This window comes from Falco punctatus (assembly GCF_963210335.1).
Source record: "Falco punctatus genome assembly, chromosome: 7".
Taxonomy (NCBI): domain Eukaryota; kingdom Metazoa; phylum Chordata; class Aves; order Falconiformes; family Falconidae; genus Falco; species Falco punctatus.
The window spans coordinates 44,021,414-44,309,771 of record NC_137587.1 but is presented as its reverse complement, the minus strand read 5'-3'; the positions used below and the strand labels follow the sequence as shown (position 1 = coordinate 44,309,771).

The following is a 288,358-nucleotide window of genomic DNA, read 5'->3' as shown; positions in this document are numbered from 1 at the left end:
GGCCTGCCCTACTCACCGCCTCGCCGCTGCTGTCGCCGCCGCCTGCCAGCTCAGGAGCCCCCTCTCCCGCCTCACCGACCGCTCCGCGCTTGAGGGAGGGGGCGGGGCCGGTCCCTACGGTTAACCCCGCCCCCCCGCCCGCCATCTTATTGTCAAGGCCCACAAAGGAGCTCGATTCCTACCCCCGCCCACGTCTTCCCGCTAAGGGCTGGGCCTTCCCCGGCAGCCACGCCTACGAGCGGGCGGCGGCTACTATTGGCTGCCGCCAAACCACGCGGGCGCCGCTCGCCACTGCGATTGGTGGCGCCGTTGCCATGGCGCGCGGCTTCTCCCGCCTCCAGGTACCGCCCACGGGAGGCTGTGGCGTTGCCATGGCGCCCCGGCCCTTCCCCTCGGCCGCGAGAGGCTGGCGGGAGGCGAGGCGGAGCCGCCCCGATTTCAAACGGCAGCCAAGGCCCTGCGGCGTGTCTGGGCTCCCGGCCACGGGCTCCGGCGGGAACAGGTTCCGACCTGGCCCCGCTGCAGCCCCCCGCTGTAGCCCGCGGGGCGCCCAGGGAGCCGCAAGGACGGGGGAGCGGCCGGCCACCCCCCGCGAGGCCGCGCCGCCTTCCCCGCTGGGCCCGGCCGCTCTCCGCCGTCAGGCGCCGCGTCCCGCCGGGCCGGGGACCCCTGCGCCCACCGCGGCCGTCCCGCCCGCCCGCCCGCCCTCGCAGCCGCTCCCTCCCGCCCGGCGCTGCCGCCCCGCGGGGGTGCCAGGCCTCATGACTCCATTAGCAAGGCCTGTGGCATTTCCTGTTTGGGCCGGGCCTCCAGCGCCGGCCGCGGCGGCAGGGGACGGGGAAGCCGCTCCCGGGGGGCGCGGAGCCGGGCTGAGGCTCCGCTGTCCCCAAAGCTCCAGCCGCCCTGGCGAGCGGGGAAATCCCGAAAGCTTTTAACGCCGCCGTGCCTTCTAGCTTGGTGCTGCCGCACATCTGCAAGTGCTTAAGCGACCGGGCGTTTCTCGGTCGCCTTCCCGGTCTGGCAGCTACGTGCCGGCTGGCTCCGCGGCAGGCAGCGGGCGGGGCGGGGGGCCGCGCTCGGCCTGGCGGCGGCTGCCGGCGGAGACCCTGGGGGGCACGGCAGCTGCTGCGGCCAGCGCGGGCGGGTGAGGGGCTGCCGGCCTGCGGGGGCGGGGAGAGAGAATGGAGAAAGGGGGGGGCTGGGGGTTGGTAGGAAGGGCTGTGGAACAGCGGAGTTGTGGCTCGGTGCGAGAAAGCAGGAGGACGTAATATTTACATAGCAAAGCAAGATCTGGTTTGGGGACAAGACTGGTTACAAAGTATAGTATTTCCCCTTGGGTTTTTTACAGGTTTTTGCACCACTCAGTGGCATCAATGGTGCAAAAAATATGAGTCAAAACTTTGGAAGAATGGTACCACAAAGAGATGTGTTCTTATGTTCTGTTCAGCTTGACGTTGGCTTCTAGTTTTGCTGCAAAGAATTCAAATAGGTAATCCCACAACAAATCCTGCAAGAACCTTTGAGCCTCTCTGGACTTCCTTTTTGAGGCAGTGTAGGTGCTCTTCCCTGGAGGATTGCTGCTAGAAGAGTTCGTTGGTATTGCTCTTTCTAGTGACAGCATCATCTATATAGTAAGGGACAGAAGTCCCCTTATCTTTTTCTTTTTTTTTCTCCTTTTAAAAACAATGAGAGGGTCTTGACATTTTTGTTTATGAGTTTTTTTTCCTGATACATCCTCCAGTGAAATGAGAGGATGTCTGATGTCTTAAAAACTACATCATCTACATTTCTGATTAAGCCACTGAAAGAGAAATTGTGAAAGGTTCTCAGCGCTCCATCATCTTTGAAAAGCTGAGAAACTATGTCTCATCGAGGTATGACAAGATTTGATTATTCTCAGGAGAAAGCAACTCTCACATCTCGCATATGTGAGAAAACTTTAAAAGTCAAAATGGAAAAATCTGGACAGACCTATGCAAAACAATACAGCCCAAAGTATTTACTAGAAAGTAAACAATCTGTGATGGGACTAAAATAGTGTTATAAAGAATTTAACTGAATCGTAATGATGATGTGATAAAGAGAACAGCTGCATTTTAGCTGCGTGCTAAAGTTTTTCATCCTCCTACTGGTTTCAGTAAATGACATTTTAGCGCCAGAGTTAAACAGAATAGGTGAAAGCCTGGTAATTTCCTTAACAGATTTTTATATATTGAGAAAGCTATCTCAGCCCATGAAACTTTCACAGCTAAGATAATCTGCAAGCGAAAGTGGGAATGATGCCAAATTTGGAGTTCTAGAGACAAAGCATAGAGCAGAACTGGAAAGAAATGTCTGCAAAGCAACCTGGTAGGGGTAACTGAAATTAAGACAATAAGTCTACTAAAAAAAGAAAAAAAGGGGGGGGGGAATTCCAGGTCAGAATTGGCAGGAGACTTTTGAATTGAAAGGTGATTCAGTATATGTACTCAAAGCTTCCTGACAATTGAGAGGCATGGCACCTAGTGAGAGACTGCAGGACAGCCTGCTTGCTGATGAAATGAATAATACAGGTGACAGGAAAGAAAATGATGCAAACCAGCTCAGCAGACCTCTCCTAGGAAGATGGGTCACCACTGCCATCCAGCAAAATCTTCAGAGCGAGTGGCAGTCCTGAGGGGATTTAAAAGCACTGGCAGCCTTTATGAAAGTGTGATTGCCAAAGAGGGTTGAGTGGGATAATCTTTTTGGCTGAAAACAGGAGGTACGGGGCTGGTTTAACAGAAGCAGGCATCCTTGACCTCTCTGAGTGGGTCCAAGGTGCAGATCCATCACATCCCACAGCGCACAGTGGGGCTTATTTGAGCCAGAGTTCCTGCCTCAGCAGGAGGGCTGAGACAAGGGGAGCTGCTACCCAGAGCCCCTTCTCTTGGCTGGCAGTGGTTAGCTTGTGCTCAGCGTGGATGAAGGACAGGCCCAGCTTTAGCCTGCGAGGTCGGCATGTGCACACTGCCTCCCCTGTGACTGAGCAGCAGCGGCTGTGGGAGCTGTGTTGGCAGCCAACTCCACTCTCCCCATCCCACAGCCTGCCTGCTCTCCCGGGAGCCCTGGCCTGCTTCTTCCTCTGGCGGTGGCTGGTACCGGGTGGTGTGACCTGTGTGCCATGCTCGTTGGAAAGCAGCCACTAACTCCCTCCCTCCCAGCCCCCTTCCTTCCCTTCTGGAGCAAGCCTGTGCTGGGCTGTGCTTGATGCCTCAGGAGCTTTGCTGCTTCTTTTTCAGAGCTGCTCAGCCCCTGCTGAGCTGGCCAGACTTTCACACATCAGTGGTGATGGGAAGGCTGGTTTAGAGTTGGACACTGTTTGTAAAACCACAGAAATTAATAGAAGCTCAATGGCAGGGAGCAGGGCTGAAACTGTGCTTTTAAAAGGAAAAAAACCCCAAACCTGACGGAATTTGTGATTTATTTGTGCAATTTCAAGCTGCACAAAGGATCTTAGTCCATGAGATTTCCACATTACAAATTATTACAATAATAGTGGGTTTTAATAGTTTTAAAGGGCTAATGCAGATAATCTTTATGTAGGTGAATAAGAGACAGAAATACATGCAGATTTAAGTTTGTCGCTTTCCACTGGATCCCTGCATGGATGTTATTTCTAGCCTGTGGAAAAGTCTCTCCAAGGGAGTGTTTCTTGGGCTGTGACAGCCACTGTCTCTTACTCGGTGTTTGTATGAGGCTTAGCACAGTGTTTCATAACCAGTGGCTTACAAGCCCTCAGATAGAGGGTAGGAAAATTAGTCAGGAGGTTGCTTAAGCTTTGAAACAAATGGTTGCGGTGAGATAGGACTGAGTCCTGTCCCAATACCAATCGTGTGCTGACAGTGAAGTGTTTTCCACTCTGCACCACTGCATGGCTGCAGTGTTTTCTGTCTCTGGTCTGAGGGCCCTGGGTTAACGTAGCTGGGCGCATGGTTCAGAGTACGGCTGTGCAGTCGGGAGGCAGGAAAACGTGTGCTTGCACTGCCAGTGCTTGGAGCCAACCAGACATGACTCAGCCTTGAACTGGAAGCCGCAAGCTGTCGTCAGCGCAGTGCTGTGCTCTGGCTAGCGAGTCTTACTGAGAGACAAGGTGTGTTAGCTCAAGCTCTGTGTTGTACCAGCACGACTGTGTGAGGTTTGGAAGAGTTTTGGCTGCGATCCTGCTGGTTCAGAATGGGGACAGATCTTGCCTGCCTCTGCCTGCTAAAGACAACGTGGACTTGCTCTGAGTCTGTATTGTTTCTCTCATAATTACTGTTTGATTAAAGTGTTTAAGATATGTTTGTCTTTTTAATTTGGCTCCAGAGTAGGGCAGGAGGCCCACTTGTACCATTTTTCTTTAAGCCCAAACTGCCAAATTCTGATTACCTTTGAGATAGGCAGCATTATGAAACAGTTTGGAGTGCTTCTGCAGACAAGCACATTCCTGCAGCAGAGCTAGCCTAAAAAATCCAAGAGCAGATGGGAGAAAGGCTAAGGAGAGTAATTAAATGTGGCTGTTCCCTAAGAAGTAAGCCTGTTGTAGCAGCTCAGCTGGGCCCCGTAAGGCAGGTACAGGATACAACTTTATTGCATGTATTCTGCAGTCACAGGGCACTGAATTTAAGATAAAGTGGTTTTGTGTTGTTACAATGCCTTAATGTGTGGACCACACCGAAGGTGGCTGAGAGTTCTGCTCAGCCTTCAGTGAGGGTGAGCTTCTCCTTCCCTGCTCTGAGCCTGGTGAGGCTGTTGCTCTACCTGTAGGAGGGGGCTGGACAAAGAACGGCAGGCATCTGGTGCCTGTAATTTGGTTTACCAAAGAATTCATAGTAAGTGAGTGAGCATTTGTGGGCTAACTGTAGTTGATGTTGGATGATAATGATGCTGGCATCAAATGCTAGTGGCTTACAAAACAAGAATGGTGTAGTCAGAGCAGTCTTCAACTACTCCATGCACCACCTAATACATGTCTGAATATGGCAACAGTTGGCTGGCTGGATTGGCTCAGCTGGGTGTTTGTGCTGGCAAAATACTGAAGAGCAGTAGTAGAGAAGTGACGGGAGGGAGGGTATGTGGCTGTCAGTACAACAGTGGCAAAGCAAATCTGTTCTTCGGCAGAAATCTGTCTGCCTCAGGCCTTAGGTTTTATGACTGCGGGTAACTGATCTATCTACTAGGAGGCCAGGGGTGTTAGGGATGACATGAGCTAAGAAATGAGTTCTTTTTAAGAACTTGTACAGGCTAAGAAACTGTGAGCTAAAACTGTGTTTATCCTAGTTAGCTAGTAACTTTATGGAACTGATAATAAATTGCTAAGAAGAGGTATTGATATGTTTTGACTGCAGGAAATACAGTGCGAACAGGACACAGGAAAGCTACTAGGCTTGTTCCAGCCCTCAAACTTTTAGCCTGCATGGCTAAAATGGTCGTGTTGGGGTTAAGTATGCTTCACAGGCAGCTGTAGAAGTTATTGACCAGTGGTTTCCTCTTAGGGTAGAAAGGACCTGAAAGAAAGAGTGCCCTCGTACTACATTATTTGTTTATGCTCCTCAGACACCAGGATGTGACAAAATAAAAATAAAGGAGTGTTTGCAGCAAAATTTACTGTTGCCAGCCAATTCAGAGGAAGTGTTCTCCATGGCAGGTGATATGCAAAACTACAAACACCAAAGGGGCTACAAAGCACGCTTGAGAAATTCCAGCCGTGAAGCCGCGAGTAATGCGTATGTGCACTGGCAGGCAGGGGCCAGCAGCAAGTATATGTGGCTTTGTGTTGATAGTGGATATCTGTGGTAGGAGCAAAGCCCAGATGATACCAAGTTAAGACTATCAAAGTAGTGCCTAGTGAGATACTAAAACTACGATGGAAACCTCTAGTGGCAAAACACTGTGCTCTCACTGTACTGAACAGCAGAAGTCTCTAGATCATGCAGAGGCAGTCAAAGATGGATTTTAAAGTGCTGAGTGTTGTTTGGGGTTTTAAGGTTTCTAAGCCCTCTTCTGGATCAACATGGTAGTTTTGTTTTATGTTTGTGAGGGACAAGATTGTTTTGTTGTTGCAAAAGTATTGCTTTATAAAGGTTTTCTAATAACTAGAGGAACACACCTACTTCCTTCATAACAGGGATTTTCTTTTAAACATACATTTTGGACACTTGAATGCCATGTTGTCTGGTGCTGCTTAAAATATGTGTTCCATATCTAAGCATAAATACCATAGGGTATGACAGTTGCTATAGCAACTAAGTATCTACTATTAAATAGCACCCACAAGCTCAAAAAACGTGTGCAGCCTGTCACTACACAAGGTATTCCTTTCTTTGCAGCAAGCTAAGCACCATATTTTCATCTCAGGAGTTAGTCTGTTTTTGATGAATGTGTTTGTGCTGTGCATGTGAAGATCCTTTTTCCCCCCCACCAGCTCTACTTTCCTTTGAAAACTGCAGACACTCTAAGAACAAAATAGCCTGAAGCAGTTGCAAGCTGAAGAAGTTAATGAATAATTCCTTTTTTATATATCCTTGAACATACATTAGAATGTGGCTTTCAGATCTTTTAGGCCAGATTTGAGGCTTACACCTTTGCGGTTCTGCATCTTTTGATATTACAGTGTTTTGCTTTTGAAACCAGCCTTTTGGAAGGCACTGTGCTGTTTCTAGAAGCTGTGTCCCTGAAAATTGCACCACCAGTGGGAAACTAATTTCTGCAGTAGTGGCAAACAGGAGAGTTATAATTCAAAAGCACGGTTAATGCTAACAAAACTTGAAAATATGTAGGTAATTTGTTTACTTTCAAGCTTGTCTTAAAGTTCTTAAGCATTTGGACCACAAAAACTAGGGGAGGAAAGTAGAAAAATAAGAACATTGAGTTTCTTATGCAGTAGCTTAATTCTGGTGGTTGAGATGTCAGTAACAAGCTGTTGATGGCATTAGTTGTTTTACATTTTCCAAAACAGAAATGTGATTTTCCTTAGACCCATCATAAGTAATGAGGAGAATAAAATTAATAATCAATAAGAGCATCAATAAAAGAAATATGCTGGTTATAGAAGTTAACGCTTTATCTGCAAGTTAAAATGACCCTCTGTGCTCCTTGGAAGCGCAGACGAAGGTGCTGATGGCTTGTTGGAGTGTTTAGATTGTTTCCAAATTTTGTTTTAGAGTCTGGTGAATTGATAGGTTAAACTGGAAAACATACTGTATCCACACATTACTGCTGATTTTGATTTGATGCTGACCTATCTGAATTACAGTCTATAAGAAAAAAAATATATCATAAATTATAGTAGTAACATAGCAATTATAGCTTAATGAGGGTATCCAGAAATGAACATAAGAAGTAGGTAAACTAAGGTGTGAAAAGGCATGTTAAAAATGTGATTTTTTTTTTTACCCTACTTTGTTCTAAGAGAATGATTGCTAATGAGACTCTGCCTTATCTGGTTAAAGGGTTAACCTGGTTAGAAGCATGAGGATGAACACAGATAACAGGCTGTCTGCTGGTCTTGTTCTCTGCTCCAGTCCTGTACCTTGATGGGAATGACAGCTTTGACTTTTGTAGCAATAAAGGAGCGTTAACTCACGTCTCCTGCTGTTCTGTCAGTAGCCAGTGGTTTCCCTGCAATGATTTCAACATGTCTAATGTTAACGGAATAATAAATCTTTAATTTTCCTTATATAAGCTGAGTAACAAACAGCACCAAATGCCAACAGAATGGGATAAAGTCACTGGAGCTGCAGTGAGCAGTGGTGCAGCATGATGTGGGGAGTGGTTTGTTGAGACAGGGAGGCAAAGTGGGGCTCCTGAAAGAGTTTTTAGATTTTGATGTGTGTTTAGATACTGCGAGGGCTGGCTGAGCTGAATGCCTTAGATGGTGTGTTTGCCTCCTGCCACTTACATTCTCTCCAGGGAATCGTGGACAGATCCTGGCAAGTTCCATAATCCTCCATATTTTAGTGTGTGATGCAAGGGAATTGTCTCTCTCTTTTTCTCCCCATGATTTTTCTTGCTTGTTTTCAGTTTTGTTTTGTTTTGGGTTTGTTTTTGTTTTCTTCTTGTTTTTCTGCCTGTTTGTAGCCACCATTTGAAAAAGGTTGCATGTTTCTGGTGTAGTTGGATAAACCTTATAAGCCGATCTCGTGTCTGCCCCAACAGCTACCTGTTTGGTAAGCACGAGCACCCCTACACACACCCTGTCATCTGTACGGGCTGTTTTACCTGGCAGCACGAATTCTTACAAATTGATGATTACTGTCTGCGAACTTAACAGGTGTAAGAGAGACAAATTTATTTTTTTTCCACTGTGAAGTCCACCCTAGCCAGCAGGAGAAATAGGCTAGAGTCTGGTGCCCTCTTGTGACTGCCTTAAACTCATGAAAAAACATCATCCTCTGATTTAAAAGCCATCAGGGCTTGAACAAAAGCTGGAAGTATAAAAAGGGGAATTAACCTCTCAGTGGCATTTCTGAAATGAAGCTTCTGCTCGTCATTCAGAATAGAGGCAGTAGACTCACAACTCATAGTTGACTGATGTGTTCAATATTTCAAATGTTTGCTGCTTTCATAAAAGCTTTTCTTCATGCTAGTCAATCAGGCATGATACTGAAGCATAGACAAGCCAGGATTATACATTATTGCTTTACATCATGGAAGAATATGTCCAAGCTACATTTCTACATAAATGAAAAAAAGGTATTTTTCCCCAAATTCTGAATGTTTGAAGTCATTGTGATCTGAAACTATGGGCCAGCAAAAAAACTTCAGATTCATATTTTAACTTTCCACAGCCTTCAGGGAAGAAGGCTGGTTTCACAGCTTTGGTTTAACTTTATGTTGATTTATTTGTAATGGTTTTCAGTATCTCCAGAGAAAGGAAGATTTTTTTCCAGGGATTTTTCCTTATGCAGTGTTATTTCTCATCTTGGAATTTGATTAAGAAATGGTTCTAGTATCTGAAACCGAATGCTAAGAAAACAAAAAGACAAATATTTAGTATAATTTCCAGCTTCTTCCCTCTCATGAGAGGGGAACATTTCTGGTCAGAAAAGGGAGTGACTCATCCTTGAATAAGGCAAGCAGGGTCCACTCAGCTTCTTATTAGGGAAAGCCCCTTGCTGAGTTACAAAATCACACACGCCTTTGAATTCTGCTTTTGTGGATACTGAAGTTGCCCGCTGACTTTTTGTTTCCCATCAAATCTTTTCTGTTATGACATTACAGTCTGTCTATATCTGCTTCACACCCCTCTGTATGAAGAAAGGTCCCCATTCACCCCCCTTTTTTTTTGTTTGTGATAGAAACTTATGATTTGTACTTGGTCTGGCTGGAATCTCCTGCCTTTTGTTGATGGACCATTCCCACAGTAACAATCAAGAAGGCATGCTCCTGAGTTCCCTTGTTATTTAACATACGTTTTTTCTTCCCTTCTGCATATTGCTGCCTCCAGCCCTGAGTTTAGTTTGAGGCTTGTGCATTTTTTATTTTTGGGACACAGCTATTACTGGAAGTGGTGCAGTTCAGTGCACCATTCCATTGAGAGCTGTGGACTGTCCATTTTTATAAACCTTATCTTAGGAAAGATTTAGACAAAAGAATTAGACAGGAACCATACCTACAGCTAAATGGAAAACACAAGGTTTATTTTAATACCTTATCAAATGCCCATTATCGAACATAATGTAAAGTCACCTATAAATGTAAAACATACAATAATAAAAATTACCCGTAGTGGGTAGTGTGAGCCTAGTCTTGACTATATTTAAGAAAGGTAACACCTCCCACCCCCACCCCCCATATTAATCAGATAGGTAAGCAATAGTGCTGTTGCCTCAAACATATCAGGCTCACACTGTCAGAGACCCATTCCAGAAAGCTGGTGCTAAGAAAGTGATTCCCAACCCACGAAGATAGTAGCAGGGAGGGAAGAGCTTGAGAGGCAGTCCACGTGGATAGATCTCAAAGCATTAAGGATTTTAGAGATTATTTTTGGTGGCCTACTGTGTAAGGAAGTTGCAACAACAAATGCTATTAGCATTGCTGATTGTTTTGAGTCTTGTGAGTCTTTTGAGTGCTTGGCTCTGCGTATTTCCAATCTGGAAGTCAACTCTGTGGATCGGTATTACTCCTACCTTTTGGAAGTAACAAAACACCTCCAAACACCAAAATATCCCAGTGAGGAAAAATCCAAGCGAGGTTAAAATGAAAGTCTGCCTATTTCTTTTTTTTCTGAGGCCCCAGCATAATTAGAAGCAAATAAAGTGCTTTGAATCTGACCCTAAAAGTGCTGACTCATTAGAATTTGTGCTTCTATTTGCCTCCATGCCATTCACTACTCCATTGGAGTACGTTCTGAACATGCATACGACACACCTGCTTACTCTTTCTAGTATCTCTTGCAAGGGCTTGTATTTTAAACGAAGAAGGCAGACAATGCTCAAGGGAAGTGTCCTGTTTTACAGATGGGGAACTGTGATACAGGCTGATGCATTTCTGAAGTAGCTTTCTGAACACTTGAGTATTTGCATACTTGTTCAGAACATCTGCAACTTTAGGCTTACATGGCTTTCCAGGACTTTGTATATCGTACAACACCCTTTTCCCACAGTAACTCTCTTCTCTTTGATTCTTTACCACCCTCAAGAAAATATTTCAAGACAGACCTTTGAACATACAGGGATGTTCTGTGATCGTGGGCTGCAGTGTATGAGTCCTGTCGCAGACTGAGGCTGCCAAACAGGATGGATCATTTCATGGCATGTTTCTATGATTCTATGGTGTACTGAGAAAGGCTTATTTTGAGGTTGCTTGCATAGATGATACACGTTCGTGTGGTGTTCTGTGAAATTCTTATCACATAGCTTATCATGTCTCCTCAGCAGATTTTCTATTTGTCTCCAAGGCTGGTTTTTGCTTTGTTATCTCTAAGCATTTTTTGAAGGATGGAGTAAGAGAGTAAAACCCTAGAAGTTATCAGTGATCTGAATTACAGTGATGAGACGTAATGAGTTGAGAATCCTACTCTTTCTTACCAATAGCTCATGATAACAGCAACTAACATCTATTACCAGGATATCAGTATTAGTCTAATTTTGGACGATAGATTTGGCTTTTTATGGTTCACATTCCTGTCACTTGAAGATTGCATCATGAGGCCATGCTGCATCCCTGGTGCAAGTAGAGTATGAGAAGCATCCTCTCCTGTGCAAGGGTTAATTGTGCAGGGGAAGGAGGGAGTGCAGTGGGATGCAAACCACCCCAAGAGGCACTGAAAGAGATGGAGAAGGCTGGTAGGTATCACATCCTCTAGACACTAGTTGCAGAAGACATGCTTGGGAGATCTAGCTTTGGGGATGCTGCTACCTGTATGCTTCCCTGCACACCAAAGAGGTTAAAAAAAGGATTGCATCTTGCTGATGCAACCCCCCACCCCACCCCTGCCCTTGTTTGCTACCATTAGTTTGAAAATAAGACAGGTATAAGACCTTTGAGGCAGCTCTGGTGTCGTTTCACTATATAGATGCTTCCTAAAAGACCTATCCTGCAACGTGACCTGTCGTATGACAATATGCTCGTGAAGAAAAGCTATTACATTGTGGACATTTTTGAAAGCCTGGTTCTGAGTTAGGTTTCATCACTCACTACAACAGAAATTCGACATTGGGTTGTACATGGTAGCAGGGACTAAATCAGACCAGCTGCAGGGTCACCAACTGCAGATGAAACTTTGTCATGCATAGAAAGTCAGCTCATTCATATCTGGTTTTGCCTGTTTTGTATAACTATTCTCTTGAAGCAAAATTTAATACTGAACATGAAAGCATTTCTTAAACAGGAGTAGAGTTTTATAAGCGAGTTACCTCAAATGATTACTTGAAAAGTGCAGTCTTTAGAAATAACTTAAAATTGATGAATAAAAAAACAAATCAGATATGTTGTCTGCAAAAACTAGTTTGGCCAGCTCTAGTTCATCGCCAGAAATTATTCACTTCATGCTTCACAATCATATTTAAAATAATCAGCAATCCACTTATCTCCTGGGTACATTATGAATGTCTGAGACACATGTAAAAATAAAATCATGTTTTATTTATTCAGTAGCCCACTCTTCTTTAAATCAAATTATGGAAGTTAGACCTGAGTAAATGCTGAATATAAAAGAGAGTGAAATTTTCGAATCTCACCCACTTACACTGGTGAGCAAATTACCTGCTCTGAGCCTTATGTCTGGAGACCTGGCCATCTAAAGAGCAAACTGGGAAGCATGGCCTAGGTTTGGTTCTTTCCTGGTCATCTTATAGCTTAAGCTCAGTTGAGGAGGTAGGGGGACAGATCCAAATTGCTGGGTTGAGAACAGCAGATCTTACGTAGCAGGTGAATCTTTTTTCACAGCATGAAGCAGTCCCTGTGGGCTTGCTGGTAGTGTCCCTGCAGCTGGAAAGGATGGAAAGGCCCACACAACCAACCCACCTTTCAGATCTGCTCTGACCTGAGTAATGTCCTTTGCTGTGTCTCTAGCAAGTGTCCCAGTGCTGAGACGCTTCCTTTGCCTGTATGGCACAGTCAAATACCGTGTTGCAAAAGAGATCGGGTGCTTCAGTTTGTCAGATGAGAAACAGCTTATCCGATGCGATATTTTAACAATGTGGAAATAGCATTTCTCAATGTCCTCCCTCAGGCGTAAAGCTGCTTTTCTGTTTATCCAAAGAAGTCAGGATGTGCAGTTTTCCCATGTGGATACATTGCTTGGTACCCAGCCCCTAATCCCTTCAGTAATCTGCCACAGACTATTTGAATTTGGAAAGCATGTCTGGAGACCATCTAGGTCATCTTCCAAGTTAGAGCAGGCTGCACAGGGCTTTGTCGCTTCTAAGGCTTTTGTTTCAGAGTCTTTCTGAACAGTGAAGCTCCAAGGATTTTCATTAAGAGAAGATGCATAATGATTTAGTAATTTAGAACAGCATGTAAATTAGGCAAGGCAAAAAATTTACATTGCATCAGACCCTGCTAATCCCTGTCTCCTGCAGCTCTGGCACTGGGCTCCAGTAGTGGTTGCTCTAAAAACACTCACTTTTATCAGAGGAAAAACATCAGGGAGATTTCTGAATTCATTGGGGTGAATATCCAATTTGCATCCATTTCAATCAGTTCAGAAGTCTGTACCTTTGTTTTCTTCTAAATTCACTGCTATTATTAATCAGAATTTACATTTAAACTATGAAAATCCTGAGGTTGGGACAGTTTACATACACGTCTTCAGAGATTAATCACCAGTGCTCTGGCTGACTGGGGCTGTTCTGTGCAACGCCTGCTGCTGAATTTTTAGCAATGGAAAGTTTGATTTTCAGCACAGTTACAGATATTCAGCACTTTGCAGATGCCTGTGGGTATTATGTTGAGCCCTTGGCGAATTATTTTTGAAACTAAAAGCTCATGTTGGCTGACAATCAAAGGAAGCAGAAACAGCTTCTTCAGCTCCTTCACCGCCACCCTCTTTAGCAGACCCTGCTGTAAGACCAAAAACTAAACCTGCTGCTACTGCTCTTGTGGCTCTGCCACCTGATACGCTTGATGATGACACAGATAATCCTTTTGACCCAGAGTTTACTGATCTGGAAAAAGAGGCTGATGTATACCCTCCAGACCCTCATGATAAATAGGCAGCTGTAAAAGGGGAAGCAAGGCAAGCAGGGGATAGAGATGTGCTGCGTGCCTTCCCTGTGGTGTATGGGCCAGATCAAGATCCTTGATGGGAAGCTCCCTTGTATGCTCTTATGAAAGATATCAGGAGAACAGTGACGGACCATGGAACTGGGGCTCCTTACAACTCATTTAATAGAGTCTCTCTGTGATACTCATGTGTTTACCCTTAATGATTTTAAAACGTTGTTTCGCTTGATAATGACGGACATGCAATGCACTGTAGGGGAGTCAAAAGCAAGGCAGCTTGCAGGTGTCCAAGCTACTGAGAACTCAGTGTTGGGGGCGCGTGCTCCATTGCGAGCAGTTAACGTAGATGTATTACTAGGGCAAGCCGATCATAGCACCAACGCTGCGCAAGCTAGGATTTGCCAGGCGGGTTTGCAGCAAGTAAAACAATTGGCACTCCATGCTTTGAAAACTGTTCCTGAAGCAGGTAAACAGAGGCAGCCTTTTATCAGAATTAAGCAAGAAGCAAACGAACCATTTATGAAATTTTTGGACAGACTTCATGAGGCTTTGGAAAAGCAGATTGATAATGAGAAAGCACTTGAATATATTTTTAAACAACTTGCTATTGAAAATTCCAACCCTGACTGTCAGAAAGTATTATAACTTTTAAAGAATCCTGGGATTGACGGTATGTTGAATGCTTGTATGAATATTGGGTCTAGACAGCATGATTTGTCTCTGATTGCAGAAGCATTTGCAGTGCTGTCAGTTAAGTCACAGCAGTGCTGTGGTCAGTATGGCCGTCTACGAAAGAACTGTCCGAAAGCAAAAGTAAATAATAAAGGGGGTCCACCTGGAATATGTCGATGATGTCATAAAGGACGTCATTATGCCAATCAATGTCAAACAAAATTTGACTAGGATGGCCAGTCTTTGGCCTTAGCAGGAACCCCCAAGCAGAGCGCCATGAGGGGTGGTGCTGTAATGACAAATTACCCCTCCGAATGCCCCACCCCCCCGAGCTGCAGCAGTCTGTGCGCCAGCACAAGTGGCAGCACTGGTAGATGGATGACATCTTAATCGCTGCAGAATCAAAACAGACAGCCCAAGAAGTGAAACTGCAAGTAGTCCAAGCAGTCTCGACAGCAGGACTCAAAACTGCAGAAGAAAAAATACAAGAAATACCACCTCGGTGATATTTAGGATGGAAAATATCAGAACAAAACATCCAATCTCAATGTATCGCCTTGCAAACAGAAATAAGGACTCTGAAAGACTTACAAAAACTGTTAGGAACCATAAATTGGGTTCATCCTCTCTCAGGGATATCTACTGAAGAACTCCATCCCCTCTTTAAACCATTGGAAAGACATCCAGACTTGATGTCTCCTCAAACACTTACCCTCTCTGCAAAAACTGTTCTTGATAAAGTGGTTGAAAAATTAGCAGGTCAAGTCACTCATAGGTGAAAAATGGACCACTCTATTAGCCTTTTCATTTTTTATTCAGCTTTTCAACCCTATGGTCTCTTAGCACAGTGGGTTCCACAAGACATATATCCTTTGATTATTCTGGGATGGATATCTTTACCACATAATTTTGGAAAAACAGTTACCACAGCTTTTGAAATGATAGCTATGGTAATTAAGAAAGGAAGAGAGCATTTATTAACTTTAGATGGTGTTGAACCTAATATCTATTTGCTTCTTGATTCAAAACAGCTCACTTTTTAAAGTCACCATTCTTTTGTTTTTCATTGTGCTCTAGTGGATTTTACAGGACAGGTAAATATTAATTTCCCAGGACACAAAATTATACAATCCCTGCACTCTCTTCCTCTTTTACCTACTTCACAATTAGCTATCACACCAATAGTTGATGCCCCTACAGTATTCACTGATGGGTCTGGCAAAACAGGCCAAGCAGTGATAATCTGGAGAGATGATGAAGGAAACTGGAAAAGCAACATACATATTGTCACAAGATTGCCTCAGGTAGTAGAACTCTCTGCAGTAGTCTGTTTTCAAATTATGGACTACCCCAATAAGTGTTATCACAAATTCTGCCTACGTGGCCAGCCTTGTTTCTAGGCTAGAATGCTCCTTGTTGAAGGAAGTCTCACATGAAGCTTTATTTGCTCTTCTCTGGGAGCTCAAGTGGCTCCTGGATTGATGGGCATATCCATATTTTATGCAACACATACGCTCACATACCTCCCTACCCGGTCCCATAAGTGAGGGGAACGCACAAGCAGACAGGCTGGTAGGTGCCAGGGAGCTCTTACCTGACAGTTTTGCACAGGCTCATTTATCTCGTGAATTTTATCATCAAAACGCAAAAGCACTGCAACACACGTTTCAACTGACTCAGGACCAAGCGAGGCAAATTACACAATTGTGTCCCAATTGTCAACAAGTTTTGCCTGCACTGTTGATCAGAACTAATCCTCGAGGTCTTCTGTCGCTTGAAATTTGGCAGACAGACGTTACTCATATACCAGAGTTTGGCAAGTACAAATATGTACATGTCTCTATCGACACTTTTTCATCTTGTATTTATGCATCAGTACACTCAGGTGAAAAAGCAAAAGATGTTTGCAGACACTTTACTATGGCCTTTGCCACCCTGGGAGTTCAAAAACTATAAAAACAGAGAATAGCCCTGGCTATAAAGCGCATAAGACACAGGCATTTTTTCAGCAATGGGGGGAATTCAGCATATTACAGCCATTCCACATTCTCCACAGGCCAAGCCGTTATTGAACGCACACATAGCACTCTTAAAACTACATTGCAAAAACAAAAAAGGGAGAGTCTAGGGTTAACCCCACAAGAGCGTATAGCCAAAGCTTGTTATGCTTTGAATTTTTAAAACCATTGGACAGAGAATGGACCTCCTATACAACGCCATTTTGGCTTATACAGTGCTTCAAAATCTAATGAGAAAGCACAACTTATAGTAAAAAAATTACAGAGAAATCAATGGGAAGGTCCTTTTCCATTAATACCTTGGGGTAGAGGGTATGCTTGTGTTTCCACAGGTTCTGGCCCAAGATGGGTACCAGCTCGATGGATCAAGCCATCATTATCTCAGTCATTGCCATCGTCTGTGCCATGATGTCAGCTGCATCAATATGGATCCTGCCTCAACCCAAAACCAACATCTAGGTAACCTTGGTCAATTGCACGGGACAGGACACATTATGTCTATCAACTGCTTCTCCAGAAAATTCTTTTACAACCTGTCTGGTTGGACGACCTGTTGATGATTGGCCCATCCCCTCAGATAAATGGATCATAATTCAGGGATTTGATGATGTGGTGAACAATTGGGATGGTTGGGTTCCATATTTAGCATATGGTGGGATTGAACCACAGGACCTGGATTCATTAGGATCTGTAAAAATGGATTGTGGTATATACTTCTACTACACAGGCAAAGATGATATAAAAACAATTCAATGGTTAAATGCTACCATACCTGCATATAGAAATGCTAGCTCTTGGTGTAATTATACTTCTCCTAATATATCAATGTCTAGCAAATGTCCACTTAAACTGCCCACAGGATTATTTCTAGTTTGTGGAGATCGTGCGTGGCCTGGCATTCCCTCCCATGTGAAAGGAGGACCATGTAGCATTGGAAGGTTAACTTTGTTAACACCCAATACATCCATGATTATAACTCATAAGTTATGCCGCCACAAATGTGCTACACCTGCCTTTAAAACTGATTGTAAAGATAATATGGAATTTTGGAGCCCTGGTGACATTATAGCAGCATCTATGTTTGCTTCAGGAGTAGGAACAGTGCAAGTGTTAACCACCTTGAATAAGCTTGGCTGTTGGCTTGCAAAACAAACTAATGCAATGCTGTTAGCCCTGAGTGGACTATTGCTAGATGTGGATTCAATAAGACGTGCTACGCTACAAAATAGAGCTGCAATAGTTAGCGCAAGGTCATGGTTGTCAGAATTTTGATGGACTTTGTTGTATGGATCTGTCTGATCATTTTGAATATATTCACAAAAGTCTTGGAAACTTGCAAGAAGGAGTACAGAAACTACAATGAAGAGATGGTTTTAACATTTTTGGAAATCTTTTTAGTAGATTATGTTTAACTGCATGGGTAAAAAGCTTATTACAAATAGGTGTAGGATGCTTACTCATTTTTATATGTATTCTGATCTGTATTCCGTGTATGTTAAAATGTGTGCAAACTCTAATAAACAGAGCATTGAAAGAAGCCTTTTTTATATATAAAGAAGGGGGAGATGTGGGTATTTCTTGAGCTAGCTTGACAGTGTCGGTAAGTGAAAACCGACCTTGGGAGAGAGACACAGTTACGCTTGTTGGAAGGAAGCCATGGGAGCAAGAAAAGAAACTTTAAGATACGGAGTAGCTGCAGAGCTTGTGGCCTTGTAGATAAAGGAGTTGCTAAGTTGCTGTGTCTGCAATAGAAAAAAGAGTTAAGAGTGGAAAATTACTGACCATAGTTACAGGCTGATAGGTCAGCATGCTGTAAAGGTATAAAAGGGTTTCTTGATTTTAATATAGTGTCTTTGATCCACTCTCGGAGTCCGTGCTTCAGTGCGCCACAAATACCTCAGAGAGTTTGATCTCTAGGATGCGTATGGAAATAGAAAACCACAATTTGTTAACTAGCATCACAACAGAATTTCACATTTTTCCAAGACACAATCTCCTATTCAGTTCAGTATTAATATGAACTACTTTGGAGGACACAAGCATTTCGTAGGTAGATGCCAGACAAGTCATTAAATAATGCAAAAATTAAATATGTCATAGATATAATAAATTGATGAAATGCCATTTTGATACTAGTACTGTGTTGACATTAACATTAGTTAATGTTACTTCAATTCAGAAATGTGAACATTAATAATAATTTAAAAATATTACAGAAATCCAACATTACAGATTAAGGAGCATGATGCTGTGAAGCGCTTTACACATTTGTATTCAAATAAACATCCAATTGATTCGTGGTCTTCGTCCATTTTACTTTGATCACATTAAAAAAAAATGAAGAAGCTGTTTGGCTAAATCTTACCAGATTTCTATCATTCTTATTTTTTAAATTCTGGTTTGAAGGCACAGGAAACTACTATCAATAGTTTATTCAGCAGCAGCAACAACGAAATCTGCCCCAGCATCATCTCCTGTGTGCACCACCAGCGTGTCGGAGGGAGTTCCCATCTATGGGGAGAAAGGGCTGTGTTCTCCGTGCCACCAGCCCTTCCTTGCCAGAAAGGCACCTCGCTCTTGTGCAGACTCCTACCAGTAAAAGTTGTATCAATACCACAAGGAAACTGTTAGTTTAGTCAGATCTGAAACACAAGTTCAACAAACATTTGGAGGCGGCATGAAAAGATCTCCTGACTCCACCTGGAAATGTGTAAGTTTTCTATATGCTTCAGTGCATTCTAGGTTTAACTGCAAAACAAAATTTACTAGCTGTAAAATGACAAGCATTAGAATTGTACATTTGAAGAATTTCAGGGCAGTGCAGGATCTTGAGTAATATGGTAGAAATACTGTTGTTCTGTTACCAGGTCACTCTTTTGCCTTCTAATTCTCCCCATAATGTGCAAGGTAGACAAAGCTGCATATTGAAGTATTTGGAACATTTTCAAGGTTCTTGTTGAAAGAGTCACTAATTTTTAATATTTTCCACTGGTTAACCACAAATGTTAACAACAGAGTACGTGTATGAGAATCTGAACACGTACCTCCTCAAGAACAAAAATTTTCAACCATAAGAATGTGCATTGTTCTCTTCAGCAGGGATTTTTTTGGTCCAGCTCAGAAGATAAAACTGATTATAAAGCTGATTCGGAATTCATATGAGGAAAAGAGCCAGTCCAAAAAATAAGCTTTTAAGATTTCAATTTGAATCAATATAAATAACTTAGTTTATTCCACATGTCCTTAGCAAAGCAATATATTCACCAATGATACTGGTGGGCAAACTTTATCATAGGAGACAAACAGAAATAAGAAGTATCGCTCCCGTAGCATCCTCAAGGAGTTGCTGGCCCATGCACCCACCCCCCCATGGGCGTCAGCATGTAAGTACTTGTGTGTTGCAGTCTGCAGCCCACAGCTGATGTTGGGAACTCCTTACTTGTGTCAGCAGCCGATTGCTACCTGCCATCTTCTTGGTCTTTGCCACTATTACAGGTCTTTTGAATGTCAGATGAAGATGGTCTTTCTTTATTTTCTTCTCTTAACCCTCCTTCTGGTGATTCTTTTGGCATTCTACATTTTATACTGTCACTCTTGTAATTAATGGATGAATTCAGCCTGGATGAGTTCAATCTCCATCTTCTCAGACTCCTATAAAAATCTTTTCTGACATTTTCACTAACCAGCACATAGATGATTGGATCGGCAATGCTGTTTGCAGTAGCTAAACACAGAAACACTGTAAAAATTGAATATACATCTTTTTCAAATGGACATGAGCAATTTTGATGAAACATAAAGTATATGGATCTTATTAAGAGTACCACATGGTAGGGAGCAAAACAGATCAGGAAAATGACAATAATGGCGATAGCCAGGTACTTCACTTTGGCTTTTTGGCGACAAGTCAAGCTGCTGCTCGTTTTTGTACTTTGGAAAATTTTGTAGTTTGTGAAAATGAGGATTGTGAAAGGTATGGCAAATCCAAATAGGAATCTAGCAAAGCTGAAAGAAGCCAATTTTATGTCAAGGGGCAAAGTCTCAAAGCAGGTTTTCTTATTACTGTATTGTGAGTAATCTTCCATGTAAAATACTGGAGTGTGGATTATTGCAACCACAGCGAAGAGAATACACACTATTATGGCTGCCTTCTTCTGTCCTCTTCTCCCCCTTGATTCCAGAGCATACACCAGTGCCACGTAACGATCCACAGAAATGCAGCACAAAAGCAGAATGCTGATGTATATGTTGCAGAAGAAGATGAATCCTGTTATTCTGCAAGCCTTTACACCCATATTCCACTGGTGCTCATCTTGCACGTAGATAATCCAGAGAGGCAAGGTACTTAAATACATCAGCTCACACAATGATAAACTGAAAATGTAGATGGCAATTACTTTATTCCTTTGGATTTGTACAAATGTAAGCAGGGAAGTTAAGCAATTTGCTGGAAGGCCTATGGCAAAAACGATGCTGTAAACTGCAACCAGAAGTGTCTTGCTGTCTTTGTAGGGAATTCCTTCGCAAGCAGAGTTATTATTCGCGTCTGTAAAATTTTCCATTATTCTTTTTCCAGCTGGTGTTCCCTGAGAATCAGAAGTCAAGGTGGAAAGTTAGCATTTATATCACTTAAAAATGTGTCAGTAAAGGTTATGGTACCATAGGTGCCAACAGCACGTGTCGGCGGAATAAAGGGGATACTTGTCTTGGGGAAGCAGCTAAGACAGGCAAATTTCCCAAGACCTGCTGGTCTCCTGTAGTGTCCCCTGGGAGTCACGTTGGATTTACTTCCAGTAAAAAGTGCCTTTCTTCATAAGGAATTTCTTGACTACAGCATGCCTATTCACTAAAACAGGGTATTGGGGACTGTGTCTAAAGCAGGCTGCCTCCTAAATAAGAATGAGATGCTGATCAATTACTAAAGTCACTTCCACAAGGAAATTGAAGGCATTAGTTTACAATTTATTTTTTTTGAAACTGAGTAACAAAAAATGTAAACTGTAGAGATTTCAGAGGCAGACTTCCAAAAGAAGCTATCATTTATCATCAGTCAGATGGAGGAACCATGTGAAGTGGCTGGTGGTAGTTGTGTCAGAGACTACCCAGCATACAGGAACCATAATCCAGCCACTAGCGTGTACTTCCACACTGTATTACAACATACTGGTTCAGATCTAGTTAATTCATACTTCTCTCTCCTCTTAATGAAGAACTGCAGCTGAAGAACATAAACTTGTAGTGTGATGTAACACCCACCATAGTAAGGCGGTGAAGCTGCCTACTGCATCTGTTTGATGCCTCTGTGAAACAACAGGAAATAAGGGCAGCAAGATGAAGTAAACAAGATCAAAGAGAACAATATACACATTTAAGAAATGGAGGCAAAGAAATCTAATGCTCTTTGAACAAGAGTGGTTATAAAAAACTCCACCTTTCCAAGATGACACACAAAAGCAGTTCTGGCATTTGGTTAACATTAAGTAGTGCCTGGAGAAGCCTTTCTTGCAAAGCCACGTGATGATTTCCATGCAGATGTCTTCTCCAAGTGAACAGAGGAATATGGAGGTGAGTGTGCCAGAATCGTGTTGTATGCCCTTAAAAGTTGTACTTCGCCATGTTTATGAGTTGAAGGTGTCCATTGTATAACATCCTTGATGAAAAGAGGTCTCATCTGGCCTAATCTTTTGGGAATTCTCTTATGGGGTGGATGCCTGCTCCAGGGAACAGCCAGCTAACTCCACAAGCAGATGTGTTGACAAGAGATCGAGTCTCTTCAGACAGAGGAGGGACATAAGCTTTCCTGGTTCACACTATGCAAAAGCAAGTTCTTTAACCCTGAGTTCATGCAGGGGAGAAGGTAGCTTTTAGCACCCTCGGAACATTTATTTGATATTTGTTTGGGCCCATCTCAAGCAGACCAAGGGGAAGCAGTCTGCGGCCAGCACAGTGGGATTGTCTCCTGCATCTCTGGGAGGGTTGGACAAGCTGGTGGGGCCATTCCTTCCCTTTCCTGTGGGCAAGAGCGGTCCCTGGGGTAGCACAAGCAACTCCACCCTGAATGCTTAACAGAGCACCTGCCATGCAAGATCCCTAAAGCCTGAAGGCCCATCAGGTCCCCTGGCTTAGTTTAGTTACATGATGATGAGAATGGTATGAGAAAAAGGATGCAGGTTGCCCTAGGCTGCAAGACCCCTACAGCACCACAGTGCTAGCCATAGCTGTAAACATCAAGAGAGGATCTCCTGGTTCACGTTTAGAGGTGTTCACTTCCATCAAATACCCCAATGCAATCGGAGCCTGCTCAATGACGGCTGCTCCTGAATGAAGATGTCCTGTCAAGTGAGCAGATAGGGCAGAAGCAAGTGGTACCTGCTGTCCCCAGCCCCAGGAGTGGAGTAAGCTGTTTCCTGGGGTGAGGACGGTTGGAAGGGGCCTCTTCTGACAGAGGAACTGAGAACGTGCTCTGTGACTGCCTTCCACTTCCCCCTGCGGCAAACGGTGCTCATGTACCGACACGTTGATGAGGGTTAGCAGGTAGTGGTTGATGTGCTGGTTCAATTGAAGTGTCTTTCTAGAGGACCACATCCTCCCATGTCTAAGAATTGGGCTGGAGTCTGCTGAGTATGTTGAAGCCCTCTAAAGGGGGATCTGAAGTTTCCTTTAGCTTCAAACGTCCCATCTTAAGAATGACTGGAGAAGAGGATCCTCACCGCTGTGTGGGGAAGACAGCATGGTACTCGGCAGGGCTGCCGCAGGGTTTCTGCATGAAAGGAAGTAAAATTACTTCCCTTCCTTCCTAGCAGTGAAAGTACTGATAGCTGGTGTCAACTTAGAAAAACAATGATTGTGATAAGGGCTGGTGTCGACTTGAGTTTTTTTGCTGCTTCTGGGTATCTTTCACCCTTGGTGAATGAAGTGGGGTCTGCTCTGGGCCACCTACTGAACTGCTGTGTAGAGAGGCTAAAAAGGGTGCTTGATTTCAGGGTCAGCAGTGGTTCTCTGCCCAGACCTCACCTGGGACATGGCATACAAGAGTTTGTCCTCCATTCAGACATGTCTGACTGGTGTGAGAGCTGCTGTACACCTCCACACCACAGAGTGGTCTTGGAGACTTCCCCCTCTAAGGTAAAGCACAGATGGTGACAGCCAGGGTGGGGATGCAGCGCAGTCGCACGCCATCTCGGTGATTCAGCGGCTGTCTACCCTGTGTGCCTTAACAAAAAAATCTTCAAGAGTGGTTGGAGGTGTGCTCTCCTCCCATCCTCCTGGGCTTTGCATACTTCTCTTGACCCTGTCTGGATGTTCTCCTTTCTGCAATGCCTCCACCGGCTGTTGCTGTTCACCACTTGTTGCACAAAGGCATGCTTCCCCTGGAGGTACCTGTCTCGCCTGCGAGCCGGCAGCGATGGTGCAGGGCAGGGGGGAAGCAGTAGCGGCATTATTCTGCAGACACATGGTTCCCAGCATTTCTTTCTCCCACCTCCTTCCTTCGCCTCCTCCCTTCCTGCTTTGCTCCAGATCTCCTTCCCATGCTCTGCGCCTGTGAGTGAGCCTCAGGAAGGAGATGCCTGTGACTTTTTTAGGCTGCTTGCATGGTGCATGGGGTTTTTTTCTACAGGGCTGAGGCTGGGCTGAAAAGATCTTCACTCTTAAATGACTGTCAGCTGCCAAGCGCAAAGCTTCAACAACAAAACGCAGCCATAGGCATGAATTTGCACTTGCAGAGAAAACACGTAGGCTGAATGACTCTCCTGAAGGTCTGGCCCGTCAGCTCAGGAGCTTGGATCCTTCCCAGCAGTAATGCTTTATGTCCCAGCCCTGTATCAGGAAGGAGAAGAGGAGGGAATCCATTTGCTTCCCCCCCTCACCTTCTCCTGCCTTTCTGCCCTGTCCAAGGAAGAGTCTTCTGGCCCTGGCCACTGCATCCAGCCCCAGTTCTGAGCATCACGTGCCTCTGCTGAGCTCTCCAGGCCTGCAGCGGGGTTTCCTCCTCCAACTGAAGATCAGAAAGCAGCACTCTGAAGACAATTTATGACATTGCCCTTCTGCAACTGAATGTACACTTTTATCTTCTCAGGCCTTTGGAGTTTGCTGTTTTGACACTTGGCTCAGCCCAGAAGATTCCCAGTTCTGCCTTCCTCTGTGGTGGCTGGGCTGTGATGGATGTATCCCCACATCTCTGAAATATAGCATTCATAACTGTACTGCTTTATTTAAAGAGGCAGCTGGTTACCTGTCAGCACTTTGTTATTGTCCCACACTGGTGCAGGACTGGAGCAGGCTAACCTGCATCTCAGATGTTCATTCAAATCAATAATAATAATAATTACACAGCTGACAGAAACATAGACCTTTTCAGGGTTCACTTTCTGCTAATATTTGTGATGAGCAATTTTAGTGCTAGAAGCATTGGTTGGAACAGCAGAACTTAAGAGACTGATCACATCGAGCAATTTTAAAGCATTTATAAAGGGTCAAACGAAGCCATGATGCCAAGTACAAGTGATATCTGAGAACACCTTTGAGAGAGACAAGCTGTTTCAATGAATTAGGTGTCTTAGCTGCTCTGTAGCTTTCAGTTGAGCAAAGCCTGTCCAAAGTAGCTATTCTCACCTTTGTATGACCTGTTCTGTTCTGCTAGGGCTCACCAACCATTGACAAGATAACCAGGTGTTAAACGAGGTCCTGGCTGTGTTTTGCATCAACTGCTCCAAGTATATTTAGCAGCTCTCTGAGGCTTCTTGCTCTGTGAGACTCACTGCGCACAGCAAACCGCAGTCAACACGTGCATATTTCTCACAATCAAGATGTGCAAAACATCTCATCTTCCAGGACAGAGCCACCACTCCTGGCTCAGGAAGCACTAAGCACTGGAAGATGGAGTAATCCACTAAGGAAGATCTACTGTGTGCCTGCTCTGTATCTACACTCTTCCCCAGACATCTGCTCTTGGCCTAGGTTGTAGCCACAGTATTGGGGTAGGTAGGCCTAGAATTTCGAATGTTGTTGTGTTATGTTCACATTGTTCGATGAACAGACAATTGCATCTCTTACTGCTAAAATGGAGCACCTACATGCTCTAATGTGTTGAGACCTTTTGGAGAGAAAACTGTGGAAGAGGGCAGGGCACCTGGAGATGCCCAAGTAAAAGGGGTTGTGGATGGAAGAAGCATGACAGACATGAAAGCCCATTTTGTTGGGGGGTGGTGAGAAAGCAGCAGAAGTGTCCTTCTGCAGAGCCACCAAGCAGGGCTGTGAAACCAGACTGAGATTAATGGCCCTTTCCTCACCTTCTCTTTGATCCAGCGCATTCCTCATGGCATCAACAAGGTGGCCTGGGTTTGCCAAGAGGAATGAAAAAGTGCTCTTTCTCAGGCTTTCCTAGAAAAGTGCAGATTTCAAACACCAAACTGGTGTTTGGTCCAGAAACAGATCTCCCATCATGTGGACAGGGGCCAAAGTACTGCTTTGTTGTGCAGGAGAGCCTGTGTGATGGTCATCTGTCATCCCCTACCCAGTACCAGAAAGCATTGAACTATCCTACAGAGGTGCCCTCCTCATTTCATGGGAGATGAAATCATGAACCTGAGGTGCTATGAGGATGTGGTTTCACATCACAGCCACGCCAGAGTAACAGCCTGTCATCCTTTTTCCTCTCTGCCTTGTCCGTGACTGGTGGGTCACCTGAACACTGTGAACACACACAGATTGGTAAACTAGCAGAAACTTGTCCCCTTTTCCTATCTGGGTGAGCTGTCCACCAGCCGACCTTTCTGAAGTGGCTCACCAGGCTCAAAGCATCAGTAGGGCTGGCACAAGGGGGTTAGGAGTAAGTAGCCCATGGCCAAGAGTGGAGTAGCCAGGGGCAGGTGGAGGGAGGGGTTGTACTGAGAACAGCTTGACCGTAGTGTGAGCTTCATCAGTCTCCAGAGGCACTGTGGATCTCTGCTGACTGTTTAGGGGTGTTTGCAACGGAGTTACCCAACCAGGCACCTTCTCTGTGGATGCTGCAAGCCCTGAGCTTTGGGCAGGCAGTGCACCTGGCCATCTGGGTCACGTGCAGGTGGACGGCTGCTCTAACCGCATCACTCTCTGCAGTTCTTTTGCCTTGAAAATGCCACTGCTAAGCCCTGAAAAGCATGTGGGCTTTAGTGAGCCTGTTAGCCTAGAGCTTCTCACTTTCGGGGGAATGTAAAGATTTTCACTGGAAACTGGTCCCTGAACGAAGCAGGAAAATGTTCTAGGAGATGCAGAAACTTGACTGGTGACTCCTGCTGCTCATTCAGGCCAGTTGCATGAATATCTGATCTTCCCTCAAGAGACTGAGGTGTTTTTGCAAACAACGAGGCGTAAAGAGGGAAGTGAAAACAAGGGGGAAAGCAAAAGGCTTTATTTTGCCTCTTTTTTTTTTCTTTCTTTCTTTCTTTTGCTATGAGCTACTCATGTAAAACTTTTTTAATTTGCAACAGAGAAGTTGGAGTGATACAAATAACACCTGTTAGGAAAGGTTAAAAAAGAAGATTGCAGATACAGGGGAGAGAGGGAGGAGTCAAACCCAGCATGGTATCTGAACAGAGCACTCCTTGAATGTGTCTGGATTAACTCACCTGAGATACAGAGGGACAGAAGAGAAAAAAGACACAGTGAAATCCATAACATTAGTACAATTAGATCAGCAGAGTGGACTATTTCATATATTTTTTCCTTTTAAAATAATTTTATGATCATCCTTCAAGGCCAAGGATTATTGTTAGAGATGAAAATTTGAGGGGTTTACGTGGATATTAAGAATATCTTTTAAAAAGCATTTTGCTTATAATAGTTAAGATAAAAACAAGCCATCCCTTACCACCTTCCTTCCTGTCCCCAATATTTTGAGAGGATAACAACCTGCATGCTTCAAAGCATAGATCAACTCTCAATGAAACAGGACCTGAGTTTCTTCTGACAGGTTTTGTATACTTTCCTCAGCAGCATGTGGTACTGCAAGTGTTTGACACAAGAGTACTAACATGATGTCAGTTTGACCACTCAGACCTAGTATTCTAAGACATCAATTCCCAGATACAGCAGATAGGTCACCTACAATACTCATTGCCAGCAAAATCACTCCTTTTCTGAACCTGGGCTTCTCTTTCTCATGCAGAACTTACATTATGTGCCTGTAAACTTTATGAACCGTTAATTTTTTCCGACCACTAGCTTTTGTGTCTGTTCACTTTAATAGAAAGTAAGACATTGCCATGGATTATTTGCTCTGCTTTTCTTGAAAGTAGGAAAAAACTGTTTGTGGTATCTTTGTGGGTAAAAGTAGATTATGTCCCATTACCCCAGCAAGTCAGTGAAGTTTATTTTTTTTCCATTGGTAATAAACAAATGAGTAGATGAAGTCACTCCTATAAGCAAGTCTCCTCGTACAAAGGAAAAGCAGCAATGGCTCCACTTAGTTACTCAGCAGACCAATCATTTTTACTGATATACACAAGATAGTGGAATTTGAAACTATGTGGTTTCAAATATATGAATATATAATTTTGAAACTATTTAGTTTCAAAACTCTGTAGAGAAAAAAAGGTGTTTTAAAGCTACAGGACTGTACTGGGAATCCAGTCTGAGCACAACTCCGTCTTAAAATATCTGCCTCCACCCTAGCTTGATCAGAAGGAAACCACTGATGGGATTTGAATGCAGAGACAAATAAACACTGTGCAAAGCAGCTTTAATGCCTTGTCAGGAAAAAAGGTCTCCGTTTGATTCCTGAAAGATGAAAGTGTTAAGTTTCTTGTGTTTGCTAGGTTTCTATTTGAGTTTTACCCTCTTTGGAAGGCTCCTTGGCTGCTGCAGCCATGGAGAAGACTCTTAAGAAACAAGACAGACCTCTAAGCAGACTTGGGTTGAACCAAGGCATGACATACGCTTTGTTTTGGTTACCGAGTGTAGCCATCTGAAGGTCAGGTAAGTTTTTGCTAGAAGCAACTGCTTCGGTGTCAGTGGTTACGCTGATTGCCAATTGCAAGGCACCTAAGAGAGAGCACTGCGGTGAAGCAAGTAATCCCTCTGTTGACTAGTGCCTGTTAAAACAAGCTATGAAGCAATTGTAGGCTGAAAATAGCTGCTGTAAGGAAGCAGCAAGACCTTGGGATTAGTTATACAGCCTTAATATTTAACTCTATACTGCAGATATAAACAGTCTTACTAAAAAAAAAAGGGAGATACCTGTTAGAAGAAAGAAGATACTAACCATCTGCCTTTCAGGAGGGGAACTCAGCAATCATTTCTGAGGTGTTTGATATACCTTATGATACACCACTTGTAGATGTGAACTCTCAGCACCTAGAGATTTTAGATACCTGTTTGTGGGTGTTTATGTAGATTCACACATCCACGTCCCCCTTCCCACGATCTACAACTAAATATACTATTTTGGTAAAATGAGAAGCTGTGGTATCATCGAGGTGAACTATCATAATTCAGGGTTGACAAAGAACCTGGCTTAAAATAGTGATCCTTCCATGAACTGGGTGTCCTAGTGCCATGTTACACTACCCAGTGAGGGACTGCATGGGCAAGAAGAATGCCAGGTGAGTAAGAAAGAAATGTGTAAATGGAAGCTCCTGCTACAAAGTTTAAAACCATCTTATTCAACACGTCTAAAAGTAGGTAACTTTTAGTTAGCAAGTGTCATACAGAGTAGATAGGGGAAGTTAACGTGTGAAAAATAGAATGCAAAATCCCCCTGTATCAGTGGACTTTTTTCCTCAGTCTCATGATTTGGAGGCCATGATTTATGATTTTGGGACTTTTGGACATAGCAAAGTTTCTCAGTGCTCCCTGAGAGCATCAGAGAGCGGCTGTTACAGGGCAGATTTACCTAGCAGCTTTTCTAGAAAGGTCCTGGAGCCAGAGGACTGGCTTTATGGCGAGGAGAGCCATCAGGAGCCCCAGAAATGCCATCATAAATTTGAGGCTAAACTATAAAGCCCATCAAGTCGAAAGGCTGAGGAAAACATAGGTTTTGGAGCAGCAGCAGTGAAAGGGACCAGCTGAGAGCAGCCCCAAGGCTGGCGACTTGTGCTGCTGATTGACACCCTCTTCTTCACACACTTTCACACACAAAACCAGCAGGCGCTTGTGCTCAATGCCTCCCTAAAGCTATCACAGCTTGACTGATGGCCTTGGCAGTGGGGCTATTTGAATAAGGTTTCTGTTACTCAGGTGGCTCACTTGGAAACCCAACCGGCCAGGCTTTCTTGCTGGCTGGTGTAGGAACTATGAAGTCTGGGAAGAATGTCTGACCCACCCCAGGGGTGCTCCTGGATGTCAAAGCACAGCCGAGTGCTAGCAGATTTGTAAGCTGAGGGCTTACACGTGGATGAGTATGTCTCTGGACTCCTGAACGAGCAGGCTGGGGTGGTGGGGAGCAGGCTGGATATCTGGCCATGCTGGCACACTGCTAGAGCTGAGTGTGTCTAATTGCCAGATTTAAGGAAAATCCAGCTTCAAGCAGCTTAATAAAGAAGGACCAAGATCTCTGTTCAAACCCACAAGGGTACCCCTTAAAAAGGGGTGCTCTGTCATCCTTTAGGCTTTAGGATCTCACCAGCAGCTACTTATGGACATGTTCCTCCTTCTTGGCCTCAGTCATCCAGGCCTCCAAATGGGATGCTCCTGCCAAACCTCTGGCACCTGCAGTTAGAAACAGACCAAGAGCCACAGAAGGCCTGTACTAGAGCCATCTTCACCCCAAAATATCACCACTCAAAATCACCTCTGTAGCAGCAACTGTTCACCTGGAGTTGCAGGAGATTGCAGACTGAGGCCATACATCTTCTCACCCTTCAGGGAATACCAGCAGGAGGCCATGTGTGACACCTGGGCACACGCACAGCCTGAGTAAAGACATTCAAGTCTGTGCATGTGCATGCGAGGGACACCCACAGCCACCCTGTGGCCAAGAAAGAAGCTTGTCCCTGCTAGGAGCGTCATGTCCAGAGGTGTGAACGCTCAGCTGCATCGCCTGTCAGGCAGGCAAGGCGATCAGCTATGGATGGCCATGGCGTAGCCATGCCTATGGCTTGTGGTAGCCCTCAGCTGGCACCCAGCACCTCCGTGCTCCTGGACTTGCAGAGGCTACGGGACCCTTAGGCTCTATTGCTGCTGCACGTGAAGAGAGCCATGTTGTAGCAGGTCCGGGTAGAGGTTTTCTAGTGACCATGCAGCTCTCCTACCTTGTGGTAAGCTTTTTTGCTCTTTGTGTGCTGGCTGTGGATTGTGGCTGGGCAATGGCTCTATTTGCTTCCCTCTATTGGTTTGATTTTATTAATGGCCAAGAGTTGTATCTGACTGCAGCTTGGCCCTGCGTGCTGTTGGCCTGTCACTGCTGTTCTCTGCTCAGGCTCTGTCCTCCATCTCTGATCTGGTCACATTCTGCCAGCCTGTCATCGCCTGGGTCTATCGTTCCCAATACATGGTCTCTGCATTGCCATGGCTTGTTCCTGCCTTTCACCATCCTGTTGCTGCTTTCCCTCCCTCTGGCCCAAGTCAGCCTGTGGTGTTCAAACCACTGTTTTCCCAGGAGACCCACAAATTACAACTCATACCTCTTCTGTCGCTCAAGTTCCCATGGGAGCCAGAGGATGCTGTCTCAGGGGACAAGTGCCCAGTGCCACCAGGCAATGACACTTGCAGAGAATGTTTATTCATAACCAAACACATCTGATCAGATTCCCAAAGTCACAAGCTTCCTCACTTCCTGCACTGACACCTCTGGGATCACAGGCTTTTCCTACATCCCTAAAATATGGTTGTCCCTTTCACCCCTCTGAAATCCCCTGGCCAGGGTGTAGCTTAGCTGTCCTGAAAAGAGGGAGCACAGACAGGATGGCCGCTCCCTCCCAGCAGTAGAATGCAAAGACAGCATCGAGCTTTGATCTTGTGACAGAAGATTAACTCTTTACCATGGGGGACCTACTGGTCTTGGCACTGCTTGTGTGTCCGTGTGGGAGCCACTGGGATGTGGGAACTGCACTGCTGTTGGCAGTATCATCAATGCTAAAGAGGTTGCTGGGGAAAAACAGCAAAAAGGTGCCCAAAATAATTTTGTGACCTGCCAAACTTGGGCTCACTGACATAGTGCTTGTCACTGAGAAGTCCAACTAGTTTCCCCTCAAAATCATTTTACTTTTGTGTAAAATGAATGTAGGGTGGGGAATACATGTGCAATCTGCAAAGCCTCATGAAAACCACAGTGCCTTCTGTACTTGAAACAACCCTATTTTTAACAGAGCAGTTAAAGATGGTATTTACAAGTGCTCTGACCTCAGGCACCAGTATTTCCTCCTTTTCCATTTACTGTTGAAATAAATTTCTTTGTTCCTTATTGTTGTATGATTCACTCTCAACTAATTGGAGAACTACCGTTTTCCTTTTTTGCCATGTGGGTCACCTCCTGCAGCTAGCTAGCTCCCATACCAGTGGCAGGGTTTTCCCCTTAAGACCTTAGTTATACCAGCAGAAACTGTGACACTCAAAGATTCCTCTTTGCACCTAACACGTCTCTGTCATCTCTGCAACCCCACTAATGTCTGCTAAATCTCCTGTAGTGTCTTGTCCAAATACTCAGGCTGCGATCTCTTCCAGCTGTTTGTACATCTACCACAACGAGCATCTTATTCTTCAGTAGGACTCAGATCTATCCTGAAAGATATTAATGTAAAAATCCCAGCTACCAGATATTCCCTGAAGTGTCCTTCTTTAGGGATATCAAAAGCATACATTGTTTCTGGTAGACCCTGTTCTGAATTTCCTAATTCTCTCAGACTTTTCTGCCCCAGTCAGGCCCTGCTCACTTGTGCAGTGATACAACCCACTTCACCTTCCACTTCAATTTCAATACGGAACCTTTGGTGTTTATGGACTTTAGGTCCACAGCAGGCTGTTCTTGGAGATATTTTTTGTCCATGCTCTGCTCCACCAACAGCAGCAGCCAGGTCTGAACCTTAGTTGTGTTTGGTAGTATCTGTCTGCATGAAATACCCTGCTTTAAAAATAGCCTTGATTCATGAAGGCAGGTAAGATCGAAGTAGCAACGGTGGTCTAAGAGACAGATTCTGTCAAGCCTGATGTGCTCTACAGAAAGCAGCTGTAAAGATGATCGTACTTCTGCCAGTATGGTGGGATCCTTGACTACCTCCTCCTCCACTGCTCTGTTATAGCTCCAGCATAGGAGGCCATGCTAAGTGAAAGTAGTATTCTCCCCTATATGCTGGCTACCAAAGGGTTCAGTTTAAAGCAGTGATTTTCACACAGCGAGATACACCCCACTCAGGAGGCAATAATGTGTGGCAGAGGGATGCGAGAAGGTGTTAGGATACCTAGATAGGTCTGCTAAACCCTACCAGACCTGTCCTGGTTCCGTGCATGAGACATGCACAGCAACTCTGGAGCCTGGAGCAGTGGGGAGATATCCAGATGCTTTTGGACAGGCAGCTGGGTCTGTGCAGGGAGGGAAAAGGGGTCAAAGGAGATAAAGCCAGCTCCAGGTGGAACTGCACTGAACTGCTTGTTGCTAATTACACCCCATGGCACACTGAGAACACAATAGGTTTGAGCTGAGTATCAAGAAAAGGCAAGCAAAAACTGAGCTTGTGCTGAGCTCAGGCCAGAGGTACAGTCACAGAGAGCAACCACAGAAACCTGTTCTTGTCATCTGGCACAGCAGTTACTGCAGCTGCCACTCCAGCCACGTTCCTGTTGTACTGGGTCTGTGACTGCTAATGTTAGCAGTGGCATGACCCTCTGTGACTGCAGCGATACCGCTTTCCACTTCCCCTCTCCCAGCCCTTTCTGGTTTGGGAACCACTGACTTACATGCACTTTTTGCAGCCTCTTGTATACAAAAATAAAGGAACCTGGCTGAGAGGGCAAAATCGTTCTGCACAAAGCTGTGCAGATTTCCATTTCAGCTCTGAAGCGGGACTGAGCTTTGTCAGGGCAGCCTGAGATAGTTGAAATGCTGCCTTCAGGCACTTCTATTTTGACAACAATGCTGTTTGTGTGGCCGTGATGGGGCTGTAAGATCAGTGTCTCCCGAGAGGGATGGGAAATGCTGAATCTGACAGAGCCGTCTGCAGTCTCAAGCAGCAATCTGTACAGAGAGGGTGCTGAATTCAAACTGTGAGTACTTGTTTCAATGTAGTGTCCTGTGTACAGAACTGAGGAAAAGTCCTCAGAAGAAAATCATCCCTGCCCATGGAGTGCTAAAGAGCAGAATACATGGGTTTTTTTGCCTTCTCCCCCCAGCCCCTCAAAAGGTGTTACTGGAAGTTAAAGAACTGCTGGTTTAGAGGCAGTAGCAGATCTAAATGGGATTACGGGAGGGGCGGGTTAAAGCTAAGCCCACATGCTTCTTGGTCTTTGGCAGAGTACCAAACTTCATGTTAACATTTAAAGAGAAGCCAGTAGCTATAATCTGTAGTGCTTTCTGTTGCAACATAAACACAACCGTACGGGGGAGGTAACAGAGAGAAAAAACCAAGCAAGAACACCCTATGAGATGCTGAATTCAGGAAAACAACTCAGTTCAATGAAATCAGCAGGTCAGCCCAGCTGTGGTAGGATTTTTTGTTTACTCTTTGCTAAATCTTACTTGGCGTAGGAAAGATCCTCTCCGATCTCAGAATCTGTCAAAGCAAAGGCAGAATCCTTTAAAGTCTCTAAGAAAGAAACCCAAAGAGATCTGTTCTGCCCACCTACCAGTGTGGTGCAATCGCTTTTGCTGGTCTGTGACTTTATCACAAGACTTGTGGTCTTGTTAAATCTCCAGCTATGAAAATAACGGCTAAGCTAAATGCAAAGGAGTATCTGCTTTCATGTAAAAGCGAGGTCGTTTGCTGGGAAGAGCATTAAGCATGGTCCCAGTATTTTTGAAGTCTCAAAGAAACAAGTCAACTCCCAAAATATCTGACCAAAAATAAAAATAATAATAATAAAAAAATCTTAACTCAGTCTTCACATTTCTGAGCACCAGAGATCAGCAGTACTGTGTGAATAAAAGATGTAAAAAAAGAAGAAATGTAGTGTATCCAATCCAATTAGTGACTACAGACCAGCAGGTAAACTACACAGTCAAATGCCTGTTGTTTTCTTTTCCAGCAGAGTAAGTATGAGAGGAAAGGCTGGATGTGGATTCTCCTTACAGTCTACGAAAGGAAGCCCAGCATTCGTGTTTCTAATACAATTCTATATTCATGCCTCGTGGTCTGCAGTGATAGTTAAATCTAACTTCACAGCAACCTGTATCCTGCCACAATCCTTCAACTGGAAACAAAATTATTTTGTAAGAGAGAAATAGGTTTTTAACAGGAAAGGGTATTCATAAGGAAGACAGGTAGCAAAGACTCCATCGACTGCAATGAACTCTAGTACAGACCCAACAACACTTTATGTCTGGTGTATCAGTCACAAGGAGATTTAGACTACAGTGAAACATCAACAGAGTCTGCATTTCTGAAATACAAATGCACAGCATGGAGAAGCAGTAATCCAAGCAGAACAAAGCAAAATACTGCTAAGTGGAAGTAATACCTTGCCTCAGGGACAGAAATCACTTACTTCTTTTTTCTCTGGCTTTTGCAGAGGAGATGGTGAAGCACTCGCACTCCTTCTGTGCTCACAGGCTGCTCTGTAAAAACTTCAGGAAGTTGCTAACGACAACAGTCATAAGTGGTGTGAGCTAAAAGAGTTTTGCTTATGAGACTTCATCAAGCTCCCAAAGTGTGTCACTTGTAGTTAGGCGTACACTTATATATAGAGGGGTGACTGGAATACCTCAACCTTGAAAATCTTAGTCATGTCATCACTTGAGAAAGTCATTGTGAAAAGACATCTATGGCAAGGACAACCTTTGGGGAAGATCCACCTCTGAAAATACACTGAAAGAGTGAGAAGAAGCAGAAGAAACTATTTACTAGCTACTGTAAGTAGGGGATAATCAGAAAGGTGAAAAACCCAAATGGTCAGTATAGGAAAATGTGGAATTAACAGGATGATAGAAGGAATAAAGAGCATTGTGCTGGTGGGTCTGTGTGTAAGTGCTGGCTGGGGACTGAGGGCTGTGATGTTTCTACTGAGCAGAGCACGCAGGATATCAGCATTTCTGCTGAGTTGTTGCAAAGCCTTCTGAAACAGCCTGTTCTCATCGCTGTCCCCTGTGTTGTTTTCAGATATGAAGTAGTGCCCACGCTCTTGCACGGTGGGCTTGAGATCAGCCCTGCATGGCTGCTGCCTTTCACAAGTGGCTCTGCAGCCACGGCTGCATTTCAGGAGGGGCCCTATGAGAAGGTCTGTGCTTTCTGCCTCCCCTGTGCCAAACCAGACCGCACGGCCTGGTCTGCAGGAGTTTTGGCTGTTGCTGTTTGACTTCAGCCTCCATGTAATCTATCCTTGCTGTGCCAGCGGGGTGGTAGGACATCCACAGGTATGCTTGGGCTCTTTGCTCAGCACGTGCAGCTGTGGCGGGATGAACCGCTGCAGCTGGCTGGTGGAGGGAGCAGAGAAAACGATGCAGTTAGGAAAGCAGCTAAGACAAAAGAAAGCCTTAACAAGGGAAGTGATTGCTTTCAAATTCTGTCACTTGCACAGGGTTGAGAAGACGGCGGTGCAGCTCCTGTAACCTCCAGACTCCATTTGTGACCCCAAGTTTCAGCTCTTGGACTCCTGTTCTGAGTGTGCACCTTAGGCATTGTGCTGCCATGCCCTGGAAGGAGAAGAGACCGATGAACCACCCCAGACCCTGCTGGCCTGGGCTGCCGGGTTCTGTCAGGAGCAGGATGCCTAATCCTTGTTTGTACAGCGGAGGTAATACCCACATAGTCGCTCAAATACGTATGAAATTGCTGGGTATTTAAATGAATGAGAAACAGTATTAGAGCCCAGTGGGGAAGGGGGTGGTGATATAAGAGAAAGACCATCCTGGTGCCAGTTGTGCTAGAAAGGGCTGAGAATGCTAAAGAAGATGAAATGGTGGTTTGAGCAGCTTTAAGAAGAGTTCATTTACAGGAGTTCCTTAATGGCAAAGAGCCCTGATACAAAGGAGCATATGAGCTTTACCAAGTGCTCTCACTCAGGCTTTAAAGGAAGGAGGAAGAAGATCCCAATGCTACGTTGCCAGGCTAGACCTTCCCTGTGAGAACTGTTCCATGTGTCATTGCAGATGCTGTGTATGACTTTGCAAAAGCCAGTTATGACCAGATTGATTAAGTTTTCAGGCAACTTCCTGATCAACTTCTACCCATTCCACCTCTGGTGAGGTGCTTACAGCACCCCATGAGGGTCTGTCAGTGCTTGCAGACTGCTTGGGGCTAAGGTAGAACGGGGAGGAACTGGGTGTCAACCTAAGGCAAGCAGATAACTAATTTTATTTTTGGTAGCTGTGTTGGAAGTTAAATGTTTCTTCTGGAAAATTAAAGAAATGCTTGGCATGTACTTTCATTCTGGGGTGAAAAAGTTACTTCGGTTCAGTTCTGCTGAACAGGGTTCCTGAGGAAGGGTCTTTTGGTGAAGAGCAATTCATTCTCAGTGGCCAGAAGGAACTGGGGAAGAAGAGGCTGAAGCCAGCTCAGTAGCCTCCATCGGTGAAGAAGAGCAGTTGAAATTTCTGTCTGAACCAGCTCATCCTGGCTGGACATAGTGCTGGACCCAGTCTGTGCACTGCTGCAAACCCATGATTTCATCTTTGTCCTCCTCTGCATAGATATCAAACCCAAAGGAAACCATGAATAAGGATGGGAATAATGTTTCTGAGATAGCTAGAACTGATTTATCTGTGTAGGTGACCATTCTTCATTCAGAGATGTGGGACAGAAAAGAGGAGAGTGCTCTCTGTCCTGAAGAACTGGAGTTTTTGTAGGCACCAGTGGGGTCTCCGTGGCATTTTTCATTTACCAGATCACAGTTCCCGTTTGGGTGCAGTCAACTGTGCAGCCAGCTCCCTGCCTGATTATGCTCTCTGTGATGCTTACACACACTGACACAGGGTTTAGGATATTCAGAGACACACAGGCATTTGCCGACCAGATTTTATGGTGAAACATTGAAAATTGTGTGGTCCTCTGTAGAGAAATGGAAGACAACACATGGCCTTGGACCTTCCAGACCGGCCTGAAAAACATTACTATTTAGAGTCACGGCTCCTTCATGCTTCTTTCAGTAATATGGCCCCAATCAGCATCACCCCGTCGCAGTCATTGCCCTAGCAAGCTCAAGACTGAAGCCAAGATTTCACATTGGAAGGTGCTTTAAAAGTCTTTCGACAAGATCTTCTGTGACTGGAAATGAAAACAGAGCTAGTGCTTCCATGGGTGGCAAAATCAAACCAAACATTTCAAGTAAGTTTAGTCTGTATTCAGTAGAGATAATACAAGCAGTACAGCAATATAAATTTTGGCCTGAGTTGTATTGTACTGATGTCATATCCAGGCAGAAAAAAAGATCAGATAAAGAACCATTTATAGCAGAAGGCAGAAACCCTCTGGCCTCTGTCTAAAGCCAGCTGAAGTAAATGGAAATGTTTCTTTGAGCCTCAATGAGTTTAGATTGGGCATTTTGAGCCTATTTCTTTCTACCTTCTAATTGCTGGCTATTTAGACATTTGCCTTTAAGATAGCATGTTTAAGGAAGTTAAGATGCATATGAGATGTCTTCTCTGCACTCTTCATAATTTTCCTACTGCAGTATAGTGACTGTCCAAAGGGTAAGGGATAAAAGAGTCCAGCTTTTTTTTAGCTCACTGCTGCATAACCCAGACCTTTTTTGGGGGTTTTCACAGCACTATGATAGAGAAAATGCATGTGCACCATGGACCAGTAAACAGAAATAACTGTGGAAGACTGATGGTGTCCAATGTCTTTGAAAGACTTTCAGACTGAGTTTTTCACTCCCCTTTCTTGTTTAGGAACTATCAAGAGAAAAGCTGTTTGGATATTTGGCATTTCTTTGTTCCACCACCCATGAAAATGGTCTGTGTTAGCATTATCTTCCCCTGCTCCAGTCCAACAAGAACCTATGAATGGAGGAAAGAAACCTCTGATCACCTGCCTCTCCTGCCTCGACATAGAAATGAGTCACATGCACGTAACAGCTCTACAAAAGATTACCCAAGAAGACAATATTTGTACACTTGTGCATCTTTTTTGTAAGCAACTGAGGCTTATTTTTCTTGAAAAAAAGTTGTTGGCTTTAGATTTCACAGTGTGGAAAACAAGGAAATGAAAATAGCTCCTTGAAGTATGGGTCTTGGTAGGAAAAAGCCAAGTGTCTGGCTCTTTTCTTGTTCCCAGACAGCAGACCTGTCTGGGGAATGCAGCATGTGCAGGATTGCAAAAAGGACTATTGATGATAAAAGCAAAGCAGAAAAGTGCTCAGGAGTCTCTCTAGGACAGCAGTGGCCAGAGGCTAAGAAGCACTGAGGACTGAAGTCTGCTCAGCTCCGTGCTCCTCTGGCCAAGCACTGTACAAGTCCCCCTGCACTGTTATGATATACAACCATGACTAATAGTCTCCATAGCTTATGGATCAAACTTGGTTTATCATCTGTGACAGTGGCTGTGATGCTGTTGATCTGGGACAGGGACAAAAATCAGCCTTGGTGGTGTTTTTTTTGCAGTTTATAGCAGGATCAACCACAGATTGGATTGCTGAAGCCAGATAGCGTGGGATGAGCTCTGCGCTTAAACCAAAGCTCAGTTTCCTCCCAGCAACTGCCTACCTGCGGAGTCTTCCCCTCACACGGGGTGTAGCTCTGCTCTGCCCTGGCAATCAGGCCGGCTGAGTGGCAGAAGCATTGTGCTGAGCCCAGCACAGAGCTCACCCGCCTTCCTGGCTTCCCATGGATGTCCGGTTCCTAGCAGGCAGCCTGCAGAGAATGCAGAGACCTTCCCGTGCTGCTGCTGGAAATGAAACACAGCAGTGTCAGTTGCTGAGATTTTTGATGCCCTGGCTTTTCTACACATGACGTATGCTGTGCTTTTGGAGGGAGGGGTGACACAGTCAGATTCCTACTGGGTTGTCAGGCTGCATAAATGCCCGCGTCTCGCATCTGTGCTTGAAAGTCCTCCTGCTTTTGATTTGCCTGTTTTTGTGAGCGGCTTGTAGAAATTCGATCATGCTCGGTTTTCATTGACGCAGTGATGTACTGTGTGCCTCAGGAATGGAAATCCATTATGTCAAAAATGTCACTGATCATGCCCTTGTCAAGGAAAGGTCTCTCACCCCGAAGAGAAAAGCCCTACCATGGTTGACAGCCCTGCCTCTATAGGTGTACAGATCCACTGGGGTTAGTTTGTACCCGGGCAAGAGCCCCCTGGCAGAGTGCAGCTGGTTGTCACACGGTGCATCTCAGAGACCTTTGGGTCTTCTGACTCCTCTGGGGCAACAACAGATTTGTCTTCTGTATGGTAAGAGTAAAGAGGTGCTGGTCCGTATGCTGGGGTCCTTGGGATGAGGTGGGGTACAGGGCTGTGTTTGTCTAACAGCCTCTTTGGGAGAGCGTGCTGCGGGAGCTGAGGTGAGTGGGTGTGCTGCAGCAGCAACAGATTTGGCTCCACGCTTCGAACTCCAGCTCTGAACATGCACGTCCCCAGACAACCAGCCCATCCACATTGTGCTTTGGTTCAGCTCAAACTGCTGGAATAAAAGGCAACCAAATCCAAAACCTATAGAATCAGATGGAAAACACTGACCACTGCCTGGCTGTGCCGAGTGCCACCCTGTGCTGCCGGCTCAGCTGTTGCAGCCTGGGTCACCGCCTTTCGAGCCATATGCCTGTTGTTGTTTGTTTTTTTTGTTGTTGTTTTTTTTTTTTTTTACAAACACCCCTCCTTATACTAGGAAACTATAACCCACAGGGTTAAAAAGGTTACAGTTGTTAGTGCATGGGAAGGAAAAGGGTGCGGTTCAAAGAAAACGTGTTTCTGACTTTTTTTACAAACTCGAAGTAACAGAAGTGGTGAGCCAACACCTGAAGTCAGCTTAATCTTAGCAAACTTCAGAGGGAAGAATCAATTGCACATCTATAGCATGGCCTGCACCCTTGAGCAACCACATTTATTCTATGGTGCAAAGACAGAAATTCAAGCTGGTTTTGCACCTTCTACAGATAGTGCTGTAATTTCAAGCCTCACTTTGTTTTAAACTTGGAAGGCTTCCAAGAAAGAGGCAAAAGCTGTTGAAATTGCAGTATTTTGGTATATATTCAGGGGATGATTTAGTGAGCAGGTATGACTTTTTAATGTGGCTACCCAGAGCTCCGTGCCACTGCATGGCTCTTTTGGTTTTGGTTGTATCTCATATTAATATAAAAACTATGTCAACCATGGAAACAAGTAAGATTTGTCCTCTCATTTGAAATCCCTGGTGAAGTGAATGGCTGAAGGACAGGGAATTGGCATAGACAGAGCAAGTGCCTTGGCCAAACATGGGCTTCGGATCCACCAAATCCCACTCAGACACCTCTGCCATATATTCAAATGTGGGTTTTTGCTCCTGTTGTTTCCCTTTTAGCCTCCAAGAGTTTGCTCTGCTAGGCTAGACCGAGCTGATGCAGCAGAGATTCAAAGGGCTTTGGTGTTTACACTGCATCAGCTCCTCCTCCCATCCTCAGGGAGCCTCACTGCCAGCTCTTCGGGCAAAGCCTTGGGCAGTGCCCTTTGGAGGGCTGCACACAGCCTTTGGACGGTGAGTGGCTTTAGGAAGCTTGTACCCTGTCAGGGGAAACTGCCACTGAAGGGGCAGGCGCCCGTGTGTTACCTCCGGCATGTCTGCGCGGGGACTTCGCTGCCGAGGGGCACCTTAGAGAAATACCGCAGACAGGAAAGCAGGAAACGTTTTGCAGAGCAGAGATAACATTGAAAAAAATACTCCATAAATGGTTTGATTTACTGATTCGCATGTACAGTAGCTGCCATGTAAGCATCACAGGAAAAGGAAATGGGATGGAGGAGGAGTGCGAGGAAAAAGGTAGCAGAACAACAAAACAGGTTGGCAGATTTCACTGGGGACAGGACGTCATGTCCTGGGTTTTCTTCTGAGCACGATGTGTTGTGATCTGCGATCACACATGGATGCTGAGGATGTCAGTCCTTTGATTCAAAGGGAAATTGAAAACAGATGGGCAACTTGCATCACCTTGGGATTCTCCACTGGGAATTGCCTCTTGTATACAGCTGGAATCCCCCGGGCATGCTAGCCCTTACCTAGAGCAAACAGGTCTCTGAGCCACTGATCTGAACTTCTACACCTCTGTGTGATGGAGGAGTTGTTGCAGAGCAGGCATGTGATGGTGGAGTTGTCACCTCTATGCTCCATTTCTCAGCTTTTCTCAAAATCCCCTTTTGCAAGATGACCTCAGAGGTCTGTGTGACTCCATGTGAGGTGAACCCCCTCTCCCATGCTATGAACTTCAGCAAGTAATGGGAGACACCTCCTGCCAGCAGCATGTGTCTCCATAAGAGCATCAGGGAGAGCCTCTCTGCACAACTGATTTTTTCGAGCTTTGCCAGACATTTTGTGATCTACCTGACTGCACCTCAGTGGGGGAACTCACAGGGCTGCACAGGCCCTATTTTACAATTACTTGTTGCTTCATTTATCTCCACTTGCTTTGTGTCACCGGCCTCCACTGGGGAAACTGAGTCTCACATGTGGGTGATGATCCCACTCTGCAGTGGCCAGGCCATGGAGCCACCTCCTGCAGAGTTAGATGGTTACCTCAGATGACTTTCTTAAGGCATCTTCTCAGAGTCTTCAGGGATGCTGGTAGGTGTGAAAGGCCCCTTCCAGTCTCTGCTGTTGTATTGTCACAAGCAACTTAATCTTCTGGAGAAAAGAAAGTGCCTGATGAAGGTAGGACATTCAGCCTTCAATTACAGCGAAAGATTTAGTGGGGCACATGTCTTGAGACGTTTGCTTCTCCGTTTCTCAAATAAATACCCTGATACACTCTGAAAAAGTAAGTATGGTCTTCCTTGAGATTTCTAGGTATGCGTACACACTGAAGGGAAAAATCCAAGGGTTTTCCACTCCTTTCCCACCAGTTTTTCATATCCTCTTACTCCGTCATAAAGATGAAAAAGACAACAGAAAAATCTACTGGAAATCACCCTTGAAAATGCTGACTTTTGAGCGCTGGCACATTTCTCTCCATATAAATAGATATCCCTATAAATTGGTCTTCCTATAGACACCTGGGTTTTTGGCTTGTGTTCAGCAGTTTCCATTCACTTAAACAACAGATTTACAGCCTCATTTTCCAAACACTATTTCCATGCCCTACTTGGTGCCAGGAATGTATTTTTTGAAGATGCATTTGTGAAGCAACAATACTAATTGGAAAGACTCTTCAAGATTAAAAGATGTCCCTTCCATTGTCTTTTCTCCTGACACTAGCAGCTTGAATCATTTTGTAAACAGAGCTACCCACAGAAAGATAAATGATGTAGCTTCACCTGGTGCTGGTGTCGTACAGGCATATTTGAACACATGAGACTGGACATATGAACTCTGTCTGCCCTGCAGTCTCTGGTGCATGGGAGTGATACTTGAGTTAGCTTTTCTAGAGTGGAAGCAGGCGGACCTTAACACCATAAAGCTCTGTGTACTCTGGGTTACCCAGATGTGGGGTGTTTTTGCATGAAACTTCAGTGCAGGCAAATCTGCAGGCTTCACCATTTTAAGAAATGCAAACATTTGGTAATTCTCCACCAGCTTTGCTAGAGTATGTGGCCAAATAATGGGAGGGAAACAGATACTACTCAGTTCTGGACTGATCTTGTGGGCTCTTCTCATTAATCGCATCTCTGAGTCTTCTTCTTTTTCTCTATTTAAAAAGACAGCTGTCACATCTACTTCCTTTGAAGATACTTTGTGATGAAGTGGCAAAAAGATGCTGTATGAGACCCAGGTATTACTACAAATTTTTAAAAAAATGTATAGATTGCTATATGTAATGAGCATGCATGAAATTCTCAGAATTCTACAGAACTAAATGCCAAGACTCCTGCTGACTTGACTGGGTGAGTGTCATGGTGTGCTGTGCCCACATCACTGCTCGGGTCTCAGGCAAGCAGAACCTCTGGCAGGAGAAAGGCAGGCTGCAGTCCAGCTGCATCCTGGAGCTGCAGTTTATCAAATACATACAGCAGATACATGGGTGAAAATAAAGCGTGTCTTGTTAGGCTTCCAAGTAAGTACCAGATACCCAAGAAAACAGTAATGCAAGCACAGCCATAAAATCCGACTTCCATTTCTCTGCAAAGGCCCTTGTCTCATCACCTGGGGTGACATCCCAGCACTTTTGGGAACAGGAGTAAAGTGCTTTGAGGACAAAAGAAGAAAGAAGTTGGTCCAGAAAGGATGTAGTGTCTTTGCTCTGCTTGATTTCAAGGTGTTTGAGATGCCTAGATACTGGTGAGGGCTCTGGGCAGTGGTAAATGAGTTAATTTCTTCTGTAGGCAGAAGAACATGAGTATCTTCAGGTAGCTGTAGAGAAAGCCCTGGATATCCTACGTATGTTTTTGGGCACCCTGGAGAAACTGACATTGTATTACTGAGCCAGGCAGTCCCTTTGCTCAGGACTTCTTTAAAGACCAGGAAGGCAGCAGCCACAGCAGAAGCGTTGGTCATCATCCTCCTGTTACCCATCTCAGGCAGTTCATGTTTCATACATTTTGCTTTGTACAAAACCAGCCACTTGTGTCTGTCTGCTCGCCAGCAGACCCCCTGAAACAGCCACCTAGGCCTGCAGCTGCGGTTGGGCCCACTTTGCAATACTTTTTATTTGTTCTGTTGCAGTGGACACCCTGCCGTATGGGGCAGACCCTGTTTCTCACAGGCACCATGCAAAAGCAATGTGAAGGGAAACCAGAGTTCTGTAAGCTGCAGTTTAACATAGCATCTAAATAACTGCTCGAGGGCACAGTTTCAGGAGGCAGGGCTAGCCAACATCATAGGCTGCTTCTGTCCAAAAGGGAAGGTCCAGCTCCCTTTGGAAAATAAACGATATGATAGTTTTCTGCCGTTTTAGGGAGGAGAATTGGCTCAACCAAGGCTCCAACAAACACCAGATATGGTACAAAGGTGGTTGGCAGCAAATTGTTGTGTTGGCTCAGCTGCCTGTGGGACTGCAGCTTGCATCAGTCTGAAGCATGCGCTTAAAATGCTTTATGAGTTGAGGTCTAATTACTGGGCTGGAGCAATGGAGTTAGATCTGGGCAGCTTTAGTGGATCTCGGAACAGTGTCAGGCTCCCAGTGGCTGTTCCTATTAGCACATGGCAGCACAATTTGAAAAATGCTTTGCTTCTGCATGCTGACTGGGCAGAATGACAGCCAGGGATGTGTCAGCTATTTTTTTTTTTTTTGCTTTGAAGTATGATTTTAAAAAAATATTTAATAAAATGGACACAGTGTATACCAGGACTATTCCCCTAGAAAGCTTCTTAGTATTCCAAAGGCTAAAAGACAGGAGGAGAGAATGGAGGCTGGCGTATTATTTATAGAAAGGACATCTTCTGGTGTTCTCTGTGATTGTTCTGTCATGCCCATATAATGGTTTGTTGTAACAAATTATGAGTCTGTGATAGTAATCTAAAATTTGTGCACCTATTCCTAGCAGCAATGTTTTCTGCTAGGACACCACCTTTTACCTCCCTATTAGAGGGGGTCTTACTAGAAGCATCAGTGGTAGGACAACAAAACCATAAATAATTATCTTACGAAGCCAAAATCCTTGTGAAAGATGCTAGCAGCTTGGTGGTATTTACTGTTCAAAGTCTAATCCATTATTTGGGTATGAAGAGAAGCAACATTTAGTAGTTAAAAACCTTGTCAAGCTCAATCACAAAATCAAAAGAAAAGCCACATTCAAATGCAACATACTTTATGAGATTAATTATTACTTCGTTGAATAAGAAATTCAAAATAGTCTGAAATGATAAATCAGTTTCTGTCTGCTCTTGGTCTTTTTTTGGTAATCACCAGATTACAAATATTCCCTACTTCCATGTCTGCTACTGAATTTCGGTTCACTTTATTTTAGCAAATTTGAGGGGAGTTGTTTATGGTATAACTGAGGGGAATTTCCAGATGCAAAGGAGGAGTTAGTACATACAAAGCCGGACTCTGAGCTTTTCTCCTAAGCTTTGGGTTTTTTCTGAGAAGGGGAAAACAAAACAACAACAGTTCCTTTTTACTGGTGCTTTTTCATCTGGCTGTGTAGGTGGTACGCTGAAGTAGTAGTTTGATGGAGATTAAAGGCAGTGTGACTGCTATGTAACTTCTGTCAGAAGGGGGAATCCCAGCTCTTTAAAGGGCATGCGCAAATAGACATGAGTAGCGGTATTACAGGGTTCAAAAGAAAAACCAGGCCAAACAATCTCCTCCCAGAACCTCCCCTAGATTTCCAGTATGCATAAAAGTGGGCCGTGTCCTTGGCTGGGGAGGTTTCTGCCAGCATTGCTGTATGGGCACTGCGTCTGGGCTCTGCACCTCACCCCCGTTGCACCCTGTTGCTTTGCACCCAGCCTGAAGAGGTCCTGTTGGGTTAAAGCATCTTCTGGAGGGATGCACAGCCTTGCTCTGGAGATGCAGAGAATGGAGAGCCCACCAGTCCCCCACTGCGTTTGGCTCCTTCCCATGGTATTTTGTCCAGTTATCAAAGAGCGCTGCTGAAAACTGTCTCCTTTCTTCCAGGCTCAGTGTGTCTGGACTCAGCAGAAGCCAGCGCATCGTTTATATACAAGGAATGCACCTGTTTAATACATAAGGAGCACACCTATTGCAACTTTCTCACCTAAAGTAAAGTGTCTTTAGTTCCTGGAATTTTTTTCCATGTAAATTCAAGGTACAAAAAGAGGCATAACTGCCGGAAACCATTCTTGGTAGAACAACAGACACTTAACAAGCCCTCCTTTCAGTTTATCCCACATCTAACCCACAGTCTGTTTCCTCTCCTTAGAAATCACACTCTTGATCATCTGCGGTCCCTAGATACCCGCGGCTGAGTCCTCCCATGTGGCCAGTGCTGAGCAGCAAAACACGTAATCCTGGTGTGGATTCAAAAGCATGCTGAAATCACGGTCCCTCTCCCCAAGAGTCTCAGTGTAGCAGATCTGCACTAAAGACGACCACCTCACATCAACAGGTCCTTCTAGGAAACGCTGCCACACCCAGGATTTACTTTTTTAATCCTGTTGTTATCTTTCGCTTTAGTACACAGCAATCCAGCAGCTGTAGTCCTTATTCCCCAGCTAGTGGCAGGTACCAGTCCATGTCTATCCATTCCTATGAGAATCTTGGTTGCTCTGGAGAAAAGATGTGAAAAGGAGTGTAGGGGTGGAAGAGGGTGAGGTCTATACCTCTCCCACCGAAAGCAGGCCAAATATTTGGAAAACACATGTATGTTTCAGAAGGAAAGTGATTGGGGAAGTGGCCTGGAGAGTGGGGAACTCTGCTCTCAGAAGTCCCAGCCTCTGGTGCCAGGGTTATTTTTGTCTTTTAGCAGACAGCTGTAGTGGATCAAATGGAGAAACAGTCCTGACAGCTGGGCCCAAAACACAACTGCTGCCCATGTACCCTGCCAAAGGTCATGCTCAAGGCCAGACCTGTGCTGGCAAGGCTAAAAGGTTTTGGTGATAGCTAGGAACTCAAGAAACAGGTGTTTTTTATGCAAGTATTTGTGTAATTAACTGCAGATGGTCACAAGAGACTGAGAAGTGATTTAATGTGATGAATTGGCTAAAGCCAATAAAAGACCAAGGAGCAGGGTGAGTCCTGAACCTCACACAAGATAGTGTTTACTCTTGTCTTTGCTGGTTGCTGTTGGTTAATATTTTTTGTTGTTGTTGTTTTTTGGGGGGGGGTGTTTGTGTGGGGTTTTATTTATTTATTTATTTTCTAGATTGCTTTGAAGAATGGACGTGTGGGAATGACACAAGACAGTAAGAGTGGCTTTACTGGGGGACCAAAGGCCTGTCTAGCTCAAGATCTGGTCTTCAGTGGTGGCTAAAAGCAGTCCTTGGGGAAAAGCAGTGTAATAAAGGCAGCACATGGTATCCTCTCCCCAAAGCCTCTCCATGACTCTGCAGGTCAGGGGCTATTTCAGCACTGGTCTTTCTACTGCTGTGCATGAATGTGCTAAGGTAAAATTACTCCCCTACATCTCTGCCTACATGTAACACCACATACACAGTCACAGTTGCTTTATTTTATTATGTTATAGTGCTGTACTGGGAGCCCATGTTGTGGTCATTCATTTGTATTTGAAATCTTTCACTTCTCCAGCTCTCAGATTAGTTATGGGATAACTTTTAGTGTTCTGCAGGACATGGTTTTGTTCCCTGGTACAGTATCCAATGCTTTAGAAAACTCTGAATCTATCATGTCTGAGCCAGACTCATAAAAGCTGGAACTCAGTTTGGCAAACAAATCTTGTTTCTCTTTGAAAGATGCTTATTAGCATTTGCTACACTCCCACCCTTAGCTCACAGTTGTTTGCATCTGTCGCTTCTGTTTTACTGTACTTACCCAGTTCATCCTTTTTAGCCTTCTGGAATATTGATACGCTATGAGCACTTCTCCAAATGAAAGCAGGAGAGAGACCATGTCATCTCTTTCAGGAGTGCTAATTAGCTAGAGTGCTCATTTTAAATATTTTTTCCTGGTAGACCTTGTTTATCATCCTCTTGATATTACTGAGCAAAAAAGTCCCTTGACAGCTCCATGCTGTACATGTACATGATCTGACTTCTTTCTGAATACAGACAAATATTTATTAAGTACTCTTTTTTTTATATATTACTGTTAATTTTGCTGCCTCTCTTTGGTGATGTTCCTGCACTATTGTTAAGCTACTTCTGTTCTTAGTAGATGTTAAAATACTTTCTCTGCTCTGTTCTGAGGTGTTTCCAGATGGTTCAAATTTGACTTACTCATTTTTCACACTTAATTACTTCTATTTTGTATTAGTTAGCAGCCATTTCCCCCTTTCACATCTGTAATAGATTGCGTTTCTACTTTACATTGATTCCTTTACTTTGTCACCGAACTAGGATGAGATTTTTATCTGTTTGCACTCTTGACTTGGAAATCCCAATTTTTTGACCATCTGATAAACAATTCATCAAAGGACTGAACTTTTGTTCAGATTTTTCTACCCACAGTTTTTCTGCCAATGTATCTGGATAGTAACTTTTGTCAAGTTAGAGAACTTACCTTTTTAATGTTGAGTGTTTGGGGCAGTCTTGTTTTTGGGGCAGCTCCAAATATTCAGGTCACAGTCATGACAGCTGGTCTTTAGAGAGCAACAAACTTTCTACTCGGCAATTAGTTCATCATGGTATGTCATAGTGAATGATCTCACCTTAGATGCAGTACCTGATGGGTGAGAGAATTCACCTCTATCACTAAATGCTGTTTTTCTATTGACTCGCACATCTCTAGCATGTCTCCCACTTTGAAGTCTAATTGGATGAGGGTTGAATGAATAATGGGTTTAAGGAACAACTCATCCTGCTTTTTGACTTTCTGACTTTCTTTGATGGTCTGTAGCAGATCATTCTGCAGATATTTTTCCTCTTCTGCTCAGCATCTTGTAAATCTGACTTAACAATTCGCAAGCTCATAGTGGTGATAGAGAGCACTGTCCCCAGTCTGCCCTTCCTCATCAACAGTTTTATTACAGTGATCGGGAAAGTCATCTCACCAGGCTTCTGTGGCATTAGTTACACCAAATTCCTTCACAACTAACATTACGTCCTGCTCGTGTGTTACTAATCTTTCTAGCACTGATACAGATGACTACAAGTTCTCATTATTTCTCATTCAGGCTTGCCAGGTTGCTGGCTGCATGCTGAGTTGTGGCGCACACTTTCTCAGCACTATCTTTAGTGTTGCTGGTCTAACCAGCCCTGTATGGCCCCCTCTAAAAATATGTGGAGCCTACATATGGCAGCAATTTTTGTTTCTGATGTTACCTGTCTTCCTCAAGAGCAGGAGACAAGTGAAAGTAAGCCTGGCTGCCTCATGCCCATTGTGCTGGCCATGCACAGCTTATTCCCAATTTCTTCTGCTTTGCCTTGGTATTTCAGAATATCAGTCAAATACAAGTCTTCTTTTTTGAGTTCAGGCTGATATTTCATGTCATCTCTAGCTGCACGAAAACAAGAAAGACCTGAATACTTAGTGAGAAAATATTTAGGTTTAGGAGGCTTCAAGAACGGTTTTGCTGATCTGTTGATATGCACATGAAGATTGAGAAGTGAGGTTGACTCTGAACTGCTTGCGGGTTGCATCACTGTTACAGTAATAAAAAACAAATGTCACTATAATATCTGGGTCATGGAAAGGTGCTTTTGAGACAGAGACAGGCTGTTGTGGTGGGAGTGTATTTCCAGAAGGAGGAAGGAAAGAGAGCGTGAGACAGTAACAGCAAGTGAGTGTGTATGTATTTGAGAAAGTGAGAAACATCATGAGCCAGCCAGCCTCCCACTGTGGGACCTGCTGCGGTATGTGGCAGGGCAGCGTGGCGCCCAGCAGCAGAGCTCCAGCTCCTGTCTCCCAGCTCCCACCCCATAGCAGGGTGGCCAAGTCCACCCAGGTCTTGCCCAGGTGGAGGGGATGGCCTCACTCCTGGTTACAGAGCCTAGAATGGGCTGGAGGAACCAAAGTGAAATCTGGAGCCAGATGAAGGCGTCTTCTGCATAAAGGCAGAGAGCTACCAGGGCAGATGGATGCTATGATCCCATGGCTCACAGCATGGATGCTGCGCCAGGTAGTACGGAGAGGGTCAGAGGGAGCCTCCTGAGAGAAGTAACAGACGCAAGGATGTAAAAGAGTTGTCATTTTGTCAAGTCTGGAAAGCCAGGACAGGACTTGAAGGCATTACAGTCAGAGCAGTCACACACAAAACCAAGACAGGAAGAGTGGGCTGGTGCAGGGAGTGCAAGGGGGTTTCTATAGTGGTGGCATTTTGGGTGAGAAGTCAGAGGGGAAGATATTGTGCTACTGAAAGTGGGGACAGTGAAGAAGGTGTAGGCAGGAGATTTTACTGTAAGCAAGGTGAGAAAAGCCACAGAGTTTGGTGATGCTGTAAGCAAAGACAGAAGTTACCGAATCTGACTGCAGGGAGAGAATAAGAAGACAGGAGAAGAAAAGGAGAGTGAACCTGGCATGGAGGTGGAGGAGGGAGTCAGCAGGAATGGGAGTGGGTCTAAAATGAAGGTTATTGTAGGAAGAGTGGTCTCTGAGCTGGTGGTGGGACATGTAAGAGTTCACAGTTACAGAGAGGTCAGACTAACAATATAGATGGAAATATCCTTCTCAGAAAAAATGGTTACTGTGGTAAGGAATAGGGACAAGTTTGCCAGGGGAGGGACTGGCAAATGGTGCTGAAGCCCTCACTGGCAAGGCCTGCAGAGGTGACTTGTGGGACAGGCACCAAGGGGTGAAAGTCCAGCTCCAGGAGCAGATGGCACTGAAGGTTCATCAGGGAGGGTCTGGATGGGGTCAGTTGCACTCACCACCAGGTTGGCAGTTTCTCCTCAGAGATGGAAGTGGTGAGGAGGGGCTCACGAGCAGCTGAGCAGGCAGTCTCAGTTGTCCTGAGAGGTGAAGCACAAAGCCACCAGTTTTCTGCAGGAGGAGCAGAGAACAACCACTCAGGATGGGCAAAGGGACTGGAGAGCTGCTCCAGGGCTTTAAGGAAGAGAACCCAGGAGCTGTCCCCGGAGCAAGCGAGGAGGGCATCTAGTGATGGACGGGAGCATTGCGGGGTGTCCCCTCCGTCCCTGGGGCTGGTGGCACCGTGTGCCTTCCCCCGGACTCAAAAAATGACAGTCCTCTGCTGCATGCATCAAAGCTGTTCTGTGGTTGGGTTTTGGGGAGTGTCAAAATGCACGTGAAGCTTTCTAGCTCCTCTGACTAGGAAACAGAGGAAGTTACCGGGAAAGTACGTGTCAGAGGGGAACTGGGTTGTCCGTCTGTCTGTCTGTCCCCAGGCAGGACCTGCGGGAGGGCTGGACCACTGGCTGGGGGTGCAGAGTTGTAACTGCTGCAGCCAGGACCATCACCACCTCGCCAGGGTCACAGCGCCAGGTCAGAAAGGCTACATGAGAGATGGTCTGAAGGCAGCCCTTTTTTTGACAGGAAAGATAACTTTTAATTCTTCAAAGTAAAAAATTAGAGATTTACTTCTTAAAAGTAAAAAAAAGTTCCTTCTTTACTGCTTTGCTACTTGGCTGCTTGTGGATAACCACTGCATCCCTCTCAGATGTAGGTGCATTCTTTGCTCATGGACGTGTATCTGGTTCCATGTGTCTGAAGGACAGAGCCTGGACCTCCACAGGCGAGAGGCACAGCTCTTCCCGGGGAGCCACAGGGAAGGAAACCTCACGCTGGGCCAAGAGCAGCTCGACAGAGCTACCTGCTGCTGATCGCAAGCTGCTTTTCGTTTTCAGCTTGGCCATTTATCAGAGACCCTGCAGCGGCAGTGAGGAGCTCCTGCATGCTCTTGGTGTGTGAGCACGTTTACACTGCGTTGGGTAGGCTGGCTGCCTCAATAAATATCCTCACGTGCCTGCTGCCTGTGCAGAGATCTTGCTCTTGCATGACTGAAGGGAGCTCACACACTTTTATGCAGAGGACTCGGAGGTGGCATGGAAAAGTCGTCACAATTTAGGGATCTGAAGGGAACTTCTCAAAGCTTATGCAGTCAGGGCTAAGTTGTTTTTCGGTTGTGGTTTTAATTTTTTTCCCCTGGGTCACTCATTGTAAAACTATTTGAGTTACTCAGGGATAGAGAAAATTATCAAAGAGTTTAAAAGAGGCAAATTCAGACATGCCTCGGCTGTGCAGGCTGCACATCCAACCTCTTCGCTTGAAGAAGGAATGTAGCTGTTTCCATGTTGAAAAAATAACATGACTAAGATGTGTGTTTGAATAATAAAGCAACGCAGCCTGGGCCCCACTGAGTGTTAAAGCAAGACTCAGCTTGTAAGATGTGGCTTCGAAGGATCTTGTACCTCTAACTGACAGGTAAGTTTTTGTCTGAACCTCTCAAACCAGAGGAATTCAGGAATGGCCCAGGCTGACTCTACAAGCGCTGGTTCTGCAGAATGGATGACATCCTCGGGGCGTGGGGTACGACGCTCTGTTCTCACTGAGCCATCAGTCTGTCCCCCTGCTCCAGTCCCCGCAGCTGTAGCTCCTCTTGGCTATGCCTGGCTGTATGACCCTGGTCTTGGAAACAGCTCAGTCTTGGCAGGGAAAATATCTGAGGCACTGTGGGTACAATGGGCAAAGCCAGGGAAGCCCTTGTGAGCATGAGACTGCAAAAATGGGATACAGAGAAAAGTTTCACGTGCCTCTGTGGCTGTCACTTGAGCCAACGATGAGAAAATGTTGGGGAGAGCTGTGCCAGCATTTAGGCTTTGAGGACATTTGTTGTTCTACCCAGGTGCTTTGAAAACAATGGATAACATTCAGATTCACTGCTTGGGCCACTCACTTTTTTTCAGTAGCATTTTGGAGAAGACCAAAACATACTAGACACAAACTTAAAAACAAAACCGCACAAAGCTGTGAATGATTCTAGGAGGCGACTTTCAGCTGCCCTTTAAAAGGTATTTGAATGGATGTTCAGCATCCCTGGAGAACAACAGTAGCTTCGTCTGAGTGATTGACACTGTTTGTATTAAAAATGTGAACTGGTGGGGACTCCACCTCCAAGACTGGAGACTGTTTCCCTGGCCCAGTGTCACAACCCTGCATCATCTTCCCATTTTCCTAGGTTTTCCTATACAGAGCTGGTAGGTGGTCTTGTCCCACCCAAGATGACACTTTGTTTTCCCCAGATCAGTTGATACATTTGTCCTAAACCACCAGCACTACCATCACCTCAAATGAAGGAATAAGTACATAAATAATCCTGCATCCCAAAAGCAAATCAGTTATTCAGGGTGCTTCCTGGGTATAAAATCTCCAGAGCGGTGACATTTAGGAGGCTGTAGATCAGCTCCTTTTCAGTGTCATGAAAATTTCATGCTCACTTGGCAAGGAGGTTGGTGAGTCAGGCAAATGAAGTCTTATGGTGTCTCCCTGACCTGGATCCAAATGGAGAGAGTTTCAGGTTACTGCTGTGGGTGTACAGCTCAGGGAGGGAGAGACCCAAGTGTGTGTGGGCCTTCGACACCCGAGGAGGCTGACTTTCGCATCTGTAACACCCTTAGGGATTTTTTTGAAAATTTCAGCCCTGCTGCCCTTGAAGTACAGCAGTCTTGCAGATGGATTTTTAGTTTCTAAATACAAAGGTTCAAACCATGCACAGAGCATCCACCTGTGAGTAACCTTATTGCTCTGCAGGGACTCCCTCCTGCTCCCAGACATTCCTGCTACGAGGCCGCAGCACTGTCCCACGACTCTGTGTCTCACCTGATCCACAAAGTGTGGCTGGAGGTGGCAGACAAGCGGAAAGAGGAAATGTGTCAACTAGTTGCTACAGTTTTGAAGCTTAAAAAAAGCCAAGAGTGGGGAAAATGAGGGAACAGAAACTAAAACCTGACAGCCCCAGTAGGCAGGTTTAGCTACAGCAGAACCGATTCATACAAAGTGAGAATCTGGACTTCTGAGTTGCTTACAGCGTTGTTGCACCGAGCCTGCTGTACTGTGCTGCTTGATTTGCTGCAGTCCTGCTTGCGCTCCCACGCTCTGAAAGGCATCAGGACCAGTTCCTTCACCTCCCAAATCTTTTCTGCTCCCCTGATGGGCTCCTGCCAGCCTAGGGATGCTCCAGCCCGGAGCTGAGGACCCGTACCGCCTCTCGCCAGACGATGTCACACTAACCCCGCGGATGCTCTCCAGCCGGGAGCTGGTCCCCCAGCCACCAGCACTGCAGTGGAGGGTGCCTCTCGTCCTGCTGCACTAATGCTTTGTCAAGCTCTCCTTTTTTTGTACCAATCGCGGAAGGTACCATTAAAGCTTTAAAATTTAATGAGCTCTAATAAAATCTCTCCCTATGATATACAACCGAAGCAAAGGCTATGCTGCAGGAAGCTTGCACTCGTGTATGCCTTTATAGCTTTCTCTCCTCTGTTTTAGCTATATATTCTTATATAATCACTTACATAGCTTTTCCTCAGCTTTTTGCTGTGGAGTTATTGCAGATTAACCCCATAAAGGTAGGTAGCTAGGTGTCTAATTGCCGCTTTGAGCCTAACCCTAGCGCAGGGGCATCTGCCCCACTTAGCTCTAGTGTTTACATTTCTGACACGGTGATATATGCAGACCTGCCTAAATCTTGGCTTGGCTGAAATGATCGTGCCTAAATCCTACCGGATGACTTCCTAGCCCACAGAAACAAATGGGAAGTCTATCCTCTCTCCCGATTTGACTTAAGAGTTCATCCTCTAAATTTACAGGGCACGAGAAGCTCTGTAAATGGCTGTATCCCATAAGCTTTCTTAGTGCACCAGTAATCTGCACTGGAAACAGATGCCGCTGGTTTAAGCCCCCATTCTGGGCTGTTGGAAGCCCACACTGAACCTCTGTTTCCTACGGCTCATGCAGAGTCTCCCACGTCCTGAAAAAGTGCTGTGAGCATCCAGCTGATAGATCCTCTGGGGTTTGGTCTCAAAGTCTCCTGCTGAAGCTGTTCCATGGTGTATAAATAATTAACCATTCACTGAACCAGACAGAAGTGGAAGATGGACTCTCCAGCCCCACGGTAAGGACACTCGTGTGTGATGTGAGAAAGTCAAGTTAGGGGGTTCCTGCTCCAGTGAGCAGCTAACCAGCAGTGCAAACTGGACCAGCTCCAATGGGAGAGGCTGAGACCCTGCTTCCCAAGACCATCCAGGGCCTGCTTATTTGGGCATTTCCCTGAAACAGAAGAGAAAGGAATTTGCAAGCACCTTAACTGCTGGTACAGGAACTGAGACGTCTCTGTGGGAAGAACCTGAGCTACTCCACATAAAGTCTGAAGCATGAGCTGGGTCAGAAGGGTCCATCCAGCTCCATGGCTGTCTCTAGCCTTGGCTGAAGGCAGGTGCTGGTGAAAAAGCAAAATCACAGTGTAAATCCTTAATGATGCCTCTCCAGCACACACCCTGAGCCACCAGAAATGATGACTTTCCCAAGTGGATGTAAACACCTGCTCAGCTCTCCTGAGTTCCCCATGGGTTATCCTTGTGCCTTACCCAGGTAGCTCGTTTCTTGTGACCTCATTATTCTTATACCCTGTGGCAGAGGGCTGGACCCCCAGATCTGAGCTGGGAGGTCCCTGGGGTGGTGGTGTGCCTCAGAGGTGAGCTCAGCAGCTTGTCTGCAGGTTTACTGTTGTGCAGCACCAAACATCGTGTGTGTCTGAAACCCACAGGCACCACCGTAGCTCAGACCTGAGCGCTGGTTCTGTGTTTTACCACCAAAAGTGACACCAACCTCTATTGTGTTTCACCTGATGCTTTTCTTTAATGACCTGGTTGTGCAAGAACATCTGGGATGATTTTATTTAGTCTCAGATTTGGTTTGCTTATTTTGCGAAAGGAAAGGGGAAAAGAAAAAGGGATTCTTTTTGAAAAAAAGTCTCTGAATGTTTAATAGTTAACTTCCATGCACCATCAAAGGATCTCTCAATTCCCCTGTCTGTTCCACCAGTTTTAAAGTGGAGGCAAGGTGTGGATAGAGGGTCAGTATCTTTTATAAGTCCCTCTGGTATATTTGAACAGAAAGGCAAGTGTGCAGTCCTTGACTGGTCTGAAACAGAAAACTCCAGGCTAAGTTTAGAAGCTTCTATTTCAGACCTGAAAAACAGTGGGAGTATCTGAATTTGTCCAGATCAGTAGTTAAGCTAATGAAAAATCCTTCTTTGCAGACCTTTCCCAAAGGGTATCCTTGGATCACCTCAGCTGTCAGTGAGGCTCAGCTGAAGTGAGTGGAGCTGTGTGGCTGTTAAAGCTCGACAGTACACAGAAGACCAAGGCTCTCGTGCAGGCCTCTCATTAGGAGAAGTTTCTGAACACCTTTGAAAGTTGCAGTTCTTCTGACATTAAAAGGTGGAGTAACTTAACTTTGGAAGCCCTGGAGAATTCAGGGAGAAGTCGTTTGACCTCCTTGTGTCTCAATCCATCCAGAACATGAGAGTGAAAAATAAACAGCACCTCATTAAAAAAGAAACAGATAGTGTGACTGACCTGAGCTTGCCTTGGTAAATAAATTACAAAGCCATAAAACTGCTTGAAGAGCTGCTTTATCCCCTTGAAACAACACCCACTTTAGACGCTCTTTAAGCACATCACACTGGGGGTGATGCAGAGGAACTGCCAAGGAGCCGTTATCATTCGCTACCTGTCAAGCCCCCATACATCCTCCCCAGGCTCATGTCTGAGCTAAGAAAGTACAAACCAGTGATGAGAGGTCCCATAAACACCAAGCGAGAACAATTTACCCATGAGCTTTCCCAGCTGTTCTTGCCGCACCAAAGCATCCCAAGCCCAAATTTATACCTGTGTCCTTCTTCATGCCCAAAGGACTCACCTTGATAGTTCAACTACTCTGGGCATTTAGATGCTGCTGCTTTCAACACTTACTGCTGTGATGCCCTATATTTCCTTGGTAAATAGCGGGGTTTGTGAGGCTGGCATAAATAAGGAAAAAAACAGTCGAGGACTGCTGGGACAAGTGTCAGAAGAGTGATCTGGGATCTTGAAGATTTAAAGAAACAGCCAAAAAAACCAAAGTTTTGTGATGTCTGAGTTGATTTAAGTGCTGAGATGACAGAGGCAGTTTGAAGGAACATCAGCGCCTCTATTTCGGCACCAAATCTGAATGCAGAGTGGGAAAGACCCACGGCTGCGAAAGCAAAACGCGTCTAGAAGTGCATTTGTAGGGATCTATCACCACAGATGGTGACTGATACTAATATAACAGGATTCAAAGTGGGGAAAGGCTCCATATATCACATGGACAGCTGAAGCATGATCCCCTGTCGCCATACTGCTACAGAAGCAAACCAAATGCACAGCATCCCATCAAACATAGCGAACCTTCAGACCCTTGCCCGGTGCTGCATGGATAACCTGCCCATTATCTGAAACCCTCACCCTGCCCATTCCATCACCCCCTGATAGCTTCTGTCTTCAGGAACGTGACCTGCTATGGGTCACATGAAGAGATTATTGTAGCCTAGATGTTTAAGCTACATCAACAACTGTCCCTGTGCTGTGTCTGATAGACAGGTAGAACAACGATAGGATGTTTCGCCCCATGTCTAAACAGAAACCCTGCCAGTAGATCATGGACCTGTCAAAGAGAAGGTATAGACTTGCTTTTCAGTAGTTGTAGAATCAGTGCTTAACTGACATGGAACTAGTGAGGAAAGATACAGTTTCTTGGCATGACCTTTCTGCACTTCTTTTAAATTCTTGTATAATTAAAAAGAAGCAAGGAAAAAACTCCAAACCACAACAAGCACCACTTTTTATTGCTCCCCTTATGCTTAATGAAGTCCTAAAATATAGGGAACTGTACAGACAAGACTCCTGAGCACTGCAGACCAGAACTTATGGGCTGTGTCCAGCCTGCTGCTGACACTTCACACAGCCAACTGCTACAGCGCATGACTGCGAGAGATGTGTAAGCAATTCAGGTCACTTATTATCCGGGACTGCAAGGCTTTAGTACAGTGAATGGAGGAAAAGAACTGTGGCACTTACGTTATGTACCCAAATGCCCTTTGTCTTGAGCAGGAGGTGTGATTTTATGTGTCTTGTCAGCTCCTCTCTGATCTGCTTAACTGTGTAAAAGCTATCCCCACCAGATGTTGTAAGATGACGATGGAGTTTTGTTTTCAGATAGCTAAGCAGCTGTATCATATCTCTGAATGAGATGAGTTTGAGATGCATCTGAAAAGCAGCTAAGTGGTAATCTCTGCTAGGCAGGATCACTTGAGGGCAATCACATTTATTATTTAATTTTACTGTTTAACATTGCATGATATTGTTCATCTTGAGGTGGACATTTATTGAGAGAAGTGCAGCAAAAACACAGCATTCCAGACAGAGAGGGCCAGTTATATTTACGTGATACAAATATTCTCTTGCATACAGTGGCAGCCAAAGGAGCTATTTGCTCAGGATGAACTAAGGCATTTTGCTGGCCTCCTGTCGTGGTAACTCATCTCCGTCCAGACTCTGTGGGCTCTTGCTCAGCAGGGTTTCTTGATGCTATCAGTAACAACATACCTGCAAAGGTCTTAGAGATACAAACCTCCTTGGCTAAGCCACCCCAGGAGCTCTTGGAGTACCTAACACACACTGTTTTCCAGCTAGAGCTTTTTGAGCAATCTGGATGACTCCACGGGCAGATTTCCTCAGGCTTATACATGCTGAGCTGTATTTAACTAATGGAACATCTTGGAGAGTAAGAGGCTATTTGGTGTAAGTAGGGACTCAGGACTGACCGTGACTTGGAAATATTGCATATAGTTAAGATCTGTACACTCCAGTGAGATAGTTAATACAGTTAATGTGGTTAAAATCAATGGGCTGTGCTAATTTACCTCAGCTGAAGCCCTCAGTGTCTGCATTTCACATGGCTTTTCAGTGCTTCTTTAAACTCTATTAATTCTAACGTTTAATTGCAAACAAACTGACTGATGGATCAGTTAAAGAAAAATTAACCGTAAAGGGTCAAGGATCTAACCTGTCCTATCTCTATTACTCCCACACAGATCTTCCAGATCAGTTATTTGCATATGTTAAAATCTAATTTGAGTTGTTCATCACATAGAACTAGGTAAGCTTTTTTTTTTAAATGAGAGATGTAACTTCAGGGCACTATTAAATTCTAATTAAAAATCAGTCAAAAGCACCCTTCTCTTAGTGTTTGTGCCTGCAGCAACACTTCCACTGTGGTATCAAAAGCTCAGTTCATTACTCCTTAATTAATTTTGCCTTGAGAAGCTCTAAGTTCTCAGAGGACCTGCTGGATTTTCAGAGCATTGTCTACATAGCGTTGGCTTGTACGCAGCAGCTGCAGCCAAATGACATTCAGATCAGGAATTCTTACCCATGTAATCCAATTTGATACAATGGCTGCAGCCTGCCAGCTTTCAGGAATCTGAAAGACCCTTGAAACTCACAACACAGAGGATATCCTGCCTGGAGCTACTGATCTTGTAGGGATTTTCCCATCTCCCTATTCCCAGTGTGCATATTTTACAGTTGAAAATGTTGGTGTATAGCTTGTTTGGGTTGGGGTTTTTTTTGGTGAAGAAGATCTTGATGAATAAGAAAGTAGACTTGTTCCTGACCCCCAGCAAATCTTGTTTGGAAGTTCTTGAGTTGGCCAAGATTTTTTTGCTCCACCAGGCTCCTGAAGATGTGCACGTTCATTTTCAAGATAAGAATCCTGCAGTCATGATCTCCCACTGCAAATGATTCATTTCCCCTCTTGGCCCGGCTGTGTGCGCACGTGTCTGTGGGTGGTGAGCCAGGGGCTGACCAGTGCCCTGGAACAAAGAAAGGAAAAGAAGGGAAAGGGGTGGAGGAGAATAATCTACCCAGTCTCCCAGGGAACATTTTTCACTGGTCTAGGGCATTTGCACCAGAACAATTTTTGTGATGAATGGAGCATAACGGGGCCCAGGGTGGCTTGAACATCTGGGCACCCCCAAACTCTACAAGATGGGTTTGACAGGAGAGTGTGAACCAAACTTACAAATGTCCCTCTGTGCTGGGCTGAGAGGGACATCTGTAGCTGCCAGAAGGGACCTGAATGGTATAAACTTTCATTAGAAACCTTTGTATTCAGCCTAGTTTGCACAAGCATACGCTGTGACTACCAGAGGCAGTAGTTCAAATCTACCTTCATGTGTATCCAAGTCTTCTTGCTGTAAGGCATCGAGTTAGATGGGTGTGACTGAGGGAGCTGTGGGTAAAAAAAATGTAGATGTGAGGAATCAGGAAGGCTTAAAAAGAGGTTTTTAGGCAATGCCAGCTTTCAGATTTCCTCTTGGAGAAAGTGCACAGAGAAAGGGCAAAAGGTTAAAAACAGAAGGAAAAGAAACCTTGGTGAGTGGTCGGGGACAAGGTGCTTTCCTTTCCCCAAAGTATACTGTCCTTTTCTTCTGCAACGCTTTAGGTAAAGCTTGCCTCTCCATTTCAGAGATGTTGATTTGGGAGCAGAGCAGCAGCTGGGTATTTCGCTCCTCCTCCTCTCTGTTGGGGCTGGTGAGGGAGCTGAGCAAGAAAACAGACCAGGCATCTTAAGGGGGACCAGGTATGAAACATCAGCTCAGCTCTTTCTTCTTGGAGCCGGTCCACACTTTAGCTAGCAGAAGCAGATCTCAGGGCTGAAGTCCTGAACCACATGCCTACCCCTTCCTTGTTCCCAGAGCCACACTTAACACCAGGGTCCACAAGGCTCAGTTGGTCTCATTTACATTTTTGGAGGCCAGGAGCTGCTGAAAATCAATCCAAAGTTTGTTTCATGTGTTCTAGGATTTGATGCTCCTGCTATGTCGTATAGCACCAACACTCAACATCAAGTAGCTACCAGTTGAGATAAGCATCCGGTTGAGCTGAGAAAGCTGCAGCCCAGCTTGGGTCAGGGATGGCCAGTCATATTTCTTGCTGTCCTCAGCAAAGAGTGAAAACCTCAACCTTCTTGGCACTGCAGTTGTTGATGTGCCAAGTCAATGTGTACCCTTCAGCTGTGGCCAGTGCCACATGGTACCAACATAGTCATGTCAGCCCTAAAGAAGCTGAAAGTCTCTTCAGTTTTGAGGTTCACTCAATTTTGTCAGCTTTTTATTACTGAAAGGATGCTGGCCTTACCTTAATGTCTTCATTCAAATGTCAAAGACCACAGGGGTTGTGGAAATCAGGTAGAAGACAATGGGAAAGAAGGGTTTGGTTCTTACCTGAGATGTAGGAACAAAGCTGGCCTGTCTTTCCATGGAGGAAAAAACACAGCACCAGACTGTGCGAAGGCCATAATGGTACAGAGATGGAAATTTTTTTGGGGGAAACAGGGAGGCCCTTGCCTACTCCATGTGGCAGGATAGGACCACTTTTTCCTGATATACTCTGGGATCTCACAGCTACCAGTAATAAGATTTTAAGGGGATGCACAGAAAAGGCTGGGGCAGAGGGTGAAAAGCCCATGGGCTGTGTAGCAAATGAAGCTGAGCAAGCACTGTAGGAGGGGAGTTTGCCTTACCCCTGGGTGTGCACAGACCTGCTGCCTCTGTGCCTTCCCAGGCTGACCGCTTCCCCTCTGCACTGAGTGCTCATGAAAGGGAAAACGCTTTATGCTCAGGGAGCCTTGGAAGATGCTAGCCAAAATCTTGGGTGGGGAGGTGAGCAAGGCTGCAGGCTAGTTTTAGCAAGAATACCCTATATATTTGAACCTACTCCTTTTTATGTTGAGAACACCTGGCGATGGGGCTCTAGCTGCAGTCTGTGCAAGACCTCCTGGCAGGGAAAGCAAGTCACTTGTGAAAGACTTCCTAAGGGAAATGCTTACATCCACTGAGGTTTAGCCTACTGGAAAATGTACAAAAAGGAAAAATTTGTGTGTAGGACAGAGGATGGCCTTGATAAGATAAGCGATCTTGTCATACTCTCAGAACCTGTCCATTTCCTTACGCGACGTTGCATCGAGCGAGGATGTGTTGGCATCCTTCCAGCCTGTACCTCCTCACTTGCACCTGGGCAGAAACCCTTCAAAGATACTGAGTCTAGCTGCAGAGCTCAGAGTGCAAGTGGATCTTCTCTCTCATCTACTGCTCCCTTTCCATCCCCTTTCCTTCTGTCACCTCCCTGCCACCCCTTCCATCAGCTGGCACCAGGCAGAGCGTGACCCTTGGACTACGTGCCTCTGACCACCCTGCCTCCAAGCCGTTCCAGTGCTGAGCTCTCTGTGCTCTGGGATTACAGGGAGTAAGTTTCCAAGGAATTCATTTGTCATTACTTGCTAAATAAATAGAGTCTGATAAGAATCTGCATTCTGCTTCCATAAAAACCTATAGATGCTGTATCTGGTGTCCAAGTAGTTTCTCAGAAGAATGCGCAAGTCACTCATTTGTCTCCATAAAAGCCGGAAAAGGCCGCCTGGATCAGCTGTTGTGGTTAATGCCTGGGAGGGAGCACTCTGCGCTTTCATTATCAGCAGTCGCCACGAAGCGTTGGACGGGGAGGGCTCAGCAGCACAGCAGGAAAAGGGTTTCATATCTGGAAATAATCTTGCAGAAGTCTCTCCTAGGGCTGAAATTCTTGGCAGGAGCCTTTCATCCGAATCCCTTGAGACAGCAAGGCAATGGGCTCTTGTCCTTTGGTAAAGCCTGGCAAGTTTTAGATGTTTTCAAAGAGCAACTACAATATTCTTTTTTAAAGTCCATATGGCAGAAACCATAAAAAAAATGCATCTAGTCCCTTTTTATGATGGACATAACCCAACATATTCCACAAGTGACACCCTCGATATTCGTCTCAGGAACAGCTCTGGCTCGTATCTCCACAGCGTCTGAAGACCAGATCTTTAGACACCTAATTGCCTCTGAAATCAGTGATTTAGTTAGCCACTTAAATACCTTTTCAAATCAAGCCTGTGGTACCTTGCATGTGTTAATACATGCATCCTCATAAAATCTCTGTGAAGCAGAGCTGTATTTCAAGGGTTGGGGTACAGGGACAGAGTAACATATGGTCATGTTTTCTGAAGAGCCTGGAGTAAATCACAGCAGTTTGAAAACCCCACCCCTGCAATTTGTCCAGACTCTGGGGGTAGCATTCACATCTCCAGCCTCCAAACCTGGATTTCACAGGGCCAAGCATGCATCAGCTACAGCTCGTTAGCTCCAGTAGTCTTTTAATTTTTCTATTATTACATATACTTTTTCCATTATAGAAATGGCAGGCACTGGGGAGGGTGGGGAAGACTTTTGTGCTTCAAATAGGTCTTCACAAAAGAGCTAAAAAAAATCCCACAGAAACCCAAGATAACATTGTCATCTGCAATATTAGTAACGCACCCAAAATGGAAAACATTCTTCTTGTCAAACGCTCAGGTTGCGGTTTTGTTTGCTCCTTATTAAGAGTTAATAAACAAAACTGTTTGGGTTAATTTTGTCATGTGTACTGCGAGTTGCTAAGTAACATGGCTCCGCTCTGCCTGAAGTCTGTGTAGTGAGACAACTGAGAGAGGCACTAAAGTGCTATAAAATAAATGGGATGGATCACATTATAGTGTACCAGACCCTGGCTTGGCATTTGGAGCGTGGATATTTTTTTCCCTTTCTTTGTTTTAGGTATAGAAAAACCAAAGGTACAGAGTCCACCTGACATCCGAAGGGCAAGGAGCAGGTTGTGCTTTTGGCAGGTGGAAGCTGTGCAGCTCTCGCTGGGAGATGATGCCCACAGACCTCTGCCCGTATCTGAAATTGTTGCTGCAGCTGGAGGGCAGACACCCAAGGGCCAAGGGGGACAGTGAGGAAATTGTCTTGGTTGTCCCAAAATCTGGGAGGTTTATGCACAAGATTTTTGATCAGCAACAGATGGAGGGTTTGACGTCTCTGGAAGGTCCTGTGTGTCGGCCCGGCATAGCAGGGAAGGCACACCACATGCTGTGTATGGCTGTGGTGCTACAGGGGCTACAGTGCTGCCAGATTTCCCTGCTACTTCCCAAAGAAAAGCATCTATGGGATGGCTTTTAGTTCCTAGCAGGGCCAGGCAGGCTAGGTTGGACAAAATTTCAGGAGCAGGGCTAGGAGAAGGGAAAAATTGGGTTAAATGGTGACCATGTGAGATGCTCAGAGCATCTGTCTGTCAGCAACCTTTCCGTCTGTGAGGAAAGGCAGTGATTTTGCAGCAGCTTTCAGACAAATGGACTTCTCTTTAAAATGGTGACTATCACTGTCATATGAATGTAAACTCAGAACTATTTTCTGCAGACAATTACAAAGAGAATTACGATGTGTAAGGCCTGATTTCATACTGAAAGCAACTAGCAGAGAACAAGACACTATTTTAATAGCAATAGAGATGGACCATGTTGCTGGGCTGGGAATTACCAGGGAACACTCTTACAGATTTTATCAGATCTGTTCTGTTCAGCTTGCAGGCATTTTTCAGTTTTTGAAGAAATCCTAATTTGGATATGAGAATTTCAGCCTTTCAAAGGGGTGTTGGCAGTGGCATAGTTTGTCTCTGCCTCAGTCTCCCAGGACAGGTTGCTCTCAAGAAAGGCATTTGTGTTTTCGGCTGAGGATCCTGAAGGAAGAATCACATACATGTTGCTTATGACCATTTCTGTTCCAGGACTGGAGATGCAGTGCAAGTAAAGCAAATAATTCTAGAAAAGTCTCTCACTGGTCCATTTGTATGGTAAGCCACAAGCTTTCAGGGTATATCACAGCTTTCAGAATTACGATTTTGATGGGAGGACTAGTATTTTCAGGAAACAGTTTTTCCAATGTGAAATTTCCCCTTGAAATCAGTAACTTTAAATAGTACCAATTATGTTGCAAATCTAGCAGGGGTTGGGAGAGAGGGGAGAGGAAAGAAATCCAGGCATACCAATCAGTCAAGGCAGGTGCTGAGGGAATGTGAGCAGTGTAAGTTTCAGACTTACAGGGCTTCCCAGATTTCTCAGGGCTAAACTAATACCTGTCAGTATGAAAAGAACAACCATGACAAAACTCTGAAACTTTCTGGGTTTTGATGAAGTGTGGGTGGTAACTACCGGGTTTAAGAATCAAATGACCTTTTCCAGAACATATCTAAATCTATTTCCTTCCACTAGCCAGCCAGATATCCTCCAAGTGCCTGCAGAAAAGACAAGAGAGAGCTCCTAGCACCGTCTGAGATTACGGTTAAAGGCACCAGGTTGGCACTTCCCAAGTTCCTACTAAGATCCTACTAAGAATGCTTTAAAGGATATATGGAGCTCATTTACAGCTTCTGCAAGCAGAAGTTGGGCAGGATGCATTTCATACAGCTTACGCGTAGGACACATATAGGTCGTGCATATGCAGCCTGTTTTATTTTGCCTGCAGTGCCTGACATAGTCCTGTCTGACAATGAATCATACCGATTCAAACAGTTCAGTGTGCCGCAGATTTAAACATGTAAGTGCCATTTCCTATTGTCCCCAGTCCAAGGGCTTGGTGGAACATCTTGTTAAAATAATACGGCTGCTATTAATAAAGCCGGCAGAGTCTGTATTCAGCACTGCTACATGACAAAACACATCCGTGAGGCAGAGGTTCTCATCTGCTGACACAGGCAGCCAAACACAGCCATGCCGGAGCTGCTAACATGCTCCTCAGTCTCACTGGAGACCCTGTAGAAATACTGAGATGATTAAGACAAGACAGAACAATACGACTAATGCAAACCAGGAACTGACAGTGCTTGGAAACGCTGTTGTGTGCATTTCTGCTGGTGGAAGGCAGGCTAAATCACTGGCACCGTGTCAACTGGTTGCCTTATTTGTATGAAATTTGCTATGCCAAATGGATGCTTGCTCCAGGGAATACATAGACACCTTCAGATCTCGGAAGGAGGGGAGATGGGGGACACCTATTTTGAACAGGAGCGTCTTGGGAAAGTAGCAGCCACAGCAGGTTGTGACAGTGGGGTGTCAGGGCACAGACAACAGACCTGGCATCTCCCAACAGGAGGAGGATGTGTGAGTGACAAAATGCAGCGCAGTCAAAGGGTCATTTGAATGCTGTTTAGTCGGCCGAATGTGTTAGGTGGATTATAGGTACCTGTGATTGCACATTGTATGAGTATTTTAAAATTAATTATATTCTGGCCTGGGAGGGAAGAGTTGGTGCCATGGGTCTTTAAGGCTGAACTTCCCCAGACAGACCATACCTGTGCAAGTGATGTGCGCTTGCTGGAGCAGTCAGGAGGAACCAGAAAAAAGGCCTTTGTGAGAACCTGAGGCCCAGATTAATTTCACTGGCTGTAAGGACATAACTAAGTGCCCAAGCACCACGGCTTCCTCCAGTGAGAGGTATTGGGAGACAGCTAACCCCCACCTGAGCTGTGCTTTGGGGAAGTCTTTCACCTTCTGGGTTGTCTTTTGGTGCCTGGCATTGTAGGGAAGGAATCCAGGACTGAGTAGCACCTAAGACCTCACAAGTAAGGTTCCTCTCCTCCTCTAGGAACATGGTTTCTCTCCTCTGATGCTTGTCTTCTGCCACGTTTCTACCCATCCTGATTTTCACTGCACCCTAACCTTGTTCTTTGCCGGAACTCCTTGACTCTCAACCTCCCTCCCGAAATGCAGACTCAGGAACGCTAACACCAAGCCTTTGAAACTCTGGCATTTCAAAATTAGTTTTCCCTTCCTCTGATTGTTTGCTTCCCAAGAAAGATAAACAATCTGCTGGCACTGCTGGTCTGCTTGTCCACCCTGTTGTCATCTTTGCTTCCCACTCCAGATGATCCCACCTGTCTGGCGCAGGTAGGCCACATAGGCACAAATCCATTTAAAATAGGGCTCAAACAATATTTTAAGTGACATGTAGGCCTCTCAAGGGTCCTTCTAAGACCAACTGAATTTCAATTCATTGAGAGCGAAATTTCTTTCTGAGCAAACAAGAGAGAACTGAATGGGGCTGTGCTACATGGTGCTGGGGTTGATATGGCAACAAAGGTTCTAAAAATGATGAAGCACAAATGGTATTCTCTCACTATATAAATAGCTGTGTCAAGTTGTTATGGAAACTGTCAAGTAAACTGGGTTAAGGAGGGCTACTTTTTCTGCTCTCTTTTGCCAAGGCTTTCTGAAACAGTTTGTACCAGCACAGTACAAGGAGGACCTACAAAACCTGGGTGATGCATCAATCAGAGAGTCTCTACAAATGAGGTGGGACGGCATTACAGCCTCTGTCCTCTTGAGAGGCTGGGACTTTGAAGTTCTGTACCTGCTCCGTTCCTGTGATATACTGGTGGAAGTCATGATGTGGTCTCACCAGAATTCCCTCCTGGAGACCTGGGGCATGATGTTCTGTGGAGACACAGTTGTGTGGGTAGATTATTTTTTTTTCCTGAAGGCCCAGAGCAAACACTCAGGTGGGTGAATGCCAGGTGGAACTGCAGTCACAGCTGTGCATACAGTAAAGCACTTTTGGGGCAGGCAGGTGGAAGAAGCTTCCATCAAGATGAAAAGTGTAATTCAGTGGGTTTTGAAACCAATGTACCAGCTGTGAATTGGAGGGGGCATCAGGTATCCTTTGATGGGAGTATAAAAAAAGTGAAAATCAAAGCAAAAATGCTAAATTGCACCTTGGGCACCAATCTTTTGTCTTAAAGATATTCCAAGAGTAGATAGACCCAAAACATCCAAATCCTCTCTGAAGGATCCTTCTATTCCTCAGCCCAGAGGTTGCTTTGACATCTTGTTTTCAACCCCAGTCCCTTTTGTGAGCTGCACAGAGGCATCTTTTAAATGAACCTCTCCTTGTGAGATGTCACTGTGCTGTATTGTCAGACGGGTGATTTTGAGATAATGAACTTGTTCTTGATTCATTTTAAGTTCTTAGGAGTTTTCCAGCAATGAAATGCAACGTGATCTCTTTGAAAGATACATTGATAAATTAACCACTCACCCTATTAATGCTGTCCTGTTATTGTCACTGCATCTGTCCAAGAACATAATTCCAGCAATGTAACAGTTTATAGTATGCACAGCCGTCTTATCTTTGTTTCCACCGATACAGTTATCTGGCACCTATCCCTCTCAACACAATCAAGATTAGAGTCAGAGAGAATGAGGTTGTTGAAAGGTTTTCCTTTCATATTTCCAAAGACATGATAGCAAAGAGAATTTTAAAAGGGTATTACTGTGTTGATGTACAGTGGATATTCAATCCCTATAAAAAGATTTCTGTCATACATTCGATTCACCTTTCTAGAGCTTAGCAGTCAGCATGCAGAGTTATGCCACAAGGGGTTAGTGGAATGTACTTTGTTCCTGTGTATAAATAGCTAGCTTTTAATAACGAGCATTCAAAAGTATGCAGAAGTGAACAGGATGTTAAGACTGAGAAAGCCTTTTCCTCTGGAGCTGTGCAAAAAAAAAAAAAAAAAAAAAAAAAAAAAAAAAAAAAAAAAAGAAAAAAATTCACACATACAGAGGAAAGAAAGTAAAACACAGCAAGCTGGCTTGGTGCCAGCATTACAAAAAGGGCAAAAACCAGACAAGAAAAGTTTCCCTTCCTCTCTGGGAGCAAGTTTTTACCTTTATCCCTTCAGTGAAGAAAAGGTACTATTTTCTTGGCAAAAGAATAGTATATGTGCACAATGGGGAAAGGCTGCGACTCAGGGGTCAAACAGTAAAACTCTGCCCTGCAAATCATTTTTGAAAGCTGAATAAGTTGCACCATACTCATGCTGGGATGGAGCTCCCATGGAGAAGGACCTAACCCAACTCCAGTCCAGGAGGACAGTCCTGCAGGGTGGGTCAGGGGAGGGAGAGGACTCCTCCAGCTTCCTGATGCTTGCTTGTGAAGCAAGAGATACTGTTCATGTCACTCTTCACTATGATGTGGCAGGCAGGGGAAACCTCAGGCGGGGGAAACCACATTCAGGGGCAAGGAGGACACGCGTGTGGTCCAGATGAAGGGTGCAAGCATGGTGGTCAGTTCCTCTGCACCCCACGTGTCCATCTGTCTTGGCCATTTCAATTGTAAAGTTGTCAGATGATGAACCATTTCTCCCTGTGGGCCTGGCACAATCAGGGCACGTTTCTGGTAGTGATCTCTCAGTCCTATATTGTATAGAAATATGAATAAGTAAAGAAAAGTGATAAGGAAGAGGATCAGGTGCAGATCAGATGTTGAGTTGGGCAGCAGTAAAAAGACCTGAGACAGATTAGTAATGCAAATATATCTGCCGAGTGGTGAACCTTTCAGGAGGAAGGAGGAGAGGATCAAACAGGAGAGCGCATCAAGCAAACAACTGAGAGAAGGAACGGCTCCTGCTAAATGGCTCCCAGCCAAGATGTTCAGGCAAAGAAAGGGAGTGATGTCCAGTCACGGGGGCAGCAGTGCAAGGTGTTTCGACGTGCATTTTATATGGCAGAATTGGGGATCTAAATAAATCCACAGAAGAAATATCACCCTCTTCATTTGCTGGAAAATGCAACGTCTGTCTTCCTCAGATGGCTACAGCCCTGGCAGGGGAATTAACTCTCCTATTTGCACCATGTGTGAGAGGTTCATGGACACCCCAGCAGGGGTTTTGGAGGCTGGTGGCTCTCCCCTCTCTCCTGGAGCAGGGTTCCTCAGCCCCTCTGTTGGCTTGTGCACAGCAGGCTGGTGGGACAGGAGCAGAGCCATGGCAAAGGGCCTGCACGAAACAGTGTACTAATTTTTCTTACCTTTCTGCTGATTTGGTAAAGGAGCTAGGACAATACTGGATCCAACCCTTTCCTGAAGGCACAAATCTGTCTAAGCTACTCTAGGACTTCATATTAATCTAACTTTTCTAGGCCAAGTTCCATGTGGGATTGTGGGTGCAGGTGATACATGGAAGGAGAAACACTGGTTTTTTAGTATTTATATTACAATTTTAGGATGGGAACTGGCAGAAAAGAGCTGGACAGTCTTATGCTCCTGAGACCCTGATGAACCAATTCTGACTGTGTGGTACGTTCTGCTGGAGATCTTCCAGGGGTAAGCCATGCTGCTTATAGGAGGTACCTGCAGGATTATGTCCAAAAAATGGGCACTTAGAAACTATGACAAGTTACAAATTTCTGTTTTGAAGGAGTCTCACAGCCTGAGACTTATTCCCGACTATAAAAATGGGGAAGACTGTTAGAATTGGTGACATACCTCCAAATGAGGACAACTAAGTGCGAAGCAGAACTACTGAATTGAACTGAACATTCACATTTCCTGTGGTTTTACAGGTCATTTTAAGGGAAACCCCAGTGGGAGAGGAACTTGGTGACAATTCCTCAGAAGTCATATAACTCTTAAGTGGCTCTTGGGGCAAAGAAACACACTTAACACCCCCTGCACCTCAGGGCACCATGCAGTGATTTTCCAGTCCTTTCCAATTGCTTCACATTGCGTGGGCTGAGCAGTGATTGGGAGCTGTTACATTTTACTGCCAAGTTTCAGAAAGATCTTTCTCGATGTCTACTCCACCTTTGTTTCCTCTTTTCTTTGTGGTTTGGGTCCACCCAGACTCAGAAGCCAAAGAAAAGTGGATGGGCTGATTCACTAGACTTTGCACTTGAACAGCTTCAGACATTTCTCATTCATTCCAATCCTCCTTGGAGGCATTCATAACATTTTTGCTATTTTTTTCTGCAGCCTTACATGTATATACATTGCACTATCAGATAGGGTAATAATAAGCATTGAAGAAGGAGTGTGCTTGTTCACGTCTTCTAGGTGATGTAAGACAGAAACATAGCCCTCAGCTCAGCTCTCTGCAGCTCTGCAGCCGCTCAGAGATTGCCCCCAGTAACATCTCTCCTGCTTCCTGAGCTCTATCCATTTCTTAATTTCATGGGTTTCCTGGTACCATTGTTTCTCCCTGAGATCAGGATGCATGTCCCATTTTCTTGCCACTTTTCCCACTCAGCCCATCCCATTTTAGCATTTTATTTCTGAACTGAAGACATTATCAGGTATGTTCTCAAGCATGGTTTGTGGTCATGCCTGGAAGTGTGGTCTACTATCTCATAAACCTAGGGAAAGTTGGCCCTAGAGAACAGACTCTTGATCCTTGCTGTTTTCTTGTCTGGTGGGAGCTAAAAATTCCTTGTGAAGTCCTCCCAGGGGATACAGTACCTTTCAGAAATCTCCTTCCCTTTTTTCTTTTTCCCAACAGTGGAAATGCTTTACATACTTTGCAGATGTGTAAGGCTGTTACGTAAAGCATCACATGAAGGCAAGGGCTCTTGCAAATAATAAAACTGCAGGCTAGTTGAAACCAGCCCCCTTATTTCATTTTCCTTAACGAAATGTAAATCTACACCCACACAAACTATGTGTGCTTGGAGCAAACAGTATTCCACATTCTGTGGCAGGGAGAGAGCCAGCCTTGTTGAGGGGCAGCTACCTCACCACACTCCTGCTCCACTGAGCTCGTGCTTGTTTTCCACACCAGATTTGATCAGCCTGGGCATTGGCATGGCTGCTGGCAGAGGCACTGAGGTGAGGAAGTGGCTTGCCCGTCTATAACTTATCAGGCAGCCCTCCTTGAGCATCTGCCCACCCCCGTGGGCTTTGCAGATGCGGGCTGGAAAGCACTCAGCCTGTTTTCCTTCAAGCAATCTTTCATGTGTCCAGGCAAACTTCCCACTGGATGCACCAGTATTGACATGGGCATGAGCGCAAGGAACAGGAGAGCGGCATCTGTCCACCCGACATTCATTCTGGACCTTCTCCATTTCAGCAGCCTGGGTCTTGTGCCCTCTTCCTTCCTAGCTCTCACTGGAGTTGTCCTATTTTCACACTAGCTTGCTTTTCCATCACCCCTGGGTCAGGCTTAAATATGGAATAATGATATCAACCCTACTTTCCACCAACCTCTCCAAAAAAAGAAAAGGCATAACAATCTAGGAGCTACATCTCAGTGGGCATCTTAAAATCACTGCCACAAAATCACTGCCAAAGAAGTAACAGGGCAACCTGCAGGATGAGACATTTCTCAATGTGATGTCCTAGAAAACTGTTTAACATTACTAGCTTCAATCAAATTAATTGTCTATTATTCAATTAAAAATAAGGAAGTAAAGAGACAAAACCTTATTTAATTTCTTTCTGTCATCAACCTATGTAATCTGCAGCTTAATGAACCTGATGGGTTGTCTTCACATGAATAAAGAATTTTTCCTCAGGCCACCTACTCCAGTCATCACTGGGGGATGGGGAAATCTCAGCTCCATTAACAAAGGAGAAGTCCAAAGGTGCTGCTCTGCAGATGGGACAGGACAATTCCCCATTGCTATTAAAGTGCCTTAACTGGGAAGGGCGCATTTAGGCTTGCAGAGGGACAACATACCCTATTTTCTAAGAGCAAACATTTCCTTTTCTCACATGTATTTTGTGACAGTTCATTTCCCCTCCTCTTCCCAGAGGTGACCTGTTTTATATGCAGTCATTTTGCAATTTGCTGTCAGGTCCCAGGAACTGCAGTGTGGACAAAGACACATGCTCATGAAGGGACCATTCCACTGAGCACTGATGCGTTGGCTCAGACCTGGTCCCCAGGAAGACGGCACAGAAACCCTGAGCCTCCTGCTCTGCAGAGAGCCTGGAAGAGCAGTGCAGGCTGCCTGCACGCTGCTTCTCTACTTCCCCTACCTCTGGGCACCAACTCAAGGCCAGGCTTAGTTTCCCTGAAATTACACTCCTTGAGGCAATATTAGAAAGCCTCAGCTGCGTGGTTTGGCCCCATGTAATCAGCAGCCAGGTCCCTTTCTCCAGCAAAGTTAAAGAACATGATTTAAACTGCTTCTCCATGTTTCCTGCACTTACACACAATGTTTTTGGTCCAGTCGGAGAAGATAAAGTTCAACAAATGGTCAGTTAAATTAGACTTGGAAAGGTACAGCCAGTTGGAAGAGGAAAGATCAGGAAAGGCTTCGGTGGAGGTGGTACACCAGGGGATCCCAGGTAATTCAGATGCTCACGGGGCTGGTGGCAGCTGTTGCAGTATTTTTACCCTACTGCAGCGCAGACATAGGTGGCCAAGGGTCACCAGTTCCAAGAGTCTCTCCTTCATTTTGGTCTCCCTTCTGAGGCTAGCCTCCATTTCTGCATGTTCAATGAGTGTGCGCACACACATTTCATTACATATTTTGTGTGCGTGCCACTTCCCCATGCTTGTCACCCCCTGCCTGTCAGTTACACAGACCATCCTGCAGTAGACCCTCTAGTCTGCGGAGACTGGCCAAAAAAGTGATTCCAAATCCTTCACAATGCTGAAGTGAAGCTGCAGCATTAACAGACTCCCTGGCGTGACAGCTCCAGCCTTCACGGGGATCCACGCTCTCTTCTACCTTCATTAGCCTTATATAATGTTACTGCTCAGCTGCAGCTAGTGTGACACTGGCTCCTTTGTGTGACTGCAAGGCTTTTGTGCATCAGCCAAAATGCAATGCTAAACCAATCAGGATAATAAGCGGTTGACTGTTAACACGCCATTTCCGAAAGGGGGGTTGTACACCACTGCACAAGCTGTTGTGAGCATCTGTTTGTGGCTGGGGTAAGTCAGAGGCAAGGTGGGCTCGTCCGGGGGCAGGTGTCCTGGTCTGCTGGCTGTACAGCACTGGGTACTGGGCTCTGTGAGCAGTCAGTGGAGAAACACCACCTGCCAGACAGGAGCTTTATACTGGTGGGCGGTAGGAGCCAGTCCCTGCAGCACTTGTCCTCCTACACCTTCACCACCCCCTGCTCCAACCCTGCCTGGTGCCAGCAGCAAGAACCAGCCTTTTTTAGTGTGATTTTGTGGAAAAGGGAAGCAGGAGCTGTGGTGACTCAGAGACTCCCTTTTCGCAGGCAAGATGTTCTGGTGGGATTTGAAAACTCCTTTGCCCAGGCAGTCTCCTCCACCACTGCAGCTCCCAGAAGGGTAGGTCCCAGAGCCTGGGATGTGCTTCTGCTCAGACCCTCAGGATGAGCCTGGCCTGATACAGTTAGAGCTGTAGGAGGGACCAGACTTTTCTTGCTCCTCACCCAAAAATAAAATAGAAATAAGGCAAAACAAAACAAAAAAATAATGGAGGTGTGGAGGGGTTGCTGGTGAGTTCAGGCTCTGAGTCCGAGGAGGGAGGTCTGAGGATTCCCTGCGAAGCCATCGGGAATTAAGGCAGCAGATGCTAAACTGGCCAATGTTCCTTTAAGTCAATGTCTAGCTTTGCCCAGCTGCCCAGCCATCTCTCTGGCATTTGAAGCACTGTGCAAATAAAGATAACAGTGACACGACAGGACATCCTGTTAGGAAGCTCGCTAATTGGTTGAGGATCGATCAGGATGAAGCACTGTGAGTTGATTTTGGCATTGGGAATGCCATCAGTGAAGGTGGCTGCCAATGCGAGTGAGGGGCATCTCCCCTGCCCGGGGCGTGGGGTCTGTAGCATCTGCTGTTGGGGTGGATGAGTCCTGACACACACCTTGACCTTCCCGGGTGTTGGGTGTGTGGCTCAGGGGTGCTGCTGGGCTTCGGGTCACTGCAGGAGGCGGAGGGGCACTTTTGGCTGCGAATAGCCCTGATTTCAGAGATTTCTGCTGTCCCTTCCCTGCAGGCTGTTGTAGATGGTGGTGTCAGTCCCTGGGTCTGTAGCCTCCTCTGCATGTCCACCACGCACAGCATCTCTCTTCTAAAGCAGTAGCATCTTGATTCAGAAACTAGGCTTTTTTTAATGGAAATGGGTATTTAGTCACCAGTTCAGCTTTCTTGGTCTTTTCTGGCAGTTACTCTGAGATGTAACTGGTGGGTTCCTCTGTGTGGTGGTCAACAGAAATTCTGATTTTAAGTCACGTATCTGAGGAACCATTTCCCCAGCTTTAACCAAGAAGGAAGGCTGATTGAAGCTATCCATCAAGAACTGCAGCTCCAAATGCCTTGCTCCCTGGGCAACTCCAGTTATCATACCCAGCCCCAACATCAGTGCTTGGTCAAGCCTTAACCCCTGAATTGCAGCATCCAAAGCAGCAGACCAGAGCAAGATTTAGGCTGTGTAATGCTAGTTCATTTGTGCTTGCTTCCAGTTTGGTGATTGTGACTGCCTTCCCTAGCAATCACCTGACTACTGTAATTTTGGTCTAAAGCATGTGGCTCCAGTTATCTTCTTTGAATTAAGACATGTATTGCAAATTAACATTTTTCTGTATGGCCTAGAAAAGCATATTCTTGGCTGGGTATGACTTGACACCTTCCTGGATAGCATGACTACTTGTCTCTTAGTTTACCCAGTGGGAAATGTATATTACCAGTAAGCCAGTATGACATATCAAATTCTGCTCCCTGAGTAAAGCATATTAAAATGCCATTTTTACATCCCAAATTATATTTCATTATGCAGTCAGTTACACTTTTGACAGTAGCAGTGCACAGAGTGCATTTCATATGCTAACTAAACCAGACTTTTTTTTTTCTCTAATTTGCTGAAAAAATATTATGTTATATCTAGGACATAGTGTTTCTGGAGTGAAAAAAACAGCATCAGGGATGTAGTCTGTGATCTTTGTTTTGGGTGCTGATCATAATTGTACACTCTGCTTAAGATGAAGTGACAGACATTTCACCCAGCATTGCTAGAGAGCCATGCCACTGTATAAGTCTTTGTCTAATTTTAAGAATTTGTACACAACTCTCTAAAAATACTTGTTTGTCTATCTAACGTGCAGTTGGACTAGATGGTCATTGTGGGTTGCTTCCAGCAGAACTATTCTATTCTACAACGATTTGCTAATTCTATGGGTTATTCTCATAGAATATTTTTCAAGATGGCTTTTAAAATTCCTAAGTATTTCTTTCAAGAAAGAGAAGAAAAGGTGAATCTAGGGTTATAGTGTGCTGAAAGCCTTAGTGAAAAATATTTTTGTGTATAGAGGTGGATGTGGGGTTACAACAGGATAGAGCAGAGACCATTTCTCAACGCACATTGGCAAATATGAGAGATTGCATTAACTTTATTTTCTTGAGCTGGTCTCATGGCCTATGTTGTTTGCTTACTCGGGGAGGGAGGGATGTCAAGTGTCATCACACCTTTTGGTATGGGCAGCAGTAGAGGCAAGCTGTAGCAGCAGGGAAGGGACATCAGTTGCCACCTACTTTATGATGTTGCTTTCTGTGTGCCCATCAGCTCAGCTGGAATTGGGTATAACCTGCATCCAGATTCAGCAAATGCAACTTCCTACCATCACTGGGGACAAAATCAGGAGCCAGGTTGTGCTTCAGGTACCTCCCAGATTTTTGCTTTTAATACTGCTTTCTCGACCCTGCTGTTATTCAGGACTGCCTACATCCCTCCCTGAAATGGCTTCCCTGTGTCATCTGTCCCTGTGCATTCGTCCATAATTTGACCTGAAGGCATGCCAGTGGGAGCTCATGTGCCTGCTCTGGGTGTCCACCAAGCAGTTCATTATTTGTGCTATTACCTCTCCCAGCTACCTCCTGCTTCTGGCTTTTAAGCAGCATTTAGACACTGACCAGTACATCAGAATAGATCAAAAATCTGTTTAAAAAGTAGTGTTACTGATGGGGATGGTGTGCAGTGAGCAGGGGGTACAAGACGTATGACAAGGCTCTGGAGACACTGAAACCCCAGATCCTGTCTGCCCACGCTCTGCAGAGGAGCCCGGAGGCTCCCTCTCCCTGGGCACCACACAGCACCTACTGGCAGCCTGCGCTGCATTCAGTTTGGCTCGTGTCAGGTCAGCAAAGCATGATAAGAGATAATTGGTGATTAAATAGCAACCTTTTATCTTGGTAAATGACAGTTACTTCCTTGTAGGCTACCTACGTTGACAATGAGTGCTCAGGACAAGCTGAACAAATCTGTTTACTTTCGTCCTGAATAAAAACTTCGGAGAAGCTTCCCAGTCCTTACAGAGAAGGCAGGATGGCCGACTGGAGCCCCTGGGAGCCTCCAGTGAGAAGTTTTGCTGGAAATGGATGCGCACCCCCCCGACTCTCTGCCTGGGTCGGGGTGTGCAGCAGCAGAGGGCAGTAGCTCAACGTGATGCTTCCTCCACTGCAGGAGACTTCTTTTCATCTCACGCATCTTTTCCTACAGGAGTTTGCAGCCTCCAGGTAGCTGTGCATGCTATTAAAGTCAATCATGCCTTTTTAAATAAATCTGAATGTCCTCTTCGGGAAAGGAGGAGTGCTTGACTGTACCCCCAGCCTCTTGCAAGGCACCTGCAGGCAGCGATGAGTGCCTGCAGCTGACTCACTGCCGCAGGTGACTTGGTGCCTCGCCATCAGCCAGGGAGGTGGAGGTGGCACGGGGGAATTAAGGCACCGTGTGGGATGCGTAGGGTGGAGCAAGCATCCTGGGAACTGAGATGGAAGAGCCAGACTGGCTGTTGTTGCTTATTAGGCTCTCCTCTGCAACGGATTTGGATCCTGCACAAGAGGCCAGCAGGCTGCCTGTACAGTGCAAGTAAGTCTGTCAGCAAAACCTACTTGGTGGCCGTAAGTCCTTGGCCGGTGCTGGCTTCTGCAGAGTCCTGGATGTCAGTCTTCCCTAATCTATTCAAGAGTGGTTTCTGATCTAGCACAGAGCACCCAGACCTTGCCTCAGTAGCATACCTGCCCCCGCACCCCACCCCCACCCCCCTAGCCCCTTATTTGCAGTCCTCTTCCTTGTGGATACTACAGAGTGACCCTGAAGCCAAAGACATTTAGCACACAGGCACAAAAATATGATTCCCTCCAACAGCCTCAAAAGCCTCTTCAGAGGCTTCAGAAACCCCAGCAAAGAGAAGGGAAATAAATCGTGGAAACCTGTGATGAACCCCACCCTGAAAATACCAGCGTATATGCTGTTGGGGCAGAGACTAATAAACCCAATGCACATGCAGCAACATGGCAGGCGGGTGCTCACCGCCACATTTTACACAATCCAGCGCAGGTATGTGAGTTATTGCCTAGTGCCCTCCTTCCTCTCCGAGACACAGTCAAAGAGCTGCACAAACACGTCGAGGGAGCTGCAGGTTATATCTTTACTTGCTTTGGCAAGCTCAGCTCAGCCATTAACTGAGCGCAAGCTCTGCTTGACAGCAGGTCCCAGGAGCTCAGCGGGCCCCGCTAGCGCCTGCTCTGCCTGTGCCGGCGCGTAGGCTGCTTTCCCCACGGAGCTCCGCCAGCCGCAGCTCACCCCTACCCCTCCTTGGTTCCTGCAAGGCCACAGCGCAGGGAAGCTGTGGGCTGCCGCTTTGTGCAGGAGAAAGAGTCGTGAAGGAGGATAAGAACCTCCAGCACTGAGCAAGTCGGCAGGAGCAGCATGTTTCCCTTGCCTCTGTGGTGTCTGGTTGCTCTCCAGAGCCAGGCAGACCCCCAGAAGGCTGGCACTTGTTAACCACCCCGGTTTCCCGTGGGGCTGGAAAACCCACGGGCCATACTTGCTGCAGCCTCCCAGGAGCCTGGCTTTTCCATGTCTGCAAATGTCTTTACCGCGTGCCCTGCCACTAATCTGCAGGCTGAACCTATAACCTTGCACCAGACCTTTCCTGCCTGCTGCCATCCCGGGGAGCAAATACAACAGGAAGGAGAAGGCCATCATGCCGGAGTGCTTCCTTCTCGGGGAACGCCCGGCATCTGCCCCATCCCAGCGACAAACATCCTTGCGCTGCAATCCCCTCTGCAGGCTGGTCCATACGCTTTGCATCCGAGTCTTTCCGACTGCAGTCACTTGCACCACATACAGAAAAGCAACACTTATTTTTAACCTAAAGGGAGTCACCCAGGGTAGGGTTTCATACAGAGACCCTTAGAGCATTCAGACTGGATCTGATTTTTAAACGTTAGCACATTATAATTCAACACATTCACTGTCTGCTTTCTTAATTTCTGTTGAAATAGAGGGTCCATCCAGCACCTTTTGGTTCCAGATGCAGGTTAAACACTATCAGGATTTGTTAAAGGGCTGTTTTTTCAATGTCTAAATCACCAGAACTAAACTGATTCCCACCAGCCTGATTGTCTTAAGGGGTTTCTTGTCCATTTCTTGGGCCCTGGCATGAACAATACTCAGCTCTGACCCTGACACCTGACCCTGAACTTACTGAAATAAACAGAAAGATTTAGGATCACCCCAGGCATTTTCCTCCATTACAGGAGAACATCGCAGCGCTGTCCTGTCTCAGAGAGCCACTGGGGTGATGAGACTAAGGGCATGCAGCAGCTCAGTGGCAGAGGCTCCAGTTCCCTTGCGCCACACCGGGAGAACTGATGTGCAGAAAAATGTCCCCGGACAGGTCATTGCTGATGCCACAAGGGTATTTCAGAGCTTCAGGTGTCTGAAGGAGAGACAGAGGTCTTGTGGAGATGAGGATGAAGAATCAAAGCATGAAGTGAGAATGAGGCAGGAAGAGATCACTTGTTGGATAGCCCAGAAACTCTGGGAGCTGAGACCTGGCTCTTGATCTCTGGTCAGAGGGTGGAAGACTTGAATTCTCCCTGGTATTGAAGCAGCCTGTGATGCAGCAAAGTGATCTGGATTGACAGTTTTATGGTGATGACTTCAAGGACAGTCTTGGGAGAGAAAACCAGCAGTCTCAGCTGCCACCCGTGCTTATCAGAGCTAGAGAAGGTACTGATCATGAAGATTTAGAGAGGAGGATTTGGAATTTACTGGCTGTTAAATAATCCCCAGGCACTACCTGTTGCTTGCTCTGTAGATGGCAGCACAAGGAAACCAACCAACTTCGTGAACTCAGTGCAAGGCAAGTACATAGGTCTGTCATTAACAGGGTCAGCGGAGAGAGTTATTTCACCTGAGACTTGAACCACTTTCAATTTTTAACAGCAATGGGTTAGGAAAACAAGACAGAAGCCACAGCTGCAAACAAGCAGTAAAAGCAACTTGCAAGGAGAGAGGCCCAATGTCATGTAGAGATAGCCTTCAGTTCATAAAAGCCTCCAATGATTACCACATAACTGCAGATCAAGAGTAGAAAGCCACCTGAATAGGCTTATTAAGAGTTTGTGTTCTTTTGGGCACAAACCTGACCTTTATTCTGTGTTTATGTAGCAAATAAGGACTCATTGTCTTGATCCCCAAATGTTTTCGCAAAAGGGGCTGGTATGGCAAAATTTATCAAAACACATGTTCTAAAGCACTTGGAATTTCCATGTGAAAAATGTGAGTTGCTAGTAGTTGCCCATCACCTCTTCTGTGTATCCACCCTGAAATCATTTGGTTGCATTGTGATAAAGCGGGGCTTTGCAATTTAAAACCATAAATGTGCCCTCCTGTAGAAATACAGGACTTTTGTTTTCTCTTCCATGGGACTCCTTTGAGAGGGAGCCTGGAGGGACCTTCATCTGGTGAACTCCCAGGGCTGCTATTTCTGAGCACTGATTTCCTACTTGGGATGTAGATCTTGACCTCCGTGCCCTCAGCTGACTGGTTTGCATAAACAAAAGAGCATCGCAAAGAAGCCAAAGCCGGATGTACCTACAGCAAATAAATCTCTTCCTCTCTGACAAACAGAGAATGAATTGACCTCTTGCACGTCATGTCTGGTTGTCTGACCAAAACTGTCAGTCACAACATTCCCTCTGGAAGCCTCGGATGAGAGAAGGGATAAAAGGGACATAAAAGTGACATCAGTAAGACTAAAACAATGAATGACAGGATTTCCTCTACCATCTCCATTACTTGATTCCTACAATTTTTCCAATCATGGCTGGTCAAATCCCAGATAGTGTCCGTGTGCATTTGATTCACCCACGGCGAACTAGTAAACCATCGCCTGTCACTCCCTCCCTGTGTCCCAGCCCCATTTTTGCATTCATTTTCTGGAAGCAGTTCAATGAACAAGTTCACCAGCATGAACATTCGGGCTGGAGTGAATTTTAAAGCAAACATCTGGGATTTCTGCAAACAGGATATCCACCACACTTTGAGGCTGGAAGCATTTGTAGCTGAGAACTGGGTGCTTTCTACGCTCGGGCAGTGAGATCCCTGGGAGACGCCCTGTAATTCGCACATCCAATCAAGCCCTTGCACTTCTCCTCAAATTTCAGATGGTGAATCCTAGAAGCACAACGCAAGGAGTCATACCATGAATTACAGCAGGAATTATTATATTGTGAGTCACGGGAAATTAATCTGTGAGTACTGGCCATTGCTCCAGGGTAATGTGGCCATGCCCAGACTAGGGGGCACATGAACTCCAAGGCAGAGCTTGTCTCTTCTCTTGCCCAGTGGAGGGGGTCCTTCCCCAGTGAACTGGGGAGATGGAGGAGGAATCATGCATGGCCAGCCCTTGTCTGGCCAGAGACTTGGGGCTGAGGAAGAGAGCACTGGTCAGTTCCATGGTGACTTTGTGAGCAATGATGTGGCTGCATGCATTGACTGGATGATTTAGAGTGAGTTATTTGCTCAGCTTTGCTAACAACATGACATGAGACAAAATGTCACAAACAATTCCCTCCCAGTAAAATTTTCAGCCTCGTCCGTATTTTCTGGCATATACCATCTGGCTCTATTAAATCTGCCAGCTAAGGCTCTGGCCCAGTGATCTCTGTAAGGTATATATGTGTGTGTGTGTATGTATATATGATTATCAGTCACAAAGCTGCTAGGAAGATCTCCAGTTTGCAGGGACAGTATAAAGGGCACCCTGTAGGGAGAAGCACCCTTGTGTGGGTTATGGAACTGCGGTGTGAGATGTTAGAGTACAAGTGCTGCCCCTTGGATACTAGCTGAGGCTTTGGGACCCTCTCCTAGCCTTCCAGTTACCTGTGAGATGTGGAAACACAGAGTAACATCCTCCCCGTGACACACCACAGGACTAACCAACCCCTGCCAAAGCCTCCTTCCAAGACTGCCCCAGGAATAGGGAAACTGAGGCAGCAGCTGCAGAGAAGACTGTGGCAACAGAGTCTGCCAAAGACCCTTCCCCATCCCTTTCATGCTGCATTGGTCCAAGAGATGCAGAGACACTGTGGGCAGTGGGGCTGGGCTCCTGGGTGTATGCTGAGCTCCACTCTCACATCTGGGCTGACCTACTGAGCTGGTGTAAATCCAGGCTAATTTGGGCTCTGTTGGTTCATGGGGGAATGATGTCTGTGATACACACCTGTATAATTTTTGTCCTCTTTTAAGCCCTGTCAGATTCCAGGCTTGTGAAGAAACAGCATGCTGGGCAGGAAAACTGCACCATTGACCAAAGCAAAGAGAGATCAGCATGCCGCTGGGAGATGCTGAATTGTCTCAATTTTTCAGTGCAGACTGGAAATGGGCTTTTTTCTTAGACCCCAGAGGTTAAACAGGGAACCCCATCTGAAGCTCTGAAGATTGCATCTGAAAAACCCTGTGCCTGGCTCTGGAAAGGATGTGCCTTTCTGTGAAAATAATACAAAAAAAAAAAAAAAAAAAAGATTGTGATTCAAACTTGAAGGCAACAGGGCAAGTTAATTCCTGGTGGCCCCAGTCACTTTGTACCTAAGAGTAATGTAGCCTGTGTGTTTATTTCCACCCTTCCCATTGTCCCTGTGCTTCAAGGGCTAATATCTTCCCTTTGGAAACATCATGTGTAAAGCAAAACAAATCTGTAGTCCCTGGTGTGTTTCTGCAGGAACTTTGGAAAGGAGAAGAGTGCAGGTTGCTGTTGAGCTGGTCACAGACAATTCCTCCACTTTGGATCTGGACGCTGAACCCTGCATGGGGCCTAACCAGGAGCAGACCTGGCTGTTGGATAGAGTTGACACGCAGGCTGCAGTCAGTGCCCTGGAAAGGTCCCAGGTACGTCATTTGGACTTTGCATGTGCTTCCCCACATGCAGCCTGGTCCCACTCCTGCCCTCCAGTCCCTGCTTGGGCTCACTGAAACGATAGGGGGGAAGAGGAGGAGGAAGAAGGGAAAAATATAAAGGAATGACAAAGGCTCCACCCTAATTCCAGCTTACCTACATCAGCTTTTATGGATCTTGGATTTAAGAATTCCTCTCACTGTAATGGAGGTTTCTGGTGTAACACAGCAACACACAGGCTGGAGGAAAGGAAGTTGCCTTGTGCCTCCATTCAATCTGCTTAACGCTCCATGAAGGCTTTCTCTGGCAGCCAGGAGGACAGGCAGGCTTCAGATGGCAGGGAGATGTCTCCCTCGCTCGTTGGTTTGGATGTTGTTTTAAGAGCAGTGCAGTCCATTGCTCTGCTGCCCCAGTGGCCGACCGCCAGTGCTGGCCTCAGGTTTGCTCCGTCAGAAAGGCTTGGAGCACACACCCTCAGGCACCACCTAATTTATCTGCACAACGCGGCTGTGGGGAGGGAAGTGCTGGTGGCCCTTAAAAGAAATAAATTAACATAGAGTGACTGACAGGCAGGTGAAGGCTCAGAACCCCAAAAGGACTGAGATAAAAATCAAGTGGAGGTGAGGAACATTGCTGTGTGACTTTCCCAGGAGTGGCACAGGCAGGACACGGTTCCCGACAGGCGGGTGGTCACTAGTGGATGTGCCAGTCCCCAGGCCACGCGCTGTCCATGGCGTGAAGCGCTCAGAAAAGACCCCTGAGAAGAGCAGTGGGTTGGCATGAGGGAGAGGCCAGTCGTCCTCCCATGTATCTTAGGATGCAGCTCAGCTAGTATCGTATCACCCTGGGCTAGAAATCACATTGCTTGCTGAGTTCCCAAGATAAAGCAGCATATAATATCTCAGTAATTTTCCATCCAACCATTCAGTCTCATACACTCAGCATTTACTATCATCAACTTTATTGTCTCTTCCAATGCAAACAGCTCCACAGTGCAGCCTTTATCTTTGCCTCCTTATCTCCAGGCTTCCAGGCTGAGGGAGCCCTCTGGAAAAAGTGAGATTTTTCTCAAAGAGAAACATGATTGCAGGCAGTTCACTTCAGACAGGCCCTACTACTTTTCACTCTTGTAATGGGGAGGCGACCCCATCCGGAGCCCATTTATTTAAGTGGAACACTTCAACAGCTGGGAAAAAAATAACCCTTCCTGCTGCTCGAAGTGTGGGAGATTCACATAACTCCAGACAGCAGAAACCAGGGAAGCCATGTGGCGGGACAAAACGGACCCTTCTCTACATTGCCCAATGTTTATTCTGAGCAGGGCTTTCTGATAGCAGCTTTCCCTGATCAGATGCTCCCTTCCTGATGGTGCTACATACACCAAAACCAACAGAGGACACCTCTCATTTTTTCCAGATAAAAGTAGCCTCCAGGGCACATGGGTCCAGGAAACATTCCTAGAAGATGGCACAGAAACTCCCCTGGACTATCGCTGGTGGCAATGAGCATTCAGGGGAGGATGGCAGGTGTTGCCAAGTGGTCCATGCTCAGAGCAAGTCTTGCTGGGCATGATGCTCATGGCACAGAGTTTGCACTGCTCTGCATGCTGGAAATTGTATCAAGGACTCTATCCACTTACTTCAGTTTCTTTAAAAAGTCAATTAAAAGCATTCAGAGAAGCTGAAAGAAGCCTTGACTTGAAGGAGAAAGTGTGGATTGAAATCCTAAATGTTTTCAATACGCTAAGTCCACATGTGAAGCATGATTTAAACTGAGATATGTGTTGACTAACCCAAATTATTGTAGTGACAGTTACATTAACCTCTCTGGCACTGGAGAGAAGATCACATCCCACTAATACCAGCTCTAAACAACAAAATACATGCCAGTTGAAAAGTTAACACGCAACTGGCATTATTTCTGTTTTCTATCCAGGCTGTGCCAAGATAGTCTTTTCTTACTAAGACTTGATCCAGCTCAATTTAGAGAGAGAAAAAAAAAAATTCAATTCTCTGAGCCTGCATCCTAGTGCTTGGCAAGCTGTGCCCTGGCGGGTACAATTCTTTAAGCAGGACACGTCTTGTTCTCTGGAAAAGCTTAAAAACCAACACCTCAGGGTGCATTATTGCAGGAACTTTTTATCACGAGGGAGCAGTTTCCTGAAATCACACGGTGAAAAGGGTGTGGGAAGTTACAGATTTTTCTTCGATTCTAGCCTGGTGAAAATACCTTCTTCAGAAGCATGATTACCTTGTTTGCAGGTAGACTTATGCTGCACCCCTCTTGTTCTGTGGGCACAGAGCATCATGAAGTTCAGCTGAAATCTGGCCTGTCTTAAGGTCAGTGCAAGTGAGCCACCTGGTATTCTGATGGAGGGAACGCTTTGACCAGTTCCTATGTTTGGAAAGGTGATGATTAAGCAGAGCTTGAAGGCTGAGTACATTCTCAAGGTCTAGAGCACAGCAGGACCTCTAGGATCAGATCCCACAGAAGCAGAGCTGCCATAATACGATGCCGAGAGGTGCTATATAAATATGTCATTTCCAGTGATTCACTCTTCCCACAGATTCTTGTCTGTGCCATGTTTCTATTAGTGTTATAAGCAATTTGTGGGCGAGACGGTGTTTTACCAAGGACAATATCTGTGATTCAACACTTTCTCCCATCCTGCTAGTTTGAGAGCACGCAAAAGAGACGTTTGGATACAAGACACATTTCGTAGTTCCTCCACATGCTGGAGGGTGTAATTGCTGAATTCTCACTTCCCTGACCGAAACTTTTTTGCTTGTCTGTACCGTGGCTCTGCCTCAAAGCTCCAGCTGAAACTCAGGTGGTGGTTGTGCTGGGTGCCGTACACAAACGTGCCCCAGATGACACCCTGTTGAGAGCACGGACCAGGCTAAGGCATATTTGCAAACTGTTCTTCTCTATCACCTCCCCTACACACCACTTTTTGTGGAGACAACGTCCCCATTGCTTGCTCCCCACACTCCCAAATGAGAAGTATTGAAATTGCCTGACTGTGTGGCTCCGGATGAAGCTGTTGCTCTGAGCAAGTACAGACAGACAGAGTGATTGCCATAGCAACAGAAGTTATGTGAAATCCCTGGGAACCAGTCTTCCTCCTCCTTCCCCACCCATTCAGGTCCCTTTTCAGATTTCTCTTTTTTTATTTTTTTTTTTTTTTCACCAAGGTGCCAGTATAAATTTGTTCCTTGAGCTGAACACCTAGGGAGATGCTTTGAAAGCAGCCCTTTGGGTTACAATAGCATGCCACCAATTACTGCAGTAGCGGAACAACTTTGTGGAGCATCATATTGGAAAAACGCATCCTGCTGGGTCTTGGGAAAGTCTTAATAAGGCAAATTGAAAGAGAGCAGATAGTGGGAGGGTTGCTGCCTGCATTTAGGACCTCAAGGGCATATCCCAAATTTGTTCCTGATCAAATCTGCACTGAACTATTTACTTTTTGAGGCACTAAGTCAACAGACATGCATCAAAACAAATTAAAACCATTTAAGATCAAGCTGCTAATGGTTAGAGCCACACAAAATAATGCAGGTTGTTAACCCCATAATAAGAAGCTCATTAAAATGTGAATTACCAATTAGGTTACTTAGGAGTTCCATTAGGAGAAACACAAGCAACAGAAAAACCACTGAATATTTGCCAGTTGCTGGGTGCAACACACTGTGAAGATCGATGGCCAGGGAGATGTGTCCAGCTGGCACAGACTGGCAGAATTGCCTAGGGCTGCAACACAACCAAACTGTCTTAAACCAGAAACAAGATCAAGTTCAAACCTCTCATGGACTTGACTTGGACCTTGAGGAGGAGCATTTTGTGCAGTGAGTGCTGGAAGTTTCATGGGTGTTCAAAGTTATGAATACCAATGCTACCACTCACATTTGGGTTTAGATTGACATTTACCTGGCTTTGGCAAGCAACGCTTCCTTCAGGTCAAAACAACCATATTTAAATACCCTCTGGACATGACAATCAGCCCCAAACTTACCAAAAGCTTTTTATGTTGTAGACTCTGACAAGAGGAACATTTAATGGTACAACTAAAAGCAGCATGACCTTGCACTTAGGCATCCTCAAACTGCTTTGGAGAAGAGTTTTACTACTGATGTCTGTGCCCTGCATTTTACTATTTCACACAGCCCTAGGGTTTTAACTTATTCTTTCCAGGTACTAGCATTTTTATGTCATCTGGAGGGAGCTGCCAGCCTCCCAGAGCTTATTTTGCTTTATATATGTAAAAATGTATTTTCCCCAACATACTGATAATGGCATACGCAGAGGAGACCTTTAAGCTTTATTTTGTTGCTGCAAAAAAGCAGCACAGTAACGTGCTTATGTTGAAATCACTAGTTCCCAAATGGCATCCTTTCTGCTTTCCCACTTCAGTGGATTTCAGATATCACCAATCTGAAAAGCAGCAAGTGCACTGCCTGGCAGACAAGCTGAGGGTGTAGAAAGATGGAGACAGAATTGTGTATCAGCTCTGTTTCACTCATACACCTGCCTCTCACAAACCCCAAACTTGAGGTGAATGGTCCAAACCAGGCTTTTAAAGGTATCAAGAATGGGACAGAGATTTAATTGTTTCTGACTTGAGAAAAATGCTTTAAAAAAATTTTCCAGATTTTCCCTTTTGAAGGCAGGGAAAGCCTCAGAGTTGCAGACACTTCTCCAGATGGGAGAAGGAAGAAGTAAAATGCTCCAGGAAAGGCTGGGGTGATGCCTGGGTGTGTGAGGAGGGGTCTTTCACAGACACAGTTTCCTGAAGGTCTCTGAAAGCATCCAAAAGGGGCACTTGTTCCTCAGGCAAGGAGCCAGTGTTGACCCTGGGAGGGCTACAGCTGTGATAAACCCCCTTTTTTGGACACCTGAAGCTCTATACCTCAGGGACCTCACCACCCAGGAACATCCATTACTGTCAACCTAAATGACAGTCTTCCCACAACAACCGAACTTTCAGGAGGAGGTACATTTAGTCAACTAATTCACCTTCCACTTTGACAACACCCATCTTTATCCATGCTTCAGCTTCATCACCTGACGTTCACTTTATGTTCTTGTTCAGTCCTTCTGGTTTTATTGGGGTAGCCAGATACTATCCGTGTTTCTAGTTAACTCAATAAATCCATCAAGGAACAGCTCGGCTGAGCATATTCCTTGTAGTACAGGCTGTGGCTGGCTGTGGGGCCAAAGAGCACTGAGGGGTATCTGTGGGCTCCCAGAGCACATGGGAACAGCTCCTGTACAGCTGAGCTGGGCTCCCCCCACAAAGCGATGAGAAACATCGCCAAGCTCTGTGGCATCTCCAGCTATACCCCAGCATGGGTTTGTACTGCACTGTCTGGTGCTGGGGTGAGCTCAGCTGGGAAAGTGGCTTTTGCCGTACTGGAACACCACTCCTGCAGCTGGCACATGGTCTCTGCTTAGATCAGCTTACAGCCCCCATCAAGAGCTCTGCTCACAATGCTCAGTACTCATGGTACCAGCAGCCATCCCAAAGACAACTGGGCAAAATGAACCGAGGGTGGGGGAGAACACATAGGAGTTAGCTGCTCCATCCCAAAACTTCGTTAGTCTTGGACAGGGACACCCCCTTCCCCCCACCCCCAACATCCCATAGGGAACATCAGGGTGTGGAGATAAGAGACTGCACAAGGGACCACCAGCACATGGTGACTCCAGGCAAGTACAAAGCCCTGCCAAAGCACCGCTTTACCTGGGGGCACGAGGGTAATGTGTGTGTACTTCTTTTTGATATAACTAGACGGGCACTTCAAGGGGAGAAATTATTTGAGTGTATCAGTAATATTTTTATGCAGCCCAAGGTGACCATTTGAAAGTTATTTAATAGGCAAAACTGTGCTTTGAGCAGGCAGCAAATCAAGGTAATCTCATTCAACAAAATCACAAAGAACAGCAGAAGTATTAAATCAGTATGGTCGTATATTTACAGTGAATAATTTAAGCAGCGCCAGGGTTGAAGCCAAAAAGATTTGCTTTAATGCTTTCAATTTAGCTCAGTTTTCAGAACCACTTAAAATGGTAAATTATGTTCTTCTATCCCACCGGTCTCACAGAAACATAGTCCCTCCCATCGTGACTTTGGAAAGGATATTTGCCCTAAAAATTGAGTGGAGACAGGTCCTGTTCTCTTTCCTCTTCCCCAAGATGTTAACTTCTACCAGTGTGACTTAACTGATAAAACAGGTGACTTTACTAACATTGTTCAAGAAAGCATTAAAAAGATGTTAAGCATATTTTAAACTAGAACTGTGCTATAATCTCAGCTGGTAGAGACTGACATATTTCCAATGGTATAATGGACCTATGCCAATTTACATCAGCTGGCCACAGCATAAGATGTTGAAACCAATTGGAAAAACTCATCTGATATTTAAAAGCAACATATGGGAGCAGCAGAGACTCCAGGAAGACACTCCATTTAGGATATTTTGAAAACAAAATATATCCTACTGTAGTGTGGAAGGAGGTGTATTAACTTGTATCTTTTTCCTATGGGCAGTAATCATAATTTCAATTTTATTAATATCACTTCCCATCTTACTCAACACTCGCTGTCATGGCCTTTTGGGGCAAATGAGTAGCAAGTGAATGTTGCATTGCCAGATGTGTGTTTAAGGAAAACAAATTTTAAATGAACTAACAGAAATGCTCACCCTGGTAGGACTTGCTTTTGCAACTCATGCTACTGCTCATAAAGAATATGTGTGAATAAGATGTAGAGATTCAAATGGCTACCAAATCTGAAGAAACTAGTATTCAGTGGCCACAGAGGTTACACTTGGCAAATAGACTGTTCCCTGTGAGTTGTCCCATCTGTCTGTGGGAATGAAGTAATGAACGTGCTCAGCACACTCCTATTCAGCAAAGTATCCTCAAAAGGACTTCAAAATAACCTGGACAACTTCACTCAGCCAGGGTCTGTCTCGCCTTCGGTTTACGTGAGTGTTCAATCTGCAGGCTTGCTGGTGCTCAAACGCACACAGTGCTGTTTGTGGAACAGACACTATGAGAGGATGACACAGACAAACATGGGAAAAGCGTCTGTTTTCTCACTCTTGGCAGCAGATTTAAGAGCACAGTGCATATTTTGTGTTGATTCAGCATTTGACTACCTAAAAACCCATAAATCAATATTTCCAACTCTGTTTCACTTACGTCATTTTACTTCTTTAAAGAAGCTGCAGTGAGGAAAGCCTTATTGTAAAGATCAATCTCACCTATAAATGCAAAGTAAAACTGTGATTTTTGTTATAAAACATGAGCCTGCTCTTGCGACAGGGTTTATGAAGGAGTCCTAACTTAGACTCTGAAAAATTCAGATGGGGCATAATGTTAAAGGGTGTTTCATCAAGAGAAGTAACACTGAGGCAGTTCAAAATTCAGCACACCTTCCCCAGCTTGACTGAAAATCTCATGCTTTACCAATATACTCAGCACTTCTACACACTGAGCCCATCACGGAGCTGCTCCAAACCCCACAGATCACAGTGTGCTTTGTGCCAGGTCACTTACGACTGTTAAGAACAGAAACACAAAGTGACGTGTATTGAACATAGATTGAAAGTGGCATATCAATACTGCCACGAACTCCTGGTTCGCAAACACTGACAGCTCCCCTTCCATCCCATTTATTAAAATAAATTCATGCAGGCATGGGTAGGAAACATGGAATCTGAAATTTTAAACTTTCCTTCCCTGTTAGCTGGCAAGAGGGGACAGGGGAGAATCAATCTCAGAGACGTCTACAACTCAACCCCTGCAGACGGTTGGATACAAGGGAACACAGCAGATACCTAAGCAGGTACTTTAGGCTTCTGTTTATGGACTCGAAAGCTATCTATGACCTTGTGGGGATGGTTTGGGTGGAAGGACCTCAATCACTATCAGGCTGTCTGCTTGTAACTGCATAAATTCCAGGGCAGTTGATCACCCTGAAGCAAATGGGTGCAGGGGCAGTTATGTGTGAACCCCTTTGCACCCTGGCACAGCTTTTTTTTCTTACCAGATTGTCACACTGTGATAAGATCTCTGACAGGAAGGTTTAATTACTCTGCCTGGTTGGCAACACTGGTGATTCTTCATGCTCTTATAATGACCACACAGAAGAACCACATGAAGAATTGGTCTGCAGAGTTATTTCTCCAATGACTAGGATGCCTATCACAGATTAAGCTCCTGACTTTCAAGCATCTGAGATTGTATGAGATGACCTGGGGCCTGGAGCATCCTCAGATGATTTGGAGAACAAGCCAAACAAACCCAGCCTGGAAGCAGAACCTGTTCACCACCATCACAGCACTGACTCAGTCCCACAGCATACAAATGCTGCACTCTTAGCCTTAGACTGGTAAAAACCATTAAAGTTAAAAGGTAAATCATATGTATTATGTACAACAAAATGACTGGTTTATACCATTATGTTTTGATTTCCTCAGGAAAACTAAGACAATTAAAGGCAGGAAGGAAGATCATAAATTTGAAAGAAGACAAGAGGATAACCACTCACCTAAATAGGAAGCTTTAAATAGTCTTTCATTGACTCACCATGATCTGGAAAACAGTATCCCTTAAGCTTTTACTCTTGCTTGTAAAACATAAAATAGGTATTATACTATGAATTAAAACAGGCTTGCGTGGTAATCTGTACCCAAACCGATCAAATACCTACGTTAGTTTTAATTACATATATTATCCTTTCACGACATAGATTCATAGTAAATAATAGCTAGTTCTGGGAGCCATTCCATGAAAATGAAGAGTTAGTCGTCAGCCTTTCAGTCACTCTCCATTACAAGATATGTGCCTTCATAAACCACCCAGCTTCTAACACATTGCCCACGTCTAGACAGATATATATGTTTCTTTAAACCAGAGAGACAGACCCATGTAATATCTAGTTAGCGGTGCTCTACAACAGTTGTTTTCTGTAATAGTCTTCCTTTGTATAAAAGAATATGGTGGGACAGCTGATATTAATATAAATAACAATACTGTATGTGTCCTCAATCAAGATGAGGTGTTCCACTATGCAGGGGGTTGTACATCTTTATATGAAATCTTTCTCCATCTCCCTCCATTATTTAATAGATAAGATAGAAAAAGTGTGGAGAAAGGTAGTATTATCGTTATCTCCTGATAGGGAACTGTCAGACACAAGGGTAGGAGTAATTAGTGACTTGGGTTCAGGAAGTCTGGGCTGGAACTAGAAACTGACCTCAGACTAACTTGTCTCACCATCTCAGTGATGAGCCTGCACTTCCTCTCATTTAGTAACACTGAAGTGGTGTGCAATGTAAAGATTAGACAATATAACATTTCCTTTGAAAGTATAATATTAATTTTGGGTCCTTGATTACTAGTCCCAAATCCATCAATTGTTCACATATCTGTGTATTCCCTTTGTGATTGTTTCTCTGAAACAATACTTATGTAAGTGCCACGTTGCCCACTCAGAATGATAGCCCTGGAGCCTTGGGATGACCCTGACAAACTATTGTTGACAGCTCAGAGTTACTGTACATGCATGGCTTTTCCCTGATAACCATGCTCAAAATGCAGCGAACTCAGCCAGCATTGAGCAAGATGGTGCCTTACTACAGCTTAATGCAGCCAAAACACACTTCTCAAACCAGCACGGTAACCAGAGATGAGCAGATCCCAAATATTTTGATAGGCAGAACCCCATAAAACATCAAGTTAGAAACTCAGCAGCCCACAGACACCCATGACTTCAGCGGCTGCTTCTACCTGTATCTAAGCAGCAACCCACATGAGTCAAGTGGTGGGAGTGAATTTCTCATTCCCTTCCTTCAGAGCTTCCGTTAGTGTGGCTGCAGTCGCTGTTACGGGCACTCGAGTGATGCCGTATGATTATAATGTGCTGTCACCCTCCCAAACATGTAGGCGGATTTCATATTGCTTACATATAGCAAAAGCCTTTCCACTGAGAAGAACTGCCAGGAATTCCTTAGCCTACTGTGAGCAGCACTGCCTCAGCGGAGAGGTGAAGAGCTGCCACTTCTGATGGAAGATCCGATAAAAATGAGGAGTGTCTCTACTGGGTGCAGATTCAAGAGCAGAGGGCCTGCTGCAGATGCACCCTGCTGCAGGCTCCCGAAAGCCTCGTGTTAATAAAGGCTTGGAGATGACGTGTGAAAATGAATTTTCTAACTGGCCATGCACTTTTTGAGGTTTCTGGATCATAACTTGCACTGTGAATCCCAGCCAGGGGTCAGTGGGCAGCCAACACAGAGAAATGGGGGCACTGGTAGAACGAGCGATCCAGCAGTTTTGTAAGGCTGACCATGAAATTCCCAGTAGGTCCTCTCATCTTTTCCCATATTGGCCAGTGGTGTCCACAGAGGAAGCAGAGACACTAAGGGATGATGGACAAAACTTGGATTCAAGTGTGGCATTAATATGTCTATGGTGACAGTCTAGTTGAGGTTGTGAGCTAACAGGAGTTAAGTCCCTGAGGTATAGCATAGCTTTCTCCCAGTTCCCACGTGGAAGAACCATGGTATCTACCACAGGGATATTGAGAAAGAGGTGAGATTTCTCTCTCCTCTGGCCCACATTGATTAGTCTCCAAGAAAGGAGAACAAATAGTCCGTTGGCAAACGACATTGCAGTCCTCATGCTGGGACGGGGCGACTCCACATGATAATTCATGTCCTTTCCTTTACCTACCATCCATACGTTTGCTTTGCCCACCCCTGGTTGTACACACCTGGAGCGATCTAACCCCATGCACCTGGGATTTTCCACCTCTTCTGCAGTGACTTTCCTTCCACCTGCCATAACACTTTTCCCCCCGTATTCAAGCTCTGATGATTTTGCTTCCATTTTCACATCTACTGGCCCAAGGAACTCTGCTGCAAATTTGTCTATCAACATGGCGTGAACCCAGAGGCAGCCAACTGGTGACTTCATGTAGGTGGAGGACCAAACACAGGACTAGCGTGTATGGTGGTTTTAAATCCTAATCTTCTGGACAGTGGAGCCCTTTCCAAGACAATCCTGTTGGAGATCTTGTCAAGTCATCAGATTACCCCCTTTCCCAGTCTGAGTGTGGCCCTGTGCGTGCAGCCCCACCACTGCTAACTGATGAGCCCTGGGTCTCCCTCCCACTCAGCAGCATTCTTTCATGGTAGGGTTTGTCTCTGTATCAGACTATACTTGCTGCCTCCCATTTTTTTCCAGGCTATGTATGTGTTTATTTCCTTTGATCTTCCTAGTAAATAGGTCATTCCTTCCACCCTCTTGTCTATACCAGTTAATCTATAACATCACCTGTTTGCCTGCACTCTTTTCAGTAGGCTCTGCCCCATGTGGTATTCCTATTAGCATTTCAAAAGTGGATTGATCTGGGTTTTTTTAATGAATTATCAGTTGTAGTTTTCTATCAACATTTGCATCCAAGGGTCTTTTCTGGATTACTGCTCTCCACAGCCTCTGACTCACTGTTTTGACCTCTCCTCATTGAGTGTTGTTACCCTGTGGATGTTTCTGCACTTAGATTTGTTCAATTTCTTGCTGTTCCCACTATGTCCCACTCTTCATTTATTGAAATCCCTTTAGGATGATGCTTCTAATAAATTATTTGCAATTCACGCTCCAGCTGGGTGTTATCTTTGAATTTGATTGATGTATTTTTCTTCTCCTTCCTTGATGCTACTGCAGATGAGTATAATGTCCAACACAGCAGGAATCCCTGAGGATCCCGCCACGGCAATATTTACAAGCATTATCCACTTTCTGTTGTAGGGGCTGATTTTAATTTCTTTCATTGTTATTCCCCCTACATTGTATCCACCCTACATCTTTCTTATTCTGCTTTGGGCCCAGTCCAACCACTGTTAAAGTCGAGTGCATCTGCATGGAATCCTTTAGGGATGCATCAGGATCTACGGGAATATTCTGTCTGAAGAAACTGAATAGAATTACTGAAATCAAGGAGCTCTCTGCAGGAAAGCTCTCTGTACAACCAGTTGTCTTGTCAATGAGTGAAACCCTTCAGGGCAAATTTACTGAGCAACTCAAGGGACTGTATCCCCTTCCTCCTCCTGCCAGCACGTCCCACTATGGTGTATACTCCATCCCACATGACGGATAAGCAGCTGCTTATTTTTCATTCTCCCCCCCCCCCCCCCGTGTTTTCCTCCTCCCATAAACATTGTGAACATAATGTGGCTGTAGAGTCTACCACTTGGATGCAACTGCTTCTCTTAATGTGACTTGTCTTTGTGTGTAACACGTATCTGTTTTGTTCTTCCTGCAGAACAACTACTAGTAGTTTCTGATTATTAGAGACCAAGTTTCACCTGGAAAGGATGTGAAGTTAATTGAACTGTAATTCCCCTTTTGGAAAAGAAGCATGATATTTTCCCTCTGCCAGTCATCAGGGCTTCCTCAGCTCTTCAGGAGCACTTGAATATAATGGATAATGGGCCTAAGAGTTTTTCAGCTAATTCCTTTAATACCCTTGGGTATGTACCATCTGGCCTTCTGTGCCGATGTGAATGCATTGTGCTCTTAATATTTCTTTGCTATTTCTTTAATGATTTTGCTAACTTTTAGCTCTCAGCTTCTTGGCTTTCCTTTGATTGCTCATTGCACATAATGTTTTTAAAGGAAACCTAGAAAACTGAAATAAGTGATGATTTTTTCAGTTAACTGTATCCATAGCAGAAATGAACTCACTTTTAAAATTCACCTTTCATCAAGAAGCATTGGGTCTTACAAGTCTGAGCTGCAACTGTTATCTTTTACCCCATCCAAGCAAGGCTGCATCTACAGAACATTTTCTGCTATTTAAAAGGTCCCCTGACAGCATGGTTTTATGGAAGGCAGGTCCTGCTTGATGAACCTGATCTCCTTCTATGATATGATGACCCAACTAGTGGATGAGGGAAAGGATGTGGATTTTGTCTCCCTGGACCTTAGTAAAGCCTTTGACACTGTCTCCCACAGCATTCTCCTGGAGAAACTGACTGCTCATGGCTTGGACAGGTGTAGTCTTCAGTGGGTAAAAGCTGTTGGATGGCCGAGCCCCAGGAGTGGTGGTGAATGGAGTTACATCCAGCTGGTGGCCGGTCACAAGTGATGTTCCCCAGGGCTCAGTGCTGGGGCCAGTCCTGTTTAATGTCTTATCGATCATCTGGATAAGGCCATCAAGTGCACCCTCAGTAAGTTTGGAGAGGACAGCAAGTTGGAAGGCAGTGTTGATCTGCTTGAGGGCAGGGGGCTCTGCAGGGGGATCTGGGCAGGCTGGCCCGATGGGCCAAGGCCAATTGTACGAGGTTCAACAAAGCTCAGTGCCTGGCCCCGTGCTTGGGTCACAACCACCCCCCACAACACTACAGGCTTGGGGAAGAGTGGCTGGAAAGCTGCCTGGTGGAAAAGGACCTGGGGGTTCTGATTGACAGTTGGCTGAATATGAGCCAGTGGTCTGCCCAGGTGGCCAAGGAGGCCAGTAGCATCCTGGCTTGTATTCACAACAGTGTGAGCATCAGGACTGTGGTGATTGTCCTGCTATTCTTGGCACTGGTGGGGCCACACCTCAAATACTGGGTTCAGTTTTGGGTCCCTCACTACAAGAAAGACATTGAGGTGCTGGAACATGTAGAGACGGGCAACAAAGCTCGTGAAGGGTCTGGAACATAAACCTTATGAGGAGTGGCTGAGGGGAGTGGGGTGGTTTAGCCTGGAGAAAAGGAGGCTCAGGAGGGGCCTTCTCACTCTCTACAGCTGCCTGAAAGGAGGCTGTAGGCAGGTGGGGGTTCATCTCTTCTCCAAGATAACAAGCAACAGGACAAGAGGAAATGGCCTCAAGTTGGGCCAGGGGAGGTTTAGATTAGATATTAGGAAAAAAATTTTCAGTAGAAGGGTGGTTAAACGCTATAACAGGCTGCCCAGGGAGGCGGTGGAATCACCAACCCTGGAGCTGTTTAAAAAACATGTAGATGTGGTGCTTAGGGAAATGGTTTAGTGGTAGACTTGGCAGTCCTGGTTTAAAGGTTGGACTTGATGATTGTAAAGGTCTTTTCCAATCAAAATGATTCTATGATATTATGCAAGAGAATTTTCTCTTAGTCTAAGACCCTATCCAGGTCTTGTCTATTCCATACTGGTAAGGAATTTTCCCTTCTTCCAGTTTTCTTTCTCACCAAGCACATATATGTGACCCTGCCTAGATCCATCTGATACTTGTAGACTCATGCATGCTATTTTCTTATCTCTTCACCAGCTTATATCTAAGCATCACTTAATCTTCATAAATCAAACCCACACCAAATGATCTGATCATGTCTCTACTCTTCTTTGAGGCCTCTGATTTTACAGTGTTTGGCATTGAGATGCAAGAAATCAACAGCGATGTTCCAGCTGTATGTAAGCCAGGCCAATTATTATGATGCCCACTGAGAATGGCATGGGTCTTTCGCAATGCAAGCTGGCTGCCAAAAGCTACATGTAGATTGTCCTCCTGTAACTCTTCTAGCCTTTCCTTAAGTGGCGTGCTCCCAGGATGGTTTGGATGTGAATAATTGCCTGTACAATTCGCCAAGGATGGAGGGGGACAGTCTCCTTACCTCTTGCTTTCGGGTGGTGCCAGATGGGAAAGCTCCTGTCTTATCTCAGGTCATGCTCACCAAACGGACTACACCGGAGCTGCTCTGCACTTCTGACTTTCCTCAGCTCCTGCGTGGGTGGGGAGACAGGAGCAAATCAGTTCAGCCTCCTGATCCCTGCCACCTTTGATGACATTGATACTGTTGGCTGAGGGCATTCCCAAGGCTGCTGTCAGGACCAGGCTTGCCTGCCTCCTGCATGGCACACACCCTGAGCACAGCCATGGAGTGCCATGGAGGGGCACATGAGCCCTGCGCACCTCTTCAGCCCCCACACACAGCGCCCTGATAGAGATGTGGGGAGCCCCCGGGCCCTATGCACAACATTAGTGAGAAGACTTTTGGGTAGCAGACAGCCTGAATGGCCTTCAGGCCTTTCCAGAGGCTGCTTCCAGTGCAATACATACATCAGCTTCAAGCCTGGTATCTTCAAGCCTGGTAGCTGTGGTTGCCTTCCCTTCACCCTGAATCTGGAAAATTGTCATGCTATGGTCTCCAGCACTCCATTTCTTTGGCACGTCCAGTGAGGTGGTGTCTAGGTATGGACTAGTCCATGCCTGTCAAAATGCTGGATGGGAGGCAGAGCAGGATAAGACACTGGATAACTTCCCTGAGCCTTCAGGCTCCAGAGAAAAAACGACCCCTTTTTTCTCCTGAAAAATGAAAGAATTTCAGAGACAATAAACAAAGGGCTGCATTAAAACCTCTGTTTGCGGGAGATTGTGAAGATTTCAGTGATACCATACTGCCCTGCAGGAAGAGGGATTAAGGGTGTTACAGGACAGATTTACAAACCCTGGAGAAAGTAAGCATCCAATGGAAATCTTTGGCAATCCCCTTCCCTTCCTCTTCTGAGTCTCACCCTGGCTTCTGGTAACACTTAGAACAAAACCACCAGCTCTTGCTTATTTTAATGTGTTCTCTATTTTGCCCTGAACCCAAATGAAACTTCAAAGGTCTGGCTCAAGCATTTGCAAGTAAAAATAGCTCTAAAGCCAATATATTTAAGGCCCTTGAATGATATCTCTGTAATAATTCATCCTAAGCCCATGAGAGGGGAATGATGTTGTTTGTTAAAGGAATGTGCGTTGTGCTGATAGTGGGCAGTACTGACATGTGAAGAGCGATGAGTGATACTGCAAAATGAAAGGAAGGTGAGAAAAGGGGCATGAAGACTGTATTGCACTGTATTGTGGATGAGGAGCAAAATATATTTAAGATGAAAGCCAGTTCTGAGCTGCCTTTATTTTCTCTTCCAATCTGATCCTTCTCTTCCCTCCTTAGAAATTTAGGTTTGAACATGTCTCTCTTGGTGCACGAGAGTACAGTAAACATTGGTACATCCGTGGTACACAGGAGCATGACCCTTTCTCTCCCATATAGTAATGCTATTTGTTTATTACCATACAGGACTCATTTATTCTCTGTGGCTTGCCTATTTCTAAAGTAGATAAATCAAGGCTATAAAAGCATCAGCCACATCCCATGTAGTCCCTTTGTATCAGCCTTTTGTCTTCATTGCTCTGCATTTGAACAAAACACTGTGCTTTCTACTCTCTGTCACTACAAACTTCTGCCTGAAATTCTTTTGCTTCACAAGTAAAGTTTTCTCTTTCCATCTTCTAGTAGCAAGGTAAATGCACTTTGCAGTCATCATGCCTTTACATCTGCACTTTCCCACTGAAGCCTGGGCAAGGATAGCTCAAGCTACTGCAATAACATTACCACGTGGGATTTTCTGGAAGAGATCAGTGTAAGTCCTGTCTTCCTCTGATCTGATGTTTTTCATCACCATTTTTCAGCAAATCGGTCCTAAACACAACATTTCTAATTAGTCTTTCTCAGATACAATGGCGGGGGGGCCACAGGGTATTCCACAAGCTCCTGCCCATCTTGACAGACCATTTACGAAATCTCTTGGGTTGTGGAGGAGGCTTTGTTTAACAGGATGGTACTCAAAAGAAGTTGGAATGTATACTTGATTTTAAGCACACATATCCTTCAAAGGCTGCTACATAGTGAAACCCACCAAAGTGAGTAGATCCTTATGGCTCATCAGTGAGGAACATGAACAGGAACATATGGAGCAGATGCAGGTTTCAAACCACTGCCTGTGAGCACTACAGTTGCGCCTCCTTAGCTGGGCCTGAGAAGAGGAGGATAATGGGTCAAAAATGGCCAAATACAAAAGGGCAAACGCTGGAGGGTGTGAAAAACACAGACCTATCCCTTGCAGCCCTCAAAGGCTGCTGTATTATCATGGGGGCTTGCTGCATTTATTTAAGCAGGACGAACAAGATAAAAGGAGCTTGTTAGTGTTGGATGCTGAGGCAGTGTTTAAGACATCCCTGACTTACAGCTCGCAAGCTGGGGCTTGTTTTGCAAGTTCAGTCCCTGTTCAGATAGGATCAGGGAATGTCTCTGGGCTGGATTGCGAAGGAAGCAGTCTTGCCAAATATGCTCTGCCCACAGCACTGTCCAGACCCGTCAGATGATATTTCTTCTAATTTTACTAATGTATGCTTGGCCTCAGTTCCATGCTACCTGGGGCTACAGCTGTAATAAAAACATGGCACACATGCTGTGGGTGGGTGCATGCAGCTGGTGGGAGTTGAGGCACGTGAAAACGAAAAACAAAAACCTTTTCTTAATTGCAGCACAGAAATCAAGAAAAAATATTCTTCTGATTCCCTGACTTCTCCCTCTCTTTATGGCACACCCTCATCCATAGTCCTGTCAGTTACCAGAGAAGATGACAACAAGTTTCTTCCATACGTAGGTTGCTCCATACCCTGAGCAATGCTTAGATTTTCAGGCAGAAGTGGGCTTGTATGCCACACACAGCTTGTGTTCAGGTGTGGCTCCTATGCTAGAACCATCCCACGTACTCATATTGTGGGTTGCACTGGTGAATTGGGTGTTGGTGGTTTAATCCCTACTGAGGACGAAGCTGTCATGTGACTGTCCTGCCATGGTCACGTAGGACAGCCACTCCTGGAATGGAGGGAAAGAGCGCTAGGCACACATTTGTCTCCTACCCATGAGCTGCTTCTCTGGGGGAGGTGGGTTGTATTGCAGCTCTGCGCTGTGGGAAAATGTCACTAAGCAGCTCACGGACTTAGAAAAGCTGGACTTCTTTGGGGCCGTGAGCCCTCCTGAGTATGCAACTTACAACAACATCACTATTGTGTCTGTAGAAAAGAAATTAAAACTGAGGTTGAAGAGAAGGTATGGGCTTGATGGGAAAAAGCAATGCTAGTACTAGGATCTGTGGGACTTGTTATTGAAGGGACATGGGGAACCTATTGACTTTAACCAAGAAACAGTGCTGAGCCTAGGACCAGACCTTCCGTTGTTTCTGGGTCAGGTGTGCTGCTTCAGTGAGGGTGTTTGCCCTGGGGGCACATCCCCCCCAGCTACCAGAACTGACTCTCACCCTGAAAAGGAAGGGGCAGAGAGGAACTCCTTGATGCAGCCCTTGTGTCTGCTTTCAGGATGTAAACAGGCATTAGAGGGATACTCCATCAAAGGACCAGAACATGCTGAGGTACAAATATCATGCTCACCACTGGAACTGGCCAGGATTGCGGCTCTTGATCTCCCTGCCACATTGCCCCACTAACATGTACTCCTGACACCACTTGTTAGGAGCCACCTTGTTCTCCGATGGCTTTTCCCACTGGAATCTCTTTCAGAAAGAATCAGCATGGATTAGAGAAACCCATGGGTAGTGTGGAGAAGGCAGTTTATGTGCTGGGAAATTTGAGATTTTTACGGACCTGTAGAAGATTCAAGCTTCTGACATTAGACTGAATCCTTGCTTCCGAGCTTCAAGTGAGCATTGCAGATATCAGGAGTGTTTTCAGTCCAAAAATTTACATTTGTCACACATAGCACAGTCTATTTGTGTCAATTTTCAACAACAGCATTTTATTTACTGGCAGTATTTTTTGCTGGCTGATGTTCAACAACTCCACTTGCTGATGCCCAACCCTGCAGGATGATATGCAAGTAAAGATGGTGCAAGAAACAGAAAACAGTCACTTCCTTCTTCCACTTCTTCTTCTGATAGATTTCACACAGTTGGTCTATTAATGATTGCTTTTTTTCACTGGTCTGTGCTGTCATTTGTCTCAGATACCTTGAAAACACTTGCCCAAGCAACATGCTGTCACATCAGAAGGAGTTTCTTTTCCTCACTCTCTCTGGGGGAACCTCCACCCCTCTCTAGGTGAAACACATGAGATGCTATGGCTTAAAATTTATGGAGCCTGATTTAAAAGCCAGGACATCTCCTGGTCTCAAGGGAAGGGAAATGACCCTTGGCTTATTTTGCAGTCACTCCTTTTCAGAGAAGGAAGTGCTAATAAATGCTCACTTGAGGCACAGCAGTTCAGGACAAACAAAGGCCAAAAAGCAGCCTCATGATTGCTGTGACTGGGAATAAAGAGGAGCCAAGGAGAACACGTGAGAAGTTTCCGTTGTGAGTGGTGCTCTGTGAGCAACACACATCAGCACTCAGGATAATGTCTGAGGTGGGAGCTATTGAACATCCAGAGCTGCCCTTGGGGGTTGCTTCCCCTCCCAGAGCAGCTCAGCTGGAGCCTGTTGCAGGAGCTGGGCAGTAGGGACAGGTCGGTGGCTGTATCAGGGGAGGGGAGGCAGAAAGGAGAGGCAGCATAGGGAAAAGAATGTGTAAAAAATGCCGCAGATGTTGATGGGAGTTAGACATGGGAAGAGTACACTGCACACCCTGCAGATGTGTGAGTGCTTGAGCAGTTTGAGAACAGCTCTGCAAGCCAGTCACGCTCACCCAGGGGAAACCTCAGGTGAAATTTCAAAGCACAGCATCCCCAGGCTCTCAGAAGCCCTCCTGGAGGTTTCAGGGCACTTGCTCCAACTGCACCGAGCACCTTCCCCTCGTGAGGAGCCTTCCCACAGGCTCCCTGGTGGGGACCTGTCCCCTTGGGTGAGCCACCTGTGAGTGGCCCAGCCCTTGGTCCCCCTCTGTGCACCCCAAAACTGACCATGCTCCATGCCCCGCAGGGCACCACACACACAGCAACACGAACCCAATGCATGATGCAGGTGGAAGTCAGAAGGGGCCATTAGTTTGTCTTACCTGGCTTGGCAATCACAGACCATCAGATTTCACCCAAGTACTGGGTCTGGTGACTTGACTAGGCAAAACATCTTGATCGTCTCAAGGCTACAGGATCTCAGCCAAAAGTCTGGGAACAGGATAGACTGATCCTGCTGGTGTCTGGTGCCATGTCAGTGGCAGAGGAGGGCTTGGGTGAGCTGTGCCTCCATGATACCAGCAGGCAACTAGCAACCCACTACTGCAGAGGAAGGCAAAAAGAATCCAGGTCCTTGCTCTCTGATCTGAGTTAAAAACAGTTTTGAAGCTCAAACGGAGTAATCACTTATGACCCTCAGGAAGTTAGAGTCAGGAGTCAAAAGGAGATGTGGCAACTTCCATGTACAACTGTTGCACCACTTTTTTTGTTGCACTTCCACTTCTTGCTCAAGCACAGTCCACAATCTTCTGGGCAGAAATCTCCAGTGTTATACCAAACAACAGTTCAGAGCGATAGTGTATAACATCCTCATTAGGAACTGTCCATAGGTCCCAAACAATGTGCAAAATGAATGTAAGTAATTTCTTAATGAAAGACTTGATGCACACAAAAGCTTGTGCGTGCCATTTGAATACTATAAATAGCTTATTAGAAAATCAATTATCAGCCAGTAAACCTAGCAGTCTTCAATAATCAATTCTTTTGTGGTCCTGATTTGTAAATCCTTTTCTTGTTGTTACATACTTTGAAGTCTCCGAGGGGATTTGCTGCCTTGTATGTATGTAAACACACATTCCCACCAGATCTTTCAGAGATGCCCTTCAGTAGTGTGCCCATCTTACAAGAGTGAGGGAATGGCAGCACCTTAGCCTCTTTCCCAAAGCAATTCATCAATCAATCGAGGTGATTATCTCACTGTATTTAGCATTGGTGCAGCCTTACTTTAAGTACTGTGTGCAGTTCTGGGCCCCACAATTTAAGAAGGATGTGAAGGTCCTTGAATGCATCCAGAGGAGGGCAACAAAGTTGGTGAAGTATCTGGAAGGAATGTCCTATGAGGAGTGGCTAAGGACTTTGGGCTAGTCCAGTTTGGAGAACGGGAGGCTGACAGGTGAACTCATTGCTCTCTGCAGCTTCCTGAGGGAGAGGGAGGTGCTGATCTCCTCTTCCTAGTATCCAGTGACAGCATGTGTGGGAATGGTTCAAAGCTGCATCATGGGAGGTTCAGACTTAACATTAGGAAACATTTCCTTACCAACAGGGTGGTCAAACACTGAAACAGGCTTCCTTGAGAGGTGGTAGATGCCCCAAGCCTACCAGTGTTTAAAAGGCATTTAAACAATGCCTTTAATAACATGCTTTGACGTTTGGTCAGCCAGCCCTGAATTGGTCAGGCAGTTGGACTAGATGATCGTTGTAGGTCCCTTCCATCTGATACATTCTGTCCTGCTCTGCTCCTATTCTATTCTATTCTATTCTATTCTATTCTATTCTATTCTATTCTATTCTATTCTATTCTATTCTATTCTATTCTATTCTATTCTATTCTATTCTATACTATTCCATTCTATTCCATTCTGTTCTATTCTGTTCTATTCTATTCTATTCTATTCTGTTCAGTTCTCCTCTATTTGTTCCTTTGCTAGACATCTTTCCCCTTAGCACTCAGCTGCCAGCGAAGGACCCTGCTTGCCTTCCACATACACCACAAAGTCCAGCTCCCTTGGGGGGCAGATTGCCCAAACCAAGTCCACAAGAGAGAACTGTTAGAACACAATCCTCTCTCTCTGCACCCTGGTTTGATGAGTGTGACTGAGTGCAACCTGCCAGCTCACCCACCTACGTTAACGATCTGTTGTGGGGAAATGACACCTGAGCATTTCCAGTAAGCACTGCATCCTTTCACTGGCTGCTTCTGGGAACTTCCAGCTGAATCACCCAACCCTCTGTAGACATACGTGCATTTCCTGCTGTTTCTTTCTGCCTCTGGAGAAACCAAACTGTGTGCACCCCTTTAGTGCATGTGCCAGCAAAGCCAATCAGCCAGAAGTCAGCCAGACAGAAGAGTATTTTCAGAAACACTTGAATTTGCAGGTCTGTCCATTTTGCTGTCATGTTGGTAACTGGAAGCATCATGACTCTTCAGAGGGAGGTGGTAAATGAACAAAAAAATACACTTCTTGAATGTATCTACTCCTGTAGGAGCCATGAACTTGTGTCACTCTGATACTCTGAAGACAAAGACGTGCATGTGATAACCACATTGAGGACAATTCCAGCTGGCTGCCTTCTCCATCCTCTGTCCAGGAAGAGGGAGATCGGGAGATGGATTCAGAGGGAAAAGTACCTCCCACATTATGCAATATCACACTATTGTACATACTCACTTCACTGAAAAGTATTTCTGGTAGCTGGAACAAACACGTCATGCAAAAAAGTGTTCTTTCTTGCTACCACATGGGAAGGTGAGATGTCAGTGAACTCCTTACTGCAAGGCTGGGTTTGTCAGGCTTTCTGTTGTTTGATTGTGCTGCCCCTTCACTAGCAAGACTAAAAAGCCTCTCCAGTTCCCTTCTGTCAGATCTCTTCCAGGTAGAATCACCCACCCACAGAAGTGATTAATTTGCTTCTCAACCTGATGTCTGACAATCTTCTGGTCCAAGCAAGCATCCTGGTCCTCAGTCCACAAAGCTCCATTTCCAGCTGTAGCCTCACTTCATTGATCGTCCTTTACACCCTCCAGTGTCTTTATGTCCTCTTGCTGCCCTAGCCTAAACCATTCTTGTCACAGATACGAGATTGCTTTCCTGATTGCATGTCACTCCACCTTTCATCCCTCTGTGGAAGAACTAGAATTTTCTTGTCACCCCACTGCACAGAGAGTGTCTTTTGAAGTTGTTGGTACCACTTCCAAAAGCAGTCTCCCATCCTGTAGGTAGACCTGGGGTTTGCTTGAGATGGAGAGCCTGCAGTTGTGCCAGGCTTTCCAGATAGCATTTGTCAGAGCATATGCAGTTCAAGTGAGCATAAACGTAAAGAACAGGCTGAGTATTCCTACTCCTTGCTAGCCAAGTTCTGCACATGTTCCCCAGTAATATTCCCAAACGAGGTCAAGGCATTTAACTCATTATCATCATAGAGTTCCCCCCAGATTGAAGGGTATCCAGACAGATGACAAACACTATATCTAAAGAATATGGATCACCAAAATCTGCCGCTGCAGCACAGCTGCTTGGGACTGGAACACAGCAGCTATCCCAAGCCAGAAGTGTTACACAACCATTGCCTAGAAAGGAGGAAATCCACAAAACTTCTCTGGTTTAAATCTCAGCAGGAAATTAAGTAAGTTAAAACTGGGCTTGGCCAATGACGCTTATACTCCAGCACCTGGGAATGGGAGATCACGGTGGTTCTAGTGGCCACAAGTCACCAGGAAATTAAAAGTAGCTTTCTATTTGGGAGGCTGGAGGTCAGCAGCGTCATGGCCCCTACCAGCACCAAACTAGTCCTATGCTGACCCAGTCTGACAGCACTTCCTGCAACATCTGGATTTTCTTTGGATCTCTCTGCCAAGTTGCAGCTTGTTCCAAGCTTGCTGAATTCATACAACCTGAAAACAGACAGCTGTCTGAGAGCTGGCAGCATCAAAAAAAAGAACTGTGCTAAAAGCCTGGTTATCCATCTGCCAGAAATCACATGGGCATCTGCAGAGACCAGGCACAGGCCACCGGGCATGGTCCGGACTTCATTGGCATTAGCAGCCCCGCCGCTGCGTGGCCATAGCAGGGTTGCACGGGGACAGACAGGTCCTGCCTCCATCCCTGACAGCTTTGCCCAGGGTGGCTCGCACGCAGAGCAGCCTACCTTCAAGCAAGCTCCAACAGGAGCTGCTCGCGGGGAGGGATTCGCCCTCTTACACAAGCTGATGGTGCAGGAGGGTGAGTCATGGCACCTGGGAGGGCAGCTGAGCAAACAGGGCTCCCCTGGGACAGATGGCTCTCCCTGCCCGTTCCCTGTGGCTCCTTCGGCCCAGGTAGTCCGCGGGCACTAACTCCAGCTGAATACTTCCTCTCTCTTGTGCAAACTCCCGCCCAAGAAGGATGTTTTTCTGTGGATCCGCTTAAAATTTTGGTACCCTCCGCAGACTACAGGGCATCTGCATTGTAACAGAACAACATATCTGGTTTGCAAAAATACCATCTTCTATCAGCATGGTCCTACAGGACACATGGATGCATAAGGACATCAGCAAACGCCACAGTCCCCAGTGGCACCCACAGCAGTGGGTCATGATGGCTAGTGGAGCCAGTCGGGGTGTCTGTGCTGGTGTTGGTACAGTGGTTGACACATGTTACAGGTGTTTCCTCAAAGTGCAGCTGCTCAAGTTGAGCTGAATTTTTGAAGAAGAAAGCAAAGCCCGGGTGTAGTGTTTTTGTGCACATGGAGGGTGTGCCATGGAGCCAGAGTGTCTGGGACAGCCGGTCAGAGGAAGCTGCTGTGGCTGCTTGTGGAGGAGGAAGTTGGTGTCCCGAGGCTGGAGGCAGGGCGAGCACGGGTTTTTCCCGGAGAGGAGGGGAGGTGGTGGTGGGGAGCCGGAGAGGGGAGCCCAGCCTAAGAAAAGAGCACGGAAGGAAGAGGCTTGGAAAGTGCACTGCTGATGCAGATCTGGAGGAGAGGGCTAGGAAGGGAGCCTGTTCCTACAGCTTGTCTTTACAGAGAGAAGGATGTAGCTATTGCGAGATGTGAGAGAAAGGGCTGAGGTTTCGGGCTGGAGGGAATGGAAAGAGCAGGGACATGTCGGGCAGACACAGCTAGGAGAGGTGGAGAACTGCTTCCAAGTAGAAAATAAACACGGAAATCATGGCTGGAACTGAAGGGTTAAGCCCAAGTGCACTAGGAGAGAAGGAAAATCTCACTAGTGGCCAAGAGTCATCATTCAGTGCTGCCATAAAGGCCCAGGTTGAAACGTGTGTGAGCTGAGAGGCATACTGGAGCAGCTAAGGTGAATAAAAAACAAATCTTTACCCTCAGGTATCTGTAGAAAGCACGCAATTGGTCTTGCCTTGTATACCCATGGCTTCATTTCACCATCATTTTTGTTTTGCTCAGTTAAAACCCTTAAGCTTTACCTGGCACCATTTAAATCCAATGAAAGGGAGCACAAAAGCAGGGAAGGGGGATACACTTTTTGCTGGAAAATCCCCATGTGCCTGTACACAAGCAGAGAAAAGACCAAAGTCATGCAGTCAGGAGCAGGCTAGAAACATCCAGCAGTACCATGGGGCATGTCACCAGCACGTGCTGTAGGCATCTCCACTACACAGAGAAGTCAAGCCAGCCAATATTGCGGTATGCAGCCCCAGGGGCAATGGCAACTAGCCATGGGGCAAATTTAGGGCAGAATTTCTAGGAAGCTGGGGCTGGAGGTCTGGTACGTTGCAGCCACACAGGACAGCTCCCCAAAGAGGGGCTGGATAATGGTGCTTTCTAGGTATGGGTTTTACCAGTCAGTTCTGCTAAACCTGATTCAAGTGTTTACTGCTCAGCCCAGCCCAGGACTAATAACTGTGTCTGTTGTTGTGTCCTAACACCTATGTCCTTTTGAACGTACTCCAGGGGTGTCCTAATCAACTACTGATTGAGTAAACTGCTTACCCAAGGGCAGTGGGGCATTTAGCAACAGCCTACAGTGCAGCTGGCAGCACTCAAGGTCTTTGCTTTCCAGTGCATAGCAATCCCTTGGCTTATTCTGCTCGGTCCCTAGCACTTGCTGCCATCAAGGGGTTTGCAGAAATCGAGCTGGGATATTACTGGTGCTAAAGCTCAGCCTTGAGAAGTGTCAGGACCGATCTGCAGAAACGCTGCGTTTGGCTCTTGTTGGAGTTCAGCAAAGAGATGTGTAAGTGAAGAAGCATGTCCTGCTGATGTGGTTCATAAATCGTGCATTGTGGGCTGAGGTTCTCATGTTGGCATCTGCTGCGTATCCAGCGAGGTTTTAAAACAAGTAACTCCAAGAACAGCCAAAGAGGCAGAGCCGAGCTGCCCAGGGCCGCACGTCTTGTGACTGGAGACGCTGGTGTCTGATAAAACATAAGATGCGGCTGTGGATGGGCCATTACAACATCTTTTGTAGACACCCTTTGTGCCTGCTGTGGTTGAGGTCATTTTCAGCTTTTCCCTGCAAGCTAATGAGGTTTCTCTCCCCTTAAAGACGAGACAAGTATTGACAGAAATATTAGGAGTGTAGCAGATCTGAGAGCTCTCCCCTTCTGCCAAATGTTTGTTGCAAGTGGCCAAAATGATCAAAAGTTGACCTGGAGGGTAAAACAATGATACAAACATGCCCACAAATCCTGACTAGAGAAACTGCATGAAAAGAAGCTACAAAATTGTAACTTTTTTTTTTTTTTTTTTTTTAATTAAGTAGAGTTTTACTAAGGAGTGGAATGTATTGTGGCTATCATGTACAGAATTTGATGTATTAAATATTTCCAAAATTATATGGCCCTCTGTTGTGTGTTATTATGTGTCTATTTGGGGTTTTTACCTGCAACGGCCCTAACAATTAAGTCTGTATAATTTTTGCTAAACCATCCTGCAAGGTCAGAACTGTGGTCTGCGCTTCAGCAGAGAGAAGAGCTGAGGTCTGCGAAGAACAACTCGTCAAGCTGGAAAACATGTAGCACCTGCATTCTCCCATCACACACAGGAGAACAGATACTGTTTTTTCACACTAGCATTTTTCCTAAGAGTGTCTGCAATACCTGTTCTGAACACCGACAGTCTGTGGGAGGCGGTGACAATGTCGCAGGCACTGGTGTAATTTGTAATAGCACGGAGCTGGCAACAGGGAGGGTCCAATAAACAGCTTCCTACAAACAAGATCTAAATTCACCATTTCTGCTCCTGATGAGCAACACCTTGGGCAGTTCTGGATGACTTCTTGATTTTTAAATGTGACTTGGAGAGTGTTAGGATTAATTACAAGCACCAGGAGTTTTGCAGGTTCTGCTGATTTGGGTGGAAAAGCTAAGTATATCTTGTCTTGTGTCATGATTCAGCCCCGTAATTGGCGGTTTTGGTTCTGATGGGAAAAATCAGCATGGTAGTAAAGATGCAGAAATAGTAAGTTGCGTTCAGATTCCCAGCCTGATCGTTACTATCTGAGTTGTAAACCTGAAACTTGTACAAAATAAAAACTGTACCATCTTTCTTAGCAGACCGGGAATTTATAGATCATAATATACAATTACCCTACAACATATATTCCTTCCTTTAGGAAGAGTAAAGTCTTCCACTATAACTTTCCATTAAATATGGAAAATCTGGCTTAAATGGATTAAATGTTTGTCATAGAAAAAAATCTTGGCAAATATATATGCATATTTGTATATGTACACATGTGTGTGTGTGTGTATATATATACATGCACACATACATACATACATAAAATCACACATACATATTTCCATGAGCTGGCCATTTCTCACTGCAACAGTCTTCTGTTAATGCTGGGTGCAGGTGTTTTGCCTGCTAAAAATAGTATATGCATGATGTTCAGGCAACAGTTCTTATCAGCCCTGCCTGCCAGCGGCTGCATCCCCCCCAAGTATTACCAAGCTTTACAACCTGCCTGAACAGCTGAAAATAGAGACCTTAATCAAGAAAACTACTTGAGCTGGCCATCTTGGTCTTAGGCACCTTTATTCCTTCTTTTGGTCTGAAAACAGTTTTCCATAAAGCAGGGAGGAAAATCTAAATGAGAAACTGGTAAATGATGAGGAGTGCACTCAATACACAGATCCAAAGGGAAATAGAGGTGTGGCTTGTGTTTCATCTTTAAGCATGAGATAAGAGTTCGGTTGTGAAATACCTGAAGCAGTGACATTATCAAAACCTGAATGAGGTTTTCTCTTACAGCAGTCTTTGTTCAGGGAACCTGAAAGTAAGATCTAGAAATCAGGGTGATGCTGAATATATACCACAAGGCGATTTTCATATCTATAGACTCAATGCACAGGACCCAACAGTGAGCACCTGCATTTGTTGGCATCAACAGATTTAAAAAATACTATCAGATTTTGCCCAGGTGCAATAGAGAATTGTAGAAATGAGCAGCAGTCTGCCCAAAAAAACTGTTCTGTTTCACTTGAGGAAGTCTGTGGTCACTTGGTGAGCAAGCATATTCCCAGGGAAAAGACACATTCATACAGAGGTCTGGAGCCAGGAGGGACCGAGGTGCAGGATGATGTAACACCCCAGCTCAGACCTAGAAGCTGCACTGGGCCAGCACATCCCTTTCTGGGACTGACCCCACTGCAGCAAGCTTGGTGCGATCTGCATCCACCCCAACCAGTTATGCCTCACCAGTGAGAGTGCTTATTCACTGGAACGAACTGGCCTGGGAGTTGTTAGCATCTGTCTCTTTGGTCTGGCTGAAAGCTTTGCTGTAGCCTCTGCACACTTGTAGGGCTCAGCTCAGGGGTCACTGGATGAAATACTGTGACCTGTAACATGCAGGAGGTCAGTCTAGGTGACCTAACTGTCCCCTTTGGCTTTATGCTCTATGAATACTCTTGCAAGACCAACTGCCTTAATCCCTTACCAAAGAGATGGAGGGATACTGATCTTCTCTCGTAAGACTTTCCATCTCCATTACGGTGCACACTCTTAAGCAGCTCACGTTCACCCATATGGTCAAGCACATACTTTGCATTTGTCTTCTGCTCTAGTGTTAATGATCCTACCAGATGCATTCACATATGACTGCAGGAAATTCACCCAGCATGTGCAGTCATTTTGGAATAGCGCATCGAGTAAGAGATACTGGCTTTCAGGGGGTGAGAGTGGGGAAGCTTGTATTGACTCATTCCAGCAAATTTCAGAGAATGAAAAAAACAAATAGGTGAATTCTTTCTGGAGAAGTTTCCTGTCACTGACACAAGTGTCTCTTCAAACAAAGGATTTTCCCCTCCTCAGATGTCCTCAGATACTGAATTTGTAATATCTGATAACACACATTTCCATAGCAACAAACAGTGATGACCCAAACACAGGATTATGTGACTTCACTCAGAGTCGAGCAGAATATTAACAAGGATACTGATAGCTAATACTTTCCACTTCTGTGGCACCTCCCTGCAGAGGATTTCAGGGAGCTTTACACACATCATCCCCAATTTGCAGATGGAGGAAAAAAGAGAAGTAAACGACCTATTCTGAGATCAAGAAGAGATGCTGGGCTCAGAGCACCAAGGAGGGAGGGAGGAGAAGAGTCACAAAGACCAGATCATCTGGACTGCGAGCAGCACATGGAGCTGATCTGGTCCTGCTCTCCCCCCACCCCTGGGAGCTGCTTTCTTTGGGATGACACATGCACCTGACTGCTTCCCATCCCTTCTCTCTGTTCTCTCAGAGGGTTCCCTGGAGTAAAATGGCATTTGTAGGTCCAGCTGCCCTCTGTCAGCAATGGGCCAGGGTTACGCCTCCCTGACAACCCCAGGCTGCTGGACCCCTTGTGACTGAGCCCCAAAGGCATGGAGGTTTCATTCCTTCAAAGTGATTTACTTCAGGTGATGTGAAGGCAGAGACAATTCACAAAGACAGGGTGCCCAGCCTCAGACCTGAAATACATGAAATGCAAATCCAGGAGGTTAAACTTCAGCAAAGGGATGTAAAGGGAACAACTGGGCGAACAAGCACCATGCAGCGCTCTACTGGAGCCGGGGGAGGGGGGAGAGATCCCAGTGTCTGAACTTATGAAACACGTCATGGAAAACAACCTGTATCTCACTGACGGCAAGTTGAAAAGACTGTTGCATCTTCAGAAAGTCAAGGAGTCTTTTAATTTCAAAAGAAATTTAATGAAAATGATAAAAGGAAGCGCATCCCTATCTCTCCTCCCTCAGATAATTGGGTGTAAATACCAGCTTCTTTTCATGCATCAAACCTTTTATCTGTAATTAGAACTGGCTTCATCCAGATCCACTGGTATCCCATGCAAAGGGAGTTCTGATGGTGTAATGAAATGCCATGTGATTATTTATTTATTGTTATAATACATGTCAGAACAACTTCCAGAGATTTGTCTGGATTTAGAAATGAAGCTCTGAAAGACTGCTCTAAACTGAAGCCCAAGAAGAGGTCCTTTTCACGTCTCTGCGATACTGTGCCATCATGGCTGTCTATTCCCTGCACTGGAAGAACAGGGAATTCATTCCATAAAGCACTCGGGCTTCTGTTTACCTCCAGGTATTGTAGAACACATCTTAGATTCCAGAAGTTAACCACATGCTTAAACCACGCTTGAAACGACCTGATATTCTTGGTTTGCTGGGAGTTTCAGAAAACCAACAAAGCTTTAAAAAAGCAGATCAAATAAAACATTATTTTTTTCCCAGCCTTAATAATCTTTTTCACTTGGGTCTGCTCGAAGACTTCTTTTACAGGAAAGCAAAAGGATAAGTTGAAGGGAAAGTGACCAGAGTTGCAGAGGTTTTTGGAAATGTGTGTAAGATAGGGAAGCAGGGACTCAATGGTACCTGTATGCCGCAGCCCAGTGAGTAGGATGCCCACCTACTGCATGGGAATCCCCTTTCGCTGCACTGGGAGAGCCACATAAACCTTGGCTCTTCCTTCCTTCCCACTTGGTGAGTGTGCCAAGCACCTCTTTTGCAGAGTGCTGGTTGCACAAAACCTGTATTTTAGGATGCCACTCAGAAGGTTGTAGCTTGCAGGGGGGTTGTCAGAAATCCATGCCATGCGACCTCCACCCTGAAGTAAATAAGTGATTTCTTATGTTAGTAATGCTGAAGCCAGATGTAATGGGAGGAGGGCTTCTTTTTAGACCTGCAGATGTATTACATATTACAAGAACAACAGAGAAAAGTGTTCTATACTCAGCCTGCATCTTCTCACCACAAATAAGCCTCCCATCACCTTTTCTCCCTCCCACCTGAAGTAAGTTTTAAAAAAACAGAAGTACTTTGCTACTCTCAGGGCCTTTTAGAGCTAACTAATAATATTCTGTGACAAAAGACCTGGCTGGGTTTAGGGTGGAATTTCTGAGCAGCAGACCTCACCGAGAATTTGAGGCAACCCCGTATCCAGTTGCTGTCCTGGTTCAGGAAATGCTGTCTATGTGTAACAAAAAAAGGTGCAGCGTAAACCAACCAAGTGTTTAAAGTTCTAAGCGAGCTCATAAATTAACATCCACCATGAAAGAAAATACGTGTACGTTACTGCACACAGTTATTGCACATCTCTGCTGAAGAACAGCTGCAAAATCCCCGAGCAGCTACTGGAGCTGCAGTCTCCACTATCCAACTCAAAGAGATTTTAGCTATGGTTTACATGACCTCTAGAGAGTCAAACTGGGCTTTGGAAAAAAAAAAAAACCAAACCAAACTCACAGAAAACCAGCCTTACCTTGGACTTTCTGTATGTGATTTGAGTAGTCAGCCTGCCAAAGGAGAATTGCTTTGGACTGTAACACCAAAGCACATTTTCTTGTGGCTTGTTCCTTTAGAGGAGACGGTTTTTATTTTGGAATGACATAGGCTGTTGATAGAATTTGCAGAACATTTTGGTACTGATGAAAAGCAAATTTCTTTTTTATCCCTGTGGCTGGACCAAAGTGGACAAACAGTGCTGCATCCAACACAGATCAGGTCACATTTGTACCTGGATGCTAAAAGGTCTCCAAACCTTCAAATGAATTCAGGGACAGAAGCACTTTGCACAGCAGTTTTTCTCCTGTCAGCTTCATGGTACCTATCACCTGCCATACTCTTCCTACTAGCACTAGCCTAAAAATAATGAAAGGCATGGGGCTTTTGTATCAGTCAGTGAGCTACCTAAAAACTGTGGCACAAAACCTGGGGAACAAAGAGCATCTTCCAAATAAACTGAACCCTGAAGTTAGAAGTGGCTTGGAAGCCGAAGTGCATGAGGTAGCTGCCAAAAGCATCCTGCCAAAAGAGGTGACAGCCAAAAGCCAGTCCAGAGGAATCACCATGCCCTAAGCTGACTCAATGGCCTTGCAAACTCCATCCCCGCCAGCAGACCTGTTACAAGCATGAGGCCTATCTGGAAACTCAAGTGCACCTCTGTGTCCTCTGATACATCCAGATATGTGGACCAAAGAAGCCATCTCGATTTCTGGACAGATGTCGGCCCCATCCCCTTGGACTTCATTCGGGGCCCAGAGCCGTCCCCAGTGTGTTAGGACCCTGCTGGCAGACCTGTCGTTCATTGTTTTCTTCAAATAAAAAGCAGGATATGACAGACTGAATTTTGCCCTGATTTCTGTGGGTAGGGTGACTCAGAGACTGGGATATTTCAGGGGGAAAAGAAAGCAGGCTGTGTGCTTGCTGGGAGAGAGGAGGTCTTTGCAAAAAGGAAGCTGATGCAATTAGTCCTCCCCGTTAGGGAGCCTGGGGAGCCTGCACCAGGCTGCGGTGGCAGCCAGACACTTCTCCTCATCACGTCACTGCAGACATTTCTTCAGTTAAGCTGGTGAAGAAACACGGCAGGGGAAGTGACTTTGGTGTTTCCTGCAGGCAAATATATATAGACCAGCTGGTGCCTCGTGCTTAATGTGTGTGGCGAGGTCAGGGTGGGTATATTAAAGTCAAGCACGCAAAAGTTGTAATACAACGGACTTGTGAGTGACTGAGGAAGGGAGCAGATCCTCAAACGCTTCCTTTTCCACCCTGCCTCAGTCCTGGCATGGACTTATATTGCTGCTTCTCCTTCCTAAAGAGGACGGCCATGTCTAACTCCAGGCAGCACCCCCAAGGGCACAGCGCCAGGCTGGCTGCCATGCACCAGGCTTAATTTCCAGCGTTTACCTTATATAGAATATTTCTTGTAACTACTGTTTTGGTTTTTTTTTTTTTTTTTTGTGAGATGGAAGAAAAAATAACTTTGGAAACCCCAGACCACTTAGACCTTCTGAAAAGAAAGACTTTAATTTCTTTGCAAGATACCTAAGCCCTTCAGAAAAACTTGGAAGGAGGGGACTATGAAAAGAGGATGAGAATGGAATGAAAAGATGGTATTTCCAAAGAAAACGCTAAAACAAAGAAAATTCAAAATTTTGAAATCTTATTTGACCTTGTTATCATCATCTTTAACCCCTTACATCCTTCCACTACATAGCATGTGTTTGTATCTGGCTTGGCCAAAACTCTTGGCAAATTCCACCTGCCTTCATGAACAGCATCCATTCATCCAAAACCCTGTTTGTGGGTTTGTTGAATGGACTGGTTTGCACAGAAACCCCATCCAGCTCTAATGCTTAAGTCAGCAGAAGCTATAGGTACATTTTTCTTTCCTGAAGTGATTATTAAAGCCCCTTTCCATCAAATCCTCCTGGGAGTAGAGCCTAAGGGCAGGCTCAGATACGGGCTGAGCTGTAACATCGCTGTTGCTCAGTGAGGAGGCTTGTACCCAAGGTAACTCGCACCGCGTAGGTTTGTTTGCCATTAAAGTAAACACTGCTATAGTAACCTGCCCTGTGCAGAAAGGCCCATGCCAGCACATGTCATCATTCACCGCATTCACAGAAGTAACTACAGGGTAGATGCACCCAAACTGCCTTTAAATGACTCACGTTTGAGCAGCACATTGCTCAGCGCATACTCTTTTTCAAAGCTCATCCCACTGTCTCCAGTTCTTGCCTGCACTCCGGCCCGAATGGTCCCAGCTGCTCTTCTCCCAGTTCCCCATCTGAATAGTTTCTCTCTTCCTTGTCTTTTCCATTATTTCCTGACCACAATGAATCTCAGTTTCATTCTTCTTGGCGTCTTCACCCAAGCTCTATATTTTGCTTACCTTGTGGTCACAGTCAGTCTTGCTGACTTCTACCTTGTACCAGGGTTCTTCCTCAGACCTGCTTTGCCTCTTCAGCTCCTGCTGCCACATCACTGCCTGTCCCAGCCTCCTTGACCAAGCAACTGCCATCTCCTCAGCCTCTGGAAAGAGCATCTTTGCTCAGCCAGGACAAAGATCCTCCAGCCCCCTCTGCCAAGAGCTCCCTGCCTCTCTGCCAGTGCAACATCAGTCCTTTTCTCAGGCAGTCCTTGGAAATCCTTGCAGCAGGGTAGTGGACAGTTCAGACATTTTCATGAAGTCAATGCCAGATCACAATAGAAGAAATTATTGAGGACTACATGGGTACAAGTCCTGGCCCAGGAAGTAAGAATGCCATATAGTCCTAGGGGCTAGGAATATTCCAGCAACATGCACTTCTGCCAGAGAGAGGTTTCTGGGCAAGATGGATCTGATGACTGAATTAGTACAATCCTTTCTTATGTTTTGATGAACTTTTCCTCCACATCTCTCCTTCCAGAGCAAGCTTTCCAGCCCCAGCACTCAAGTCAGTTGGCTGCCTTCTTCATGCCACCCATGTCCAACTGGTAAGAGAGTGGATAGGCTGAGCAAGTTCAGCCGCTTGGAAAAGTTGGATCTGCCATGGGTCTGGACACCAAGTTGCCCCTTGGTGGGCTTGCTGTGCTGTCCTGAGCACCAGTGTGAGCATGGGGCTTGTTCTGTTCATGCTGCTGTTCCTGTCCTTGTGCATTCCTGGTTTTGGAGGTACTCTGGCATTTTCCCTCCTGCTTGTCTTTACATCTGTATCAATTTCCCACAGCAGCAGCTCAGAAAGATTGAGATCATTTGGACTCGCTCTTCCTGGTTTTGGGACCACATTTTCTCTCTTTTAGGCATCTCTAAAGAAGCAGCTAAACCATGGGGAAAGCTGCAGGGTCTGTGAACGTACCCAGTTGTAGACACTTCACTTTTACTGATCATCTTACACAGCAAGACCTGTATAGCTTTTAAGTCATGCCTCCACACATCTATAAACCCAGTCCTCAGCCATTCAAATTAGGAGCCATGGAGAGGTAACCAATTCCCTCCCTACCTCATGAACACAAAAAGTATCACTACATTAGGACACCTCATAAATTAACGCATATGTCAGAAGTTTTCCTTGCATCAGACACAGCAAACAAATGCATTCAGCCCTGTTTGAGTGAGGAGACCTACGTACCAATCAGTGCCACAGGGAATCATGTTTATACCTGCACAGAAATTGCTCAAGAACAGTATGTCCTTGTGAAACTATTACCTCTACCTCTCTCCCCCAACCCCACCACGGCCAAGGCCTGGGAGAGCCAAGGCTGTTTGGCCATGGGGTTGAAATGACACAGGGGCAGCACGCCTGGATGCCACAAGTCTGTTTGTTCAGTGGCTCTGAGCATTCTCCTCCTTCCCAGTTGCTCTTTGCCTCCTCTCATTTTTTCCAGGGCCCAGATTGTAATGGGAGCCCCTTCCTCCCTGGAAAGGCTGGAGAAACCCCCAGAAGCAGAAAATGGCCTTTTGGAGAGGGCAGGGAGCCTCCTCCCCATGCAGCAGGGCAGGGAGTGGGTGGCAGGGCTGCACTCCTCTCCCATCCAACACCCACTCAGTAGCGTGGCTGAGCTGGTGACAGATGGCAATTTGCTCCTGGCATCGGTCCCTAGTAAACTGTGAAAGGAGCAAGGAGGGAAGCAGGGGGATTACTGGAGATGCAGTCCTGATGTGAACCAGTGGCAGGCAGTGAGGTGAGCTGAGGAGCCCAGGCTCTGCCTGCCGTGGAGGTCAGAGCACCAGCACAGGTTTTGTGCTGGAAAACATCTTCTCCCAAAGTGTCCTGAAATTTCTTCATCCAAAGTGCATGGTGAGGAAGGGCATTGCTGCACCTGGGTCATGGCATACTGTGCCTGGAAAGGGTCTAAAAGGCAGGACAAAACAATGTCTTTTTTATTTTTAATTTTTAGCAGCAAAGACAAACACAAAACTTCTTTAACTCTTCACAGAAGTGAGTGCTGTATATCCTCTGTACAAAAATGGGAAGGAGACTGATTTTCAGGTGACTGTTATTTTGGAGGAATGAGTGTGGACTCGCCTCTGTGGTCCCCCATCCTCAGTTTCTGGCTTTTTTTCCCTGCTGTGATCAGCATCATGAAGATGTGTATGGAAAGCACTGAGGAAAACATCAAGTGCGTCAGTTGACACCCTTATAAAGAATCAGCACAGAAATCCTGTTCAAACCATGCATGTTTTTGTGTACTGAACTCCAGCAGCCTGAAGGAGGACCACAGCTGGATCCAGTTTAAAAGCTCAGAACATTGTTGACCACTAACAATGGCTGAGAAGAGGTGAAGATGGATGGATTGCCTAAAATCAGAGAAATCTGACTTCTATCTGACTTCTTTCATCCTCTTTCTTAGGAAAGACAGCAGCTTCAGGAAGTTTTCTTTCTTTCTTTTTGTTTTTTTTTTGCTCTTGATCTGAATTGTGGTGATCCACAGAGGAGCGTGGGGGATACTGAGCATCATAATTTCTCCTCTGTATCTGAAGGATTGCTGAAAAACTGCAACAAACCTTTTCAGAGCAGAGACATCACAAGTCACGACCTCTTCATACCAAGGAGAGACTCGTTCATGTGCACAGAAGAGCTGGAGCCAAACCAAACCCTTGGCAGGGATGGCAGATCCCATGATGTGCCCCTGGGATGAGGATACTTTGCTCAAGATGGGCAGGTGATCAAATGCTAAAGAGTCCATGAAAATGAAAGGGATGCTTTCATTTTTCTTAGGAAGAGAGGGGAGATGATAATTGCTTCTTCTGTTCACTTCATGACAGAGAGCAAACGTACGGCACCAGTTTATCACTTGCACAGCGACAGAGGTCAATGTGAATTGAGAGGACACCACCTTTCCCTGGATGGCCTGTGGGAACAGAATGAGCTGTCACACACCTCTTTAAGTTGCTGCCACTTCATATTCCGGCTGTTGAACCCTTGCTGTGTTTAGTAGCTCCACTTGCAAAACTTGGTGTTATCACTCCTTTGGTAATTAAGTTGATCCCATAGAAATGTATATAAATAACACACCTGAGTAAATGAGAAATACAGCATGCAGGCACGCTGTGCTCTGTCTGTTTGGGAGACTTCTAACACAGAAAGCTGTTTGTCAGATAGTGTGATGGGTATGGCACATTGCTGCACATATCCCCTTTTACTGAACTCAGAACTGAATCAGAAAATCACGGCTTGACACGGCCATGATCAGGGCCAAAAAGATCTTCCTGATCATTTATGCAGGTTATGGAATTTCACTTCACAGTTCCTGCTGCTGCCCCCATAATTTCTAACTGATGTGAAGTATGCCTTTCAAAAATTATCTGATCTTAATTTACAGAATTCAAGTGTTAGGGAGTCTTTTGCATCCCTTAGCAACCTCCTACAATGGTAACTGCCTTCTCTAGTGAAGCGAAAAACTGTACCTAACTTACAAGCAGGATTTGTCTACGTGGAACTGCTGGCCATCAGGTGTGTCTTTTACTCTCTAATTATTTAATATTTAAAAATTGAGCCAGACAGAGAAATGCCAATGGAAGTAAGACTAATTGGTTCTATTAAAATCTGGAAGATCTGTAAAATCAAGCAGAAAAGTTGTTGAAACAACCCACTCCACCTTTCTGAGAATAATTTGCATTTTTCATCATAGAACAGCTGAGGCTTTTAGTATTCTGTTATAGCATGGATCATACTGCAGGAAAATCTTCATACAATATACCGCAAAATGAAAACACTGAAAAATCAAAATTAAACAGATGAATAGATTGAATTAAAATCAAGCGACTATAACTCATGTGTTCTTTTTTTTTTCCCCGAAGCTTTTCCTTACAGTAATTTTGAAATTTCAGGTTTTCAACCCTGCTCAGAACGAAGACAAACTCTGGAATCTTCCTGAGGCGGAAGATGAACATTCAGTAGGACCTTCCAAGATTTCTTTTGCTGACCCAGCTTGTATTACCAGGACACACAGCATAGCTGTATCAGACACGGAGCTCCTGTCGTTAGTGTATACACGTCTACATCTGGGGTCTCTGCCAATGCAGCCATTCCAGCACAGCCTGTGAAGGAGAAATTTGCCCTCTGCCGTTGCTTATCCAGGCTGTTTCTGTTTAGCTTCATCTCTCTACACTGGCTCAAAAATGTGCATTTATCTGAAATAAAATACGAGCTTTGGAGTTCACTTGGCTTGTGAAATTCAGTCCTATCCACTTTTATTTCGTTTGATTTTTATATACATATATACGTATCCATATATACATGTGCATTCACACATACACAGAAACATACAATGTCAAAGACTGAATATAGGCCTTCTCTAATGTTTTCCAGGTGGTTTTCAAGCTCAACAGCTTTTTCTTTTTTTTTTCTTTCTAAAGTACTGAGCGGATAAATATTGCCATTTAAAAAATAAACTTCCTCAAAATTGTCCTCTCCGTTCTGAAAGATCGCCTTGTTCTTCAGGTGATTTATGACATCAGTCTGTAACTACACGTGTATTGTTCAGAGCGTTCAGCAAACAAGATGTGAGTGTTTGAAATACTTCAGGGCAGGAAGACGCACAAAACATTAGAACAGTCTCCCAGTTCTGGTATGGACACTTGAAATTCAGGGTCTTCCTTCCCGTTAATGCATCTCATGTTGTCATTGCCTCTTCATATCGACATAAATGAGCACTGACAGGCCAGCTAGAGCAAGGTGTTTGCTGTACAGAGACCAAAACAAATTTAAGCTGGGTACGTCCTCCACTTTTTAAAGTGTTAGACCATGGGCCAGATGGGCCAAGACTGATGTTTTTTTGAGTGAATGCTTACTTGATGCCCAGCCAAAATTCCTACCAGATCTTTGCAGGCTTCTAGGGCTAGGCACTAGGGCTGGCAATGTGGGGACGCAGGCCAGGTAAAATGCAAGAGCATGATGAATGTTAGGAAACTGGTGTACCATGACCATGGAAACCACCGTTCGGCAGCAGGGCTGGGCCAGCTCTTTCCCTGGCCAGTTAAATCCCAGGGGTTCCTGCCAGAGTGAGAGCGCCATGGACCTGCTGCCTGAGGAAACCAGCATTTCTATTTCAAGGAGCTGGGACTGGAAAATTTCTCGGGAGGAGAGCACAGGAATTAGCCTTAAAAGACATGAGACCTGGGAGTATTATGGGAATCCTGAAGGTCAAAGCCTGAGGGTGGCTGGGCAAGAGGGGAGGCAAGCCCATCCTCCTGCATGACCAGCTGTGTTAGGGAGAAAGCAAGCTGGATGGGGAGGAAAGAAAGAGACGAGTAAGAGGAAGATCTGGGAACTCAGAGAACCAAGGAATAATTTAGGCTGGGAGACACCTCTGGCAACCACTCAGTCCAGCTCAAAACAGGGCTAATCAGATCAGCTTGCTCAGGGACTTGTCCAGTCCAGCCTCAAACACCTCCGAGGATGGGAAATCCCACAGCTTCTCTGGGTGACTTGGGCTATATTTAACCATTGTCGTGGTAAAAAAATTTGTTGGCCTTCTGTCTAACTGGAATTTTCCATGTTCCAACTTGTGACATTAGAGGGCACATCCCTGCTTGCTCCTTTTGTTTATGAATTTGTCTAATTCCCCTTGGCCCTGCTGGCACTCCTTGCCTCCACAGCCTCCTAAAGCAACAAACTCCCCAAGCTGACTACCAGCTGTGCAAGAAAAGTCCTGTCTCAAAGGTTAATCCTGGTGGTCTAAGCCACGAATGGCCTTGGGGTGGTGGCAGGAAGATGGATGACAGATAAGTCCCTCTTCATACACCTTCACCCTCTGTTAAGACTCATTTTTCTACCATAACCTATTTTCTGGACTGGGGCTCTGGGACTAACAGTTCCACAAGCATTTGATTTGCCTGAAGAATATTGTAAAGCTTATTAATTTCATCAGTGACTTATTTGCATAAATGTGTTCAGCGAGCACTACAATAGCTCTTTCTGGCCAAGTCTGAATGAGTTACACATCTAATATTATATTTCTCACACACATTCTATATGAGTTATCTCTGTGCACAGGTACTCACACACACGTTCATCACCTTGATACATCCTTTCATGTCAGGTATGCAAACTATTTTGTTTATGAGAAACAAAGTTCCCTCCCTATGCCAGGATTAAGAAGACCTGAGTTCCTTTCCTGGCTCTCCGTGGGATCCCATGTGATCCAGCCAAGTCATTTCATGTCTCTGTGCCTCTGCCTCCCATCTGGAGAACAGGGGCAGCAGTTCAGAAGAAGCAGCACTGTTCATGCTCGTCAGAACTGCATCTCGGAGATGCTGGGCGGGAAGAGCAGGGATGTGTCACTGAGAGCAGAACAATGGCAGTTCTGACATTCCTAATGTCATGGCAATATGAATATTCAAAATAGAAGGGCCTTTGTTAGAGATCTTGATTAATCAGTGATTTAATATCGCTGTCATTTCCTGTAAGCTTAGAATAACCTGTGCTATGCTCTTATCTGAAGAAAAGGGAAAGAGAGAGGGGAAAAAGATAACACTTGAACATACCGGTACATGGACTTTAATCGTGTCTGTAAACAAAAGCAGGAGGCTTGTTTATGAAATAACACCGGTTCCCAAAACGGCCTTATTCCTGTGACATTTACACTGCTCAGGCTCATGTACTTAACACTCAGCTCCAGTAACCCTCCCTGATTCTCAAGTGGTGCTGGTGTAAAGTGTCAAATCCACCAAACTCTGGGATGACAATTACACACTGCAGCTATTTTCATCTTTCTCTTGTGAACACGCTGTGCCCCTCAGATGATCCAGCTTGGCAAAACTCTCCTCTGAGCCTCAGAGCACACAGAAGATGTATATTATACCTTCACATAATATCTGTCACTGATTAAGTTGTTTCAACAAGAATGCATTTTTGAAGGACACACATGTTTTAGTGGAAAATTAAATTATTAAACACAGTGTTTGGAATATTTCACTGCAACATCTGAAACTAGCTTTACCATCAAAGTGAACATATCATGTAATTGCACCCAAGCAGCTGGCCACAGCACATCTCCAGGACATATTCTGCCCCCATTGTGTGGCTCAGACAGAAGAATTTTGCCCTCAAATGCTTTTTATGCACCCATATATTAGGTATTTTCTTACTTAACAAAGCTTAACTGTATACCATTGCTCCGCAATAAATTACATCCCTAGGATTTAACTACAAAGGCCCATTTAGAAACTATAAATGCAACATAGACCCCAAAGGACAAATCCTACACTTTCATGGAGGCAAAACATAGAAACTACTTAATTATAGCAAAACATGGGCAACAGCACTAGCAACATTTATTCAGAAGATGTCCAGATTTCACAGACAGACGCGTTCAACCAAGGAGCTAAGGAAATAATCTAGTCCAGTATCTGAAATAATCAAATGGAAGATCTGAGGGGCAGATTTCATTCATATCTAAGCTCTGTAAATTAAGTAGCATATGAAAATGTGTATTTCTAAGAGGACACTCAAGCAAAGATAAGCGGTTAAGTACTCACAGCTTTGCTTTTGTCAATGTTATCTGTAGATAGTCTTTTTCCATAACACTCCGAGTGACTTTTTACCATATAGATAATACATTCCTTAAATGTAGCCCATATACATGCACTGTGAAGGGCTATAACACTAATAATGTCAATTTTGTTATTTAAAGAGAAGCATATCCCATGCAGAATTCTTCATTCTGATTTTGTTTAATGAAGCTTCTTTGAAAGCGCTGAACTGAGTACTTCAGCAATGGCTTTCTCCATCACTGCTGCACTAGGAGGCCTTGCCTGCTGAGGAAGGTTGCAGCTCTGTTTTGGTAGCAGGGAGGGGAGTTCCTTGCCGGAAGTGTCACACTTGCAATTCTTAAAAAGGGCAGGAATGGGGACTACAGGAGGAGAGAGTGAATTTTAAACAGATGCAGGCTTTGTTTCCCTATAAAAACAGCCAGATCCTTCTGGGTTCTCCGGGTCAGGAAGGTCCTGGGTTCTGAGGAAAATTCTTGTGTCCTGGTTGCTCATGTTTTTATTTATGAGGACTCACTATCAGCAATGGCCAAAGTTAAACTCCTGTTTTCACCCTCAGTCCACTCTTTTTCCATCTTCTTCCACCAGTCCTGACAAACTCTCCATTTGCCCTGTTGTTAGTGGTCTACTGACCATGCCTCTTTTCACTTTTGCCACACAATCCTATCTCTGCCACTTGCTTTTCCGTAAACTCATCCATCCTACCTCATCCCTGTTCCAGGTTTCCCCAAACCATGCTTGCTTTCCTCATCTACAGTGAAAAATGCTGCCAGAACCACCTCCCTAACACCCCTTCTGGCCACCTTCTTTCACAGGGTGACAGCCAGTGGGTTAAGAAGGAATGAGGGAGGAGGAGAACGTCACCCACAGGATTTGATGGCAGTGAGATGGGGTGGGCTTGCGCTGCTGCCAGAGAGCAGGGGAGATCAGCAGGATTCAGGGCTCCTGAATACAGCACTGGAGACATTTCAATCCACCACTGGGAAAGGGTACACAGCTCGTAGCAGAGACAAGGACTGGCAGTCCTTTTCTGTAGCAAGGTTCTCCCGTTCCAAGTATTAAATCTCACTTGCAAGTGATTCAAGGGTGTTGCTCTTCTCTCATCTCGGCTGCGTCTTCTGCCTGCATCCAAACACTAGTTCACAGCAGTAGCTATTTTCTCCATATCTGATGCTAGGTGAATGGCTGTTGCAAACACGGGCTAAACGAATATATCTCATGCTCAAATAATCTCAAATATTGTAGCAACCAAGTTAACAGTAGTTTTTTGTTGGGTTTTTTTTCTTAATTTAATCATATTGCTTCTAACATATGAAAACTTAAACAAGATCTGCGGTAAACCCTGTATAAAGATGCGTATATAAAGGGATATTTCCTTGTTCAAGGAACTTAGAGTCAAAGTATAGAGGAAAGGAATGACACTGCAATGATGGGAAACTGAGAAATGGGAGAAATGCACGCACGTATCATGGTCACACAGGTAGTCTGTGGCAGAGTATGGTAGAGACTGCACAACACTCAGGCACCAGCCCAGGCCTTTCCAAAGTAACTATCCAGCTTTTTTAAATATTCATGGAAGAAAGGCGGGCTGATGCAATGATCTACAAATAATGCAGAACAAATGAAAAGTCATTACCCTATTGTAGCATGTCAGACTGCAGCAACTGAATTTGAGAGGTTATTATCTGCTGGTAGAAAGTTGTAGATATTGCCAAATACTACTTTTTAAATTGTCTGCTTTACAGTGCTTAGAAAAAGTGAGAAATCTTGTTCTCAGCCTTAAGCATTGTAGCAAACTTGGTCCAGTGGAGTTAAACTGGCGATTTTTGCAATCCAGGATTTATATGTCATTGCTTTATCAGATTTCCAGAGACATATAATGTCTTTTTCTGCTGCCAATAAAGCCAGATGCAGAAATATCTTTGTGTGTTTACTTAGCACAAGGTTGTTAATGCCTGGGAGTAGCATACACTGGGGTGTGGCCTCCATGTCTTGCACACAGAAACCAGCGCTAAGAGACCAGAATTAAAACAGGCCGAAGCAGAAGTGTAACAAACTGACCTTGGAGCCAGCAGAGTGGGAAAAACGTTGTGAAAACCTAGACACAGCAGCCAGGTTGAGGCTATTTTTACCCACTGAAATCCAAAGATGCTTGATGCAAAGCATTAACATAAGTTCTTTGCTCTCCATTTCCTTAAGGAAACACATTTTCAGACTGCAGGCAGTCCTTTTCATCTCAGCTTGAAGGGAAGAAAGAAAATCCTGGGTTGGCCTTTTCAGTGAAGAACTTTCTGCATAACTCCATTGAGACAAAACAAGATGCCATTATAGATTAGAGTAAGGACTTCAGTTAAGCAGGAGGTTGAACAAACCTCTAAATGCAGTTCCTGCTCCTTGTGCTAATCCTGATTTCCTAACACGTCAGAGGTGCAGTCTTTTCCTCCGACTCTGCATGGCTCAGGTTGAGTCTGTGTATCACTGGTTATAAACCAGTCTGGCACCTGCAGCGTTAACTTTGGGCAAAAAGGGGGTGTTGTCCCAGGATGCCTTTGGTGGGAAAGGAATGGTCTCGGTGGTCTTACCTCCTCTCCCACCCTTGCAAAGCTCTTCATCAATGAAAGGCAATGCACCCTGAGTTGTCCTGTAGCACACAACCCTGGGAGCACAGAGGACCAAAACACGTGCAACAGAAGGGTTATCACATTACCCCATTTACGCTTTACATTTTGCCTTGCTTCAGTGTTAGGAAGGCAGCCACATGCCCAGCTAAGTCTTTGGCTGGGAGAAATGGTGTGATTGATCCTGACCACAACTACAGAACAGTTCCAGCGTTGCTGAGGACTCGGACTGGGGTTAAAGGTAAGTTGAGGGTCGAAGGACCTGTTCCAGAGTAGGGTGAAAGCAGAAGAGCAGCTGGCCCACCAAGGGCACTTCTGGAAAAAACAAAAGAAATAAAAACTTTGCACAGAAAATGCCTGTGTCCAATAAAGTCAGCATCCTTACCAGTGTTAAAGTCATGGTTAAAGCAATAAAAACCCTCACTTTGCCTCTGAAGAAGCAGCAACAATCTCTGATAAGTGGGAAGGCAGGGAGTGTTTTGCGTTCTCATGGTTCCTTGGCTCGCTCCAGCACTGTTTGATTAACTGGGAGCAAGATTTATGTGCTATGGAGTGCTCTGGGGAGGTTGCTGATGCCAAAGCTCTGCACCTGGCTTTTGAAAGCCTCTCTAAAGTGATGAGAATATCTGTATATTCTCATCTAGAAAAAGAAAGCCCCCCAAAACCCGAAAATGACTACTGCTTTTTGGCAGAACGGGAGTGCAATTTCACCTAGGAGGGAGATTTGCAAAGATACTAAAACCACTGAATGTCCTAGTACCACAGAAATTCGATGTGAGCTAACATTTCAGGGCCATTTACCCCTGGGGAGAGATGTCCCCTTACCCCTGATTAGTTTGGATTCTTCCATACAAGGAAGATTAAAGAAATGTCCCATTAAATGATTTAAGGATTGCTGTTGTTTTTTCAATCTTAAATTATTCTACCCAGTATGATCCTCTGGAAATTTGCTGCAGAAGACAAAGGAGCTCAGTGTCTCTTAATGGTTAGTGGAGTCACATTCTTGTGCGACATCTGCCTCTAATATTATTACTTGAGAATGAGCACACCAGCAGGACTAGCAATGCAACCAGGGATGTTATCAGCCTCTCCACAGACTTGGAAATTGATTTTCATCAAGTATTGTTAAAACTATTGTGCTGAGTGTTGAAATTGGCCCATGTTACGAATAATTATGCTATGCTGCTGATGTTTTCAACCCCTTCTAGAAGCCATCAACAGTCTGCAATATCTGGGTGTTTTGCAGGCTTTGTCTGGAAATCACATCCAGTCTGCGTGACATCTGCCCGCTCTGACCAAGAGGCTTTTCAAGGGGAGGTGTTGGCACTGGTCCCCACCCAGCAAGGTTTCTTTCAAAACCTGCTGCTGCCTACTGCCAGATATCACCATATCTCGTCAGAGCCCTCCTTTGATTTCATTCCTTTTTCAGGGCTGAGCACCGTGGCCTGGGCTTAATTCTGCAAGAGCTGTGGTGACCTCAGACACCAATGAATGCGATGAAAGAGGAGAAAAGGTGTCCACACCTCAACAAATGGGGGAGAAAGAGCAGAAGGAAAATGGCCTTGAGAAGGGGAAGCTGACACAAGCTGGATGCCCTGGCTTACCTTAGCTTACCTTTGCCATCACTAAGACCAAGTCTTCAACACATTCTGCAGGCCAGTGGACAGAGGGAAGGGGGAGATGATACTTCAAATGCAAACGATGCAGCCCATGGAATTCTTTGCCCTCCCAGTCACGTCTCTGCCTCCATGCCTCCACGCCAGTGTTCAGTGGTGCAACTGTAGCAGCCCATGCCTGGATGGCCATGGGGCACAGCCAGCTGCTCCCAGGGAGGGCAGGGCTCAGAGCTTAGTCTTCGTGCACTCCAGGAGTGAGGACGGCACCCAAGGTGGTGGTGGTTGAGTGGCAGAGTGTTGGAAGAGGCAGAGGGCTTGGCATGTCAGAAGATGCCTTAGAAGGAGTTGACGGTCTTTGAATTTGGGGTGGAAACCAAAATTTTTCAAAATCATTTGGGGTCTCACTTCTGGCCCACACTGAGACACCTGCAGAAACTGAGGCAGTCCCTGCATCATCACAATAAATTCTGAATGGCAGCTAGCAAGACCTTTATCTTCTAGCCTTTTTGTGGCAAGTTGCTGCCATTACTTGCTATCGATCCCTCGGGCAGACAGACAGTGGCGCCCTCTGTACCTCCCACCTCTGTGCTCAGGCCAAGCCCTTCAGCCACACAAGGTTCAAGCCCAAAATCTGCATTAAGTCTCTGAAGCAAAACCAGGGGCTTCATATGGACTAGGTCATTAGATCCCTCCTGTTGGACAGGGACTCTCTGAAGGAATGCAAGGAAGTAAGCGCTGTTTCATCTGACTTTGAAAGAAGTCAAGACACATGTATAGCTTCTGCTTGATCGCTCCAAGTACTCAATTTGGTTCAAGTCTAGAGACGACTTGAGGAAAAGAGAAGCTATGGTTCTGCATGCAAGTTTAAGAGACCCTCAGTTCAAACCAAGTGGTATTTGACTCTGGCAAAGTCAGCGTGGTGATATGGCTGGTCTGCAAATGCTCACAGTGCCTGACTTGTTTCTGGGTCTCCAGGCTCCCTGGGACTCGATGTTCATGTGAACAATGACTACATAAATTCTTCCAATGCCAGGGGATTCCTGGCACTTACATGTGCTGGATGCCTTGTACTCACTGCTCACTGCACAGAACTCACTGTTAGATGATGCTTATGCCTTTGGAAATGTCTGCAGCCATCTCCAAGCTATTATCTGAAAGCCCCGTGGTCACCTCACCTGTCATGTGCAGGCTTTTCCTGGAGAGGTGGGTCATCATTGTTCACAGGCATGATGGAAGAGAAAGGTGAACTGGGTTTACCTTCAGCAGCTCCAGACCTTTGCAAGTTCTCCTTGTATGAGCAGAGCTAAATTGGCAGCAGTATCACAAGTACTTGTAGACCCCATGGAAAAAATCACAGTCTTGCTAGCACAGGCACCTCTGTTTTGTTTTCTTTCCAGAGGGGTTCTCCAGCACAGAGCTTGTTCAACTGTCCTCTTTCTGAGGCTGAAGAAAGGCTGATTTTTCTGATCACTTATGGTGCTGTACGTATACCTCAAGACCATTTTTACACATAAGTGGTCCATGTCATTTTGAAATTCAAAATAGGTAACTGTATGTGCAGAAGGACTTTTCCAGACCCATATGTAACCAGCTGCTGCTAAGTTAGAGTGATCCATTCCAGCACTATTCCATAACCATAAAGCCTGAGAGGTTAAGCATACTGTAGGAGATGACTGATCTGGAGAAAAGACATTTCTAATAATGACTTGATGAAGCCAGTAGTGCAGTCTAGGCCTATGATGCTTCTCTTCTGTCAACATGCTAGCCATAAAACTGTATCCACATCCGTACACACACTTATGGATATGAATGCATATTAATCTCCTAATTAGCCTGTAAATGTGATGCTGGTACGACCTAAAAATGAGATATAGTGCATACTGAGGAGCGCACAGCTTATCTGCAGGTTTATTTGTAAAATGCTGGCATTTAAAGTAAATGTTCTTTTTTTTTTTTGTTATCTGGATCCCCAGCTAGGGGCAGATTTTAGTGGTACCACTAATTGCAGTGGAGCTCCAGCAGCACAGGTCACCAGAGGATCCTACCCATGCAGAACAATATGAGCATCAATTCCTCTGATTTCTTGTTTCCTTGTAAAAACTGGTGCTATTCCTCTCCCTGATGAAGTGGCAAACCTGTCTTCCAGGATACCAGCTGTCATGATATAAGTCTGTACAGTATTCTCCCTTGATGGTAGTTTATGAAACTTTCACAAGAGGGGGTTTAGCTTGTGCTAGAGAGCTTGATTTCTTGAACCTCAAATCAAATCTCCATGTATGCAGAAAAGGCATGCTATAAATAATTCCTGTAGTGTTTTATAAACTATTCTAAGTAGCAAATATCATGTGTTAACCTTATTTTCAATTGGTACATGCAGCTAAGGGAAACAAATGAACTGCTGCTGAATTAATTTGCAGCCCATCCAGAAACTTTTTTACACTTTGTCTGGACTGCTTCCAGGCAGCAGAGCAGCTGGCATGCAAAAAGTGGGTGGTTTCCTAGGAAAGGGGGTTGGCTGTTTTTAAAAATCCAAATTGTTTATGAAAATATCCACCTTTGGACAGATTTAATTCTGCCAACCTGCCTGGAGTAGTCCATTTTAAAGGGAACATGTTGAGTCAGACTGGTCTTTGTTTATTGCTGATGGGGCAAGCTACCAGCCTAGGAAAAGAAGCAGCCCGTTCCTCTCCATATTCCCCCCGGGGTGAGAAAACCTCCTGGAGGTGTCTGTCTCTCTCATCTGCCACAGATGGGACCGAAGCAACTTCTTTAAACTCAGCACTGAAGTTTTTCACGGTCCCTGGGAATGCGGGAAGATGGTGCAGCACTTTTGAGGGGGTTGCTGGTGGCTGGAGGTGACCATCGGCTCAGCGTGTGCCCTCCGTGGGCTAGCGGGCACCTAGCTGGTGGTCTAGGGGACAGCTTTATGAACAAATGTCCCTCTTTTTTAGGAACCTGCCCGGTTTCTTATGTCACTTACTCCACCATCTCTGGGGTCATTTCTGAGGTGAACGGGCAGGATTTGCCCTCCTGACACATGTGGGCAGAGGCAGAGAAGTGCCAGGCTGAGCCCCAGCACCACGACACTGGTGGCAGCGAGAAGAGGCCAGGCACAGAGTGCGACAAACGACAAAAGGATTTTCTAAAAGGCTTCTTCCCCAAAACCCACTTCTTCCAAAAATGCAGCTACCAAAAACGCTCCTTCATCTCTTCTGTATGAGTTTGTTTCCTGTGGCATGTCTAGGCCAGGCCCCCCCACTGCGCGTGCTGCAGGATGTGGCCCTGAGCCCTCCTGCTTCCATGGCCCTGAGCTCACACTTATTCCAATGGTAATAACAACACTGCTAATAAGGATAATGACTGCAGAGCTGTAAGAGTATATCTGATGCTTTCACAGGTGATGTAACTTTTCTTGATATGGAGATAGATCTCAAAACCCTTCAGCTATACTTTTTATTACACTCCATTTTCTTTTATCTTTTTTTTTTTTTCCCCCTCTCTTTTATTTAAATACTCTTCGGATTCTGGTGCAAAACAGCTGACACACACATAGACAGACAAGTTTCCACAAGCAATTAAAACTTCAGGTGCAGACACAGGTATCTTATAAATTTCTTTTGAGGAAGGGAGGAAACACAATGGGAAATAAACTGTTCTAACTTTTAAAACAACAATAAAAGATTGAAGTCATTTCCTAGAAGAGAAAACAATTAAAAGCCAAATCACCACATTAAGTACCATATAAATCCTTCACCGGTAATAAAGCTCAGACAAAATATCTTGAAAACCCTGGGAGGTTAAACAGACCCTCAGCTGGATGGGGATGAAGATGGCACCGGAGGGAAGAAGGCATGCTTGCACCTCCCAGTGCCAAGGTGCACTGTGGCACTGCTATTGATGCTGCTTGGAGATGCGTTAGGCTAAAGCATTATCTCAGTTCCAGTGGTGCTGAGCTGGAGCAGCTCCACTAACTTCAGCTAGAAATGCTACTCCAGATGTTCTCGTGCATGTGGATGGTGAGAGTTTGGTCCTTTTGTCCCGGAGCCCAGCCCGCAGGCATGCCTTTGCTCTTCCTCGCAGGAGCACATACTGCATTGCTGCAATACCTCTCTAAAGAAACCAGGGGAAAATTGCACATGTGATTAATGCCTAAAGCTTTTATGGATGTTCATAAGGCATCACTTTTTGTAACCATATGAATTCAAAGTATAGTCAGGCTCTTAGATCTTAAATGTTTGCACTGAGATCTTTTGCTTTTGAAAACAGAAACAAAGCAAAATCCTTATTCTTTCACCTGTAAGAGAGAAATGTGCTCCTGAGGAGCTGCTGGAGGGTGTAACACAGAGCAGGATCCCTTCCCACTTCAACCCAGGGGCAATGCTGAAGGGGCTGCTCTGGATCTAATGAGGTAACTCCGTGTTAACTTGGGGTGAAGGAGAGCCAGCTCTGAGCTGCAGCCAGCCAAGATGTCCCCCCAGAAAGCTGCCCTTGAGCGCATAGCTCCGAGCCTCCTCGGAGACCTACCGTGTACCTTTCTGGAGCCCTCAGGGGATTGCACCCTCTGTTTGGCACCACCACTGGTGTGTGCAGGAAGCACTCGAGACAGCGTGGGCAGGCGGCATGGGTTGGCACGAGAGGGAAGGTATGGCCTCGCGAAAGAGGCTGGAAAAGTGCCCCGGCATGCTGGGCCTGGGCATGCCGCGTCCCTGCTGGGCGGGGGCTCGCTGGGGGCCAGGGGGCTGGCTGGGAAACCCCATGGGGAGTGCTACAACACCACACCAGGCTGGACCAAAGCAATGCCACATTCAGCTCCCACATCTCCTTGGAGGGGGACATCTAACAGCTTCCCGAGGTGCTGCGCCCATTTCCAAAAGCCCAATTTTTTGCCTGCTTCACTGTGCACCTGGGGCAGAGTCTGGGCATCACAGCCATTCCAATGAGCCAGGCAGAGGCAACCTGTATTCCTGCCTTGCTGAGGGACTCTGTGGCCATTCCTTGGCCAGCATGTGGGACTGCTACCAGCATTGATTGGACTTCACTCAGAGCAGCCCAACCTGTGCCCCAAGGAAACCCATTGCTCCTGCCCCATGCGCTCCAGCCGGCTGAGTAACCCCCCAGGAATCAGGCGCTAGGATGTCAGCAGAGCTGCCGGGCATGCACCAGTGCCCCACCAGCACTGCAGCGTGCAGGGCCTCTCCCCAGCAGCCAAAAGCCACGGAGAGCGTGCCCGCACCAGAGCCAAGAGCGAATACCAGAGACATGAATCCTGTCCTAACAGCTCTGGGTTTGCAGAGCTTAATTAAAATGATAAAACAGCTGCAAGGCTGGGCAGGCTTGCTGGCACGTGGCTGGCGACAGCGGTGGGGCGATCGGCTTGGCTGGTTTCTTGCCGCCAAGGGGTGCAAGCTGGGGAAGGTCCGCTTGTGCCTGCTCCTCCACTGCTCACATTGCTCCTGCTTCTGCTGTCTTGGGAAGGAGCTCATCACCCAGAGCAGAGAGGGAATCACCTGGTGCTAAGGTCCCAACCATACCCGGAGCTTGGCTGAACAGCTGTGATGGTTTTAGCCCTGTTTCTGTAAATGTGTCTTTGCTCAGACACTTGCGCACCTATTTGGGAGACCCACCATGATCTGCACCAAGGAACACTGTTGTCATTTTTCTCTTCACCTTCGGGATGGCCAACTTTTGATGTTGCCAGTTCAGGCCATTGTGGAGGGCAAAGCATTTGAGGGATTTGCCTTTATGCTCATCCAACCCCTACTGCTGCACTGACTGGAGGGATTCAGTTCATCTCCCCTTGGTTTGGAAAAGCCTCAAGATCCATATCTTCCCTTCAACCGAACCTGCCAGCTACCCATGCAGAAGTCCTACCCTTACACATTGTGTCCCCAGTCCCCCAGGAGAGACCCCTTCCCTGCCCATGGCCTCCACAGCCAGGAGCAGCTCCTCTGAATTTTGATGGTTTTTCCTACATCCCAGCTTAAATTCACAGCCTGCTGCAAGCACAAATACTTAGGTCCACACAAAATACACACAAAGTAGTCCCAAGGATGAGAAGGGTTTCACAGATCTGGTTGCACATCACCACCAGGCGAAGGTGCTCCTCTTCCACCTTTCCCACAAGAATTCCCCTCCCCCCATCCACACTCATTTGTGGGTTTAGGAAATCAGGAGTAAATGCCATAGGAAGCATGTTCATGTGGCTAGAATATCTCTGTGAGCCATCAGTGCCTCCTGTCTTTGCTGCCTGTCTATAGAAATAAATGTTATTAAAATACAGACAGTTTGCAAAGGGTTTGAATTTTTACTCATTTTCTACCTGCATCCTTTGCTGTTCTTAAAATTGGACTACCTTTGCAACATTTAGTAAGATGTCACAGGAACCACAAAAGCCTAAGATACACACATTTTTGTTTCCTGGAGCGTGTTGGCTCTTACAATGCCCTCAGATATTCTCACTGCTCTTCGTCCTCAGGGGCATAGCTGAGCTGCTTCAAGGACAAATATTCCAATTACAGATAAAACAGAGAGCTCTGAGTCTGTTGTTAACATTTAGCTTATAGCTTCAGCTTTTCCTGTGCCTCTTTTGAGGTCTCCAGGTGGCAGATGTAATCCCTGCCGCTTCCCTTTCTGTCTGCGAGTCTCACAGTCTGCGAGTCTCTGAGCACACACGGCTGTTGCCTCCTGGTAAAATGGGCAACATCCGAATGACACCACTGCCACATGAGAGCAGAGATGGAGACACGACAGGTGTGCGGAGCATCCCGTTCACAGGATGGCGTGAGTGGTTGCCCCAAAACCAGCTGCCGGCTGAACTAAGGGAAGGATTGCAAAGCTGGTGGCTGGGGGCAGCAGCCAGAAGACTTGTTCTTTACCCTGTGCTCAGCTGTTAGAGGACATCCTTGCATCACTGGCCTCTGCTCTGCCGCAGATGAGATGGAATACTGTAGATATATCACCCCTACCTATGAGACAGCAATAAGATCTACATCAAGCACTGTTGCAATGAGTGTCCCATCCCATGCAGGTGAACTAGCATTTCTGTGGCAGAAGAGACAAAGTAAAAATGGGATCAAAGACAACCAACCTGATTTCATGGAACAGGGAACCCTGAGGATTAGTTCCTCTGTAATAACTACTCTTGTAAACAGGCATCAGGTAAAAGCCCATATCATTCATCAGTAATGTTCTGTTCTGCCATACTTTTCAGTTAACTTTTTCCATAGCCAGGAATAACAGAGCATCAGAACTGAGTGGACAAAGCATCAGACAAGGAATAGGGCATCAGGAGAGCCAGGCCAGGCCCAGTTTTAATGCTGTGATCTTGGGCAAATTACTTATCTGCCCCACTATTTATCCTTCCATACTTTGTCTGTGCTTTGGGACAGACACCATCTCAGAACGTGTTTGCAACAATTCCCTTGGAGGGCACTGAAGAACATAATAAGTGCTTAGCATACCATAAAAATATTTAGTAAATAATAAGCAATTGTGAGTCACTACCCTGTAACTCCATGTCTGGTTCTTCTAAGTATTTTTATACACAACCAAGAGATGTAAGGACCTACACCCCATGTTCAAAAGGAGGAACCTAAGGGTCTTGACTCATGTGGAGTTAAAAACACAATGGCTGAAGCAGGCAGACATCATGCTTAGCCTCTCAGATGGGGAACATGAAGAGGACAGCTGGGAGCATTCCCTGACTTCAGCTGTCCCATTATATAGTGGCAATTGAAAATCCTTTTGCTCCTATTATCTGAGTCTTTTAAGTCACTTCTGAAAACATAGCTTTATTTCTTGACACTTAGGAATTTACTGGTCCCTTGGCAGGATTGAGGCTCTGAACAGGACTCTCTTCTTTATGGGCTTGTTTCATGATTTAAAAGATTTGCTGAAGAACAGCTATGAATCAGCTTTGGTCTGCAGTGCATTTGGAAAGCACCCGGCTATGGGGACAGCTTCATCTGTGATCACCTCATAAGGGCTGTGTCCTATTGCCCCTTCCTTTCTTCACCTGTTGCTCAAATTCTTTTATTCACTCGACTACCTGCTGCTTTCTATTTTTCTACAGGATCATCTGGCTCTGCAGTACCACAGAGGATGTCCAGCTGTACAGTCACACCAGATTTGGTGCTCCTGACCCATGCAGAGGAAAGGTTATATTGCTGAGGATGTGTCTCCTCACCTCCAAGCCCATCCATCCTTACACTGCTTTGACTGCTGATCAACCTTTTTAATAGCCTGGTGAAAAATCTTAGGCAATCCTGGAAAAGGCACATCATAATGAGTTGGTTGAGGCCTGCATGTGTTGGAAAGAATGTGGATACACAGCTGAGCTGTGAGTTATTTGTGCCCAAGAGCCATTTCCATACCTGATGATGCTGGTGGTTCTCTAGCTCATGTTTTCAGGTCTCTTTTGCACTGGCTGTTTCAGCTGTGCAGGCAAAGCTGCTGTCAGGTGAGATAGCAGGAGGTGGTATAAAGCAGTGAGTTTGGTTTGTCTTGGTGAACATGAAGGTCTGGTGAGATAAGTGTGGCACCTGGATCAGCCTGATGTTTAACCAGGTTCAGGGCATCATTTGAAGAGGTGAGATGAGGAACCAGCACGTTCTTTCTCTCATCAAAGAGCTTTGCATGTATCCCCACAGATAAGGGAGCAATTTTCAGCATTTACCTGCAACAGTCTTGTCTGACCAATTAAACTAACCACTAGCTTTTGTGCCCTACCCCAGGGGCTGCATTGAAATAGGATGTCTGTGCAGCTGCACTGGCAGGGGGGGAAAAATCACCTCTGCTTCTCGAAATGCATGGAAACATGATACAGTGAAAAACCTGGGGATAGTCAGAAGGGGACTGAGCCCAGGAGAAAGCAGGCTCTTCCTAGACCCAACCCATTTTTTGTCCTCCGAACATCCATGTCATCAAAGCTTTGACCCAGGCCAGTGTGTAAAGCCAAATTTTAAAGAGAAAATACTCCTTGTTGGAGGCCATTCCCATATCACTTAGCACTGTCACAGCCTTACAGATGGGGCTCTGCTTCCCTGTGATCCCCCTGTAAAACCTCTTTGCAGACAAAATGAGGTCCATTTTATTCAGGCAAAACCAACAGGGCTGTTCATCCTGTGTCTGGCTGTGTTCCTCCTGCTGTTTCTCCTTAAAAAGCATCACCTACCTGGCCTGACCACGGACATGAACCAAGCAGCCTCACGCTCACCCTTGCATAGCAACTGCTGGATAGTGACAGATTTTAAGGGAATTGGTGGTTATCTGATACATAGTTGAGCAGCCATGTTCAAGGCTATAATTGATCCTTGCTCTCTTTTCTTTGCCACAAGCCCACCTGCTAACTGCAGCTCTTTCCATCAGGTTGTCCTCTAAAAAAAAAAAAAAAAGGGATTAAACTCATAGTGTAGTTCAAATTACACAGGAGTTATTTGACCGAGTAATATCTGTGCACTGAGCTAAAGAACCAACCTGGGAGTAAAAATTCAAGCAGGGCTGTTCTTTTCATGTTTAAAGCCTAGAGACCAGGCTCAAGTGGTGAGACATGGTGTAACAGACGACACAGAGGTCAGATTTGCATTTTTTATTTTCATTTTCAAGGGGTTCTGTCATGCTGTGACATGCGCTCCAGGCTAATGCTGCTTTACCTTAAACTGCTCCCCTTGGGTGAATTTAACAGCCAACAACTTGCATGTTATTCCAGCTGTAGGCAAAATGTGTGGCAGTGTGCTTTTTATTTGAAAAATAGTCACATTGGTGCAAATAAATGAGGCTGGAATCACTGATGTTGCAGATTATTTGCAGCTTGGGAAATACATAAAGTTGAAAAAATACCTCATTTATGAGCAGGTCAATATGGAGGTTATGACCTGAAATGGAGTCCCTGGCTGTGTCCTATAGCTATGTTTGGTAATGTTTCTTAAATTATTCTTTCTACAGAGATAAAATCTCTGTTTTCTTTTCTCCCTTTTTCTGGTTTTATGATCACAGAATACATTAACATATATTCATTTTTTTGCACTTTTATAGCTGCCTTTGCGTGTTTATGAACATCAATGAATTTAGCACAAAGGCACTTGGAGACAGAACGACATTGATTTACCAGCTTAGAGGTGAGGAAAAAGACCTGGGGGTAGATTTTGAGGGAGGGAGAAAGTGGCTGGAGGCAGCTGAAAATACCACAGAAATCATGGAGGATCCCACATGCCTCACCAAACTGCCACCTGGATCTGCTGGTCACCACCACGTGATCCTGAACTCTGGCGTCAGAGCCGAGGGGAATTCTTTGCGGGAGAAAGGATCATGAAAGCATCACCTCAAGAGTCATAATTACCATTTGACTGCCGGTTCTGGCAAACCCTGATGTCAGGGCAACATGACCGGGGAAAAAATCCCCACTGGCTTCAGCTTGGGCCACACTGCCACTCTGTGCCTCTGTTTCCCTACCTGCAGAATTCCTCTTTTCACAGGCTCTTTGTGAGCATCTCAGTCAAGGCTCACAAGGCCCGATGAGCCTGGAATAATGGTGACCTGGGTGCATCACAAAGAGAGTGCTTTTAGAAGAAACCAGTGCTTCCTTTTGACAGTCTTATCAACAAATTCACCGAGAAAAGACCCGTTTGTTAGACAGGAGCTTGCAAATGTTAAAGCCTGACCTCAGCCATGGTTATGCAGGACAGTAGGTGCAGTTAATACCACTGCAGTTCACAGCAACCAGGGAGTCAATTAAACCTTTGTTTGCAGAATGGGCTGCAGATTCGTATGCCTATATAAATTCTGATTTTCCATCTGGGGTAATTTCCAATTGAATAGATCACTACTGCAGTGGGAAGAGAGAAGGTTGCTATTAATAGTTCAGTGCTATTGCACATTAGCACTGGAGCTCAGCTGGTGAGCCAGAATCTGCAAGGTGGCCTTGTATAGAGCACCACTCCAGGGGATCCTCCTCCAAATTTGGAGGATTCTTGCAGGTCAGATCTGCTCAGGACAAAGCAGAAAGGTGCATCGCCTGAAACCCAGGCTTGAAGACCCTTATCAAGCCACCTCCAGCCCACACCTCATGGCCATGGCAGCACCCTGCAGCAGAATGCACCAAGCACAGTCGGGTTTTCACCTCTCTGCAATGGCATATGCAAACATCTCTGCAAAGGGTTGGTGGATCCAGGCCTTTGGAAAGGGAAAAGTGACAGATTTTAGGTAGCAGAGCATCCCCATGGTATCAAAATGCACATGGCATTAGTAGCATTTATTCATTAACCATCATTTGTGAATTATTTGGTTTTTTTCCTAACATTTCCTTGTTGCTCTTTTTTTTTTTCCCTTGCCACTTTAGAAAGTAATGTATGCATGTGTGGAGATATACACATTTAATAGGATGCTGGAAAAAGGAAATTAAAATTTTCAAGAAAGAAAATCAGATGGAAAATTGCATATGATCTTTTAATTGAGACAAATAGGGAGAAATGAAGAGCTGTCAACTGGTGGTGCGAGGCTGACAGGGAAGTGAAGATAGAGATACTTAAATACCACATGAAGTTACACAGACTTAATTTTCTTTGAACAAAAATAAAAAATACTGGGATTTTCTTCAGGTTTTAGATAATTTTCTGATTAATTTAATACCTGGTTTGGCTTTACTGTTTTTTATAGTCAATGCACTAGGCTTCCGGCTAAAATGTGTTTCCGATCCATGTGGCAGGTTCCCCTGCTGTCATTGCAGCAGTGCAGCCTGTGATGGTTATCTGCCACATTACAGAATACATCTGCTCCATGGCCCATGACAAATTCACTCTTAACTGCTTAGAGGTTGATCTTGCTTGAAATATTCTCTTACCTTCCATAAAATACCCAACTGGGGAATTCTGAGAAACATTGTCTATAATTTTACTAAATCTGATCATTTGGGTTTGTTTTTTTTTTTTTGCTTAAAATGCCTTTTCTTCCCTGAATTTGGAATTTATGTGAAATGTTTTGGATTTTCCTAGATGTAATATATCTCAAAAAACATCTGTGTTCTGACAAGTGAAAAGTTTTGATTTTGCTCTTTTTTCTTTCAAATTTTAGCTTGTCTTTGTTTTATTCTTCCTTTTGTCCTGTTAAGTCCAGTACTATGCAGTTATTGGAAAGTCACAGATGACAGGACTTATCACTCACTTTCTTCACTGTCTTAGAGTCGACTGTCTAGTGAAAGCTAAGCTAAGCCTTTTGCCCCTTCCTAGAGAGCACGGGATAAACTGCCAGCTGGGTCTCTCTCTGCCCACTGTAAAATGAGCCCAGAAGACCAGCTCGAGTAAGTAGCTAAATCTCAAGCGGCTAAAATTGTGTCAGATGATTTGCACCCAGAGTGAGTAGAAGAGAAACGAGACACGGGCAAACAGATGATTGTAAGAAAGCTGAAAAGAAAATGAAGCCTCAAATATCGTAAAATCTATGTGACATTGAGTGACAGGTGAGGAACGAAGGTACTTGGAATTAAAAGTAAAATGGGGAAAATAAGGAAGAAAATTGTAATTTCAAGCATTTTAATAGATCAATATCAATATTTTAAATGGCTGATTTTTTTTTTTTAGTACAAAACTTGATATTTCTCATGGGTCTGTCTTTATCATTTGGGAGCTCATTTCTGGTTCATTCCAGTTTCTGACATTTATCACGAAAGAAATAAACCCCCTGCATCTAGCAGAACAGATTCTGTCAGCACAGACAGCTTCCTCCATCTTTCTCTGCTTCTTTTTTCCAGCTTCAGCTGTTATCATCTGCCTTCGCACATGCTATGTGCTGCTTTTCCTAGTTCCAGATGGCCGGAGAGAAGACAGCCAGCCAACACAGTGCCGGCACTACAGGACATCCCCATCAGTCTATAGAAGACACAATCCATTTTTCCCTTTCTGGGATCATCCTGTTACTTTTCCTGACCATGCAGGACACAGTGGCATTGTGTAGCTGGTACCAGCCCTTATACAAGGGATTATATGGATAAATGTATCCAACTGCTTATTCCTGTGATCCTCTATCCTTGCAGCATGGAGCATGGCCCCATATGCTTCCATCTTCCCACAGCTTCTTGCCAGGGCATGCAATGCATAACATCCATTTCAACCATTCCAACTGATGACAGCATGAACCCAGTGCTACTGCGGCAAGTTTGAGCTGAAAAAAAAAGGAAAAATTACTAGTATTGGAGGGTCATCACATGAACCCCAAAGAAGATCCAGTCCCAAATGCTGTAGAGCATGGAGACAGTCAGTTTGTGTGACTTGGTGTCCCAGGAAGATCCCCTGTCTTGGTTTAGATATTGGTGTATTCAGGCTAGCTGCAGGCTTCCCCTTGGGAAGAGGCACCTTGTGGCAGTCTCTGCCCATGCATCTATAGCCCAGTATACTATTTTTAAAGCCTCCTGTGCGATGAGAGACCCAAGGGAGAATCGCTGATCCTTGCACGACCTTGCATAATGGGCAGGTCTGGACAGTGGTTGTAGCTGGAGGGAAGGCAGCAAAAGCTTTAGGTGAAAACGCCCTGTGACCCAAGAGGTGAGGGACCATGATAGATGGGGATGGAGCAGCCCTAGTAGGGGCTGCTTTGCAACGTGCCACATGAGCAATAGTACTGCAGACAAGCACCTGTACCATTGGTACTCCACAGCCCATCTGGGCCTCAGTTTCCTACCTACATCTCCCTTGAGTAGTCCCTTAGGAGTCAGGGAGTTCTCTGTCACGTGAGTGAGCACATCTAATAGAGCCCATCTAGTGAACAAATAGCCTTCCAAGACCAATCTCCATTTTCCAAGGTAACCTTTATGGGTTTTCCACTGTCCCATTGGTTCCCATTGCTTGGTTTTCTGAAGGTTGCGGCAGGTTTTCAAGAAGTTGCACCATTTGGAAAGGTCGTTGGACTAAAGGTTCAACTTGAAGATCTATATTCAAGTCTGGAAGACTAAGTAGAAAGCAGACTCCTAGGCCTATATGGAAAGTGTGAGCGGGATTGACATGATATCATACCAACAAAAAGGAAAATCCCTCATCAACATTTTAAGTTGCCATCCTTCATAATATAATGAATTTGGAAACTGACAGAAAAATAGGGAACTTTGGAAATCCCTAATAGCTATTACTGGAAGTAGTATAGCTGCAGTCAAACAAATGTGTCCTACTTCAAATGTTCTAATATATTTTGTTATTTTTCTGGAAGAAGACAGAGGAAGTAATGGAAATTAGGTTTTGTTTTCCATTGTTCTTTTCTAGCAATTCTAGTAATATCTGCAGAAAACCTGCTAATGCCAGCTACAGAGAGCCATATTGGAAGTATATTTAAAAATATTTCAAGCCAGCTGTCCTGGTTTCAGCTGGAATGGAGCTAACTTTCTTCTCAGTAGCTAGCACAGTGCTGTATTTTGGCTCTGGTGTGAGAACAATGTTGATAACAAACTAATGTTTTTAGTTGTTGCTGGGTGATGTTTTTACTAAGTCAAGGAGTTTTCACTTTCTTGGGCCCTGACATTGAGAGGGCTGGAGGGGCACAAGAGACTGGGGGGGACACACACACAGCCAGGGCAGCTGACCTGAACCAGCCAAAGGGGTATTCCATACCATGGGACATCATGCTTGGTATATGAACTTGGGGGGTTAGCTGGGGCAGGAGGGGGGATCGTTGCTCAGGGACTGGCTGGGCATCGGTCAGTGGGTGGCGAGCAGTTGTACTGTGCATCTTTTTTTTTTTCCTTTGGATTTTATCCTTTTCCCGACCTTTCCATTGTAACTATTATTGTTATTGTTGTTCTTACCTTCTAATTATGTTTAAATTATTAAATTGTTCTTGTCTCAACCCTTGAGTTTTACATTCCTTTCTGATTCTTCTCCCCATCCCTCCAGGGTGGGACACCAACCCACAGGTTATATTAGCATTATGATACCTCCTACAGACCCTACGACTGGGCACATTGGGGTAGCCCTTGTATAAGCATATGCTGAGAAGCAGTGCATGTGCCACATAACTGGCAGCCCCAGTGCCCAAAAGAATCCAAAGGTGGGCAAGGATTAAGAAGCTGTGTCTGAACTGGAGTCAGACAGTATAAAGAGATGAAAATAAAATCCACGTTTAAATGCACTTTTCCTCTGGCATACTGGTCTGGGTTGCCTGCTCTCTTACACTTATAAGGGCTACACGCCAGTCTGCCATAAAGTGCTTTTATCCACATCTTCCCTTTGAAATGGATATAAACCCAAATGCCAATGGACCCCTGCAAAGGATCTTGAGCCATTTCTGCTGGCTTGGTAACTTCTTCTGATGTACCAATGAGAGCAGTGCATAACTGATTTGATTTGGTGCTAGCACGCAGTGTTGCTGTGACTCTTCATTTTGCAAACTCTTTTCTTCTTTTCCCAGAGTCAAATATGGAAAAGCTGTGACAGCAGCATGAGCAAAAGGATATTGGAAATAATCCTCCTCATTCAGCCTGCATGCAAGATTTAGTGGTGCAGTAGCATTGCAAGGATGATTTCCACACATCTGATAACACTGTGACACCCTATAATAAAACATACACCTTCTGTTTCATTTTATCCATTTAAGCCCTTTGAGCAACCAGCAGTTGTTGAGTTCCCCACTCCTACTATTAATAGTTGGGGCAGACAATGTCTGCCTGCTTAGATTTATTACGTTTTAACTAATCTTGATTGAAGTCTTCGTATGTATAGGCACCAGAGCAGTCACTCAGCAGGGTAACACACAACGTACACACACATAGAGTTTTTCTTGAAATTAGCTCATTAGATCTCACATAAAACCCACCTTTTGATTCCTCCTTTTCCTTATGAAACCTGGACAACTAAATACAAGAATCACCTCATCATCATGGATGAAATCTGGACTTTTACCCATGTGAAAATCCCACTGAAGTCTATGGGGAGATATCCCTGTTTGCCTTTGTTGAGTAGCCATGATTCAAAAGAGATCACACGCAGGAAGACAGAGAAATTCCTCCCTGATATTCTATATTTTTGCTGAATATTTTAGACAAAAGACTTTATGTTGAGGGATTTGTCATTGACTTGAAAATCTGCTTAGGGGAAAAACTGTGATGCAATTTCTCAGCTGCAAGATGAGCTCTAACAAGCCCCATATATGTGTCATGCAGGGATGGTGCAGAGGGCAATGCTCTCCCCACAGCTGAGAGAAGGGGGTTTGGGGGCTGCCACGTCCCTGTGTTCCTCCTTCCTCCCACAGGACTGCACAAGAAAGCTGGATGCCTGGCTGAGAAATGACTTCTGAAGACACTCTGAACACTTTGCTTTAAATACAACATTGCAGTCCCTCCAAGCCAAAATATTTGGTTTAATTTTCATCTTTCAGTTTCTATCACTCCAATAACAAGTCAGTCATGCTCACTTCCTAAATGATACGTCAACTTCAAATAATTCTTGGAGAAATTTCCCAAACCTAAAATTCCTACTCTGGGAAGGAGCAATGCCATTCTTAAATTCAACACATTGTGTGTGTTTCCAGGTACTGAATTTGCCAGTGAACCAGCTACACACCAGCAATACACCCTAACTGCAGGCAGCCCTCTCTTAAGGGAGCTATACAACCTTGAGAGCTCCTGCTCCAAGAGAAAAGGTTGTCACCCTTTAATAATCCTCAAGATACAGGGTTTATTTGCTTGTAGCTGCTTTTCCCTGGATATCTCCTGCAACTGGTGCTAGGGGCAGGCATAGATGCAGCTGCCACTGCAGCACGGGGCTGGGTGGGAACAGGGAGGTAGTGCCCAGGGTCATGGAGGCATACCAGAGAAATCTCCTGTTCCCCAAAGGCAAAGGAAAACTCAGCTGAGCAGGGCTTCTGATCATCCCCCTGTGCTCGGCACTGGTGAGGCCGCACCTGGAACCCTGTGTTTAGTTTTGGGCCCCTCACCTCAACAGGGACATTGAGGTGCTGGAGCATGTCCGGAGATGGACAACAAGGCTGGGGAAGGGTCTGGAGCACAAGTCTTATGAGGAACAGCTGAGGGAACTGGTGTGGTTTAGCCTGGAGAAAAGGAGGCTCAGGGGGGACCTTCTCGCTCCCTACAGCTGCCTGACAGGGGCTGTAGGCGGGTGGGGGCCGGTCTCTGCTCCCAGATAAAAAGCAATAGGACAAGAGGAAACGACCTCAAGTTGCACCAGGGGAGGTTTAGATTGAATATTAGGAAAAAATTCTTCAGTGAAAGGGTGGTTGAACATTGGAACAGGCTGCCCAGGGAGGTGGTGGAATCACCATCCCTGGAATTGTTTAAAAGACACATAGACGAGGTGCTTAGAGACATGGTGTATTGATGGACTTGGAAGTCCTGGTTTAATGGTTGGACTTGATGATCTTCAAAGGTCTTTTCCAACCTAAATGATTCTATGATTCTGTTCACCATGTGCTGCATGTACAGCTTGAGGGTGACCAAGGCCAGCCTGAGTGAGCTGTCAGCACGCTGTGGGCCCCTGTGTGTGAGTGCACACAAACTGCACAGACCTCCTTACCTATTTCTGGAAACCCTGAGAAGAAACTTGGCTATCGCCAAAACTGCACTTTGGGAAGGGCAACAAAAGAATGTTAAGAAACTGTTTTCTTTCCAATTCAGCAGAAGTCCCAGGGGGAATGATAACTAGGGAGGGGCTTGGGCAGTCTGGGGTGGGGCAATGGGATATGTCTCAGCAGGGACATTTCCACCTATTAAAGCCCCTCATATTGCCTGGGCCCAGGACAGGAGTGACAACTTGCTTTCTCTTGCTTCCTTCCTCTGGCACGTTGGGGTTTCTGGCCTTCCACTGGAAACGTGTTTTGGGTGTTGAGAACAGCCCTGATCCTGCACCGCATGGTCGGAGCATAGAGAGGCAGCACTGGAGAGATGAGCGATGCTCACATGGTTGTGGGGGCTGGACTGGATGGCCCCTAGTGCCTTCCCATCCTGCGCTGGGTGGTATCTTCTACTTTGAACCCTTCTTTGACCTGCAAGCTAAGGGGTGGACATTTGTGTTGCTCTGATGTAGCAGACAGGCAGAAAATCCACCCTTTTACAGATCTTTTCATCCCTGATTGTGCAATGTGCCTCTGCTTGCCCAGCCAGAGAAGGAGTATTTCATGGAGAACTGGTAGCTGGTGGCCTTGGTGCACAAGAACAAAGTAAAAGGGAGATGTGGGAGTCAGTGTTAGGTGTGGAAAGGTGATATGGACACCACTCCAACACCTGCATGAATACTTTAAAGAGAGCAGCTGGGTGGTTCAGCGATTTCTGCCAGGAGTGTTTGGCTCGTGACGATGGCAGACACCATACATAGCTACAGGGGACCTCCACAAACCCACTTGAATAGTAAAATCATCAGCTGCAGGGGATGAGCATCGAATGTCTGTCTTGGCACAAACAAGACCTCCCCACACCCAGCAACCAAATCAGCCATCCCCTATCTGTTTTTGTCATAATATGTAATACAGATCAACAAATCATCACCATCAGGGAAACTTCAATACTTCTATAAGTGATTTCATAAAAACATGCTTCTCCAAGCTTACATACAGCAGGAGCTGAAACCAGAGATACAATATAGTGACAAGTCCATCCATCAGTAGCAATGCGTTTGGGAAATTTCATGCCTTTTTCTGTCTCACACACCTATTGCAAAGCTATGTGTCTTATCAGTTGTTCTAAACAGTGTCCAGATTTCCTCTATAAATAATTTTTAATTCACAGCCATCACTTTGTAACTGTTAATGACATTATTTACAAGACATTTTTACAGTTACCAGCAGCTTGATATATGTACATATTCCAGTGAAAAAAAGTAATGGAGCAGCCGGCCAAAGTGTGGAGATGAAAATGTTGTTTTAAGACTATGGAAGTACAACAGAGAAAGATGAAAGTTTTGGTGGGAGAAAGAGAGAAACCTCGGTGGCTGCTTTGAAGCAATGGCTTGGGACCATGGCTGTGGTCTCTGCTGGGGATGCAGAACTGGGGAATGGGCTTTGATATTTTCAGTCAGTTGGAAAACCCTTTCCTTTTTACTGGGCATGGATTTTCCTGAAACAAGCCTTCATGACTGCAATCCATTCCCCCAGGAGTTTGCATCGAAGGCATGAACCCATGGAGAGATGCTGGTGAGGCAGCTATCGCCACTGCAGCTCTTTCCCAGCTAATGTCCTGGTGTGGGACCCAGCGCTCACCCCTCACTCCAGCCTGCAGGGACTCACCGGCAGCAGCAAGCCCATGGGAAAGCCAGACCTTGCTCAGGGTGCAGCAAAGCCCCCCACCCCCAGGTGCGTTCCTGGGCTGACCTCAGCATGCAGTCAGCCCACAGTAAGGAGATGGAGTGGTGTGGGGGTGGGTGGGGAGCAGAAAGGGAAGGGAAGTGTAGCTGTGAGGAAGGGGAGAGGCGGAGAAGGGAAATCCAGAAGCACCAAGAACCTCAAGGAAAAGCCTTCCTGAACTGAGGTACAGAGGCATATTTGGATCCTGAAAATGCTACCAGGGAAAGGCTGTCCCAGTCCAGGAGAAAGATGATCAAGACCTGGCAAGTGTTTGTTTGAGCCAGTCTTCTTTGATGTTGCTGTGGCCAAAGTACATTGAGGGGGGGGTGGAAAAAAAGTCTAGTTTAAAAGAAAATAAAAGATTTAACAGAGCTTATCTATTGTGCAATAAAAACACTTATAAAACCCTCCATGCTCTGCTGGCCTACAGTGCCTCACTTAGTTACGAGCAATTACTTAGTGCATTTTGTTTTCTAAATAGCAAGAAGTCCCCTGCAGAAAGCAAACTTTGAGCTGCTTCCTGGGAGAAACCAACATGAAGTGAAGCAACACTTCAGTTGCTGAAACCCCTGCTGTGAGCCAGCATGTTGGGGAAGGAGAGGGTTTTTCTCAGCTTCTCCTCCCAGGAACCACTGCAGAAGAAGCCTTCATCACGAAGCCAGAGAATGCCCCCAGCCCAGGCCCACTCCTTTTAAACGTCACCCCTTTCCCCAGGCTTTGCAGTAGGCTTGGGTGGGCTCAGCCAAGCCTGGCGTGGCAGGAATTTCTTACAAAAATGATCTGCATGCCTCCCTTGAGCCTCCTCGTGCTTGCGCTCCCCCCGCCCAAGGGAGGCAGGAGGACTTTGCAAGGCTGCCATGGTCCAGACAGACTTGAAGCAGCCCCACAGGCATGATTGATGGGCGCTCTGGTGGTGGGAGCACCAAAAATAATCCCAACACATGTTTCCCAGTAACACCTGGCAGCGAACCAGAAGACAGAACTAGCATTTCCTAAATACTGGAAAAATGACTGTCACTTCAGATGCCTCTCTAAATATAACCCCGGTGAGGTGGCAGCCTGTGAAAGGCTGGAAAGGGGCAGCTACGCTGGTTGTACATGCAACTTTGGTCCCATCTGAGCCCTGGCTGTTATCCCTGGGCTGTGAGACCGCCAGCGCTGCTTGCTGCACAGGCTTCAAAGCTCCAAAGCTGATAGGGAAGTGTCTCTCAAGGAGCAGGTGCCAGTAAAATATTGGAAATTGAAAATACAGAGCTATCTAAGTAAAGCAGGCTTTTACTGTCCATGGGCAGGAGATATGATTTTGGCTGTCTCTCCATCTCTGAGGCTCTCTGGCAGGGGGGTTGCCCCCATTGAGACCAGACACTTGGCACCACAAAGTGCATGGTACTCCATGGCGCCAGCTCTCTGCCTCTGTAAAGGGACCCAGGCAACCCCTTCAGGTGGCACCTAGCTGAGAGCTGGGCAGCTTGCAGACCCATAATTTGCTGGATTTTGTGTTTCACAGAGCCAAGTGCTACCTGGTATCAGAGCGGCAGAACACGCCTTTTAATTTTTAAAGGAGATGGGGATTATCCTTCTCAGTCCGCCCTTTGCCCTCCAACCTCACCTCAAGGATTAGTTTACCAGAAGAGTCCAGTGGTTCCTTGGGTGACGGCACTGCAAAGCATCAGCCCTAAGAGCCGCTCTCTATTGTGTTACAGGGCGAGTCAAGAGGTAGTGCTGCCAGTGTTTGCTTTAGCAGCTTGCTGGGCCACCATATGCATCCAGATATGTGGTTCTGACTCTGATACCTGAGTCTCATTTTCCCAAGTTGGTTTTTGTAGAGGGAGTTGAAGGGACCTCTCAGGTCATTTGTGAAATCTGTCCCCTGGGACAAGCCCATGTCAAGGTATTTCATGCTTTTGAGACTCAGCTGTATCCCTTTAAGAGCCCAAATGTTAAATAACAAGCCTAGATTTGTGCTTCTAAGACAGAAGAGTTTGTTTGCAGATGTTTCATTTGCTCTTCATCTTCAGCCTGCTACCCACCCAACAGCATGAAGTGCATAAAGGTCAGCCCTGGGCATGATTGCTCAGCTGCAGAAACAAACCTGAGCTGTGTCATGAATCTTACCAGGGTAGAGCCAAAGGGCAGAAATCAGAATTTTAAATGAATGGTATTTCTCTGCCACTTAATCCCACCATGGAACTCGTGAGCCATGGGAAGTGACAAGCAAGGTGGTGGAGGAGAGCTTTTGAATTGGGGAGCACAGAAAGCCCCCGGTAAGGAGGAGTCGGTAGCCAAGAGATGAAAGCCTTCAGAGCAAGGCCATCACTGTAATACACCCAGTCTTTCTTCATCTAACTAGCAGGAGGAATGGGGCAATGGAAACATCACAGCCCTGCTTTTACCTGACTCTTGCTCAGGTCCCCAGCAGGTTTGTTCTCCTGCTATTTGTGCTTGATAAAGCTCATGTCATGGCATCCTTGCTAAAGATGCGCTAGCAGTGTGCTAACATGCACAGCAGACATGCTGTGTGGAAAGACCCACAGAGAAGGCAAAATACCCAGTACAATGTCTTTTGCTGGTTTTGTACTCTGGGAAATTATGGGAATGTCTCTTGGGGAAGTGACAGGAACAACCTTACTAGACACTAAGCCCAATCTTCTAGCAAGCATTGCCCAAGAACAGTTCTCTGCCAAATCGAAAAGGGTTAAACAGCATGTTTTCAGTCTAGATGCTGTAGTCTGGGTTGGCCTCCTTGATACAGTCAACGGGCATTTGTCTGTTGGCCAGAGGAGGCTACACCAATAAGATATGCCACTAATGGGGTCTTTGCTGGTGCAGCAATCTTTGATTGCTTTTATGATGTCTACTACTGGATGCTTGGCATCTAACATTGCCAGAATGTGAACTTCATGTTGGACAGTTTAATTTCAGCAATGCAGAAGGAGCATCCGAGTGGAAGATTTGTTTTTTCTGGAATTGGCCTTGCCCATTGATTCTGAGCTGTGTGAAGCTGCAAGTAATCTTTTCCCAGCTCTTATTCATAAGCAGAATTTAAAAAAAAAAAAAAAAAGAGTAACGAGCAGAATAGAATAAAAACCCCATCCTGTGGTGTTACTGTAAACTCCTAGCTATGCCTTTTCTATATGTTTGCATAGTGCCTGCTACAGCAGGCCCAGGGGTCCTGGAGACTTACCATCACAGGTAGTTAACAAAGGAAGGTGACTTCAGACTTTCATTTCAAATCCATCATGTAACATGCTGGCAGAGGGGAATTTTGGAAATCGTTATCCGAAGCTGCCATCTTCTAGATGCAACTCTGCATATGCAGTTCTAACTGCACTTCGGAAACTCTTGCTTGCCCCCTTTTATAAATGATTCAGGTTTCAGCCCATTGAAATGAACAATTAATTTCTGAACCAAGGAGAGCAGGGTTTCAGACTTGCAGGTGTTCTCTCTAATAAGAGCTGTCATAGGAACGGTTCCTACAGCAGAGTAGGTAAACAAACGGATATAGAACATAGTCCTCCATAGGACAGCTGGCGAGAAAAGCTGTAAGGGCAGAAGTGTCATTTGAACAAAAATACCTAATTTGGGATCTGCTGTACAGGACACAAGCCCGTATGAGTTGCTGATGTTTGCCCATACTAGAACGTATGGTTATGGCTGAAACATTTTTGTCTCCAGCATTACTTGCACAACACAGAACGGAGCATGTGAATTTTTTTGTGCAATACTTTGCAAGAACTGGCCACCAATCTCAATAAAAAGGACGTGCAGCTTCACCAGCACTCCATGCATTTCTTGGTTTCCTTATTTGCCGTGTGCTTCCCTCCAGCCTGGCTGTCTGTGTCCACCTGTTGCCCCTGCTCTTGTGTTTCGGTTTTAAGCACTTTGGGATAGGAAGCGTTATCTTCATGTGGGGCATGTGTACAGGGCTCAAACTGCTGGCCTTAATGCTCTGACATTGTATATAATGGTCTCCTACAGCACTATGGATAGACTTAGGATCTTTCTGTATTCATAAACCTATAAAGCTCTGTCTGTAGGTATGTGTGAAAGTGTGTGCAGGTTGCATGATGTGGCATTTCATGATCCCTGGAACATGGTGTGTGAGCACATGGGAAGTGTTGGAGTGGGACCAGCAGGCATGGAGCTGGATATGGGGGCTGCTGAACCACCCACATGACTGGGGCAAGGGACTCATCCTGCCCACAGCAACATCTCCTGACTATCTTGGGGCTCAGCTGTGTATCCATCCCTGGAGCATGGTATGGTGACTCTGGGCAGACTCTTGTGAGGCTTGCAGTATGGGGCGTCATGGGGGTGCAATGCATGAAGTCAGCAGCTCCTGATCCAGGGTGAAGAGTAGGGTCTTTGGGAGTGAAACACTAGGCTGAGGTACGAGTGATGAAATTCAGTCCCCTTCCCAGCATGTCTCAATCACCCTTGCAGGGCCTTGCTCCCACCCTCCCAGTAGTGTCTTTCCATCCTTTGTTCTCACCTCTTTCCAGTGCCTACCCTGCAGAGCTGGTTGTGTTTCATACCTACGTTTATGGAATGTGGTGAAGCAACGGGGAGAGAATGGGGTCCTTTGGCCCACCTTTCTGGTTCCTCCCTGCCTACAGCACAGCTGTCCTTCAGGCAATGGGAGGATAAGCAAGTGATTCTGTCTCCTGGCAAATCATCTGAGCTTGGCTCTTTGAGATTTCGTTACACCAAATCTCAAAACCCTTAAGGAGATTTCCCAATGCTCCCCCACATTTCAGCATGCTTGAGGATGCTCTCAGGTGGTTTTGGAAGAGCAATGCTCCATGGCTGAGACTAAGAGCTCTGGGTCTCCCTGCTTCAGCTGCTCTCCAGAAGGATGCTGGCTCCCAAGAGGCATTAGAGGGCATGTAGTAAGTAAAATGAGCTTATCAAAGGCTCCCTTATTCCTCATATTCATTTTCTTTAGGAAGGTTCATTGTGTGTCTTCCACTCCATTCAGGTATTAGCAGAGTTAATAGGCATCTCAGGAGCCATTAGGATTTTAATATTCATACACTTCCCTAATTGTTCACTTCCCAATGCCTTTTCTTCCTGCCAGGAGATTATAATGTTCCTTGCCTAGAGCCAGATTCCTCCAGCTCCCTGACTAATTTTCCTACAAATTTTGCAGCAAAAGTAGTTGGTGGGTAGACCTGTCCAACACTTCAATTTTACCTAGGGTGAAATCCATCTCCCTAGCCCCAGGTGCTTCTATCTAGCTGGTTTCCATGTAGCCTGCTGTTGTCTCATTAGAGTGGCTTCAAGTGGGATTTATCTCATGCTAAAATAGATGCCCAAAATCAACTACATCTATCCTTCTCTAGAAGCTGCATGACTGTGAAGGGAGCTCTGATAAAACAGCAATGTTGTAAACACTGTGAGATGAATCCTGCTTTTGTGCCATGAACACTGCTCTCCGGTAATTAAAAGTCAGTTAAAAAGAAGAATGTAAGGAATTATGAAAAATCCACAGCTGCACTGAAAAAGTTGTCAAGAGCCCTGACTTCTTTCCAATTACTCCAGATGAATAGCTCCTATTGCCTCCTAATCCCAAACATCCTCTTGAACCTCCTAATCCCAAACATCCTCTTGAACCTCCCAATGCCAATGACAGGCTCCAAGAAATTTATACGAATCTTCTGTATCAGCTTTCTGGGTGTATGCGCGCAATTTGTGATTTTATCTGTAATGAGGTGTCCCTTTCTGTGGTTGAACTGCAGGTTTAGATGCCAGAAAGAGCAACTTTCCAGTCCTGTAGCTGTGGATTTCGGGCAGGCTGATGAGTTGTACATGTGCTTTGCACACCCATGCCCACACCAAGACAAACACAGGCAAAAAGAGCTCCAAGTTCTCCTGAAAGCCTCCAGGTGGGGAGGAGAGAATGTTTCACTTTGGTTGTGAATCCTGTATTTTTGCTGTTCTCAGTGTGTGTAAAAGCTTGTGGAGTCTTTAATTTAGTGGGACTTTGGCACATGCCAAAGGCAGCTCCCTGGCGAACTTCCCTCCTGAATAAAGGAGGCACTAAACACCAGGGCCCTTTGAACAGAGCGTTAGCATTTATTTTAGGTCTTCGGGCAGAAGTTATGCTCTTACCGTATGGTTGTTCAATGAACTGGAGACTGTGAGTCTGCAGATACGCACATGCACAGACACACAACTGGTTTGCAAACTATCAATTACAGCACTAAAAAAGAAAGTTCGATATCTGCTGAGACACCCAGCTGAAGAGGGGAGGTAAAAAAAAAAAAAAAAAAAAAGCACAGAACTGGCAAGAGAACTGTCCAGAAGTAATAAGTGAAGTTTTTAAGCTAAGTTTGAAGACTAGCTGCAACTTGCCACACAGGAAAAAACAGAAGACAAAAGCACCATTATGCTTTCTTAAAAATGTATGAGTACGGCACACACATTCCCTGACAAGGTCATTAAACATTGGTTCAGAGACCCACAGCGGCATATGCCTGGGTACAATGGGTGTTTACTCTTTGATTCAGTGAGGTGCAGGTATGCATAGGGGTTGCTGTCACCTGAAGAACATCGTTTTTGGCACCATGTGGATCATAACCGCTTGGTTTGGTTAGTGCGCAGAAATGCAGCTAAACCAACCCCTTCAGATATCTAATTTGTTTGGAATGACAGGCATGTCCTGACTAAAAATTAATTCTGCCAGGTGATATAACTTGTTTGAATTTGCAGGAATTTGCCATTTGGAAAAAGGAAAAAAGGAAAACATTTAATTAGGGATGGAGTTAAAGCAGCTAATTTGATCTTTCAATGGAAAAAATAAATTACAGGTTAAAAATGAAGATTATGTGCTCTGGGTAAAGCATGCTCCCTCCTTTCAGGTATGCTTTGATGAGGCTTCTTCCCCTGCTAAGAAATGCAGTGCATGTTTCTTTCGAAGTAATGGCAGCACTAACTCCATCTCTTTGCTTGTTACCCTCCTGCCCCTGTCCTTGAGCAGATGATCTGGCCATGCCAGGGATTTATCTGGGGAGTTCCGCTCTGCTCTTCAGCTCTTTGCACCGTGCAGCACATCACCCACAAGGAGGGGAAAGACAAAGCCAGCTGCTGTGGCGGTGGAGAGCAAACCTCCCTCCCCAGGGCTTTCCACCCTGTGCACTGTCCCAGCTCAGCCTGTCCTGTCCCCTCTCCTTCCTTGGAAGGAAAGCCCATACGCTCCTTCCTCTTCCCTGGAGCTGGGCGGTCCCTTTTATCCACACTGGTTTACGGCATCAAAACCCCACGGCACAGCCCTGACATGCCAAATGGTGCAGTGGGAAGCCAGAGTCAGGGGGGCATGGTGCCGCTGGGGTCCGGGCTGGCTCAGGCATGGCCGTAAGACCACTGCCCACAGTTTTGCTGTGCTCTGGAGAGCCCCAGGGCAGCCCTGAAGGAGCATCTGGGTTTGCCACACACCCAGAGCCACCTCAGCCCCTGCCCAGGTGCAAAATGAGCCTTGCAGATGGGCTTGACCTCAAGCCCACAGAAACCCGGGCAAATTTCCTGTTGACTCCAGCACTGCAGATCTTTAATAGCACCAAGGACATGTCCCAGCAGTGATGGCTTTTGGACTTCGTTCTCCCAGGGGAGGTTTGAGACTCCATGGTTCCTGCTGCATCCCCTGGGACACACAGCTCAGGAGCACAATTCAAGAGATCTTCGGCACCCATGTCAGAGCAGTTTGAATGCAGGTGGGTTCAGACCACCCTTCCCCTGACCATGAGCAGATGGTCTAGACCACTAAACCCACATTTTCTGGAAGTAGGTTCTTAGATGGAGTCACTTCCTGACAGAGCTCTTTGTCTTTTATCAGGAGGAGCATAATCAGAAAAAAAGCTAATTATTTACTGGAGGGATTTTTTTTCAATCTTTCTCTTTTTTTATTAGTGTCCTTCCAGTTTATTACTCATCTGTGGCTTTTTTACAAGTTGTCTTTCAGGTGAGGTGCAGTGAAGTGGTGTTACATTCCATACATGTAGGGGCTTAGCTGTAGTTTCATTGTGTATTCAACCCTATAATTAAGACTCAGATGGAAGACTTTATGCCTTTAAAGCAAAGAAATTCTAGGTTTCTTGGCAAAACATTTGGCTGAGTACATAGAGAGCACCTTAAGTACTTAAATGGTCTCTACGTGAGGAAACCTGATGCCAGAAATGATGTACCTTAAAGGCAAGCTGTTGGGAAAAAGCAAACAAACCAACGCTAAAACGCTTGAAGTCTCGAGGTGCATTCTTCCTGCATATTATTTTTTTCTTGGAAGATGCTCTGTGAGAGGGATTATATTCTCAAAAACAGCTTGTTGCTGGCACCCAATTGCTGTTAATGTGAGCCGCATAAGGCGTGGGAGTCAGCAAAAACCACCCGGCTGGCTTTCAATAAATTATGAGGGACTCAACCATCGCCTTCAAGCAAATCAATACAGCACTGCTTTGGTGTGCCAGCAGCCGGAAAGACTCAATGGGAGGAAGCCGGCATCTTTCTTAGGGCATTACCATGCACAGCTGCCACGCCTGGCCCCTTCGAGGGGGATGACAGCTGGAGTGAGGCACGGCAGCCGTGGGGCCGTGCAATGAGGTATATGGCAGGTCGGGTTTTCAGGCGAGCGTGGGGTGCTGGCACAGAAGGGCTTTACCCACGAGAAAACCTCGATGGGGCAGAGGAGCGGAGTGTCTCCTGCAGCCTGTAGCACTACAGGGGACAGCCACGGGCTGTGCCCCTGCCCGGGGAGGGGCTGGGGCAGCGGCAGGTGTTAGGAGACGCTCTGCTTTTGCTGGTGGTGTTTTCCCATTTGGGTGTGTGCCCATCATCTTCCCCTGCCTCTCCTCTCCATGTGTCACCCTTCAGCCTTCGTGCATCCCTTGGGGCCTGCTGATGTGTGAACCGGACCCACCGCTGGAAGAAAAGCTTCAGAGATGTGAGGTCGGCAGAGCAGTCCTGCGACCTGCCGCTCCACAGGTGGCACAGACCAGCTGGTCGTTATTTTTTGACTTCTGCTGGAAGGCAGTGCAGATCAGTGCAGGCTTTGAAGCTGGGAACGGTAGGTAGAGAGAAGAACACAGTCATCAGACTCAGGATAAGCAGCACAGGTAACATCTCCACATGCAAATAGCATCACCCAGCTTTTGCAAAAGGGTGTGCTTGTGCTCAAACTCCAGGGTGGTGCAACATGGGCTTAGCAGTGTTAACAGCCACCACCGCGGTAATAAAAGGCGATTAGAGCATTAATGCTAACAATACGGTTTAGGCAGCTTTTTCCACCAGTCGATCTCAAAATACTCCAAAAAAAAAAGGATCAATAACTTGTTTTTATAGATGGAGAAACAGTGGCATAGAGCAGTGACCTTGTCACTGCCATCCAGCCGGCTGGCAGCAGAGCCAGCAGCAGAGCTGAATTCACAACCCATGCTTTTCTCAGCCTAAAACACACTCAGCTTTGCCATTTTGACTTTCCACAGCGCCATTCTAATATTTGGCAGAGAAAGGCACATGTGTCCTCCACTCACCTCCTCTGTGTTTGGGGCCTATCAAATGTTAAATGAAATGGCAGAACCAGAGCAATAAAGATTTCTATCAATGGGGGACCTCCCACTGCACAAGGAATGTATTTAGTTTGACCTTCAAAAAAGTAAGTAATTTGCCAGAAGTCAGCCCAAGCTTTTTAGGGGTATCTGTGCTTCTTTCAAGGAGATGGTCTGCGTATCAGATGAGCCAGAATCTTCTGGGATGTGAAAATTACAACAGCCTCTTTTTCTTTTTTTTTTTGTTATTAGGAATCAGAGTAAATAAGTATAAGCCCTACATGGAGCATCTTGTTGGGGCATACATTGTATATGCTTCAGGGCGCAAATATTTTACACACCCTCCCCTTTGATTTTTTTTAATGGAATATGCAAATGGTGCATGTTTCAGCTGGGATTGTCTCTCTTTGATCTGACTGTTCTCCATCCTGGAATTTCTTGCAGTGGGGAGAAACCAAACTGGGGTGTGCATATAGAGGGAATTTCACCCTGCACTTTCTCCAAACCCATCAGGGGCCAGCAAACTCATGACAGAGACCCTGAATGGTAGCAACAGGTTTGGAATAAAGTCTCTACAGAGGAAGGGCCAGAGAGCACTGTCCCTGGCCCTTGCAAAGGATGAGCAGAAGGACTTTGGTACCTCCTTCTATGCGAGGATTCACCTACAAAGGGGATGGTTACGTGAAAGGAAGTCATGGTTTCCTCTGAATTGCAATGCCTGTCCTCAGCCTGAGACGGTGGAGGCACTTACAGCCAGGACCAGTGAGTGTGATGGATACATGCTCATGTGCAGCAGGTTGGAGAGCAGTGTGTGGCTCTCCTGCCCAAGCAAAGACCCATACTAGCCAAATCCCTGGCAGCACCTGCTCTCAGTGTAGCTATCCGTTTGCTGCCTTTGCCCAGAACCTCTTGGCCCCACAGGGTCTTAAAACAATGCAGGGTGAAAACTGTCTGGTGGGAGGACCTTCAGGTGTCCTGCTAAGTAGCAGACATGCTGCTTCATCCACCAGTGAGTCACAAGATAATGGTTTTTAAAAAATGCACTGCGAGGAAGGCTGGCATGAGAGCCACCTGCATCCAGCAAGGATGCCGGTGCAGGCGCCGCCGAAGAGGTCAGCTGAAACAACAAGCGGTGCCTAGGCTACGCTGCCAAAACAGCTCGCGCCGGGGCTTGAATTACCGCCTTTGTGCAAAGACCCCGCGTGGCTGCCACGATCAGCTCCCTTTCTCTGATGAAGCAGATAGGGCCAAAAGAAAAACAGAACAAGGAGAGAAAGCAACATATGGCAGTACATGTGGATTTGCTGGACAAAACGTGCTCCTGCTCCCACTGGAGCCAGAGGAAGCTTCGCCTCTGACTCCAGTGACAGCAAAAGTGGAGCTCAGGGGACTGGAGGAGCATGTGGGCACACAGAGAAGTGAGATGTTGATCAGGGATGTATCCATGGCCAGGAAGACCGGTCACCTGTATGCCAGGTCATGCTGCAGCAAACCAAGCATAATGAGGAGTTTATACATATTCAGAGAGAAAGATTCGAGCTGTCCGGAGAAAATCATAATAATACTGGGGGAAAGAGGGAGGGAAGGAGGGAGGGTGTCCTTCCTGAATTTGGAAAGTATTCTTGTTTATTTCTACTTGCCTGTGAGGGAGATGGCAGCATAATGAATCATCCCAGCTGCATAAAGAGCACAACTAAGATTCTACCTGAACAAGAAGAAAGCTTTTTTCAAGGCTCATAAATGCTTATTGATTTGTCCTTTTCTATTTGTGTGCCTCTGCATTCCCAGGAGCACAAGTGGAAAGAAAACATCCCTGAAAAAAAAAACCAACCCTATTAGCAGAGGTCTGACCCCTAGCCCCTTGATAGCATTGAAGCCACTTGCCTCCAGCAATGGATTTGGTCCATCCTCTGCTGACAAAAGCAAACCAGCCAGGGTGTGCGGAGCCCCTGGCCCGCAGCCGTGCCCTCCTGCGCTCACAGCTGCCTCTCACCTGCACACATTCACCCTTCAGGCAAGCCCAGGACACTGCCTGGGGTCAGCTGGGGGGTAGCCAAGAGTTTGGTCCACAGTGTCTTTCGGCTTATCAATGGACTGTTGTTCAGCTTGGGATTCCTGAGCTCCTTAGTCACGTCTTTGCAGGTAACTATAAATCACCTTCTGCAGAGCCCAAGGTTTTGCAATACTTGGCCCTTTGCAATTTTGCCTCTTCTGCAAATAACAGGAGTGGCCATCTTTGCTCTGCTTGAGACAGACTTTCAAGTTATGGGCTCTGGGTGTATAAGAATTAGTTGGGCTGATTTTGCTTCCTTGCCAAAGTTATTAGATTTCATTAAAAGCAGCTAGAAACACAGTAAGTTCCCCTATGCTCTTGTTTCTCCAAATAAGGAACAGTTGCCACTGGGCTGGAAAATTGGCAAAAGCATCCATAAAAGCTTCTCTAAACAGGCTTGGGAAAAGACTGGGAAGGGATCACTTACCTGGTCAAGTTTATGTCTCTGGTCCAGGACCTCCACTGGTGGGTGGCCTTGCCCCTCAGGTGAGCTCATTGTTGTTTGCTGGGTGAAACCCTCCTGCTGTTGCTGTGACGGTGATCAGTTTGGCAGAGGCAGGTGACTTCTGGGGTCTCCCATCCTCCCCACATCAATTCCCATCCCATCACTATGGGTGATGGAGTCTCAGAGGACAAAACCCGCACCCATGCCCTGCCCCTGTATCCCATGCCATGCATTTCATGGCACAGCAGTTCGGCTGGGAGCACGGCTGCAGGGATATACCTGCACAGCTAAATGTGGGTCCCAGGGAGGTCCTGGCTGATGGCTTAGGAGTGTTGTGCCCATGGCACCATGGCCCTGCCACCACTCCCAAATGTGCTCAGGTACCAAGGGGGGGTACTCTCTGGGGAGCCAAAGCTGAGCTGATTAGCACCAGCCGTGGTGTCCCCCAGCCTCAGGTGCCAGCAATGCCACCCCAGGAGCACTTGGCCAGGCTCACAGGCTGTACATAGCTGATTGGCACTGTAGCACTTCTGTGACATTTGGCTCTGGGGCAGCTCATGCAGTGGCAAAGTATTCCCACTCCCTCAGCCCTGAGCTAATTAGGACAGAAACAAGTGCACTGCAGGCTTTAACATTTACTGCCTCATTTTTCACACAGGCTCCTTCCCTTTCTAGGAAGTTGCGAAAATCATGGAAAACCCCCATGCTATTGCAGCAAACCATCAGCATGGCTGTCATGTCTCTGTCTCACGTATGGTCAGCTCTGCCTGTGAAAGCAGCTGCCGCATTGGCTACTGAGGCTGCTCAGGGTTGGGGTTATTTTTTAAGATTTTTTTTTATTATAGGGATAGATTTGACTTTTCCACTTTTCAGGTTCACTCACCCTCTCTTGGTGCCTTTCTCTCTCTCTCTGAGCTTGCTTAATAATGCATGACAAGGAGCACAGGCTGCTTGCTCTGCCACAGCAGTAATAATGCAGCATGTACCCACTCCGTGCGGGGTCAGGTTTCTGCCGCTCGGGAATTCAACAGATGGAAACGCTGGGATTCTTTCCATGGCCCTCCTGCCTCCCAGGCCCCCAGGATAGCAGAAGATTATCAGGGGCATATCCCAGCACAGTCGCTGGCATGGGAGAGGGAGGACCTATGGTGAGGGATGGGGGGAGGCAGAGGTGGTAGAAGTTATTATTTTAATGAAAGTGCTGAAGATAAGACCCTTCCCTCTGCCTGGGAAAGCAGTTCATTCATAATCATATTGCTAATAAAATCAGTTTTGCATTTTTAAACTGATTTTGTTTTCACTGTCATGACTCACCTGATTAAAAAAGTCAGAACCAAGGTCCCCTCACCTCCATCCCCAAACTGATGCTGCTGTTTTCTGTCCTTTGTTTTCTTTGCACTGAGTCAGGAGATGTCCTCTGTTCCATATGAGCCTGAAGAAAATGTCCAGACACTGGGGTCTGCCTAGACTCCCTCACCCAGCAGGGCTGAGGCCATGGTTGCAAGCTTGACTGCTTCTGCATGAACATTGCACTGCCGTCCCGAGGCTACTGCTGCTTCAGATACCTGCTTCTAAAGATGTGGGGACTGGCCCATACGTTCAAGCCCTTCCCCTGTTCATGCAGGGGACTTTGCTTTCAGATTGGTCCCATTTGTGCCCAGTGCCCCATAGGTGCCAGTTTGGACAGCAGAGGAGAACAGGGAATTTTGGAAGCTGGCCTTGTGGGTAGCAGGTTACATATCTTATTTACCTTATCTCTGTTGTCTATGACAACTAGGGTTTTCACGTGACAGAAGATGGGACAGAAAAACCTGGATTAGGAAGAGCCAAAATGCACGGGGTGCACTGAAGAGAGATGTGACCAAGCAGGTGTTGCAGCCAAAGCTAAAAAAGAACAAGAAAAGACATCTCATTTGAACAGGTTTGTGTTCAGAAAACAAAGAGCCAGTGGTGGTGATCTGTGTCATATGTCTCTGTATCTTCTTTACGCTGAGAAGCATGGACAGGAGCAACAAGGTGCAGGCCAGGGATTTCAGGATTTCAGGATCAAGTGTCACCCATGCTGGTGTGTACACAGGTGAGGACATCCTGAAAGATGGGCTGAAACCTACACTCAGCTTTGAGCTCTGCAGCTGCCTCCCATCACCTCTCACATTCATTGGCATTGTGGCATGATGGTTTTTTACTTTGGCCCCAATCCTTTCTATATGGGGAAAGACCTGGTCTTCTTTGTCACCAGGAGTCATCTTTCCTTCCAAAAAAACCCACCCACCTACCTTCCGGATTTCATCCCAGATTGAATGGCTGCTTGTTTCAGCAAGAGCCGTCTGTACTGTAACAAAAATATTCATCTTAATTTTAGCGTATGAAACATTGCAAAAGTCAAAGTTGGTTATATTTTGCAGTTATGGCAGAGCCAGCTGGAGCAGTCTCACAAAACCGGCAGTGCTGTCAGAAATGATTGCTGGAATGTGAAAACATCAGTGTGGCAGATATTGTGAAGTTTTGGGGATCATTCAACCTCCTCTATAGTTGCTTCCAGTGGCATTAAGTAACAGGAACCCGTTATTCAGTGCCATACAGTATCGGTGTGTACCCGGGATGCTTGGTTATGGCAGAGTAAGCGTGATGGGAGCTGGTTGCTGTGCCTGGGTGCACTGAGTGCGTGCCTACAGCTGGTGCTGAGCCAGGGGCTGCCTCCCCAGTGCTCCTCAAAGGGTGCACGCTGTGCTCCTCCTTCTGCATCTGCACCTCTCATTTCACCTCCTAACGCTGCCCCACGCGGCGACAAATCGGTCTAATATGGGACTTAGGTATACCCATAGTGTGAAGCCATCAGTTTTTGTCTCAGGCAGGACACGCAGGGTGCTCTGGCAGCTGTAGGAGCAAAGCGTGCAGGAGCAGGAGCCACCATGCTCCCGGGCATGCAGGCGGGCTGGTGCAGCCCTAGGTCTTCACGGCCAGCAGGGCAGGCAGGGGAAGGATACGTGCTGGGTTTTTGCATCCTCAGCTCCTGCTTGGGGTGGCAGGGAGGAGGTGGTAGGGTGCAGCGGGGCTGCCCTGGGGCTCTCACTGGTGGTCAGTGACAGACAGCTGGGAAATCACCGCGGGGCATGGCGAGCCTCCCCTTGGCTCCGGAGAGGAGAGGCAGGGCGTAATGCGAAACATCAGGCAGGCGTATCGTTTGACTTTATCCCTTCATGAGGCTACTTTGTGGCCACTGTCAATCCCAGATGACAAGATATGTAGATGGAAGCCAGCATTTGCTCTGTGTCTCAGTTTGCCCGATCCAGCCGCATACGGAGGCTTAAAGCGCCTTGAGAACAAGGACAGAGACAGCTCCTGGACCAAAATATGTTGCTGCGGGCTGACGCAATCCAGGCAAGAGACAAGGGGACTTAAGACAGCTCATGAAAAAAATGCCATTAGACTCACTTTTAAACCTTGTCTTCAGGCTTTTGGACTTAAAAATAACACACACCGTTGACCATTTATGTTTAGCTCACTGGGGGCTTTCTTTCCTGCAGGAATGTGAGGATTAGATGGTCTTCTCCGCTTCTGCAGTGACTCCACCAGCACCCTGTGAAGTGATCATGTTCTCCTCTCCTAAAGCCTGGGCTGGATTGGCAGCAGTGGTGCAACAGCAGATGCATGAATGAGATTCCAGTGTGCTGCATCCCATCCAGGCGGGAAGGAGGGGACCGCTGCACAGGGCAGGCTCCGTGGTGGGCTGGAGTAGGATCTTCCAGCCAAGCTGACTCTAAGGAAAACGTGGGTGGCGTTCAGCTCCATTTTACAGGCAACAAAACCTACTGATAGCAATGCCCTGATTTCTGAGGGTCAGATCCAGCTGCCTGCCTGAAATCGATGGCAAGCTGCCAGCAGGTTTCAGTGGAGTAAAGCGGCTATGAGTGACAGTAGGAAGTGGCTACAGAGGTTTGTTAACCAAGGAAGTGTTAGAAAAGCAAGTACTTAGCAGGGTGCAGCAAAATCGTCAGAGAGGTGTAACACTATGTTGTGGTTGGAGCTAGGACTGGAGCCGTGTTTGGGGATGTTGGGGACTCAGAAACCTCACTCTGCTCTCGAGTCTGAGCTCTCTGCCATACGTCAAAATAAGGTGTGGGGTGAAACAAGCTGTGGGTCCAGTGCTGGCTCCCCTCCAGTTCTTCCGCAGGACAGACACCTGAATCTGAAAGACGCAACCCCTGGCCTCAGTCTAGGCAGCAACTTGTTCTTTGATTGAGTTGTGAATATACATGTGCAGTCCCGAGGCACAATCCCTCAGCCTGACGAGACAGTGCAACTGAACGCAAACGCCTCCTGCCCCATGAGGAGAAGGGGCTGCCCCAAACGGGCAGCTCATTTCTGGGCACCCTGGGCAGGAGCCAACCCGTTACACAATGGGCAGAACAAGGTCTCAGACCCCACTGCCGAGCGCCTTGGCTGCTGCTAGCACCTCCTGGTGTCTCTGGTGCGCACCTTGGGGTCCGGAGAGCTGTCATTAGCCAGGACATTCCAAAGAAAGAAAAGTGTTTCCTGAGCTCGCTGGCACATTTCTTTCTTTTTTTTTAAAAAAAATGTATTTTAATTAAGCAGCTTTTTGGCCAAGTAACAATTTGGGGATGGTGGGGAAAATAGGAAATAACAGAGGAGGCTTCCTAGAAGAGGCTTAGAAATAGCATTCACAGAACTGGAGAGCAAGCTTACTTCTGAGAGTGAACCTGGGCTGCAGGCTCTGCCTCACAGTAGAAGACAACTTTGACACAGGGAGAGACACTCGCGTCTTCATCCCTCAGGGGACAGACAAGTGATGGAGCAGTGCTCCAAAACAAGCCTGCTATACCCGTACACTGTCTTGCAGATACAGGGAGACAAATTTTTTTCAGAAGGAATTTCATTAGCGGGGCCAGTGAGGTTGGAGTAGGTGCTGGCTGCCATGCTGGGTATTGAGGGGCTTTCCCAAGGTGGTACCAGCCCTCTGTCCTCCTGCAGGAGCACTCTGGCCAGCCAGCCAGAGGGCTGTGGCAGCAGACACTGCTGAGCTCTGGTCTGTGCACTGCAGGATATGATTCACAGAGGCGCACTGGGCTTCCCCAGCGCTGGGGAAGTGGTTTCAGTCCAGATAATGCAATACCTCCCCACCCCTCACAGCAGCTCAGGGCACTGGTGATGCCTGTCAGAGGCCACTGAGGTTGCCATGACTTTCTCCGTCAGACAGTTTCAGGCTTTCCTAGTGCCTGCTTCTTGGGTCATTTCACCTATTTTGGGGTCTAGCTGAAATACTTCTGTGGCTCCCTTCACACTAGTGCCTCAACACATTTCACCTCCAGCTGTGAGAAGAGCTGATGCTGTTACCTTTGCTTCACAGAGTCTCCTAAGGTACACTGGTTTTGGAGGCTTTGTTACAGTATTGCTACCACACTTGGGTAATAGCCACCTCCAGACCACTGGCTTGCATTGAGATAGGCAGCCCTCTTCCAAAGCTGCTTCAGCCTTCTATGATCTTTGTGGAGCACTTTGTTATGTTAAGCGTAGGAAGTAGCATAAGACATTAGGGCAGTGGTCCTTAAAATACACTTGCTAGAGAAGGAACATTTGCAAAGGTGAACTTGAGGTGAGAAGAACACATAGCTCAGATGTCAAATGCTATACTGAAAAAGTTGTAGCAAAATAAAGATTGGCAAACCTTGTGATGGCTGGTTTAAGAGATCAAATATTGCCTTCAGGCTACCTGTAAAAATGTGGAGTATCTAAAGACACATGGGGGCTGGTGAAAGAGAAAAGTGGTGGGTGATCATTCATACCAATCTAATAATGTTGGAAATAATTTGAAACAAATTAGCGGTGGAAACCAGAGGGTCAAAAAAAAAAAAAAAAAAAAAAAAAAAAGAAGTAGGAAAGAACAACCTGTAGGTATTGCTAATATTTCTTGTCCTTTATGAGAAAAAAATTTCCTTGTGAAAAATTGGACTCTCCAGCCAAGTGAGAATGTGTAATTGTAATTCATGTGGAGAAGAAACTGTCGGTTGTCATCATTAATGTTAATATATTAGTACTGGATGTTCCAATGAGGGCCCTCTGTGGTCAAGTAAACATGCCTGCAGGGCTTAGCTATCATCTCTTCCTTTTAGAGAGCACCTAATTACATCTACAGAGACCTATTGCACATTTAATCGTGATAAATTATCGTTGCTATTCTGACACTAGAGCTGCCTATCTGCTGAGCAATGGTAGAGATCAGGAAGGAGACTTAGTAGGTGGTTCCTAAGTAAAGTAGAAATCACTACTGCCATCTGAGTGTAATGTGGTTTATTTCCACACACCTTCTGATCTTCTGGGTCTGAGCTGGCCAAATGACACAGACAATTTTCTTTTCTTCTGACCTCCCAGCCTTCTGCCAAGATGCAGTTCCCAAGAGGCAAAACACCAGGACATGGTCTACCACAACCATTGACCTGACTCTCAGGATGAAAGGAGGTGGCTCACCCAGCAGGTCTTCACAGGACTGAGCACCCCATGGAAATCCATGAAAGAGCCTGTGTTGAAGTACCTCAGGACAACCGCAGAGGTATTTGCCAGAGAACTTTCTTTGCTTATGAAGGGAAGAGATCATCTCTGCCTCATGGGGCCTTTGCAGAAACTAGCTTGAAGAACAGCAAAACCTCCTGGTGATCCCTCCGCATTTATGCAAATTAACTCTTAATGGGGAAAAAAAGAACTTCAGATTTTTTTCTGGTCACCTTTCTGATTTGCAGCTACAAAGTTTTATCCAGTGGTACCTATTAAAATATTTCTTGAGAGCCGTTGGGGTGGCACTGTTCAGGCAGGCCAGGAAGCGTTCAGAGAAGCAAACTGGCTCTCTTGATGCAAATGAGCCCTCTGAGATAGCTGGAAAGTTCTTTCTTGTGGGCTTTGCTAAATATGTGGTCTAACGGGCCGTTATTTGCTCCTTTGTACTGACGGTACATGCTGAATGCACACCCTGGCATGACGTTATGCTGTTTGTCCAGACTGCAGGCTGGGCACTAAAATTAATGAGCACAGACACATTGAGCTTGCAAAAACAAGAGGTTCAGAAACCACTTTCAGCTGTACACCAAGCCGCACAGCTAAGGGCCTTACTTGGGCCGCGTTTGCCCTTGTTGTCCACTGGCGTAGCCCTGATGACTTCACTGCCACATAAACAGGGTCAGAATCACATGGTAAATATCTCTGTGCTTACAGTAGGACTTGAATATACAACAGTGGCACAATACGTCTGCTTCTAAAATCCCTTGTGTTTCCTTCAAGCAACTGTATAGAAGAGATCGGAGAGGTGCAGGCCCAAGTGGCTCCAGAGCCCTCTGCTTCGGTCTGCTGCTGAGACAGCAGCTGAGCAAACTACCAAGCACCAGGAAGCCCTTAGCTCACTCTGAAGGAAAGCAATTATCCCTAAATGGCTGGGGAAGTCGGGCAGGCTGTGGTTGAGGTCTCAAGTCAAAAAAGTCTCCCCCATCAGTCAGCACATGGTCTACCTTAAAATACCATAATATATATATATATATATAACCTGAATAATCTATAATCTATATATAACCTAAAATACCAGTCTGGCAATGATGTGCTTAACGCTGATGGTGAGCATTTTCCCAGCTCAGTGCCCATGCGTGTGAACAGTCCCACAAGAAAATATCACTGAGAGCTCCTCAGCCTTGCTTGTCCTGGGGTAGCAGGGACTACGCCGACAAGGCCTGAGCCAGCCTGCCAGCCAGGCTCTCCTCTTACGGCCCAGCCAACAAAGCCCTGACCACACATGCAAAGCTGCAGAGAGCTTCTCCATGCACATTTCTGCTGGACAAGGTGGTCAGGCCATGGTGGTTTGGGGCTGGTTTGGGGTGGCCTGGACCACCACACCAGAGCAGTCGTGGCATCCATGGTGGAGCAGGGAAGAGCTGGTGGAGTGAAGAACATTTCCATTGCTGTGAGCCCCAGCTCCCCTATAGCATCCAACTGCAAACTGCAGCGAGGCAAAGAGAGACCATTTCCCTGTACTCTTAGTGGCTTTTTGTCATATTTTCGGCATTGGTTCACATCCTGTTCTTTTTTCACAGTACCTTTGAACTCCCTTCTGCCTGTCCCTTCCAAGCCTGATGCAGCGAGGATGCTCTGCCCTGCCAGCACATTTCCTTGGGGAATCTCCCTGCCCTGAGTCCTGAGCCAGCCCCCTGCACGGGATGAGGGCACCTAGTGATGTTCATTTGCCACAGGGCAGCAGGGCTCTGGTTTGCTCCTGCTTGCTCGCACATTCCCACCGGGGATAACAGTATTGTCTCAAGGAGTGGCAGGTATAGGTAGGGGATCAGGAAACTTGTTTGGTCATGCCGTAAGCACAGCCAGAACTCTCTTACCCGCTCTTATCACGCAGGGCTGCAGTGCGGCTTCCCTACTGCAGCAGCCCATCTGAGACCTGGCCAGCGGGGCCCGAGACCCCAGGGCAGCAGTGCCACCCAGGAGTCACTCAGGCTGTCCTCCTTGCGCTGACGGCCACATTCAGCTTCCTTGGGGATCCTGTAAAAGCATGGAGGGATGGGAAAGAGGGCAGGGGGGAACCTGTGCATTCATTGCAGCCGTCTCCCAAGTCGGATACTGCTACGAGGCTGGGGCCAGCCTCTCCCTTGCCAGCAGCGCTGTGTGCTGGTGCTGCACCTGGCCATGTGGTGAACCCCAGTGAAGGGGGGCTTGGCTACCCATGAGCCTGCACAGGGAGCAGCCGGGCCTCCAGGAGGAGTGCCTTGGCATCAGGCGACAGAGATGCGAGAGGACCCATCAGTCAGGAGGTGCCTGTGTCACCTTATCCCTGCTACGGCCAGCTTTCCTGCACTCGTGTTATCTGCTTATGAGTGAGGTTTGAGAAGGCTAAGCCAAGGTTTTGGACAGCTTGACAGATCCAAAACAAGATATTAACTTCAGCATGGCATTTGCCACCCCTCCAAAGCCTGGCTGGTGCTGCCTGCCTGGTTTCTGGTCAGGAGCAAAGGTGAGTGCCAGATCTGCTGTGCTCTGCAGCCCTTGGCACAGAGGGTGGCCTGTTTCAGGCAGCAGCAACCAGGAGCAGCTAATTAACCCTGGCCTTATTTGAAATAATTGCTATGCAAAACAGATGCATGCGGGACTGGTTAATGCATGCCCCTGTTCCATGGTCAATCATCTCCTCATGCTCCTGGACAGCTGGGATTTGATGGTAGTTCCTCTGGACCTCTTGTCTGGAGGAGTTTCTTCCATAAGGAGGAGCTGGGAGGGTGAAAATTCACATCCTGAGATGCCCTGTGCCTCCCTGCTGCCCACCCCACACATGTATGACAAGATGAAGCAAGAAAAAGAAACAGGAGTGAGGATTTCTGATAGCATTTGAACAGAAGGAGGGACCGGTCTTTAGAAGCTGGGTTCAGGATCATTTCTGCACTGAAGCTGGTGAGCTTAGCAGCTGTATTTCAGCCTTTTGTTTTAGACCTTGTTCACCATGAAAATACTGTGATACCCAAAAGTATAGGGGTGAGCCAGTGGCTGCAATCTTTGGGTTGGGTCCAAGTGTGGACAAACTGACCCTGGGCTGTTGGCTGATGCAGCACCAATTCTCTCTTCCTCACTTTGTTGCCCTTGGGGCTGCTGTGGCTGACAGCATCTTTACTGACCTCCTCTAAATCCAAAAACAAACAGAATTTTTCTATCATGTGAATACTGCTGTGATTTATTGCAGAATAATCTACCAAAAAGGCAATGGGGGAACAGGTCAAGACAGGAGGGTCACGGTGTCCTGGGCAGGCGCTGAAAACAAATGGTACAAGAAGCTTTAGAGCGGAGTTGGGACATTGAATCAGTACAGAAGCAAGGTGTAAGCCTTCGGTTCAGCAGAGAAAGCTGCTGACTTCAGTTTCAGGCTCCAGGGTTGAACTCAGTGCAGTTAAAATATTGCAGAAGAATGGGCAAAGGCTGTTGTGGAAATTAAAGCACCATTGCTTGTTTGCTTTTTTCCCAATATACTGCAAGGAGCAGTAGCAGCTAAGCAGCATCTCATGGGTTTGTCCTGCATGTGAGGCATTGCCATCATCTACAAGCCATTCTTATAAATTATTTTACAATATATCACAGCAGATCTTCCGCCAATGGAAACTCTCTGTTTGCTCATGGATTTACGGGGAGAGGCACGCTGGGGTCTGGCTGGGCCAGGATTGAATGTGTTTGCACATTCCCTCCCCTTACAGGATTGAATCCCTGTCAGCCTGGTGATTGATGCACTGCTGAGCCAGTATATCTGATAACCAGAATCATTAACTAAATTGTTGGAGGGTCAGGGGTCGGAGGGCCAAACACCGTTCTCGCTCCCAGTTTTACAAGGTTCCTTTGTCACATTGTGTGCAAGTGCAAGTCGTGTAGGCAGGGAAAGCCACCGCAGAGCCCTGCAATCACGGCCGAGCCACGGGGGGATGTGGCAAGCGAGGGACAAGCTGTTTGCACAGGGATGCAGAGAAAATTGTGGGTCTTGGGTCACTCAGCCACCGGATCTGCCATATCTTTGGAAATGAATGCAGGATTTCCCTGTGCTCATGGCTTCGTTTGAGAATGGCATTTGCCTTTCCTCTCTGCAGAAGGAGAAAGGGCACTGTGGTTGCAACTGGCTCCTCCCACCCATCTTCCTCACTGCCCTCCCCTCCTCCTCCTCCTCTGGGAAAGGTCATTTATGGGACGCAGCCTCTCTCCCTGCTCCATCAGGGCCTCCCTGCAATTTCTAGCTGTCACACACACACACAGAGAAACTTTTCTGGAAAATTGCCCTCCATTTACTTACATCTGATGCACAAATGTGTGCGGATCCTGGGGAGGCGGCCACTTTCCCAGGCAGATGTCTCCAAGTGTTAAAAAAAAAAAAATCAGCCGCAAGCTGGGATGCTCCTATTCATCCTGGAGGGCAAACTGCAGCAGAAAGAAAGGGCTGTGCCTGCTCCCTAGCTCTTTATGGAGGGGCTGTTGCTTAAAAGAATTGAACCAGATTCAATGCACCACTGAGGCACCTAAGAGGGGATTTAGGGACTGAAATTTGCCTGTGAGCACTGATACATGCTTTGTGAACAAATAGCTGTGTCCCTGAAGAGGTTATCAGGCTGCCAAAAAAAAAAAAAAAAAAAGGAGGGAAGAAGCAATCGACTCAGGTTGGATCAGACAAGAGGGAATGGGAGGAAGTGGCAGCAGGGAGGTTCGGGTGGGCGCAAGGTGGGGAGCAGTTCCCCCAGGATGAAATTCCCTAGCAGAGACATGCGCTGCCCAGCATCTCGAGGAATACTCTGGGAAAAGGGTAGATGGAAAACTGGTGATATTAAGTACATCCATTTCAGTGACCAAAAATACTATTGCTCATTCTTCAGTGTCACAAGAATACATTTTTGACATAGTATATTCAGACAGCTGCCTGCAAATATTCAGATTGAGTTCTCTACTGCCAGGGAGAAAAAAAAAAGAAAGAAAAAAGCAGAAGAAAAAGAAGAAATGAAAAGGAAAGGAAAAGAAAGTGCCATTTCTTAAAAAAAAAAAAACATGGTAACTTTTTGTGGGAATATAGAACTTTCAAAAGTGACTTTGCAAGAAGCTATACTGGCACTTTCTTGCCAAGGTCGAGATATTCTCTTGGCCTTTTCCAAGAGCCTCTTTTTTTTGAAACAACTTTTCATTAATTTTTAATGCATATTCTATTACAAACAGCACAAACAGCAGTGCAGTTCAGAAAGGACTGAGCCTGGAATGAGGAGCATTGATTGCATTTATGGAGAAGGTTCTTCTGACTTCTGAAGTCCTACTTGTACCTCTGGAAGATTTCAAACATATTTTTTTTTTTTATTACATTTTGGTTTGGAAGCAATGTTTCAAACTCAGATAAGTTTCAAAATCACATAAATACCAAAGGAAATTCTCGTGCTGCATAGCTTTACTCATTTCCCTCGCAGACCCGTGAAATGTGTCATCACCAGTGCCACCGCCAGGCTGAGGGGCGAGGAGCTGCAGAGCTGGCAGAAAGCCACTTATTGGCTGTGGGGAATGGGAAAAACTTCAAGAAAAAACCCCACATCACCCACTTCGAAACGTGGACATTCTTAAATCAAAAAGCCACAGGCAGCCAAACACAGAGCCCAGGGGATCTTGCCCCTGTGCGAATATATTGATATTCATTTGACTGAGCACCAAAATGATTTCAGGGAAGATTTCTTGGGGTACATCTGTGAGAAGCCTGAAAGGCAGTGGGGTGTCGTGACCCTGTTAGCATCCCCTGGTGAGGAAGGTGCTGCAGACAGCGCAGCAAGGACCTTTTCCAAGTTCAGTCCGAATGATACCCGGTGCTGTTTGTGGCCTGGGCTCTGGCTCAAGACGGCTGTGCTGTAGATTTGTGACTTTATTAACCCTGTGGCTTGCTGACCTTTGAAAGGCGACAACCTGGCTGCAGCCCCTGGGGAGCTGCAGGCAGAAATGGAAACCAGGGATGGCTGGAGACAGACCCCATGGGACACCCAGCTTCATGACACACTGTGGTGGGGAGAAAAAAAATGCTGAAAAGCATAATATTCAGAGGTGCTTTTCTTCAGCTGCTCTTGGCATGACTCCACTCCTAGAGATAGGAGAGGGCCATCAGGAAGCCCCACTGCAGACTGCCCAGCGCAGTGACACAGCTGCAAGGAAGCAGGGAGTAACAGCTGCAGGACCAGTGCAGGCACACGGTGGAGACCAGATTAGAGGTGACCCAAATTCCTGGGCTGTGGAGCACTTGCCAAACAGGTTCTTTCACCTGCACCACCAAAATTTGAGGGCTTCTGTGGACATGGTGGCTGCACACCACAATGTTTGTGGAAAGCAATGCTGCATGGCTGCGGCCCACGCCAAGGGCTGGTCCTACACCAGCAGCACTGAGCTGGGCTGCTGGGCATGCTCTGTGGTCAAAGGCAGGCTGGGCAACCCTCCCTCATGGTTGGCTCCAGACCCAAACACGAGCCCAGACCTAAGGAGCAAGCCTGGGAGCGTCTCTGTGTATGGGCAGAAACCAAGCAGGTACTCTCAGAAGGTCCCATTGACTCTCCATCAAGTAACTCACCTTCTGGATACATGGGGGAAGGCAGAAGAAAGAAGGTGCACTAAAAACTGGCCTCATACAGTAAGTTTTTTGCACATCTTCCTCTCCTATGTCCTAGAACATTCTCTCTCTGGGGTGAGTTCCTGCACAAAGAGCCTTTTGGTTGCCTTACTCGACAGCAGATTCCCAGCTGGATGTTGTCCCAGTCCCATTGCAGATGTGTGGGCTCCAAACGCTCCGCACTTGACTCCCCATTTGGCAAACCACCTTGAGGTCACTTGGCAAATTTGGCACCTCGAGGTGTCAAAATTGTAGCTGACTCAGAGGTGGGCAGAAGCTGCTGCCATGAACTTGGTTTGTGAGACAACCGCACACGTCATCTCCGACATGAGAGCTGATTAATGTCACCGAGGTGATTGCTGGAGCATTTGCTGAATCACTGCACTCCTCTGCCTCAGATGGGTCTTTTTTATTATTCATTAGTCATAAGGAAGAAAGGCTTCTCATGTTTGTAAGCCATGGGCTGCTCTGTGGCATTCAATTAGCTTTGCAGCAGGAGGCTGCTTGGTCTCCTGTCCAGATTAAAAGCAACAAATATTAAATGTTCCTTCTTCTGATTGTATGATTTACAGCAGGGTAGTAGAAAGGTGTGAGTATTCCTGTGTGAAGACTATATTTTAAACGAGAAATCATTTGATAACCAAACAGACCCCATGCTATGACCCCTTTTAGTGACATTATTGCAGGGATTGGTGGATGAAATGGTAAATTGCACATCTCTGGAGTCAGCCATCTGTGGGCAAATGATTCTTAAATTGTCATCTGTGATGCAACACTGCACGGAGGGCAAGAAAACACTTACTTCCAACCAAGCTAATAATTCTCAGCAAGGAATTTGTTTGGTGAAGGTGAGTGAGGTCCCTGTGAATTCCTTGGAATTATTGACTACAAGGCTTGCGGGGGGGCGGTTGCAGGTTGTAGGCGGGGAGTTTTGTTGGGGTTTTTTTGCTCGTTGTCAGAATTTCAGGTGCATTCTGGTGGGAAATGTAAGCTGTGGCATACGTTTCTATCCCCTGATGAACCAAATAAAACTCTGCAAAGGATCTGCATTGAGAGAGGACTTTCTGTAGCAGGAAGGACAATTCAGTGAGGACCAATAATTGTGCCTGAGGGATAAAAATGAGGATAAACTGAGCTGCCTGGGGCCTATGCAGAAGAATTAAAAGAGAGGAAGAATAAAAAGAGAGAAAGAATAAAAAGAGAGAAAGGATAAAATAGTAGTAGTAATACAATGAAGTAATAATGCAATGAACTTTGTTTCTCAGGCAGTCCTGCATATTTATATGAAGTCATGCTGGGTCAAAACTGACAAGCCACAGGTTTGATGGTTCTTTGGTAAAATAATGGCTCAAGTGAGGATTTGGTTACAGCTAGCTCCAGGACTTGAGCATGTCCTTGTGCCAAGACACTAGCATGTCATTGCTCTGGGACAGTGACACTTCATTGCTCTAGGACATTAACATGTCACTGTTCCACGAAGTGAGCAAAGCCCAACAGGCCAATGTCAAGTGAGTCTTAATGGGGTATGCAAGCTCTGGGGAATGTTTCCGTTCTGTGATGAACTAAACCCAGCTTGAGGAAGCAGCTGCAGCTGTGAAGTGATTCCTATGGACAGAAGGACAATTCCAGAAGCGTGGCCCACAGTACAAATCCAATGTGCTCTTTGCCTGGTTTCTTACCTCCAAAACTGGAGGTGAGACCATGTGTTGCCAAAACCTGGGCCCAGACTGAAGACCAAGGAGCCCTTTGATCTCTAATTTTTCGGTGCTAACAGGTACCAGGCCAGGCACTAGCTGGCCAGGGAGCAAGTGGGCTTTTCTCCCTGTCTCTAGAGCAAACCACAGATGCTCCTGACTCTTCTCCACCCAGGGCAAAGCCAAAGGCACAGTGAGGTGAGCACAGCTCTTGGGCTTTGTCATGGGATGGAGGGAATGAGGAAGATGGCTGTTTGCTCTGTACACCACAGGTTGAGTGCAGAGGGAAGGGTGCAGGGGGGCATCCTATGGGTAAAAAACATGCTGTGGAAAGGAGACAGCTTTCTGCAGTGAGCAGCTGTGGCAGTCAAGGTCCTACATCCTGAACTGCCTCACCTCATCCTTCTCTCAGAGCTTTGGGGCCTGAAAGCATTGCCATAACCTGGCATGAATAGTTCAGATTTTAGATGGTGACTCATTTTTCCTCCAACATTTGGGTTCTGTTGATGGTTTTTCTCCTTTTCCTTTTCAAGGGCATTTGAAAAGCCCCTGTGCTAATGACTTGAGCCTGCTCCTCTTTCAGTGTTTGAGTCAATACCCTTCCTTTAGCACATGATGGGCTCAAAGCACCACTGATTGCTCCCCACAGCACTATTACCAGACCTGTCTTGGCTGGCCAGGGATCCCCTCCGGGATGCTAATACCCATGTCCAATGCAGTACCCCGTGGGCCCTGAGTGGTTTCTCTGTCCCCATGTTGTGTTTTCATCACCTTTATCAAGTCATGCCACCTCTGAACAGCCCTTGGGTATTTTTTCAGGATTCAGATTGATTAAAGGATGTTTTCCTATCTTTTAAAATCCATTGTTTATTCTTTATTCACTTACTTCTGTTGATTCAGTCTGCTGCAGAAATGAGCCATTGCATGGAGGCTCCTCTGAGCTCCTGGAGGAGCTGTGCACTTGGGCAAGGTGCAGCCCTCCCACAGAAATCATCAGCTCCTTGTTCAGTGGTGGCCATCTTCCATGGAGATGCTTTCCCAGGACCTGCTGCTGGGACAACCTTGGCCATAGGGGGGTCTTCAGTTAAACTCATCCCAAAGCACCTGGTTTTGGTCATGAGCCCTTTCCAGAACCTGAGGAAAAATGAAACATCTTCAGTTTTGGAAAGTGTGGAACACCAGGCTTCTAATGCTGAATGCCAGGGATGTATGTTATTCATCATGGACGTAAGAGGCACAGCAGCAATACAGGGACGGGGAGGAAGGCAGACCTTAGAGTCAGTCTGTTAAGAAGTTGAGTCTCCCCTTCATTTTAGCAAAGGGGACTGAGAGACCGCCTGCTATACATGCTTTGAAGGGGTGAGAACATTCAGTGTTACAGGGATCTTTAACATTACCAAAGGCATAGGTGGTTTGAGAGTTAAGGACAAGCATATTTGAACCAGAAGGAATGTACATGACTAAACAATGATGGTGACCAGTTACTGGGGCAAAGAGAAAGAGGCACTCCATCTCCCAGCGTCTTCCAAGCAATGTGGGCTTTAGTGAAACTCAAGCGATTGAGCTCAGTGATCTGGGTAAAGCCAGATTTAGCAATTCCTTCTGGTCATAAAAGCTATGACCCTGCTGGTTCTCACAGTTTAGTGGCGGGAAAGGGCTGAATTTGGTAAACTCAGACATAAATGTCGTGTGTTAAATTTATACAAAAGAGTGCAGCATTCTCTGTAGGGAAGCAGCCCTCTCACTGCATGGCAGCAGTGACTCATCAAAGGGTAGCAGCAGGCCTTTGCCCCCAGGAGGGTGTCTGGAAGCCATCCACAGCTGTCCCAGGGTAGCGGTGCTGCTGGCATCCCAGACCAGCTTCTCCACCCCCAAGGAAGCTTGCAGGCAGAGAGGGAGGGTTTTGCGTACCCGGAAAGGCACCTCCAAGAGGTCCAATGTCGGCAGCATCCTGCAGCGCCAGGACAGGAGCCTAACACATAGAGGTGTGCTGTTTCTGAAGATGGCAGATAAATGGCATCTGCATTGCTGTAAGCAGATCTGATGACAGTCAGCTTCATCCCACATTTATGTAAATGCAATTATCTGAACACTCAGAGACCCCTAAGCTTTCCCAGCCAACCACACTAGCCCTATCCCACTGATCCCTGCAATAACAAAAAAATCACAAACGTGTTAAAACACTACGAGAAACACAAGTTTTGTAACTCTCCAAATCCACTTTGGTTCCAGGACAATACTCTTGTAAGACAGAGGCCAATTTCCAGCTTTTGTCTGGAAGACAGCTTCACCTGCTGGGCAGAACCCCCTGGTACCAGCCCCCTGTTCCCCCATGGGGCACGCACACGGGTGACCAGAAATGCTGCCCCAAGCCCAAAGCTGAGCTTGGGCACTAGTTTGCTGTAAGGCTCATGGTATTAACCAGGCCTCCTATGAAAGGATCTTGAGCATGGAGGGTAACACAGGGAGCGGCGTGAAACCCATCGGGGAGAGTAACCAGAGCAGCTGCATCGCTATGGCAATGGAGATAAGGGGCAGCCCTCACACCGCAGCTGACGAGTGACATGTTTTCTAGCCCTTTCAATGCCTTGAAGTGTTTTCCTTCTTGACTAGAAGTAGCACAACTTAAAAACAATCAATGCCCCCTTGGAGAAAATTAAAAAAAAAAAAAAAAAAAAAAAGCAGCAGCATTTTTCCCTTCTATTTTTAAGTCTCATTTCACCACAATAGCTCCAATATTTCACTCCTGACTCAAAGGCAAAGTCCGAGGGAGCAGGATATGCTGTAGGGTATCTCTCTTGCCACACTATTCGTGTTATTTTCAAGTTCCTCTCTCCTGGGTTGATCTTGGCAGCAGATCACAGCGCCGGCGCAGCACAATGTAAACCGGAGCCATTGTTACTCCATCTCCCGCTCCTCATCGCTGCAACAACATTTCCCCACACGCCTCCCAGCAAATTGTTGCCATGTCCCGTCCCACCTTCCCCCCCCCTCCAAAATCCATTAGCCTGCTGCAGTTCAGCTATTCATCTAGCCCCCTCAGAGGCACCGAAATAAAATGGTTTCCCTTTGTCGGCTGACATTACGCAGGGCTTTGAGAACGGTCTTGGTGACAGCGGTAAGGAACTGGCTGCCTGATGGTTTGTGTCATATGTGCTGAGCGGGCAGAAAAGGGTCATAGGGAAGCAGGCAGCTAGTGAAACAGCCTTGAATGGCTTCATCCCCTTCCATCACCTGGTGAGGGCACAGCAGTGGGTCTGGTGGAGGGCTGGGGAGGTGACCTCTTCACATGGGATCAGGCTGTTGTGCCATCCTAGGAGCATACTGTGGTCTGGGGTGGCTTTTGCTGATGGAGCCAGAACTGAGAATGAGTTGCAATACCAACGGAAAGTGAGGGCTTCAGTCTTCATTAATGGCAGCAGATGCTGTCTGCTGGGGTTTTTGCTTACAAATTGGTGGCTAATGAGGCCCTGTATATCTGTGTATGCACGTGGGCTCACCCCTTCAACAACACAAAGCCAAACACAACACAAAGCTGATGCACAGCAGGGTGCTCAACCTCAGCTATCCCACCTTGCCTCTTGTGGGTGCATGTTACCCTGGCCCAGCAACTGCAGCAGAAGGATGCTCAGCCAGCAAAGCCAATCCCATCCCTGCAGAAATCCTCATGGCCATGCTCTGTCCCGGCTGGCAGTAGACGGTACCCACGATGGGCTGGGAGCAGCGATAAAAGCAACGTCCGTGGGAGTTCACTGCCAATTTCAGTGAAACAGGATCAAGCCTTCTGTCACTTGGCAACCCGCTTTATTAACATGAACTTGTATCTCTCTCTGCTGCTGTTTTTCCAAGGGCTATTCATGGTTCAAAGCTGTAGACAATACTGTTCCTTTCTTCACTCACCGCCACCTAGTTATCTCTGGCAGAGTGTGACTCTGGAGAGAAGCAATTTGAGAGAGGAAATACATTGGAGATGGAAATAGCATGGAAGATACAACAAGGACTTGACTTTCTTGTTTCTATCTTATTCAAGATTATGTTTCCTGACTGCATCCCCAAAGTCATTTGAGTTGTTCTAAAAATTAAGAAAGGAACAAAAAATAATTTTCATGCACATTATAGAAAATCCAGAGTGATTCTGCTGACTTCCATGGTGTGGGAGTGGGAAAGGGGGTTTGGAACCTGGCTCTTGGCTAAAGCATGAAATACAGGGAAGTCCAGGACCACAGGAGAAAGAAATGCTATATCCGATTCAGATACCTAGATGGGAACATTTCTGTCAGCATCCCAATTCATCGCCCACTGCAAAACCCATCTTGGTCTCTGCAAATATTCAGTGTCATAAAAATGCAGTAGGTGGACAGAAAAATATTACAATGGAAAATTCTACAAATAAAGACTGTGGCAAGACAGGTTTAATTGGGAGGAACGACTGATAAAACTCAAAGCCATATGTGTCAAATCTTGGGTGTAGTCCCTTTCCTTGGAAGTCTGTTGGATCAGTTCACCTGTACGGCAAGAAAATTTGTCTTCTCATGCTGGGCTTACCCCAAGTTCCCTGAATTGACACTGGAAGTTGATTAAGAAGCTTCCACAAATTTCATTCATGGAAAGGTGAAAATGAAATACATACACGCAAAGACAGGACAATTTTTATAGTGACAGCTTTGTAATTTCAACGAAACTTTTCTTGAAAGACCAAAGTTATCCTCCCATGGGTAAATCTGATCTGCTTTCTTTGATTTTCTGAAAAATGTATACATAGACTTAAGGTGGTAAGTTTGTAATGAATTAACCAAAAGGCATAATGGAGCATAAACAGAATAGAAAGAAAATGACAGGGAAGGTGTAAATACAATAACCTTGAGAAACAACAAAAACATCCAATCAGCCTTTCCCCCACTTGGCTGACCTGCAACAATTCAGGCTAAAAGGTGACCGCAGCCCCTGCGGGAGGGCCCAGTGGCCCTGCTCTGAGTGGTGCCCTGAGGCTGGAGGGGGCTCAGGGCAGCCCCATGGGCAGAGCTCCTGCTGCTGCCCCACCACCCAGGACCGAGACACTGGTCTGCAAAGCAGCACTGGGACACCAGATTATCCCCTCTGTACTTTTAAGGCCAAATGTTGGAAAGCCTCACCGGGACAGTAGCTCTGAAGAGACCCCAGGATGCCAAAATGCCCAAACTGAAACTTTCTATTTTGATCAAATCCAGCTTGATCGCAAAGGTTTCTCCTGCCTGATCCCAAATGGATTTGCAGATGGGGAAATTTATGAGAAATAAACAACTACAGTTAGATTAATACTTGCAGGCCTCTGGCTATCCTGGTAATAAATTAAAAAATTAAAAAAAAAAAAAAAAAGGGAAAAGGAAAAAAAGGAAAAGGAAAAGAAAAAGAAACAAAAAAAAAAAAAAGAAAAAGAAAAAAGACAGAGAAAAGAAAAAGAGACCTGACAGCAAATATTAGCAACAGATTTTTAACAGGTGGAGGAATTATCGTATGTATCTAGGAAAGAAAACAAAACAGGCACTCCTAAATCACTAGCGCTGTTTTAAACATGAGCTTTTAAATATAGTGTGTGAGCAGCAAATGAGTTCTAATTGAGGAAAGCTTGTAAACAAACAACAGCTTTCATCTGCAGCATCACAGGCAATACAGGCTTTGTGCTGGGGGTTGGACTGTGCTGCGAAGCCCAGGCCTGGGAGTGGAGGCAGGTACGGGTTCTGATCTCCCTGATGGATTTCAGGGCAGGAGCATCCTGGAGCAATGAGGAACAGCAAACCTGGACTCACCTTCTCAGGGTCTGGGTGAGCAAAGGGAGCAGCGTCAGGGCAGTGAACCAGGCACACACAAGGATCCCAGGGCTGCTCCATCTCATCCAGGTGCTGGAAAGAACCAGAGCAACATCTGGAGACAGCCTTGGAGCAGTCAACCTGCAGCGAGAGTCACTTTTTTAAACCTGCTTTGAGAGATGTCACTTGTCTTGAAGTAAGAGAGTTGAGGGCCCTTTCCAGTGTCCATGTGGGCATCTGATCCTTGCCACATTCACTTTTCATCTCCTGCTCTGGGTAAAGACTTGCCTCGACATCCAACATCTATCGAGCACCATGAAGAAGTATTGGAGGAGCGACCTGGGAAAATGGGAGTAGCAGAAAGGAGGGAATGCAGCTCTGAAAGATAGCTGGGGCTGCGGTCAGGGAAGAAAGGTCTGTTGCAGCAAAGCATGTGAAGCTAATGCTCAGCCTGTGATGCAAGAGCAGTGGAGATACAGCACGTCAGGAAATGTCTAAGCAGTGCAGATACAATCAGGCTGAAAACACACTGAGCATGCCAAGGAAGTAACCTTGAATGTCTGCTGGTATTTTTCTCTGGAAAGCAACAACAGGATATTACAAAGGGACAGAAACATGGACATGGTTGCCAGTGCTTACCTAGATATATAAATTACCTGCCCTGGAAATGAGCATGAAAGGGAAAACTGTTTATGCCCGGTTCCAGACCGGGGCTCCTTAAAAGGCCAGTGCTGGCTGTGCTGGCAGCGGTGCCCTGCTGAGCTGTCGCAGTCAGCTGGAGGTTTTGACAGCCGAACGGTTGCATTCAGTGTTAGAGTTCAGCATTTCCACTGGGTCTGCAGGGGACAGGCCATGAAAAACACTCCTGTTGCAAGAGAGGTGGGCTGCAGCGGCCAAGCTGTGTGTGCGTCGGGCATCTGCTGATAGCAAAAAGTAGCCCGCCTTAACTCAGATTTTATTTCCAGAAGTTTTAATTGCTCTCTGCTCCAAGAAATGATTAATCACCCAGATGAGCTGAAGTAGAAACTGGCAAATCAAAGCCACCCTTGTTTGGAAAACACTTTACCCACAACCCCCAGTTTAGCACCATACACCACAGCAGGAGAAACACAAACCCCAGCAGAATATAGCACCCGCAGCTCCCAACCCAAGTACCCAAATTTAGGCATGTCGATAGAGCAGCTTAACCCTGAGGATTGCTGGGACCCATATAGACCACCAGAGTCAATGGAAGCAGCAGGTGCTTGGAAACACTGCAAATCAAAGCACTCATTTAGGGCACTAAATATAGAGCAAAATTTAAACACCCGGACTGGAAAATGTCGGCCATGTAGTCCCTCCGTTGCATTTTGCTGTGGGTCTCGTGCACCCAAGCTGCTGCTGCATGATGCCCGTAGAAGGTGCTGGGTCTCTGCTCCCACCACCGCTGCTCATTAACAGGCTTTTATCCATGGTGACACAGTGCAAAGTAGGTTCTCCTCCTCACTTTTTTAGAGGATATTGCTGCACTTGAGATAACCTCACCGGTTTATCTGTACCGAAAGTGATGTCAGCGGGCTGTCAGAACACCTCCCTGCCCACCCATCACATCCATGCCGCCTCGGGGCTGTGTGCAAGGGTTGTCCCCGTGCCACCATGCCGGGGACCCTCTCCAGGCTGAGATTCGCATCCAGGCTCCCCGAGCAGCCCTCAACCAAGGCAGTGCCCTTGTGCTTCCCCGAGCACGGTCAACAGTGTCACGGGACAGCAGAGCTCTTTGCTACCCATTTTTAAAATTTTTTTTGGTTGTGATTTTATTAAAAAAAAAAAAAGAAAAGGAGGGAGCAGGGAGTTAAGAGAGGAGAGCTTGATGATCTGCACTCACCTTTTAACTCGCCCAAATGTCCAACTCCAGCAAATGCCTTGTTTTGTCTCCTGTTGAGAAGCTGCTGCACTCGCCATTTCCAGTTGCTTCTAGGAAGTGGAGGTTAGAAAATGCTGCAGCAGTGGAACCTTTGGTGCCATGTGGAAGGGACAGCCCTGCCCAGGGGACTTTCAGTCCCGTGGAAGGCAGGCCAGGTCAGGGATGTCATCTTGGCCGGAGCAAGGGCTGGCTTGCCCATCTCCTGTGCAGGCTGACCTGGGGTTCCAGTGCCCAATGGCCCTTTCTCACTCCGCTTGACACCTCCTTGTAAGTAACACATGGAGGATTTTGGAGTGTCACCTAGTCATGTAGGCATACATCAATGAAGGGACCACCAAAGAGGGAAGAACTAGATAAACTGGCAAAAGGAGAAACAGATACAAAACTGTCCCTGAATTTCTAATCCGTAGAGAGGTCAGGTCCTGGGACTGCATCCAGCAAGGGTATAAATGGAGGGAAAACTCCCCTTTCCCCAACAGCTATCATATGTTATTTTAAAATTATGTAACACAACTTTATATAAAACTATAGCTCCTAAATATATAGAACTGCAAATCTGAGCCATTTCTGGAGTTATGTTGCTGCTTTTCCCAGCATTAGTAAAACCTAAAAAAGCCCTGCCAGGGTATTTCCTCAGCTCCTAAAACAACGAGCTGTCTGCAGCAATTCTTAAACATGGGTGAGCTTTTAATAACAGGCAGCCCAGCCATGGACAGGAGCTGCCTCTCTCCACCAGATGACAGTGTGGAAAGCCACCCAGGCTGCTCTCCTCCTGGCTTGAGCAACCACATGTCTACCCAGGGCTGAGCATAGGACAACAGCCACTCAACCCTTCCTCCTTCTCCCTTTTGCCTCTCCAACAGCAAACCTGAGTGCTGGTTGTGCAGCATGAACATGGCCACGTTGGCCTCCCCTTGGAGAGTGCAGGGCTGTGGGTACACCGCTTCTGAGAAAGACTGTACCAGCTCTGACTCGTTGCACAGCTCTTCAACAGCAGAGAAATTGAAAAGGAACGAAGCAACGCAATGTGGTACCTACGTAACCCTCATGTCTGCAGTTGCTGATGTAGCGGTACCCAAAACATGGTCCTCTTCCACACTCACCGATGCCCACATCCTTTTCAGCCTCCTCCTTGGCAGGGAGGCTGCAGACTTAGTTCTTCTACTACCTTTGCATGCACAAATCCTGAGCATTGGCATATTCCCTCCCTAAAACAAACAGGATCACAGTGCTCAGGCCCAGTGTGGAAACCCTCACTCCATCTCCCAGCGCTGCTCCTTGCAGACAGTCATGGGTAGAGCAAGCTTCTCCAGGGACCCCGACTCTCAGAGCAGCAGGATTCAGACAGCTTTGCACCTTCGCTCTAACAAGAACCAGGCACATGCAGAAGCCAGGCACGACACAACCATCTCCGCTTCCTCCTCAGTCTCAAAGCCCACAGGGGCCAAAAAGCAACCAGCCCACCAGGGGCTGCCAAGAAAGGATTTGAATGAAGTAGAGAACAGTGCCGGTCTCTGTGGGGTGCCCACACATCAGGTGCTGTTCAGTTTGGTCATCCTGACTCAAATGTGGCAGAGAATAACTTGGAAAGGCATGGAGCTTATATAGGAAAACCAGCTGGAGATGTGGAACAGCATCTCTGCCAGTGGAGACAGAAGAGACTGCGACTCTGGACCTCAAGACTTAGCAAGAGAGGGGTGTCTGCACTGTAAATCCCAAACGATGTGAAGACAGACGGTGAAAAGGAAACAACTACTTGCTGTATTCACGCCACCTTATCAAGGAACAGGTTCACAACAAACAGAAGGAAGCACTTTTCTACCCAATTCACAGTGCAGTTGTGGAACTCATCGCTACAGGATGCTGTGGAGGCCTAAAGCATGAAAGGGATGATGCATGGAGAAGAGGAGCCTACCAAACATGTCTGTCGCAGGAAACCCCTAAACCACTGATCGACAGAAGCTGCATGGGTACGAGAAGGGCTCCTGCTGCAATTTGCTGCTTTATTGCACATTCTCTAAGCATCTTCCACTGGGCACTGCAGAACATAGGATGCCAGACTAGATGGACCCTTGATCTGCATCAGCTGTTGGCTGAATCAACTTCCACCCACAGGTAGGGTTTAGTTAATTAATAGGTGGGGTTATGCCCAGAGTTATGCCTCCAGGCAGATGGCCAAGCCTTCAAAGGACCTTACATACACCGCTGCCACAGCAGTTTCCAAACCTGCTCCACAGCTCCCTGCTCAACCTTCTTTCATATGCAGCCTATCAGCACGGCAAATCTGCCACAGGGAGAAGTCCCCTCCAACCCAAGCCTCCTTCAGATGGGTGGGAGAAAAGATGAGATAGCAGCTGAGAAAGATCTACAAGTTAACACACCTTTCCATACCAAACAGGGCTGAAGGATTTGCACTTGGTTGGGTTTGTGGTTTTTTTTGACAGAACATTTGAAAGCGATAGTCTCTCTTGGGAACCCCTAGGCCAGAAAACCGTGTGACTCCCTCATGGCAGCCTTGCATCCTTACAGGATTGTCACATTTACACTCGCAAAGCGATCCTTCTGCCTTATCCATCACTAGGAAAAAAGAAATAAATCTCAAATTGGTTTTCAGAAAAGCACACGTTCTTTGTGTCTCTGTGGTTATAAGGAGTAATATGGATGGAATATGGTTAATATGAACAAAAGCATAACGCCTCCTAAACACTGCCTGTTTAAGGTTTCCACTTCCCACCCCCCCACCCCCATCTAGAAAAGCCTGAAGACTTGCTGTCACAGAAAGAAATCAACTAAAGTTCCTCCTGTGAGTTTCTGAAGACCTGGTCATTTTCCACTCAAGCTAGTTGATTTACATAGTCCTTTCATAAAGGTATTGCAAAGTACCTTTTGAGAAGGATGTGCTCCATCTGCGTAGTTGTAGGAACAGGTTACAGGTACGAACTACAGGACTGGTTATTTGGCTGCAAGAATCATCAAGACGGCACTCTTCAGTCTTTGGGAAATTACATGCCTAGTGCAAATCCTGCCAACTCTTGGCAAATAACCTGGACTGTTAACTTTGAGACAGGGGAGTTGGGTACAAACATCGCCCTGTATATCTGTTTCTTCTTACTCCAGAAGTAGTATGTACAATGTAAAAAGGAGACTCCTATAAACCACCCAGATTTTACTAGTTTTTGCAAGGGAAAAGGTGACTCAGTGAGCCATGAAACTTAGTGATGCTTGCAGGAAAACCCACAAAACAACATCCAATTTAAGAATGTTGCCTATGATGTTCATTTAAAAAAATTGACTGCAAGCAGATGTTTACAATCACATGCTTGAAGATCAAACATTTGCACTTAGTGTAAGTCCCTGTCATGCTGAAAGAAACCACTTGTATAAAAATTAAAATCAGTAAGTTCCACATTTCCATACAGAAACATTGTGTACATGAAACTGGGTGCTGTAAAAGGGATGAACATGGGAAGGACTTAGTCATGTCTCATTCCCAAGGGGACCTTTTGCTCCTTTAATGTTTTATAAGCCCGTTCCTTATTCCACCATCTGCAATGAAATAAGGACAAGAGGTTAGTTAGGGACTGCTTTGCACTGAACAGAGCAAGTCTGAGATTCACATAGTTTTTCCAAATCAAGAACAAGATTCCTACTACGAGTGACTCAAACACCTGTTTTACTGTTGAGAGAAGAGAAAAAGCAAAGCCAACCTCTACCCTCCTCGCCCCCAGAGGTCACAGCTAGACTGCCTAACAGAAGGGATGCTAACTGCCTGGGACAGTTCACAAACTAGTTGAACTCTTCCTCAGGCTCATTCTTTCACTGTTGCATCCAAAGGACTAGGATAGCCCATCAGCACTCAAGATTAATGAGACAGCAATAGCACCATGACTGAATTGAACCAACCAAATTCCTGTGTGAGTCCTGTCCATGCTACCCCAATCCCTTGTTGTCCAAGCTACTTCACAACTAGTGGCCCAACTAATGTCCTCTGCAGCTTTCAAGGCAGTGACTAGAAATGCCTTTTAACTCTTAGGTTGTTCTTGAAGAAATATGGTAGGGCAGCAGCGAATTATTTTGCTAAATGAACTAACTTCCCACATAAGCATAGCTTGACCTCAAGGGGACTAGTTACATGGTCTGCTGGAGAACAAACCAGACAAGACCAAATGGCCAAAAGACTCAAGCTCACCGTGTTCCACATTCACACCAGATCTTGAAAAGAGCATCAGAGAAGAACAATTAGCCTGGAACTACTCATTCCTTAGAGCAACTTCAAGGAAGAGCTAATCTGTTCTTGTAGCAGATATGATTCTGGAACTAACACAATGCTTAGCACATGTGCACCAGCAAGAAGTTGAGATGTAAAAGTTCAACATTTCATGTAAAATAAGTCAAAAGGAAACAAAACTACTGAATAAGGTGTTGTGGAGCAAATGGAGAAGATGTGCAGTTAATTTAAGAGCAGTACAGAAATTAAATCTGCATAAAATATATCAAGTTAAACTGTGCAAGTCCAAAAGTTTACTTTTTGTTCCTCCTCCTCTTTTGTTCATCTTGTTTCACGTATCTCAGTCTACATAACTTGCCCTTGGTCATTGCATGAAGGTTGGCATAAAATAATTCTTGGTTTTGGCAGGCAAACAGCATTACCAGGTTGAACATTTGTCCATACTGGTTTTGTGAATCCATAGGGGAACAAAGCCTGGACACAGGATCAGCCATTGTGGAACGCTCTACCACTTTGTTTGGAACAGTGGGTGATGACCACTGTTGTGACTCATTACTTTCCATGCTATTTCAGTAACATAAAGCAGCAGAACCAGCACCTTCAGGAGCAGTGAGCTGCACAACAGAACAGCAACAGCCTTATTCTATATGTATATAAAAAAATTCTACTCTTTCTCCTTTTGCCTACAGCAGCAACACCCACTACATTTATTTGTATTCACGTAGAACCTCCAACAAGGAGCATTCTCTTTGCTATTTTAAGCACACTGTGAGTATCAAAAATTGCTCTCTGCAGCAGATACTCACACTAGTCTGAGACTACAGTATTTGGATCTTTAAAAAAAAACCACATTTTTCTACACTGGCCCTGTCCTGAGTGGTTACAGCATTGCTCCCACTACTTCTGAGGAGCTAATGGCAGCCACTAAGTTTTCCCAAGGCACCATGGAGTTGATTTTAGAAAGTCATTATTGAAAAAAGCATTGGTTCTTTATCTCAGCTTTCAATTTCCCCTCCCCCATCTCTTCAAGGGCAGGAGAAAGATATTTGAAAAGTGGAAGTCATAGATAACAATAGAATTTGATTTTGAGAGCTTCAAAACAGCTATCACCAAGATAAAGACAAGCCAATACTCCAAGGAAAACAGTAACAAAGTAACTGTATAATGACTGGAATAAAAACTTTACTATGATCTAGAATTCTGCTTTGGAGGTTGATAGCTACTAGGAAAAATTCAACTTTTGTATTGCATATTATCTTATGTAAGAGTTCAGCTTTTCCTACAGAAAATATTCTACACAAAACCCATTCAAGTCACGCAAGAAACAGGCACAGACCTACTAAACTGAAATTGGAGCACGACACGTAAAAGGTCTGAACGGCTGCACAACAGAGCAGAAGTCATTGCATGAAGGTTGGCATAAAATAATTCTTGGTTTTGGTAGGCAAACAGCATTACCAAGTTGAACATTTGTCCATACTGGTTTTGTGAATCCATAGGGGAACAAGGCCTGGACACGGGATCAGCCATTGGAGAACGCTCTACCACTTCATTTGAAACAGTGGGTGATGAAAAGAAAATGAAAAAGTCTTACTTTAGAAACCAGCTCAACTGGGCAAGAATATCCCTGCGTGCTCAAACAGCCCTCATCACCCAAGGAAGCAAACGATGCCGCTCGGAGGGCAGTCATCCCAAACCAGTAAGTGCCAGGTAAACCCAGCCTTGGTGCTTTGCAGAGGGGCAGTGCAGGGAGCGTCCCGGTTCAGGTACCAAAGGTGTCTGTGTCCCGAGACCACGGGTGGGATACCACCTCCTACGCACACTGTCAGCGGAGCAGTACTGGGCAGGGGACAGCGCTGCCAAGTTGGCTCAGGAGGTATCGGCACTTGGACGCAGGCTGTCAGCTCAGCTTGCAGGAAGTGCCAGGTATTAAATCAGGATTTTGACTCCTCCTTCAGCCCCATCACATCAGAACTCCAAGCACTTAGAAAGCAAACACAATCTGAAGTATCTTACACACAATGAGGGAATCATTTTATTAGTTTATGGAAGACAGCAGCATAACAGTACAAAAAGTTACAAGAGTAGCAGAAAAAAAAGAAGTGTTTTTGGTTTAAATACTCAGGATTATACTGGGGAACATGAGAAGGATAGTACCCTTTTCTAAACTAACTCCTAAGCAGGTTATCAAAATAAGTTTTGAATATTTAGCACAAGTAAAAAAGTTACAACAAACATCATTATAAAATGCTTTAATAAATAGTTTCTTTTCTGAAAGATTTTTTTAAAGAACATGTCAAAAAAATGTACTAAAACAGAAGATCCTGCAAAGCAAATCCTGCATTCCTGTATAAAATAACTGATTTTGAAACATTCATGTTTACATTGTTCATGGGCCAGAGTTTACACTCTCAAACATCCGCTCCTCTCACTGGTAGGGTAACTAGGTGTATGTAGTGTTATGCTTCTTCAGTAATTAAAATAAACTTACGGTTTGCCAAGTTAATAGCGATAATAAAGCCTTTAAAAAAAAAAATGTTAAGTCTTCCATTACAATAACCATTTCTAACGAGGTACTCCCATCTTCTGAGCTTGCCAGCCTTTTTTCTTTAGAACGAAAGATGAATAAAGCACAACAGAAACAAGACTGAGGAAAATATTGTTCCCTTCATTAGGCCTGTATTTAAACGCAAAAAAGTAATACCACATGTAATTAACATATTCACAAAAGAAAAAAACAATGCCTCACTATGTTGGTACTGTACAGTAGATGCACCCGTTAGTGTTCTTGAGATGGGCTGAACATGGGGATAAACAAACATTTCTGGATCTATTTACACGTAAGTGGTTATGTTCCTAAGTAAATACAAATGACCAACAGATTCCTAACATTGATTGTATTAACATAATTTTCTAACCTGGACATAATACCAAAAAAAAAAGTCTTATAAACTGCCATAAAACCTCCTTTTCTACAACATAAATTAAAAGGAATGACATGTAAAAAAAAAAAGACCAAAATATTTAAGTTATTAAATCAAATATACAGAGTGATTCATTTAATATGTACATATTTACAAAAAAAGCACTTTCACTATTAGAAAATAAACTGTGTCAGTTGGGGAACCTAGAGTTCTCACAATTTTACTATATTGATATGGCAGTCTTTGACAGTTGCTATAGAAAAAGTTTAATCTCAAGGCACTTGTCACATGCTTCAATACTGCAATTCTAAAGTAATTAAACAGAAATAAAAAGGCCACTTTTAAACCACAGTTGAAAGATCTCTATAATTATTTTTTTTTGTTCCTATTAAAAAGTGTGTAAGGCAAATTTGGGAAAAAATCTTACAGAAGCTACTAACGTAACAAGTGCTGTGAGCTGCCATTAATAGAGATTCAAAGTCAAGAAAGCAGTTTAAAGTTCACACAATTTCCTCAACCAGGAGGTTTTAAAGCCACCATTAAATTAGAGCAAGTAATAAAAAGAAATACATTCTGTAAACAGTGTACAGTCTTTTGTAATAAACTTTACACATATTGAAAATACAACCTCTCCTCTGCCACACAGCGAGTGTATTATAAGTAAACTTTACAAAAATAGCAACTATCAAAGATTACTCATTTTTTTCATCTGACAGTCATTGAATAATTTATACAAGGCTAAAGAAACAAAATAAATTTTATTTATTATTTTTATTTTTTTTTTACGCAAAATAAAGAAACTATGAACATTTGACTCCAGATATTTTTAGTCCTTGATGCAAAGTGGAGATGTCAATTTTTCCCCTCCCCAGTAAGCGTAGGCGCAGTCTGCCTACATTCCAAATACAGGTTAGTCTCTACTGCCTTCAAAGTTTGATGCATTCACATTTTTTACAGATCTGTTGTCCATTTTGCCTATTTGATGGGATTTCTTTACTGGACTGCTCTCTGACGTGTCAGATGCCTTTGTCGGCAAAGGCTTTGCGAGTTTGTGAGAGAGGAATTTGTCCATTTCCTCATCTCTTTCCTCCTCTTCATCCTCCTCTTCCTCATACTCTACATACTCCTCTACTGCATCACAAGTTCTTTTTTGAGGAGATATGAAGTTCTTGCATTCATAACGAATGTCTTTGTTACTGTAAGATCTGTCTATAGGATTTCTTATGGGATTTAAAGGTGCCCACTGGTTATTGGCACCCTCTTCTCTGGGAGGACGACTTCGCTCTCTCTCTTTTCTTCTCTTCCGAGTCCACCACACGCAGATGATTATACAAGTCAGCCATACAATACTAAATACCGCACAAAGAATTGGAACCAAATAATCTAGAGGGCAAATGAAAAAAAAAAAAACAAAAACAAAAACACAACACAAAGTCTTGAGTTAACAGAACTAGATCTATAGCACTGGACATATGCAGGAGAAGTATCCATACATAACTATGTTACCTCTCGAAAGATTTGTAAGAGTAAGCATCATTGCAGCACAATGATAATGGTCTGAATTCAGCAGTCCATCTAGAAATGCTCTTTACTAGTTTAAAATGAGTTTTCCCTGCGTACTGAGGTTTGGGGGGGGGGGGGGGGGGGGGGAATGCTACATTTGAGATTTTTTTTTTCCCCTCCAACAGAAAAGCTGGTTATATAAACAGAATCGCTTTCTCAAGCGCCTAAGGTAAGTTGACCCAGAAAACTTCAGTAATGACTCTCTCAAGGGGGGTGGAGGGAAGGTGGGGGGAAGAGTTGTAGGAGGCAGGCTATAGAGTATTATGCCTCTAAGTTGCTCTACAAGTACTGGCATTTGCATCAGAAGTATGTCCTGTGTTTACTATCAGAAGGAAGAGTCCTTTACCATCAAGTCCAGATCTATATATCAGCTATCTCAGAAAACATTCGGGTTAGAGCTATGTAATCAAATCATTCATGCACTCTTTAGGATGTTCCAGTTTTAGTTCAGAGTAAAACACCTGAGTATTGTCCCCAGAGACAGGAGTCTTTACTGCTCAATAAACAAAAGGAGTTATGGCAATTGCTTGTCTCCACGTTCCCAGTCACAAACCCCATGCGTGCTCTCCCAACCACACAGACCCAGGTTCTTTCTCTGGGAAATTCTTTTCCCCCATCTTCAAGGGCTTTACTACTAGGATAGAACATTTTTCTGCTTTTCTTGATAAGCAAGAATTCTCACATGGTAAGAGGCAATAAGACATGAGATGCTCGGCTTTTTGTAGAGACAACAGGACTGCTCAAAAGCTCTGTGTACAAATCATGTCAACCTACCGCTCCGATTTCCAATCCAAACAAATTCCCTCTGCAGCTTTAAGACAACTGCTTACAGAATAACCTGCAAATAGCTGTACAAAAACAATCAACTGCTTCAACACTATGGTCCATTCTAAAATTTAAGAATATGTTCAGAAGACCTTTAAGTGGAATATGACACGGTTTCAAACCTTTCCTTCTGATAAAGGGGGATAAACAAACTGTGGATGTGGTTGGCCTTAAGGGATCTAAAAACTGTATGTTAGTAGTCTGCAAAAGGATTGTCCTCTTAGGAGTAACTACTATTCTCTCCTCATTTTTCATAAGCAATCTAATATTAAACCATGAGTGGGGGGAGGAAATACTTCAGTGAAAAAAGGAGCTCTTCATACCAGCTTCCCCAAGATTACATCACATTCTCACTGCTATGACATCTAATAATTCATCATGAGCATGGATCTAAGTTTACTTTATTATTAAGATTCTTATACTGAGGTCTGTATACATATTCTGAACTTGGAATATTTTCTTCTTAAAGCTAGAGGAAACTTATGAAGCATTTAAATGATCGCTTCCATCCAGACACTTGAGCACCCCACAGAAATGAGATTCTCAGAGAGCTTTACACCACATTTTGTGATAGGTTTCTATCTAATTCACCCAATTAAGGGGCAGCAATAAAACAAATGAAATAAAAGAACATGAGAGTCCAGGTTGCACTTTACTTCATAACTGCACTTAAAGAACTAGGGGTGAGAAGTCAATACGAGCATCCATATTAAAATGAGGAGCCTGGAAACCATTCTCTATTACTAACTGCAAGAGAAGTCAAAGTCTCTCTGCTCTCTTAGGAAAATATTTGAATCTTATAGAGATGGGAGGAAATTAATCCCTATCCCTTTTACCCTAGCATTTAACACAATCAGAAGAAAGAGGCTAAGGGATGTCAGAATCTCAGCTTGATTCTTTATCTTCTACGCAATTTCTGTTCAATACAAGAACAAAGCTAGTACCCTCCTTCAGGAGAGCCAGGGAAGTAGTACATTTACCAGGGCTTTAACAGATAAAAGGCATTCCCTAGAAGGGAAACACAAGGGAAGTGGAACCAGGCAATTTACTAACTAATTGTTTGGACTATGGGCATAAGATCTTCCAGAAGATTATGTGGGGAAGGTCTAGGAAAAAGTTGGGAAAGTCTCTTGCTATTGTAAGATTTCCACTCTGGGGCTCAGTTGAACTTGAGCCGACTGCTGGTCTTCCAGCAGACCATCTCCTGCCTCCCCCAGGCAGGAACACAGGCATGCAGAGCTGTCACCTGCTTATACTGACGTGGCTCTTGGAGAGCCAATATTCAGAGATAAAGGTTTCCCCGGTCATACCACATCCTCATTAAGGGGGGTGGACATTACATTTTAAGTCAGCTGTGTGCTTGTGAGAAACGTTGAAAAAGACAGCAAAGTTTTATGTTATCATGGCCAAGTACTGGAGAATACTAGGCATCCTTAACTGTCATTAAGGTAAACAACACTTAAGGACTTCGGAAGAGACTTGGTATCACAGTATGTGTCTTCCCCCTTCCCCCCATTTTTGTTACCTCACAGCCTCACTTTATAGCGCAGCAGCACCAAGGGCTGAGGTTGGGTTCAGGTTAATGAGGGGAACTAGGAAAGGATTGGAACAGTGCATGAGGAGGACGCCGGCTCTTGTGAAAGCTATACTTAGACTGGAGAATGGGGTTGGAAGTCAGAGCCAAAGCAGTGGCAAGGGTAGCTAGGGATGTTACACTAGGGATGAGGTTAAGTTTGAACTAGCAGACAAGCACAGAGTCTTGATTTTAAAACCACCTTCTCTTCAGTTAGTAAAAGCAATTAACAAAACAACTCAATCTACCTTTTTCCCCAACATGTAAAGAAAGATGAGAAAAACACCTGACAGCAGGGGAACAGAAAATGCTTACGCACACAGAGGACATATGCATTTGGAACCTTACCTGATGATGAATTCCCAACAACAATGGTCTCTACTTTGACTTCAGTTACTGCCAACATAACAGTGCTGTTTTGCCGCTTAGTGATTGCATTTACTATTGTATTAGCAGCATTCTGTATAAGACTATTATCTTGTTCATCTCGATGCGGGACGAAAGACTAAAGGGAGTGAAGGGCAAAATCAAAAAGTTATTGCAATCACTTAACTGTGGAAATCTGCCTTTTAAATCCAGCTACATCTTAATTGAGTTCACTAGGTTGAATTTACCTGACAGTAGTTACAAACAGTGTCCTAAAAGTTTACTGTTGCAATAGCATGGCTGGCTCTATCCAAACTGCAGATACAGCGTCAGACTTGGTGGGTAACACACCTACTTGCTAATCTAGCATACCTCAAATAAAAGGCAGCTGACTTCCATGTTACTTACACTGCTGAGCTAAACTTAGTCATAGTTTGGAGCACTTCAAGACATGTGGATTATCTAGATAGAAGCTTGGACTAATAACAGTCTGCTCTATTTATACCATACACTTTGCTTCCTGCATCATGGCTCAGCATGTTCTTCACAGTACTGGTAGAGACAGTCAGTCCAGCTTCTGCCTGGATGAACACTTTACTACGAAAATTAACTCTTTCCTTGAAATTAAGCAATACACAAGCCTTGAGTCATTGGGCTGTAAATGCCTCTGCAGCAAGCCTTTAGCTCAGCAGGGCAACAGTTACTTTCACCTACTCAACTTGCACCTTCTTCCACTTAACACTTATTTATTTAATGAACATTCTGAAGCAGTCACGCTCTAAACGCGCAGCAGAAACTTCTTCACAAGAGCAAATCCAGCCACCTGCAATCATATCTCCTTACTGAGATCAATAGCTCAAGATCTGACAGAACAGATAGGCACCTGTTCACTAATTTGGGCTGAATTAGTCTTTACAGTAATTTAATCAGGAGGTTTAGGGAGTCTTCTGTCATTAATGAAACCTGTGTTTCGGCTATCTAGCATTATAGGAAATTGAGAGATCACAAAATTGCTTTGTAGGCAGGCTAAGCCACTGACTGCAGTACCTGCATTGAAGTGAAACAAGCTTAAATAACCTTTTCCCAGCTCAAACTAATAATAAAACATTTTCCTATATATACTAATTCAAGTCTCATACTTACAATAGCAACTTCCACTGCATTCTCTGTGGAGTAAGAGAGATCACACAGTATTATCAGAGTTCTGTCCCTAGAAACAGTCCTAGTAGCTGGTAAATACCGGATCTCAGAACAGATATTTTCAGTTGTAGTGCCCTGTTAGAAGCAAGGGAGATTGTATGACTTTAGTTCAAGTGAAAAATAGTACATAAAAATAAACACCTTCAGAGTTTTTGCAGTTACTGAGACCTGATCAAGGCAGCAAAAGGCGGCAGCAAGGAAGGGCAGAAAAGTGAACAGGATTTTGGAATGAAGGGTGAGAAACTGAGCTTGCATGACTATCTGAATACAGTCTAAGCCCATCTTGCAATATAAGAAAGTAGTTCTTTGAGATTTAAAAAAGAAAAGAAAATACTCAGTACAAACCCTAGTTTTGCCTTGTCCTTTAGACAACGCACAAGTAAGACAAGGAGTCTCACAAACCTGCAAAATTTATTTTTACAGCAAGCAGTCATATTAGAAACATTAATCTTCCATGCTTTGACATGGAATATATCCCTACATATATTGCCATTCTTCATTAATAATTCTGTTCTTACCTGAGGGACTTTGTCTCCGTTAAAAATTAAAGTAATTCTAGCACAGTCATTGTCCAAGTATCCAGAATTAGGCAGACACTTGATATTGGCAGGCAGAGGTTCAGAGGCACTGCATTCTCCCCAGTCTGTGCATGGCGGCTGAAAACATTTCATATACTTCTCCTGGCATTCTTGACCCATGGGACACTGGTTATTCAAATTATCCCAGTGTCTGTGTAGCAGACAAGGTTTTTTCCCACACCACACCTAGAAATTAAGAACAAAGTACTGTTACAGTTAATTGCTCTTATGCATCAATTCAAAATAAGCAGTTTACATAAGACTGTCATGATCTACTACTGACTGGAAAAAAAAAATATCCGTATTTCAATGCTGCTGTAGTTTTAGTAGCAGATGGGGCTCACTGTCCCACAAAAAGAGGACATTTTGCACAGATAAAAGAGTAAAAACTGCAAAAATTACCCAAGGCACACCTGACTAGTCTAATCTCCTTAGAGCCTTACAGATTTGTCCCACATAACTGAGTTACAGTAAAGTTCAAGCATTTATTTTAAACCGGTTGTCTAGGCTTCTATGATCTAGAAAGAGAAACACCTCCACAAAGATTAATTTCTTCAGCACTTATATGTAACTCTTCAGTATTTAGACTGAGATCCTTGCCACAGGATGCTGAATACATTAAGAGTTGATGCATATTGGTGATAAGCACTGTCACTTCAGCCAGTCTCCTGAAATAAAATAGTACGCTGGTACCCCCAAGTTACTGAGGTGCAGCAAGCTCCCAAACACAGCTCCATGTCATGATGTAACCTTTAAAGTTCTATATAATATTACACAGCTATTAGTTTAGAAACTTAAGGATCTCTTAAAGCACAATTATCAGCAAGAAAGCGTATCTGTTCCATCACGCATGAAAGAACCAGACACCACATGTGGATAAGTTGCGTTTACTGCACCACCATTCCTGAGACTCTAGTTACCTCCACATACTGTTATGTTCTGAAGACATCTCAAACTTGAAATCACAGTGCCATAAAGGGTCTAAAATAGCATTTCTAAATGACTAAGTGCAAGATTTAGTTCTTTGCCTACGGTACATACGTAGCTAAACAAATTAAGATTAAGGATGGATAGATCAGCAAGACCCAGAAGTTTTTTAAACTGGTGCTTCCAGTGAAATGTGGGAGACAGCCGTGTAAGGCAATGTTGTAAGTGCTATTAGTGCTCATCTGGAGCTGCCCACCTAGCCCTACAACTTGTTAGCAGCACTGATCTTGTCTCTCTCCAGCTGTGATATAAAGCTGTACAGGTACCAAAAATCCATGGAGAAATGATCTATCAGGAGGGCTGAAAGGCTTGGAGCACATATACCAGCGTGTTCAATCTGCATTTAGGCTAGTCTTATTTTAAGTCACAATCACCAGAATATAGGCCATAATACATATACAAAGGTTGTAATCTGTCAATTCATAAAACCTACTGAAGGATAATACAAAAAAGTGATCATTACTCACTGAAAAAACTTTTCCTCCCACATGTCTTCTACCTTAGAACTAGCGTTTCACAAAATTAGGAGCTCTAAAACTCTGTTTGCAAAGCTTTGGCAGAGTAATTTATTTATCTTTTCAAGGATCATTATTCCATTCCAGTTCATACTTTTGTGCAAAAAGTGCCTTTCTGCTTCTAGAAAGCTTGTTCTACCAGGTAGAGAGCAGGAGAGTAGCTTATCATTATAAAGAATATCCCACAAGCATTTTTACAGGCAGTCATTAGGCATTTTGTCCTTTTTTTCTTTTAAACAAAGCCAGTTTGGGGGAAAGATTAACTTGTGCACGAACAACGGTAAGTTCAGCCAGAAGGATTTAATAAAATAGGTCAAAATGCCTACCTTGGTGCAGTCAATACGGCCATCCAAACAGTGGCAGTTGTTGCATTCTTGATCCCACCTGCTGCCATGGGGAAAGGTTATTCCTTTAAGCCAGCAAGGTTTTCCAATTCCAATAACTACAAAAAAAAAACAAACCCAACAACACACTCAGACACTTGACCTCTGAGTTACTGAAGCTATACAGATTTACATTAAAAAAAAATACTAACTACTGTTCCTAGTCTGTAGCACAGACTACTTGCGCGTAAACTCTATACTGGCTACATTGTACTCTACTGGTTTTTGGGTAAAAGCAGACAGCAGATATAGGAATACCTTCTTGGCACCTAGGACCAATTCTTCCAGGGGGACAAGTGCATCGGTATCCATTTATTTCATCTATACAAGTGGCACCATAACCACAAGGGGAAGACTGGCATTCATCAATATCTAGATAAAAAAAGAGATAAAACTCAATGGCAAGGACATAGAACATTGCAATTACATGTTTACAGTCTCTGTAATCAGACAATACCTGCTTTCTTAACAAACAAAAGACAGTTTGGCTTCAGAATTAATCTCCTAACTGGAGAGTTCTACCATTTTAGCAGTAACCTCTAACAGATTTCTCATAATTGCACATTAATTGAAGTTCTGATGATCAAAGAAGCAGTCATACGCTGACTCATCTCACAGAGCAAAGGTGTTGGACAGCTGAATGTGCTAATGTCTTCTCCTTCAGCAATAGAACTGAAGTCCCGCATCTTGTGCTAGCACTAATCTCAGACATTTAGGTTTCCCAGAAAAGCACAAGCTTTCCAGAAGTTATCACAGTGCAAGAGCTGAACAATGAATTGGCTCAACAGTGCTCAAAAAAGTGACTTACTGCAATACAATTGACTATAAGGAAGAAGAGTAATAGTTTAGTTTGTAACAGCCATTTCGTGTTACTTTTATTAATAAACCTTGATATAGAGAGAGTAGATTAGTTTAGTATATACACACTTAGCACAAAAGCCTCTTTAAAAAACCTTCAAAGATTCAGAGGCTTAACCCTAGAAATCTACTGAAAAAGGCAGGGAAGCATAGCGCATTCAGATGCACAGCAAAGTGTTCCTTGTTATCCTGGGGAAGTGACCAGGAGTATTTGGTGCAACAGTCCACCACAAAAGGCGACAGAAACCAACCTGGCAAGCTGGGAGCCACAACTACTTCATTTTCAAGCATAACCATTCTCTTCTGAAGCATCTTTTGAAAGGTTTTCTGCCATTAAAAATGAATGCCCACTCCACGCCCTCAGAAAAACTGTTTAAACACCAATTCTGAACTGATACACAGTATCAAGTCATCTTCTGTGTTTAAAGGACTGGACTTCGAAAGCAAACATTATGAACAGCAGTAGTGGGACCATTAACCATGCAGGCAATGGAAAATATCAAATGCACGTGGAAGGGCTTTTGGTTCTATTACAGCTTCCTTCAGAAGTACACCAAGATCAAGTTTTATACAAATACAGAAGAATATAAAATACTAAAGTGTTATAACTACTCTTTCTTCCTCTCCTCAAGCTATGTAGACGTAAGATTCTCCAGCCTCTGTATGCTGAAAAAAGTGATTGTTAACTCTGTTTTTGTTATCAGCCATAAAAGGCATTTTTGTCAGAGCTACTCCTTTTTCTCTACACCAGTCTAAAGCAAAATAAAAAAGTCTGCAGTCCCATTACAAATGTACAGTATTTGTCTTTGATTACAAGTAGTTCTCTTTGCATTTCTTGTCTGCAAAAGGAGAGATCCATATCCCTCATTGTGTGTCCAGACCTAGACGTCTGATTATCTGTCACCCCTGGTCCTGTGTCCAGAGATCACTAAGCTGATGCTACTACAAGTAATACAGTCACCCTCTGACTAGAAGGGCTGTCTCATTTACTATCTGCCAGAATGAGGATGAATTCTCAACTTGACAGCACACCACCATACCGATGGAGTGGAAGGACAGAGTGCAAAAGCCTTGAGGCTACAGAAGACACAAAGTCTGATCTTCTGAGGAGATAGAAATAAGATAAGGTATCTATCACATACAAGTCAAAATGGAAATATTCAGTAAAAAAAAATCCAAAACCAAAACCATCTTCTAAAACACTCAATGCAGTTTTAGGGTCTTCTGCTCCCCCTTTTCAGTTTCTATCCTTCAGGATAACGTCAGTGTAACAGGTTTGGTTTACAGCTTTGAAAGACCTTTACCATACTTCTGTTATTCACCAGCACTACACTCCTGCTGTTTTGGTTTTCATTTGTGATGTATCAGTGGATTTCGGTTTCTAATGTTAAACAGAACATCCATTGATATATGTCATCTTTAACAAGCTGCTTATCAAGAAAAATACTTAAGCTTCTACGAAGCCTGCACTCCAGAACCTTCAGAATTGTCTGACAAAATCCAGCAACCAAGTCTAAGTATAAACCAAGCCAACTCATTTCAGTTCCATTCAGTGAAATGAAGAAAGGTACGTAAGTTGCCATTATTAGCAAGGCATCAGTACCTGACTGACTGACAGGTGGCTTCTGCTTTGTTATTTGAAGTTCAGCTAACCTAACGCGAAAAGGGTCACAGGGTGTTCTTTCCAACTTGTGTGTCAGAATGGTACAACCTTTCAGTACCGATACCAGTACTTACTAATTCTGCAGTCAGGACCAGCAAACCCAGGCGCACATTCACATCGAAACCAATTCACACCGTCAACACAGATGCCTCCATTGTAACTGTAAAAACAATAAACCTATCATTACACAGACTGTTCTCAGAGGTAGATTCACTGGTCTAAAGACAAGCAAAAGCCATAGGTCTCATGCAGCATGTTCAAATGCAAATTTCTATAGTTGCTATTCACAGTACTTTCCCACCACTCAGGAATGCAGAACTAAAGTACCTGCTAATACATAATACCAGTCTACTTAATAAGCCATCCACATTGTTTCATTGCTCTCCAATTAAAGCTTTGTTAATTAAACCTTTTGTTGCTGTTTAGAGGCACAATCTATCCCCGTCAACAGAGAAAGCATAATATTAGACATCAGCATTGCTTAGTAAGTCACCTGTTAAAACAGCAACATCCTACAAAAGTGCATGCATGCACGGGGAAGCAGACCAACAGAACTCAAGGAGATAAGACAGCACTGTAAAGTGAATATGGAGAAAGCCCGAGGTTTTGCAAGGGTTTGGCTTTTTTAGTACACGAAGTACAAATTATTGCATCAGAATAGACAACAGAAAAAGATAAGGTACATGGTTTGCTTCATCCACATATCAGTATTTTTCCCCTTCAACTATAAATACCAGCCTATGTATTTTAAATACTCCCATTATATCTTCCCAAAATAGTAATTTTGTTTTAAAAACACATGTATACATAGTATTTGATCTAACAGGAAATTTTTTATATTATCGATAATTATTTCCTGTAAACTAACAGGTTTTGGTTTCTCATTTTTTATTCTAAAATTCAATTTAGATGCTTGAAATGTTATCAAGACATTCATTTCATATTACTGTAATTTACTAGTCAGTTCTGGCATGAAAACTACACACACACTTTCATCTGTTCACATATGAATCAATTCAGGATTGTTTTGTGGTCTTTGCTGCTGTCAAGGAATAGATAAAGCATAGCAACAGTTTGTTTTAAGATTTTTACAGAGGCTGGCTTCAATTGTTTTAGGCTAGAATGAGTTCTAATCTAGAATAAAAATCTATTACTGTGTTCACTTATTTTCAAAACAGGTACAGAACCGCAGTTCACATACTTACCATGGATGAGGGTTGCAGTCATTGGTATCTATAAAAAAGAAGAATATGGACTAGTGTAACTAGTGGCACACTTATTTTCTAATGTATATTATAGTTCAAGAGACACTGTATTTGATAAGGAAAGAAAAATAGAGAATTGAACATTTTCTTCCACACTCGCAAAGAAAGTTTAACTAGACATAACAGACCAATTAAATACCTTCAATTTCATGAACAGACTGACAAATGCAAAATTGTACAACTTCAGTGTATTTTGATAGATCAACGGCACAGACTGATACACAGCGTGATGACAACATAATAGAAATAAAATGGTATCAGTTGCATTGGTAGAGGGTAATTCAGCCAGGCTCTAAAAGCTTTCTAAAAGATTACTACTGCTTTGGCACTTCACATGTGCATGTGCAACTAGTCAGATTTCTTATAACAAATCCTTCCCATTATAAATAGCTCTAAACTACTTGATAGCGTTTATACTAGTACTGTCAGTTTTAAAACTGCTAATTAGGGCAAACATCAATACAACAGTAATTTCACTGTTACGCCTTTAGGAGGAAAAAAAAATAATCCAAGTTACAGGCTTTATTCCACCTAACCAATTCATTGTGTTGGTACGTCAAAGTAGTTAGCTGCTGTCCTCGGAGAAAATGACGGAATATACACCACTGCCTGCATTTCCACATACTTTTCATTATTAAAATTATTATTTCTGAGGGGACTTTTTTTGTTCAGCACATATTCCCAAAAACTATTTTTATAGGAGGCTGAAAGTCTTATTTTGGCAGAGACTAGTTGCAAAAAGAAGCATGACAAGGTCTCCATTCATAACTTGAGCGTCATCTTCTTTACCTACCTCCCACCCTGAATGATTCAGATATTTTGGCAGATGAACTCTATAAACTTGCTTTGTTTCAGTTAGCAGTTCTGTGCCAGACACTCCTAATATCCCAGGGGAATGCAGGGGAAGAAAGGAGAAAAGCCTTACTCTGTGTGCATGTACGTCCCTCCCATCCTTCTTTGCAGATGCAAGAAAAGGAATCTCCACTGCCAACACACGTTCCACCATTCATGCAAGGGTTTGGAATACAGCTGCTGTTTTTAGCTTTGAAAACAGAAAAAGTCTCTGTTTAGCATAGAAAACAAAAAGTATCATCTGGATCTGTCAATATCACAATCCTGAAGAGCATTTAAGTCAACAGTGCAAGACTTGCAAGAAGGTTGAGACTCCCAAACCAGTCACTTTGCATGATAATCTCTCACCTACCTTCACCATCAAACCCAATTCAATTGTTTAATTGAACCATGATATTTTATAAAAAAGATTTTCTACTGTTTCCCCATCTGTGTAAACATCCTTCAAATACTGCTAAATTCTTACTTTGGCAATGAGTTACCCAGGTAGTGAGGTTTACTTCATAATAAAATACTAGTATTTAAAATTCAGATTTTGAGTAAATGCTGCAATTGTACATATAAAGTAGAAGAACTAAACTAAATTCCCTTCATCCAACTTCTTGGTCCTAATGTAAGTTTCACATTAAAAAAAAAAAAGTACCATGGAGACTACATTCAATCCCCCAAAAGCTCAAGAGTAGCTCCCTACGGTAGGCAGAAACCCTGCAAATCCCCTAGCAAGAATCACTTAATTTTATTTTTCCTGAGTGTGTCTGCTCATACACCTTTCAATCACAAACTTATTCACATTATGAACCATCGAGCAAAGCAGGGGACTAAGTTCCCAAGAAAACCATTACACAGTGGTCTCTAAAGACTAAAAGAGAGGGGTCAAGACACAAGTCCAAGTGTTGTAAATCTGCCTAGCAGTAGCTGTGTTAAGACCATGTAAGCAGCCTGCAAAGAACAGCTTCCTAATAATCAGTAGGATGTCAGGTAAGTGGAAGGAATTATTCTAAACTCCAGTCACCAGTCAACCAGAACACCTTTGAACTACCCAGCTAAAAGAACAGTGTGCCTATTTACTAAACAGTTAAGTATTACTTGAACACTTCTCCGCTTCTTCTGTAGACACTTCTTATCTGTAGATGATTTTAAAAGCTTACCAGTGTTGCAGGTACTTCCTATCCATTCTGGAGGACATGAACAGCGGAATGTATCTCCATCATCATAGCACGTTCCACCATTGCTACAAGTATTCGCATCACATTGGTATTCACCTATACGTCATAATAAAACAGTTTTAGCTTCCATTACTCCTGCTGAATTTTAAGACCAGGTACTTTTTTACCACAGTTACTTTTAAAGAGACTTCACATTTAAATGCAACAGTAGTTCTACTTGCTGTATTTACAGTAAAAAATCAGAAGGGTGGAATCCAAATGCATCTCTTACAACACTATTTCACTACATGAAGGAATACATTTTTTAAATATTCCATTTTGTTGCTGGGAAACTGGAAGAGGTAATGAAAATATGCCTGTTATTTCACTGCAATTGTTTTATTTTAAATTTCAGGAACTCTAGTCTCCTGAGAAAGAAGAAAACAAATCTTTGGGTAAACTAAAGATCAAAGTAAAGAACACTTACGTGAATGGCAAGTTTTGCCTTTCCAGTCATTCTTACACTCACAATAGAAGTCATTTACCAAATCAATACATCGGCCACCGTTATGACATGGGTTAGGAGAACAGTCATTGAAATCTAGAAAAAAATACTCAAGTTAGATGATCTAGCCTAGCCAAGGCCATGAGAAAGTATAAAATACTTCTTTATAAAAGTAGTAGGTTGTGCACTATTTAGGAAGACAGCATTCCTAATTGTTGTGGGGTTTACATAAGCAGGGGAAAAAACTCTGATTTAATACAGAACAACATGAAATAGGAAAGATTTTTCTGGCCACTTAAAGCAGAAAAGTATCATTCAGTATGGCTTCTAAGTAGACCACCAAAATAGTTTCATTTTTCCAGCAAATAGCTGTATTCTGACCTTCAGAAAAAACTTGCTAGTAGGGACCACAATGTCCTGAAAAGGAGCTCCAACCCAGGACATCCACACGAGACAGTTGAGACTCCCTCTCCTGCTTTACGTCTCAAAATACAGAGTGCCATTAAGCCATACAGACGGCTTAACAATACATATACATATATGTGCGTGTATACACACATTCAGCATATACATAGGTACATGAATTTCAGAGAAAGTTATTTTCACTTGAAACAAATGTTTTAATAGGTAGAACATAATTATTCCAGACTGAACTTCATCTAGACCACACAAAAAGCTCTTCTGACAGTGATAGCTGCCAAAAGTTTCTCAGTCTTTATTTCACATCTCAATTGGTGCATGCCCTGTAATAAGTCTCAGCAAGTCCTTGCTATCATGTTTAAGAAGGGGCTTCATTCAGAATAGAAAAGGAACCAGCTGCAGTTTCCTCTGAGTTAACTTAACCATCTGCTGGCCTAGTACACTACTTTGTCAACTAAGGCCAGTATGTCTCAAGACAGAGCAGCAAGAGTAAAGGCCTGCTCCCACTGATCTCAGAATACAAAACACCGACTCATATTCATCAAGAAAAAATTCAGGCTTCAGCAGTTCTTTTCTTACTAAAGGAATAGATATTAAATTTATAAATTCCTTCAGTAAGGTGGAAGGACATTATAACTTGCACTGGCTTCAAACTAAAAGGCTTTTCAGGTTTGGAAAATACTGTGTATGAGTAGATTGGGTAAGGGACAAACTTTTACGTACAGTAAGTACCAAGAAGTACCCAAGCTTATAGCAATAAAAGCAATATAATGAATAGACCACCTAACAGGGTCTCTTCTCCTGAGATATATCCTGTACTTTACTGAAGAATCAGATTATGGTCCTATTCAAGAAACTGAGACTGTCACAGCTGCTACCCAAAAATCTTCTTGAAAATCCTTTTATAAATAACAGTGGGTAGACTAATTACAGAGCAGAGAAACTACCCCATTGTTATTAACCACATACCAACCATCACTAACAGTTACAGCAAAGCTGTAATATTTGAACCTCCAATGCTTAGCAGTACTCACTTGTGTCACACAATTCTCCTTCCCAGCCGCTTGAGCAGAAACATCTAAATGAATCGACCTCATCAATGCATGTCCCACCATTCTTGCAAGGTTTCCCAAGACAATCATTGATATCTATGACAAAAAGTCAACAATTATTACTCAAGGCTGTCTTCACCTACCTGAAGGAGTGATCGACATTTGTGTTCCTAGGAAACTCAGTACAGAATTACACTCCATTTGTACGTATGTAATAACAGCTTGTTTTCAAGCCTGGTAGCATTTCTAGATGTATTCTCTCTTACCTTGCAAGTTGCAAGTTGAAACAAAGTGTTAAGTTCACCTGGCAAAAATATCCCAGTGTTAAAAAAAACAACCCAAAACAACAAAACACAACCCTAAAAACCCCACCAAAAACTGGAACACCAATACACATGCTCCTCCTAAGCTGTGCTGTCAGTGTGTCTGTCCATTCTTTATCATTCCCATGTTGGAGAACTCCATGGCTTCCTGCAAGACTGTGCATAAATGTAGTGGATACAGACACATTCACATTGAAGTTGGACTAAAACCAGTTTTCTTTCATAGAAGTGTGAACCGCTACAAAATCTGTTACCAGAAGAAACTGCATTTCAAGCAGTACACCAGAGAATGATCCATGCAACTTTATTAAAATTCTAATGTTTTATTTGAAGTTGTAAAACTTCATAACAAAAACTAAGAATGTTTTAGAGCAACAAAATCATTTAGAAGATACTTCTACTTACTTTCATGACAGTATATTCCAGTAAAACCTCTTTCACAGGCACAAGTAAAGTTCCCTCCTGGCTGACTAATACATCGTCCATGAGGCCCACAAACATTAGATGAAATGAAACGGATTCCTTCTTGGGTAGCATTAGTGAAGACTTCTATTGTACAGCTGTCTATTACTAAGAACAAGAAGTGTATCATCAGACATAATCTGCATCACCAATCACTTCTTAGTTTTAAAAAAGTTATCCAGAAATTAAGACTGATCACAATGCAAAAGTTAGTTTAACTGTAAGTTAACTTCTGCCTCTTCATAAATAAGAGCTGTTAACAAGCATTTCTTCTCACTACCTACTTCACAAAGTGAGTACAAGAAAAGTTTTTCTGCATTATGCTATTCCCAGAAATACTACTGTTCTTTTTTTAATGCACCAGCAATACATTAAGACAAGTTTCTGGACAACAGCAGGTACCTTTACAAGAGTTATTCTTGCAGTGGTCCTTGAGATGAGAACAATTCTTTCCATCATAGTCATCAGGGCAGGCACAGTAATAATCTCCTCCCAGATCATAGCATTTAGCCCCATTCTGGCAAGGATTAGGTTCACAGAAATCAATATCCATCTGTAAGAGACACCATAGTTAGCAGCAGCTACTTTGTCTCCCAGGAGTAAGCAGTATTATCTGTAGTGCCAAAGCTGATGAAGCTAATATACAAGGAACCTCAAGTTTTAAGGTTTATGAATCACATATATTGCATTCCAACCTATAACACAGAGACAAACTTCAGGTTACTGTGGTCAATCCTAATACAAAGCATTTCTGATACTGCCAAAAAGATACTGCTTCGCAAGAGGCTGAATAAACACATTTGCAAGAACTTACTTAGCAAAGAACAAGCCATTAAGAGAATCTTACCATTACTATTCTGGATCATTTTAAGTCACTTCCCTGTCCCTCACTCCCACATACCAAGTGCTACAACACAAGTTAAATACCAGTGCACTTGTCAACTTTGTGTCTGCAAGACACTTAGAATACAGAGAACCATAGAAAAATCCTATTACCTAGAGCGACTTCTCTTCCCATCTCAATTAACACATATAATTTATTACAGAACCACATAGCTTGAAAGGGACCTCTAGAGGTCAGCTACTCCCCACCTGCTCACAGTGGGTCTAGTTAGACCAAGCTGCTCAGGGGCTTATTCCTACAATTATCATCACCATACCAATTTACACACAGAAATACCAGGTACCTTTTGAATGCTTCTTACCATCTGAATCAAAAAGCAAAATTCAAACCTAGCTTCATAATATAACCCTTAATACAGACAAACTGCTGTAGCAGAGCAATTCTACTTCTTCTACATCTTATGCTGGCACAGAAGATCAGACTGGTGATGCCCTAAATTGGCCTCAAAATCCAAAGGAATATTGTTACATCACAGCATCTTTCTTCTAAATTGTTGGTCTCAAGGATTGCTTTCTTCCCCTCCAATGAATTTTTCCCGTCTTAACACCTCATGTGAGAAAGATAGCTTTCTCAACATTACAGACTTAAAAGTAAGTCCAATAGTGGACTTTGTCACTATTTTCAGTAGTTCTGTAGCTAAACAGGAGAAAAAAACAAAACTAACTAAAACAGAAGGAATGCAAATGGTGCTAAGAATTTAATTCAGAGGAGTACTAACAATTCCAGCTGCAATAGAGAGATTTTTCAGCAAGCTATTTTGTGCCCTCATATGGTACATTCAAAGCAAACTACTAAAAACAGCTAAGGTCTGAGAAAGATTCCCATATCTCCTCTATCAGATGTCTCCATTTGTTTCCTTCCATTAGTGTAAATTTCCCCTTCCCAATGCAAGTTCAGTAGCTGGTACTTTAGCATCTGGAATCAATGGTAGATATTTCCTGCAACACACAAGGCAAGCAGCCAACTCCCCCCTATTATTCAAACCGATTTGCTAAAACTTTTATTACATAGTATGGTATGAATCAGCCAAGAGTAGAGCACTCAAGCTATGATCCTTATGTAGAAATGGTACAGGATCTATCAGGTACTGCATCAGTTTAACAAAACTGGTCAGTATCTGCAACCTTTTTTAATTTCAAATAAAAGGATGGCATTGTTTCTTTAACAATGCAAATAATATCGAGTAAAATTACTTCAGCATTTAACAGACATCACTCCAATATCCTCCACGAAAAATTCTGGAGCAAATCCAACAAAATTCTAACACAATGCCTCCAGTTGATACTGTCTTGCTAACCATAATGCATGAATTTGGCTATCAGCAAAAGCCAGAAAGTGCATACTTAGGGCAGTATAGTTTTACATTGAAAAGTCTAATGTCCTCCCCAGAATGAAGATCTTGGTTATCATGAAGTACTTTATGAATTATCACTAACACTTCAATATTTCAGATCCGAATTCTTATTTAACCAGTAGAACTACACATCCCTAAAATGATCTCAAACACAAAGTTCTGAGAGCTAATACTTGAGTATCTGTCTGCCTTTAATTATGTGGCTACTCCTACCAACAACAGTAGGATTCCTTGAAAGGCAATTCAGTTTTGTATTTCAGAGTCACTAGGATGAAGACCCAGTAACAAAAGACCACAGGTCCTGAAAAAATTTCCTTCAAACATTTAGGAGAGCCAACACCTATGTGCAACCACTTGCAGTTTATCAGGCTGCAAATTCAAGTGCTACAGCACCGCACAACAAATTTGTTTATTCAGAGTATCAAGTAACAGCTACGTTAGTCAGTAGCACTTTAGGCTTGGGTTACTCCCATTTAAACGCAGAGATAGGTTTCTTTCAAGAACTCAATCCATGAGAAGTATTGCAATAATGTCACCACTGCCCTCACCTCACAGAAGACTCCCGAGAAGCCCTGTGAACACAGGCAGCTGAATCCATTTACCAGGTCTTTGCAACGGCCTCCATTTTGGCATGGGTTGCTTTCACACTCATTTGTTTCTGTCTCACAGTTTTTTCCTGTGAAACCACGAGGGCATAAGCAATGGTAACCATTCACTTCGTCCTTCACAGAGATGGAGGAAAAAAGCAAGAGTAGAAAGATTTGTTTAATGATAAAACTTGCCCACAAGAATTCAAGTTATCTCTATATTCTGGATTTGTGAACTGCAGCAGCACCAGATAAGATTATTTTGTGAAATGGTGCAAGAATCTGTAAGTGCAACACTACACTTAACATTTAACCTCATTTAACCAACCTGTAACTGCAAACTATAAAATTCATAACTAGCCAAAACAAGATTAATTTTCAACATGGCATGTAATAAACAAGAGTTACCTTACAAGTACCTCCATGCTGACATTGTCCACGGCAGTCATTAGTATCTATGGATAAAATACACAAGGCATTAGAATTTGTAGTGGAAGACTGTAAAATACAGGTCTAACAAAAAAACTGAGAACAAAATTTTTAGAAAAGATTTTTCTAGATGTTTCAATGGAAAGCAAGGACGCTTGATGATTAAGAGATTCTCAATTTAAAAATATGTAATAGAAAATGACATATTACATATTTCTATTACACTGTAATCAGCTAATTTCCTATCTAACAGGTTTTTAATTTTTATTTGAATCAGCACATGGTATCATAAAATATTTTTAATTGAATCAGCACATGGTATTGTTCATAATCAGGGATGAGCGAGTAGGGAGAGGTTTATTAGAATTATCTAAGTGCATATCTAATCTCATTTTAATACCAATTAAATGTCCAAATAAATTTTCAAACAGGATTTTCAATTTAATTTGCTGGAGGTTAGAAAAATCCTGACAACAGGTATTTTTTCTTGTACAAGTAAATGGACATATCATTCATCATAAAACTTCTTTTAAAGACTAAAGCATCCTATGGTCAACATATATACTAAAGAAATACTAACTGATATGACAATTTACTCCTGTCCATCCTGGAATGCAGTCACAGTAATATCCACCAATGAGATTTTTGCAAGAGTAAGCATTAACACAGGGTTTCCCCTCACACTCATTAGCATCTGTGAAAGAAGATAAAAGAAAGAAGAGAATAAAGAACAAACCCAGAAACAGATTACCACAGCACCAAGCAAAGTTTCCATGCAATCCAAGCATCAGAAGCTCATATTATACATTGGTAGGGCTCTAAAACCATTTATATACCACAGTTTTTTAATGCACACTTGTCTACAGTAGCACATGCATGTTATCTTACTTATTATCCCTTTGCCAAAACTCAAAAAGGCAATATGTTAGTCAGGGCAAATCCCTTCCTTGCCTTGGTAAGTTTATAGTCACTGTTCTGCCACCATGAAGAAGGAGCTACCATCACCAATGCCATATTTTGAAACAGAAAAGTTATCGGGCATTCTAGAAGAACTACTGTAAGTAAACTTAAGTTGGGGCTTAAATAGTTACAGGTTAATTTGAAACTTCTGACTGTAAAATCTACTAAAGAGCAGCTAAGATACCAATAACAACACATATCTTCAATAAAAATCATGTTGAACACTTACACAGATTTATTCATTATTTAGGAATAATCTCCAGTGGTCTTCAAAACTTTGGAAGGTAGTAACTTACCAAGCTGACATGTTGCTCCAATCCACTGTTGTGGACATATACACTCAAATGCATTAATGCCATCAATACAGGTCCCTCCTTGAGCACAAGGGTTAGATGCACACTCGTCAATATCTGGAAAAGTCAAAGAGTGCCTTCCATTACGTCATCTAAAACTTGGCTTAACCTGTTGGGTTTTTTTACAGCATGATACTATCAAGCTGTATGAACCCTTCCAACCAAATGGCCAGTCATCAGTAAATGCATACCCACCGATAGCACACGTTGGTCCACTCCACCCCGATGGGCAGTGACACTTGAAGCCTGATGAAATTTCATGACAAATTCCACCATTAGCACAGGGATTAGACACGCAAGCATGCTCCGCTGGGGAGAAAGAAGGAAAGAAATTCTTGCTAAATACTCTTCCAGTATCAATTAAGCAGAACTCACATGGTTAGAAATTGCATTCTGATTAAAAGTGACCAAGAACATGAGCAGTGTACAGAAGTTGGAGCCTCCCTCTCCCAGCCGCAGAGTAAGAATCCCACGAGAAGACTGAAAAAGGATTTTACTGACGATGCATGATACTTCATATCTACTGACTAGAAAGCCTAAAGATAGATGATGGGTCACTATCTCAATATCTCAGGAGCTAGAGAAGTTCTCCATTAACCTACTGCATTCAGCCATGCACTTCCATATCTGGAGTGCTACAGCATTTTTTTTTTTTTCTTTCCCTTCAGTGAGACAAAACAGATATGCTGTACACAGAAGTCTGAACAGTAGTAATAATTTAAGTATCAAAGGTCTGTTTAGCTTCATTCTAATACTGCTCCTTGGAAACAGCAAAGAATAGAGCTACTTGCAATTACAGGCAGTCCTGCTTGTTGTCACTCCATGTAGGGCTGTAACACTTGCAGAAGCTGTGCTAAGCAACAATCAAGTTGAGGAGGGACAAGCTGTATGCCATCACTTTTGATATTTTCTCTCTCAGAAGCCAAGAAAGCTTTTGGAAAGAAGAAAATAATCCCCTTACTAAGTAAGAGTTTCAAATCATTGCTAGCATTTATGTTTTCAAAACTTTCTCTTAGGAATGGTTATCTAGTTTGCAAATTGAGTTTACGTAGCCTATGATGTTAGGTACTAGTACCTAAAGCAGCTCATACCAATCTACTGCTAATAATCAGGACAGAACTCATTAAGTGTACAGCTCCCTTTATCCCTGCCTCCTTATTTGAAAAGCGAAGGTGCTTCCCCAGAACTTCTGGGGCACGCCAAGACAAGATTTCATCTATTTTAGCCAAAACTTTGCATCACGTTCTACCAGCTGCAGAAAAATTCAGATTTGGATAGTATCATTAATACCATATAGCAGTCTATAGAAGTTCAAAGGAGATCTACATCCTGACAAATGTGAACACTTTCTGCTGATAATAGTTCAGTGACCTTAAGACCAAAGAGTTACGTGAAAGAAAAAAAAAAAAAAAAAGGTTCTTTCCATCTACACTTATAACTATCAATGGACAGCAAATTCAAAGCCAGAAAACTGTGAATGTCACATTTAAGAAAAAGGATTTAATAGTCAATCATGGGAAAGAAAGTCACTGCACAAAACCCAACTGAATACTAAATGTGAAAAAGTTGATCTGAAAGTTTTCGGTTTTCTCCAAACATCAAATAGGCAAGAAATAGAAATTGCATATTGTGTCTCACAACAAAGGGACAAGTAATCAGGAAAAGTCTCCAAATACCAGAATAGTCTCCAGTACATGAAAATTTTGGTCTTTGTGTAACACACATCACAGATATAAATGAAAATAGCAATATGCTTTCACATTGGACAGACACAGAACTGTTAAGGCTCTAGACAAGACGGCATACTTCATCAAAAATATGGTTTAAATGATTTCCTCCATTTTGCTAATGGGAAGAGGAAAGAGTTAACTTTGTTTAGACAAGTTGACTCTGTAAGAGGGCTTGAGCACATTTCCATAGTAGTTAACATCTGCATTATTAACACAAACGAAGTCCCATATTGAAAGATTATTTTAAAAATCAAGTTTCAGTTGATCAAAAAGGATAGTCAACACATTTAGACAGCCAAAAATTGAGCCAAAACCGCACGTGCCAGTTAAAACTGAAGTGCCCATCATTGCTACCTCCTGTAGTTCCCAGCTTGTATAAGATGCATGTTTGCAAGCAAGCCAGAAGACAAGAAAAGGTGTAGCAGGGAGAACAGTAACAGGGAAAGGTGCAACTGTAACCCATTTCCATGGAACTATAGCCCAACTGCATGTTTGGATTAAGGAAGTGAAGAAATCAAAGGGAAGAAGTACTCTCAGTCTTATCTAAATTCAAGGGAAACTTGCAGCATTTCTGTTGTTTTCAGTGGGTTTTTTGACTAGCCAGCCTAAGGCACTAGACAGGAGAGGCTGAGCTGGCCTATCCCGCTATCACACAAAGGAACAATCAAGTTGAAAGGACAGGTTGCACACCACCACTGTTCACACCTCCCTTCTCAGAAACAAAGCTAGCTTTTGAAAAGGAGAAAACACCTCCTCTACTCTAAAAAACAAAACAAAAAACCCCAAACAAACAAAAAACCACAAAAACAACCCCCAAAAAACAACAAAAAAACAGTAAGTATATAAGTGGCACCTGGCTAACTAGACTGTAGCCATGCCTAAAACAGTTTCAGATTTCTAAAGATATGTGCAATATCCAAAAGTACCAATTTCGCAGTTCTTTCCAGAGTAGCCATCTGGGCAAGCACAGCGATATTCATCTGGTTCAGTATTCATACAGGTTCCACCATTCAGGCAGGGATGATGACTTCCACAGTAATTCAGATCTGGACAGAGAAAAGCATCGATCAACAGGGAACACAAATCTCACCATTTTAACCCCTAGTCAGACATACAGATGTCTTTCTGGCTTGAATATTCACCCACATCATCCCCATACTCCGTTAGCTAGCCTATCATCATCCACAGAACAGGAAAGGATAAGCAAGAGGACAACTGCATGAGAGTTAGAAGACTCAGGACCATTCCAAGTCTTTGGTCTTAAATTTCCAACACTTGTGACATTTAGGCATGATCTGCCATAAAAGAATTAGGCAGAGAGATACTCAGGTAGTCACACACTAGCAGGAAAAAAAAATATGGGGGGGTTAATGAGTTATCAGTTAATCATGCAACTTTATTTTTCCTGTACATTGATGTTAAGTACCTTTGTTACAGAGCAGGCCACCCCAGTTGGTTTCACAATTACACTGCCATGGTTCATTACAGCTCCCATGAGCACAGCCCGGGTAGCGGACACACTCATCACAGTACTGTCCTTGCCAACCATAATGACACCTAAGATGTAAGTTTACATGTTAAAAGTTAGCAACATGATGCTTAATTCTCAGCTTTACAGGTATTTAGAACACTACACTTACCATTCTCAAGAACAAGGTCAACTGTTCAATGTGTAACAGGCAACACAACTTTATTTCTCCTGTTTAGAAGGGACATACTAGTGCTGTTGAACATCCTTACTGGAACTCATCTTGCTCAACCGTATTACATACTACGGCAAACACCACCAAGCACTACTATATGTTATAAGAACTGTACATAAACTAGGCTGTTCTTTCACAAGAAGTCCCATCTTCACATAATCATCGCACACTAGGATAAAAATTGTGATTGGTATAAAAAAAAAAATTGAAATTACTTTCAAAAGGAGACTGCTGGCTTAGTGCACCAAGTACCATAGCTTTTTTCTCTCTATCAAGACAGTTTTCAAGATATTCCCTAGTCTGCTTTAGAGTGCTACAAGTCTTGAAAGACCAGGGCAGCCAGAGAGGCAGCTATCTTGACAGTTTTCTCAGGATTTAGTTTCTTAAGAGAACCTTTTTTACAGATTTTTCCTATTATATCCTCAGTGATCTCTAGTGACATTATGACAAAAGTGCTCTTTGGAGAAAGGAGAAAAGAGAACAGAAATAAAAGCTATTAGTAATTCATTTATTACAAAATTTTAAAACTGTTTAAAACTAAACCTCTTCAGAGACCAGTATCTTTATGTTAACTGTAACAGAACTCTGCTAACAAAAGCAACTGATTATGCTATAGGAAAAGTATTAAAGTCTGAACTGAAAAAGAAAAAAAAAAAACAAAGAAGGAGGACATAGGCTAATGCTTTTTTTTTTTTTTAACATATATTTCACACACATTTTCATAAAAAAGAAATAGTAAGCTTGCTCTTTTGGGAAAACAAAAAAAAAGTTCTGCCTGTCATTTTAAGAGTATTTCTTACAAAGGATTTAAGAGCCATACTAGCAATAGTATGCATAAACACACACTGAATGGGAGCTGATCACATGCATGCTAGTAGAGCCCTAATGCCTAGAGGAAAAATGCATTAGAAAGGAAACTATTTTTTTTTAGATTTAACACCACCATTCTATTATCAACATGCTTTGAATACTAACAGAAAATAAATTCTTAAGTCTTTGGGGTGTGGTGAGAGAAGACAAGGAAAAAACTATAAATGAGCAGCCTTGGTTCCTTGTGAATATTTATTTCACCCATTTTAGTAAGCTGTATCAATCCCCAAAGGAATAACATGGGTTATGCCTGCAGCATATTATTTAAATTTCTACTATTTACACAGGCAGAAGGAATCTAGATGCAGATCTTTGCAAGACTTTTTTCTATAGACTTGTCAGTCCCAGTATCTGCTCCTCATTCTACACCTCACAGCTGTGGGATCCCTACAGAGACCCTCAGCCGTGTACCTAGCCCAGGGGCCTCCAACTGCTCCTCTGAGGAAGCCTGGAGAACATACGTATTTCAGAAGCAGCTTTCTTTTGCTGTATTAGCAGTAAGAGGAAATAAATACTGCTCCCACTAAATTTGATCTCTTCCTTCCTCCTCAAGGACAGAAAAGAAAACAAAATCTTTGCAGGGGCTGGTAATAAACAATAATAATAATGATTAAAAAAAAAAAAGTACTGTAACTCACTTTACTGGCCCCAACCCAAATCTCCATCCACGCCAAACCTGGCACTACTGCCAGTGATTCACCATGACTATCCTGGCCAGAGCCAACTCCCCACCCACATATAACAAGCATTTTCAAGGGCTGCAAGTCTGCATCACAAAGCAAATAATCACAGTAACTCAATTTGTTTTCCAAACCCAAAAGATAACAAGTTTCTTTGTTCAACACTGCACTGGTGATAAAGAGTGCAAAGAACAATACAGCCACTTTCTTCGAACTAGTAGGCACCTTAAGCACCTACTTGAGTTTGTAGGTACCCTCGACTGCATTAAAATTAGTTCAGCAGAAAAGGGTGGCTGGTTTTTCATGATATTCAACACAAAGTTTACTGTCAGTTACCACCAAGCCTGAGGGAAATAATTTCTAGAGTCGAAAAGCAGTCCAAAGGAACACAGTGTTTACAAGTCAAAAGGTTACTATGTGGTAAGCTGATCAGCCTTCAGTTTACAAGGAAGAGTAAATTAGGATTTCCTCTTGAACAGGAAGTCTGGTCGCATCCTACATTAGCAGGTGCTAGAGCAGCTTTAATTCCACTTCCTTCTAAAAAGATAATGTTTACATGGATCTCAGCTCACCCCTAGAGCAAGATGCGATCAATAAAGTGAAATCAATTCAGAAATGGGCATTGTCATTTATGAGAAAAATATCAAGCCAAAACACAAGGATGAAAAAAGGTTAATGATCCACTATGAGAAGCCCAAAATGTACAGTATAAAAGCAACATCTTTATTTAAAAAAACAAACCAGAATTCCTTTTTAAGTAACAACTACTATGTAAAAGCCAAAAGGAAACAGTTAGGAGTGGGCTAAAGTTACTTCTTCCCCTGACCCCCACAGCTGAGAATAATCTGTTGGAAGTTTCTACAATTCTAAATTTTTTTCATGTCTGACTAAATAAGAGCACCAAATTTAGAGAATTCTTAAGGATTCCCATTGTTCAATGGGCAAAGAAAATTCTTACTGGAATCAAGATTCTACTTCCTCTGTCCTTCCCCTCTGCTGACTTCATCAGGTCTAACTTGTCTTTACAACCAAACGCACACAAAACAAAAATCAGAGATCTTAGCCCTTGCTGGGTTATTAGCAGTACAAAGAAGCTACCATAAATAGATTGTTACAGTTTAGTAACTTCCTGATGGAAGGCTGAAGTACAGGCATCTGCTCCCAGACCAAAGCATCCCTTCCGGTCAGGATTAACGCAGAGCAGGCAATAGGAATAGAAGAACAATTGCTAGTTATCTTGAAACCAAGAACCTGCAGAAAAGATCCTGATAGTTCTACAGACACGCTTCACAGCTTTCATTTTCCTTTAGATGAAAGTCTGGTGGGCAACAGGAAAATGAGAATTTAAATACAAGGTTGGAGGAAGGGGAGGTGGCAGGAATTAACATTAGCAAAGCTTCTAGATAACATTTCTGTCTCGAGATTAGAGAAACTGCAACCGTGCAGGAAAAATACTGGTGTCATTGACAAGTATATAAAGCCACAATAATTTAACTTGTAGTGTATACTTGGTTACAGTAAGACAGTGGGGCTTCAAACAGACAAATTCCAGGATAAGAAAGACTTTCTACAGTAACTCTCAACATGTTTGAAGTAGTAAATTTAGTATCAAGGAATCCTACAGAAGCACCCGTCACTACACACAATTCAAAGATACATAGGTACTCAAGAGGCAGGAGCAGGGCAAAGGGCAGAAAGGAGAAAGAAATACAAGACTTGGGATTTGGTGGTGTTTTTTTTTTTTTTTTTTTTTCTTTTCCCAGGGCTATTAAAAAAAGCTAGACTAGTCAAGTTCAATAAAAGATTTTTCTACAGCACTGTGCTTTCCTTATGTTCCTCTGAAACAGTTATAATTAAGGAAAAAGTTGATACTAATGCCTTTATTTTCCTCCGAGGATGTTTGTGTTATAATTACTTACTGAAAGCTAGGTTGAAACTGAGCATTTCCAAATCAGATGGCACAAAGTGTTGAAAAGATCTCATGTTGCTGTATGTAAACAGATACATGATTTGTGAGGACAAGGCCCTGAGCAATCTGGTTTAGCTAGTCCTCCTTTGGGCAGGAGGTGGGACTGGACGACCCGAGATTCTTTCCAAACTCCGTGATTTTATATCAAATCCTACAATAGCACTTATGCAACTGATGTGGAAAAGCAAAGAGATGTACCCTGTCCTGATGGTCTGTAAACCATGGTCCCTCAGCACCTTGCATGATTAACTCCTCATCCAAAAGGAAGACAGACACCTGCTACACTGCCAAAAGTTAGTGTGCTGTCAACAGTCAACTTTAACTCTGCTGTTTAATACTATCTTCACACATGGTTTATTCCTCTGGTTATTTGAGAGTTCTGGACTTTCTGTGCAGAAATTTCAGCTGAGAAACTTCATATTGCAGGTCTCATCCAACCACTAATCTACCCCAACTGTATGAAAAGGCTCATAATACATGAGAACGAGAGGATAACTCAATAGGTTCTGTTCTACACCTAGCTACAGAGCTTTGTCAGCACTTAACACTTAAATACACCTAAACCACTGTCCTGCTTTCAGCTGGGATTGAGTTAATTATCTACTTAGGAGCTAATGCGCTGTGTATTGGCTTTGACCTGAGACTTTGCAGTTTGTCAGCCCTTGCTGGTGAAACGGCTGGAGGGGCACAAGGAATTGGGAAGGGGGCACAGCCAGGCCAGCTGACCAGAACTAGCCAAAGAGGCATTCCATACCATGGGACATCATGCCTGGTACGTATACCTGGGGGGCTGGCCAGGGCAGGCGGATCATCGCTCAGGGGCTGGCTGGGCATCAGTCACAGGCGGTGAGCTGTTGCCTTGTGCACCACGTGTTCCCTTCTTCCTTTCGCTCTGGATGTTATTCTTTCCCTTTCCCTTTTCATTATAACTGTTATTGTCATTATTAGTGTTTTTTCATTTTTATTCTATTTCAGCTATTAAATTGTTTTTCTCTCAGTCCTCGAGTTTTACATTCCCTTCCAACCCTCCTCCCATCCCTCTGGGTGAGGGGGGGAGTGAGCAAGTGGCTACATGGTGCTTAATTACCAGCCAGGGTTAAACCACAGCAACCACCAGTGTGAAGGAAATCAAAACTAAGCTATTTCTGAAGTCTAGGTCAGAACATGGGGCCTAAAAGTCAATTTAAAAAATCCCTCCATAGGGAGGATGTAGGCAACATGGTGTAAGTCTTTAATTACCATAGGTTATACCTTAGTGGTATATTGCATATCCTACAAAGGCCAAAGTAAAGATTACCAAGACATATTTACACATCATTTTTTAAGCAGGCTTTTTGGAGGGAGCTTCTCCCACTCGTATTTCAAATGGAAGCTGTGGCCAAAACACTGAACACAGGAAAACGAAGCAGAACAGTGACATTAAGAGCAGAAGCAAAATGCATCATTCAGGGGTGGGGGAGAAATAACCCTCTTAAATGGAAAACCACTAAATTTTCTAGTGACGTGAACAGGATGGAGTTGCATAGGCCAGAACAATAGCTTTATATTAGTTATTTACTTAAAATAACTATAAGAAAGTCTGTTTAATCTTTTAAGAGATTAATTATTGCACAGCAGGCAGCAATATGGTCTAGCTGTTAGATCCTACAATTCTGAGCATCCGGCTTCAATGTTATAGTTAGTACAGTACTCATTCACTAAGATTTGTCACGGAACCACTTTCCCCACCTTCCTACATTTGAAATGGGCAAGATAGCTTTGTGAATAGGGAAGGAAAAGATGAACTTAAATAATTACCTGAAAGCTTGTCATCTTTTCCTCCCACCCCCAGCATTCTTACTGCACCAAATGATACAAACCTTTCCCTACAAACTTTTTCTCCTCTAATAAAGGAAGTTAGTGAAAGCTACCCTTCTCATTTACTGTATTTAGAGTTTTGTGAAGGAGCTGATAGGAGGGACGATTTAACCGTAGCTCAGTTATCCTGCAGTAAGTGGCCCTAAGGGTGTGCCTGCATTTGCATTAGTTCACACCAGGAGCATGCTTTTTAAGAGAACTGCCTGATTGTTCCTGTCGATGGTGTGTTGGTTCTCATCAGAGCTGTTTTGGAACAAAGGAATTGAATTCCTTTTAGGTTAAGCTAAGGTAATGTAAGACCATGTATGCCAGGAGCCCACCTAATGTGTTCCAGCTGCAAACAGCCATTCAGTCCACAAGAACAGATGAGAGCTAGGCTAAAATTTGTTTAAAAAACAGCCTTAAGTGGTTGGGTTCTCAACGCTGCTTTGATTTACTATTCTAATTTTTCTGCAGTGCCTACTATTGCAAACACAAATTAAAGCACTACATGTTTTTACTTCCTGTATACCTGCTCACATTCTCCTGGAAGCAGCATCCACCTTTAGGATATACTCTCTGCCTTCCTACTCACTAACCATCCAAGCAAGTGCTGAGCGTGCCTCAGTTCCTTCACCAATAAAACATGGAATTCTTTTTTGTCTAAATACGTTTACTTGTGAAATACTTGCCAACAAGGCATACCACTAGGACATAAAAAACAATAGTAAAAGCATACTGGTTATATTAACAGGAAAAAGAACTTGCATAATAAGACAGGCAACAATTGTAACAATTTTACAAGTTCTTGAAACTTGAAGCTGTGAAACGGTATCTTGCATCAAAGAAGAGACTAGAAAGAAGATGTCCAGGTACTAGTACCAAGTGCACTCCTGGCAGGGCCAGACAATAGCCCTATGCTCCTTAGGGACCACAACTGCTCCAAGACCACAGGAACTGAAATGGTCAGATGCCACAGCAGCTAACGCACTCCTCAAGGTTTTTTCTAGTTTACTGTTCAGAACAGCTTATGAGCTGTCTCATAATTCCATTCCAGAACAATTGTGTAAACCAACCATATCAAATAGATCTGGCTGATCTATTTGATCTAGTTAGTATGGAAGCTTACCATCTCTTATCTTCTCCTCATTTTTAGGAGCAGGCATTTTATTGCCTTCTTTTTTTCAGTCATTTATGATCTTTTGTTAGTCCTCTAGAAGTCTTTCAATAACAAACTGTTTTGAAATGCCTTACCAGATCTCCTTGTACCCAAGAATGAGTTTACAGGAATCCAGCTGTCTGGATTTTTTGGGTTTTCGTTTTACTGGTTTTTTTTCCCCTCCACTTCAGAGTTCCCCAATGCTGACTGTTAACCATGTAATCCACCCAACTGTCCTGAAAACACAAGCAACACATCAGTGATATTGGTAGGCCTTCTACTAAAAAGGGTGGAAGACTATGCAATCCATTAACATTTAACAAAGGATGTCTAGAATACTATGACAACCCCAACACTCCAGGTAGTTAGCTGTACCTCATTTTGCAATTCAAGCTTTTGTTCCTGTATCTCCGTAAAAGTCTTGAATAATAGTTGAGCAGATTCTGGCCCTTATAGTGACAGAGTAAGGGAGCAAAACCACTTGGGAGAGCAAAACCACTACAGCATTTGCAGATACTGCTGGACACAAGAAATCAGCCCTGCAAGCAGGGCTGAAGTGGAATACGAGGACTACAAAAGGCATGGCACCGGACAGGACGTTTGAGAAATCTGTTTCAATAGGACAAACATCAGGTATGTGATTAAATAAAAACAAACAAAAACCCCACCAACACTGTAAAACCAAAATTGTCACATACAGTTCAGGAGTAATTCTAGAATAAGACAGTTCACAGAACAGATAAAACAGTTTACTTAAATTTTTAAAGACTGTATGCTTGCTTTGCTCACCTTGCACGAATTCACGTTAGAGTACTATTAGCAATCTCATTTCCAATTCATTTCCATTAGTCTACACATTCTAAAGAAAGTTTTCTATCACAGTTGTGTGAAGCAAGACTTGCATTTCCCAGGACGTAACCTAGGTCCTACCATAGCTCCAGAAGCTGAACACAAGCTAAGATATGTTAGAGAAGTGATCCCTTATGTTTTGCTTTGGGAGAGAAATTTAAACATTCAAAGGCAACAGGAAAAGTAGAAAGATTTCTGAAAACACCATCTTCCTGGCAGGAATATGACAGTGTAGGCCAAGATATGAGGCATATCTGGACTTCTGCCAAACCCATACCACTCTGGATCACAAGGAAGTGAAAGATTAAGCCATTAAGCCTACTGACAGTTTATGAGTGGTACCAAACATACTCAAGTCAGCAGTTTTAATCAAGGAAGGAGACTGTCACTTATGGTTTCTCTATATTCAACTTTCATAATTTCATAAGACGATTGAGCCTAAGCCAGTTATAAGCCATTAGATCAAACTTCATTCTTCTCTAGACAGTTTAATGGAATTTAACAAAGTACTTAAAATGATGCAAAAACATACAAAAAGCACCAACCATCATTGCTTGGCCATGTTGCTTCTCTGACAATCCTTCCTACTACTTTGTGCTGGTGAATCAATCAATGAGACCATTTGCTCTGCCACTGCAGGCTTAAAACAAACAAAAAACAAAACCCCACCTACAAAAAACCTGAAGATTACAGTGGCCAAACCCTTTGAGTCTAGATATGAATAAAAGTTTTTTTGGTTGTTGGTTCGGTTTTGTGTGTGTGTGTGTACGCACATGCACTTTGGTGTGGTTTTTTTTTTTAAGAACATTTCAATCTCCCATCTTTGCAAGAGTTAGCTAAGATGCTTTTGCTTTCCTCAAGGATGTAATTTTGCTATTATTCAGCAATTTATTTTTTTTTCTGAAATGCCTCCAGAGTCACAAAAATCTATCACCTAGACCCAGCCAAAACACAAATCATTCCTACATCAGGTCATTTCGATACATCAGGTCACCCCCCACTTATTTTCCATTTCTTTGAAGAAAGCTTAACAGAAGAAATGGCAAACTTCATAACTCCATAACTTTCTCAAAACAATAGGTACATGAACCTGCCCAACAGATGATGTACAGTTACAGCTAATAACATATTCTTTATCAACAGTCTGCAGCCATTCAGCTACTGAAGATCCATTTTTGGTATAATGTTTAATCCAAGAACAGCTCTAAATTACATTGAAACATCAAAGCATGGAAGGTAGATCCTTTCTATGGGAGTTAGGCTGAAGCCTCAGAGCCATTGCTTAAGTCACCTGCATGTTCATACAAGTTGAAGGTGGAAACAATTTTCCAACTTTTCTATTTATAAATGCCACTGCAGATTTTTGAAACTCATTAGCTAGTGGCACCAGTAGATTTCCATACATCTCACACCCATGTTTTTCTCGCATTTTCATTTTCTTTCTGAATTAAAAGGACATTGTTTTCACCTGTTAAATGACAGTGGCAACTGTCCAAAAACCAGGATGAAGGAATCCAGATTATAATTCAATAGCACCAAACAGCAGTTTCTTTTAAATAACAGCTTCCTTTGTACTGCTGAAGATAAAGGTCACGTCTGTAAGCTTTGCTTATTTTTAGTTCAGCATCATTTTTCTACAGAAAGCATTATCCATTTGGGTTAAAAGCAACATTTCTAATATAGCCTAATAACTATTACAGAACACAAAGTTAAAGTTATCTGTGTGAGCAAGCTCAGGCTACCAAATCATATTTAAAGAGGTAGCCAAGAGTCTTATGCAATACTGCAGATAAGAGTGGCCACACACAGAAAGGCCATTGCTTTTCTTCAACATGCTGATCACAGATCCATCACTTCAGCAGACAGGCATTAAGAAACAAGGCAGATGGCACGCAATCCATCTGAAACGAAGTCCCTCATTCCTTCCCCCGAGAATTCTCTGAGAATGAGAAGTCTCTCATTCTCATTTCAAATGAGAGAATGCATCCAACAAAGCAGTGAGATTTGTGATCAGAATCCTTCAATAGACTCAGCGTTATTTTTGTGAACTTTATTTAGTTGGACAGGTTAGAATGAGGCATCTAGACTTAAAACACTAGATGCTTCTTCATGGCAGTGAACTGATGTAAGGAAAGGTTTCACTCATGAGACCACCGACTGACAGACACCTTAAAGGTACCATGGCCACCCAGCCCCCATCTTCAAAGGTTTTGTACTCCCTTCCTCTCCAACTTCTGTTTTCCCAGACACAGCTGGTATCACACAGAAATGAAAGCTAAGAAGGAAACTGCATCATCCCCTCTCACCCCCACCAAAAAAAGGGTATTGTTTTGTATTTACTTAAACTTGTTGCTTTTTTACCTTTCTTCAAAGGCTCATTGCATTCAAAAAGCAAACATTCACAGGCTCTTAGGACACTCCTACAATACCTACAGGACTTCAGAAACCCTTACATGAATTAAAATTCATTAGAGTAGGTTCTCAAGGGGAAAAGAAAAGCATTCTTGGAAGGCTCCAGGAAAGGCATACTACTTAGTTGGGCAGAAGTGATACTGGCCCAGCTCACAACCACAATCTCAATCTCTACTTGCAACTAAATAAAAGTATCACCAACATTAGTAGGGACACACAATACTTAAGATTACAAGCAAAACATTTAATGATACAAAAAGATCACAGACAATATTAAATAGAAATGTTCTTTTTTACAAAAAGGAAACTGTTTTAAACATCTGCCTTGGGGAAAAAAATATCTTTTAAGGGAGGTTTTATAGCTCTTCAGCAGTAAAACTGCACATGTGCTGAAGCGCTGCACCTTGTACACTGGAATTTACGGTTTTCAGTCAGTTCTGAGAGCTACAACACAACAAATCTTCCAAAAGTCAACAGCATCTGATAGAAGTTTCAGGACAGAAAGAAACCACTCTGTGGTGCAATGATTTAAGGTTTACTTTGTTATCTGCCATACCCCACTGTCAGAAACTTCAGGCTCTTTAGCAGGACAGGACTTGCTTGCACGTCACCCAAAATACCTCAGACTGGCACTTCAACCCCAGCTTAGCTCTAAGCCCTGCGAAGCTATGCAACCTGAATCTTATTTCTGCCACTTCTGTGATGGTTGTTGCAGTTACTAGTAGGAGGATGAAGCAGAATTGCCTTAAACTATCACAGCTTGCCACAAATGGTATTTGACAGCTCTCAGGGGTTCTGACAGCCAGTTCAGTTTCACATCATTTCAAGCAAGCAGATTCAAATACAGCTTACAATGGAACTGCTGCACAAATCCGCTCTTACAATGATGCATAACACCTCTAACCACAAATAAACTCTGGAACTTACACAGGATCCCAAACTTGCAAGTACACCTGCCCCATTTCTTCAACAGCCAGTAGAAAACACACACCCCATTTCCCCTTGACCTACTACACTGGATGCCTGAACCTTTACAAGGAAACAATCAACTCCTCTTGCTATCACAGAGTCTACTTCAGCTTCATCACAAAGTAAAAGAAACATTTCAGACAGTTCTTTCACATTTAGGAAACAAAAACCATTCACCTGGGGTAGAAAGTTTTGGTTGGGTTTGCTACTGTATCTCCATTGCTACCAAAAAGACCTTTTTTTTCTTGGAAAAACTAAGTTTACTGTATTTTGGTGATCAAATATATGTATTAAACATTCTAGGACTGTGAGCATTTCCTAGTCTTAATAGTCCAAAGAGCAAGTTCCCCTTTTTATTTGAGGGGAACAAGTAGCACATAGAGATCAAAGCCCCCAAGGATTTTAAAGAGAAGAAAAAAGATTATTCTCATTTGATAAAGGCAGTTTTGGATTACATGAAGCAAATCTATTCAGCCCTGTATGTGAAAAAAAGGACTGCAAAACAGTATAAAGTATATGCAGTTCTTACACATGTGAAATCTCCTTCAGACCTATTTCCATTCATGTTCTGACACAAGATTTTTTCCATTTTAAAGTAGACTTCTTAAAAAGTAGCAACATACACAGAAAATGCTAGAAATAACAGTACTCCAAATAAAATACTCAAGTGCACACAGACTTACTTGCATTCCCCAGGTGTACTGCAACCCCCATGGAGCAAATTACATCCTTGTTTACATACAGCTGTAAATATAAGAAGAGATTTAGGCATCAGTCTGGGCAGCTAGGTATCAATTAGTACAGCAGCAAGCTGAACAGTTCTAGATAGGGCTTCTGTCATTTAGCCTATTTGTTAGCTGTGCAAAGCAGACTGTCTTTTGCCATGCTCCAATAGCTGTTGCTTCCAGCTAGCTACTTCACAAAACACAACCCCATTACAACTCTTTATGAAAAGAGTAACTTAAGGTAACTCCTTGAAAAAGTTGCTACCAAATACATTTGCAGAAAGAGTATCAGCACTGAAACGTTTATCAAATACAGGTTTTGTTGGTTTTTTTGTTTGCTTTTTTTTGTTTGTTTGTTTTACACCTGGTATTAGACTGGTATTATGCTGGAAATCCCAAGCTTCAAAAGATACACATGATCTTGAGTAAATACTAAAAATGGTCTCCCCTGTCATTAACAGGCTTTTTACTGAAAAGGGCCAGAAAACAAAACCAAGAAGTACTTAACACACTCTTCTTTCTGTTGAGGAATTTTAGTGCTGATTATTCACTGATACTGAAGGCAAAATGCAGAGATTTGATTGAGTGGTTCATTAAAAAGGATGACTACACTTGAATTTCTGTTCACATTAAGATCTATTAAAAAGCTTTCAGCCTTGCGTATATTACACTTAAAACTTTTTCACTGCAAAAAAGTGTTATAAAGGCATTTTTACAGTATCAAAGTCTACAATATTACTGAAATTATCGCTGTTCAAGAAAAGCTTACACTACTGGATGTAACATCATTTTGCTTTGAAGTAACACCACCATCCAATAAAATAAACTTGTAAAAAGATGTTTCACTATTCTAAATCTTAAATTTGTTGTACGGCTCCTGTAGCGCACACTGCAAGCAACACTGTATCCTATGCTGGGCTCCACTCTTCACAGAGGATATGTTTTCAAAGATAATAATTTAAAAAGACAATGTATATGTTAAAATTAATATGCTACAGCCCTCACACTACAGAAATACCTACTGCAGTTTACACCCATTATATATACACTAGACCTAATCTAAAATGAAGCAAACAATACTACCTTGTTTACATTCTTCTCCCATCCAACCTTCCATGCAGGCTTTGTTTCCATTTTGATCACATGTGTAGTGACCAACAAAGTCATCTCGAGGGCCACAAAATTTATTGCACAGAGCACTGTAGTAGTTTTCATCACACTTCACTCTTATTTGTACTTCAAAATGGGCAACAGGACCATTAAACTGTAGTGTCTTCCATCGATCTTCCGGGTTGATCATGCCAGCATGTGCCACTCGTTCTATCAACAAGTCTTCACCTTTTTAAAACAAGGTAAATTTAATAGGCAACAAATTTGAGAGATACAAGAGCATATAAATTCACATCAAAAGTATTCAGCTGGTTAAGAGAAAACCTAGTAAGAAAATGTTATGATGATAGAGATGTACTGTATAACTGAATTTTCCTTTGCCTTGCAAAGTCCGTTACAGGAAGGCCAATTTAAAAGAAGTCTCCCAAAGGAAATACTAAAAAACCCTGGAACATAATCCATAGGAAATAGCTTATTTTTCAAGTCAGCCAAACATACCACACCCACACACGGATAACTAGCAGTTTTATCTTGATCTGAGGCTCTTTTTGCCTCCTTTTTGTTCTTATAAAATTGCAAAATCTGCATAACCTCGTAGCTGAGATAAAAGTTCTCTGGTGCAAGTTTAGTTTTAAAAATAAAGCAAAACACATAGTAAACTCACCTGGCTGCAAAATTCCTAACCAATAGTAAGTGCTCTGGTAGGCTTGTGTTATGTACATAAACTAGCTTTTTTCCATTTTATCATTCTCTCTACAATAAAGGCAAAATATCTTTAACAAACATTTCATAGAACAGTGCGTAGCTAGTATTTGACCTTTTGAGAAGAAATATACAAGTGAACCTACAATTGTCAAGGGGCCACTGTCAGCTCTGTATCCTGCCTACCCTTATCCCCAATGGAAATACTGGTAATTGTGATCACTGTTGCAATATTTTATAAGCACCCTGCCTTGCCCTCACAGAAAGCAGCAGCACTGCTACTGCCAGTTTGCACTGAGACCAAATGTGCACAAAGTATATCTATCACACGAGAGAAGATGATTCTAGGATATAGGACCATGGAACTGCCAACAAGTATTTTCATTTTTATGAATATCCATTTTGTATTTTTATCCATTTTACTCTTGGTTTAGAAGCTTCAGCACTAAGCAATAAGATGCAATTATAGTCAGTAAAATTAAATTACACAGTTGGTTCAGTAAACGTTAAGAAAAAGCAAAGCACAGTAAGGGTAACTGTAGACAGTGAGTAACCCCAGTGAAAAGAGTTTTCAAGTGTTTTCACTATTCAAATCCAGCAACATCCTACCACAAGAGTTTTTCTAAGTGGCTCTACAAGCTGCAGCTGGAACTCCAAACATTGTTTAGGAAATAAAAAGTTATAGAAGCTTCACTTGTATATATGAATTTCATACTAATTTATGAAATAGCTAGAATATTGCCAGCTCAGAACTTCAGCATCCATTTTCTTTAAATAAAGATTCTTTAAAATGCACTTTAAAAGAAATAAAGAACTAAAAACTTGCACACAGGAAGAGACTGTAATGGCAGTGACATAGTCTAAACTTCAGATTATTAATACAAAACATGGCAAGCTGGTAGCAAGCAATACTAAACTATAATTTTCAGCAAATGCCTTTCACCTCTACTTACTTTCTAGAACTCATTCATCTAATCCATTTATAAAATAAAACCAAAGGAGTAACTTTCTCACCTAGAAAGTTATTGACACCATAGAGGTATCCTGTGCATCTTATCAAAGCTGTACTCTCCCTTTGGCATGTAAAAAGACTCAAGTGACAATTTTCAGTCACTCCAGTATTAAAGGAAAAAGAAAGCTACAGAACTGATGGGCTCTGCAATGTACTCTGTTACCTTAACGTCTTTTTCCAAGCTTGCTTCTATCATAAAAATCTTTCCTCTATTGAGCTTACAAAAAAACAAAGAGCTGTTTTAATTAAGCATTGAAAGGTTCTCCAATTCTTAAGAATTCAAAGTGTCTCTCTGATTTAATATTAGAAGTGGTATTGCCATGTATAGGCTACAATTCATGCTTGCCTGCACAAAACATTTTATGTGTCTTGTCTAGCCATTGAAGTCTACCTCTGTTCTTTAATTTCTACATGTGAACTCCTGTCATCCAGCAGAATGTGGTCAATAGCAAAGCTGACAAGAAACCGGCAAGCTAGAAAAGGCTGCTTCTTACTTTTGGACTGAGCAGGTTATCTATCATACCACTAGTCACTACTAAAAGCTACATGATTAGATTCAACATTCTTTTATAACCTTTTCCTTCTCTAAGGACTATTGATCTGAAAAACTAAAGGAAAAGTGCTGAATCACTGGATGCTCAAAGAATTCGAAAAACAACAAGTATGTCTAATAGAGCTATTTTCCAGCTATAAGCAACACATCATCAAAACAGCTGCAACAGCCACTGCTGGAGAAGTGTTTCCTCAAAGTGCATCAGATGGACTGAAGAACAAATCCAGAGATTAAGAGAGTGGTTTATGTAATAAAAATCTTATCAAGCATCTTCACGTTAATGCAGATTCACCAGTCCCAGTTAAACAACTGCAACAGGCATTACACCTATTGCAAATATACCTATGCAGAATAGTCCTCTTGATACCTGGGGTCGAGAACAGGGCAATAACCCAATAGTGCTTTTTTTTTATTATTTATTATTTTTTTGGAGCATTCAAACTTTATCTCCACAAACTCCTCTGAAAAAGAATGTATTAAGTCTCAAGAGCTTTTCCCCTAGCTTGTATCAGTAAAAGTAGGACTTAACAGCCTAAACAAGCAAACCAAATAATTTACTCTGAACTACAAAAGGCATCAGGAAACCAGCTCCAAGCCATTTAGTTTCTAATACTAAATTCTTAAGTACCAGAGTAAGCATAAGAATTATGCTTTACTTCAAATTTAAAACAGATCCCAAATAGAAGGTCCATCTTTCAAAGAGATCTGTAATCACAGGAACATGTTTGTCAAGGTTCCTCCTTCCTCCCTCACAATGCCAAAGTGTTTCTGAAGATAATCAGTCTCCCACATTTAACTGTTTTGATGAGACAAGTTTGCTCCCTGCATCCAGTTTACCATTAAAATTAATGGTGTTAGGAACTGTCACACACATTACTTATAGCTGTCAGTAAAGGCAATGAGCTGCATAACAGAATTTGTCTGGTTATTGGTCAAAAAAGCAGCATATACTACTCAAACCTCCCTTCCCCACATACATCTCAGTACAAGGAAAAGAAGCCTTACTGCTTCTAAGTTTTCTAAAAGCCTCTCTAGATAATCAGATAGTAGCACAGATGCTTGCATAAAAGGAGATGACGGCTAAAAGGTGGTTCTTTAATGTTCCCAAGACATCTGATTTTTGGAAGAGGAAGCCTTATCTGAAGGGTATTTTAACTGTAACTGCAATCAGGAGTCATGGCTACACTTAGATAAGAACGCTGCTCATCAGCACCCGAACTTTTAGCAGAGGTCAGAAGTTCCCAAGCAGCTACTCACAGGGCAATACAAAAGGTGATGCTGGTAGCTGTTTGCAAAGAAACACACACATGGTAGCACATGAACTTCATGTCCAAAGGAACAGGAGGTGCCCATCTCAGGAAGCACATTCTCTTCAGCCTTTTTCAAGCAACCATTTAAAACACCTGTAAGGGCATATTAAGCCTCCTACAGACTAACACAGAAGGCGGCAACCACTGCATCCCTGCAGTGGACATGGTCAAATAAAGTTACTTTACATGTGAAGATCACACAATCACAGAATGGTCAGGGTTGGAAGGGACCACTGGAGACCACCTAGTCCAAGTCCCTGCTAAAGCAGATTCACCTAGAGCGGGTTGCACAGGGGCTTTTAAAAGTCTCTAGTGAAGGAGACCCCACAGCCTCTCTGAGCAGCCTGTGCCAGTGCTCAATCACCCTTAAGGTAAAGAAGTTTTTCCTCATATTCAGATGGGCCTTCTTGCATTGCAGTTTGTGCCCGTTGCCCCTTGTCCTGTTGCTGGGCACCACTGAAAAGAGCCCGGCCCCGTCCTCTTGACACCTGCCCCTAAGATATTTATATGCATTGCTAAGATGCCAGCTTGCTTCACAATGGCAGTGCTGGGTTAGGCATTGCCAAGAGCTCTGCTATACAACTAGAATCTTGTTAAGTCAAATGACTTACCTGGAAAGCAGCCTGAACTGCTGTGACAGGTAACAGAGAACAGGCCCTTTACAGTGACTTTGTATCTAAAGCAGTTTCCTCTCCCCCTCCTCACCACTCTCAAAGCAGACTAGCAGTAACACTATAGTGTCATGAGCTTACCTCCAAGCCAACCCTGCTGCTCAGAGGAGGAAAAAAGCACACTTGTAGTTCAGGAATCAGAGTCTGAAAGCCCCTCTTAGAGTCCATAGTTTGTAAGTACTGGGGAAACATTTGCCCTGGAAGACTTCTTGTTGAGAAGGTACTTCACAGATCTGCTCTGAGCACCCCTGCCTTGCTTTCACTGAGTGCAAGTAAAAATACAGGATGCTAGGACATAGAGAGAGGGAAGAATGACAACTGTTGTAAAATCTTGAAGTTGTTCATTGGAAACTCTTCTTTCCAGGTTTTGAGGTTTTTTTGCTTGTTGACTTGTTTCTGTTGTTGTATTTCAAAATACTCACTTGTGAGTCCAAGCTAGAACACAGGACCTGCATTTAACTTTCAGCCTTACTTATCCCCATTAAATAAGAACAAAATCTGACTTTGGAACTAATTAATCAGCTTATAAAGAGACTCTGACAATTAATTTGATTAATCTTTCTTACAGCAGCAACAGAAGACACATGTAATCTGATCCAGAGATCAGCACAATATTCAGGATATGATGGGGAGTTCGGCTTTTCACAGACTCTTCCTTCATCCCCTCCAGGATGCAGATAGTGTCTTTTCTCTGGAGGAGTTGCCATATTCCCTTTCCTGTTCTCTTACATAGGAGCTTTTACTGATCTGTCCCTGTTTGGCAGCTCAGCAGTCCTTGCAGAAATATAACGGAACTGTCTTTGCATCTTGACAGATTCACAAGCCAAAACCTACTGGAGGGACTCTGCCAAGACCATGCAAAGGAAAAAAAAGAAGCCAGCATTAAAGAATTCTTCCTAGGAACCCAATATGCAAGTCTAAATTACAGCATGGCAAAGCAACAATCTCAATTATGGAATTGCTAAAACTACAGAAACATTTAACTAAGACAAGTATTTAGCTAGTCTTCTGCCAAATCACAGGCCACGACAGCCTTCCTAAATTCACATGACAAGCCTTCTAGGTTTCAGATGCAATGCAACTTAACAGCACCTCTCCAGCAGCCTACATTAAAGGGAATTTCACCTTCCATTAGCAGTTTCTCAAGAGAGCTAAACTGTAACTCGATGCTGTATTATAGACTCCCACAGTTCACGGAAACTTTAAGGAGATGGCCCACTGTGCCTCCAGAAAACACTATATCCTGTTGGCTTGAAGTTCAGGAAAAAACCGTAAAAACTACATCAATGCAAGTAAATAGATTTGTTAGAGCTGCATTAAAAACTAGAAAGCATAAGAAAGACTTAACACAAGCTTAAAGTTACCATGCCCTTATCAAGTGTACTTAAGAAGAAACCTGGGGTTTAAAGCTACATGTTTGCCAGAGGATTCTACAGACTCTAAGACATAAGCATAGCAAGTTACAAGACCATTAAGTAGCTTATTAAAAAACAAAATTCAGCACTTAAATGCATACAGATCTGTTTTGCAGGATAAGCTTTTCGTGTTCACTCCCTTCTACACCACCTCATGAGCCCATATGCCACCTAGAACAAGGGCACAAATATTTCAATATTCGCTGTACTATTTGCCCCTAGGTAAATTATTGCCAAGCTGGAAACTAGTGAAAGAAGTTAACTTCATGAAGTACTTTTTGAACAAAACATTCAAAAGGACTCCCCCAGTTTGTTGCTGTGTAGGGTACCTAAATTTATTCAAGATTCAGGCCTACTCCGCTCAGCACACAAGATCTCATTTTTAATACCATGTCCAGCTTTGAGAAGTGGCATTTAAGAACGCTGTGGACCAACTGAAGGGTTGCGGCAACATGAATTACCAGAGATCTAAAGAAAATATACCTATTAGAAAAGGTTGAAGGAGCTGTTAAACAACAAGACAAAAGAAGCTTAATTCTAACAGAGGAAGGGCACAGGAACAAACTACAAACTCATCATTACTTTGTCTATCAGTAGAGATAAGGTATGTCAAAAAAAAAATCTAAGTTAGGAAAGTCTGTCAGGAAAATGCAAGTGGAGCTGGTCCTGATCTTCCAAGAAAAGGACCTGGAAACTCTCACATAGCCTTAAAATCAGTTGAGCTTTGCCAATTGTTTTTTATCTATTTAATTTGATACATCTTGATAAGGATGGCCAGTGAAGCAGCAGAGAATGGAACTTTAATTAGAAACTGATGATGACTTGGGATATAAGCCTTTCCTATCTTAATGTCCAAACACTTATCTTCCTCTATATTGATCCCAGTCTCGATTAAATAGTCCGTCATTAACCACAACAAAAGCCTGAAGTTCACAACACTTGCAGCCAAAAGCACCAATTATTTTAAGACAGGTTTGTAAACCACTACCAAATATTAGGTTCAAGCTGGAGTCCTACATCAGCAACAATATGGCAATCAGCACCTTCATATGTTTTTGAAGTATTATACAATAATCTTGGTTTTCTTTCAGATCAATAACCCTGCTCTGATACTGAGCTTTAGCACTTACAGACCAGAATTGCAAGGTAATTTTCAGTACTTCAGAAGAAACAAAAAGGAGAAGGAGTCACACCAGGATTTAGACCACACTAATCAAAACCATCAAGCACGGTTTCTTTATGGGAAGCAAGAATGCTTATTTGTTTACCTGATCATGAAAAGTATTGCACAACATGGTTATGGGTAAACTGAGTAGAATGTGAAGTACAACTCTACAGTGCAGATTGCTTGCCTTTTAGAAAAGGCCTACAAAGATTGTTAAACATTTTTTAAAAGCTAATTATCAAGAGTCATGTATTACAACCTTCACTTACTATTGTTCATTCTTCTTCCTATCAGTAAGAGTTTTTCACAGTTCCTAGCCCAATATTCACTGCCTGGATTTGTACACCCTTGCATTCAGACTGATTTGAAGAGATGGCTAATTGCAGCAGCATACCATTTGCCTTCTCCCCAGTCTGTGTACATACAGCTCAGAGTAATAAAAACTGAAAGTTTTACATAAAATACTCACCAGCTTTTGTATCATTATCCCAATCCCATGCTTCTATTACTAATGTGAATGATCTCTGAAAAGAAACAAGACAGTAGTTAGTAACAAAAAAACTAGTTACACACCAGACAAACAGTGATTTGGAATACACAGATAATGCTGCTAACAAGAAAGCCAACTGAGAGCAGTTACAAATTTTACTTCTCTGCTGTCATGTGAAAGCCCTTGCAGGCATCTTCTCAAAAGCATGAAATGTAACAACATTAAAAATTATGGGGCAAAGCATGCTAACAGCAAAACAAAAACATCCCCCACACACACCAAGAACTGAATTATTATTCTTCTCCTCCCACTGCAACTAATTTTCAGCTAGCCCTAAAAGGTTTGAATGAAGTGAGGCATTCTGAACACTGGAAAACAGCTAGGATATGTAAGACTTAAGTACTAAAGACAAAAAAAACACAACAAAAGAAACCAACCGAAACCGAATAGAACCAGAGCCATCCTTTACGGAGATGTCTATGCAACAGATTTTTTTGCTGTATTCTAGAAAAACATACGTATCTGAAGAAGAAACACACAAAATTCCACCCTGCATCTATCAAAAATTCAGAGTTTTTTCTTATGAAAGGGGTAGTGTGAAAAATGGACCTGCAAAAGACACAGCAGGAACATCACTGTTAATGGAAGTGCACTGGGTAGTACACTTTCCACTGAGGAAAGAAGAAAAGCATGATTTCAAAGAGTTTTAAAATTATATGGAATGAGCATGAAGGCTTTACTTCACTAAAGCATAGCTTTAGACATTTTTCTTGGTTTTATGACCAAATATGCAAGTTAGCTGTTGATATTCAAATACTAAACTTATTTAGGAAAAACTTATGCATACATGTAATGTTTGCCTGTTTTGAGTTTAACATGAGTAGCTGTCAAACCCTTCCAACTTTGCTATTTTTCAACTTCACCAAGCTCACAGAGATTTTCACATGCATTTAGAACCAAGGAAAAAACCCTCCAAGAACAGTTACTGCATTGCAACACTGTCCTAAAACACTCATGTATACATCTTTGTGCTTAGAGGCAAGCCACACCAAAACCTGAAGCTCATTAAATACAGCAAGGCCAAGCCTTAAAGTGCGCAGAATTCACAGGCTAATGATCTACAAACTCACATGATCCAGGGGACTTTCAGCCAAGAAATTAAGAGCACCGTTTTAGGATGAGGATTATGTAAGAATTCAGCTATCTTTTATAGGGTGCTTAGGACTCTGTTACTGTTATCTCAAGAGGTGTAAACTTTTACTTCGAGATAGCTCCTGCTTTCTACGCCTCTTGCCTCCCCCACCGAGGAGGGGCTTGACCACAACACTGAAATATCCCTATTTTAGAACAGCAGCAGCAACAAGACAGATCAGTGCAGCATCCTAAGCAGACGGGCTCTTTGCCCGAGGTCTTTCATGACTAGAGCAAGGGATTAAGTCTATTCAGAAGGGCGCTTAAGTGAGCACATATTTTCCTATTGCTGAGTTACATTAACATATAAACTATAAATTATGCCTTTGAAAAACATTTTTCTTCTTACTTTCAGCTTCAGACATATAGTAGGGAAGATGATTTTCCATCATTGAAACAGATAAAAATTTAGTGGTAAATATTTACGTTACTCTCAAGGAAGGAGGGAAAAAGGGAAGTCAGCAGGGACTATACTGGACAGAAGCATACTGAACTGGAACTGCCTTTGGAAAAGGACAACTGATGGAGATCAGCTTAGAAAGTAAACACCTGTACTTCTGAGGTACGACACCACAGCAACAACTCCACAAATTTTTTGGAAACAAATGTTAGTGGAGCATTTCAGTAGCTTCACTCTCCAGCTCCCTGCTCTCCCTGCCCCCCTGCAGTCTCAGCATTTAGGGAAGCAGGACAGGATCCCACTGCATTCTGAAAACACTACCTACCACCCCCCTCCTAAACTGCTACCAGAAAAATAAATAGTACCAGCAAATACATACCATATAGTAATCTTCTGTCAATTACAAGTCTCTTTATTTTGCCCTAGGCAGAATTCTGATCCAAAGCTGTTATGCACCTCTCCTGTTAACAACTTATCTTCTAACATATTCCCCCAGTTTTTCCTGTGTTCCATTGATCTGTATTAGAAATATGAAACAGTGCTCAAGTGCTCCCAGATGTCCACTTACTTTTATATAAATGCTGGTCTTTCCTACTGCAAATTGGCTGTTGCATCTGACTGCCCACACAGGCTAAGGCAGAAAAAAAAAATTAAGCTGGACTTGCTGTCTTAGGAAACTGATCAGTCAATTATGCCTTCCCGTCATTCCACTTGAGAGCAGATTTGTATCTTTGCCTAGGATGCTAGAGGATTCTTGTGGGTAAAGAGTTCCACACAACACACTGCTCCTGCACGCTCATGCTGGAAGGTGTGAATGGGGATGAAGAGACATTCTACCAATTTTAAGATGCATAAAATAAGTATCTCCGGTGGCAAATCTGACCACCTAAGCTGGCATAGACTCTGGAGTTGAAAATATTCCTTTACTACTTTATAAAAACTTCATAGTATGTCACAAGCATCTATGACTCTGGCACACAGCTCTTCTTCCAAGATACGAAACAACTGCATTTTTGGTCAAACAAGTGACCCCTGCAGCCCGTGTTGCCTCCTGGTGGCAGGCAGGGCAGGGCTCTGCAAGCCCCAGCTTGCACAGGCTTGGTCTCAAGCATTTGCTTTTACCACCCTCTCGCTAGTGACCATCAAGAGCTATAAGCCCATCTCGAAAAAGCTTAAAGAACATACACAAAGACAAGACCTAGACTATTAAATCCTTTCACTTACTAGCACCCCATAGCCTCAGTTTCCCCACATCTGCTTAGGGGCTAACAGGCTACCAGTTGGATATTTACGCGTGAGCAAGCATGTGGAGGGTAACATTTTAGGAAGGCTTGTAGCCACGCTTGCAGGAAATTAGAGATGTTTTTCAAATGGCAATAAACTGTATTGATAGACAAATGTGTATTTACTGGAAGATCAGTTCCAGCTGGGACAGTTCTCAGTTGTGCAACTTCCCGCTTTCTACTGACAGTTACACAGTCACCCTTCAAGAAACCCCCAACAGGCACAGGAATAACATAACCAGAAGAGAAACTGATTTTTGTGGCTATTCTACCTCTAGAGAAGACAGTTAACTTCACAAACCCAACTTGTCATCTTTTCCTCACCCTCCAGCTAGTTAGTAACTTTAAAGAGGAGTTCCTCACCACGGTAGCACGATGGATCATCATGTTACAATTACTACATCTCAAAACAGGAAACTGATCCTTAATCTATGGTTCAAAAACACTTCTCACCCCCAACCACAAGTCTTCCACTAAATCTGCCTAAATTCTTTTGAATTTTGCACTTCACTTCAAAACAACAGCTGAAAATTTACAAAGCAGCCGTGTTACTGAAAGCTTTCATGGTATGCTGCACTGAGAGCTCTCCAGTTATTGCTCAACTATCAAACGTCTGACTATCAAAAAACATTTATTAGTGGAAATTTTGATATCCATACACTCACTCAACACTGTAAACCTGCCCAACAACCACAGTAAGAGCTATAGGCTGCACTTATAACACTGATATAAATTCCGAGGAATATTTTTAGCTTATGTAACAGACATACTTATTTTATAAAAGCTCCACCATTGGCTTGCATTAGTCATGTCTGCACTTTCTGACATTAAGTCTAACACAGACTACCCAGCACATCTGCTAGCACCAACTGCAACTCACTTCTGTAGCACAGATACTTACACCAGAAAACATCTTTAATTGCACTTACAGAAAACAATTGCAGGACTTTCATTAGTTTAGCTCTTGCCCAGAATCTAAGATCTACCCATACTGCAAATCTTTAAACACCTCACATCATCCAGCAGTGTATTGGCTCTTTGATGTATCATTAAAAACACCAGGCTAGCTTAAAAGCTATTTAAGGCACTAAGTTCCCCACAGAGGCTATTGATACAGATCTAAGTGTGTTCAAGTTCCAGCATAAATCTAACAGAAGACTCTCATTTTCTAACAAGTATCCTAAGAATGCCCCAAATTCATGAGTCTCTTATACATAACGCACACACACACCTCTATTCGAACTTGCACAAAACTCTTGCTGTAGGCTGGTACAGCTAACACTTCACAACAGGACATGCACATTCCAGTCTGTTCTTATACGTAAGAAAAGCTTTGTGAGGTACTGTCTGCTGTTCAACTAGTACTAGTTAAATACTTAGAAAATATTTTGAAAGTGGGGGGAAGGGATGGTGGTGAACAATAGCACTGAAAATGCACTTGATTCTACTGACTTTGGTGTCTAGGTCTTTCTTCCAGAAAGAATTAAACATAAGGCAGTATTTGCACTTGTCAAATCATAAAATAGAAGATGTTAAAGGCTACAAGTCAGAAGAGCATCAGCAGACTTCTGCAGGAGAGTACAGCCTTACTAAAGCACTGTTTCGTAGGAGTTAACTGTACAGATAATGCTAAGTAGTTTGGAAAGATACAGATTAAGCCTGTTTATCCAAGTGATGCTGCTGCAGTTGCGTTTTTCTTCTCAGGATTGGTGTTGACAAAAGCGACTTCAAAGCATTATTCCACTGTTTACACTAAACAAAACACTCCCCATACTATCCCAGCGACCTCCTTTCTGGGGAGGGGGGAAACAGACCTGTAATATTGGTTTGGCATTGTCTTTTCACAAACTATTACTATTACTTTGATATTTGCAAATCGACATTCAAAGGCGGGGTGGGGGTGGGGTGTAGACAAACAAGACATAGACTTTTAATCCCAAGAAAGATGATCAATCTGCTGACAGCACTTTCAGTCAGGTATAGAACTTACGTTCTCCAACTCAGTCTGAAAAATGCAAAAAGTGAAGGTTGAACAGAAATCAATGTTTTCTGCATTGATATTGTGCTATTTGTATTAAAATGCTTTTATTCTTTTATCCTAAAAAAGAATTACTAATTTCATGTGAATAAAAGGACTGACTAGAGTTTCTACAGGGAAAAACCTTGGAAGACATCAGGAATTGTCTGTGAATTAGAAAAAAGGGTGGTTCCTGAAAAAATCCAGAGCCCACCTTATCTTCCTGTTTCACAGTAACACAGTAACTGTACAGTCTCATCACCAGTCAATACATTTCCTTTCAAATTGCAATCACGGATAAGCAACACTGGTATTTGAGCACTTCAAGTGCAAACACATGTCAAACAGCAGCCTATCACTATCCTTATTACTAGTCTAGTTTTTATAACTTCTGGAAGAAGTCATTGCCAATATGTCTTGCAATGAAGTCCGTTAAGTCTTGATTAGCACAATCAACTCACACTTGCTTTCCAAAGAAACTTCTAGAGAAGGTCCAGGGGCTTCCCCCTCTTCCTCCATGCCCCCCCCCCCCTCCCCCCCCGCACCTCCCCCCCCCCCAAGCAGCCTGCTTGCCATGGAAAAAGTTGACTTCAAGGCAAGCATATTACATTTCCTTCCCCAGGAGCTCTGCACCAAGTTCTTACAACTTCCTCATGAATAACCCAGAGGTGCAAAGGGAGCAAGGAAAACACAAAGAATGATTCTAGAAGGTCCGGGACTCATCTTCAACACAGGTTTAACGGCAACAGATGGAACAAGCTTGCAGGTTGACCTTTTAGAAGCAGACATTATAAAGCCATAATGGAGACCTTTACTGAAGGGATAAGTGCTCCCCTGTTTGGGGTGGTGACGGTGGTGGTGTTTCTTTTAAACTTGAAGGGTATTCCAGCCACACTCACATGCAAAAACTTGTCTGCTGAACTCTGAGGCTATTCCATCACACAAAATTATAGGGATGCCCATCCTCTAAGCCCTCATTTTTAATTTGAGAAGCAAGCACCACTGGCGTAGCAAGTCCTAGACAAAAGCCTTCCCTTTGGAAACCAGGGCCAAACAATCCCATTTTGTTAGGAATGCTGTGGAAGGCCAGGTTATATCAGCAGCAGATAGCAGAAAGCTGTTGAGCAAGTTGAAGCCTTCTATTTGAGAGCAATTACTGCAGTTATACTCCTCCTTCTGGCCCAGTCACAAAAGCAAGACAATGTTTACAAACTTTGGAGCCCTCCTGTTGTGTGAGTGGAACTCTACCAGTTAGCCCCACCTGACAATCTTTAGGAAGCCTGCAAAACCAGGGGTGTAAGGGGGATATTTTTTGCCATGGTTAGCAGCCAACAGGCAGATTATCTCTGCCTACATGAGTTTGAACACCTCATTCCACTCCTACCCCAAACTAAGCCAAGTCAAAACTGAAGGGGGGTGCATGTGTGTATGCATATGGGAGTGGTAGGAGGAAACCTAGATGTCTAGACTATTAAGACTCATTTCATTGCAAAATGAGCACAAATAAAAACAACAGGTGAATATGGTAGCGTCAGTCTTGGAGTTAATACATGAAATTTAACACCCAGGTAGACTCACCTTCAGTTACAGAAAGTTACCCAGCAACTAGGTAGAAGAATCCTACCAACAACCAGTTGCATGCATCTAAAAGATAAAACAACTTCAAGGAGGAACTCAAAGGGGCATTACATCATCTATTTGACAGTGCCTAGTATGTTCTGAAACAGGAGCATAGTGTGCTTTTTCCAAGGTGATAGAACTACTAGATCATGACATAGTTTACCATATGATATATCTATAGGAAGATCTTCAAATAAAGGTTTGAAGATACTGTGATCCTGCTGCAATGGCAGAATGCAACAGGAGTTTCTCAGTATGAGGGGTCCTTGATATATCACGGGACAACAAACATTTTAGCTGTGGAGTCCTAAAAGTCATCTTAAGTCACATATCAGCTTTAGCTAATGCCTGTAGAAACAATGACCTATTTTCAGGTAGCTCACAAGAGGCCAAAATGCTGTATCTCCAACTAGAGCTCCTCAAGGGAGGACATTAACACAATCACCTCAGACCACATACAAAGTCAAGAGAAAGACCACTGGAGATCCACCCACATATGAGAAGCTAAACCATTAGAAGGAAAGACTCCACAACTCTAAGCAAATCTCAGCCAATTCAACCTTGTGACAAATGACAAGTCAGAGACAGTATTTGTTCCCAATACCTCAGTACCGGCCCTGACATTTGACAGCACCCTGTCAGACAGCTGCTGGAGACAGAGCAGCACCTCTGAGTAAATGGGAAGCATGCACCTCACTAACTGTTTTTACAGTGCCAGAAGCAAGTCATTAGCTTCTTATTTAGAAGAGCTGTGGGAGATCTGACCAGGCAGTAGTCATGTCAAGAAAAAACCTTGACCTGCTGGCTACTCTCAGCTCACAGGAGACTTAAAGGTTCTAGAGAGTCCATTCCTATTTTAAAGCTGTGCCTTTCACACTTACACACATAGCAGCAATGCTAGTCCTGTGGAACAGAAGCAATTCCTGCCTCTGCTTTTTGTAGCTATCAGCTCTTCATCCCCACCCTACTCCATCCCCCCCCTCCTGATTCCAGCATATACACATCTCTGCTGTACTCAGCTACATTAAGTTCCAACTCTGAAGTCCAAGCTGTCAGCTGTAGTCACTTAAATTTGAACAAACACCATAGGACTGGCTTCCAAATAATTTTCCTTACACTTCCGGAACTAAACACAAAAAAGGCATCGGTGAAAACTTTGCTACTCTGGTACAAGGGGTCCTGTGATAGCTTGCCTTTGCTGAGAGCTTCCAGCAAGAAATGAGAACAATATCTATGTTTAATGCCAATTTATGCTATCAGCCACCACATTTACCAGTGTTGTTGAAACACTTCTATTTTACTGCAAATGCTTCCTGCCTGTGGCATCTCCAGTCACATCCTGTGTGCCACAAGTCTCAACAAAAGTATTCATTTATAAAAGTAATCAATACATCAATGGTGACATAGATTATTTTTTTGTGCCAACCATATGAGCAAGCACAGAGCTCATGAAAAAAATAATGAATTTAATCTTACGCAAACGATCAGTAGCTACAATTTTATTCTAGTGACTAGAATAGTGGCATTCTAGGTGGTCTTTAAACCAGTTCTTAGGCTAACATACACACAGTTTAATCTTACCAATTCTTTCTCTTTCCACAGTATCTTTAAGAATTCTTTGCACCAACTCTCATAATGGGAGTACAGTATTTCAAATCTTGTCATTTAAGCTTCCAAGCTTGCTGAATGTAAACTGATTTTCAGACAGCCTCATATAACCCTGAGTTAATGACACCTGTAACTTGGTGGTTCTGAGCAAATTTGTATTGCTAATTGAGGTTTCACAAAGTAAGTCTTGTGACCCGTCAATTCGATAAACAGCTGCTACTCCTTCAATCCATCAAAGCCATCTTGTTTCTAGCTAAGCGAGTTCCCTTCACATGCTGAATACAAGTTCTTTGATCAGATCGCAGTAAGAGATTTGCTTCCCATTCTCACCCATGTCTTCACTATATAATATTCAGAAGTCAGTTGCAGAGTGCACCATGGCTAGAAGGGGAGGTTAGAGAACAGGGGCAAAACCAAGGAAGACTACGTTCGGTGTTATGCCACTATGTGGTTCTGTAACTGAAGGTGGAGGGAAGCAGTGTGGGTCTCCTGTTTTCCCTCTTGCAAGAGATGGGATGAACAGCACCCCTCAAGACAGAGATGTTAGAAATCAAAGGTCCAGAGAAAAGCAACAAGAAGGAAAATAGAATCAAATTATTTCCATGAGAGGAATGAAAGTGTTGGTGAAGACTTCCCAGCCTAGAAGAAAAACAACAGGAGTATGTTATAGATGTCTACAACACTACAAAATGCCCTGGGGATGGTTAGGAACAGATCAGCCGCTTACCTGTTCTTGAAAGAACTAAAGGGCATCAAATTAAGCTAACAGCAGCCATGGTGAGAAGAAAAGAAGGAAGAGAAGATGGCACTTCATGCAAAGCTTGGCAAAATGTTACACAGAATTGCCCAAGTGGTTTTAAGAGCTTTCTTGATCCAAGGGCAGAATGGCACCAATACATAGCAGAGACCAACCACAACTAGTTCAGAAAGTTCCCAGGCTGAAAACAGAGCTTGGAAGAAAAAGAAAAGAAAACAATAATTCCATATTCTTGCTCCTTGCCTTCCATGAACATTTGCCTATGTTCCCTGAACTCTGGTTTCAGTACAGGTGCTGTTGTGAAGCAAGTATTCTGCTTTTCCTGATGGCTGACATTAAAACAAAAGTACAAAAAAAAAATTACACTGCAGAATCTTGTATGTCTGTCTGAACCATCAGTATCTATCCCAGGGTAATCAAAATCATGACCAAGGAATATTTGAGGGGAAGAAAGGGAAGCCAGGATAAATAAAAAAACAGTTCTAAATTATATTTATAATTATATCTCAGAATTCTGCTTTGAAAGCCATGACAGAAGTAGTCATAATTGAAAAATTTAACGAAGATTCTCCTTTCTGCAGTACTGAAGGATCACATGAAATAAAATAATTGTAAAAATCACTAAAACATGTACGCAATATATGCATAGCAAGCCATGTAACCATTGCAGTAGATGGAGCAAATGCTATTCAGAAAAAAGACAAGAGCTGAGCTAGACCTATTAATTGGGGGACCTTACTATGCGGAATAAAGGTTTAAAGGACTGTAGGCTTCTGAAACTTCCCCTTGAGGAAAAGGTAATCACTCTTAAAAGACTGTCTGGATTAAGTCAGGTGACACAAAGCACAACATACTGTCATCCAAAGCCAGAGAAAAGAAATGCACAAATACAGCAAGCATTTATCATTTATTAACTAGCTGAGGATTGACAAGTGTCAAGTGAAATCCTAAGCCTACTGATTCTATAGCAATTTTTCACATAAAAATTTGTCATCACATTTTTGATAAAAATCATGGTTTAACCATAAGAAAACCAGTATTTGCCTTGGGGAAGACTAAACTGAGGCTTACACGGAAAGGTAACTGAAATAACTAGGCACTTCAGCTCCAAACTAGCTATTCTCTTTACAGTAGTCAAAACCAAAGCCAAAGGTGGCTGGAGCTTCTCCTAGTTACTCTTACTCCACTAAGAAAGTGATTCTGCAATGTGTATGTATGCCGCTGAGCCAAGTATCACTGTTCTAGACAGACATGTTCTTCTACACTAGCTGAAGAGCAAGCAAGAAATAGCTCCCCATTAAAGGCCAGACCTCTCGGTCACTCAGGTACTAGCCTTTCTAATATGGAACAAACAGCTTTCAAAACATCCCCTGTATGCTCCAAGAGGAATTAGAGGAAGAACAGAATAGGAAAGGTGAAGATTAGGTTAGCAGGACTGGCACAAAAGCTGTGAAGGCAAGAGTATTTGTGACAGTCTGGAAATAGCAGCTAACAAGAAAGAAGAAGTGTTAGAACTTTAAAGCTGAAGTGGAACAAAAAGCAAAAATGTCACAGACTTACTGAAGTTCCCCTAACTTGACCGAACCACCTCAAAATGCAACACTGCTACCCATAAAACGTGTCTTCAAATATTGTAAGGAATCCTTGTCATTACTCAAGATTCCAGACAAACTACAGGAAGAATCATAGAATGGCTTGGATTGAAAGTGACCTTAAGACCATGTAGTTCCACCCCCCTGCCATGGGCAGGGACACCTTCCACTAGACCAGGTTGCTCCAAGCCCCATCCAGCCTGGCCCTGAACACTGCCAGGGATGGGGCAGCCACAGCTGCTCTGGGCAGCCTGTGCCAGTGTCTCAGCACCCTGATTGTGAAGAATGTCCTTAGATCTAATCTAAATCTACCATCTTCCAGTTTAAGGCCATTCCCCCTTGTCCTATTGCTACAGGCCCCTGTAAAAAGTCCCTCTCCGGCTTTCTTGCAGGCACCCTTTGGGTACTGGCAGGTGCTGTAAGGTCTCCCTGGAGCCTTCTCTGCTCCAGGCTGAACAACCCCAACTCTCTCAACCTGCCTTCATAGAAGAGGTGCTCCAGCCCTCTGATCATCTTCACAACCCTCCTCTGGGCTCACTCCAACAGGTCCATGTCCTACTTACATTGGGGGCTCCAGAGCTGAATGCAGTGCTCCAGCTGGGGCCTCCCGAGAGCAGAGGGGGAGAATCACCTCCCTCAACCTGCTGGTCATGTTTCTTTTGAAGAATATCCAGTCTCCAGAGCAAGCCAGATTAATTGCCTAGATTTCTAAAATATGTTCCTAGATACTCTGCAGGGATATCTAGAATCTCCTGATAAAGGGAAACTGTAGATATATCTGCTTAGCCCTTTGGATCTGCCTCAGTAGCTCTGAAGCCAACAGTGGCTATAGTCTCAGTCCTGGGCTCAGACAACACAGATCCAGAACTTAAGCCAAGATCAGACTCCTTCGTGACCTCTGGAAACACATTTTAGACCAAAAGGAACAGGGGTGGGGAAGAATTAAGACATTACAGGCCTTCTGGAGCCATAACTATCCAGGTGAACCTATTTCAGGTCAACTTTTGGCTTTGAACTTTTGCACACTGTCCAGTAGGAAAAAAAAAAATGCCCTAAACGTCTTTGTCAGTACCCACAAAAGACCTTCTCCTTCAAGTCTCTAACAAGTCATGGGAAAAGACTTCCAGAAACTCAATACCATTCAACAACTCAGTAAAACTGCTTCTTCTACATAAGGAAGCCCACCCCACCACACACACCCCCCAATCTGCAAAGAGCATGGCAGATTTTGCCTGCATCTTGGAGGTGAACTTCAGATCTCCTGGACAGAGGCCTAGCACCCCACGAAAAGCTTTAGGCGTGGAAAACTGGCCTCAAAAAGGACAGCTTCACCCAACTGTCAGCTCTTCCACAGTTGACTAAGCACTACAATGCTCTGCTCACACACGACCACTGCAGAAGAACAACCAACACTATAAAGAAGGATGATACGTACAGAAAGTAAAATCCAGGTGAAAACAGTCTTAAACCGTTCTGCTTTGTTTCAAACAGCTGATGAGAGCTAATGATGCACACAGAGCTAATGCAACCAGCAAATGCCCACACTCACAAGCAGCATTAGCCCTTCCACTGCCACAGCCCCCCTTCTGCTAGCTAATTTACCTAACACATCCATAAACATGAAACCTTTACACAATGTGATTAAAAATTAACTGATCTTTAAATATCCTTTGATATAGGTGTTAGTGTGTCTGTTCCAATGAGGTTTTCTGGAAAGTAAGTGGGCATATAAGAAGATAGAAGTTAGATAGTAGAAAAAACAGCCAATTACCAAAACAAAACTGTTGTAAATGTAACCACTACCAAAGCAATAGAATTTGGTATGGTATACTACAACCATACAAAAAGACAAGACAACATCCCAGTAGTTTACCCTGAGGGTAGTCAAACAAGTACCAGTTTGTATTGTACCTGTTTGAGAAAAGCAGGAAAGCCTAGTGTAACCTCCCCAGGTTTCACAGTTCTAGAACAGAAGCAGCAGGAAGGGAAATGAAATTAACCCCACATGCATCAACCCTGCAAACCTGCTAGAACCTCAAGTAATAGCCTTCCCTTCCATCCTATTCAGGGAGAATACAAGGTGTTGATTTTTAATGAAGATCAGAAACTGAGATTAAATAAGAAGTTATATACAAGAGAAAAAGTCTACCAGTTCCAGCAAATGTTTCTCTGCTAGTATCTGATTTTGGGGAGGGGGGGGAAGTCAGAAACCTGCCAGAAAACAGTGGTTTAGATGGAGGGTCACAGGATTAAGTTTTAATAGATATTTTGCCTGATCATTACATAAAAGGAAATAAACAAGCTATTTACATTTTAAGATACTTTAATGACTTTGCCATCTATTAAGATACAGTCCACACTACCACTGCTGAAGCTAGAAATAGCAGTTCCCAGAAATCCACTGAGTTAATCCAATAGCAAAGAACAGAAGAAAGTATTGATGAAATTAGAGAACAGAGGGGAAAAAAGCATTTTAGAAAGAGATGTGTACAAGTACAATACCATGCAGACAGCTGGGTACTCTCTTAACCTCATTTTATTAGATTTAAGCAGGAGCTTTCAGCTTTGCTACCACCTTTGAACTGTTTCAGACAAACTTGACATTAACCAAGTATCCACATTCTACTCTTTTTCTAAAGTTTTGGAAGAAATCCAAGATAAATTAAGCCCATTATACATACACTTTCTTGTTGCATTAAAGAAAGTGTAGCTAGATTGTCTCTTTTGAAGTGTATGTAACAATCATGAAGACCCATTAATGGTTAGTGCAAGATTTGTTTTATGCTAATGTTTAGAATTCAAAAGATGAGCTAGTAATTAATACTGGTCTTCCCCTCCCCTCCATGCTCCATGTGGCATGGATATTAGTGTCCTCTGGGCACTTTAAGCCATGCATCGTTATAATTTCAACTTGAAGTCAAGGGGGAATTAAACTAACCATGTAATAACATACTTTAATTATTGTTCTAAACACAGAACACCTGCATGCACTCTTTTGTATTGGAAATATGCATACTAAGAGGGCAGGCAAATACAGAAAAATAGATATGCCCCCAAGTTCTATGCATGCAAAGTTCCCAGGAATAGAGAGTAGTGTTTTAATCTTAATCCTTTCAAATAATGTTAGCTGTTGACAGCACTGCAGTCCTTCCCTTGTTTTTGAAAAAGCAAATGCCCACAAAACTAATTCAAGCTAACGAGCCTAGATGTCTTGCCGAGGAAGAGGGAAGGCCCATCTCAGCCTCTGTTCCTAAGGGAGCACAGAGATTAGGGTACTGGTTTCTGAGCCCTCTTCAACACTCTCAGTCCTACCCAACAGGGTCAACTCTGGAGCTAGCTGGGCAGCATCAGCCACACATGAAAGAGGACACATGAGGCAAAGGCAACAGCTGCCTGATCAAGCATTCACAGAGCTCCAAAAAAGAGGCATCATTTTTCTCCAGTGGTGTTGAGTCCTAACACAGGTATCGGTATAGTTCACCATAAAGGAACACAAATGTCTAGGTTTTATTGCTACATGAGCTGTACAACAGCTTCAGCCAATTTGAACTTCACATTTTCACATGTAAATTATCAAACAGGTTGTAAATTTCCTCACAGTTGGTGACAAAAATGTTGTTCATCCAGAAAAAGGGGATAACACATTTAAGTTGTCCTTTGTTTAGGCCCCAAACTGAACACTAGTTCATTTTTTAATTTCTGCATATGCCAAAGAGGCTGACAGAGTGGGTTTTTTTCTGTTTGTTTCTCTATTTCAACTTTATAGATAGCTGCCCACCTTCCCTTATAACCTCCTCAGCTCTGAACCAGGACACTACAGACACAACCAAAGCTACATTCGTATCTTGTTGTGTTCCATAAATTTACATGAATAAGTTGAAAAGAAAACTAAGTCACCACTGTAAGAGATGGTGCAAACTCTTTCATGTAGATCATATACAAGGAAATTGAATAAAGGATTAAAGAGAGATTCTGCACACAGACATGCACACTTAGTTAAATACACATGGTAGCACCAGAGCTAAGCTGTGAAAAAAGTTTATAAGCATGTTCCTGAACAAATACTTGTATCACATCCCAGCAGCAAGACTGAATCTTCTGAACAGCACTTTGTGGCTACAGTAAATCTTTATCACATGTTTGCAGCACCAACCACTATGTTGTTTTTAATTACTATTAAAAATGAACAGCTTACAGCAGCAAATGAATGCAGCATACAATACATGTAGCCTACAATTCAAAGATACCTATTTGAATATATAAAAACCAAGACCTGATCAATCCCATCATAACAAAGCAGCATCAGAACTTTAATATAAAACCATATCTTTGAGATTAATATAAACTGGAAGGGATCTGATACAGCTTTCTTTTACCACAAAGCAGGCAAAACCCACAAATTGACACATTTTTGGAAGGAAAGCTTTTAAGTGTAGCAAAGTACATGGAACAACCTTTGAAAGCAGGCACTTGCCCTGTAAATTTACTCTAAGCAAGTGAATTAAGAGTGCTCCTCTACTTTTTCCCTTCTCCCACTGACATGGATCTGGAAGCTATGAAAGGGAGATCATCTCAGCAAAACTTCACGTTCATTTCATTGTTGACCCCTAGTTACTTCTCTGGTGGGTACCAATATTACAGCCTTCCTCATAAGGATGAGTATCAATGGAGAATAGAATGAAGCCACATAAAGCAAACTAACATTAAAAAAACCCTGGAGACTAATTTTGCTAGTCCAAAGCTGGACTCATAACTCATGAATATGTACTAGTGAATACTTTTCAGTTTCTTTAGTACTTTATTTGCCACTGACCTCCTTCTGCATGTTCTGTATTCTCCAGACTCCTGGCAAGCTGAAGTTTCACAGACTAAGCCCTTAGGCTGGACTTTCAGGATTCGGTAGGGACAACCAAAATTATCATTGATAGCGAGCTGCCACAAGTCAAGAGTATCTTTTCCTGCCAGCTAAAGGTTACTTTGTTTACCTTACATTTGCAGTGGCCTGGGAGTAGATACAAACAGCATGAGAAGATCTGTTGACATGCAACAATTTGTTCTGTCTAGACCCTATGACAATTATGACCTGACAGTACAGTTTTAAGTCCAGGACATGCAGCGTTAAAATAAAAAAAATCTGAATTCTGGAAGTTAACCTCTAAAGAATTGCCACCAGCTAGGTTTGAGCAACCACTTTACTCTTCACCTCTCACAGAGCAAGAGGAGATGCAAAGCAACTGCAAGCTATAAAGCACACAACAGTGAACTTATCACAGCTTAACAGCAATCATCAGAAGGCAATGCAGGAGCACTAAATATCTGACAACCAACATCTTAAGTGTGTATGCAAGTCTAAATATTCCAGTTTCTCTACCTCCTTCCCTTCCTCACTTTCCAATAGAAGCAAGTACTGGTCTGTGTGGATGAACCATAGGAACAAATAGTCTCGTCCAACAAAGGTCTCCAACAGCCAAATACAACATTAAAACATTTTAGGCCTATATATAAACATATTGTTTACACAACAGTTTATTACCAACACAGGAGGTGCTATCAGCTCATTGTTGCATACAAAACCCAGTTATTAGTGAGGGGCAGCAGGTAGTTATACTTGCTCTTAATACTGCAAGTAAACACAGCCCGACTTCTAGACTTCAGTGATTCCATGCAGCCCGTTACAGTAAGAACTCCATGTTGCGATATAAGGAAAATCACGTTTATTGCAAAGTAAAACATAATTAGAACTATAAAGAGCACCTAAAAAATATTAGTATCTGTGCATTATATAAGAGAAAGGAACTGCCACTAAAGGCTGTTAAGCAGTAGTACAGGTTACCAGACCAATGCTATCTAAAATTGTCCTCAATGAATAGGAAGAACGGTAAGTGGTTCCAAAGCCTGCACACCCTAAAAAACTTTTACTTCAGTCTGGATTGGAGCAGATCAATGATGAAGCTATTTACATATTTCTCAACTTACTGCTTAAAGCACATGTAAGTCAAGCCTTCCAAGTATGAACAAGCTCCCTAATTAGAACTTAAGTTCTCCACTGAAACCCTGGACCTCTAACATTAAAAGTTTACATTGTGTTTAAGGTAGACATTAAACTTTACAATGCTGTAAACAGAACTATACATATTCAGGGGAAAAAAAAGATTGAAAGAATCCTGTATGATGTCTTAGGTTAACTGCCAGCTCATGTGGTATTTTACTACAATTTGCATGTACAGAACTGCTTCGGAAGGAGTAAAGAAAGCTAGCTCTACCTGAAACTAGCATTTCTCAACCAGCTGTAGGACGCTGCATCAATATTAATTAATACTGGCTAGTCACTGAAAGTCTGAAAACGTAAGATTTATCCAATTTGAACATTAGATGCTTAAAGTTACTTAAGCCAATATGTTCAGTGTACTAGAAAGCACTGGAGAGACTAGAGACCTAGTGGACTACCTGGAAGTAGAACAGTCATTGCAAGAACAATTTAAGTATAATAATCAAATAGTAGCAAACTGCACAAAAACTACCAGAACACATCCTGCTAGGAAAAATATATAAATATATATAAAATAAGGACTTTCAAGCCTGAAGCCGGATGTAAACAGATTACAGTTTACATACTAATAGGCCAGTCTTAACTCAGATTTTAAAAAAAACAAAACAAAAAACCAAAAAAAACCCAGCAAAACTTCAGAGAATAAGCACCTGTGCATCTGTCCAAGGAGCATATAATTGGTTACTCAAGGACTATTAGGTTGTTTCTTAGCAACCTCTGCAAGCTCTAATCAAGTGAGACTAAGATTGTAATTTAGCCTTGAAATGCCTTGCCCCTTCCACCTAATATAGCATTGTCACTGCTATTGAGGAGCAGTCATTTCAACCACAGATAAGATCCACGCTTACTCTGTGTTTCAGCTGAGAGTTCCTCTTAGCACTTACTAGCAGATCTTCATGTCAAATACGCTTTTTACACTTTATTTAGTATCTGAAACAGCAATTAATAAAATGAACCTTTAATGTTCTTCCTTTTTATACAAAATAAAGGTTAACTACAAGTCTAAAAAAAATCACCTTGGGAACAAAATTTAATAAGGGAACATAAGCTATAGCTCAAGTCTTAACAACATTTTACAACAGTTAAACATTGTCTGAATAGAATTACAAGAAAAATGTTTAATAGCAAAAGCAAAAGTAATTTCAGGTTAATAGGAAGCATTTACCTCAACGCTGGATGGTATTTAAATCTGGTGATGCTGAGATCTACCATGTCAAACACATTGCATTTCTAAAATTAAGTATCTTTGAGCAAAACTCTAGCCATCAGACTAGAAAAAAAAGCCAAAGGCATCTGAGTAATTGAAAAAAACACTCAGCTGTTCAGTCCTAGTCTAGCATCTCTGCCATAGTATCAACAGACATATGACAGTCTCCATTTAAGACAGCAGTCTTAAAGATTAAGTTTTATAGAAAGTATTTTTCCTTATACAGTAAGCAAAGGCACCAAAAGTCTATGGTTAAATCAGGGACAGCCACTCCTCCATAACTCAAGATGATCTGCATGAGAGCCATCACACAGCTCTCTTCAGCTCTCTCCCTCCTGACAGGTCTGCCTGGTGTAGAGCAGGAGTAGGCAGCAGCTATAAGGTCCCACAACCCGTGGGAGGTGGAAGTTCAGCAGCTGTCTGACAGGACCTAGCACAGATGGTCTCAGCCACCCCTACTGGTTCATATCCCAACCCTGGGGACAGCGGCATGGGGAGCAGCCAGTCCACATGTCTGCCTCCTGCTTGCAAACATTGAAGATGCAGCTCGAAAACCACCAAATGGTTATGGCAGACAGTACTGCCAGTGGTCACCTCCAGCCAAAGGTCAACCAATTTTAGACACTCAGAACCAGAAGCCAGAGCAGCTTTCTGCCAAGAAGCCCAAACACCTATCAGAGTGCTGAAGAGGAAAAGAATGGTGGAGTTACTGCCAAGGAACAGTGGCAACTACCCTTTGGATAAGCATCTGGCTAAGCATTAATATGCCAGAAGCAACATCAGTATATCCTTATTCCTCACTCTTTGAAGTAGCTTCCAAATTGCTGCTCCCAAACTCCTTCCAGATTAGAGGATTACTAGCAGCTAGAACTGGAGAGGACGAAGGGAAAGTAAATTGGTGTGCTAGCAGGAAAGTGACCCTCCCTTTTTATTCTCTTCAGTAGGCTGAGCAGCTCTGAACCAGAGCAAGCAATGCAAATAGGACCCACACAGAGTTGACAAAACATTGGCCTTGTTTTCAGAAGAGGGAAAGGAAGCTTTCAGGCACACCGTATTTTAAAGCTTCTGCAGATGACTAAGTATATGATGTGATCATAGCTGCTTTATGAACTTAGAATAGCTTCTAAAGTATGTTCATAGCATGTATTTCAGAGCCAACACTCACACAAAGCAACAACTACAGGAAAAACAAATGAAGGAGTCAGACTACACAGAAAGGATGAATTCCACTCATCTCGCCTACATGCAGAGACCCAATGGTGCTGCTTAAGAAGGGCCAGGCAGCCCACAGTTGCAGCACAAATGAAAGTAATTTTAAAGGTTTTAAAAAAATTTAATATTATCATTTACCTTGCATGTCTGTCTCAAAAATAATCCTTCTCATACATGAAAAAATTGTAGCAACCAGTTAACGACAAAGATTAAAAATGCACTACACCACTTTGGCTTTTTTACATCCGGAAAACATAGTAGTTTTGCCTTATTTATTGTTTGACAGAAACTTACTTCATTGCAGCTTCTGTGGTGATAAACAGTGAACCCTAACAGTAGCTCAATGCCAGCTGGACCTGTGCAAGGAATGCAAGCAGTAGCATCAAACACAGAAGGTAGCTTCTAGAACAAAGCTTCTCAACATCTACACCAACAGATCTCCTTGAACTTCAACAGGATCGCTCAAAGTCTACAATTCAGTCAGAACAGGCCCAAGTGGGCCAAACATCACGTCTGGTATAAACACAACCAATTATAGTGTCACCCTAACCAATTACATTAAAGATAAACCTGATTGTTTAAGATTAAAGCTACAAGTAGTCATGTCTTTACTAGACCTTTTGTATGCAATTTTTTTTTTTTTAGAAAACAGTTTTTGAAATCTCTTCAAACTGCCCAAAGGCAATAGCACAAAGTCTCTATCACACTGTGGTGCATCGAACGTGCTCTGTTTTTACCTCACCCTCTTTTCCAGCTCACATCCTCTAGTGTTAAGAGTAATCCCGACTGCTTTAATACCTATTCCATTTTCAGTCAAAGATTTAATACCCACACCAGCTGTGTGGCCAAGAGTGTAGCATTTCACAGATAGGCTGGCTGGAGTACCTTCTGGAATAAAGATTAGAAAGTTGATGAGAGGTGTATAAGCGCTCTGCTCTCAGTATCTGGGAGGTAAGGTAGTTTGTCTTCAAGTTTTGAGATCAGCCTCAGTGTTTCCAATAAATAAGCAAGTGTTTATTTAAGGAAGCTTTGAAGGAGTATAAATAGAAGTGTTCTTTACTATCTGACCATCTCTGTGACATTCAAAAGCCCCCCCCGAACTATAAGGTACAAAAGCTTAAATAGTTAACAAAATACTGTTCTCTGAGGCATATTTGTTTCAAAGACACATGAAATTCTAGGTTTAGCGACATCAATGTAAGAAAGATTAAGAGTGCAAAGAACATTTCTGCTTAAAATTAGAAGACAGATTTTCTATAGTTACATGAAACTTAAGTCTTTAGGCTTTCTATTCTGGGCAAGCTGCAAATAGTTGCTGGCACACACAGCATGCCAATAATAAATCCCTTTTTCAAAGAGGGGTTCTGAAGTGCTCACCATTAAGGCCTTGATTCTTTTTTAGAGGTGACACCTGCAGCTGCTATTGAAATCAACCAGAGTTGTCACTACCCAGCATTGCTGAAGTCAGTCTCTAACCCAATTAGCTTCTTTCAAGAAAGAGCATAACAAACCCCAAAAGCTACTCCTTGCATTCATGTCACCTGAAACTAAAGGGATATCATTTATACAATAAACCATTCCCCCAACCTCAGCCTTTCATTTCTGATGAGAAAAGTTTGAAGGCAAATACAGTACTGAGCAGGTGAAAGCGTAAGATCCCCCATCTACTTCCCCAAGACTGAGAAAACACTGATCCACATTTTCTGATCCACGACCTAGCTGTCCATGAATTGCAACAGGCAAGGCAAAGCTTTATGAGCATAAGCACTGCAGGCGTTTTGTCAAAAAAAAAAAGAAACAGTTTGGCACGGCAGCTCCACAGCAGTCCTGGAGACTACTGACAAACCAGTCGGGCAGAGTCAGTAAGCAAGCACCAAGTTCAAGGTGGTGGGGAAGTGGTCAAGTATTAAAAAGGAAGTTTTGTGCTATCAGCAGAGCCCTCCCCATCCTGGGGAACGAAAAAAAAAAGTTAGGCTGCTGACAAATAAGACATTAAACATTTATGTAGTTCATCAATATATGGCTATCAACTACATAATTTTTCCCATGCTGACTTCCTCTGCTAATGAGGTGGGATGCATGTGCATTACAACCCATCACTACACCAGGTCAATTTTACATTTTGGCATAAGATCTTGCTCTTTCTTCTTATTCCCTGCCCTCAGGTCTTACGTGGGATTATGTTTGCATGCACTTAGTTTTTTTAAGGGGAGTTTCAATGGAGCAAAGTACAACTATTTAGAGGTAATGCTTGCTGTGTATCACTTGAAAATGCTTCATTTGTAAAATTCTGATCTTTTTCATGGTAAAAGCGTACCTACTGTTCCTCAGGTACAGTTGTGTACAAGTACCTTTTCCAGTGCTAAATGCCCTAACTTTAACCTGCCTAATTGAAGCATTCCTGTCACAACTGGTTGTCATTCACACTGACATGATGCATGTTTCCTCTATCAGGGAGCACAGAGTAATTAATCCAGGATATTTTTGTCACAAAGCCTCAAGATCCCGATCTTGAGCAGTGATGGCTGTATTAAGACAGAAGGTAGACCAACTGTAGATCTACCAGCCAAACAAAAATAGACAAGAGCATTTCCTACAGTCAGGCTATCAAGCTCCCTACAGGCAACAAGGATCCCAGATAACGCACTTCAAGGCTAGACACCTTCCAGAACCTCACCACCTTGTTTTTTCAGCGTAGAAGGACCAAGAGAACTTGATGCAGAATCCTATACTGAAACAGACAACATCTGAAAGTGCCAAACACAACACTGTACCCATTAAGTAATAAAAGCTGTAAGGTCAAGCATTCCTGCTCAGGTTTTGGCAGGGGAGGGGAGGGGTTGCTTTCTAAGAAATTCAACATTTACCACTGCAGCCAAGTTATCCTCTCAACAGCTTTACATATTTGATGGTTCATGCTCCTGTGTACGTTTTAGATCAAGACTGAACCCTTCCAGGCATCTGGACAAGACTCACACATGGACTGCACGTGGATGAAACTCACACAGAGCCTGGCTATTAAATTTATGTACTTTCACACATTCTTATCTACCTGAAAATTAACAGTCCTTCAAAAGTTTAGAGAGGTGCTATAATCACACTATAAATAGGAAAAAACCCACAAGATCAGTGCTTACAAAAATAATAAATCAGTTGCACACATTCTAGGGGGGAAGGCACTCTTTATCCAAGCAAGTTGCGAGGGCTGCCTGAACCTCTTATGACCCCTACTTCAGGCAGGTACACAGAGTCCTAGCTGAGCACCAAGGAGAAAGAAGTGAAATTGCCGGTCTCCGTTACTTGCCTCCAAGGCCTTGAACTCTGGAGTTCATCTGTGGAGTTGAGTATACTGTACTCATACATATATTGCACTGACTGTCACACTAGAATCTCAAAAACAGAGGAGCTGAGGGGAGATAATGATGTATACTGTCATACATGATTTCAACATCCACAACTAGTCAGAACAATTCTTCTATGTGACTAATTAACTGAAGTAATGGATGGCATACCAATATTTATGGTGCAGGAAAAGCTGTGAATTCCCTGAGGGAAGGAACAGGGTGGAGGAAAAAAACCACACACAACTCCATTTCGTGCCATCTTGTGAAGGAGCATGAAAAATGGTTCCACACAACCCATCCAGCAGAACATCTATAACTTTAAAACATCATCTTCAGAAGCAGCCTTCAATTAAACCCAAATCTAAAATCCTGCCAATAACCTAATCATTACTGATAAACATTGCTGCACAAGGTATTTCTGCAGCGTCAGTTCTGAACAAACAGCTTTGTGGTAGAAAAAAAATATGCTCAAGACTAACGAACCTAAACTGTGTAAGTGATCAGAATCACTTTTTCAAAGCTAGTTGAATTCTTCAGTCTTTTTTGTTTTAAAGTTGTACATAAATTTTAATTGTATTATTTGTTTGTTAACAATCTCAAATGAGCTTCAAGTTTTACAGCAGGAGGCAAAGAAAAAAATGTGAGGTAGGTGGGTAAAGAAGACAGCTGTATTGTTCTAGCTGTTCCTCAGCCTCTCCCACTGCCAGATTGCCAATGATATATCCCAAGGTAGCAATTTTAAGAACTTTTTGGCAATATCCCAAGTTCCTCTTGCAAATCAGAGATCAGACAAATGATATTAAAAAAAGACAGGAAATAGGAATAAACTGGATAACTGACACCGTATCAAACAGTGGAAGCCACTGAACTCTGGTACTGCAGCTTTACAGAAGAGATACCTTGTTCACATCTTGAAGTTTTAGCATGTAAAATTAAAAAAAAAAAATCAGCATGACAAAACCAAGGCAAAAAAAACACCTTTCAAGATACTACTTGCCTTACAGCTACTGCTAGCTCAGGACACTGCAATATCAAACAGACATCAAGAAAACCTCCCTCGAGCAATGTATACACTAATACCTTATTCTCCTTAAGTGAGGGAGGTATTCAGATGCGGTTCAGTACGAAGCCCACATACACCAATGCTGGCTTTCATTAGGGTTGGATTTTGCAGTCTTACAAATCCAAACTAGAACTACTGAAGTAAGTCTTTCACTCACTGCCACCACCAAGGCAGATTTGTTTCAAAAGTGAAGGATGCAATTTCTGGTTCTCTTTAGTCTTTTCCCTTCCCAGCACATTCAATACAGGAACATTAATTTCATTTTGTTACTGGGGGTGTGTGGTGTGTGTGTCATACAAAAGACTATGTCTATATTGGTGTTTCTTGTTTGCAAACTTGAGTATAAAAAGAATATTTTTAAATTACCCCAGGGAGCTGAATAACTCCATCTACTTCAAAAACCCCTTGCGTTACACTAGCATTAGGATTAAGCCTCTCCTTGCAGGGTCTGTACAGCTTACATACAATTGTGACGAAGATGCTGCTGCATTCCCCATCAACAGACTGCATAGCCAAAGTTCAAGATGTAACTACAACATACAGGAGGGACTTTTTTCCATCACTGCATCCACAGACTGCAATACAGGGACTGTTTTTAAAAGTACAGCTACTCCACAGCTTATTTTTAGACTCGAGGGTGGGCAGGGAGAGTATTGAGTAAACCTTCCAAAAATCAGCCAGCCACCCACTAAACTGCAGTGGCACTATATAAATAAATTACTGGCTGCTTTGCAACAGCTGCAAAAAACACAACCAGTAGAAAGAAAGACCAAATATTTCAAGTCCTTTAAAACACTGGAGGCAATGATACAAGAAACAGCAACAGACAGGGTACTATATGCTAGAGATGCTGTGGCCATTTACCTGCAAGAGGCAGGTCAAACAGGCCTTTCTTAGGACTGGATGAGCATAGAACAACAATATCCAGCTGCAAGGTTAGAACGTGCTTATTCCAACAAAGAAAACCCAAAGTAGGCTGGGCTTTGAGACCTGCATTGCAAGGATTATCAAACTCTCCTGTTTCAAGTGGCAATACTAGAAACTGGCAAAATAAAAGCATGAGTTAAGTTACCTTTACTTCCTCACACAGATAACTTCTAGAGCGTGAGGTGCTAATGTTACCAAAATCTCCTACCGAGGAGTTTATGATTTCACCAAGCCTGTACTAAATGGTCGATAAATAGGAGAAAGCATTTTCCCTTTGATCTTATAACTTAAGAGCAAAATTCTAAGTACCCTGTCTTTATGGTATTGGCTATATCTATTAACGGGAATGCTTCCAAACTCAACAGGCCACAGGACCAACAAAGGCAATTAAAGAAATTGCCCAGCTTGGCAACCAGAATGCAAGTGCCTCTGTGCAGAGATTTTTATCGGTTGTACCATTTTTTTCAATCATCTGACCTCTGCAAAACCCCTACCTTCAAATAGCAGTCAGTTCTTAATATGAGGTGCACAAGCATCAGGCTGGAGGGTCCCTGGTAGCACAGAAAGTGATTTTAAACGGCCTGGGTTCCTTTAGCATGAAATACAAGTGGGCAGGTTTGTCCCTGGCCATTATTAGCAGTAGCTTTGCAGGCAGCAGTGATCCTGCGAGCTGCCGGGAGGGGCCGGCAAGGGCCATTTCACGTTAGTCACCAGGTGCCAAAGGTAACCCGCAGGCTCCCGATACTCACCCCCCCTGCTGAGCCAGCGCGCTGCACCACCCCCGCTCCCCGGTGCCTCCCAACTTGCCACCTTGCACCCCGCGGCCCACTCGGAAGGGCCGAGAGCGGCAGCCGCGAGGCTCCCTGCGGGAGCCCACCTGCCTGCAGCCCGGCCCGGCCGCTCGCCAGCCCGGCCTCCGCGCCCAGCACCCCCGAGAGGCAGAGGGCAGCGCCCCGGTCCCCGGGAGCGGGCCCAGCGCCGGCTGCAGCCCCCGGGAACGCGCCCCTCGGGCAGGCGGGGGCTGAGGGAGCGGACTGGGGGCGAGTGACGGCCCCCCCCCGGGATCCTGCGGGCCGGGGGCAGCACCAGGGTCCCGCACGGCCGCAGCTCCCGCCGCCACCAGCCGGGGCCCGGAGCCGGTCCGTGATAGGATCCGAGCAGGGCTCCGCTCCGGAGGGGGCAGCCCCGGCCTCCCCCCGCCGCCCGGGAGGCGGGGAGCGGCGCGCTCGGCCCTACGCAGGTGTGTGGGGGGCGGGGGTGCCGCCCCAGCCCTCACGCCCACCGCCGGCGGCTCCCGCCCCTCCGGCCCCCGCGCGCGCCGCCGCGCGGCCCCGCCCGCGCCCCGGGAGGGGCGGCAGCTCGCGCCCTTCGCGAGCCCCGGCACGCGCCCCGCGCGCCCCCACCTGCGCCGCCCGGCAGCGCCCCCTGCCGGGGGCAGCCCCGCGCTGCGCAGAGCCGCGGGGCCTCCGCAGCCGCCGTCGGGCTTCGGCTTTCAGCGGGATTCTCTTTTCCGTCCGTCCGTCCCCGTCCCCCCCCCCCCCCCCAAGCCCCCTCTCCGGTTTTCCCCGCACCTGCAGCCTGCTCGGGCGCCCGTCACGCGGTCAGTCCGCAGCTGCCCCCCGCCGCCGGCAGCCCCCAGACAGGCCGTGGCGGCCCCTCCGCCGGGCCGAGGGCTGCGCACACACCCCACTCCCGGCCCCGGGCCCCGCTCCACCGGCCCCGACCGGGCTGCGCTCCGGCCGCTCGCCCGGCTTTCTTAACGGAGGAGCGGGCAGGCGCTGCAGCACCGACGGGGGTGGGGGCGGAAGGCACACACAAAAAAAGGGCGATAACAGCGCGATCATCAACCTACCGGCCACGCAAACTGAAAGGGAATAACAATCCTGCCCGTCTCGGGGGTTCTGCCTTGATGGGAGTATTTGTTGCTGTTCAAATAGAAAATATTTCCACCGAGAACGGGGGTAGATCCGAATCCGTAGTTGCAGGGTCCGACCGGAGTGATCTTGGCCTGATATTCCTTGAGGCAGACTTTCACGTAAGTGTCGCACTCGTCCCGGGTGCAGTCCTGGTTCTGGGGGCTTTTCATGCCATCGCAGCATTCCCCATTGAACAACTCGCCGTTTACATTCCGCACCGAGTTAAGCTGCAGCTCGAAATAGCCCGTGGACCGGGACACCTAAAAATAAAAATCAAAGGGGAGACAGCCTCGTTACTACCGCGGCCGGGGGCGCGGGGCTGCAGGGAGGCGCTCCCCGCCCCCCCCCCCCCCTCCAACTTCGGCCGGCCGCGGGTCTAGCCCCGCCACGGCGGCGCGTACGCGCACCGGCGCGGTATCTCTATAAACAGGGCAGGCGCAAGGTGGACGCGCCGCGGCGGCGCCCCGCGCCCGGGCGCGCAGCCCCCCGCGCCCCCCTACCTGCACGCAGGAGGCGAGGAGCAGCGCCAGGCCGAGCGCGGCAGCGCGGGGGGCCCGGCTCCGCCGCCCGGCGCCCCGCATGCCTGCTGCTCCGCGCGGCCGCCTCAGAGGAGCCCGCCGAGCCCACCGGCCACGGACCGGCGGCCGCTCGCGGCATGGGCGGCGGGGGAGCCGCCCGCAGCGCGCCGGGGGGCGCAGGGCATGGGCTGCCGGCGGGGCCGCCCGGAGCGCTCCGCCGCCGCTCCCCTCCCGCGGGCTTCGCTCGCCCTCTGTGCGCCTCGGCTCCGCGGACACCCAACAAGTAGGTGCCGGAGTGACAGCTTCATTACCCATTCGCCGCCGCTGCGGCCGCCTTCATATTAATGAGGGGGACGGCCCGGCCCCGCGGCCGGCGGGTGGGGCCAGCGCCGCTCCCGCCGCGGCTCTTAAAGGGCGGCGGGCGGCGGCGGCGGCCCCCGCCCTGCCCTGCCCTGCCGCTGCACTGCCGGCAGCGGGGGGTCCGCCAGCCCCGGGGACGGCGGGGGTGTCCGCCCGCGGGCGCGGAGGAGCGCGCGCGGGGTGCGCGCACCCACGCGGGGTGGGGAGCGCCCGCAGCTGCGTGTGGGTGGGTGGGGTGTGTGCGCGCGCCGCCCCGGAGGAGCGCGCAGGGTGTGCGCGCACCCGCAGCGTCGGAGGAGGTGTCCGTGGGATGCGTGCACCCACAGCTGTCAAGGGGTGTTTGGGGTGGGCGTGCCCCTGGCGGTGGACACGTCCGTCCTCATGCAGAACTGCGCAGGGTGCACGCGTGTGCAGGCACGGAGGAGCACGTGTGATGCAAGCACACGCAGTCGAGGAGAAGTGTTGTGTGGGAGCACCACAGCAGTGTGTGCAAAGTTCATGCACTCCACAGCTGTGGAGGAGAGCGCAGGGTATGAGTACCCACACCTGTGAAGGAGTACACAGAGTAGGAACACCTGTGGAGGAGAGCACAGGGTAGCAGCATCTACAGCTGTGGAGGAGTGCACAGGGTGGGAGCACCGGCAGCTGTGGAGGAGTACTGTGCACTCACAGCCATGGAGGATTGTGCTGGTTGGGAGTGCCCACAGGCATGTAGGAGCACAGTGCATGCAGATTTAGCTGTGGAGGAGAACACAGGATGGGATCATCCATGACTGTGGAAAAGCATGCGTGATGCATGCACCCACAGCTGTGGAGGAGTGCATGGGATGCACACACCCACACTGATGTAGGAGGTGTGCACCCCCAGCCACAGAGGAGTACACACAGCATTGCTTATAGAGTGCGCTCAGTGACATGTGCACTACACAGAGCAGATGGCCGAGTGATGGGATCGTGTCCTCCTCCAGTGGTGGCTCAAGCAAGTATGAGAGTAACTGAGCAGAGATTTCTCCTTTCGTTTAAGCATCCTGTGATTTTGATCCCTGCTGACAACTATGAAACCTATACATCCAGACAACTGCGTGCTGTGGATATGCTATCAAAGCCCAGATCCGCAGTTCGGACCTAAGTTTTCCTTCTGTTTCTCTCCCTCCCCCCTCTCCCTGTTTAACTCTTTAGTACTGATCAGCCACTGGAGTGGACAATTGGAGAACAAACAGCTCAGAAATCAAAGGGCTGTCATGTTCCCCTGCACGGAAAACCTTTCAAAGAGCCTCCCCCTGCCTTTTCAGTGCCCCGGCTGCCTCCCGTCCCTCCAGCAGCCAGCCGGCACGCTGCTTCTCTGCTATTCATGGCCAGCATGCAGCTGCAGCTACTCTCCTAGGCTGACACAGCAGCAGCTGCTATATGTGTGCCAGCTGGCTAGCTGCTCTCCAAAATTCTCTTGTCCTCCCTGCTCCCCTTGCTTTCCTGCTTCCCCACCTACAGACCTGCTTCTCCTTCCCCACCCATGTCTCCCACTTGCCACAATCTGCTCCAGTTTCCTATCTCCCCACTGTCCTAAGCCTACCCCTCTGCTGTCCCGGTTCACCTTACTTGCTCTCCAGGAAGCATCCCTTACTTTCCCTCTCATCCCTCCTGAGCTCAAACAGGAGCTCTCTGAAGTGGAGTGGTGAATATTGCTTTTAATTATTTTATGTGTCCTCTCTTTGAAACTGTGCCTCCCTACATAACTGCATTCAAGCATTTTTTTGGTTAAGATAACCTCTGATATAACCACCCTTAGAAGGCAGCAAAGGGAAAGCAGGGGGAGCTGAGGGAGGGCCAGTACCTTGGTCTGAGGTGTTATTTTAAAGTTGCTTTGTTTTGCTAATCAGAAACTCTGCTGGGTCCATACCCTTGCCCAGCTGCACTGCTTGCTGGGTTCCAAATGGACAGGCAAATGCTCTTTAGTTTTTAATTACTTTTTCTGGTGGCTGAAGGGAAGGAGTTTCTTAGATGAGCTTTCTGCCTAACTATTATTTTTGCAGTGGATGGCAGCCAAAATATTTTGCAAGACAGGTATTTTGTTTGCATGTATCATCATAAACAAACATAAAACCTCATAATCTACATTCAGCATTATGTGGTCAATATGCCTGTGGAGGAAGACATACATTTTTATCACTAAGCTAAGCAAATGTAATACAGAAGAAAGATGATCCATTAGTTACAGCATATGCTCCGTCTCTACAGAGCCAAGCTCGGTTACCTGCTGTATCACAGAATTTCTTTGTTACCTTGAGCACACTGCATGCTCTTTCTGTGCTTTGGTTTCGCCTTTGTAAATATTCTACAGTACTCAAAAACTCTGCTGCCATTTTAAAATGCCTTTTCTTGCTGTAACCTGACTTCACAGGAGCAGAAAGTGGAGGTGCAGCTATTTCCAGGCATTCTCTCTGCTCAGGAAAATTTTCATTTTATTCTTCTTGGTGCTGTAGCCCCATTTTCAGCCTGAACTCCCGGTGGTTATTATTTCTCAAGTGCCATGGATTTCGCTCTGATCTTCTTCAGGTATGGAAAGTTCTTTCATTGTAGGTTTGCACAGATAGTGATGGTTTTCAGGAAACGCAGCAGAAAGATTTCTTAACATACAAACTCTGAGCTTTTAAAAAAGCTGGGTGGGCAGATCGGGAGGTGAGCGCTGAGCTAGGCTGACGGGAGCAGTGCCTTGCAGCTGAGGCAGCCTGCACCAGGTCCTCCCTGCGGTGCCAGCCCTGAATGGTGACAGCTCAGCCTCCGGCACAATCCCTGCCTTCCCACCAGGCCTGCCTCTGGCTAGCATCCTGAGGAACGTGAAGTTAGGTTAGATGAAACACAAGAGGTCCTGAGCAGTCCTTGGGGTACCTCGGTCACTTCTGACGGGCCACCGAACTCTCCTTCATCCAGGAGTACGGTGACAGGGTTTGCCCCCCTCTTCCTCCAGTGCTTCCCGGGCTCTGGACCACTGCTGCAGGACAGCTTGCAGGACCTGGCTTTCCCTGCCCCCAGCAAGCCCGCTGGAGGCGGCTGGCTCCATAACTCATTCCCAATCAGCTGCGCTCTCCAAGGCCCGCTTGAAGCCCTGGCTGCCAAGTGTAACGTGTCTCCTCTTACACCCACACCTGCAGCCCAGCCCGCTGTCACCCAACCCGTCGCCTTTCCCGGCCGTCCTGCATCTGGCTGCGCCCTGTGCCAGCAGCTGTCCTTTCCCCAGTGGGTGAGACCAGGACCGTTCCCTCCCCGCTGTGGGGTCATCCTCCCGTCCCTTTCCCCAGGGAAGGGTCTCTGGGCCTTTGTGTTGAGTCACGGGGCCATGGTGCAGCCTGGTGCAGGCAGGCACCTGCTTGCAGCTCAGGGGAAGTCAATATAAATTACCCTGTGCTGAGCACAAGCTTTGAGGTGCTCTTCCTTCACTCCCTCCCCACCAAAACAAGGGCTGTCATGATCCAGATAAAAAAAAACCCCACCATAAATATCCTTCCATCGCTGCTCCCTCACTTCCTGCTGCTCCTTCTCCTTTCTTCAGCAAGCCCTGCTGATGGTAGCAAGTGGGAACTGGGGTCTGTGGATGGAAAAGGGGTGGAAACAGGGCTGAGAAAACTCATGCTTGACTTTAAATGGGGTTTGAGCTTTCAGTTCACAGTTATTCATCCTGCATGAGGGGCGCGACTGGAGAACATCGGTCCCTCTGGCAGGGAAGGGATGCGCTCATCACCAGTCTCAGGCAGGGTGGAGTGCCGGCATCCCACACCTCCTCATTCCCAGCTCTCTGGGCCAGGATTTTTGCTTTTGTGCTCTGGCTGTGCACTTATGCTAATTTTATGCCTGTATGCAAATTCTTTGCAAGTGTGCTCATTAAATCATCTGCATAAAATATCCCTGGAGGCTCACAGCGGCTAGGAAGGGGCAGGGTTTATCCATTTGCCTTATAGACAGCAGAGGTAGAGGGATGTCATTAGTCAGTATGAGTATGGATGTGGATATATCTCATTTACCCGGGCCAGAATGTGTCTGCTTGGGAAAGTTAAAGGCAAGAAGATCATTTTGGATGTTGTCCATCTGAAAATTGGCAGGGTAGGAGTTAACCCTCCCTTTCTGGCCAGAAAGGCTACAGCTGCCTGTCCTGAGAGCAAGGCACTGCAGGACAGAACCAGCTGTGAAGAATTAATTTCTCTCCTTCCTCCTCCATGAGAAGCCTTGTGGGCTGGGGCTAAGATTATGAATGAAGAAGACTGCTCAGGAAGAGAGCTAGAGGGTAACCAGAGGAGAAGGATTTTTCTTTCTCTTTGTGGAAATTGGCTGGAACAAGGTATTTTGAACTTTGCTATGGACTTGGCAAGGTACAGACATGTTTTCTCCCTTGAATTTGACTGAAGAGTCCTGTTGGATTTGTGTGGCTCATGTAGTATCTTTAATGAGTGTGTACATGCACATGCGTGCTCTTCATGGAAGCAAAGCAGACTTGAACTGCAAAGATGTTGTTATAAAATATCTTCCAGTATAAGTCCTGGGATTGGTTTCTCTTAGTTAGGCTTGAGCTGCATAGTACAGCCCAAGAAAAGACCAAGCAGAGAAGACATAAGGTAGTGCCTATATTTGTCTTCCTTTCTGACTACTACTAGGAATGTAAAGTTATGTTTGATGGAAGTTGTGCCAGGAAAGGAGCTGAGATCTTGGCACCACCCTTTCCTATGTCAGGGGTTGCCCAGCTCTCAGCTGGCGCTGGTCTCTGCGGGCTCCAGAGCAGAAAGAAGGTGGTTTCCTATCGTTTCAACTTTGCTGCTTGGCACGCTTTCTGCTTATGGAGCCTGGTCTTCTGCCAGCAGAAGCGTATGCTGAGTCTGGCTTGAGAAGTCAGCTGGTCTCAGTTTGTACAGCTCGGTACTAAAGGCCAGCAATATTAATAAAATGAAGGAGATGTACTGAACAGTCTTTGAGAGTTCCTCCTAACTGATCACCTCCCATGCTTCCAAGACCTGCCTAAAATGTTAACACTTGAGGGTGAGGGTGGAGGTGTTAACCGGTCACTTGCCGGGTGAGGCCGGGGGGGGGAGAGGAATTAGAAAACCAGCCTAGCTGATCTGACTTCTGAAACTCAATCCACTGCTTTAAAAGTGCAGTTCTTGCTTCCTTAGTGGCTTATCTTTGTGGATTTTCAGAAGACAACCCATCTGCGTAGCCTTCTCAAAACTGACTGAACCATGCTGTATCCACTATCCACAACCAGCCTTTGCTCTTCAGGTTCATTGCAATCATCCTCCAAGACTCTGTGACTTCCCTGGTGTGTGAATCAGACAAAATCAGGTCAGAAGGGATACCCAGAGATTATCTAGTCCAAGGAAGGACAAATGGCCCCTGCTTCTTTCATAACATGGGTATCTGATCTCTTCATAAAAACATCCCCAGATACAAATTTCTTAGCTGTGATAACCTGTTCTAGTGGTTAGCTGTCAGAAAACATGTGCTACTGCATTGCTGTGCTTTGATCCCACTTCTTGACCTGTTTGCAATGGATGTGGAGCCCAGCATATGCCCTTCCTCTCTACTGCTACTCTTCAGGTATTTGAAGACTGTTGTTGTGCCTCCCTCTGATGCCTTTTCTTTACAATGAAAAAAAAGTATTTTTATGGTTTTACATGATCATAGATCATATTTTCTAGACCCTTGATCATTCATGTAGTCTCTCTGCCCTTGTTCCTCTATTTACTTAAAATCCAGTGCCTCAAATGGGACACAGAGTTCCAGTGTGATCTAAGCAGCACTGGATGAAGTGAGAAGACGACATCACAGACCAGGCAGAAGTCACTCCTAATTATGCAGACAAGTGTGATTATATTCTTTTAATATTTTTTTTCTCTTTCTTGCAACAGCATGATATTGTTGGCTTCCATTTGGTTTGCCATCCACCAAACAGCTTTTCAGCTTTGGAGCTTTAGATTGTGTCTTCTAGTTATAAGAATGTCATGTGAATGTCAAAATCCCTGATAAAGGATAGGGTTTATTGCATCTACTAGTTCTTCTGTACCCTGCTGCCTCAGTGATAGGAAAAATATCTGGGTGATTTAACAAATCTGTGTCAGCCATTACTCATTTTCTTGTTATTTTCCAGATGTTTACAGAACATTTCTTTATTTGTTCCAATTCTCTCTGGGAATTCAAATTCAAAAAGAAGTTATGTCTCCCTTTACCAGTCTTCTGACACCTTGCTGGTTCTCTGTGGCGTCCCAGAGAGCTGTTAGCAGTCTAAGCACATAATACTTAATCCAGGTAAGTGTTCTTCACTTATTCTGTCTTCTTTCCAGACTGAGATCAGTCTCTATCTCTATCATCTGTGGCACTAACTGTGTTAACCATTTGGGTGCCAGTGGTCTTTTTACTGAAAGCTGAAGTGAAAAAGGCAAGTACTTCCACTGTCTTCACATCATGCATTGCTCGCTTTCCTTCCCTGTTGGGTAGTTCTTCCATGGCCTTCATGTCACTAAGAATGTATTTTGTTTTCTTGATGCAGTTGATCCTGTTAGTTGTGTTTCTTTTGTGCATAGTGACTTTTTCTTGTTTGGCCCCTACATCTTCAGCCTATGCGTTTACATTCACATGCAAATGAATCTCTCTTCCATTTTCTGAATGCACTATTTCTTGTGTTAAAGGTCAATGAAGTGGTCATGATTTAAGCAAATCATCTGTCTCTTACGACAGTTGCTTTCCCTTCTCTGCTGGGATTGTTTGAATTGATGTCCTTACCATTGTTTCTTTAAGGTGCTGCGAACTTTCCTGAATTCTCTTTTCTCTGAGACTTGTTTCTCATGATTATCAGTTCTATGAGGTTTTTGAAATACGGTTTCTGGAAGTCCATTGTATTTATTTTGCCGTTCTCCTTCCTTCCTTTCCTATGACTCGTGAACTCTGTTGTTTCATGGTCATTCTCACCCAGGCTGCATTCCTCTTGCATGTTATAAGCAGTTCCTTCTCTTTAGTTAGAGTCAAATTCAGTTCTCATTTTGATTATGTATCAAGGTTTTAATCTCTTCTTATTTATTTCTCATGCTCTTTGCATTATTTCATCAGGTGATCCATTATCCTCTTCAGCATCCCTCCAATGATTTTCTTATGAGTAATGGTACTTCCCCTAGTTTATAACGCCTCTGTCCAAGTACTTGGTGCTTGTATTTCCCCATTCACTTTTGAAACCAGTCCTTGCAGATCCTAGTTGCATTAATTCTGCAGGTCAGGACACAGAGATGCTCTTCCTGCCTTGTGAGTTGAATGCTAGTTCTGATCGCCAGTTCTTTTTATTGGGACATCCATCCAGGTTCAAGCAAGTCAAAACCTTCTTGGTGATACCACCTGCACAGCCATGCATTCATTTCTAGGAAAAGAGTTATAGGTAGCTGGTGCCACTCATGACCAAAACAGCGAGTGCTTAATCGTGGAAGGAATTTTTCCTTCCTCCCTTCATACATGAACTGGCCTGACTAATGCTGAGAAAACCCGCTCTGGATATGTTGATTCTAGCCAACTGCCAACATGTCAGATCTCTAATTCCCCTGGAAAATTCACACGAAATTATCTAAGATGCAGTTAGAAGTTTATCTAACTGAAACCCAATCTACCTTTAGACTAAGCCACTGACATATTTGATAATCTGTGGTCAGAGGAGGGAGGCCTGACATGCTTCTCCTGTGTCTAGACCACTTGGCAGAGCAGGAGCTGTTGTTGACCAGGAGATCCTGTTGTCCTGCTAAAAGTAGACAGCAGAATTCAGGAAAATGCGATGAAATATCCATGTCTGTGGGAAGGGCATATTCAATGAGAAGGGAGGAAAGCAGGCATCTATCTATGTGACTAATGGTTAAGGTGCAACATATTGAGGTATCAGATATATGTACATAGATATAATGGTGCATTTCTCTTCATCCAAAGACATTCCTTTCACCACATTAGTCGTGTGGTTGGCCTTGACCAACTTGCAGCTTGTAAAATGCAAGTAAGGTAGAGAGTATGGTAGATGACAGGAAAAAATGCGAGGTGTTCAAAGCTAAAATTCCATTTTCTCTGTTTGAAGCATCCTACTCACTGTCAGTGGAGTAGCGTTCATGCATTCCTCACTGGTATTAGGCAGCTGATACTGTCCACTATTTCTGGTCACCTGGAAAACCTACCCAGCAAGGGATTGTTTTATGTTAGGATCCTCTGTCACTTAGGGACCACTGTAACACAAAGTGCTTTAGAAGTAAAGCAGTCAGACCTAAGGAAATGCAGATTTCTACATGGCACTGCTGAACGCCACCCTGGGGATGTCCCGGTATGAGCATCGTGCCAGCCCGGCCTCAGCAGTGGAGATGCGCAAGAGAAGCTCTTCCAGTGCAAAGATCCCGTAGTGCACCTATTCAGTGACACTGATTAAAAAAAAAAAAAATAAAAAAAGATGACCAATAGCTAACACATTCCTATAGTTGGGTTTTTTTTCCAGTTACTAATGCATTTATTTGAATCGCTGCTTGATGCATAATTTGATCTGATGTGCATGGTCCTGCAATCTTTCTTCTCCCTTACTGGCACTTCTAGCCCCTTATATTTTGATAAATGAAGTCAGATCTCTTTCTAAAAACTTCTGTCTTTGGGCTTTTGTGTAGATTAGGTTGTCAGAGAAGTGACTGTCCACATCACAGCTCTTGAACTAAAATACTTGTCTCCATTAACACTTGGATCTTGGTCAGTCTTTGACTTTTCTTTCACCCAGTGCCTTCCAGCACTTTCTGTAAGAAGGTGATGTGCAGGAGCAGACCTCTAGCTTGCAGAAGACAGCTCAATTCATTTGAGATAAGTGATTCTGAGCCAGGACATCCATTGTGCTAGATCAGAGTCACATTCACAATTCATCTGTTTATGCCCTGATTAACCATTCAAATAAAATTTTTATCACTCCTAGTTAAAAGCAGACATAAATGAGAGCTTCCTCTTCTGAACAAGAGACTGTGCTCCAAAACAGAATTCCTTCTTCCTGGAGCCAGGCAAAATAACCAAGAGGGTCGACAGATGATTCATCTACCAGTGCTCTCCATCAAAAACTCTAGCTAAAACAAGATTACTTAGAAGAAGAGTGCTATTAAAGGAGGAAACTGCTGCTGTAATTTTGTTAAGGAACATGAGATTATTTAAAAGCCTTTTTAAAAGTGTGTTTGTTCCGGGAGAGGAGGGGTGAGGGAGGATTTTAGAGGAAGGGAGAGAGATTACTAGTCTTTCTTGCCTATAAAGATTCATGCTGCTTTCTTTGCCTTAGCCAGCAAGGGTAGTGATTTCAGGAGCTGTTTTAAGTCATTACTCCAGCCCTAATGAATAGAACACAACCTACACCTTAGCTTTGCAGAGGCTAAAAGCTTGGGGAAAAAAAAAAGTTGTGGGGCATAGAGGATTTGGTGCACTACACTGCACATAATTGCAGGTTAAGATTTTTTTCCAGCCTGCATTTTTGTTTCTGGCCATGATGATCTCTAGCATACTCACACAGCAGCAGTCCCACGTTGTTAGGTATTGCTCTGTAAACTCTCAAAGCCATGAACAAGCAAGTCTCAAAGGATGTGCCCTGCTTCACTCGCCAATAGCCAGTTTTGCACGTGCCTAGCACATGAAGCAGCGATGAAGCAAGCAGTGAAACAGGCTGCCACCGCTTTTAGCACACTCCGCTGTATCTCACTCACAGCAAATTACACAGTACATACGTGTTAGCACACTGACCCTGTAGGAAGTGGTTCAGGGACCTACAGGGCATAATCTCAAAGGTGGGTGATTCTGCCAGGGTGGATCTGGCACTGGCTGCAGACCTTACCTGGGGATTGCTGTTGGATCTGGTCTGCCCCTGGAGCCCCAGGTTCCCCCCCAGAGCACAGATGTCCCTGGGATCGAGGGCAACGCCTTCACTTGGGAAGCTGGAGATCCCGTTCTGCTTCTGAAAGTGGCTTCTTCACGTACCAACTGGATGTACTGTAGGCATTACTGTGAGAAAGAAAGAGGATTTGTGCCCTGCAGACACAGATCACCGGCCTGGAGTTACATGTAGCCACTCCAAATGTGATTCTGTGTGGAAAAAGGTAAGGGACCAAAGGGATCCATTAAACCAGATGCTTTGGTCGTACGAAAAGCATTTTGTGTACAGTGTCAACTCACAGCCAGAGCTGTGCATTTTGATCAGATTTTCAAGGTCAGTCAGAAAGCTGATGGTGATCCGGTCTGACTTCAACTGGTTTTCAGGCTTCCACTCCGTTTGCTGTTATTAAAAGAGAGGCTTTGCAGCAGGGCTCCCCACATTGGGCTCAGGAAGGGCAACTTACTGGGAAGGATATGGCCTGAGAGCTGCCTAAAAAACTGAGAAAACACTGCTGAGTGGCAGAGAAAAAGCTCCGGGACACGGTACAGGTTGTGTCTGTGCATTTATCCCAGGCAAAGGAAGAATGCTCTGGAATGGAGCTGATACCTGTTCGTTAACTGTGTGTTGAAGTTGTGCTGCTATCGTAAATTAATGGCATGTCTTAAATGCAGAACTCCACTGAACAGAATGTTATAGAACTTTGGCTTTGTTATGTGGCAGGATGAGGAGTTTGGAGGAACTGTGGCAGTTTTGGACTTCAAAAAAAGAAATGTTACACAAAGGAGCTTGGAAGTTGAGAGAAGTTCCAGCAATGAACAATTTTGAATAAAAAGATTTAATTCATGCTGCACAAAAATGTTCAGGATGTGGCTTGTTTTCTGTAGTTAATCCCTTCTAAATATTTAATAAAAAATAAAAAAAGAGAGAGAGAGGGAGTGGAAATGGTGCTTTGTTTAAAAATAGGACCAGAGGTTCTACTAAACACATGAAGAAATCCTACAGTTTATTGTACCCTGGGATCCCTCCCCTCGAACAGGCTCACCCTACTTGATGCAGTCCTAGAAGAGCCAAAACCGAATTAGCATTTTAAAAACATATATCTAGGATATAGTAGCTCCCAAATTTGGGTTTAGCCCTCAAAGCATGTGTCCGAGGCATATGCCGCACACAAGCCGTGATGTATGTAAGCAAGGAAACAGGGGAGCAGACCTGCTGCTACTTTAACGGCAAACCGACCCTTGTCTGGAGAGATGCCCCCCCAGCTCCTGTGTCAGACCCACTGTACGGCCAGTGCAGGCTCCCCTCCTTGCCATGCCGTATGAAATCTCTCTCCACAGGCCAGTAATGTGCCCGGGGCCTCTGAAACCCTGGATCTATCCAGCATAGACCAAAACACACGGAGCTGGCTGCACGCCAAAACGCAGGGTTTTGTGGGTGTATTGTGTCCTTGCATATATTTCCAGGCAAAACATATTACACCTAGCTTCGGATGCCAAACTTTTCCAATTATGAGAGAACAGTAATTCACCAAGGAGTAAGTATTCCTTCAATTTCCTTTGCTTGGAAATGATACTGAGAATCTGTTCTGAATGGAGGCAGATGAAAAATGCTACATGTTAATGCATATTCTGGGTTAGCTGTCTTTGTTAAATTAGAATGAATGCTGCTCATTTCCCATCTGGTCCTCTTTGACATTACTTCCAGAATATATTCACAGCTCTTATTTGTACAGTACAAATGGCTGGCTGTAGTACCAACTTTACATTTTATAAGCTGCTAAAATGTTGGTGCCAGATCGCAAAATAATGTTCTACTTCTAGGAAGCATCTGTGGACATTACTTGCTCCAACAGCTTTCTTTTTTTCCTCCCCTTATTTTCTTTAAATGTAACCATATATGTGAAGTGAGTTTGTTGTCAAACCAAGTGAAAGTTGACGGTTTGACAGTCCTGGAGCCTGCAATCCTCCTCACACAGCGAAGATGCAGCAGGCAGATCAAGAAACGTGTTATCAGCCTCCTCATCTCTTCTGTGCAGTCTTCCCCGAGGGCTGAGGGAGCAGATATTTCTCCATCTGCAGCTGCTTGTTGGTGCCTTTGCTGGCTGCTGTGCTGAGGGATTTTGTGCTCTGGATCCCTGCACACTTGGGTTGCCCTGAAAAATAGCAATGCATCAGAAACTGAACAGCTCTCAGCCAGCGCTGGATCCAGTGCTGCTGACCTGAGCTGGTTTTCTGATTATTCCTAAATCTTCCCATCCGTGAGTGTTTGTTTCTGGTGGTTTCCTTAGCAGGCTCCTCATTCCAGCAACCTCCACCCTTGCCCTCCGATGTGTTTCAGACCTACCTTGGTAAACAGAGTGTTGTGATCTGAAACGCCCACGTTTGTCTGCCTGGAGTGACCAAGGGCTGCAGCGCCACACTGGGAATTCTCACCATAGCAACTACTGGCACTGACAGAATTTGGTACTTATTAAATAGGCTGTTTGTTTACCTCTCAGACTGTGAGAGTAGGCTACAACCTGTAGTGAAACACCACGAGCTGAACAATGCTGTGCTGCCACTAGTATCTTCACATGTAAAACAGATAATTACTGTGTTCTGTAAAGGAAATGGATACAGAAAGCCTGCGTGGGGTAGGAGTGTTGAAGATGTAGGGTGACACAGTATTATTATCGGAAGATCAACAAGCATGCTCATCAGATGCTGCCAGGCGGTCTTAATGGATCCAGCAGAAGGTGAGTCCTGCCAGTCACATCTCCTTGACAGACTATTTAAGTGACCGTGTTTATGGAGGTCAGTTCATGGGCTTAGCAAGCAGCAGATATATGGGCAAAGACCATAAAGAAATTACTGGCACCCCAGCAGAAAATAAGCAGGCTTGCAGATAGAAGCTCAGTGATCAGCCTCTCAGGGACCAAATATATGGAAGTGGTTTTTAAGGTGTTTGTCAATGTCCAAATTGCAGAATCCCATAACAGTGCAAAAGTGATTTTCACAGAACACCTCCCATCATCTGTGCAACTGTTTCAGTTCTGGCAGTGTGGCATCTGCCAGCCTCTGTGCAACCCCATGCTTCCAGTGGCCCATAACCTGGTGCGGGGCTGCTGTGCGCCACATTCAGCAAAGGATTTGGTGATAAAAATGGGAGGAAGCACCCAAGCTCGAACATCTTCTGCCTCCCCTAGAGCTACCCAACCTCCTTAACAGTGCCTCTTTCAGGGAAATGGCTTTCAAGACCTACACAGGGGTGCTTCTGGGCACCCACCACTGCCCAGGTGGCAGCAGGTCAATGCCCAGCCTTGGCACGAGCTGTCCGAGCTGTGGTGTCCCGTGGGTGCTGTGCACTGGCTACAAACTGCCCATGCATGCACCCTGGCAGCAAAGCCTCAGGGCAACCTTGTAAAATCAGCTAATGAGTCCCCAGCACCGCCAAATCCCCAGAGAAGGGACATGTGCAAGCATGGCCAGAGCACAAACTGGGGGCACCAAGCATTGAGCATCACGCATCCTGTGGCACGCAGCTGCAGTTTTTATCCAGCACCTGAAAGCGTTTCCCACTCTCCCACATATCACCTAACAGCCTGTGATCTGGGTGGGAATTCCTGCTTGCCCCTGCCTACCACCTGCCTGAGCACCACGGAGGCTGAGGATGTTCTCAGCAATGAGGGGCCCAATCCAGGCAGCAGCCACAGTGCATGGCTATAAGATGCTGAAAAAGGAAAGAGAAGCCATACTGCATAACCCCCTCCTGGCATCCCCACTGAAAGGGGCCAGGGCTGCTGCTTAGATCCCTACCATAGGCAGGGAGGGGAAGGGAGGTGGGCTGGAGTCACTTCCCATACCATCACCCCATCAGAGCATTTCTGTAAGAGGGACAGGTCTGAGCCCCAGTGCCTTCACCTTTTAGGGAAGCACAATAGCTGTCCGGTCACGGATGGGACGATTAGGATTTTGTGCAGGCAGGTGCTTGCAGGAAGGGAGGGCAAAGGGGAGAAATACCTCCATAGCGAAGGTGAGCCCGGAAAGCAGCCTCCATAGCTCTGCTGGCTATAAAAAACCAAGGACTCCACAGGTGTTTATTAACACTTTTCCTCAGGTCTTACCTTGAACTAACCTCTCTTGCTTTCTTATGCAGTAATTCTTGCTCTTTTTTTTCCCTAGCCTTATCAGTTTGTTAGCAGTCCTTCTGTGCAGGTGCTAACCCTTCTTTTCACTTACCTTAAGTAATTCACAAAATTAAGCTTAAGGAATGGTTCTCAGATATCCCTATATTGGAACTGCTGCTTCTCTTTCAAACCCAATGAGGGGGTTTAGACCTGGAAACCTGCCTGTTTTCTCCAACCACGTGAGCTTATATGATGGGTCATTATATTTCCATATAACCCTGGCCTTGCTTAACAGCAAGGAGAGGAAAGCCCTGTGCTCTTGTCCCCATTCCCCCAACTCTTTCAGCACCTGTTTAATTGTAGATGCGGAGTGCTGTCCTTAGGGGTGCCTTGAGCACGAGGCTGGGGGGCAGTTGCAGTGCACTCCTCACCTCCTAGCTAACAAGAGCCTCAGTTTTTTTTGTTTCAGCATCAGTGGGAGGAGGGATGAAGAACACCTCTGTATCCCAGCCAGGCATGGGTGCCCTGCTGGGGGTCTTCCAATGGGTTTGGCTCCTTGTCTGAATGTGTGTGTGGTGGGAACCAGAGGGTCTGGTCCCCACAGCTGGGCTTTTTCCTGCTCACAGCAGCAAGGAGATACCCTAGAAGACAGCGGGTAATAAATTGCTACTGCAGCAATGGTTTTGGCTGCCAGGATCTTGGGAAGGCTTGGGCAGGCTGGGCCACCACAGCTTTGCTGCCACCACTTAGAGCACAGCTCTGAGTGCAGATCATCCCAGCCAGACCCACACCTTGATGTGTGGGGTAGCATTGCAGTTTGCTTGGACATCACAGCCCCTCATGACTTTGGTATCCTCCAGTTCTGGGTGACTTTAGATGCCAAAGGTTTCATTTTCTGAGGTGCCAGGCTGTCCTTGCTCTTGCTGCAATCAGGGTAGAGCACAGCAGAAGCAGTAAATTAGAACCTCCAGTTTGGTTAGAGAATGGGGATAGCAGCAGCAGCATACCCAGAGGGGAGAGGTTATTGCTCTCCCTTTGAAAGGGCAAGGATGGAGTTCAGTGAAGGTATGAGGATTAAGCAAATGCTAATGGTGAACATGTAAACGGGAGATCAGATTAGATGGAGGGCTGCAGGCCCTTCCTTACATGTAGGGACAAGCAGAATTGTGGGGCAGCTACTGGCCACAGGGCTCTTCTCTTGCTTTGGCTGCTCCTGCCTTTCAGAACAATGCTGCTGAGCCTTGTTTCCAGGTTGGTCATGGCAGGTTACTATGTTGCTTTTGTTCCAGCCTTACCACGTACTATGACCATGGACATTTTACTTTTCGAAGTATTTTTCTACTGACTTCATAGGAGCAGGAGTGTGACCCAAAATGTGGCCTTGAATGTGATCATATGAAAGACCTTCAACAGCTAAAATTTCTTCAGTATCAGGCATTGCGTGGGGCTTAAAGATACAAAGATGTTGAATGATGGTTTCCTGCCATTCAGTTCTGCAGGGAGAGGGGCAATGGCATGTGTCAGGCTCTGATGGGATGGTAGTTCCCCACTCACCCATGGGACCTTTCAGCCAGCCTCATCTGCACCTTCCTCAGTACAGGATAAAATCATGGTCCCTTGGAAATTCACCATAGGTTCCCAGGGACAAAAGGACACTTAGAAAATGTATCTTTGCTGAAGAAGTACTCACAGTGCAAAATTAATTACATTAAACAGAAAAAAAATATTTGCATGTGGATTTTGTACATGAATTAGTTAGGTAAGAGGGAATGTTTTATTTTCACCAGATTATTTCTTGCTGCTTTCCTACTTCCATGATTTCTGAAGAATTGCAGTTCCCCAACTGCACTTCAAACATTGAGAGCGGTTGTGGACAGTGTGGAGTTGCGCACCAGAAGAACATCGGCTCATTTTTCTCAGTGCATAAGGAGGTCCCAACATGAGTCTTTTGCTGGATTCAAACCATCCATGAACACCAGCAGTCACTTCTGGTTAGTGCTTTAGAATAACATCAGTGGCTTTCCTGGGGATGTGTTCAAAGCAGGGACTGCTCCGCATCTGTAGGTGCAGGGTTTCCCTGTGAGGAGGGAAGGACTCGACTCGGTGCACATTAACCCTGTGGGACAGTGGTGCTGGGCTGTAAGGGAGGTGGAGGTCAGGAGCTGAACCTCTCCCCTCCCAGGCCCTGAGCTATGGGACTGCCTGCAGATCCCCCTGCCCATATTTAATAATAAATTAATAAAATGATAAATAATAATAATAAAATTAATAATAAAGATGCCCCACTTTAAATATGCACCTTCCCTCTGTGAAGCTGCACATCCATGATTTGGGGCTGAATCGAAACTGGGTTTCAGGGGCAGCTGAGCCCAAACACGACCCGAACCCCAAAATTTATCCTGTGTCAAACACCTGGGAGATGACTGCTATGAATTAGACAAATCCCTTTGTTTCCCATTTCTGACTCATCCTCTTTTACTGCCTCACGTTTCCAGCAATGAATAAGTCCAACTGCCAGTTTGGAGAATTATTTTTGTGACAGAGCGTGCCTGATGGAAGAGACACCCATTGCTATCCATTTCCATTAGCAGCCTGTCAATAGAAATTAAATTACACGAACAAGGCACTATCAGTGCCAACATCACTGCAGGAAAACATTAATTAATCCTCATTTACATTAGTCAATGCTACCATCAAATAGACTCTTCAGTTGCTACAAAAGACATTTCCGCAAATGATTGTTGCTGTCTGATAAACAGATTCACAGAACCTCACTGACTCACTTGTTGGGCACTCGCCATTGCATTCAGGGTCTGAACCAAGCAAATGCTTTGTGGGCTCCTATTCAAAGCCCAGGTTAAATGCTGGGCCTCCGGGTCCTATCCAAACCACCCCAGACACCAAAGAGGTGGGGCTTTGGGCTTTAAAGAAAATAAATCCCCAATTAACTTACAACAGTCAAAGCAAATTTATTTTTCTAAGGAGCTCGTGATGTGCCAGTCACTGTTACATCTAAACATCACTAAGGGTCTAATGATCTTGCAGAGGGTGCTATACAATAGGAGGAAAACAGGGGGGACTGATCCTTCCCTTCTGTCTCAAGAAGGAAGGATTAAGAGCTAAACTCTCTCCTGAGTGAATGTGTAAGACAGATGTGCTGTATTTAAATCATGGGTTGTCTTTACTTTTGGAGTTTTGAGCCCTGCTGAAATTCGGATTTGTGAACAGGCTCTGTCTTCACCGCAGGCTGAATGAAGCTCTGGACACCACTGCCCTTTGCGAGGCTGCAAGCCCTGCAGCTCATTCACCTCCGGGGTCCTCTGCCCAGCTGCCTGCCCACCCTCTGGGAAAAGGAAGCAAGGAGCAGGGCTGCTGCATCACGAGAGCTGTCTTTAGCACCCAGCTTTTGGGAGATCAAGAAAAACACGGTACATGGCCAGATTCACATCTGGGGCTCATCCCGTGCAGTAGAAGTGACAACAGTGTCACTGTAAAGGGTCCTCATGAACCCAGAGGCTTCCCTGATGCTCCCACACTCTTACCATCCCATCCATCTGTTGAGCTGGCACAACTGACCTCACTGCCAAACATCATGGATGTGGATCTGAAATGTAAGCAATGCAACCCTGTTGCCAGCAGGCCTTGGTTTCCTTCCAGGGCAGCCCCTGGGGAGGGGGGGGTCTGCCAACTGGGATGGGCCAGAAAGCAGTTTGGAGAAGTCAGCTGGCTGCTTTGGAATTGTAAGCCCAGTTGTTAGATCTGGATACTGCACGCAGCAACATTCACGCTATTTCCAAGCCCTCTCCTGGATGTGGAAGGAACACTAAGACCCAACCATCAGTCCCAGATGGGGCGCGTTGTTGCTCCGGGAGCTGCGGAGGCATCGGCTCAGGCTGGATGACACACCGGGCAGAGCTGGTCACTGCAGGTGTCTCCACCTCTACTAGAAGCCAGAAATGAAGCCAGCAGTCCTGGTGACAAAAAACAGTGATGAAGAAGGAGTGGTGAGGAAAAAGCAAAGAAAACACCAGGGTGTCTCTAAATCATGGCAATGACTTTCTGCATAAGTTGTGTTGCACAGCTGGCTTTGCTGGCCACTGAGGTGACTGTGTGTACCAGCACTGCAAACACTTGTTTGTTCTACTTTGCTACGGGAGACAAATTGGTCTAATGGGAAGTGGGAATGGGTGGAAATGGAAATTGTGATCACCAGCAGCTTTTGCCAAGAGATATGAAATGCCATTAGCAGTTCTCCGTGGCAGACTGCTGGGTCGTGGGCGCTGCTCCTCCTCCCTCAGTGTTCAGGAGAGTGCTTCATCCAGCCACCACCACTGCTGGGCAGCTGTTTGGAGGCATGGAGCTGAAAATTCTTAATTCTGCTGGAGACCTGTGTGCTTGTGCTTGGGGTCTTTCTTTTACCCCTGAGGAAAAGTAGTACTGGTATGGGTCTGTACACTGAAAAGTGCTATTTTGAGCCAGTAATAGGGGACAGAGAAATATGAGAAAAATCAGCCTAAAATCTCTGGATTTGGGTAGGTTTTGAAATCCTATTCATTGCTTTGACTGTATAGTGTCTGTCACTAACTGCTGGTTACTGTAATTAATCTCTAAACCTACTGTAAATGCCCTTCTATTTCTTTCCTTCCTTTCACAAGGCACGTGTTCTACCACCAAATGACTATATGGGGCTGTATTAAGCAATAAACAGCAGAGTCCAGATAAAAAAGCTTAGCTGGAATAGAGATAAGGCAGTATCCACACAATCAGTGCATGCACAGGCAAAACCGAGAGCAGGAAATGAGAGATGCACCTCACGAACACTGCGCACAAAAGCAAAGTAAACCCCATAACCCTCCAGACATCTAGCCTGGGGAAGCGGAGATGTGAACAGCATATATTTATTGGTCCTGCCTCAGCACAAACTGTCCTGGGAGTGCAGGGACTGGCAGTGGTTTCCATCCTGGGTAGGAGATGCTGCAACGGGGCTTTGAAGCTCTGTTGGTCCATGTAGGGGCTGCTTTCTGTGGTGCCCAGCCTGTCCCCAGGTGTGCAGATCACCAGCCTCATGCTCCACCTCTCTCTCCACTTAAGGATCCATTGCTAGGGAAAGAGCATTCCAGTGCACATTCCCCCAGAGCTGACACTTGAAAAGATCTCCGCAGGAGATGATGGTGAGCAGCCCTCAATGAAAGCATGAGCTAAATCTGATTCACAGCCATCATTTGAACCGTGTTACCCAGTCACCTGCTACCTTGCACCGAGTGCCAACGCTAATATAATGAACCGCTGAGCCTTCACTTAATAGCTACACTGTGACTGAAAAGCGGGGGACTCCTACATCATGTAAATTTGCCTAGATTTCATACGCCTACGGCTGACCTCGAATCCCTTTTAAAATGGTTTAGCTCCATTTAGAATGGATTTATTCTGGTTTTTTCGTTAAGTAAATGAAATGGGAATCAGGTCCCTAATGTTATGTTAAACTGCATTGAATTACCTATGGCAGAAAATCTCAACTCGGGTAAAATGGCAGGTATCTAACATTTTTATATATACTTATCTCTAGCTTTCCTTGCATAAGCAGCTTTTTTTTTTTTTTTTTTTCTCTGAGTCTTTACCCACTTTTCCAGATCATGAACCTTTCTGCTTCGAAGCCAAGAGTGAGGATGTAAGGGCTGTTACTTCAGGGGATTCTCACCAGGCAGAACAAGTAAAATCAGGAATAATTAGATAAAAATGTGGCACCATGAAAGACTGATATTGTTGAAAGCAAAGAAACTGTGGATAGTCTTACCTTGGGGTTTTTAAAAAGCAGTGATTTAAAGAAGCCAACTGCAGTATGTGTTAAGACATCAAAGCCAAAAATCACCTTCAAATTACTCATCACCTTAGAAAATGCCCATTTAATTGAAAACAATCTCCTTAACTAAACTCAGAGACTGGTTTCAGTCAAGACCTCATGGCATCTGACCAAGGCTTTATCCAGCACACAGCCAGGGTATCTCCCACTTGGCCAGTATTCCCATGGCACAGTGACGAACAGTGTCCATGTCCCATGTCCCTATAGGACAGGCAGCTATGCAGGGCACAAGGGACACTCTGCCCAGTGGCAGTGACAGAGGTGATTTCGTTCTCTTTTGCTCCTGGACACAAAGCGAATCCAGCCGGCTGGAGGCTCAGTTGATTGTAAGACAAGGTGTGAGACCCCTGCCTCCCACGCTGTATGCCACCTCCCTCCAGTGTCTAAATCTTGGCACTCCAGGAGGGGCTGGGGACTCACTGGGAGCACACGGGGCTCTGGGGAGCTTTTTCAGTGTCTGCCAAAGAAAGAAGGTGGTGAGTTAGATGAAGGAGAAGAGATGGTCCAAGGAGGGTGTTCAAACACCACACTGGAAAAACTGTTTCTTCCCCTGCACCTCCCATTGTGCAAGCTGCACAAAATATATAATGTGGCAAATGACTTGCATGCAATTTTTTAGTGTTTTCCTCATTTTCTATGTGCCCACCATGAGACACTCACTTATTTTACTGTGATACATTACTACCATGCTTCACAGCACCTGAATGCCTTCCACGTGAAGTGGAGAGCCAAGGTGAAGTCCCTGGAATTTAATGATCATTGCATTATTTGCTTTGCTATCTTTCCTGTCCCTTCATGGGTCTGCTGAGTATCCACGTATGCATGCACTGGGGGAGGGAAGAGAGAGGATAGGTGGGAGATATCCCTTGACTTGGCTGTGGTTCAGTAGGGCTATAAGGGCACAAGCGCTGGATTAATACTTGACTTCAGATTTCCAGATGTCTGAGTGCTCACAGCTGGTGCAAAGCTTTCACGTTCGAACTACAAAGTCTGCTTGATGCTATAAAACATGAGCATACAGAAACATCTCCAGCCGAGCACTCCTAGTAATTGGGAAGGTGGCAATTTTGACCTTAATCTCCTAGCTTCTCCTTTTTCCAGCTTTCAAAAAGAGGTCACACTATCAGGTCTCTCATGGAGTCACGCTGGTGAACTCAGTGCTGGCAAAACAGCTCAGCTACTGCAAAGAGCAATTGTTAGCAATGGGGCAAGAACACTGAGGTGGTGATGTAATTAAAGACATCCTTAATCCTGCTGTTTTACCCGTGCAGTACTTGGTTTTGTGGTACCGTTTATTGTTTCAAAGATATGAACAGTTCCTTATCAGTCCATGAGAAATATGAGGGGAAAAAAGGATCATCCTCAGAGATTGCAGTTTCATGTCTTTATCCTGGGATGGTTGTTCACTGACTCACTGAAAGTAACTTGAAAGATTTTCTACCTTTAATGTGAGTTACATCTCAAATGAGACACAGCAACTTGGTAGGGTGAAAAGCTGCTGTAGAAGGGACATGGAGAATTGCCAGGATGGTGAGATATTGAGTACATTTGGCTACACACACTTCTTAGTTGTGTTGCTGTGATCCTTGGAAGTCTAGCTGTGGTTCAGCACCCCATTTTGCAAAGTTCTTGTTGATTCTCCTCCTTTATTGTACATTTGCTTTGAGATAACAGATAATTGCATTGGAAATAGAAGTTGGGCAAGAGACCAGGACAGGCTTTTGCTCTCAAAGGCTACCCAGAAAAAGTGGGGCATTTCTCTGGATAAGTACATGCCAGACATCCCATCAGGATTGTGTTTAATCAGTCAACAGTGATGACCCCCCTAAAAATTGCCATTTGCCTTAGATAAGACATATCTCTCTGATAACCTCAGTATTTGCCTTATTCAAGATATTTCCCATAACGAGTACAATGAACTAGATGGTATTTGTTTAAGCAAAATTATTTATGTAGGGAAGGCTGGTGCTGTGACTCTCATACTCGCAGGCACTCTTGGGTAGCTGACAGTCACAGGGATGTCCTGTTCCAAAGGGGCCATCTCCTGCAGGGCTGTGGTGAGCCACCCCAGCCCCCTGCCCACTGCCCCTGGGAAGCTCACCCACGTCTGCTACAGCCCAGCTTGCCATGGAGAGACTGAGCAAAACTGCTGATACATTTTTATTCTGTGTTTTCAGTGTCTTTCTTCTGTTTTCAGCCAAGGTCTTCCCTGGTTTTCAGGTGCCTTGGTGGCTGTGGCCAGGTGGTGGCCAGGGACAGAGAGTGGGTGAGGATGTGACCGGGTCCACCATCTGGAGGACATAGAAGTGGATTAGAGCTTGCATGGCTGGGAAGAACAAGCCTGTGTCTTTCTTACCTGGTAAAGCAAGAGGCTGAACATAGGAGACATTTCTATGCAAGCCAAGAAATGGAGAAAATGCTACAGAAGGGAAATGGAAGAGGAAATCTCCTACTGGAATCAAGGCAAGCTTTCACCCTCAAGAATATTTCTGGAAAACAATCAGCAGAGATTTTAACTTTTTCACTGCAGTTTATAAATACATATGTGTGTGTATATATATATATATATATATATATATGCATGGATGTGTGGGGGGGGGCTGTGTCTGTCTATGCCAAATCCCCCAGCCCAAGCATGGTATGCTGACCACTCAATTGAACCTGTGAAGAACATTATACAGACCTACAGACCCAGGAATGACAAGGATTTTACAAGGGGCATATACACACACAGGACCCCGAAGCCTAATAAGGAAACTCTTTACCATTTGTTTAAAGACTACATAATTTATGTTTTTCATCATCTCACAGAGAAGGTTGTTTACTTTGATTTGTTGATGCAGCAATTTTAAACATACTGTATGGTATGTGGAGTCTATCTGGAAAAGAACACACCTTATTGATCATGGCGTAGCCAACCTGAAAGCCATGGCACATAAAGAAAATTGAGTGTAAAGGATAGAGAGAATACCATTCTTGCTCATGTTATGCACCAGCGGCCTTAATGCAATGTTTGTGATCAAAGACACCTTGCAGGAAGAATTGCAGAAAAAGTAAAGGGAAAGGTTAAAAATGCCAGATTTGAGGTGTGCCTTGGGGGTAGAAGGAGGGAGAGGCACCCACGGAGTCACCACAGGCTGCACAGTGCCCTGATGCCGTGGGTTGAGGTTTGAGTTCTCGGGGACAGGTAGCCATGAACCCAGAGGAACAGCAGCGAGGCTACTCCATGGAAAATCCGCAGTGATAAATTGTTTGCTCTTAATATAAGCAGGTTCATAAACCAATCTGATTCCTGAAGCCTGATAGAGACCAGATACCAGAAAGCACATTTTCAGCTGCAGAGCTGGCAGAAATCATACCTGGGATCCTGACCCAGGTGTAGCATTACATCGTGCTTCGAACAGGTTTGATTAGTTGTGATGTCCTCGTGAAGTTACCCAGCACTGTCACATGTGGTGAGGCTCTGAGGGCTAAAACAGCTTTGATTTTGTCATCACAGGCAAAGTGTTGTGTCTTGGGTGCACACAGGCTGCCTGGCAGCACTTTGGGAGCACGGACTGCTCTTTGCTGGGCTGCCAAGCAAAGCACCATCGGCTGCGGGGCTGCGTGTGGCCCATCGCCACTACCTGCAGCATGGAGGTGGGCAACCTGGACAGACCCCCGGGATGCAGCTCTCCCTGCCACTGCCCCTTCTGTGGGGGAGCCCGGCCAAAAGGTCCCCTCTTGGTTGCAGAGCGGGTGTAGCAGCAATGCCAACCTGTGGGCTGTGACTGTGGGTACCAAGCCAGGGTGACCCCATGATTTCCCTCTGCACACATCTCATCACCCCCTCCACCCCTCAGCTCCTACAGCGAGGAGTTTAATGCCCCTCCTTTTGCTCTGGTTTCCTTGCATCTTCTCTTGTTTTCATTTGCGGTACACAAGCACGCTGATGATTGTAAGTGGGGACAGCAGACCTTCAATTCTTCAAACTTTTTACAAGAAAAGAGTGCACTTTGCCTAATATGGGCTGCTCCCTGGGCTCTTTGCTTACATCTATAACTTTAAACAGAAGGAGTGGGGTTTGCTGGTGGCTTTTATTCCCTCCTTGCTCTCATTTGTTTTACTGTAAGGAAAATGTGGCCATGTAGTCTCACTTCTTTGTGCAAAGGGTTCGCATTCAGGCAACAGATGAGAAGTAACAATTTAAGTTCAATAGCACATTTTCATAGACCTGATATGCAAAATCTGAAAAAGCCAGATTCTGCCTTCAGTTCCTGAGCCAGATTGAAGTAGGTGGGCTAACCAAACTAAAATCTAAATCAAACCTCTGACTTTGTTTATAGTAACTACTTTTTCCATCCTGAATGCTCTTAACATAAATTGTTTCTTTTTTTTTTTCTTTCTTTTTTTTTGGGGGTGGGGGGGTGGGGGTAATGTTCGCCTTTTATGTTTACATCTTAATGCAGCTGGGAATTTATTGGCAGTATCTCTTATCAGAACTTCTGGCATTGTGCCAAAAATTTATTGAGGCATTTTGTAGATACAGAAAAAATAACTTAATCTTGCAAGGACTCTTCCTTGTCCTGTAGCTTAATTTTTCATTAGAAGTCGTGAAATCAAGATATCAAGCAGCAAAGTGGCTAATGGCTAGAAGTGGACTAAGAAAATCCTCTCCTTATCTCTTCCTCCCACTTTGCAACTGATATATTTTCAAACAAAATGAAGTTTTAGCTCCACTAAAGTATTTTGGCTTTTGTCAGAAAAAAAAAATTGATGACTTTTCTGGAATAGAGAAATGCTTTTTATGTAAAAATGACTGTTTCTGCTAGCAAAAATGTCTCAGCAGGAATATTTCAACTAAATTTACTAACAGCTGTGTGCCCTCTGTTCCTATTTATTAGTAAGATATATTCCAGTCAGTACTTGAAATTAAATAGGCAGTTATTAATACAGAGTAGTTTCAGCCTCTGAATTCTTATGTTCAGATGATTCAGCCTGAATTTTCTTTGTTCATGCAATAATCCTTGTTTTCCTGTTTGAGAGATGCACTTGGTTTACCTTCAGTGTTCATTTTGCACTGAGGACCTAATCAGCCGCCACATGTGAAGAGCATAAACATGCAAATCCTTTTCAGCATCTCATCTCTCTGTTCCCTTGGTTTGTACTGCAGCAATACCCACGTTGTCATTATAGATACGTATATGCCCTGCTGGTATATAAAGAGCAACAGCTAAGGGAGCATCAGGCAGTGTGAAGGAGGGGAGGTCACCACCATGTTGTCTCTTTTGGAGACTTGGAAGGCCTGCAGGTGTTGCCTGCATGGCTCGGTGCAGTGGCCCAGGTACCAGCATGGTACTGCCCAGACACACCGGCCCAGGCCAGCGACCCATCTCCAGGCTCGTTAGCTCCAGCCATGCCGAGTTTCAGTGAAACCAACCCTTCCCACTCCTCCCTCCCCGTCACTTGTTCCTGCCCTGCTCCATCCTCTTGGCCGTGCTCGCAGAAGGGTACCGGCATCTGTTGAAGACAGCGGCAGAGATCAGATTTGGCTGCAGGGAAAATGTGATTTATTATTTTTCCTCCTTACCCACATTATTTTCCAGCTGTATGTTTCCTGAGCTGGCTGACAGAGATGCTGTGTGGGTAGGTACGTGGTGGGAGGGTTTCCCTGGTGCTGGCGAGGGACAAGGCAGGGAGAGATGCAGGGATGCTGAGAGCCAGCTGTGTTCTTGAACAAGACTCCTCACCCCTGCATCTCAGCCCAGGTGGCCAGAGCAGCCTCTGGTGAAACGGAGCCCAGCTGCTCCAACAGGCTCTTCATTAAGCCACTGTACTTGTGACTAATTTCTTAAATATCTCTTTTCCTTCTTATATTCTCTCAAGAGCCTCCTGCCCTGCAGTTGACTCACATGTGAGCAGGTGCTGCCAGCAGAGACGGTGCATGCCGGTTTCTCCACCCCTGCCTCTGTACTGAGCCCCAGTGCTGCTACCCCAGCGTCCCTCATCTTCAGCACTGGGGACGGATTCTTCCCAGACTTGTCCTGCTGCCTGTGGGGTCAGAGAAATGATGTCGTGAAACATCTCACAACATTCAAAGACCCATCTAGGTGAAGAAAAAAGCAACGTTACTGTTTGCTTTACCTCTCCATGAGGCAGAAAGGGTTTTGCAGTGCACAGGGGGGCTGGGCCTTGGAAAACAAAGCCTTTTCCACCCAGAATCATCTCATAATTTCTGTGACGATATTTCTAAAGAAATCACTGTTCTCAGTGCTGAGTACTGCATGGCGCAGGTTATGGTATTGTGGCCAGGCAGTCAGGGTAGGCCTATGAACGAGTTGGTCAGCTGCATAACAGGGATGAGAATTGGATTTAGCCATAGCTGTCACACCACTGACAAATTAACCTGCCCTCCTAACCCAGTCAGTCTTTCTTAAGAGAATGACAGGAGGGGCCAAACTCACACAATGCTGTAATGCAATAATCACTGGAGGACTTGGTCAAAAATTGTAGATCTTGCATTGCCTGAGAGTAAAGTAATTCAGCAGCCTCAGCCCCCTGCATACAGCTCAATGTGCACCGAGAGAAGGCATGGACACCAGAACTGGACCTCATTTTGCATCGAGGGAGAGGTGAAGGAGGAAGTCAAGGGAAGGGGTTGCATTTCCTTGAGCCAGGCATGGGCAAGGGGATTTTGACTGTGGTGCTGCTGTGGGGTGTCCCCTCTGTCTTCTGGCAAAGCCCTTTTATTGATTAATAGTTAAGGCATAATTTGAGGTGCTGTGAGCTATGGGAGAGGAGAGGAGGCAACCGTGTGTCACACACATTCTTTGTATTGAGGTGCCCTTTGGTGGCCCACAGGTCACATCCTGGTGCAGCAGTTCCATCCATCCGGAGAAGACAAGGAACTGTGGTGTGAGCAGCAAACACTGCCCAGCTTCCCGATTGCTCTGCATGGACACTGGGTTTGGCCAGTGAGACTGAAATGGCACAGCCCAACTATTTTGGGAGCTACAGCTGCTCCTGTGAGCCGTTTGCCAGCCTTGCTCTGCCCTCTCTGCTGCTGGAGGCACTGCACGGTGTCAGCGAGGGCCATGAAAACCAGCCATCCCTGCAGCAGCGGAAAACATCACCTCAGAGCACTCTGCACTGCGAAGAGAAAGGGCAGCAGTTGCCTGTCTGCAAGGACCTCACACCATGTTGTTAACGTTTGGTGGCAAGAAAAACATCACTGGGAAAGACTTTCCTCCCCAGTGCAGGGGCACGGCTGCGCTCTGTGTCGGAGCTGTGCTGAGCCAGCCAGTGTATCTATACAATTTCCAGACTCCTTCCTTGCTCGTCCTTAGCTTGGGAGAGCAGATGCAGCATCACTGAGCTCATTCCTGCTTTTTCTTCCATATTAGGCAGACCCCTAAGTGTTGTGCCCTTCACAGAGCTAACATGATCTCCAGATAGCAGCAGATGGCACTCGACGGCTTGTGTTGTGTCCACAACTCCTCATGCATGTTTCACCTTTCTCCAGGCTTCAGTTCCCTCCCCCCAACATTACGTCCCATCACATCATCTCTTGGGGGTGCACCCGCTAGACCATGCTCTTTCTCCTGTTCAAAGCTAGCCAGCTGCCACCGGTGGATGTGGGCTCCTAATGAGCGGGTACCACTTGGACCAACTACTGATGCTGTGGAGAAACGGTCCCCAAAGAGGAGGCAAAGATGTCTCTTTGCCTTGGCCAGCGGCCTCCCTG

At 44.6% G+C, this 288,358-nt stretch overlaps 3 protein-coding genes and 1 long non-coding RNA gene across 33 annotated transcripts in view; 1 reads left to right on the top strand and 3 right to left on the bottom strand.

Annotated features, from left to right (window-relative positions):
• The window catches only part of CDCA4 (cell division cycle associated 4), an 8,207-nt gene extending 8,059 nt beyond the window's left edge, over window positions 1–148 (bottom strand). The window contains exon 1 of one of the 3 annotated variants that reach the window (XM_080397328.1): window positions 17–148. In XM_080397328.1, the coding sequence (XP_080253454.1) occupies window positions 17–145 (129 nt within the window). In that variant the 5' untranslated portion in view covers window positions 146–148. The other 2 variants (XM_080397330.1, XM_080397331.1) reach the window with 2 other exon arrangements.
• An 11,918-nt stretch (window positions 149–12,066) lies between these two features.
• GPR132 (G protein-coupled receptor 132) lies at window positions 12,067–135,653 on the bottom strand. 24 transcript variants are annotated; one of them, XR_013929749.1, is made up of 5 exons: window positions 102,671–135,653; window positions 97,510–97,618; window positions 50,924–51,039; window positions 48,622–48,764; window positions 40,185–46,159 (listed from the first exon to the last, which is right to left on the bottom strand). XR_013929749.1 is itself a non-coding variant. In XM_080397305.1 (4 exons), exon 4 carries the CDS (start codon window positions 20,918–20,920, stop codon window positions 19,817–19,819), a length of 1,104 nt encoding a protein of 367 aa, XP_080253431.1. In that variant the 5' UTR covers window positions 20,921–20,944; window positions 50,928–51,039; window positions 97,510–97,618; window positions 102,671–103,977; the 3' UTR covers window positions 12,067–19,816. The 24 variants fall into 24 exon arrangements, 8 of the variants coding, with proteins under 8 accessions (XP_080253431.1, XP_080253433.1, XP_080253434.1 ...); XR_013929750.1 differs by having other exon boundaries at window positions 40,185–42,230; XM_080397305.1 differs by lacking the exons at window positions 40,185–46,159; window positions 48,622–48,764 and adding an exon at window positions 12,067–20,944 and having other exon boundaries at window positions 50,928–51,039; window positions 102,671–103,977.
• LOC308067830 lies at window positions 35,196–47,369 on the top strand. Of its 2 annotated transcripts, none has more exons than XR_013929766.1 (3): window positions 35,196–35,334; window positions 36,000–43,314; window positions 46,102–47,369. It is a non-coding gene; the product is annotated as an uncharacterized lncRNA (long non-coding RNA). The 2 variants fall into 2 exon arrangements; XR_013929767.1 differs by lacking the exon at window positions 46,102–47,369 and having other exon boundaries at window positions 36,000–37,744; window positions 38,311–40,738.
• Window positions 135,654–157,310: 21,657 nt separating the features above from the next.
• On the bottom strand, window positions 157,311–276,949 carry JAG2 (jagged canonical Notch ligand 2). Of its 4 annotated transcripts, none has more exons than XM_080396420.1 (28): window positions 260,407–276,949; window positions 259,843–260,166; window positions 233,700–233,754; window positions 226,376–226,630; window positions 225,251–225,311; window positions 213,547–213,677; window positions 213,047–213,166; window positions 210,586–210,699; window positions 210,334–210,447; window positions 209,658–209,771; window positions 209,057–209,103; window positions 208,610–208,783; window positions 206,206–206,356; window positions 205,747–205,911; window positions 205,001–205,114; window positions 203,529–203,642; window positions 203,045–203,158; window positions 201,970–202,086; window positions 200,985–201,012; window positions 199,854–199,939; window positions 197,517–197,630; window positions 197,202–197,317; window positions 195,314–195,559; window positions 194,739–194,870; window positions 193,578–193,734; window positions 180,214–190,651; window positions 175,314–175,561; window positions 157,311–173,839 (listed from the first exon to the last, which is right to left on the bottom strand). In XM_080396420.1, the coding sequence occupies exons 1-26, from the start codon at window positions 260,737–260,739 to the stop codon at window positions 190,179–190,181; spliced, it is 3,969 nt and encodes a 1,322-aa protein (XP_080252546.1). In that variant the 5' UTR covers window positions 260,740–276,949; the 3' UTR covers window positions 157,311–173,839; window positions 175,314–175,561; window positions 180,214–190,178. The 4 variants fall into 4 exon arrangements, with proteins under 4 accessions (XP_080252546.1, XP_080252547.1, XP_080252548.1 ...); XM_080396421.1 differs by having other exon boundaries at window positions 157,311–173,245; XM_080396422.1 differs by having other exon boundaries at window positions 157,311–175,561; window positions 180,214–180,354; window positions 180,502–190,651.
• Window positions 276,950–288,358: the final 11,409 nt, after the last annotated feature.

Bases quoted from the DNA above. Each gene is read 5' to 3' on its own strand.
- JAG2 (XM_080396419.1), bottom strand. From the start codon at position 260,739: ATGGGTAATGAAGCTGTCACTCCGGCACCTACTTGTTGGGTGTCCGCG. The intron at 213,167-213,546 runs GTACTTAACATC...TTCTCTGTCCAG, and splicing joins TGGCCTGCTCTGTAACAAAG to ATCTGAATTACTGTGGAAGT. The intron at 206,357-208,609 runs GTGAGGGCAGTG...TGTCTCTTACAG, and splicing joins TCTCGGGAGTCTTCTGTGAG to ATGGATATTGATTTCTGTGA.
- GPR132 (XM_080397303.1), bottom strand. From the start codon at position 22,943: ATGTGGTCCTCTAGAAAGACACTTCAATTGAACCAGCACATCAACCAC. The intron at 20,945-22,727 runs GTACCACTTGCT...TCTGATTCTCAG, and splicing joins CCTGGGGCTGGGGACAGCAG to GGAACACCAGCTGGAAAAAG.